This window comes from Pleurodeles waltl, chromosome 10 (genome assembly GCF_031143425.1).
Source record: "Pleurodeles waltl isolate 20211129_DDA chromosome 10, aPleWal1.hap1.20221129, whole genome shotgun sequence".
NCBI lineage: Eukaryota > Metazoa > Chordata > Amphibia > Caudata > Salamandridae > Pleurodeles > Pleurodeles waltl.
In genome coordinates this window covers 23,959,313-24,247,670 of record NC_090449.1, presented here as the reverse complement: position 1 = coordinate 24,247,670, position 288,358 = coordinate 23,959,313, and the positions used below count along the sequence as shown (strand labels likewise).

At 47.2% G+C, this 288,358-nt stretch overlaps 2 protein-coding genes across 2 annotated transcripts; both read left to right on the top strand.

Annotated features, from left to right (window-relative positions):
* The first annotated feature begins 21,098 nt into the window (after positions 1–21,098).
* Positions 21,099–31,976, top strand: PIM2 (Pim-2 proto-oncogene, serine/threonine kinase). Its single transcript, XM_069209504.1, has 6 exons — positions 21,099–21,297; positions 24,531–24,637; positions 25,407–25,457; positions 27,319–27,688; positions 29,274–29,450; positions 30,040–31,976. The coding sequence occupies exons 1-6, from the start codon at positions 21,258–21,260 to the stop codon at positions 30,180–30,182; spliced, it is 888 nt and encodes a 295-aa protein (XP_069065605.1). The 5' UTR covers positions 21,099–21,257; the 3' UTR covers positions 30,183–31,976.
* An 88,265-nt stretch (positions 31,977–120,241) lies between these two features.
* Positions 120,242–263,106, top strand: SLC35A2 (solute carrier family 35 member A2). Its single transcript, XM_069209503.1, has 5 exons — positions 120,242–120,416; positions 194,141–194,323; positions 200,888–201,039; positions 210,278–210,930; positions 260,885–263,106. Exons 1-5 carry the CDS (start codon positions 120,353–120,355, stop codon positions 260,910–260,912), a joined length of 1,080 nt encoding a protein of 359 aa, XP_069065604.1. The 5' UTR covers positions 120,242–120,352; the 3' UTR covers positions 260,913–263,106.
* The last annotated feature ends 25,252 nt before the right edge of the window (positions 263,107–288,358 follow it).

Sequence of the window (288,358 nt, the reverse complement as noted above, 5' to 3'; positions counted from 1 at the left end):
CCATGGTACTGAGGGCCCTGTGGCCAGGGGAGGTCTCTAAGGGTTGCAGCATGTATTATGCCACCCTAGGGGACCCCTCACTCAGCGCATGTACACTGCCTCACAGCTTGTGTGTGCTGGGTGGGAGAAAAAGACAGTCAACATGGCATTCCTTTCAGGGTCCATGCCTACAAACCACGGCCTGTGGCATAGGTAAGTCACCCCTCTAGCAGGCCTTACAGCCTTAAGGCCAGGGTGCACTATACCACAGGTGAGGGCATAGCTGCATGAGCAATATGCCCCCACAGTGTCTAAGCAAAACCTTAGACATTGTAAGTGTGGCCATATTAAATACATGGGCTGGGAGTTTGTCATTATGAACTTCACAGCTCAATGATGGTTTCTGTGAAGACTGAGAAGTTTGATATCCAACTTCTCAGCACAATAAACCCACACTGATGCCAGTGTGGGATTTATTGTACAATGCACACAGAGGGCATCTCAGACATGCCCCCCTGTATTTTACCCAACCCTTTAGTGTAAGGCTGACGAGTCTGTGCCAGCTTGCCACTAATAGACACGTTTCTGACCACACGGGGTGAGGGACTCTGTGCTCTCGGGGTTCAGAAACAAAGCCTGCCCTGGGTGGAGGTGCTTCACACCTCCCCCTGCAGGAACTGCAACACTTGGCGGTGAGCCTCAAAGGCTCAGGCCCCCTCCTACAGTGCCCCAGGGCACTCCAGCTAGTGGAGATGCCTGCTCCTGGACCAAGCCACACATTTGGCGACAGGTTCTGTGGGAACATTAGGTAGAAAAGGAGGAGTGACCACTGCAGCTAGGACCACTCCTAAGATGTCCAGAGCCCTCCTTGCAAAATCCTCCATCATGGTTTGGAGGACAGGGACCAATAGGAATAGGACTGTGCCCCAAAGGGAGTGGGCACAGGAAGGTGTAGCCACTCTCAGGGACAGTAGCCATTGGCTACTTCCCTCTGACCCCTGTAACACCCGTAAATCTAGTGTTTAGGGGCACCCCTGAACCTTACTCACCAGGTTCTTGGCGATCCCAAGAAAGAAGAAAGAAGAAGGACTGCAAAGCTGATGCCAGCAGTGAAGACTCCAGATGACAACTGACTTGGCCTGAGCCCTACCGGCCTGTCCACAGCTTCAAGACTCCTGCTACAAAAAGGACAAACATTCTGCAGGACCAGAGATCTCTACTAACCTCCAGAGGACTGCCTCCTCAGTAGAGGACCAAGAACTCCAGAGGACAGTGATCCTGTCAAAAGAAACCCTCCAAAAGGACTCCTAAACCGGTTCGGATTGGTGAGCCCTGCCCACTCTGCAGGTGGTGCACCGGTTCAGAGAAGGTTCCCAGACTATTCAGACTGCGAGTCCACTCTGGGTTGACCCCTCCTGGCCAGCACGACGACTCCTGCAGCCTGAATCCAGAGGACTCCCCTGACTGCGATCGGATCCGACGAAGATTCCCAACTCCCAAACATACCCCTGTATCCACAGCCCCCTGGCCTTGGGGAATCCCACCGACAATCCAGCGACATCCAGCGGACGTTGTATCTGTACAGCAGTACACCTGGGTGGCCAGGAAACCGGCATACTCCTGTCTTCCCTGTAAACGCATAGTATCATGCATGGAAAGGACAGGCTGGCTGAGCCTGGACTCCCTATATCTGTAAGCAGCATATAAGGAAAGGACAGCCTGGGGCAAGCCATTGATTCCCTGTGTCTCAGCAGTAGTTTGCATAGAAGGGAGAGACTGGCTGAGCTCAGACTACCTGTATCTGTATGCAGCATATAAGGAAGGTACAAGCTATAAGTAAGGGACAGGCTGGGGCAAGCCATGGATTCCCTGTGTCTCAGCAGTAGTATGCATGGAACGGACAGGCTGGTGAGGCTTCAGTTACAGTTACCTGTGTCTGCCTAGCAGTATGCACGGGTGCACAGCCCACTCTAATCCTGTCTTCCCTGTATTTTCTGAGTAGCATGCATGCATGGAGGGGGTCAGACTGGTTGGGCTCGACTTCCTGTGTTTGCACAGACATTAAAATATAGGCTCACCCAGTATCCCTAGGAATCTGGTTATCAAACACAATAACAAACAGTGGTCCTTTGGAATCACTTGGCCAACAGCCCTTAGTATACATGGGGGCAAACAGTGCACACTCTAATAGAGGGGTCTCCAACCTTTTCTGTAGTCATAGAAAATCATTGTGAGTTACCGACGTCTAAACAACTCACATATTGTTACCAGGCGCCCCCAAGCCCAGCTTCATTGACTTTAAGTCTATTGTCCATAGAGCCAGATACTATAGTTTAAGCAACATACTTTGACAAGGAGCAATATGACAAGGCTGCAAAGTGTGTCAGTGAGAAAGTGGTCTTTGGGGATGTATAAACCTGTGTGCATATGAATGTGATATATGTGTATGGGAGACTGAGTGCCTATGTTGTATGTATTTGTGGCATAGGTCTTGCCCTTCACCATACATGTATACAACAAACATACAACAATTTTTTTATGGAAAATATTTGAAGTGCAGAAAACTGTTTTGCACAAATGTTCATTTGTGGAACATTTTTCTGCACCTTAAATTTCTCTCATTTTTAAAAAAATGGCTATTTTTCAGTCATACATATGGCACAGTGCCAACTGACAACTGGGAGTAAGAGACCTGGTGTTTGTAAATGTGACCCTGTGACATGGGAAAAATATAAAGAGTTAATTTAATCATTAGGGTAACTTTTCATTTTAATGTTTTCCTATTTAAAAGCATTCAGAAACATAAGTTTGTTATCAAGCTCCCACAACATTGAGATTACAACGACTTTTATTTAAGGGTTAAATACCTCAGTGCTTCAGTTCTTCACCTCTGTGCCCCAGCCCAAGCCTGGGTCATAAATCTGACTGAGCACTGGTCATTATCAGGCCCTGCTGTCTGCAGCCTGGTGATAATAATGTGAATAAACACAGCAGCCCCTTACCTTTAAAAGGAAATTGTGACCCTGTGCTTATTTAAAAATGAACACAAAGCTGTGAGCTACTCTGAAAGTGTATGGGTGCTACTGGTAGATGGCAATGGACTGGTTGGAGACACCTGCTCTAACATCAAGTGAAGCAAACCAAATTACTTCATAAAGCAGTCATAAATTCTGCAATATTCAGTATAAAATATATTGATTTTGCTCAGTGTACACAAATAATGCAGTTCATCTAGGACAGTCCTCACCGTGCTCCAAAAGACGTGAGGGCGCAGTACAAGTGATTACTGAAAAAGTGGGATGTGCTTGGAAAACTGTCATTTTAAAAGAGTACATTCTCTGTTGTGGGGGCAGCAGAGAATTTTCAGTAGAGGACAGACGAAGGAGAATGCTGTACTCAACAAGGTGTGCCCTGGCTTGAGGCACGGTGCCAGTCTCCTGTGGCTTCCGGTGAGTGGGCACTTTCAAGCCTCTGACTTAGACAGAGGATTAGACAAGGTTGCCCACTGCTACTCCCACCATTATTCTGTTTCACATTGCATCATTAGTCTAATGCCCATAGTGCACATACAGACAGGTATAAATATAGATACATCAATTGTAGACATGGGCGCTGGGCCAAGGTACACAGAGCCGCAGGAATGGACATAGACACATGGACATGCAGAGATAGATGCTGGGGCATGGGAACACAACAACAGAGAGACACAGGTATGGACATAGATACATCGGCATGTAAACATGGACGCGGGGATATAAGGACACAACAACATGGAGGCACAGTTATGGACATAGATGCTCGGGCATGCGGCCATGGTCACTGGAGCATCTGGACACAACAACACAGATACACGGGTATGGACACAGACATGCAGACTTGGACATTTGGAAACAACACTGAGACAGGAGTATGGATGGAGACACGGTAAACATGGGTGCTGGGACTCTGACAGGGCCCTTGGGACATCAGCCCTGAAGGAAGGACATCAGGGTACACTGGCATAGGCACACAGAAAACAGACACCAGTGCATGGGAGGATAGAGAAGGGGGCAGGGAGGACATAGAGACATGGACACTAGGACTCGTACAAGGAATCTGGACAGGCGCACTGACACAAACAGAATGAGACACGTTAATGCAGAGACATATAAAGAGACTGTGGAAAAGCATTGGCAAAGTAAGAGATACTGGCGGTCATTCTGACCGCGGCGGGCGGCGGTCGCCGCCCGCCATGCGGTTACCGCTGAATGACCGCACCGCGGTCAAAAGACCGCGGCGGTCATTCCAACTTTCATGCTGGGCCGGCGGGCGACCGCCAAAAGGCCGTCCGCCGGCCCAGCGGGAAAGCCCCTGTAACGAGGAAGCCGGCTCCAAATGGAGCCGGCGGAGTTGCAGGGGTGCGACGGGTGCAGTGGCACCCGTCGCGATTTTCACTGTCTGCAAGGCAGACAGTGAAAATCTTTGTGGGGCCCTGTTAGGGGGCCCCTGCACTGCCCATGCCAGTGGCATGGGTAGTGCAGGGGCCCCCAGGGGCCCCACGGCACCCGTTCCCGCCATCCTGGTTCTGGCGGTGGACACCGCCAGAAACAGGCTGGCGGGAAGGGGGTCGGAATCCCCATGGCGGTGCTGCAAGCAGCGCCGCCATGGCGGATTCCCTGGGCCAGGGGAAAACCGGCGGGAAACCGCCAGTTCCCCTTTTCTGACCGCGGCTTTACCGCCGCGGTCAGAATAGCCCAGGAAGCACCGCCAGCCTGTTGGCGGTGCTTCCGCCGCCCTCCGCCATGGCGGTCATGGACCGCCAGGGTCAGAATGACCCCCACTATCTTTTTTTTTTAGCCATGTTGTACAGCATGACTGAAAGTAAAAAAAAAAAAGTGCTGTGACACAGCCAGAACTTTGCTAATGCTTGTTTCATTAACTTAGAGAGCAAGCCTTGGCAAAGCCAATAGGTCTCACCTATGCAAGAGCTATTGGCTTTGCCAATGTGTTTTAGCCATGTCATACACCAGTGTGGCTGCTGTTCAGCATGGCTAAAAGTTAGTGGCTTGGAGTGGAATGGTGAAGAGTGGAGTGTTGTAGAGTGGAGTGGCCGAGAGTTTTGTTCATTAGAATGGAATAGTGTGGAGTCGTGTAGAGAGGCATACACTGGAGTGGCTTAGAGTAGAGTGCATTGACCTAGAGTGCATTGGCCTAGAGTGTTGCAGAGTGTGGTGGCATTGAATTCAGCAGAGTACAATGCAGCATCGTAGAGTGGAGTGGCGCAGAGTGGAGAGGCACACAGTGGTGCAGGGTAGAGAGCCGCAGGGTAGAGAGGTGCACAGTAGAGTTGTTCAGAGTGCTGTGGCATAGAGTGCAGTGGCGTAGAGGAAAGTGGTGCAGAGTGGAGTGTGTAGAGTTGAGTGATGCAGGCAGCAGTGGTGCAGAGGGGAGTTGAATGGCATAGAGTGCAGTGCCATAGAGAGCAGAGCGGATCTGAGTGACAGAGTGTACTGGCACGGAGTAGAGCAGGATAGAGTGGTGCAGAGTAGAGTATAGGGCCACACAGTGCAGTGGCATACGGTGCAGTGGTGTAGAGTGGAGTAGCGTAGAGGGGAGTAGTGCAGAGTACAGTGGCGTAGAGTTCAGTGGCAGAAAGTGCAGTGTTGCAGAGTACAGTGTCAGAGTGCAGTTGAGAAGTGTGGAGTAGAGTGGCATAGAGCGCAATGGTGTAGAGTACAGTGATGTGGAGTAGAATGCAGTAGTGTAGAATGGAGTGACAGAGTGCAGTTGTGGAGAGTGCATTAGCGTAGAGTGCAGTTGTTAAGAGTAGAGGGGCGTAGAGTGCAGTGGCATGGAGTGGTACAGAATGGAGTAGAATAGAGTGCAGTGGCATACAGCAGATTGTTTCAGAGTAGAGTGAAGTGGCATAAAGTGGAGTGGTGCAGTAGGGTAGAAAAGGCATAGAGTGCAGTGGCATAGAGTAAAGTGGTGTAGAGTGCAGTGGCGCAGAGTGCAATGGTGCAGAGCAGTTTACAGTGGCATACAGTGGATTGACATAGAGTGCAGTGGCATAGAGTAAAGTGGTGTAGAGTGCAGTGGCGCAGAGTGCAATGGTGCAGAGCAGTTTACAGTGGCATACAGTGGATTGACATAGAGTGCAGTGGCATAGAGTAAAGATGAGTAGAGTGCAGTGGCGTAGAGTGCAATGGTGCAGAACAGATTAAAGTGGCATACAGTGGATTGGCATAGAGTGCAGGGGCAGAGAGTTGAGTGGTATAGAGTAAAGTGCATTGGCGTAGAGTCGATTGGCATTGAGTGCAGTAGCATAGACTGCAGTTTTGTAGAGTACAGCGACATAGAGTGGAGTTGTGCAGAGTAGATTGGTGTGGCCTAGACTAGAGGGCTGCAGAGTGGAGTGCAGTGATGCAGAGTGGCGAAGAGTGCATTGGCATACAGTAGAGTGGTACAGGGTAGAGAAGAAAGGAGTAACGTGAAGTGGCATAGAGTGCAGTGGAGTAGAGTGGAGTGGTGCAGAGTGCAGTGGCATGGAGTGGCGCAGAGTAGACTGGAGTGGCGTAGAGTGGAGTATTCATGCTGTGGTAGCACTGCTATCATAGACAACACATTTTCTATTGATAATACCATTCCATTTCCACTGACCTACAGTTTTACTAATAAAACTATTCAGTGCACATACGAAAATGTGAGCAAATTGCATCACCTAATTGAATGATTTGTTTTGATCATATTAAAGTATTTGTTTCCAACACACTTCAGAAATAACAAAAAATGTGATTCATTTGTGCGTTCATAATTCTGATATATTCTGACTTACACAATTCATTTAAATATTGTTGTGTGCTAGAAAAAAAACTATTTAGTACCACCCCCCCCAAGTATCCAGCAAGATTGTCACATAAATTCGCTCACTTTGAAGTCAGAGAAACAAAAGTAAACAAGTGCCCTCGAAAGGCAGCACCTGATATTTGACCTTGGTCTTTGAATGCACAGCAAATGTGATGAGATAAAAACAAGATTTACAACCCTGTTTATAGAAAGGAACCACTTCGAAGGATGCTGTGAATAAGTGTTTGGCAAGGGAAGGACTGAACTCGAGCTGGAGATCCTAAAACAAATAAAGCCAGAAAATGGAAAGCAAGAAATGTGAGTTACAAACCACAAAGCCAATGGCAAGCAACCATCAGAATGCATTTCTAAGTCAACTTTCTGAATGTCCCCAAGTTGTCTTTAGCAGACCAGACAGCTGCGCTGTTTGGTAGGCTGCGACCTAAAAAGGGGGGTGCAACGCTGAGCCCTCCTCGCCTCCATACCAGAGCCCCTTCCCTGCCAGCTTCAATGGCAGATTGATATATCCATGATGGTTATCAAAGATTGCATTTGAACTTGCAATCAAAAGTAATATGAGGCAGCTCCACAGTAGCGCTTTTTTTTTAGCTGGCAGGTGGGCACAGGGCCAACAAGTGGGAGCGGGGCAGGTGGGTGGGACAAGCAGCACATTGGACAGCAAAAGGAAGCCAGGGGAAAGGCCAAGCAACACGACAGTTAGCGGTGGGCAAGCAACATGACGGACAGCGGGAGTGGTACAAGAGGGGTCAAACATCACAATGGAGACAGCGGAAACACATGCACTGTTATGGAGTGCTTCTGCAGTAAGAAAAAAGTAGCTCTGAAAGCACGAGCTGAGGAAGCACTACTTGGGCCATGCTCCAGGGGAGGGCCAAACACTAGAAAAGGAAGTGAAGCTGGCATGAGCTGACCAAAGAGGACCAAGTAAATGAGAATGATGATGAAGCCAAACCCTAGGTAAGCAAAGGGCAGGCTCTGAGTCTCCTGTAAATAAAAAAACATGACTTGCAAATTTAAGGTGAGACGTAAAAAGGGCACTGACATAGAGGCATTCAGACAAAGGCATTACACATCAGCATTAGAACAAATCAGTGTGAGGCAGACAGGGACACTGCAACCATGGAGACATCCACAGGGTATGTGGCTTAAGGCTATCTCCCCCTGAGATGTTCAAGCAAACAGTACTGACCCCGGAGCTTGGCACATGGATGGTCAGTAGGGTATGGGGTGTGGAGCTTGAGTGGTGGGCGTTTAAGGGTGGTTGGATCAGGAGTTCACTTACTGGACCCTTCACCCATGGGCAGGTCAAGAGGAGATTTTTACTGCCCTTATAGCCTAATACTGGGGGTGATGGGTGCTAGACTGAGTGGTTACTTGGAACATGAACATTAGGACACAGACAGAACATGAACACTAGGACACGGACACTGGAACATGAACAATGGAACACATACACTGGAGCATGAACACTGGGACACTGACACTGGAGCACGGACCCTAGAACAAAGACACTGGAACACGAACACTAGAATACAGACACTGGAACATGAATTCTTGGATACAGACAGAATATGAACGCTGGAACACGGACACTGGAACATGAACAATGGAACACATACACTGGAGCATGAACACTGGGACACTGGAGCACGGACCCTAGAACAAAGACAATGGAACACGAACACTAGAATACAGACACTGGAACATGAATTCTTGGATACAGACAGAATATGAACACTGGAACACGGACACTGGAACACGGACACTAGAACACACACTGGAACATGAATTCTTGGATACAGACAGAATATGAACGCTGGAACACGGACACTGGAACATGAATTCTTGGATACAGACAGAATATGAACGCTGGAACACGGACACTGGAACATGAATTCTTGGATACAGACAGAACATGAACACTGGAACATGGTCTCTGGAATACGGACACTAGAACACACACTGGAACATGAACTCTTGGATACAGACAGAACATGAACGCTGGAACATAGCCACCGAAACATGAACCGTGGGACACAGACACTGGAGCATGAACACTGGAAGACAGCCACTGGAACATGAACACTGGGACAATGACACTGGAGCTCAGACACTAGAACAAAGACACTGTAACAAGGACACTAGAAAACAGACACTGGAACATGAATTCTTGGATACAGACAGAATATGAAGGCTGGAACACATTCACTGGAACACGGACACCGGAACAAAGACAGTAGAACACACGGACACTGAAACATTAATTCTTGGATACAGACAGAATATGAAGGCTGGAACACATTCACTGGAACACGGACACCGGAACAAAGACAGTAGAACACACGGACACTGAAACATGAATTCTTGGATACAGACAGAATATGAACGCTGGAACACGGACACTGGAACACAGACACTAGAACACAGACACTGGAAAATGAATTCTTGGATACAGACAGAACATGAACGCTGGAACATAGTCACCGGAACATGAACACTGGGACACAGACACTGGAGCATGAACACTGGAACATAGCCACTGGAGCATGAATACTGGGACAATGACACTGGAGCATGGATACTAGAACAAAGACACTGGACACAATAACATGGACACTGGAACACAGACACTGAAACACAGACACTGGGACAAAGACACAAGAACACAGACACTGAAAGATGGAAACTGGCACAAAAACACTGAAACATGGACACTGGGACACAGACACAAGAACACAGGCACTGGGACACAGACACAAGAACATGGATCCTGGGACACAGACACAAGAACACAGACACGGGGACACAACACAGGGACACTGAATCATGGTCATTGGAACACAGATACATGAACACAGACACTGGAAAACAGAGGAGCGGGGCAGGTGGGTGGGACAAGCAGCACATTGGACAGCAAAAGGAAGCCAGGGGAAAGGCCAAGCAACACGTCAGTTAGCGGTGGGCAAGCAACATGACGGACAGCGGGAGTGGTACAAGAGGGGTCAAACATCACAATGGAGACAGCGGAAACACATGCACTGTTATGGAGTGCTTCAGCAGTAAGAAAAAAGTAGCTCTGAAAGCACGAGCTGAGGAAGCACTACTTGGGCCATGCTCCAGGGGAGGGCCAAACACTAGAAAAGGAAGTGAAGCTGGCATGAGCTGACCAAAGAGGACCAAGTAAATGAGAATGATGATGAAGCCAAACCCTAGGTAAGCAAAGGGCAGGCTCTGAGTCTCCTGTAAATAAAAAAACATGACTTGCAAATTTAAGGTGAGACGTAAAAAGGGCACTGACATAGAGGCATTCAGACAAAGGCATTACACATCAGCATTAGAACAAATCAGTGTGAGGCAGACAGGGACACTGCAACCATGGAGACATCCACAGGGTATGTGGCTTAAGGCTATCTCCCCCTGAGATGTTCAAGCAAACAGTACTGACCCCGGAGCTTGGCACATGGATGGTCAGTAGGGTATGGGGTGTGGAGCTTGAGTGGTGGGCATTTAAGGGTGGTTGGATCAGGAGTTCACTTACTGGACCCTTCACCCATGGGCAGGTCAAGAGGAGATTTTTACTGCCCTTATAGCCTAATACTGGGGGTGATGGGTGCTAGACTGAGTGGTTACTTGGAACATGAACATTAGGACACAGACAGAACATGAACACTAGGACACGGACACTGGAACATGAACAATGGAACACATACACTGGAGCATGAACACTGGGGCACTGACACTGGAGCACGGACCCTAGAACAAAGACACTGGAACACGAACACTAGAATACAGACACTGGAACATGAATTCTTGGATACAGACAGAATATGAACGCTGGAACACGGACACTGGAACATGAACAATGGAACACATACACTGGAGCATGAACACTGGGACACTGGAGCACGGACCCTAGAACAAAGACAATGGAACACGAACACTAGAATACAGACACTGGAACATGAATTTTTGGATACAGACAGAATATGAACACTGGAACACGGACACTGGAACACGGACACTAGAACACACACTGGAACATGAATTCTTGGATACAGACAGAATATGAACGCTGGAACACGGACACTGGAACATGAATTCTTGGATACAGACAGAATATGAACGCTGGAACACGGACACTGGAACATGAATTCTTGGATACAGACAGAACATGAACACTGGAACATGGTCTCTGGAATACGGACACTAGAACACACACTGGAACATGAACTCTTGGATACAGACAGAACATGAACGCTGGAACATAGCCACCGAAACATGAACCGTGGGACACAGACACTGGAGCATGAACACTGGAAGACAGCCACTAGAACATGAACACTGGGACAATGACACTGGAGCTCAGACACTAGAACAAAGACACTGTAACAAGGACACTAGAAAACAGACACTGGAACATGAATTCTTGGATACAGACAGAATATGAAGGCTGGAACACATTCACTGGAACACGGACACCGGAACAAAGACAGTAGAACACACGGACACTGAAACATTAATTCTTGGATACAGACAGAATATGAAGGCTGGAACACATTCACTGGAACACGGACACCGGAACAAAGACAGTAGAACACACGGACACTGAAACATGAATTCTTGGATACAGACAGAATATGAACGCTGGAACACGGACACTGGAACACAGACACTAGAACACAGACACTGGAAAATGAATTCTTGGATACAGACAGAACATGAACGCTGGAACATAGTCACCGGAACATGAACACTGGGACACAGACACTGGAGCATGAACACTGGAACATAGCCACTGGAGCATGAATACTGGGACAATGACACTGGAGCATGGATACTAGAACAAAGACACTGGACACAATAACATGGACACTGGAACACAGACACTGAAACACAGACACTGGGACAAAGACACAAGAACACAGACACTGAAAGATGGAAACTGGCACAAAAACACTGAAACATGGACACTGGGACACAGACACAAGAACACAGGCACTGGGACACAGACACAAGAACATGGATCCTGGGACACAGACACAAGAACACAGACACGGGGACACAACACAGGGACACTGAATCATGGTCATTGGAACACAGATACATGAACACAGACACTGGAAAACAGACACTGGAGCACAGACACTGGAACACGGACACTAGAACACAGACACTGGAACATGAACACTGGGACACAGACACTGGAGCATGAACACTAGAACAAAGACACTGGAACATGGACACTAGAACACAGACACTGGAACATGAACACTGGGACACAGACACTGGAGCATGAACACTAGAACAAAGACACTGGACCACGGACACTAGAACACAGTCACTGGACCATGAACTGCTGGATACAGACAGAACACAAATGCTGGAACACTGACACTGGACCATGAACTCTTGGATACAGACAGAACATGAACGCTGGAGCACAGAAACTGAAATGCAGACACTGGGACACAGACACAAGAACACGGACACTGGCATACAGACACCAGAGCACGGACACTGTGACACAGACACAAGAACAAGGATATTGGGACCCAGATACTGAAACACGGACACTGGGACACATACACTAGGACACAGACAAAAGAACATTGACACTGGGGCACAGACACTGAAACATGGACACTGGTACAAAAACACTGAAACATGGACACTGGGACACAGACACAAGAATACAGGCACTGGTACACATACAAAAGAACATGGATTCTGGGACACACGCACAAGAACACAGCCACTGGGACACAGACACTGAAATGCAGACACTGGGACACAGACACAAGAACATGGAGCCTGGGACACAGGCACAAGAACACAGGCACTAGGATACAGAGGGACACCGACACTCGGCACAGACTCTGAAACATGGTCAGTGGAACAGAGTCACCAGAACACAGGCACTGGGACACAGACACTGAAACGCAGACACTGGGACACAAACACAAAAACACAGACACTGGGACACAGGCACAATAACATGAACACTGGGACACAGACACTGAAACATGGACACTGAGACACAGACACAAGAACACAGGCACTGGGACACAGACACTGAAACATGAATACTGGGACAAGACATTGAAACATGGACACTTAGACACAGACAGAAGAACACAGGTACTGGAACATAGACACAAGAACATGGATCATGTGACACAGACACTGGGACACAGGGACACAAACACTGAAACATGGTCACTGGAACACAGACACTGGAACACGGACACTAGAACACGGACACTGAAACATGAACACTGGGACACATACACTGAAGCATGAACACTAGAACAAAGACACTGGAACACGGATACTGGAACATGAACTCTTGGATACAGACAGAACATGAATGCTGGAACACTGGCACTGGAACATGAACACTGGGGCACAACACTGGACCATGGACACTAGAACACAGTCACTGGAACATTAACTTTTGGATACAGACAGAACATGAATGCTGGGACACAGACACTGGAACACAGACACTGGAACACGGACACTAGAACAAAGACACTGGAATATGAACTCTTGGATGCAGACAGAACATGAACGCTGGAACAGACACTAGAACAGAGACACTTGAGCATGAACTCTAGAACACAGACACCAGAACACAAACACAAGAACAAGGACATTGGGACACAGATACTGAAACATGGACACTGGGACACAGACACAAGTACATGGACATTGGGACACAGACACAATAACATGGACACTGGGACACAGACACAAGAACACAGACACAAGAACATAGACACTGGGACACAGACACAAGAACATGGAAACTGGGACACAGACACAATAACATGGATCCTGGGACATAGACACAATAACATGGATCATGTGACACAGACACAAGAACATGGATCATGTGACACAGACACTGGGACACAGGGACACAAACACTGAAACATGGTCACTGGAACACGGACACTAGAACACGGACACTGCAACATGAACACTGGGACACATACACTGGAGCATGAACACTAGAAAAAGACACTGGAACACGGATACTGGAACATGAACTCTTGGATACAGACAGAACATGAATTCTGGAACACTGACACTGGAACATGAACACTGGGGCACAACACTGGACCATGGACACTAGAACACAGTCACTGGAACATGAACTTTTGGATACAGACAGACCATGAATGCTGGGACACAGACAATGGAACACAGACACTGGAGCACAAACACTGGAACACGGACACTAGAACAAAGACACTGGAATATGAACTCTTGGATTCAGACAGAACATGAACGCTGGAACAGACACTAGAACAGAGACACTTGAGCATGAACTCTAGAACACAGACACTAAAAAGCAGACACTAGAACACAGACACCAGAACACAGACACAAGAACAAGGACATTGGGACACAGATACTGAAACATGGACACTGGTACACAGACACAAGTACATGGACACTGGGACACAGACACAAGAACACAGACACAAGAACATAGACACTGGGACACAGACACAAGAACATGGAAACTAGGACACAGACACAATAACATGGACACTGGGACACAGGAACATGGACACTGGGACACAGACAGTGAAAAACAGACACTAGGACACAGACACAAGACCATAGACACTGTAGCACGGATACTAGAACAAAGACACTGGAACCTGAACTCTTGGATACAGACAGAACATGAACGCTGGAACACAGACACTAGAACAGAGACACTTGAGCGTGAACTCTAGAACACAGACACTGAAATGCAGACACTGGAACACAGACACAAGAACACAGACACGGGGACACAGACACCAGAACACGGACACTGTGACACAGACACAAGAACAAGGACATTGAGACACAGATACTGAAACATGGACACTGGGACACAGACACAAGTACATGGACACTGGGACACAGACACAAGAACACAGACACAAGAACATGGAAACTGGGACACAGACACAATAACATGGACACTGGAACACAGATACATGAACACAGACACTGGGACGCAGACACAAGAACACAGGCAGTGGGACACAGTCACAAGAACATGGACACTGAACAGACCACTGGGACACAGACATAAGAACATGGACACTGGGACACAGACACTGAAACACAGACACTGGGACACAGACACTGAAAGGTGGACACTGGGCACAAAAACACTTAAACATGGACACTGGGACACAGGCACAAGAACACAGGCACTGGGACACAGACACTGAAACATGGTCACTGGAACACAGACACTGGAGCACAGACACTGGAACACGGACACTAGAACACAGCCACTGGAACATGAACACTGGCTCACAGACACTGGAGCATGAACACTAGAACAAAGACACTGGAACATAAACTCTTGGATACTGACTGAACATGAACGCTAGAACACAGATACTGGAACATGAACGCTGGGACACACTGGACCACGGACCCTAGAACACAGACATTGGAACATGAACTCTTGGATACAGACAGAACATGAACGCTGGAATACAGACACTGGAGCACAGACACTGTACCAAGGATACTAAACAAAGACACTAGAATATGAACTCTTGGATACAGACAGAACATGAACACTGGAACACAGACCCTAGAACAGAGACACTGGGACATGAACGCAGGAACACAGACACTAAAATGCAGACACTGGGACACAGACACAAGAACACTGACATTAGGGCACAGACACCAGAACACGGACACTGTGACACACACAAGAACAAGGACATTGGGACACAGATACCGAAACATGGACACTGGGACACAAGTACATGGACACTGGGACACAGACACTGAAACACAGACACAAGAACATAGACACTGGGACACAGACACAAGAACACAGGCACTGGGACACAGACACAAGAACATGGATCCTGGGACACAGACACCAAACACAGACACTGGGACACAGACAGAGGGACACCGACACTCGGCACAGACACTGAAACATGGTCACTGGAACACAGATACATGAACACAGACACTGGGACAGAGACAAAGAGCACGGGCAGTGGGACACAGTCACAAGAACATGGACACTGAACACGGCCACTGGGACACAGACAAAAGAACACGGACACTGGGACAGAGTCACCAGAACACAGGCACTGGGACACAGACACTGAAACGCACACTGGGACACCAACACAAGAACACAGACACCAGGACACAGATACAAGAACACGGGCAGTGGGACACAGTCACAAGAACACAGACACTAGGACACAGGCACTGAAACATGGGACACTGGAACAAGACACTGAAACATGGACACTGAGACACAGACACAAGAACACAGGCATTGGGACAGAGACACAAGAACATGGATCCTGTGACACAGACACAAGAACACAGACAGTGGGACACAGGGACACAGACACTGAAACATGGTCACTGGAACACAGACACTGGAATGTGGACACTAGAACAAGGACACTGCAACATGAACACTGGGACACATACACTGGAGCATGAACACTAGAACAAAGACACTGGAACACGGACACTAGAACACAGACACTGGAACATGAATTCTTGGATACAGACAGAACATGAATGCTGGAACACTGACACTGGAACATGAACACTGGGGCACAGACACTGGACCATGGACACTAGAACACAGTCACTGGAACATGAACTTATGGATACAGACAGAACATGAAAGCTGGGACACAGACACTGGAGCACAGACACTGGAACACGGACACTAGAACAAAGATACTGGAATATGAACTCTTGGATACAGACAGAACATGAAGGCTGGAACAGACACTAGAACAGAGACACTTAAGCATGAACTCTAGAACACAGACACTAAAATGCAGACACTAGAACACAGACACCAGAACATAGACACCAGAACACAGACACAAGAACAAGGACATTGGGACACAGATACTGAAACATGGACACGGACACACACACAAGTACATGGACAGTGGGACACAGACACAATAACATGGAAACTGGGACACAGACACAATAACATGGACACTGGGACACAGACACAGGAACATCGACACTGGGACACAGACAGTGAAACACAGACACTAGGACACAGACACAAGACCATAGACACTGGAGCACGGATACTAGAACAAAGACACTGGAACCTGAACTCTTGGATACAGACAGAACATGAACGCTGGAACACAGACACTAGAACAGAGACACTTGAGCGTGAACTCTAGAACACAGACACTGAAATGCAGACACTGGGACACAGACACGGGGACACAGACACCAGAACACAGACACAAGAACAAGGACATTGAGACACAGAAACTGAAACATGGGCACTGGGACACAGACACAAGTACATGGACACTGGGACACAGACACAAGAACACAGACAAAAGAACACGGAAACTGGGACACAGTCACAATAACATGGACACTGGAACACAGATACATGAACACAGACACTGGGACGCAGACACAAGAACACAGGCAGTGGGACACAGTCACAAGAACATGGACACTGAACAGACCACTGGGACACAGGCACAAGAACATGGAAACTGGGACACAGACACAATAACATGGACAATGGGACACAGACACAAGAACACAGGCACTGGGACAGAGAGAAAGTACATGGACACTGGGACACAGACACAATAACATGGACACTGGGACACAGACACAAGAACATGGACATTGGAACACAGATACATGAACACAGACACTGGGACGCAGACACAAGAACACAGGCAGTGGGACACGGTCACAAGAACATGGACACTGAACAGACCACTGGGACACAGACATAAGAACATGGACACTGGAACACAGACACAAGAACACAGACACTGGGACAGAGAGAAAGTACATGGACACTGGGACACAGACACAATAACATGGACACTGGGACACAGACACAAGAACACAGACACAAGAACATGGACACTGGAACACAGATACATGAACACAGACACTGGGACGCAGACACAAGAACACAGGCAGTGGGACACAGTCACAAGAACATGGGCACTGAACACGACCACTGGGACACAGACATAAGAACATGGACACTGGGACACAGACACTGAAACACAGACACTGGGACACAAACACCAGAGCACGGACACTGTGACATAGACACAAGAACAAGGACATTGGGACACAAATACTGAAACATGGACACTGGGACACAGACACAAGTACATGGACACTGAGACACAGACACAAGAACATGGACACAGACACTGAAACACGGACACTGGGACACATACGCTAAAAGGCAGACACCTGACAGAGACACAAGAACATATACTCTGGGACAATGACACTGGGTCACAGATTCACACACTAACGCTGGATACAGTCACAGATACTCGTATGAGATCCAGACACTGGGACACAGACACAAGAACATGTACACAGGGACAATGACACTGGGACATAGACGCAAGAACATATATACTGGGAGAATGACACTGGGTCACGGATACAGACACAAGAACATAGACACTGGGACAGAGACACAAGAACATATACACTGTGACAATAACACTGGGTCATGGACACACACACTAACATGGATACAGTCACAGATACTCGTATGAGATCCAGACACTGGGACACAGACACAAGAACATGTACACAGGGACAATGACACTGGGACATAGACGCAAGAACATATATACTGGGACAATGACACTGGGTCACGGATACAGACACAAGAACATAGACACTGGGACAGAGACACAAGAACATATACACTGGGACAATGACACTGGGTCATGGACACACACAGTAACGCTGGATACAGTCACAGACACTGGTATGAGATCCAGACACTGTGACACCAGTTCTGGGACACAGATGTTGGCACAAGGACATGTTGCTGGCTCTGCCCCAGCACAACTTTCCTTTCAGGAGCTTGAACCTGTCAGAAATCCCACCGCCTTTCCCTATGCCACACTCCACCTATGCAAGTGGATCCCCACTCGGAAGTTCCCAGTGTTTGATATGCAAAACAAAGTTGAATGCAGTGCAACTGAGCCTTTACTCAACTATGTTAAGCATTTAACCTTTACCCTTCCTACTTCAAACCTGCGGTTCATGTTCCCACGCAGCCCATTCACACAGCAAAAAAACGTGGAAATGCAATTCCGGTACAAGAGAGCAAAAGAATGTCTCAATTTCTGCCCCGACCGCATTCCTCAGCATACCTGGGGAAAACAGCATGTGCCTCACCTTGCTAGCACCAGCCACGACATGAACCGATACAAGGCACACCGGCCCACGCCCAGTCGCCGCAGACTCGAAGAGAGGCTGTGTGCTTATTCACAAACACGATATGTTAACCTCCCCGACAACCATGTCGAAGGACGAACATGTCATTCTTCTGGTCTAGATCTACCCGGCAATTGGATCCAAGATTATTTTGGTTGCGTGGGAGCTGTTTCGCTGTGACTTTTAGTTTGGGACCTACACAAAGATGTCTATAGAGCTGCTGCAGTATGTTGGCTTTTGACAAGGCGGATGGACAATCCTTGAAGGAACCAGTGAGGACTTAGATGCCCACATGAAGATATTCAAGAGCCCTTCCAAGAGGCCTCCAATAGACTCCTTTTTGCTACTTTGCCCTGAACATAAATTTGATCGTTTAACTCCCCTCCATGAGAAGTGGCAGACGTCCCCACAATTTTCACATTATAACATCTGGACGTTTTTCCCTTTTTGAGGGTAAAGGTTTAAGCCAATTTTCTTTGTAGGTGAGCAAAGGCATAGATTTGTCTTAAAGCATGGGTCTATAATGCAGTCTCACTTCTCGTCAGCTTCAATGGCCCCACAGACATCATTGGTCTCTCACTCATGGTCAGTTGCGTGGGCACCATAGACATAGGTGCCTTTAACGGGGTCACCTGGCCAGCTTAAACAGACGCGTATACTTTAAAAGGCTATGGACAGGCTCATCCAGCCCATGGCATAGAGTTTATTGGAGTATCTCCAAATGGTCTCCCACACTCAAAAGGGATTCTCACTTCTTAGCAGGTCTGTGATCCCACACAGGATAATTCTGCCCCCATTCTGGCCACTCTGAGTGGCTTATAATACTGTGTGAGTCCCACTTCCGGTCAGTGTGGAGATCGACATATGCCTCTAGGTAGCCTCGGGGGGGCTTTTGAGCTTTAATGGGCTCTCATTCCTAGCCAGTATCTATGTTTACACAGGCTTTAACGGACCAGGCCCAATTTCGGAAATAACATGAATTTTTCTCAAAAATGTGTTGTTCAAATCCTGAAATCACACAGCAGATGTCCCCTATTTCCTGCTGTGATCAATCCGTATGTTTTGGGTCAGCAGAGAAGGTCGTTTGCTCTACAATTTGATTCTGTCTTACAAAAAAAAATATTCTAGTCTTTTATTTCTCGGGGTGCACCACACAGTATTCGTGCTCGTATGCTCTCGGTCTCCGGTGTTTCACTCTATATTACGTGGCTTATTTCCACATGGGGTGTTTTTCCCTTTTACGTGCTGAGCCCACCTCCCCCCACACAAGGCATTTCCATCACATCATGTCATACCCTCATTTGTTGCATCCCCTCCACGCATTGTGTTTTTTTTACTCTCGGGTTTTGTACATCCTTTCCTGGGGTTTTTTCTTTTCAAATTGTTTTCAAATTGCTGAGAAACACCCCACCCCAAATTAACCGATTTAAATGAACATTCCCCCCCCCCCCCCCATGTGAGACTCTTACTTTTATACCCTTCTTTGTTATTTCTCTCTTAGAGAGCAATTTCCATTTCCTTTAATGTGGGAAATATTTCTATTTTGAGATACCACTTCTCATGCATAGTGCCCCCACCGGTATAATTTAAGCCCCCCCCCCCCACCCAGTATCCATGAACTGTGCACGCCCTGCACTTCCTCAAAAGGGTGTTTCCCCTTTTTTCCACCCACAGCATCACATCCACTTTTCACTCCATACCCCCCTGCCGTCTAAGCCCCCCCAATGTTTGGTAACATTGCAAGCAGGAAGGAAGGATGCAAACAGTCTTCTCCGGAACGGCATCGTAGCTTTCCAGAGAAGTCATTTGCATAGGAGCGCTGCCATTGGCTGCCGCGGCTCCGTATGCTAATGAGGCAAGGGGGGGGGTTTGTTATGGTTCCCGTGTTGTGTTGTTATCGGCTGTAGAATGGAAATTCCGCAGAACCGAGCGCTGATTGGCTGAGGGGCTCCCCGTGGGGCGGGCCGTCGCCTATGCTCGGTGTAACCTAGGCGGCGGCGTGGGCTCGCGCCGCTTCAGTTACTGGCTTGCTCTGCGTCTCGCGCCGCTCCGTCCCCCTAACCTCGCGCCCTTGTCTGCGCGGAATCCGTGCGCGCGCGAGCGGACGCCGCGGCCGTTGTCAACCCTCGGGCGGATCCCACGTGACCACTCAACGCGCCGAGATGCTGACCAAGACCATCGAGGCGCTGTACTCCCCTCCTGGTAAGCAGCATTTAAAATACTAAATTATGCGCCTTGTTCTTTCGCTGTATTACATTTCAAAACAAGCTTAGAGTTTTCAAACAGGATTGTGTTCTTACCATTCTATTATAATATGACATATAATAGATAAGATTATAAATTTACAAATATTATATAATAAGTATCCGGTGACTTGGGGTCAGAGTTCACGCGGGTACAGTTGTGGATTGCGTTTTCCAGGGCACTTCTGTCGTGAGTGGTACTTTGTGTTGTTTAGAGGTGAGCCCTGCTGCAGAGTGGCTGCTTGGATTACACCAGTGCAGTGTCTAGGGGTTGATTATAATTAGAGCTCCCGCTTTTATGGTATTTAGTTTTTTATATTTTCGTCTATATTTACCCTTATTTATTTTTTTGCATTCTATTGGTATTCGCCCATATCTAAAAATGAAGTCGTAAAATTTTGTAATGTCCACATTTATTTAACTGATATACATGCAAGCATATTTGGATGCCTGTTGTGTTTGAGCAAATTAAGCAGCCAAATATAAGTGCATGAGTGTGGGCCTGGAGTATTAGTGCACGGTTGTGTGTCTGGAGTATTAGTGCTTTGGTGTATGCCTGGAGCATTAGTGCACGGGTGTGTACCTGGAGTATTAGTGCTCTGGTGTATGCCTTATGTATTAGTGCACGGTTGTGTGCCTGGAGTATTAGTGCTTTGGTGTATGCCTGGAGCATTAGTGCGCGGGTGTGTGCCTGGAGAATTAGTGCATGGGTGTGTGCCTGCAGTAATAGTGCACATGTGAATGCTCGGTGCATTAGTGCACGGGTGTGTGCCTGGAGCACTAGTGCACAGATGCCTTCTGTGAGGTGCGTTTCGCAATGTTGCTTTTTCTCTCCATTGATGGATGTCGTGTTCTACTCCTGAAGCATAGTATGGGTCTGTTGTGACCTGCACCCCACATTTATGAGTTCACAGGAGCTGCATTAAAGGGGTTTGGGCCAAAAGGTGGTGCGAAGTGCGGCTGCAACAAAGTGTGTGACTCTGGACCGGGTGCACAGTTTGTATTTGTTGTATTTGAGGTTGTCATGTTGTTGAAATGAAGGCTTTTTTTTGTAATCCGACCGAGGGGCATTGTGTTTGGTTGCTGGTTGGTTTTTGATATCTGAAGGTGGTGCCAGTGTTGTGTTGCTGGCTGTTTTTTGTTATTTGAAGGAGGTGCCAGTCTTGTGTAGCTGGTTGCTTTTTGAAGGAGGTGCCAGTCTTGTGTAGCTGGTTGCTTTTTGAAGGAGGTGTAATTCTTGTGTTGCTGGTTGGTTCATTGAAGGTGGTGCTCTGGTGCTGGTTGATTTGTATTATGTGAAGGTGGTAGTAGTGTTGGCGCTGGTTTATTTTTGATATTTGAAGGTGTTTGTTTATTTTTGACACCAGAAGGTGGTGCCAGTGTTGGCGCTGGTATCTTTTGGATATTTAAAGGTGGTGCCAGTGTGGTGGTGCAGGTTGATTTTTGGTGTTTGGTTGTTATTTAAAGCTGGTGCTCGTGTGTTGGTCCAGGTTGGTTTTGGTGTTGGACTGGTTGATATTTAAAGCTGGTGCCCGTGTGTTGGTGCAGGTTGAGTTTTGATATTTAAAGTTGGTGCCAGTGTGGTGGTGCAGGTTGGTTTTTGGTGTTGGACTGGTTGATATTTAAAGCTGGTGCCCGTGTGTTGGTGCAGGTTGAGTTTTGATATTTAAAGTTGGTGCCAGTGTGGTGGTGCAGGTTGGTTTTTGGTGTTGGACTGGTTGATATTTAAAGTTGGTGCCAGTGTGGTGGTGCAGGTTGGTTTTTGGTTGGAGTTTGCTTGGCACCCGGTTGTTGGCGCGCAGGCCGGCTCCTGGCACTGGACGCTGTTGGCTTTGGAAGCGCAGCAGCACCGGCCGCCGTGCGCCTGCGCGATGTGCAGTGTAGCGCCGCTCCCTGCCTCTAGGCGCCTGCATCCAGGGCATCGCCCAGCGTGCATGTGGCAGGCCCGTGCTGCAGGGCTGTTCGCACGGTGCATCCCTCGATAAGTCGGAGGGTAAATGTTTACCTCTCCGGCGCGGTGTTTGCGTAGCGCCTCTGCCCGGCTGTCGGTGGTCCGTGTTAGCGCGGGTTGGGGCAGCGCCCTTCCCGCCCCTGAGTCACGCAGCATTCCGGCCACGCCCGGTATCTGGGGGCGTGCGAGCGCATACCTGAGTAACCAGGTGGGCAGGGAGGCTGTGATCCTCGGCAGGTCCCCCCCGGACCCAGCCAAAGAGGGGCCGCTCACTGTGCCGGGAAGCGCACCCCCGGGTTGTGCAACCGGCTCAGGGCCGCTCCATTGAAGAACACCAGAAATACCTGTTCACCCCCCGGGGGCAGTTTCACCTCTCATCTGAATACTACAAGATCACACATCTCCGCTGCAGGGCGGGGACTGCTGCACAACTGTGCCCGGAGTGGGAGTGGCTGTTTGTAAAGCGCGTCCCGCCAACCGAGCCCACGCTAGGCGCCTTTTGACAAACTTAAAGGTGCACCTGTCGACTTCGGGATGATGAAAGGCTGAGCCCCCCCTTTATTGCGCAGTTCATTGATGAATTGCTCTGTTTGTCTAGGAGATGGGAGTGTTTATTATTCACAGGCTTGACGGTGCATCTGTCGACTTGAGGATGATGAAAGCCTGAGCCCCCCTGTATATTTGTGCAGGACGTGCTCAGTTCATTGATGAATTGCTCCGTTTGTCTAGGAGATGGGAGTGTTTATTATTCACAGATGATGAAAGGCGGAGCCCCTCCGCTAGATGTGTGCAGAAAGTGCTCAGTTCCTGGAGTGCTCTGTGTTTGCTAGTCTCGTGCAGCACATACCATTTCTGTGCATTGCAAGCAGTGGGTAGTGCCAGGAACACTGTCCTTAGGCGGGCACACAGACCAGCAGGCGCACCGTACGCCAGCCCTGCCCGTGGCATCCTCGGTGACACCTCATGTATCAATGTTGAAAGGTGATTCTCTGCCTCCTGCGTGACTGATGTTACGTTGCACGAATGTTCACTGTAAATGAAGTATTTATAGCCCAGATGTGTGTCTGCCCCATGACCCAGCAGGCGGTGCCTCGGAAAGGCTGGTAGAGCTGAGGCACGGGTGGTAAAATGTCACTGACTCTGCCCAGCCCTGCCAGCCTTTTCTGTGGCAGTGCCTTCTGCACAGCTGTGTGTGACCTACAGGACTGACCCCCCTAATGGACCCTGCTTCTCTCCTGCAGGCAAAGACAAGGAGCCCTTCGACAAGGTGTACCAGCTGGGGGCGCTGCTGGGCAAGGGCGGCTTTGGCACCGTGTACGCCGGGCACCGCATCGCCGATGGCCTCCAGGTGAGGAGGGGCGCTGTGTGTGGAGGGGGTCCCGGGGTTCCCTCTGGAGTGGTGGTTCTCAGTGCTGAATGCCCTCGGGGGGTTGGGGTGGCCAAGGACCCCCTTGGGCTTCTCCTGCTAGTTTACTGCAATGCATCTCACAGGGCATCACCCCCTCTCTGCTGTCTCCAGCTCGATCCTCTGGTGCCCCCTCTCAATCCCACAGGACACCACGTTTGCCATGGGGTGGGGTGCCCTAGATGCCACTTACGCCTTGGGTTGGGGGGTCCCCGGGATGCCACGTCTGCCTTAGAGTGAGGGGTCCCCGGGATGCCACGTTTGCCTTGGGGTGCCCTAGATGCCCGTTCTGCCGTGGGGTGGGGGGTCCCCGGGATGCCACGTCTGCCTTGGGGTGGGGGTGCCCTAGATGCCCCTTACGCCTTGGGGTGGTTGGTCCCCGGGATGCCACATCTGCCTTGGGGTGAGGGGTCCCCGGGATGCCACGTCTGCCTTGGGGTGGGGGTGCCCTAGATGCTCCTTAGGCCTTGGGGTGAGGGGTCCCCGGGATGCCACGTCTGCCTTGGGGTGCCCTAGATGCCCGTTCTGCCTTGGGTTGGGGGGTCCCCGGGATGCCACGTCTGCCTTGGGGTGGGGGTCCCGGGATGCTTCGTCTGCCTTGGGGTGGGGGTTATCCATGTAGGCCTCATGGCCCGCCCCAGGATGTGGAGTGTCTTTTGTTTTATTTGCATCTCTGGAGAGCTGAATGACCCTGCCCCTTCTCTTCCTGCAGGTGGCCGTAAAGCACGTGACCAGGATCCGAATCACGGAGTGGGCCCCACTGGTGAGTGCCCTTTGAAACAGTGCCGTGTTTGTTGCTTGTTCCCCCACGGGGTGTCTCAGGAGAGGCCCCCTTCGCCTCCACAGGGGTCAGCGTGTGTGTGTGTGTCTGTCCAGAGGGTGCAAGTAAAGCCTCTCTTGAAGCAAGCAGACTTAATATTCTGTATTCAATGCAGCTCCTCTCTGTCAAGCACCCCATAGCTCCCTGAAGCTCACTTTACGCTACATCAAGCGCCTTCACCTTTGTTATCCGAGGCGCTGCAGATCACACCGTGGTGGTGTCTGTGGCAGGCCGCGTTGTCCCCGGTGACCAGTTCATGCACTCCACCGCCCAGGGCAACCAGTTCATGCACTCCACCGCCCAGGGCGACCAGTTCATGCACTCCACCGCCCAGGGCGACCAGTTCATGCACTCCACCGCCCAGGGCGACCAGTTCATGCACTCCACCGCCCAGGGCGACCAGTTCATGCACTCCACCGCCCAGGGCGAGCACTCCACCGCCCAGGGCGAGCACTCCACCGCCCAGGGCGACCAGTTCATGCACTCCACCGCCCAGGGCGACCAGTTCATGCACTCCACCGCCCAGGGCGACCAGTTCGCACCAAATACTTGCCTGTGTGTGTGTTTTGGGTCAACAGGGAATTAATTGCAGATCCACAAGCGAGCGGTTTGCAGTGGTTTCCCCCTCCACCCACCTCACACTGAGTCACTGGCCCAGCCCTGGGGTTCCCGACTCCACCGTGGATTCTTTACTAGGTCAGTGTGCCTGGCCCGGGCCACCTCAGACCCCTGGGTGGGGCTCTGCAGCCTGGAGCCCACCAGGGCGCAGTGACGGCCTTGTGTGGCTTCTCCAGGCACACCTGCAGTGCAGTTGGACCGGAAGACAGTCCAAATGGCTAGTTTTTTTGCATAGCGCCTAATATCTGGGAAAGGCCTGTTTCTAAGCACTGCCGACATTGGCAGGTAGGGAGATTATGTGAGCTGCCCAGGATCACACAGATTGTCGCGGTGTGGGTTTGCCATAGAGTGACCAGATTTTGAAAACCAAAAACAGGGCCATTTCGCTAAAATAGAAGGGCTACGATTTCGCAGCAACCAAGCACCAAAGAATATCTTCGCTCATCAGCAAAGAAACAGAGAATAGGTGCTGAGAACAGACATAAAATGCTATTTTTAAACACAATATCACACCTGTTAATTACATTGCTTTCTTGTAACATCTGCTAACTGACCCTGCTTTGGAACACATACAAATGTGTTCAGTCGACCCTCTCTAAAAACCGGGACATAAGCCAAATTTGACAAAATCTGCTGGGACGACTGGTGATTAACCGGGACGGGACAGAGACGCCTGGTCTCCCTAGCTTGCCACCGAGCGTCCCCCTCTTCTGCTGTAGATTCTCTGCTCGTCAGCTGCCTTGTTCTTGTGTGTAGCTTGGGCCCACGCCACTGAGGGCTGATGACTCGGCCTGAACTCTTTCTTGCGTGTAGGAAGACTTCCAAAGAAGCACAATATACTTCTCACTTTCCGAGACCATCCCCTGGAAGCACACGCCCCCGACAAACACATCCAGCTGCGAGTCACAGGGGAACTCTGCTCTTGTTTCCCGAGAGTAAAAAGCCCCTGCCTTCCACAGCCAGGCGTACAAAGAGTTTCCCTGTGGGCGTCACCGCCTCGCGGAGGTGGTTTGCACCCCTATGTTTCAATAACAGGATGTGAGTAGTCTGCGTGGTCTTGTTTGTGTGACCTCAGTGCCACCATTGTGTGCCTCTGTGGTAGCTGGTGGTGTCTCCTCTGTTGTGACCACCTGTAGGAGATGTTTGGTTCCTCTAGTTTCACCTGCCTCCTCCTTCTGTCCCACAGGGCAGTGCCCAGGTCCCCCTGGAGGTCGTCCTGATGAAGAAGGTGTGCTCTGGTGGTGGCCACCGAGGGGTGATCCGCCTCCTGGATTGGTACGAGGCCAAGGATGGCTTCTTCCTTGTGCTGGAGAAACCCGAGCAGATGAAGGACCTCTTCGACTTCATCACGGAGCATGGGCCGCTGAAGGAGGAGCTGGCCCGGGGCTTCTTCCTGCAGGTGGTGGAGGCCGTCCGGCACTGCCAGAGTCGTGGCGTGGTTCACCGCGACATCAAGGACGAGAACATCCTGGTGGACCTGCGGACCGGCGACCTCAAGCTCATCGACTTTGGCTCCGGGGCCACCATGAAGGAAACAGTCTTCACAGACTTTGATGGTAAGAAGCCCTCCTGTTCTTGTTGGGGTGAGGGGTGCCCCAGGGTGGTCCCTCTGGGCTGGGGGGGATAAGAGAATCCTTTCTGGCCCCCTCATATTTTTTATTTTTTATACACAGGGCATTAGACTAAGGGCCAGATGTAGCAACTTTGGAAATTGCAAGTTGCAATACAGAACGGTGTCTCAGACACCTTCTGCGAGTCGCTATGGGGTCGCAAAGACCCACCTCATTAATATTAATGAGGTGGGTCGCTAATTGCGGCCCCATACCGACTATGGGCACGCGCTAACATGGAGGCCTGCTGTAGTCAGCAGACCTCCATGTTCGTGACTGCTTTTAAATAAAGCAGTTTTTTTTTTTTTTTAAGTGTAGCCCGTTTTCCTTAAAGGAAAACGAGCTGCACTTAAAAAAAAATCCGAAACCTTTTGTTTCGGTTTTTTTTCAGGGCAGGTAGTGGTCCCTTGGACCACTACCTGCCCTGAAAAAATGTTTTGGGGTCCATTCACAAAGGGGAAGGGGTCCCATGGGGACCCCTTCCCGTTTGCGAATGGGTTACAATCCACTTCAAGTGGATGGTAACTGCGACTCCATTTGCGACCGCATACGCGGTCGCAAATGGAATTGCATACCATTGCGAATCGCAAATAGGAAGGGAACACCCCTTCCTATTTGCGATTCGGAAATGCATTTTGCGAGTCGGTCCCGACTCGCAAAATGCATTTCTGCATAGGAAACACACATTTGCGAGTCGCAAACGGCAAATTTTGCCGTTTGCGACTCGCAAAGTGCTTCCTACATCTGGCCCTTAGTCCCCAAGCCCTCTTGTGGCTGCCTGTAGCATTTGTTCCATGTTGCAGGCAGCCAATCAGAGCGCTCGCTCCTGCAGGAGCAAACTGGCCAAAGGGAGGTGGGGAGCTCCCTGGGCCAATCAGAATGCTCTATTTTTTAAAATTGTGTTCGACTGACTCTCCTAAGAGTCCCTCCATCCCAACATCCAGATGTACAACTATTTTTGTATCCCTAATTTGTGTAAAAAAAACAAAAAACAAAAAAAAAGCCCACTACTAAACAGATGTATACCAAATCATAAAAAGCACACTTTAATGTAAGGGTAGGGGCCAGAGACAGGTTTAATGCATTATGATCCCGAACTGCCCCACTCTTTCATCCCAGTAGAAAGCTTTCTCCCTGTAGCCCAACTCCTTGCTTGTCCACCTGGCCGCTTGACAGATTTCCAGATGGGCAGGTGCTTCTCTCAGGCCAGGTGCACCTGGTCCATGAGTGCCTCCACTCGGGCCACCTTTCTGAGGCACCTGCCTGTTGGGGGAAAGGCAAGCGGCCAGGTCTCTTAAGGTCATCTCCTGTTGCACCGGAGTGTCCCTATGTGACAGTGTATCTGCTTCATGCATGACCTCAAGTGTGACCGGTGTGCCCCACAGACAACGACACACATGAGTTTTGTATGCACAGTTAACGGGGCGCCACCTCCTGCCCCTCGAGTGAATAGTAGAACTGCCTGCAGACGGAGTGCACGTTGTGTGAAGCTTAGATCTGCATCTGCTAATGGTGGTCCTTCTTCCGCCAGGTACGAGAGTCTACAGCCCACCCGAGTGGATTGCCTTTCACCGTTACCATGCCCGGCCGGCCACCGTATGGTCTCTGGGGATCCTACTGTATGACATGGTGTGCGGGGACATCCCCTTCGAGCGCGATGAGGAGATCCTCCAGGCCCAGCCCGAGTTCAGGACCAAGGTCTCCAAAGGTGAGCTTCAGAACTCTCGGAGTAGGTCGTGCTTTGTAAGAAGGTGGGTGGAAAGCGTGGGTGTGAACAGGGTCTCGCACTGATGGAGGACAGTTGTGCCCACATGATAGTGCATTGTGTACTACTATGAGCCAGTCAACTACTCCACTCCAACACCTGGATTCAAATGAAACTGGGTCAGCGCCAATCAGTCCCTGTTAAGATGCATACTAGAAAAGGCCTAAAGCAAGGGTGTCATAGCCCCCCTTCTCTTTAACCTATATATTGCAGACTTAAATAGAGCTCTCGACAACAGAAATATTACAGTCTGTTGTAAGTCAAAGGCCAGACTAGGGTTTGAGCTCCAGGATGTGGTCAGCAGGGTTATTTGAGAAAGTGAAATAAAGTTTCTGACCTGTAACCATGGTTATCCAGTCTTGGATTCACATGATTGGTTGAGTACATCCATGTGGTGGGGTGAAGCGCCTCGGTCCGCAGTGTGGATTTATTCCACTAGTCCTGTGAATCGGTGTAGACCAGGTTGCAGAAGATGCTCAAATTCAGTCACCAAGGGCATTACTCACCTTCCTCCTGGTTTTACTCTCTGCAGATTGTCAGAACCTGATCCGGCGCTGTCTTTCCACGCGACCTTCAGAGCGGCCCACCCTGGACCAGATCCTGATGCACCCCTGGATGAAGGGCGAGATCTGCCGCCTCTTGAGTGACACCATTCCCTCTGACCTACCTCAGTAGCCTGTGGATACCTCCTAGGACTTTCCAACCGGGACAGTGCAGGAGGCAGTGAGCCGTCTCCACCACCTCCCATCCGGGACAAGAACACAGGCGCTGGAGCGGGCCGCTTCCGGGAGGATGGAAACCACACTCTTCGCACCTAGAGGCGGACAGCTAACAACTTCCCAGCAGGACTTTGGGAAGAAATGGTTACAGAGCCTGGTTGTACAGGTTTTAAAACATGGGAGATGCAACACAAGCGTCTTCACAGAACTCTGGGAGGGGAAGCGCTTTCTCGAGATGGGGGAGGGAGTGGGCATACACGGGGAACTCGCTTTGTGAAAATGTCTATTTTATTGTTGGGGGGAGGGACAAAAGAACGGAGTGTTACAGAGGTGGACATTCATGGCAGTATCTGCCAGTAGTTAGGATATTGAGTATTCTAGAGTAATAGCAGGAGACGGCTGGTCGGGCATGGGGGTTTTACGCTCATGCTGCCCCTCTAAATATGCCCACAAACCAGTCCACTCATCTCAACATGTCCTTGTGGACCATGGGCCCCTCAGAGTAACGGCAGCCATCTTGAGGTGGTTACTGACAGTCCACTTTCGAAAGAACTTTAAGCCTGGTCCATAATATTCCAATGGTACTGTGGAGGACGCCCATTGCGTATTGAGGGTTACTCTTGCGGCGAGCCAGGGTTATTGAGGAAACGCCCTGTCTGATAGTCCTTTTTTAAACTTTCCTAAGCAAATGCTGGATTTAAGTTTTCAGATGAAGAACCATGTAGTATCTTCTGGTACGCGGTACGGGCCCAGGTGTGTTGTGCGATAAGTGCCCCGTAGATGTGCTCTTGGACAGTACCCAGCACACAGAGTCCAGAGCCCTCACTCTTGCTTTAACTAAGAGCTAGACTTCTCATCCATCTGGGCCCACCCGTGTCTGGATACTTCATAAACCACCTTCAGGAACTCTCGCGGAGGGTACCAAGGCCTCCTCCACCTTGGCTGGCAGAGCCATCTGTGGGCCGGGACAGTGATGCCCTCCTGATCTCTGCAGGTTTTAAACTCTGATGGCATCAGTGCTCCAGTGTGGCTGGACAACCAAACTCCGACCGCTTCCACATAGCTCCACAGTGGAACACGGCGTAGTGAAGGGGCATGTGGGGCTGCTTTCCCGCCTTCCTGTTAGTTGAAACAGCAACAGACAGAGAAGTATTGGAATTGACTTCTAATCTAGAATTAAGAGACCAGTGGCCTACAGGCGAGGCAAGAGTTGGACTTTATAGACCATGACGACCGGGATGGGTGAGTGTCATGTTATTTTGCATCAGGGCAGCCTGGATGGGGTGGGAGGGTGTGGGTAGGGCCATGTTCTATGTATCATGGATGGGTGGGTGGTTGTTGGGTGGTAACCGCGGCCGCCATCTTGGAGTGGGAAGTCATCTCCTCCAGCCCTAGAAAACCTACCTGTGCCCTACAGTGTACTCCCCACGGTAGCCTTTCCTGTTGTGTATTTTCGCTTTCCTCCTGGTTTGTCTTCTCTCCTCACCCCCTAGGTATCTCAAGTCCCACCCGCTGAAGACATCTCCACTGTAAAGCCACGCCCCCTCGGGGTGAGATTCTGGTGCCTGCCAGGATTGTGCGGCAGTAAATACTTGTGTATTGTTTAAGCGTTGTGCAGAGACGGTGGCCGGCCCCTGTGGACGCCCCCTTGGGCCGGCGGCCCAGCACACACCTATATTTTATTCCTATTTAATGACCTTGGATGTAAGATCCAGGGACGACTATCTATTTAATAAATGCTAAATTTACATGACGGCTCCTCCTTTCTTACCAGACTTTGGGTCGCAGTGCCGTGGGTGTGTGTGTGTGTGTGTCTGTCACAATGTAGGACAGGCGCGGGATACCCGAGTACCAGACAACTTCACAAACGGAAGCAAGCAATTGCCAAAAAAGCAGTATAAACTACCCACACGAAGGGTTAAGGAAAAAGCTAGGATGCAACATTCTGTCTTATCAAAGATGCCGCTCCTCACATAACCTTGCCACAAACAGAAAACTTAAACATAAGGCACATGAAAAAACCAAAGCTCGAAGGAATGTGATATTTAGTCAAACTATTGGTTTACTTCAGCTCCTTTCCAAAGAAACAAATCATTGGCAAAACCAATGGGTCGGGCCTTAGTAAGTGTACTTTTTTGCAAACATATGCAAACATTTAAAAAAAAATACGTGTCCCAGTAGCACTCCAGTCCTAACATGCATTCGTTTTAAGCAGGGCTTTAAAAGGGAAAAAATAAGTGCAGATACTCATTAGCATATACTAGTAGTGTGGTGGGTGGGGCTAGGGGCGGGGCTAAGAGCAAGACATAAGGATACTTTGACTTATATACCAGTTGCAGCATATGCCCATGAGAAATGTGTTTGAATAAACAAAACAAGTTAACTCGTTAAACGAAATGTAAGCGAAACACAATGCTATCTTACTGGCATACTGTTGTTTGCTGTCCTTTTTTGCAATACTATATGTTCTTGAACGTGCACACACAGAAAGAAACAAGCAGAGGCGCACACCCAAAGCATTCCTCACAGTCCTCCTTAAAGTGTTCTGATTCTCTCCTTCTTTCATTCGCTTTTCTCTCACACAAAGACACACACCTACAAGCAGGCAAACACACATACATAAGCAGACCCTCGTTCAAGAGACTCAGGTGGGATCAAAGCCATTTTAAACTTTCCTCCCATGGCTTTCTTAGTTGTCACTGTCAGCGGGGCTGCCTCAATTCCTGTGTTTACACAAAAGCACACGAGTGTGTAAATGTGATTGACAGCACAGGGCCTGAATGGACCCTGTTCTGTCAAACACAGCGTGATCGTCAATACCCAGACATTAGGCACATAATCCCCACTGAATACTCAGCGCGGGTCAGTTTAGGGCGACAGAAGCACCTTCGCTGTCAGAGGCGGGTTCAACTCTGAGAGCCCAGTGCTCACCAGCACTAGCAGCTAATGAGCCTACCTTTCATGAGTACCGGTACTCTCCTTGGCAGCAGATAAGTGCCGGTACTCAGAGTGAAAAAAATAAGAAGTGCCGGTACTCAGTACCGGTGAGTGCCGGCCCATTTAAAGCACTGGTTTTAAGGCAGCTTTGCACTTGCAATCTAGCAAAATACTGCCAGCAACACAGGAAGTGAGCTGGCCCTCTGCCCCATGCTGTGTCATTTGCTGTTTGGAAGCACAATGTAGCGACCAATGGACGAGGAAGGCTGGCCAAGTCCCCTGCATGCATGTATCTTTATTATGACTTTTTGGGAAGCAGGAGGCTGGCGAGCCAATTGGAGTGGTTTCTAGGCTAGAGCTTAAAAGGAGAAAGGCAGATCGGTGTCCCAGCAGTTTTAGGACTGGCAGCCAAAGGCAGGAACTGCTAGTTTACAGCCTTGTTTTATTTGTAGCCTTTGGGATCTACCGAAGAGATGACTGAGGGCAATGCGGCATCCTTTAAAGCAGGACAGCTTCATCTTTTCACAGACTTGGGGGGACAGTTAGGGCATAGCTCAGGGAAGGCTGGCCAGGGGTGGGCCGCACCATCCAGGGTGCAGAGAAGGTCTCCTGTCAAAGGCTCGCTGACACCATGAACATCAGAGGGGACTGAGTGCTACCGGCCACGCGAGCTTTGACCACTGGAGGATCTGGGATATAAAAGGGGCGCATTGAACTCTGGGTAATGAAAGGGACTTGTTGAATTCCAGCCAATGAAAAAGGAACAGGTTGAACTTGGGCTAATGAAGAAAGTACGAGTTGAACACTCGGTTATGAAAAAGCGGGCGATTGAACTCTTTGGGTAATGTTTTCGAGAAAGAAAGTCTGTAATCAAGAAAAAATCCCAACAGTTTGGCCCCCGACATAAAGGATTGGGAGATCTCACTTGGAATGAACACACATACCGAAAACTGAAGCGGCGCAGAAATGTTGGAGGAGGGGGTAAAGAAAATGAAGAAATTCAGCGTTGAAGGGTCCAAGCCTTAGATGTAGGGATGCCATCCAGCTGCCATGAGAACGAGGCACCCTAAATGCAGAATGCTCATGTGAGAGGTCTCAGCGGCTGGCAGGGGTGGGCGCCTCGTCACTGCCTACATCACCCTTGGCGCTGTGTAGGGTGGCACCAAGGACATGTCCTGGGGTACTCCATGCAGTAGCGTGGAGAGGCCTGGAGAAGCCCATCCAGGACTCCTCCCACTTCTGTCCGGGTCGAGAGAACAAGTAGGGCCCATTGCTGACTATCAAAGACAGAGAGACTCGAGTGGCCATGGAGAGAGTGGTGGTGAGGTCACGTGTGTCCCTCTGGAGTGAGTGGACATGGAGAGAGTGTGGTGAGGTCACGTGTGTCCCTCTGGAGTGAGTGGCATGGAGAGAGTGGTGGTGAGGTCACGTGTGTCCCTCTGGAGTGAGTGGACATGGAGAGAGTGTGGTGAGGTCACATGTGTCCCTCTGGAGTGAGTGGCCATGGAGAGAGTGGTGGTGAGGTCATGTGTGTCCCTCTGGAGTGAGTGGCATGGAGAGAGTGGTGGTGAGGTCACGTGTGTCCCTCTGGAGTGAGTGGACATGGAGAGAGGGGTGGTGAGGTCACGTGTGTCCCTCTGGAGTGAGTGGACATGGAGAGAGTGTGGTGAGGTCACGTGTGTCCCTCTGGAGTGAGTGGCCATGGAGAGTGGTGGTGAGGTCACGTGCGTCCCTCTGGAGTGAGTGGACATGGACAGAGGGGTGGTGAGGTCACGTGTGTCCCTCTGGAGTGAGTGGCCATGGAGAGAGGGGTGGTGAGGTCACGTGTTAAGCCGGAGTGAGTGGTCATGGAGAGAGTGGTTGTGAGGTCACATGTGTCCCTCTGGAGTGAGTGGACATGGAGAGAGTGTGGTGAGGTCACATGTGTCCCTCTGGAGTGAGTGGCCATGGAGAGAGTGGTGGTGAGGTCACATGTGTCCCTCTGGAGTGAGTGGCCATGGAGAGAGTGGTGGTGAGGTCACGTGTGTCCCTCTGGAGTGAGTGGCATGGAGAGAGTGGTGGTGAGGTCACGTGTGTCCCTCTGGAGTGAGTGGACATGGAGAGAGTGTGGTGAGGTCACATGTGTCCCTCTGGAGTGAGTGGCCATGGAGAGAGTGGTGGTGAGGTCATGTGTGTCCCTCTGGAGTGAGTGGCATGGAGAGAGTGGTGGTGAGGTCACGTGTGTCCCTCTGGAGTGAGTGGACATGGAGAGAGGGGTGGTGAGGTCACGTGTGTCCCTCTGGAGTGAGTGGTCGTGGAGAGTGGTGGTGAGGTCACGTGTGTCCCTCTGGAGTGAGTGGACATGGAGAGAGAGGAGGTGAGGTCACGTGTGTCCCTCTGGAGTGAGTGGCCATGGAGAGAGTGGTGGTGAGGTCACGTGTGTCCCTCTGGAGTGAGTGGCCATGGAGAGAGTGGTGGTGAGGTCACATGTGTCCCTCTGGAGTGAGTGGCCATGGAGAGTGGTGGTGAGGTCACATGTGTCCCTCTGGAGTGAGTGGCCATGGAGAGAGGGGTGGTGAGGTCACGTGTGTCCCTCTGGAGTGAGTGGCCATGGAGAGAGGGGTGGTGAGGTCACATGTGTCCCTCTGGAGTGAGTGGCCATGGAGAGTGGTGGTGAGGTCACGTGTGTCCCTCTGGAGTGAGTGGCCATGGAGAGAGGGGTGGTGAGGTCACGTGTGTCCCTCTGGAGTGAGTGGCCATGGAGAGTGGTGGTGAGGTCACGTGCGTTCCTCTGGAGTGAGTGGCCATGGAGAGTGGTGGTGAGGTCACGTGTGTCCCTCTGGAGTGAGTGGCCATGGAGAGAGGGGTGGTGAGGTCACGTGTGTCCCTCTGGAGTGAGTGGCCATGGAGAGAGGGGTGGTGAGGTCACGTGCGTCCCTCTGGAGTGAGTGGACATGGAGAGAGGGGTGGTGAGGTCACGTGTTAAGCCGGAGTGAGTGGTCATGGAGAGAGTGTGGTGAGGTCACATGTGTCCCTCTGGAGTGAGTGGACATGGAGAGAGTGTGGTGAGGTCACATGTGTCCCTCTGGAGTGAGTGGCCATGGAGAGAGTGGTGGTGAGGTCACATGTGTCCCTCTGGAGTGAGTGGACATGGAGAGAGTGTGGTGAGGTCACATGTGTCCCTCTGGAGTGAGTGGCCAAGGAGAGAGTGGTGGTGAGGTCACGTGTGTCCCTCTGGAGTGAGTGGACATGGAGAGAGTGTGGTGAGGTCACATGTGTCCCTCTGGAGTGAGTGGACATGGAGAGAGTGTGGTGAGGTCACATGTGTCCCTCTGGAGTGAGTGGCCATGGAGAGAGTGGTGGTGAGGTCACATGTGTCCCTCTGGAGTGAGTGGCCATGGAGAGTGGTGGTGAGGTCACGTGCGTCCCTCTGGAGTGAGTGCCATGGAGAGAGTGGTGGTGAGGTCACGTGTGTCCCTCTGGAGTGAGTGGACATGGAGAGAGACGTGGTGAGGTCACGTGTGTCCCTCTGGAGTGAGTGGCCATGAAGATTGGTGGTGAAGTCATGTGTGTCCCTCTGGAGTGAGTGGCATGGAGAGAGTGGTGGTGAGGTCACGTGTGTCCCTCTGGAGTGAGTGGACATGGAGAGAGAGGAGGTGAGGTCACGTGTGTCCCTCTGGAGTGAGTGGCCATGAAGAGTGGTGGTGAAGTCATGTGTGTCCCTCTGGAGTGAGTGGCATGGAGAGAGTGGTGGTGAGGTCATGTGTGTCCCTCTGGAGTGAGTGGCATGGAGAGAGTGGTGGTGAGGTCATGTGTGTCCCTCTGGAGTGAGTGGACATGGAGAGAGAGGAGGTGAGGTCACGTGTGTCCCTCTGGAGTGAGTGGCCATGGAGAGTGGTGGTGAGGTCACGTGTGTCCCTCTGGAGTGAGTGGCCATGGAGAGTGGTGGTGAGGTCACGTGTGTCCCTCTGGAGTGAGTGGCCATGGAGAGTGGTGGTGAGGTCACGTGCGTTCCTCTGGAGTGAGTGGCCATGGAGAGTGGTGGTGAGGTCACGTGTGTCCCTCTGGAGTGAGTGGCCATGGAGAGAGTGGTGGTGAGGTCACGTGTGTCCCTCTGGAGTGAGTGGACATGGAGAGAGAGGAGGTGAGGTCACGTGTGTCCCTCTGGAGTGAGTGGCCATGAAGAGTGGTGGTGAAGTCAAGTGTGTCCCTCTGGAGTGAGTGGCCATGGAGAGAGTGGTGGTGAGGTCACGTGTGTCCCTCTGGAGTGAGTGGCATGGAGAGAGTGGTGGTGAGGTCACGTGTGTCCCTCTGGAGTGAGTGGACATGGAGAGAGAGGAGGTGAGGTCACGTGTGTCCCTCTGGAGTGAGTGGCCATGAAGAGTGGTGGTGAAGTCACGTGTGTCCCTCTGGAGTGAGTGGCCATGAAGAGTGGTGGTGAAGTCAAGTGTGTCCCTCTGGAGTGAGTGGCCATGGAGAGTGGTGGTGAGGTCACGTGCGTCCCTCTGGAGTGAGTGGACATGGAGAGTGGTGGTGAGGTCACGTGCGTCCCTCTGGAGTGAGTGGCCATGGAGAGTGGTGGTGAGGTCACGTGCGTCCCTCTGGAGTGAGTGGCCATGGAGAGAGTGGTGGTGAGGTCACGTGTGTCTCTCTGGAGTGAGTGGCATGGAGAGAGTGGTGGTGAGGTCACGTGTGTCCCTCTGGAGTGAGTGGACATGGAGAGAGAGGAGGTGAGGTCACGTGTGTCCCTCTGGAGTGAGTGGCCATGAAGAGTGGTGGTGAAGTCACGTGTGTCCCTCTGGAGTGAGTGGCATGGAGAGAGTGGTGGTGAGGTCACGTGTGTCCCTCTGGAGTGAGTGGCCATGAAGAGTGGTGGTGAAGTCACGTGTGTCCGTCTGGAGTGAGTGGCATGGAGAGAGTGGTGGTGAGGTCACGTGTGTCCCTCTGGAGTGAGTGGACATGGAGAGTGGTGGTGAAGTCAAGTGTGTCCCTCTGGAGTGAGTGGCCATGGAGAGTGGTGGTGAAGTCACGTGTGTCCCTCTGGAGTGAGTGGACATGGAGAGTGGTGGTGAGGTCACGTGCGTCCCTCTGGAGTGAGTGGCCATGGAGAGTGGTGGTGAGGTCACGTGCGTCCCTCTGGAGTGAGTGGACATGGAGAGAGTGATGTGAGGTCACGTGTGTCTCTCTGGAGTGAAGAGAGTGGCAGTCAGGTGACCACGCTGCTCTGGAGTGCGTGCGGTGCAGTGGGCACTGGTGCAGTCAATGGCATTGAACGATGTTGCAGTGTCCGCTTCCTGTGCCCTGGCCTTGGCATCACAGTGGAAGTCACCAAGGAGAAGGCAGGGGGAGGGGTGGCGGCGGACAGGTTGTCCCGGATATCCACCCGACACTGGGACAAGTTTGCAACTTCCGGTTTCTGTAAAAGGATTGCAACACTCAGCCCTCTTCAAACTAAATATTGTGCAAACATTTTCGACACATTCCGGGTAAGTGTCTGGGTTGGGCCTGGTCTTTGTGTCCACTAAGGGGTGTTGCGGGGGCCTAGCTTACTTGGAGCACTCACGGACCATTCACAGAGTGGATCATGACATCTGGGATCAACTAGGTTGACACTCGACTAGATCCGATCGTATCTCAACAACCGATGCTGTCGACCACTTTGTCTCAATGGGCCCTCTGACTGCGGGATGCGTAATAAAATACAGTACCAGGGGTTAGCGGGTCCCGGCGCCACTGCACCATAGATAGCTTCGCCCCTGCCTCAATGGGTGTTTGGCCCATTGCAGTGACCCCGGGTGCCACTGCACCTACTGCACGATAGATAGCTACGCCCTTGCCTCAATGAGTGTTTGGGCGATTGCAGTAAATATTCTAGGGTTCAGGGGGGCCGGCGCCACTGCTCCTGCTGCACCATAGCTATCTACGCCCCTTCCTCAAGGGGTGCTTGGCCTATTGCAGTGACCCCCGGTGCCACTGCACCTGCTGCACCATAGATAGCTACGCCCCTGCCTCAATGGGTGTTTGGGCCGTTGCAGTAAATATACTAGGGTTCAGGAAGCCCCGGCGCCACTGCACCTGTTGCACCATAGATAGCTATGCTCCTGCCTCAATGGATGTTTGGCCCATTGCAGTGAGCCCCGGTGTCACTGCACCTGCTGCGCCATAGATAGCTACGCCCTGCCTCAGTGGCTGTTTGGCCCGTAGCAGTAAATTTACTAGGGTTCAGGGGACGCCGGCGCCACTGCTCCTGCTGCACCATAGATAGCTACACCCCTGCCTTGATGGGTGTTTGGCCCGTTGCAGTGACCCCCGGTGGCACTGCACCTGCTGCACCATAGATCGCTGCGCCCCTGCCTCGATGGGTGTTTGGCCCGTTGCAGTGACCCCCGGTGCCGCTGCACCTGCTGCACCATAGATCGCTGCCCCCCTGCGACGAGGGGTGTTTGGCCCGTTGCAGTGACCCCCGGTGCCACTGCACCTGCTGCACCATAGATCGCTGCGCCCCTGCCTCGATGGGTGTTTGGCCCGTTGCAGTGACCCCCGGTGCCACTGCACCTGCTGCACCATAGACAGCTGCGCCCCTGCCTCGATGGGTGTTTGGCCCGTTGCAGTATAAAGGGTGTGCAGCCTTGCACTTCGGGGGATGTGGAGTCACCACTCCTGGAAGTGGTTCGTACTCATGTATGTGTGTAGAGTCCTGTCAGGACCACACCGCCCCGATGGGCACGCTGCAAACCGAGGAGGCGTAGCATCAGGGGGTGTTTGGGGTGTAACATCCCCTAATAAATAGACAGAAGATAGTTGGGTGCATGCAGTTTCCGTCGGATATGGTGAAGGGCCTGTCGGATTTCACCGGGATTTTTACATGCGCACACAAAAACATACATGCGCACTTAAAAACATACATGCGCACACACACACACACACACTCCTCTGTGTTGTGAAGTTTTTAACACTGTTGCTCATTGTACAATCTGCCTTTTACGTAACCCTAATCCGCACTCTTCCTCCTTCCCACTGCCCTCTAAACCCCATCATTCCCTGCTTTTCATACAATGTATTTTACTATGGTTTGCCAGTGTGATTTTGGGGAATTTTAAGCCCCCCCCCCCCTCCCTGATCTTACTGACCAAGCCCCGCCCCCTGTGCCAACCACTTTGGATCTGTCAGTCTGGGGTGCTGTCAGGGCAATGCAAGAGAGGGGGCATTGATCCGGGCTGTGCCCCCTCCTCCGGGCCCTCTGCCTCATAGTAACATATCCGTACCTCGGGGGCCCCTGCAGCTCTCCGTCGCCCTGCTGCTGGGTTTGCAGTCTATTAATACTCATGAGTGTGACCTGTGCCAGCAGGCAGAGCCCTGGGACAGCAGAGCCGGCTTGGCATGGGCGCGAGCCACGTGCGCCCCAGAAAGGCGAGGGTGCACCAGCCTGCCAGGTCACAGCCAAGACCGGACATCAGGAGCATCCCCGGACGGCTGGAGGGTTACTGCAGCCGGACACCCCTCTGTCCGTTTCATATATTACCGGATCTGTGCGGGGTGAAGTAGGTCATGTGAAGGACGTTGACTTGGGTATATGTGGGTATATTTAAGCCTAGTGTTGCGGGACATCTTTTTGGGATGTGCTATTGTTTCGCTCCTTGTCAGTGACCTCTCTCCCACAGATATTATCCCATTTACCTCTAAGGGAAGTCACAGGTTGGCGTTCATGTGCCTAATGCTGTATAAAACCAAGGGCCAGATGTATCAAACATTTTTGCGACATTTGCATGAGACATCACTCGCCTGGGGGGTGTCCTGGTGCAGGAGCCGTGTGGGCCGAGCCAGGGTCGGGGCCGGGTGTAGAGCCAGGTCCTCAGTGTCTCGCAGAATTGAAAAACTGAGGTGGAGGCTGTGGTGTGCAGGGCGGTCAATCCGGGGTTTAGGGGCGAGGAAGACAGAAGCCCCCACTACCTGGTTCTGCGTATACGGGGTGTGTGCGGGGAGGAGTCCGGCTGAGCGCTTAAGTGTGAATACTGGCAAGGCAATAATGCCCCAGACTAGACTTTAAATGTGAACGCTGGCTCAGCAATAGTGCTACACACAGGGCCTAAGTGTGACTACTAGCATGACAATAGTGCTTCGCACACAGGGCCTAAGTGTCACTTCTAGCATGGCAATAGAGCCTCATACACAGGGCCTAAGGGTGACTACTAGCATGGCAATAGTGCTCCACACACAGGGCCCCAAAGTGCTTCACACACAGGGCAGTAGTGCTTTACATACAGGACAGGAGTGCTTTACATACAGGGCAGTAGTGCTTCACACACAGGGCCCCAAAGTGCTTCACACACAGGACAGTAGTGCTTCACACAGGACAGTAGTGCTTCACACACAGGACAGTAGTGCTTCACACACAGGGCCCCAAAGTGCTTCACACACAGGAAAGTAGTGCTTCACACACAGGGCAGTAGTGCTTCACACACAGGGCAGTAGTGCTTCACACACAGGGCAGTAGTGCTTTACATACAGGACAGTAGTGCTTTACATACAGGGCAGTAGTGCTTCACACACAGGAAAGTAGTGCTTCACACACAGGACAGTAGTGCGTCACACACAGGGCAGTAGTGCTTCACACACAGGGCCCCAAAGTGCTCCACACACAGGACAGTAGTGCTTTACATACAGGGCAGTAGTGCTCCACACACAGGGCAGTAGTGCTTCACACACAGGACAGTAGTGCTTCACACACAGGGCCACAAAGTGCTTCACACACAGGGCAGTAGTGCTTCACACACAGGGCAGTAGTGCTCCACACACAGGACAGTAGTGCTTCACACACAGGGCAGTAGTGCTTCACACACAGGGCCACAAAGTGCTTCACACACAGGGCAGTAGTGCTTCACAAACAGGGCAGTAGTGCTTCACACACAGGGCAGTAGTGCTTCACACACAGGGCAGTAGTGCTCCACACACAGGGCCCCAAAGTGCTTCACACACAGGACAGTAGTGCTTCACACACAGGACAGTAGTGCTTCACACACAGGGCAGTAGTGCTTCACACACAGGGCCACAAAGTGCTTCACACACAGGACAGTAGTGCTCCACACACAGGGCAGTAGTGCTCCACACACAGGGCAGTAGTGCTTCACACACAGGGCCACAAAGTGCTTCACACACAGGGCAGTAGTGCTTCACAAACACGGCAGTAGTGCTTCACACACAGGGCAGTAGTGCTCCACACACAGGGCAGTAGTGCTTCACACACAGGGCAGCAGTGCTTCACACACAGGACAGTAGTGCTTCACACACAGGGCCCCAAAGGGCTTCACACACAGGACAGTATCGCTTCACACACAGGGCAGTAGTGCTTCACACACAGGGCAGTAGTGCTTCACACACAGGGCCCCAAAGTGCTTCACACACAGGACAGTAGTGCTTCACACACAGGGCCCCAAAGTGCTTCACATACAGGGCAGTAGTGCTTCACACACAGGACAGTAGTGGTTCACACACAAGGCCGCAGTAGTGCGTCACACACAGGGCAGTAGTGCTTCACACACAGGGCCCCAAAGTGCTTCACACACAGGGCAGTAGTGCTTCACACACAGGGCAGCAGTGCTTCACACACAGGACAGTAGTGCTTCACACACAGGGCCCCAAAGTGCTTCACACAGGACAGTATCGCTTCACACACAGGGCAGTAGTGCTTCACACACAGGTCAGTAGTGCTTCACACACAGGGCCCCAAAGTGCTTCACACACAGGACAGTAGTGCTTCACACACAGGGCCCCAAAGTGCTTCACACACAGGACAGTAGTGCTTCACACACAGGACAGTAGTGGTTCACACACAAGGCCGCAGTAGTGCGTCACACACAGGGCAGTAGTGCTTCACACACAGGACCCCAAAGTGCTTCACACACAGGACAGTAGTGCTTTACATACAGGGCAGTAGTGCTTCACACACAGGGCAATAGTGCTTCACACACAGGGCAGTAGTGCTTTACATACAGGACAGTAGTGCTTCACAAACAGGACAGTAGTGCTCCACACACAGGGCCCCAAAGTGCTTCACACACAGGACAGTAGTGCTTCACACACAGGGCAGTAGTGCTTCACACACAGGACAGTAGTGCTTCACAGACAGGGCCCCAAAGTGCTTCACACACAGGACAGTAGTGCTTCACACACAGGGCAGTAGTGCTTCACACACAGGACAGTAGTGCTCCACACACAGGGCCACAAAGTGCTTCACACACAGGACAGTAGTGCTTCACACACAGGGCAGTAGTGCTTCACACACAGGACAGTAGTGCTTCACACACAGGACAGTAGTGCTTCACACACAGGGCAGTAGTGCTTCACACACAGGAAAGTAGTGCTCCACACACAGGGCCCCAAAGTGCTTTACACACAGGGCAGTAGTGCTCCACACACAGGGCCCCAAAGTGCTTCACACACAGGACAGTAGTGCTTCACACACAGGGCAGTAGTGCTTCACACACAGGGCAGTAGTGCTTCACACACAGGACAGTAGTGCTTCACACACAGGGCAGTAGTGCTTCACACACAGGGCAGTAGTGCTTCACACACAGGACAGTAGTGCTTCACACACAGGGCCCCAAAGTGCTTCACACACAGGGCCCCAAAGTGCTTCACACACAGGGCAGTAGTGCTTCACACACAGGACAGTAGTGCTTCACACACAGGGCCCCAAAGTGCTTCACACACAGGACAGTAGTGCTTCACACACAGGGCAGTAGTGCTTCACACAGAGGGCAGTAGTGCTTCACACACAGGGCAGTAGTGCTTCACACACAGGGCAGTAGTGCTCCACACACAGGGCCCCAAAGTGCTTTACACACAGGGCAGTAGTGCTCCACACACAGTGCCCCAAAGTGCTTCACACACAGGACACTAGTGCTTCACACACAGGGCAGTAGTGCTTCACACAGAGGGCAGTAGTGCTTCACACACAGGGCAGTAGTGCTCCACACACAGGGCCCCAAAGTGCTTTACACACAGGGCAGTAGTGCTCCACACACAGGGCCCCAAATTGCTTCACACACAGGGCAGTAGTGCTCCACACACAGGGCAGTAGTGCTTCACACACAGGACAGTAGTGCTTCACACACAGGGCCCCAAAGTGCTTCACACAAAGCTGACATATGAAGAACCATTGCTATGCCAGATTCTTATTTACTCACAATATAAAGCTGCATCACTGTGTCCGTGCTCTCACACAGCCCCTGTATGTAGCCAGTGTTTGAGTAATGGTGGCAGGAGTCAATACCAGCATAAGCAGAGCGCTTTATATACACTGGACAAGATTGCTGGTATGGGCACATATGTGATAATTGGTACGGCCAGGGTGCTCTATATACAAGGAGTACTTGTGATTCAGCACATGTGATTATTGGTGCGTCAAGTGTGTTTGCATACTAGGAGCATAAGCGATTTCTGGCACAGTGTTGGGTAATTTTGATCACCAGGCTGCAGTGGTGCTTCACGCACACAGGGGTGCTGTGAATATTTTCGTGGCGGGCGCTTTACAATGATCTTAGCGTGGCAGCTATTCTTACATACAGAGTGCATATGTGAATATTGGCATGGCACGGGGCTTCACAAACAGTGGACACGTAAATATTATCATGGTAAGTGTGCTTTCCCTCAAAAAGTAGATGTGAATATCAGCTGGTAACGTTGCTCTCTACAAAGAAGGTAGACTGATTATATGTGAATACAAACATGGCAATGGTGCTTTACATACCAGTAGTTCATGTGAAAACAAACATGGCAATGGTGCTTTACATACAAGTGGTTCATGTGAAAACAAACATGGCAATGGTGCTTTACACACAGAGGGTTCATGTGAATACAAACATGGCAATGGTGCTTTACACACAGAGGGTTCATGTGAATACAAACATGGCAATGGTGCTTTACACACAGAGGGTTCATGTGAATACAAACATGGCAATGGTGCTTTACATACAGAGGGTTCATGTGAATACAAACACGGCAATGGTGCTTTACATACAGAGGGTTCATGTGAATACAAACATGGCAATGGTGCTTTACACACAGAGGGTTCATGTGAATACAAACACGGCAATGGTGCTTTACATACAGAGGGTTCATGTGAATACAAACACGGCAATGGTGCTTTACACACAGAGGGTTCATGTGAATACAAACACGGCAATGGTGCATTACACACAGAGGGTTCATGTGAATACAAACACGGCAATGGTGCTTTACATACAGAGGGTTCATGTGAATACAAACACGGCAATGGTGCTTAACATACAAGCAGTTCATGTGAATGGTGCTTTACATACAGAGGGTACATGTGAATACGAACATGGCAATGGTGCTTTACATACAGAGGGTTCTTGTGAATACAAACATGGCAATGTTTTTTACATACAGAGAGTTAATGTAAATACTGGCATGCAATGGTGCTTTACACACACAGGGTGGGTGTGAATACTGGCATGCAATGGTGCTTTACACACACAGGGTAGGTGTGGATGCTGGCATGTGATGGTGCTTTACACACACAGGGTGGGTGTGAATACTGGCATGCGATGGTGCTTTACACACACAGGGCATGTGTGAATACTGGCGTGCAATGATGCTTTACACACACAGGGTGGGTGTGAATACTGGCATGCGATGGTGCTTTCCATGTGGAAGGTAGACGTGTATACAGGCATGGTGGTTATCCTTAACATAGAGAGGGTAGGTGTGAATGCCGGCATGCAATGGTGCTTTACGCACACAGGGTGAGTGTGAATGCTGGCATGGGATGGTGCTTTACACACACAGGGTAGTAGTGAATACTGGCATGCAATGGTGCTTCCCATGTTGAAGGTACACATGTATACAGGCATGGTGGTTATCCTTTTCATACAGAGGGTAGGTGTGAATACTGGCATGCAATGGTGCTTCCCATGTTGAAAGTACACATGTATACAGGCATGGTGGTTATCCTTTTCATACAGAGTGGGTGTGAATGCTGGCATGCGATGGTGCTTTAAACACAGAGGGTCGGTGTGAATACTGGCATGCAATGTTGCTTTACACACACAGGGTGGGTGTGAATGCCGGCATGCAATGGTGCTTTACACACACAGGGTGGGTGTGAATGCTGGCATGCAATGGTGCTTCACACACACAGGGTAGGTGTGATACTGGCATGCGATGGTGCTTTACACACACAGAGTGGGTGTGAATGCTGGCATGCGATGGTGCTTTAAACACAGAGGGTCGGTGTGAATACTGGCGTGCAATGGTGCTTTACACACACAGGGTAGGTGTGAATACTGGCGCGCAATGGTGCTTTACACACACAGGGTAGGTGTGAATACTGGCGTGCAGTGGTGCTTTACACACACACAGGGTAGGTGTTAATACTGGCATGCAATGGTGCTTTACACACACAGGGTGGGTGTGAATACTGGCATGCAATGGTGCTTTACACACACAGGGTGGGTGTGAATGCTGGCATGCGATGGTGCTTTACACACACAGGGTAGGTGTGATACTGGCATGCAATGGTGCTTTACACACACAGGGTGGGTGTGAATACTGGCATGCAGTGGTGCTTTACACACACAGGGTAGGTGTTAATACTGGCATGCAATGGTGCTTTACACACACAGGGTAGGTTTGAATACTGGCATGCGATGGTGCTTTACACACACAGGGCATGTGTGAATACTGGCGTGCAATGATGCTTTACACACACAGGGTAGGTGTGAATGCTGGCATGCAATGGTGCTTTACACACACAGGGTAGGTGTGAATGCTGGCATGCAGTGGTGCTTTACACACACAGGATGGGTGTTAATACTGGCATGCATTGGGGCTTTACACGCACATGGTAGGTGTGAATGCTGGCTCGCGATGGTGCTTTCCATGCTGAAGGTATATGTGTATACAGGCATGGTGGTTATGCTTTACATACAGAGGGTAGGTGTGAATACTGGCATGCGATGGTGCTTTACACACACAGGGTGGGTGTGAATACTGGCATGCAGTGGTGCTTTACACACACAGGGTAGGTGTTAATACTGGCATGCAATGGTGCTTTACACACACAGGGTAGGTTTTAATACTGGCATGCGATGGTGCTTTCCACACACAGGGTGGGTGTGAATGCTGGCATGTGATGGTGCTTTACACACACAGGGTAGGTGTGATACTGGCATGCAATGGTGCTTTACACACACAGGGTGGGTGTGAATACTGGCATGCAGTGGTGCTTTACACACACAGGGTAGGTGTTAATACTGGCATGCAATGGTCCTTTACACACACAGGGTGGGTGTGAATGCTGGCATGCAAAGGTGCTTTACACACACAGGGTAGGTGTGAATGCTGGCATGCAATGGTGCTTTACACACACAGGGTAGATGTGAATGCTGGCATGCAGTGGTGCTTTACACACACAGGATGGGTGTTAATACTGGCATGCACTGGGGCTTTACACGCTCATGGTAGGTGTGAATGCTGGCACACGATGGTGCTTTCCATGTTGAAGGTACATGTGTATACAGGCATGGTGGTTATGCTTTACATACAGAGGGTAGGTGTGAATACTGGCATGTAATGGTGCTTTACATGTTGAAGGTACACTTGTATACAGGCATGGTGGTTATCCTTTACACACACATGGTCGGTGTGAATACTTGCATATGATAGTACTTTCCATGTTGAAGGTACACGTGTATACAGGCATGGCGGTTATCCTTTACATACAGAGGGTATATTTTAATACTGGTGTGTAATGGTGCTTTACACACACAGGGTAGGTGTGAATACTGGCATGCGATGGTGCTTTACACACACAGGGTGGGTGTGAATGCTGGCATGTGATGGTGCTTTACACACACAGGGTGGGTGTGAATGCTGGCATGCGATGGTGCTTTACACACACAGGGTAGGTGTGGATACTGGCATGCAATGGTGCTTTACACACATAGGGTGGGTGTGAATACTGGCATGCAATGGTGCTTTACACACACAGTGTAGGTGTGAATACTGACATGCGATGGTGCTTTCCATGTTGAAGGTACGCGTGTATACAGGCATGGTGGTTATCCTTTACATACAGAGAGTAGGTGTAAATGCTGGCATGCAATGGTGCTTTACACACAGGGTGGGTGTGAATGCTGGCATGGGATGGTGCTTTACACACACAGGGAAGCTGTAAATACTGGCATGCAATGGTGCTTTACACACACAGGGTGGGTGTGGATACTGCCATGCGATGGTGCTTTACACACACAGGGTAGGTGTGAATGCTGGCATGCAATGGTGCTTTACACACACAGGGTGGGTGTGGATACTGCTATGCGATGGTGCTTTACACACACAGGGTAGGTGTGAATGCTGGCATGCAATGGTGCTTTACACACACAGGGTGGGTGTGGATACTGCCATGCGATGGTGCTTTACACACACAGGGTAGGTGTGAATACTGGCATGCAATAATGCTTTACACACACAGGGTGGGTGTGAATACTGGCATGCAGTGGTGCTTTAAACACACAGGGTAGCTGTAAATACTGGCATGCAATGGTGCCTTACACACACACAGGGTAGGTGTGAATGCTGGCATGCAATGGTGCTTTACACACACAGGGTGGGTGTGGATACTGCCATGCAATGGTGCTTTACACACACAGGGTGGGTGTGGATACTGCCATGCGATGGTGCTTTACACACACAGGGTAGGTGTGATACTGGCATGCAATGATGCTTTACACACACAGGGTGGGTGTGAATGCTGGCATGTGATGGTGCTTTACACACACAGGGTAGGTGTGATACTGGCATGCAATGGTGCTTTACACACACAGGGTGGGTGTGAATGCTGGCATGTGATGGTGCTTTACATACACAGGATGGGTGTGAATACTGGCATGCAATGGTGCCTTACACACACACAGGGTAGGTGTGAATGCTGGCATGCAATGGTGCTTTACACACACAGGGTGGGTGTGGATACTGCCATGCAATGGTGCTTTACACACACAGGGTGGGTGTGGATACTGCCATGCGATGGTGCTTTACACACACAGGGTAGGTGTGAATACTGGCGTGCAATGATGCTTTACACACACAGGGTGGGTGTGAATGCTGGCATGGGATGGTGCTTTACATACACAGGATGGGTGTGAATACTGGCATGCAATGGTGCTTTACATGTTGAAGGTACACGTGTATACAGGCATGGTGGTTACCCTTTATATACATGGGGTATATTTGAAAACAGGCATGGTGACGATGCTTAAACTACAAAGGGCACATGTGAATACAGGCATGGGCACTTGAATTATGCAATCTTGCAACTACAACACTTTCTGCATAATTATGGATTTGACGGATATTCCAACATCTGCCGCATAATCTACAGATATGAACAAAAACATGTTTTTAGCTCAAACAGGTGAAAAATAAGTCAAAAGTGGCCGCCCATGTGGCTGCAGAGTGGGGGTTCACAGAGGGCGTGTGGCATCTTTCTGCTGCTGATTGCTGGATGTTGGTGCCAGGCTGGCACCAATGAGGTGAAACCTCTACCCAGAGAGCGCTAGCATGTAGAAAATGGTATAATAAAGAGGTGAACCTACCACAAAATTATATCATTTTGTAAATAAAATAAAAAAAGAGAGAATATAAAAACAAATCAAAGTGCAATCACTAAAGACAGAAGGGCTCAGTACTTTGAAGAAAATGTTTCTTCCACATTTTAAAATGAATTATTTTAGGAAAAGACGGTGAACAGCGGACGCTGGGGTGAGAGGAGGAGTGGGGGGTTCTCGGAGGGGGGAGGAGGTATGACTTCCAAAGGAAAGTTTGGGGACCCAACCTGGAAAAAGGGACCCAAAATCAGAAGGGGGGGAGAGGTACAGGTTTGAGGGGTAGTTGGGGTTCGACCTGTAATGGGGGTGCTTAGATGAAAGTTATAAATCTTGCAAACAAACTGCGAGAAATTGGTATTTAGGTCATGATTTTCATTATGTTAAGTTTAGAATTATAGAGTGTTTTACATTAAAAAAGGCAGAGGCGGTAATCAAATACCTAATGTGGTTACTGTGGTGGGGCGGCGGGGGGGTGTCACCAGATGCAGAAGGTGCCAACCAGTCGGTGGCAGCCCCTTTGAATGAAATTAGCAGGCCTCTTCTGGGATCCTAGCACCATGTCCTTACGGGCAAGCTGCCACTGGGTAAGTCTCTCTGCTGATAGCTGCCCCCGACCCTGGTGAAAGAATGAGGAACGGCCTGGAAAGTCGGGGTATGACTTCTAAGAACAGACCTCCTGAGGGTTGCTACGGAAGTAAAGATGAGGTCTGATAGGACATCGAACAGGACAAGATCATTTTACTGAAAGATCGCAAGGTGACAAAACTGTCAAGTGGCCACTGGAGACCAAGAGGAATGTTGGGGTGATCTGAATTCTGGGGTACAGATCTGGAATATTTTTCATGTGCTGGAGGCCACTTTAAAGGTATGGAGTCGCGTTCTAGAGGCCATCTCTTGAGTATCTGGCTAGTTCAGGAAGCCTTGTGTGGACTATTGCGTTAATCTCTAGGGGACACATCTGGAAGTTATTTCCAGCTGTGGAGGTGACTTCTGGAGTATTTCGTCGCGTTCTAGCATCCACAGCTGGTGCATCTGTCGAGTTCTCAAAGTCTCCTGTGGTGTACCACATCCAGTTCTGGAAGCCACATATAGAATATCGTCTCAAATTGTGAAATCCCCTCTGGAGTAATAAGTCATGCTCTAGAGGTCATATCTATGTATCTGGCCAGTTCTATAAGACACGTAAAAAATATTGGGTTGAATTTTAGGGAACACACTTGGGAATGTTTCCAGTTCTGACAGTGGACGAATCTGTGGAGGTATTCAACCCTCATCTGTGGTATTGTGTACCATAACAGAGGCCACATCTGAAGTGTTGGGCAATGTTGCAGCTGATGAATGATCTGTTGAGTTCTTGAAGTCTTGTGTGTGGTATTGCGTGCCTTCATAGACAGTGGCGTAATTAAACTTGAGGGGGCCCCTTTACACAGTACATGGGGCGGCCCCCTCTGGACTCATGCAGGGGTTCTCAGGACAGAGGTGCTGAGTGGGCCCCCTGGAGCTATAGGCTTATCTGCACGGTGGGGTTGTTGGGCCTTTTTTACGCCACTGGTCATGGAGGTCACATCTGGAGTGTTGAGCCATGGGTGGATCTGTTGGTGATTTTGAAGTCTCGTGTGTGGCATTGAATGGCGTTACAGAGGCCACATCTGGATTGTTGAGCCGTGTTCCAGTGGTGGGTGAATCTGTTGAGTTCTCGAAGTCTTGTGTGTGATATTGAGTGCCATTAAAGGGGCCACATCTGGAGAGTTGAGCTGTGTTCTAGCGGTGGGTGGATCTGTTGAGTTCTCAAAGTCTTGTGTGATATTGAGTGCCATTAAAGGGGCCACATCTGGAGAGTTGAGCCGTGTTCCAGTGGTGGGTGGATCTGTTGAGTTCTCGAAGTCTTGTGTGTGGTATTGAGTGCCATTAAAGGGGCCACATCTGGAGAGTTGAGCTGTGTTCCAGTGGTGGGTGGATCTGTTGAGTTCTCGAAGTTTTGTGTGTGGTATTTTGTACCATTATAGAGGCCACATTTGAAGTGTTGAGCCATGTTCCATCTGATGGCTGGATCTCGAAGTCTTGTGTGTGGTATTGTGTACCGTTATAGAAGCCACATCTGGAGTGTTGAGCGTGTTCCAGAGGTGGTTGGATCTGCTGAGTGCTCAAAGTCTTGTGTGTGGCATTGAATGGCGTTATAGGGGCCATATTTGGAGTGTTGAGCCGTGCTCCAGCTGTGGGTAGATCTGTTGAGTTCTCAAAGTCTTATGTGTGGTATTGAGTGCTGTAATAGAGGCCACATCTGGAGTGCTGATCTGTGTTCTAGTGGTGGGTGGATCTATTGAGTTCTCAAAGTCTTGTGTGTAGTATTGAGTGCTGTTATAGAGGCCACATCTGGAGTGTCGAGTCGTGTTCCATCTTATGGATAAAGTTCTCAAAGTCTCATGGGTGCTATATAGCGCCATTATAGAGGCCACATCTGGAGAGTCCAGCCGTGTTTCAGTGGTGGGTGGATCTGTTGAGTTCTCTAAGTCTTGTGTGTGGTATTGAGTGCCATTACAGAGGCCACTTCTGGAGTGTTGAGCCATGGTCCAGCGGTGGGTGGATCTGTTGAGTTCTCGAAGTCTCATGTGTGGTATTGAGTGCTGTTATAGAGGCCACATCTGGAGTGTTGAGCCGTGTTCTAGTGGTGGGTGGATCTACTGAGTTCTCAAAAGTCTTGTGTGTGGTATTGAGTTCCGTTGTGCTGAGCCGTGTTCCAGTGGTGGGTGGATCTGTTGAGTTCTCGAAGTCTCATGTGTGTTATTGAGTGCCTTTACAGGGGCCACATCTGGAGTGCTGAGCGTGTTCCAGTGGTGGGTGGATCTGTTGAGTTCTAAGTCGTGTGTGGTATTGAGTGCTGTTACAGAGGCCACATCTGGAGTGATGAGCCGTGTTCCATCTTATGGGTGGATCTGTTGAGTTCTCCAAGTCTCATGGGTGCTATGTTGCGCCTTTATAGAGGGCACACCTGCAGTGCTGCCTCATGGGGGAGAGGCCTCCTCTGGAGCACTGAGCCGAGCTCTAGGGGCCGTATGTCGTGCACCGGTCCAGTTCTGGAAGCCTCTTGTGGGGCATTACCAGGGTCCAGTTCTAGAGGCCAGCCTGGGGGGCTGAGCCATCCTGCCAGAGCTGGAGACCGCTCCTCGTGCCAACTGTGCGCGCGCCTGAATCCCGCGGTGTCCACTTGTGGAGGACACAACTGGGGGGCTGGTCCACGCCTCCGGGGGTGGGGGAGGCAGCCTTGAGAGAAACCCAGCAGGAGTGCGTTGTTCATACGACCAGCCCCCGAGAGCGGAGATTTAGGGACGGAAACAGAAAACAGAGACATTTGCATGAAGCCTTTCGAGCATCGCTGGAGGGGCGGGAAACGGGGCTCCGAGCTGATGGCTGCGAGGGGTGCAGTCTGGGGCGCCCCCTGATTTACATATAGTCAGCTTCAGCGAGAGGGCAAACCCCGTCAAGAGGCCGGGCTGCGTCAGCAGAAATGCCCCCGGGGACTCGGGGTCACAGCAGGAAACGGGGGCAGAGGGGAGCGCCCCAGCGGCGAAGCAATGATTATGGCATTTATTGGGTGTAGGCTGGGTTGGAGTTTAAGAGAAAGAACCCGGGGGTGTGGCGTCTTTGGGGTGCGGGTCCAGATGGGGGTGAATCATGGGTCCTGAGTTCGAGCCTGTGTGGACTCCGGGTAACTTGCAGAAATTTTATTTATTATGGATTAGTAACGATGTGGTCAGGTTCTACGCCAGCGCAGCAGAGGCGGCTGATGCTGGGGTTCACTCGGCCTCTACCCGTACCCCAATATCCGCGCACCGGAAGCCAGGGCGGGACCGGGAACCCAAAGCAGTCCTGGCAAATGTTGTCAGAGGAGCCCCCCAGAGGATCTATTGTGATCAAGCCTGACCACTACAATGGGGCGTTCTCCCCCCTCAAGAAAATCTGGGAAAATTGGCAAAAACAGTGCGTTCTACAACACATTTTCCTCACATAGTCATTTGTATTAGATTTTAAAGCCTAGTAAATGATGCCCTTACCGAGCACCAGGATTCTTTTGTTGGGGTCTTCAGTGATTCCCTCACCATCACCCTCTAACAGCGCCTCGCATCTCTCCATAGTCCCTCTATCACGTGTGTTTCATTTGTTTTATAGCGCCTCTCTTACAGGCATAGGGTGTTGGAGCACTTTACATCCATTTGAATCCTACGTGCACATCAGTGTATAGAAAATGTAACATAAGGCAAAGGGGACTACAAGGTGTAGGAGTCACACGTCATCCGCACTGGTGGCATTTGTAAGAGCGCTTGGTCTGGGGGAAGCACAAACTCAGGATTCAGGAGGTAACAGTGGTTAGCGTTGACTTTACTAATAGCAATCTATTTCTACCCAAACAAACCCTTTTTGGCAAAACCAGAATAATCACAGACTGCTAAAAACATCTCTTTCTAAGCTGTACCAGGAAGTTTGCCTGCAGCTCTTTGAAGGCAGCTCATAGCTCCCTGTGCTAGATCATGATTGTAATTTATGAACTGCACGATAACGAAAGTACCTCTGTGACAAGAGCAGTATCCCACTGAGCATTGCACACAAAATACTGATCTGTAATCTGCATAGTACAATGTTCTTTGCAGCAGGCATATAAACCCCCTGCGCTACCTTTTGATGAGCCAAAACTGCCACTAGACAAAACTCCATCTCTCTCCAGCAGGTACATTAATCACCAGAGTTAACTTGCCACTTCTATTGTTGCTTGAAAACTGTTTGATATACAAGGAACTCTGCAGTGCTTTCAAAACTGCTGCACCCCTACAAAATCAGAGACGCCCCCCCACCCTTCCAGACTCCCGGGGAAACGCCTGATGCCTGCTACAACAAGTCTGGTCTTCCCAGAAGCAGTCACTACTCTTGCATCGGGGACACACAGGATTAATGAAAAGGAAGAAAACATAGGAAACATCACTCACAGTCAGTTACTTAATCAGACTTGACATATTCTAAATGCATGGTGCTCCTGGCAGGAGGATCTTCCTCACTCCTCCAATGTTTCCAAGGAAACCAAACTATGACAAACAATTGTCAGGGCACTCATGAATAAAAAGTTCATTCCTCCATGTGTATCATGTTTTGGTAGGTCATCAAGTATAAAACGGACAAGGAAAATAGGCAATAGTTCAATTTAATTTTTGAAAATTAAAGTCCATTAAAACCACAAAAACGTCCTTGAAACAATTCTCCATATTGCAACAACAGCCAACACGTGTTTCGTCCTATGAGATAAGCAATCTCAAAGACTTCATCAGGGCTTCCATACTAATTAGAGGGACTTCCGAATGGTATACTTAAATAATGTTTCTGGGATCCCCATCGCAAGCAAAGTGTAGTCCAGTGTCCCATATAGCATCTTCCAAATTTTCTGACATGCCACTTATTATAATGAGTAGACAGTCCGCTTTAAGTCTCATCCACTCTAAAATATGTCACCGTCCTCCCACGGCGTTCGCCTTGCCACGAGAAGCATCGGGGACACAGGCTGCATTGCCTAACTAGCAACCTTCAGCATTAAGACGATGGCAGTGATAACTTTGGCGGTCTGGTGATATGTGGGGTTAGCAGATAAGTGGTTAAGGGTGTGATTGCAGATGAGTTCTCCTCTGCAAGGGTTTCAATGCCTGTGTCCTCTTCAGCTGAACACAGTTCACAAGGCTCTCTACTGGTCATGTGGAAGGGTCCATCCTTCCAGCCAGCAAGCACGGATCTCTGGATGCCAGTGGTCAGATACGTCCCAGTGTTGAGCCATATTTGCATGGGCCTCTGATGTGGTCAGTACCATGTGCACTTGGCACGGGCATAGGAAGGTTCAGTCCTTCTCATGTCAGCCTAGTCCCTCTTCTCTTTCTTCATCTGGAGATCTTGTGCTAATATGCTCTTCTAGTCCTGGGAAGTCACAGATAGTGCCAGAGGGGTGCAGGTCTGAATTCTTCTCTCAAACAACTGTTCAGTAGGAGACTTTCCAGTGGTGCTCTGGGGAATCTCACAATAGTCCCTTGCCAAGAAAACAGTTTTCAACCTGCTAGGACTTCTTCTGAATAGCCACAAAATAGCTCATGATGCCATAGCTTGTGACCTCAATGGTGTTATCTTGAGGCGGCAGAAATCCACAGTCAGGAAAATATTTGAAATCTTTTGCATTGAAAGGAGGTCAGCAGTCTGATTTGATGACTACGGGTGTGCCAAGTGTTGACAATCGCTTGTCCAATGTTATGTTAAGTTTATTTGTAAAGCGCACAGTTATCCCGTGACAGTATCCTGGCGCTGGCGTTGCATGATTGGCCACATCCTGGGCACAGCCATGGCCACGGGAATCCTGGACTACTCATCCAATTCCACCAACAACTATGGCAAATTGGGGACTGTTCTGAAAATGTTAATCACACACTAGGAGGAAGTGGGGCATTCGCAGTAGCTCGGGAGTATTGTCAAGGCTCTGCCAGGCCCGACTGGTGCTGAGCATCTTTTCGACCAACTTGTCTGGGAGCAGAAACCATACTTTTTGCCTCAACATTCTCTTTGTGTCCAGCGATGTTCATGGGGAGGTCAACCACTTGTCTTCTTAGAGTCTTGGGAGAGGCTAGACACGTGCCTCTAAGAATGAGACCTCTGCAATGGAAACTAGGCGTGCCCTTAACGTGGCAAAATACTTTAATTTCCTTGAGGCTAGAATACCAGTGCACCATTTGGACCCGATCAATGTCTCTCCAGCGCCAAGTATCAATGAGTTCTGATAGAACACTTGGGGAGTGTCTTTTGGGGGAGCCTTTCCAGTGTGTTTCCTACTCGTCACTCCAGAGTGGACCTGACAATCCATCAGCAGTGGAGGGCCTCAACAAGGCACACCCCAGGGGCAATCTGAAAAAGAAGCCAGTAGGGGTCTGGTCCATGCCTGGTCTGTACACCATGTGGATGAGGTGTTCTGGAGTCTCAAACCTCACCTTTACATTCAGGGAGGCATTTTGTCTCTAGGTTACCAAAGATGGTGACAAGAGCCTGGTGATCTGTGACAGTACTGCAGTTTTTTCTACACAGGAACAGATGGAACTGTTTGCATGCCCACACCTCAATCAGGTTCTATTTTTTGCTCATAAATAAGCTTCCTCTGGCTTTGCCAAATTCCTGCTGGCATACACAAGGATTCACTGAGGTTCTCCAGGATTCTGTTCATGCTGGACCAGTGGAGCTTGGACCATTGGGAGTGGTACCTGCAACTTCAATTCTCAGAGAAGGATCAGAACGGCAATGTTGTTGGCATCTGCATAGCATGTCTTACCTGCTTCCGAAGCTGCTTGATGGGCTGGAGACCACTACTGTAGTTTTGCCTTCCGGGTAACATCCTTCTGCGGGGCACTGATGGCTGTGAAACCCTCAATATATGTGGCACAGTGACAGGTCATGGCAACGGAGGGAAAAAGCAGGATGCACCTGTCTGCTGGTGTCAGGGTGAGATCACCCAGTTCTTAGTTTAGTCTCCTACTTTCACAATAACATACATATGTATAAAACCCTAGGGTCAGCTGATACAAGTCACATTGTTCTTAGAAGAAGATGAGATTGGCTCCGGAAAGGCACCACAAACTCCCATCAACAATTCATTTTGGTCCTATTGGCTATCGCTGAAGGTGAGATTGACTCCAGGAATGGCACCACCAAGGTCTCATCCTGGTCTTATTGGATAGAGCTGATGATTAGATCGGCTCAAGAAATGGAACCGCAAAGTTTCACCAAGATGCCCTCCTGGTCTTATTGGGTGTCTCTGAAGGTGGGACCAGCTCAGAAAGGGCACCACAAACTCCTACCAAGGCATTGTCCTGGTCTCATTGGATATCGCTGAAGGCGAGATTGGCTCCAGAAAGGGCACCACAAACTTCCACCAAGGTCTCCTCTTGGTCTTATTGAATAAAGCGGATGGTTAGACCGGCTCCACAAAGGGCACCACAAACTTCCTCCAAGGTGCGGCCCTGGTCTTATTGGATATCTGCGAGGGTGAGACAGGCTCCAGGAATGGCAGAACAAACTTCTACTAATATGTCATCCTTTTCTTATTTTATATAGCTAAAGGTGAGATTGGCTCCAGAAAGGGCACCACAAACTTTCACCAAGCCATAGTCCTTGTCTTATTGGATAAAGCTGACGGTGAGACCGACTCCAGAAAGGGCACCACAAACTTCTTCCAAGGTCTCATCCTGGTCTTATTGGATATTGCTTAAGGGGAGATTGGCTCCAGAAAGGGCACCACAAACTTCCACCAAGGTGTCGTCCTGGTCTCATTGGATATCAATGAAGGTGAGATTGGCTCCAGAAGGGGAACTGCAAAGTTTCACCAAGGTGTCCTCCTGGTCTTACTGGATGTCTCTGAAGATGAGACCGGCTCTGGAAAGGGAACCACAAAGTCTTCCCAAGGCATTGTCCTGGTCTTATTGTCCATTGCTGAAGGTGAGATTGGCTCCAGAAAGGGTATCACAAACTTCCACCAAGGTCTCATCTTGGTCTTATTGAATAAAGCTGATGGTTAGGCCGGCTCCACAAAGTTCACTACAGACTTCCTCCAAGGTGCCGTCCTGGTATCTCTGAGGATGAGACAGGCTCCAGAAAGGGCAGAACAAACTTCTACCAAGGACTCACCCTGGTCGTATTGGAGATCCATTGAGGTGAGACCGGCTCCAGAAAGGGAAGAAAAAACACCTACGAAGGCATTGTCTTGGCCTTATTTTATATCGTTGAAGGTGAGATTGGCTCCAGAAAGGGCACCACAAACTTCCACCAAGGTGTCGTTCTGGTCTTATTGGATATCGATGAAGGTCAGGGCGTCATTACTGTAGCTTAGGGAAATGGGGACACTTTGAGTCACTTGGCGTATTTCTTCCTGAAACATTCTTGGCTTACGATGTTGCACCAGCTCTGAATCATTTGTATCGGCACAAACCCACGTGGATGACAGGAATAGCGATCTTACACAACAACCTTCTTCTGATTGAACAGAAAATTGGGCTGTCACAGGTAGAGATTGAAGTGCATAAAAAGTATGGGAACTATGATGAGTTCAGTGGGGTGAGTGAATTTGGGGGAGAGGCAACAAGAATTTGGGGAAGTGTGAGTGTAAAAATACAAATTATAGTGAACTTGTTGCCAATACATCCCGCCCACTTCAACTACTGGTCATATGTCAAACAGAAGAACCTGACTGGGACAGTCGAGGACGCATCTTGCTGCAAGTGCGTAATTTCCACTTCCGCCTCCTATCGGACGGCACTCCTCAAAGGTGCTGTGCAACTGGCTTTACCAAGTCTTCGACATTCGCCCTTATCGATTTCTCAACTTGCTGAGATCTTGTAACAAATTGGGAAATAGTTTTATGATGTCTGAGAAGTTGACAAAAGTCTAGATAAGGCACCAGAATTCCTAAAGCAGTCAGTCGCGGGCCTGACCTCCAGCTGAAAATGCAGGTATTTAAGCCCTGATTAGGAGCCAGGCAGAGTGAAAATACCATATGGGATTCCGCCCCATCTGATTACCATTGGCCCTCCATCCTGGCACTTGGTATTCCCAGATGCGGAACACAGGACCCAATTTTACCCACTGGAAAAATAGGCAAGAAAAATTGGTTGGGGCTTTGGCTGCAACCAAGGCCAGCTTTAGTGCAGTGTGACAAGTGGATCTTGCACTTCCAGGTCTGTTCCCAACCTGGGAGGGGAGCTGGCTGTCCGGCCACACTGCTGCGTGGAGCCTGTACATTGGTCAGTGAGTATCCCCTGGGACAGAGACCTGGGGTTTGTGGCTGGCAGCCAGAGATATGAAGAGCAGGGCCCCTCTTTGTTCTGGGTGATGTCTGATTTCAAGGCGAGTGGACATCATTCACACAGGCCACCCAGCCATGTGTCCCTTAGCCTACAGGCAGAGCTGGCTTTAGGGCAGCGCAACAGGTACAGCTGCACTGGGCGCTGACCTACAGGGGTGGCACTGACCTCAGGGGAGTGCTGGGTTTAGCAATAACCTAGATTTAAAAGCACCTGCTGCAGAGTTCCTTGTGCGTCCAGCTTTCAGGAAGCAATAAAAATGTCATGATAACTCTTATGATTAATGTTCCTGTTGGATAGAGGGATCAGAGTTTTGACTAGTGGCAGTTTTGATGCCATAAAGTAAGTAGTGCAGAGGGTTAATATGCCTGCTGCAAAGCACAGGTCTGTATTTTATGTGGATAGCTGAGTGGATTAGTAAAGCCAGCGTTTACCAACTCTTTAAAACAAATGAAATGTATTTGAGAGAGGGGCTATGGAGAGATGAAGGGCACTTTTTCCAGGTGGTAGTGATGGAATCCAAGGAGGTCATGGGGGGACCATAACAGACTGTTGCACCGAGTGTCACCAGCGCTAAAGCCAGCCCTGGTTGCAACAAGGGACGGCCTCTCCGCTATGGCGGAGGAGCGTTGCGCCGCTGCTGAAAGGCAGCAGAAAAATAAAATGATAATACAACTATTGTATTATCATTTTATTTTTCGCTTCCTCCTCGGCCATACTACTGAGTATAAAGTGGGGCAGGGCCATCTTCATCACTGGAGGAGGAGTAGTGTGCACTCTTAAGTGTGCACGTCAGTTTGGCTGGCCGTCGAAGGCCGACTATACAACATGCGCACTTAGAACTCTCCGCCCGGGTTGTGTTGCACAGCACAGGTGAAGAACCAGTACAGGCTCCCAGTCCCAAACTGAGAGGCATTCCAGCCCGCTCTGACGAATCCAGGCACTTCTGTCATGCTGGGTAACAGGTTAAGGGAAGCGTCTGGATTGGGTGGGGAGAGAAGAAGCAGCAAATCACTGTGGCGATGAGCAGGGCTGGCTTTAGCACTGGAGGCACCCTGTGCGACAATCTTTTTTGGCGCCCCCACTCCATGACCTCCTCCTCGGATTACCGCACTACCACACTACAAAAGTGGACCTCATCTCTCCATGGCCCCCGTCTCACATGCATTTCAATTGTTTTAAAGCACTGGTAAGGGTTGCTTTTACTAATCCACTCAGCTATCTATATGAAATACAGATCTCTTCTATTAACCCTCTGTGCTACTTTATGGCGAGTCAAAACTGCCACTGGACAAAGCAACATCTCTATCAGGAACATTAATCACAAGTGTTATCTGGACATCTTTATTGTTGCCTGACAGCTGGACGCACATGGAACTCTGCTTCAAGTGCTTTTAAGTTTTAAGTTACTGCAGAGCCCATTCCCCTGAGGTCGGCGCGCCCCCCCTCCAGGTCAGTGCCCAGTGTGGCCACACCAATCGCACCCCCCTAAGGCCGGCCCAGCAGCGAGGAACTTCGAGGTGGCCTGCGGGCAGGTAATTGAGTTTTAAAAAAATACGTTATTTCCACCCCGCGAGAACTCCCTCTCCTAGCCTCCCCCCGCGCGACCCCCACCAGCCCACCAAGCAATATTGCCAGCAGCCGCCGCTGTCTCTGTCGCCGTACCCACCCAACGTTTTTCTGCAGCGGAGGAAGCACAGAAGACCCCCCTACCTCCTCCCCGCCTGGGCAGTGTGTTCCATTCCCTCCTCTACCCCCCCAACCCCCTCGCTCCACCTCCCCGCAGGTAAATGCAGGTCTTAAGCCTCCAGGAAGAGGAACCAGGTCAGCGCAGCTGGTCCCATTCCTGGGGATTAGCTCGGGGTTGCGCATTACTAGTAGGGTGTTACCGCGTGGTAATGTTAATGTGCACCCCCCTCCATGCAACGCATAACCCGGGCCCGGTGTAGTGAGAAAGAGCGCTGCCCTGGGAAACGCCAACAGTTGCTGGCTGCGGCGGTGCGTTTTCAGGCCATTCTGCAAACATCGGAGTGCGCAACACTAGCCCCGGGGTCGCACCCCTTTACTTTAGAATGCTGCTTCTGGTGAGGGGACCTCCCTCTCAGCCTCAGCGGGGATCTGTCGAGAAGAGCCCCGGGGTGAAAGGTGGCGGAGACTGACTGGTTTGTGAATCACAGGGAGGGCATTTAACAACCATTATACCTGAACTCAGTCGCCAAATCTAGCCGCTCCGCTAAAACTGCCATCGCATTAACTGTATCATTGCAGGAAGGGGACATTAAGAAGGTTGCTAAATATGTTTGAGAAATAAAAATTAATTGTGTCATTTTCCCATACCTACTTGTGAATATTCACTGATTTATCCACAGACCTCAAAATCTAGTCTTTTTGGAAAGGAGCCGTCAGTTTGGCAGGGATTCCTCGTGTGGCCTGGAAGGAGCATAAAATGGGTGTAGGTAAACGAACTCAGCCTGCTGCTGAGAGGCCCGGGGTGGGAGGGGCCTCGCTCCTCTATGGGTGACCCCTAAAGACAGAACCAGAGCCCTAGAACTAGGCTGGCTCACAGAACTCTGCTAAAAGAGCAAGTAACCCCTTAAAGAGAGATGCCCAGGAACGGATGAACACGTAGGTGTCCTCCTTCCCTGGAGAGGATCACTCCAGAGAGGCCAAGGAATGTATGGGGCCACTGCTACACTTCAACCCTCGAGGGAATCATTTCAGAGAGGCCAAGAATGAAACGGGCATGTGGTTCTTCTCCACTTACAAAGATGTCTGTAGAACGAGAGTCCAGTGATGAACTGTTTCTAGACTCCGTCAAACACAAGGACAGAGCCTTTCAGTGGACTGGGGGGCTGGGGAAGAGGGCAAAGAACGAATGGGCTCCTTCCAGACCTAGCGGTGACTATTTCAAAGAAGCCAAGAAGTGACTGAGGTTCCAGCTGCCCTCACCTCTTACTTCCAGAAAGGCCAACGACAGTATGGGCATACATGTCCTCCTTGCCACCGAGGGGGGGTGGGGGGGTGGAATTCACATACAAGTCTCCTTCGCCTGTATACCTCACATTTCCAGAGACAGCCCTAGGATGGATGGGGGATACAGGCCACTTTCGTCTGTGGCGGTGGACGGGGCATCCAGGCCTCTTGGACTCCTAGGAGCCACCATTCCCCTGTTGGATGCCTCGGATGGACTGGGCATATGTCTCCACTTTTGGGGTGGGGGGGGGGCTGAATGGGCATACTCGCTTCTGTCACCTTCTGTGCGGGGGGGGGGGGTTACTATAGACATCCAAGCCCTCTTCACCCCCTGGGCTCACGGCCCTCTTCACCCCCAGGGCTCACGCTCACAGAGAGGGAGGCCTGGAATTGAATGGGCACTCAAGGTCCTCTCTCCTCACCTGCTGGCACTAATGTAATCAGAGCACCGGTGGCACATGGGGCACGTTGGCTCCCAGCATCAGCTCGATTCGCCAGGAGCAAGCCTTCCCGCCAGCCACTCATGCAACTTCCAAAGAGATCCATTGCACAAAACGTGCACTCGAGGAGGCTCGCAGGAGAAAACGTGCCATTTGTATTGTGAAAGGTACACAAACTGGAGCCTGAGCCCCCCCGCCCCCTTCCCGCTGGCATGAATGGGCAGCACATCCTCCTGAAGGTGCCAAGCACAGACTGTGCCACGTCTAGGCGGAAGAGCCCCGGGCTCCATCCGGGAGCAGGAGGAAGCCTGACGCAGAGGCCCCGACCCACACCTGTTACCTGCCCGCCCTGACGTCAGCACGGTGTTTGCCCAGGAGACTCTCGCGGGTGCCAGGCTGCTGCCCAGGGCTGCCCTGTGTACTCTGGAACCGGTCTCCGTTGATGGGGTCACCCAGCGTGCCGCAGGTCTCCGCGTTTCACCCTCTTCCCTGTGCTTCCAGTTAGCACAGGTGATTATAGCATAACAACCAAACACCTGGGGGTGGACTCGCACGAGGGGACATCCTGCCATAAATGTGGCAAACATCAATATCCATCCGATGCCCAGGTGCGTCATTCCCCAGGAATGGCCGACGTAGATCAGCCGCCTTTCACTGATAGGCATAGGTTACTTACCTGTAACAATGGTTCTGTCATCCGTCAATAGGAATTAGTTACTTACCTGTAAAAATATTCTGTCATCCGTCAAAAGGAATGAGTTACCTACCTGTAACAATAGTCTGTCATCCGTCAATAGGAATGAGTTACCTACCTGTAACAATAGTCTGTCATTAGTCAATAGGAATGAGTTACCTACCTGTAACAATATTCTGTCATCCGTCAAAAGGAATGAGTTACCTACCTGTAACAATATTCTGTCATCAGTCAATAGGAATGAGTTACCTACCTGTAACAATATTCTGTCACCCGTCAATAGGAATGAGTTACCCACCTGTATCAATATTCTGTCACCAGTCAATAGGAATGTGTTTTCCACCTGTAACAATGGTTCTCCTGTGTGGTCATTTTCAATAATCTGGCCTCAAGTGATCCTGGGCGGGAGGGGGGGTGGAGGGTGTCAGGCTCTGGCCAAAAGCAGCATTATACGACTGTACGACGAAACAACGACTTCAAAAACAACTACTGCCTTAACAACGAGGTCGGAACACCGACCTCGTTGCTACTACTAATGATTTTACCACGAATGCCTTAACAACGATATTTCATTGTAAAGGCATTCCTGATAAAATCATTAGCAATAGGCACCATTCACCCTACATCCCTCACCCCACCCCTCCCAACCCCACCCCAAAACCTAAAACCCTCTGACCCCCCACCCACTCCCCAAAACTAAAAACGCTCCATCCCCCCAACCCCACCCCAAAACCTAAAACCCCCTGACCCCCACCCACTCCCCAAAACCAAAAATGCCCCACCCCCCAACCCCACCCCAAAACCTAAAACCCCCTGACCCCCCACCCACTCCCCAAAACCAAAAACGCCCCACCCCCCCAACCCCACCCCAATACCTAAAACCCACTGACCCCCCACCCCCTCCCCAAAACCTAAACCCACCACTTACCTTCGCCAACTCACTTCTTTGTACCTTAACCACGCATGTTCGTTGTTCAGAACATACGTAGTTAAGGCACAAAAAAACGGAGTCGTGGTTAAAAAAAGCGTTGTTGCGCTTTCGTTAACCACGACTTTCGGAAAAAAAAAGTCGTAAAAAAGGATGTTCCCCGCATTATACTGATATCAGGGATTTGTTTTAAGCTGAAAAACACGAGCATCAGTAAACCGCTCTGTAACGGGCATCACTAACCTGTTTTGTCATTTATATCCAAGCTGGGATTATGTCTCAAAAGGGAAGGAACTCCAAACACTCTTCAAAACCCCCACCCTCACTTCGAAAAAAACACACTGCAGATACTTTTACACTTTAGTAAGGCCTGCCCGACCAGAGTAGTATATTTGACATCATGTATTTTATTCCATTTTTAAAACAGTAACAGAACTTAACTGCAATGTTTAAATAAATCTAGACACATTTATACATTGTCAATTTAATAGAATAATTGTGAAAAATTCGGAGGGGGCCTAATCATTTTTTTCACTGGGGGACACGGCATTAAAATGTTTGAAGACCACTGCTGTGTAGAAATGTGACTCACAGGACTACTGTATGTATTGTTAGAGAGTGACAGTCACAATTTTATTTATTTTTTATTTACCACTCCAGGATGGCACACACCACTTAGAGCAGTGAAGACGAAAAACAACTCTTGGCACAAAATCACTTTCTTTCAGAGCAAGTGGCAACTGCCACACCCTCTCAAAAACATACATTTTATGACAGATTGCAAGGAGGCCGGAAGAATGCTAGGAGTAGGGGTTTGGGGGAAGCAACAGGAAGTGGGTGGAGCAACAGACAAGCTTTAGGTTGGGGTGGGGGAGAATTAAAAAAAGCAAAAAGCCAGGGAGGCAGAAAGGATGGCTGGTGGCCGTGCTTAATTTGTGCTTGTTGTTTCCGGTGCTGAGCACCGGCACTTATTTTTGCGGGCCGGGGCTGATTCTTCTGCTTCAGGTATTTGCTGCGAGCAAAAGATACATATGGGAAAGAGGGCGGAAGAGACACACGAAAAGTGTCACAATGGGAGAAAGCAGAAAACTGCAAGAGTGAGCTGAAGGGGCAGGGAGCGGCTTTATATGGCTTGAACAGGCCCGAGATGGCTCCAGGATTACGCCGCCTCAGTATTCCGTGTTCCCACATTTGATTGCGGCAGCCGCGTGCAAGAATTTGAGACCAGGAGCAGCACACGAGAGACAGAGCATAAAACCACAATACTCTCATGGAGTGCTTAAAGGGAAAGAAAAAAGTAGTTTCTGGAATGTAAGCAGTGGAAGGATAGAATGAGGCACTGAAGAGGATGGCGAAAAGGCTATGCTCCAAAGGTGTGGATAACATAAGAAGAGGAAGTACCACCATCAAATGAGAAGCAAGCAATAGAGAGTTACAATGGAGCCCACCAATCACAATCAGTGGGCAGGCTCTAGGCCCAGTGTAAGATTTTGGTATGGTTGACAACAGGTCTTTCTCCGGAACCTGAGCGCACTCAGTCTCACCCCTGAGCTATAACTGGCAAATGCCCCCTTGGCATAGCTCTCCACCTGTGCACAGAGCCATCACCAGCCCTGCCAGCTGGCTGCATGCTCACCTCTAAACGGGTGGCACAGCAGTGTAGATAAGAGCTGTCACCGCCAACATCTGAGAACTAAGGAGACCATAGGCACTATGTCAGTGTGTGGTTGAGTACCTACCAGCTGGCTGTGTGATCTTTGACTCATTTTGATGCCCTAAACGTGGGTTTTTAAATCAGCATCATTCTCCATATTGGAAGTGTAAGCTCACACTTTTATTTGTAACTACAAGTTTGAGGAGTGAACTTCAGAGTGGCCAGATTGGATGAGGGACCACCAGCTCTGATTTCAAGGAACACTTCGTGAAATATTTGTGGAAAAAGTAGCAAACAGCCCTGCAACGTTTTCGAGGTCCATGCATGCTATGCTGCTCCAGTCCAGGCTTTTTCTTTGAATTCAGGAACGTGTAGTCTTGTTTGTTCCTTTATAAAACAGGACTACAAGTCCCATAATTAAAAGGGAAAAATCTGGACTGGAGCAACACATCATGCATGGATCTGGGAAACTTAGCAGATATGAGCAGAGAAGAGCACGTGTGAGACACACAGCCCCTAAAACATGAGTAGTCGCCAGGAGCTGGTGTGTTCAGACTGATTATTGTGAGTTGGAAAAAGTCACAATTATGTGACATTGTATGTCATTGGCACACACTCTGTTGGCCCTAAGCGTGCTTTACCAATCTGTGTCATTTTGCACAGTGGACAGGTACACTTTCAATTATAACTGCAGCACCTTGAGTGCAACGTGATTTGGTTTAAAGCCAGAACTCCTGGAAGTGTCTCGCATGAGTCACGTGGCAGGGAAGCATGGAGTGAGCTCCTTGTACATTGACAAGGGAGGACAGCCAACTATGTAGTGCGGTGGTTCACAACCTGTGGTCCGTGGACCCCTGGGGTGTGCAAAGCCCTAGGGGGTCCGCGACTGCTTAGACGATTAACTAATATTAACAGATTAATAAAGTCTATATAAATAAAGTGGCAAAATGTACAGTTGAACATTTTAAAACCTACTGTAATGTCAAAGAATTTGAAATTGGAGACTAGAAATTAAATGAGCATCCTCAGACTGATGTGTGGGGGGAGCGCAGGCGCATCAAACAGAATGTAGTTTGGACGATATGTGGCTTCAGTTGAATTTAGAAAATGTCGATCCTTGTTATTAAAATTATGTTTTATTATTTTATTTGTGTGCAAATTAAATAAAACATACTATCGTTTGTTTATGTGTTTGATGAATGCTTGTTTCTGTAATTTGTGGGTTTTTTTTGGGTTTCATGTCATCGTTTAGGTGGGGGTTCCTGGCTTCCAGTAATGACTCAGTGGGGGGGGGGGGGATTACAATAATGATTCAGTGGGGGTCCCTGGGTTTCAGCAATGATAAATTGGGGGCACACAGAACTCAAAAGGTTAAGAACCACTGATGTACTGGATTCATTGTGAATATGCCGTGTGGTGACCAGAGATGGAAAGACGAAGGAGGGGGATGAGAGGGGGGATTAAGGGTCAGAAGAGGACAAAGAAGTCAAAACAAAAAGAGGAAAGTGAGGGTGAGAGGTAAAAGGAGGAGTCAAGGGAGAGGGCATGGGACAGTTGAAAGGAGGGGCTAGGTGGAGAAGGGAGAGTGACAAAGGAAGGAGAGAAATCTCGAGACAAATGGAGAGGGGAGAGAGTAACCAAAGTACAGGTTAGAAAGTGAGTGGAGGGAAAGCAAAAGGAGATAGGAGAGGGGTGGGATTGGAGGAGAAAGAGACAAGAGGAAGAGGGAGTCAGGAGAGGGAAGGAAAGCGAGGGGTGCATGAAGGAGAGAGACAAAGAGGAGCTTGATGGGAGGAGGGAAAAACCAAAGGAGAAGGGAAGAGGAGGTAGACCAAAGGAGGGATAGGAAATGCCAGAGGAGGGAGAGGGTCTAGGGGGGAGAGAACAGCTAGAAAAGCTGAGAAATGAGGCGGGAAAAAGGGAAAGGCGGGAAAAGGAAGAAGAGCAAAGAGGAAGACTATGAGTGAGTGCAGTGAACTGGGAGAAGAAGCCATTGGGAGAGGGGGAGAGAGAGTGAAGGTAGAAGCTTGGGAAGAGAACGTGTAGAGGAGAAAGGGAGAGAAGAAGGAGGGAATGCCAAAGTATGGTGAAGAGGGGAAGGAGCACGGGTGCTAGTGGTATCAGGCTGGAGGGCGCTTATATAAACTACCGTAGTCCTCTTGTGGTCCAGCAGTCTATAGAAGGATGGTGGGCGCTCATATAAACTACCTTGGTCCTCTTGTGGTCCAGCCATCTAGGAAAGGATGGAGGACGCTTATATAAACTACATTAGTGTTCTTGTGGTCCAGCAGTCCAGAGAAGGATGGAGGGCGCTTATATAAACTACCTTAGTCCTCTTGTGGTCCAGCAGTCTAGAGAAGGATGGAGGGCACTTATATAAACTACCTTAGACCTCTTGTGGTCCAGCAGTCTTGGAAAGGATGGAGGGCGCTTATATAAACTACCGTAGTCCTCTTGTGGTCCAGCAGTCTAGAGAAGGATGGAGGGCGCTTATATAAACTGTATTTAGAGACCCAACCCAGATGGGAAAACTTCCACAGAAAAAACGTTTTTTTATTAGAAAAACCCTCACCCACCAGGGTTACCCATTGGTGGCATGCTTCATCATTGGGTGTCTTCTCGTTCTGCTGCAGAACGAGGCATGCTGCGACTGACAGACTACTTGGGAGCACTGTTGGTATCAGCGATGTGGATGCTAGAAAAGGATAGGAGTGGTGGGGTCTTGGTAAGTTAAAAATACCCCCCTCTGGATGAAGTTTTCCCTTTCTGGGTTGGGTCTCTAAATACGTTTACTGAAGCTTCAAGGAGGATAGACCCTCCCCTTTAACCCTCCTTCTCCCCCTTTGTTTAGCACGCTTATATAAACTACCTTAGTCCTCTTGTGGTCCAGCAGTCTAGAGAAGGATGGAGGACGCTTATATAAACCACCTTAGACCTCTTGTGGTCCAGCAGTCTAGAGAAGGATGGAGGACGCTTATATAAACCACCTTAGACCTCTTGTGGTCCAGCCGTCTAGAGAAGGATGGAGGGCGCTTATATAAACTACCTTAGTGTTATTGTGGTCCAGCCGTCTAGGAAAGGATGGAGGACGCTTATATAAGCTACCTTAGTCCTCTTGTGGTCCAGCAGTCTAGAGAAGGATGGAGGACGCTTATATAAACCACCTTAGACCTCTTGTGGTCCAGCAGTCTAGAGAAGGATGGAGGGCGCTTATATAAACTACCTTAGTGTTCTTGTGGTTCAGCAGTCTAGAGAAGGATGGAGGACGCTTATATAAACCACCTTAGACCTCTTGTGGTCCAGCAGTCTAGAGAAGGATGGAGGGCGCTTATATAAACTACCTTAGTGTTCTTGTGGTCCAGCAGTCTAGGAAAGGCGGAGGGCGCTTATATAAACTACTGCAGTCCTCTTGTAGTCCAGCCGTCTAGGAAAGGCGGAGGGCGCTTATATAAACTACCTTAGTGTTCTTGTGGTCCAGCAGTCTAGAGAAGGATGGAGGGCACTTATATAAACCACCTTAGACCTCTTGTGGTTCAGCAGTCTAGAGAAGGATGGAGGGCGCTTATATAAACTACCTTAGTGTTCTTGTGGTCCAGCCGTCTAGGAAAGGATGGAGGACGCTTACATAAACTACCTTAGTGTTCTTGTGGTCCAGCTGTCTAGGAAAGGATGGAGGACGCTTACATAAACTGTGTTCTTGTTCTTGTGGTCCAGCAGTCTAGAGCAGGCTGAAGGGCACTTATATAAACTACCGTAGTCCTCTTGTGGTCCAGCAGTCTAGAGAAGGATGGATGGTGGGCGCTTATATAAACCACCTTAGTCCTCTTGTGGTCCAGCAGTCTAGGAAAGGATGGATGGTGGGCGCTTATATAAAACTACCTTAGTGTTCTTGTGGTCCAGCTCTCTAAGGGACTAGCACAGAGGTAGGTAGTAGTTGCTCCATCCCGTTCTTCTGGGGGGAACTGATGCTTCTGTAAATAATCCACCGGTGGAACTTCCTTCACCACAGTGACATCCAAGTAGAATGAAAACTGCAAGTGGACTGCCGGCGCCGGCCTGGGTTGTTCTGTGTTCGTGGTGCCAGCTGCTCTAAGCTGCCCCTGTGCCCTCCCCTTGTATCTGACCATTGATACATGGAGGTGCAGTTTGAAAGCCCCCACTTTCGGTTTATGCATACCCTGCTGGTCTGTTGTGCAGGGGTCTCACATCATTGCACCCTGCAGCTCTAATACAACACACTCTCTCGTTGAGCCAACTGTCTCAGGTTAATGACCATTCCCAGCCACACCTACCTATGTGCAGCATCACCTGACAGCATCACCTGAAAGGGACCTACCTATGTGCAGCATCATTTGAGAGCATCACCTGAATGGGACCTACCTATGTGCAGCATCACTTGAGAGCATCACCTGAATGGGACCTACCTATGTGCAGCATCACTTGAGAGCATCACCTGAATGGGACCTACCTATGTACAGCATCACTTGAGAGCATCACCTGAAAGGGACCTACCTATGTGCAGCATCACCTTAGAGGGACCTTTCTTTGTGCAGCATCGCCTGAGAGGGACCTGCCTATGTGCAGCATCACCTGAGAGGGACCTGCCTATGTGCAGGATTACCAGAGAGGGGCCTGCCTATGTGCAGGATCACCCGAGAGTGGCCTGCCTATGTGCTACATCACCTGAGAGATATCTGCCTATGTGCAGGATCACCCGAGAGGGACCTGTCTATGTGCCGCATTACCTGAGAGATATCTGCCTATGTGCAGGATCACCTGAGAGGGACCTGTCTATGTGCCGCATCACCTGAGAGATATCTACCTATGTGCAGGATCACCCGAGAGGGACCTGTCTATGTGCAGGATCACCCAAGAGGGACCTGCCTATGTGCAGCATCATTTGAGAGCATCACCTGAATGGGACCTACCTATGTGCAGCATCACTTGAGAGCATCACCTGAATGGGACCTACCTATGTACAGCATCACTTGAGAGCATCACCTGAAAGGGACCTACCTATGTGCAGCATCACCTTAGAGGGACCTTTCTTTGTGCAGCATCGCCTGAGAGGGACCTGCCTATGTGCAGCATCACCTGAGAGGGACCTGCCTATGTGCAGGATAACCCGAGAGGGGCCTGCCTATGTGCAGGATCACCCGAGAGGGGCCTGCCTATGTGCCACATCACCTGAGAGATATCTGCCTATGTGCAGGATCACCCGAGAGGGACCTGTCTATGTGCAGGATCACCCAAGAGGGACCTGTCTATGTGCAGGGTCACCTGAGAGGGACCTGTCTATGTGCAGGGTCACCTGAGAGGGACCTACCTATGTGCAGCATCACTTGAGAGCATCACCTGAGAGGGACCTGTCTATGTGCTGCATCACCTGAGAGATATCTGCCTATGTGCAGCATCACCTGAAAGGGACCTGTCTTTGTGCCGCATCACCTGTGAGAGGCAGCATCTCTGGATCAGTCACGCAAAGAGCCCCTTTCCAAGATGGCTGAAATGTGCATGTACTCCTTCCAGGATGCTCCATCAATCAGAGCCCTGAGCGCCATGAATTAATTCTGAACCAGGAGGAGCAGGGACTGCTGCGTGTGAATCTGGAGAAAATCCACTCAATGGAAAATCATGCTCATATGACCAACCACCGTCTCGTGACTCTGGCTACACACGTGTCCTTGGTAAAGTGCACCTCAGTGAGGACACATGGGAGTGGGACTATCAGAGAACAAGTTCCACCTGAAAATCTTTACGAGTTCGATTGCTCAACTCGGGAACCTGCTCTGGAGTTTCTGTGGGAACAGGAATGTTTGCAAAAGTTGTGAAAAGGTGGCCAGGTGGCTGCTTTGCAAACCTCAACAAAGTGCGTGTTACGAAAGAGTGCGGCACTTGGCAGCCTTGCCCTCTGTATACGTGCTCTGCAGCCGTGCCCTTTGTAGATCGGGACAAATCGGGGGGTGGAGGTGGGTTATTTCCGGTAGAACAGTTTGGTGGAGGCCTCCTCTGCCTGGAGGCATCTTGCATAGGAGCAGCTGTCCCTTTGGCAGGAAGCCTGGGAGAGAGAAGGATGGCCCTGCTTGTTGGAAGTCCTTAGCACTGCTGCATCCTGGTGTGGCTTCAGGGGGTGTTTGGGGTGTTCAGCCCCCTAATAAATGTATTCTCTAGTAAATAGTGGGGTACAGGTGCTCTCAGTCGGATCTCATGAGGTTTTTGTTGGGTTTCACCTAGGATTTTTACAAGCACACAAAGACTAAAATGCACACTTTCTCTCCTCTCTGTTTTGAAGTTCTTAAAAATGTTGAGTATTTTACAAAATAATTTTGTTATGAGTACCAATAACAATCTGCACTGCTCTCCCTTTCCACTGCCATTAAGCCCCCCCCCCCTCATATCCTGCTACTCAAATGATGCATTTTACTATCATATGCCAGTGTGACTGTGGGGAAATCTCAAGCTCCCAGCTCTCAAATCTTACTGAGCATCCAGGCCCCTGGGGCATCAAGATATGAGCCCTCTCTCGAGCTTGACTGTTTATTTGCAACTGAAAAAATACCAGCAGAGAGGTAGCCTGAATTGTCTAAAAATCAGAAACAGCCACAGGAAAACAGCAAGGATGCGTCCTTGGAAAAACATTCTTTAATTTAAAAAAGATAGACTACCTCATCAAAGGAGTGAGCGCACATTGTTTTTAAAAATCAGATTCAGTGCAACTTTCCAGGTGAGACACCTAACGTTACAGGTAAGCTTCCTCTCAAAGGAGCCCCCTTGATCTAGGAACACTGGAACGTTGCAGCAAATGTTCAGTTTTCTTTTAGGCCCTCTAGTAGTTGACAAATATAGCCAAACAGGTGTACTTAATCATGGCATTTTCTTTTGGGGTGCAAATATTTATGTGTAACATTCCACAAATATAAAAGACAAACACTAGAGGGGCGAGCCAAGAAATCAACAGAAAGGAAAGGGCCAGAGACAAGCCATGGGCAGGGGGGACTGGGAACCCAAAGCAGCCCCCATGGGCAGGGCGGGACTGGGAACCCAAAGCAGCCCCCATGGGCAGGGGGGACTGGGAACCCAAAGCAGCCCCCATGGCCAGGGCGGAACTGGGAACCCAAAGCAGCCCCCATGGGCAGGACGGGACTGGGAACCCAAAGCAGCCCCCATGGGCAGGGCGGGACTGGGAACCCAAAGCAGCCCCCATGGGCAGGGCGGGACTGGGAACCCAAAGCAGCCCTGGCAACTTTTGTCAGACCAGCCCCTTCGGGTGCATAGCAAGCGAGCCGGAGCACTACAATGGAGCTTGGGGGTTCCCCCACCCCAAGCAAATTTGGGGAAAAAGGCAAAAACAGTGTATTCTACAACACATTTTTCATTATAAATTCAATTGTATTCTTTTTTAAAGCATAGTAAATGATAAACATACAATGCACCAGGATAGAGAAATCTTTATTGGCGGTCTTCAATGATTCCCTCACCATCACCCTCTAACAGCGCCTCGCATCTCTCCATAGTACCTCTCTCACGTGTATTTCATTTGTTTTATAGTGCCTCTCTTACAGGTGCAGGGTGTTGTAACATTTTACATCACACACATAGAGACAATGAATCATACGTGTGTAAATCAGTGTATAGCAAATGTTACATAAGGCAAAAGGGACTGCAAGGTGTAGGACTCACACGTCATCCACACTGGTGGCATTTGTAAGAGCGCTTGGTCCGGGGGAAGCACAAACTCAGGATTCAGAACATAACACAGTGGTTTGGGTTGACTTTAGTAATAACAATGCATTTCTACCCAAAATACTTTTTTTTTTAGCAAAACTAGGATAATATAAGACTGGCAAAAACCTAACTTTCTAACCTGTGCCATGCAGTTTGCCTGCAGCTCTTTGATATAGGCTCATAGCTCCCTGTGCTAGATTATCATTATAACTTATCTACTGCACAATAACGAAAGTACCTCTGTGACAAGAGCAGTACCCACTGAGCATTGCACATAAAATACTGATCTTTAATCTGCATAGTACACGTTCTTTGCAGCAGGCATATTAACCCTCTGCGCTACCTTAGATGAGTCAAAACTGCCACTAGACATCTCTCTCCAGCAGGTACATTAATCACCAGAGTTATCTTGACACTTTTATTGTTGTCTGAAAGCTGTTGGAAATACAAGGAACTCTGCAGTGCTTTTGAAACTGCTACAGTGCTAGAACCCCCCCCCAAGTAATAAAAGCAGCCCCCACCCTCCTAGGCTCCTGCGGAAACGCCTGATGCCCGGTTTGGCCAGTCCAGCCTTGGCCATGGGTCTGGCTTGGCTCTAACAAACTGTACAAGAGCCGAGACTTAAAAATAGTTAACATTTCGATCATGCAACAAACATCATGTAAAAACAGAGTAAAGCCTCTTCAAAATTAAAAAGTGTATTTTCTAGCAGGCAGAAGACTTTCATCTTAGTACCTCAAATCATATCACACCATTGAGAGGTCATTATTAAAGGTGATAGTTTTTAAAGAAGAACGTAGAAATATTCCTACCCTCGCCTGATAATGATGCAGTTAGTGAACTGAGAGGCAAGTCATTTCTTATCTCTACCTTGTATGTTGCCTTGATTCTCATGATATTTTCAGCAATATTATCGTCCATTAAATCAAACACAGGAGGTTTTTGTACAGCGCAGAGCCCGAACTGAGGTATCTGAAGGTGCCCTCATATGCGATAGAGAAGAAAAAGTAAGCTTGGTAAAATGAAATATATGCCTAGGGTCACAAACCTTTGTCAAATGCAGAAGCCAGAATTTATCCCAGGGTTTTCGGTTTCAGGTTATGCAAATCAGCTATTACATAGCTATCTCTTGATCTCCATTTTAACATCAAAGGTTAATTCTTTGTTTTTAATTCTTGGTACATGAAGGTAGTTCAACGGTAGCAGACAGAAGCCTCGCCTTGCCTCGTTTTGGGCTTGAGTGTCCAAGGGGGTGATCTCGTAATGATCCAGACCAGGCCCACGTTCACTGTTCCAGATCCAATGATGATCATGTAACTCATAACCTCAAAGCCTCAGTTGGTAGTCCAGTTCCGGCAACCTCAAGGTGGTCCTGGCGGATGAGCTTTTGCAGTCCCAGATCTAAGCATCACCACCTAATTGAAAAACTCTAAACCACCCCTAGACTTATCAGTAAAGTAATATGCAAGTTGTCCTGGTACCTGAGCTTCTTCTGCCAGAGAGAAAACAGAACAAACTTTATGAAGGTTAAAGGCAACAGTGGTTGGTAAAGTATTTATGAGCTCCAGAATATACATATAACGTAAATAATGTTTGTGGCCAATAAGTCATCGCAAATCTCGACAATATCAATTCTGCCACCAACACTCTTTCCCGAGAGGCATCTCCTTACTACAGATTCCCTAGCTGAACTCCCTCAGCTTTCTGCTCCAACAATTCCCCTTCTCTGTCCATTTTCCTACTCACTCTTGTCTTTCCACACTTTGATTCACTTGCCAATCTTCTCCTCCTTTCAAAACCTCTCATCAGTTCCTCCAGGTTTACCCTCCATCATCATGGGCCTGTATCCAGCATCGTCCTTTCCCTATCCCCAACTAAGACACTTTCCAGCACCTCATTCTTCTCTCCCACCCTTTACACCATCAGCCCTTCCACCTTTTCCCCACACTCCCAGCCTTAATTCTGACTGCTCAACCAATAGACCTAATATTGCATCTTCCTAAAGGAGAAGTAAATCACCAACCCACACAGTATCTGCTAACCCCTCGGCCAACTAACCTCTCTACTCCTCACCTTCTCTCACTCCCCTGACCAACATGTCCTCGACATCACTACCCTCCAGTACTCCCTCTCATTCTGCTCTGCTCACCCCAACCTCCACCCACCGCCCCATTTCTCAACTCCATCCGTCTCAGTGACCACCTCGCTAGTCCTCAACAAATGTCAAAAATCGCCTTCTAATGAGGACTTCCACCTCCCCTGATTCCTGCCGCTTACCACAGCCTCCGTCACAGAAACACAGACCTTTAGACTTCATAATCAACCTCATATTCTCCCACCTTACCGTTCCGGCAGGTCCTCCTTACCCCCAGTTTTCTTTAAACTTTTCCTGAACACTAACCTTACCTCTTACTACCCACCTTCCTCGAACTATCATGGACAATTTCCAGCCTAACCCAGAACATGAGGAACCAGTTACCACTCCATTCTTGCACCCTTTTCCACCACAAAAGCCACAGAAATCACCAGAACAGTCAGGAGAGAAATGACAAGAGCTACCAGGAGAGCAATCGCCGGACCACGCACCATAACTATCGACGGATAACCGTCAACATAGGAGACCGTGCACCATCATATCCATCATCCTGCCCTCTCATCCTGTGTCACCTCTGTGACAAGCACTGTCATCACTGTCATCTGTGCTGTGACAACAACCAGGGCTATCACCCACTCACCTTCAACTACTTCTTCAGCAAGAAAGGTCATTGAGTGCTGGTTAACCCGTCACCCACTCACCATTGATTACTTCTCCTGCAAGAAAGGTCATCGAGTGCTGGTTATCCTATCACCCACTCACCTCCAATTACTTCTCCAGCAAGAAAGGTAATCGAGTGGTGGTTAACCTATCACCCACTCACCTTCAATTACTTCTCCAGCAACAAACGTCATAGAGTGCTGGTAAACCTGTCACCCACTCACCTTCGATTACATCTTCAGCAAGAAAGGTCATCGAGTGCTGGTTATCCTATCACTCACTCACCTTCAATTACTTCTCCAGCAACAAACGTCATAGAGTGCTGGTTAACCTATCACCCACTCACCTTCAATTACTTCTCCAGCAAGAAAGGTTATCGAGTGCTGGTTAGCTACTGCACCAGGCAGCACAGTCACCAGAGCAACCACTAGAGAGGTTAACTAGTACTTGGTCGACAAGGCACTAGATTTTCGGACACTCTCAACAATATAATTTTATCCCTGGCTTCCTATTAGGCAAGAGTGTTAGAAATGTTGTCTCTGACTAGCACAGGTATACACCCTTGTCCAAGTAGGGACCACAATCCTAGTCAAAGTAAGTCACAATACATTCCAAATTATCCTGTGCTCACCCTCTGGTAGCTTGGCACAGAGCAGGCAGGCTTAACTTAGAAGGCAATGTGTAAAGTGTTTCTGCTATAACTCATACAGTAACACATTGGAAATACCACAAAAATACACCACACATGCTTAGAAAAATAGATAATATTTATCTGAATAAAATAAGGTAAAAACTAGGAAAATCGAATGCACAAAAGTAAAGTTATGAATTTTTAAATATTAAATCCCACTAATGCGCTTAGAAACTCAATAGTTCCAACTGGGGCTATCACGGCGTCATTGACAGAGTCGTTCCCAATAGTCCGATGTCACGGAGTCAGGGAGATGATGCTTCACTGGGGCTGATGCAGCGTCAGTCCCTTACGGCATCTGGGGAGCTGAGGCGTTGGTACCATCCAGTTGCAGAGGGAGGTGGTGCAGCGTTGGTGGCGAGATTTCGGTTCCTGGTGAGCCGGCAGGGTCAATGGATCCAGTTAGTCAAGACGTGATGAGTAGACTTTGTAGTGTTGCGATCACACTTCGTGGTGCCAGCGGTGTTGTGGTGACGTCAGACTTGCGTTGCGGGTCACGGTCGTTGCGTGCAGCGAGGACCACAGAGTCAGAGCAGGCAATAGTGCGGCGTTGTACAACGGCGGCAGTGCTGGAGTCGCTGAAGTCGGTGCTGAAGTCACCGAATTTGGTGAACTAGCTAGAAACTAGTAGGTGAAGTCTTTGTTGACCCTGAGAATTCAGAACAGGAGGCAAGCTCCACCCAAGCCCTTGGAGAGCACTTTTGGGGAAGCCAGAGTCCTTCCTGCAAAGTCAGAGGCCAGCAGGCAGCAGGGCATCAAGCAGGGCAGCAGTCCTTCTCAGCAAAGCAGTCCAGATGAGTCCTTTGGGCAGCCAGGTATTCCCTCTGACAGTGTTCAGGTGTAAATCCAGAATTGTCTAATTTGGTGGGGGTCAGAGAACCAGTTCATATACCCCAAAATGCCTTTGAAGTGGTGAAACTTCAAAGAGTGTTTTTTAAGTGCACAAGTTCCCCTTTTAGCCCAGTCCTGTCTGCCAGGATACTTGTGGGGGGTCATCAGTCCTTTGTGTGAGGGCAGACCACTGGCCTTTGACATGTAAGAGAAAGCCCCTCCACCCTTCCTGCCCAGGGAGATCTATTCAGTATGCAGGTGATTGCAGATGTGACTGAGTGTCCTGTGTTTATGGATGTATGGGTGGAATGCACAAGGGGAGCTTTCAACCAGCACAGCCCAGACTTGGATTGGAGACAGGCTGCAAGGCACAGATGGCAGTAAGTGCAGAGACATTCCCACCTTCTATAAGTGGCATTTCTAAAATAGTTATATAAAATTCATCTTCACCAGTAAGCAGGATTTTCAATTACCATTCTGGGCATAATAAACATGAGAGGGCCACTCCTTCCAGATCACAATCTACCACTCAAACATATATGAGGGCAGTTGTAATGCTAGTCTATGAGAGGAGCAGGCCTCACAGTAGTGGAAAACAAATTTGTGAGTTTTTCACTAACAGGACATGTAAAACACATAAGTACGTGTCCTGACATTTACTTACATAGCACCCTGCCCTGTGAGTTACCACCCGTTCCGCGGTGCTGGGGACAGACCCCAGAGGGAAACTTTAGGCACCTGCACTTTTTTTTTCACCAATTGCACTTGTGACATCACCAACTCTTGTGAACACGAGGAGGCAGAAAGGAGGGGGGGAGATCATGTTAAAAAAGGGCAGAGCAGGCAAACTAGGAGGAGAGAAGCGAAAGGTCAACAGGAGCAAGAAAAGGGGGGAAAAACAGAAGTGCACGCAAAGAACAAAGCCCGAAATAGGAAATACAAGAATAGAAAGGGGAAAACGTCTTGAAGGGAACGTAAACATGATTCGACACAGAAAGTTTTGGAAAGTAAAGAGTAAGCAGAACAAGCGGGGCAGAGCAATATAAGTGGAACAGAAAGAAATAATTTAGAAAAACAATAAAACACAGAGGTGAGTGAAGAAGAAACTAAAAAGAAAAGAAGCTGGAAAAGAGGTCGGAGGAGGAGACAGACGAAGCAAAGGAAAGTAGAAAGACAATAGGAAAAAAGAAAGGCGCTCCGAGTGACAGGTTGAAACATAAGTCGAGTCTCTGCTGGGCCAGTCTATGTGATGGAGAGTTCTGCATGTGGCCTCCATCGGTGCTTGAGAGACAGCGCAGCGGGGAACGCACCAGCTGCTGGTCCCAAACTGAACACTGGGGCGGCAGCGCCATCTAGTGCTAAAGAGAAACATAACTTCCTCATCAGACACCAACTGTCCGCATTTGATATGAAATGCAAACTCGTCGCGGTAAAGTCCATTGGGGACCTAAGTCAGCAGTTGAAGTGAATTAAAAATATATGGGAATTGTGATGCTGTGGGCATAGTGAGTGAGTGTGAGGACGTGGGCAAAGGCGTGCCTAAAAAAAAACCTAAATATTCTCTAACGTTTTCGGTCTTTTACCTTCGACATACAAAATAACGCACAACTTCAATGAAAAATAAATGCAATTTAAGTTAATCAGTTGGAAATGCACTCTTGTCCATTATTAAACCCAGTGCTTAATTTGTGCACGTTGTTTCCGGTGCTGAGCACCGGCACTTATTTTTTTGAGGGCCGGCACTTAATCTTCTGCCTCAAGCATTTGTTGCGAGAAAAGACACATTTGGGAAAGACAGAGAAAGGGAAAAACGAAAAAGCGTCACAATGAGAGAAAGTAGAAAGCTGCAAGAGTGAGCTGAAGGGGCAGGGAGTGGCTTTAAATGGATTGAAGAGGCCCCAGATGGCTTTGGGATTACGCCTCAGTATTCTGTGTTCACACATTTAATTGCAGCAGGCGTATGTTTAAAAGGAGGGCTTTGGGCACCGGCACCTTTTTGTTTACAAATTAAGCACTGATTAAACCTCTATTAGTTAATGTGCTGCAGAGGTCAGTGGGTGTAGTCAGAGCCACAGAATTAACTCCTGGTTGGTGCAGTGAAGAATAGTGACTTGTTTATGTTTAGTGCTACGAGGTCCCAGTCTGTGACAGAAAGCACTTTGAACACAAATTTCATTATTTTAAACTTGTATTACACACAGCATAAGATAGGCTGCAACAAAACGTGCAAAAAGTTTAAAATAAAAGAATGCTTCCAAAATATAGTTTTTATAAATGTCTTTTAAAAGCACACACTTCACAGCTCAGCTGGTAAGTCCCTTGCAATACCACTAAAAAATTCTAAATATGTAATTAGGGAGCTTCAAGTGATCAATTAAAGCCAATGCCGGCTTCCAAGCACCCTTTACATTTTCAGATTGATCAGTTGTGCACATTTCCATTTCTTTCAGGCAAGCAGGCACCCTGGCGAGAAGGCTTGTTTAGCTGTCTGCCCCTCCTCGGTTTCACAGCACAGGAGACTATCTGCCTTACACTTCAGCTGAAGCATTTTTAGCTGTTGGAATTCACCTTCTAGAGATGGCAGACCTGTCACAAAAAGTAGGGGAACTGTTTTCCTTAAGTTAAAAAAGTATGGGCACTTCGTGTTCCTCAGATCCCACCCACTTCGACTACTGACCTAAATCAACTCAGGTTGGGAACAGACCCGGAAGTGCAAGATCCTACTGGAGGTGCTGATGACCCGGCCTCGAGGAAGGAGCCCCCTTGCTGCTGCAGAGAGAAGTGCTGGAGGTGCCCTCTGCAGAGGGGCGCCACCTGGTGGAGGCACAAATTCATCTGTTTGAGGAGGAGTTAGTCAGCAGTACAGATGGCAGACGTCCATCTTGGAGCAGTAATTATAAAAGAGGAAGAGCAGCCTCGCAGCAGGTTTCAGCTGCTCAGCCCTCCTACAAAGAAAAAATGAAAACAAAGGGCGTGATTTAGATTTTGGCGGACAGGTTAGTCCATCACAACAGTGACAGATATCCCGTCCTCTGAAATATAAACCCCATAGGAAATAATGGGGTTTATTTTTCGGCAGACAGGATATCCGTAACCCGTCTGCCGAGATCTAAATCAGACCCAAAGAACGTGACCGGGAGGAGTCGGGGGTAATAGTGGAGCAGGTGGGTGGTTAAAAGGTAAATACTGATGAGTTGCGCAGCACACTGGAGTGTGGGGGAGGGGTCAAGAGAGCATGAAAGCAATGGAGGACCAAGGGGGAACAGAGGTTAAATAATTAAAAAAAACACTGGCTGAGCGGGACATGGAGGCGTGGGGAAGCAACACGAAGCCTGCATGGGGCAGTAATGTGAGGAGGAATCAGTACATGGGGAGACAGCAAGAAAACACATGTACTCCCATGGAGTGCTAGAAACAAAAAACACATGGAAAATAGTTCTCTGAATGTTAGTAGTGCAAGGGCACAAATCATCCAATCAAAAAGATGATAAAAAAAGGGAATTTAAAGCTGCAGGATAAACACAAGCAGAGGAAAGTAAACCATCAGATAAGATGCAATCAAATGAAAATGAAAAGCGAGAAAAGAGATGTTACGTAATGGACTGACTCAAAGACCACTGTAAGCATTAAGGTTGTATAAATAAGCCACATGAAAAACAACTAAAAACTGTTTGAATGCAACACCTAAAAAACATTTGCAATACAATAGCTCTCACATGTTTCGAACAAGTTAATTGTCATCTTTTGACAGCAGTGCCCATGAGCAAAAACAAAAATAAAATGAGTGGAAACTGAGAAAAGACGACTTAACAAAATAAAATAAAGTTGGCTTTAAAAAATAAAACTTTGCAATTTTGTTTATCCTGCTCGGCAAGTTTTTGACAGTCACAAGCCTTGTTTGCAGGGCACTGGAATTTAGAACAAAATAGTTCCTCGATCACTTCGGGAGCAGCGGAGGGGTACTAATTAAGTTGAAGTCAATTAGTGCTTGTTCCCTCCTCCATACAGAGGAATGGAAATGATGCCAAACATGCCTCAACGAATTACGAGGCTTTAAAGAAGAGTGTCACGCAAACCAGCAAATAGTGAGGGATAGGCGGGCTCCAAGTCATTTACTGAACATAACAGCGTCTCGCATGCGAGATGCATGGTCCAGCGCAAGCACTCGCAGGCTCGACCCTAAAAACCGACACATCTAAAGGATGGAATAGTATTTGTGGATACCAATTCTAGGTGAGCAGTGACCTCCAGTGCCAAAGAGTGGTACTTCAGCCTGCATTCAATGAGCAAGGCCAGAAGTAACAGAAGAATTATATTAAGAGGAGGCGAACAGAGGCCCCTTTTATCAACAGTCCACACGTTCATGAACTGTTGAGTACTGATCAGTTTTAAATTTGAAATGAAATATGTAAAACAATGTTTTGGGTTTATGTAGAATGACTGTGGCACTTATGAGTGGTTTGGAGTGATGTTCCCGTCACTTTTCCTAGTATTATGGGTGCAGGAACCATGGACCTGATTCACAAAGGCAAACGTACACTTTTGGGGACCCCGTTGTTGTACCTCCCACCAAGTGCACACTATAATTTCAATGAATCTAACTTTTCAAGACGTCAATTAAACTTAGAAATGTAATGTTTCCCTCTATAATTATTATTTCTACCATTTTTTTAAAATGTCTTCCATGTTCCAGATTTCCCTAAGTGAACATTCGCTTCTAAGGTCTCTTTACACATATAAAAGTTGTTCAACTTTGACGTTTGTTCTTTGCGCTTCCAAAGAGCCAGAGCTAATGCACGGATGAGCCATGAGATGGCCTTTCTAGTCGAAGTCTATACTGAAGGCTTGCTTTCTCCGCCAATATATTGACAACCTACCAGACCACGCGCAAGCCGCATAAGAGCCTCCGGCCTTAAGAGAAACAACCACCAACCCACTAAGCACTCAGCTTATCATAAACCTTCTCTGCTCAAGTAAGAGAGTCATACAGCACAATAGGTGATACCTCTGCATTCGGAAGAGGCGACGTAGACTGTCCACAGTAACAACAGTTGGCAGCCATAACTTGTGTTTTCACAATATTCATTTGTTGGCCCCAACATAATGTGGTAATTAAGGTGACACCAAAGTATACCTAATTATGCATCACCTCAAATTCTGAGCCTCTTACCCTCCATGCAAGAATTGCACCTATGTATGCCTGTTTTTTTCCAAAATTTGACATGAAATAGTTTTCATTGTTATAAACTGTCAAAAAGTCCAACTCATGATGCAAGCCAATGGGTGTTTGGTTTAGGAAGACCAGATCATCAGCATGCACTGGGATGTGAACCCATGGAGTACTGGGGTGGATTTACCGTATAGTATATTCGCATTGGCGGGGGTTGGTGTTGAGGGAATTATTATATGCCCCACCTGCTAAAAAGGGGAATGAGTCATGGCTGCTGCCACATCAAAAGACCCATGCAGTTTTGCTGAGCGGGTTTACCAGCTAGAAAAATCAGGTTAATTTATTTCACATTCTTTAAAACTGGGTAATGAAAAACCCATGAAGTAGTAATCGGGAGAACCGACTAAACACATAATTCAATTTTGTCAGACTTATAAACAGGCCCTTTTAGGGGAAAAGATCTATCACTACTCAGATTACTGGAGACATCAGAAAGCTATGAATTGTAATGGTAGGAGCAAGGACAGATCTTTTTTAAACCATTTTTCATAGCAATTTTCTTGTAAACTGGCCATCCTTGCTCATTCCCACTCTAATCCATATGTTGGGTACAATACTTGTGGTTTGTTTGAAAGACTTCCACAAATTCCCATGCTATCCAAATTCTCCCATAGCAATCTGTGACCAATCTTATCAAATGGGGCTATGAAGATTACTTCTGGATCGCAATGGCTTCGAAGCCATATAGGGAACCACAAGTGTTTCCTAAAACCAAGTTGATCAGTGGGCCACACATCAGCATCTTCAATCCAGGAAGTAGGATGGTTCAGCATAAGTCGTGTTTAGGTTTTACTATCCATGTCCAGTAAAGTAAGTAACTTCCAGTTTTGTGAATCACATTTAACTGCTTTTTAATAAATAGAGAGCAGGTGACTGCCTGACCATGAGTCAAGAGTGTTTTAATACTTAGTGACAGGCTGAAAATCAGCTAGTAATATAGGATCTGATTTCGAGTTCACAAATGTGATCGATATCCCATCCGCCGTATTACAATTTCCATTGGATATTATGGAATCGTAATGTGGCAGACGGGATATCCGTCATATATGTGATGGAATAACTTAATCCGTCAAACTCTAAATCAGGCCCTTAGTAGCCCAGGAAGCTGGCTCTGTATATACTATATCGAAGTGAGATATAGTCTGCACAGAGTCCAGGGGCTCCCCAGAGGCTTAACAGAGGCTAAAGGAGATAATACTAATGCTCTTTTTTGTGGTGGTGTGGTTGTGAAGTTAGGCTTATCAGAGGGTAGTGCAAAGCATTTGTTGTACACACACAGTCAAGAAATGAGGCACACACTCAATGACTAACTCCAGGCCAAAGGTTTTTTGATATAGTAAAAATATATTTTGTTACTTTATTACTAGAACTAGAAGATCTTTGTTGCAAGTAAGTTCAGGTGTAAATAGGTCTCAAGCATATGTATCAAATGTACTTTGTTTGGTTTTCGCAGATAAAGCAGTTTACAAGTAAGTAACACTTTTCAATTTCAAAAGTTGACACAGTGCAATTTTTCATAGGAATCAATAGAGTTTGGGGGGGAAAAAGTGTTAGCACAGTTAGCAGGTAAGTACACAACTTACGATTCCAGTCTTTGGGGGTTAGGATGTCCACAAGTCAAAGTTTGACCTCAGAGGTGCACCACCAGCAACATGGGGCCAGCTGTGTGCAAAGGTCAAAGTTGGCATTGGGTTTTCAATGGAATTCTATGAGGACTGGGTGCGCTTGGTAGAAAGCAGATCGCAGGTAAGTACCCTCGGTTTTAGGACACAGGCCTGGAGGGGTTTATGTCAGCACTGGGGGTGCCACAGGTCCACACCAAACAAACACCCTCAGCGGCACAGGGGCGGACGGGTGCAGGGTGCAAACACAGAGCTGGGCGCCCATTGCTTTTCAATGGGGGGACCCCGGGGATCATGAAAGATGCTGCAGGCTGGGTCCAGGGGGTTGGTTCCGGGAAACCAAAGTCTGGGCAAGCAGGAGAGGTGCCTGCTGGACGTTGCTGGACCATCAGTCGGATTCTCCAAGGCCAGGGGGTTGTGGATGCAGGGGTCTATATGGGTGTTGGGAATCTTTGTCAGATCCGGTCGCGGTCAGGGGAGTCCTCTGGATTCAGGCTGCAGGCGTCGCTGTGTGGGCCAGGAGTGGTCAATTCAGGGTGGACTCGAGGTCGGAATCGCTTGGGGACCTTCTCTGGAACAGTAGGCCACCTGAACTCGGGCCATGGGCGCCGGGTGCAGAGTGGGCAGGGCTTGCAGATCTGGGGTGGTACTGAAGTCTGTTTGGAGGGTTTCTGTTGGAACCTGGCCTGGTGTGTGGTGACAACTATGGTGTTATCACCTTATATCAGGTCCAGGTATCCCCTATTAGTGAGGTGTAGGCAGTATCTAGGAAGCCAGGTCTCTCTAGAGGTAGCTGCGGATGAGCAGCCAAGACTTATTTAGGAGACATGCAAAGCTCATGCAATACCATGGGGTCACACAGCACTTAAACACACGAAAGAACCACACAGTGCTACAAAAATAAAAGTACTTTATTGTGGTAACAAAAATACTAAAATACTGTATAGGCAATACTCCACTAGCAGGTGAGTAAACACACTATTGTGTACACATTAGGAGTCAGGAATTGGCATCAAAAGTAATAGAAAACAGTGAAATAGCAGAAAATAATGGAGTCCCGAGGGGGAGACCAAACCATGCACTAGGTAAGTGGAATGCGAAAATCAGTCCCTCACCCAAAAAAGTGGAATCTGTAGAGGGGAGCTCGAGGGACTAGGAACCCCAAAAGGTAAGTACCAGGGTACCCTCGAGTGACCAGGAGAGAAGAATTAAGTACTTGGTTTTTCCCCAAACCTACAAACCGACTGTACAAGACCCAAGCAAGGCTGGAAGAAACCAACAGTGGATCCTAACAGAAGAGGACCTGCAAAAGGAGGGGACCAAGTCCAGGTAGAGTTGGAGTGTCCGGTTGGGGCAGGAGCCACTACCCACCCTTCTGGAGATGCAGGACCAGGTCAACGGTGAAGAAAAGGAGTCAGGTATGCAGCTCAGGAGCAGGAGGAGAGTTCCAGGAGTGATGCAGTCAATGTCCCACATCGGAAGAAGAATTGCAGTCAGTCAGTGGTGTGGAAAAACCTCCAACAAGCCTTGGCAAAGGCAAGAGTTGCAGAGCTGCCGGGGACCAGGAAGGTCCAGGGGGACGCAACCCGAAGAGGGGAGTCCCAGGTGACCCTCAGCAATGAGGAGAGTCAGAAGTCGAGGATGCAGTCCCCACAGGCAACTCACAGCAGCAGGCACAGGAGCCACAGTGAGGCCCACTCAGCACACCTGAAGAGGAGTCCCACGTCGCTGAAGCAGCAGAGAGGAGACTGTGCTTTGCAGAGAAAAGTGCTGGAGGCCGGGGCTAAATGGAGCCTGAAGATCCCTTGAAAGAAGCGCCAACAAACCTTCATAGCTTCGCGGTGCACAGGGGTACTGTCCTAAAAGGAGAAGCAAGGGCTTACATCTCCCCCATTTTGCCTGCTGTCAGTGTGTTTTGACTTTGTGGACTGGGAGCCTGCTAATCAGGACCCCAGTGACTGTCCTCTCTACCTCTAAATTTGGTTGTTCTTGACTTAGTGCATCCCACAATTGGCATACTCGTACCCCCATGGGCATTGGGGCACTAGGGGTTCTCCATGGGCTGCAGCATGTATTATGCCACCCATTGGAGCCCATGCAAATCTGTCTGCAGGCCTGCCATTGCAGCCTGTGTGAAAAGGTGCATGCACCCTTTCACTACAGGCCACTGTACTAAGTCACTGTAAGCCATTTCTATGGTAGGCCCTCCTAGCCCAGAGGATAGGGTGCAGGTACCTATGTGTGAGGACACCCCTGCAAGAGCAGAGGTGCCCCTACGAATTCCAACTCAATTTACATGGACTTTGTAAGTGCTGGGAAGCCATCTTATCTGTATACTGGACACAGATCACTACCTATGTCCAGCTACATAATGGTAACCCTGAACCTGGGCATGATTGGTATAGAACATGTCAAATCATACCCCAATACTGTTGCCAGTATTGCTTGTATGATTCCATGCACACTGGGGGCTCCTTAGAGGAATCCCAGCTTTGCTCCTACCAGTTTGCAGGGTTTTCCAAGGCAGCCCACGCTGCTGGCATCCTACAGACAGGTTTCTGCCCTCCTGCTGCTTGACCAGCTCAAGCCCAGGAAGGCAGAACAAAGGATTTCCTTTGGGTGAGGGAGGCAACACCCTCTCCCTTTGAGAAATAGGTGTTACATGGCTTGGGAGGGGTAGCCTCCCAAAGCCACTGGTATTTTTTGAAGGGCACATTTGGTGCCCTCCTTGCATAAACCAGTGTGCTCCAGTCCAGGGATACTGGACAATAGAAAGTGGAGTAACCACTCCCCTGTTCCATACCACTGACTGCCTGCAATCTTTCTTCTGGTGTAGGACATTGACTGCATCACTTCAGGAACTCTTCAGCTGCTCCAGTACTGCACTGCTGACTATCTTCGTTCACGTCGACCTGGTCCTGCATCCACAGACGGATGGGTAGTGTCTCCTGTCATGACCGGACTTGGTCCCCTTCCTTTATAGGTCTTCCTCTATGAGGATCCACCTTTGGTTTCTTGCAGTCTTGTCTGACTTGTCTGGGTCTTGCAAAATCCTCTTCTGAAGTCCTTTTGGTGGGTTTGGGGAGAACCAGGTACTTACCTCTTTTCTCCTAGTAGCTGAGGGGCACTCTGGTTCTTACCTTTTGGGGTTCCTAGTTCCTACAGCTGCCCTCTACAGATTCCACTTCCTTGGGTGGGGGTCTGACTTTCGCTTTCCAGTTTCTTAGTGTATGGTTTGGTCCCCCCAGGGCCTTCAGTACTTGCTTTTGTTTTCACTGTTTTCTATTGCCCTTTATGCTAATTTGTGATTTCTAATGTGTATATAATAGTGTGTTCACTCACCTCCTAGTAGAAAATTGCTATACAGTATTTTACTATTAGTGTTACCATAATAAAGTACCCTTATTTTTGTAATACTGTGTGGTTCTTTCACGTTTGTAAGTGCTGTGTGACTATAAGTGGTATTGCACGAGCTTTGCATGTCTCCTAGATAAATCTTGGCTGCCCATCCACTGCTACCTCTAGAGAGCCTGGCTTCCTAGACACTAGGGATACCTGGACCTGGTACAAGGTGATACCACCATAGGTGCTCACCACACAACAGGCTAGCTTCCTACATTAACCATGCCACAGATGGGATATCCGTCACATATGTGATAGAGTAACCCCATCCGTCAAATTCTAAATCAGGCCCTTCGTGTCCCAGAAACTGACATCTGCCTGAGACAAAACAACAGGGAACCCACTAAGATCTGGAGATCTCCCAAGCTTTGCCTGTCTTATTGCCCCTTCAGCCTCGGATGTCACGGTCTCCAACAATGCACCTGTCCCACAATATTAGTAAGACCACATCTCAGTTTCATACATATTCTTCCCATAAAGTGGGTGAACTTCTGATGCCCAAAGATCTTTTTTAACAAAGCACTCTGCCACATCCACAGATTTTTGACAACCTTTTGCTACAAGTGTCAAAAACCCTCTGAACACTGGAATGTTGGGGGCTCCACTGAAGACAATGGAGTAGCCCCGGGCTTCTAATGGCAAAAGCCCAGAGCGCCAACATTCAATGTTTTTTTACACAGCGACAGCTGTGGACAACGGCCTCACGGAGTCCGAGGGGATTTCAATCTCTAGGGGCCTGATTTAGTTGTAGACGTTGTAACTCATCCCCCAAAATCGAAATCAGGCCCTATGTCTTACACTCTTATAGTTGATTCCCCCTCGTTCACTAAGCTCATTCTTGTCCGATTTCAACTCATCTATGTTGGTGTGAAAAATATATGAGGAGTTGGGGATGGAATCATCTTTTAAAAACCTTGGTTCCTATTAACGTATATTCACTCTTTCATCTCTAATGCCATTTAAACGTTGAGATAAAGACGTGGTGAGTATGCAATTTATAATGTATATGATTCTATAAACTTTGAATAAACGCACATCAGTGGTCATCATGCATATCATGGAAGCATTTTCCACAAAGAACCACAAAACAAAGATAACACACTCCCAGCCACACACTCTATGTGGCGTAGTGTGCTACCCATGTAGGCAAGTGCTTCAGCGCCTCACACAGGAGTGGTAAGTGCTATATACATGTTGCAAAACAATATAATACAATATAGTACATAGCAGTAGGGCTGGTACGTGACTCCTCCTCATTGTCTTATGCAACTTGTCCTGGACATTGATTCACTCACTCCTCTGATTTATTTTCTCTGTATAATCGGTGCGTGGCATGTCAAGCACTTTGAAATCCCACATTAGAATGATTAGTGTGATTAGTGTACCTACTTGTACAGACAGGTACACCTGACATTCTTACAGTGCATGCGTGTCTCTTACAAAAAGGTGTGAGCAAAGTAAAACCTGCCTCTGAATCATAGTTTCTCTTGAGCACTTGTCAAGTGACAGTGAGCTGTATACTCCTGTTTCCCTCCATCGCGTTGGCATCCAGGTGCAAGGCTCCATACAGCTTCCTGCCAAGATGAGACTCCAACAAGAGGAGTGCTAATGGCCCTTTAAGTAAGGCATTTGTTGGGTCCAGCTGGGAGTGAAAATATGAAACTCCTTGCACCTCTGGCAGGTCGCTGGTCCGAACAGAAAGCAGACAACGTACAGGCGCTGCTGAGTGTAACCACCGTCAGCAAACCACACAGGGACCAATCCAGCCTATTTTCCTTTGCATGAAACAGTGAGAAGCAACGTGGAAGATCCGCTTAGACCATGACACACGTTCCAGATGAGAAACTAAAAGAAATCGACCTGAAGAGCTGCCTCTTGGCCGACTCGACCACCCACGAGACCTTAGAGTGGGGGGTCTTCAAACTGGGGGGCAGGCCCCTCTAGGAAAGCCTCAAATGATCCCAGAGGGCGCCCGGCTCGGGCCAAAAGAAGCATTATGCTGATAACAAGGCTTTGTTTTAAGTGAAAAAAAACATGAGTAGCAGTAAACTACTCTGTAATGGGCATCACTAACATGCTTTGCCATTTATGCCCAAGCTGGGAGTGTGTGCCAAAAGGGAAGGGACTCCAAACACTCTTCAAAGCCCCCACATGTAATGATCACACTGTGGATACTTTTACACAGGAAGCCCTGCCTGACCAGAGTAGTGTGGTTGGCATCATGTATTTGCAGTTTTAAAACAGTAACAGAGCTTAACTGCAATGTTTAGTTAAGTCTAGGTATATTTAAACATTGCCAATTTAGTAGAAACATTTGGAAAGGGGACGATGATTTGTTTCCACTGGGGGTGGGTGCGGTTTAAAAAGCTTGAAGACCACTCCCTTAGAGTTATGATAGGGTGGAGACCATCATCCAGCCGTGCTGTATAAATTCCCCAACCAATGAGCACAAAGTACCCTACAGTGTCGTATAGTAGGTCACAGGCACTTGGCGGGAGAGAAGATGACCAACCTGCAGACACATTCACCCAATCGGATGCAGAAACTCCTACAAAAGGGATGGATGACTTGTGTGATCCTCCGACAAGGTTGTGCAAATAGTTAGGAGTAGGAAATGGCCAAAAAGAAAGACAAATGCTGCAGAAACTGGAGGAAACTGAATAGTCACTGTGATCCAAGAGTATGAAGAGAGAAAATCTTTTAGAGGAACACTTCACCCTCAGCATCACGGGGGTGAAGGCAGAAGCTCTAAAAGCTAATGTCGACACAGGTAAATCCGCAAAGACACAAATATCAAATAATGGACACTGAGATTAGGAGTGGAAAGCAGGAACATCAACAGCCTGCCCCAAAGCGACGGCTACAATGGTGCAACCACCCATTACCCAAGGGCCTTGGGATGCCGAACGGCAGGGGCACCGGGGTTGGGGATGGAGACCAGGAAATGAGGAGGCCCAAGCACGGCAAGAGCTGGCAGATGGACCGTAGACAAGTTAGCTAGGGATGCTAAATCTGGCAAGCGGTCGCCACCCCCAACCCGCACCCTTGAGATAGCAAACAAAGGACTAATATAAAAAGTTTGGTTTACTTTTCAGAAGTTGGTGGTCCAAGCGTGGAATCAACTTCCCGTCAATCTTCGCGTCATCAATAATAAACATCGCTTTCGTAAGATACTGAGAATCCTGGCTCTTCGCAACAACAGAATGACCTTGATCTGGAATATCCATCTATTTTATAGCGCTGTGACACTCTCTGGAGTAGCTGTGTGCTTTATAAATATTTTCATTCAATTCATTCATTCATATGCATAAAGAATGTTTTGGCCCACCTGCAGAAATATATTAATAAAACTGTGGCCTTATAACCCCTCCTGGGAATAATTGGTCTCTGTTTTCATGATGATTAGTAGGGTGTGTGCAGGGCTGGCTATAGGGCGGTGCAACCGGTGCAGCCACACCTGACGCTGACTACGGTGAGGGGGGAGGACGCTGTGTTTAAAAATAACGATTGGTTTAAAAACATGTGTACGTCCTTGTGCGTCCATCAGTTTTCAGGCAACAATAAAAATTTCTAAATAATCCTGGTGATTGAAGTTTCTACTGGTGAGAGATCGGAATGTCTAGTGCCAGTTTTGACTCATCCTAAAGTAGCGCAGATGGTTAATGTGCCTGCTGCAAAGAACATGTACCATGCATATCACAGAACTGAGTGTGAGTGAACTATGAGTAGCGGTTTAACAAAATGAAATGTATGTCCGAGAGGGGCTATGGAGAGGCGAGGGGCACTGCTGGAGAGTGGCAGGGAGGGAATTCATAAAGAAGGAAATCATGGGGTGGGGGTAGCACTAATAAAGACTGTTGCAGTGGGCGCCACCAGCACTAAAGCCATCCCTGAGGCTCCTATACAGTGCTTAATTTGTAAATAAAAATGTGACCGTACCCAAAGAGCTCCTCTTACAGATGCGGCTGCTGCAATTAAATGTGCGAGCAGAGAATACTGAGGCAGCGTAATCCTGAAGCCATCTCGGGCATCTTCAATCCATTTACAGCCACTCCCTGCCCCTTCAGCCCAGTCTTGCAGCTTTCTGCTTTTTCCTTTGTGACGCTTTTTCGTCTTTCTTTTCCTCTGTCTTTCCTTTATGTGTCTTTTGTTTGCAGTAAATGCTTGAGGCAGAAGAATAAGTGCCGGCCCTCAAAAATAAGTGCTGGTGCCCTGTACTGGAAACCACCGGCTCAAATTAAGCACTGCCTCTCATGGGTGGGAGTGTCTCAGGTCTACACAGGTGTCTCTTTGCTTTCGACTATTATTAGTCTCTCCTGCCTCCTCTTCCCCCCTCGCCCTAGAGATCCTTTGTTTCCCGCTTTCTCTCGCCCCCATTTCTTCCTGCCTCCCTCTCTCCAATCCGTTGACCCTTATGTTCTGCTTCCGGATGCTCCCTTCCTCCCCCTCTCCTCTGACACCACTACCCTCTGTTCTTTCAGTTCTGTGAGTATCACCCTCTCTTTCCTAACAACAGGACAATGGCCTTAGTCTCTTTGTTTTACGCTTTATGTGACAAAGATGCTGAGTTTCCGATCATAATGTTGGTGCTTCCACTGTTGCATGTAGCGGTTCTTTGTAAAGGATGACCCAGGTCTTCACTGGTTGTTAACATGTGCTGCCTACTGACACCCAGGTGGTTGTGTGGCACTTTATAAACATGCACAGTAGATCCACGAATGTACTCAGCCAAGAGAGAGTGATCACAAAATACCTCAGTTACAGGGTGAGGCCAGGCAAGGAAACCAACCTCATCCGACGCAGGTTGGACCAGTTCTTCGACTCCATTCATTAGAACTTCACTGACTCCAGCGTTGCCAGGCAACGAGTTCATTCCCTTTAAAGGCGCCCAGGGAGGGCGAGGAAACAATGCCGTGTGTAATAATATCTGTCTTGGCTCAGTGCAGGAGTCAAACCACGAACTGTTCTTTAGAAAGTTTCTAAATATAAGATTCCGCCCTCCCTTCAGAGTCCGGACGTGCTTCTACAAGGATGTGGTAATATCACCCCTACAAATGGCTCATGCACCCTTCGAGGTACGCCCGAAAAGGCACCAGTGGATCTCGATCTGCCAGTTTTCGTGCCAGCAATGCTGGCACCACTGAAAGGATGTCTAGTCCTGAAAATCCCAAGAAAAGGCACACATGCATGAAAACGGGGTGCTTTCAAGTTACTGTAACCAACAGTAGATTTGTGTCGATTAGGGTTACACCCACTTGTGTAACTATAAGTAATTTGGCCCAAAAATCCTACCGCAGGAGTCCAGAAACAACGAACTTAGGGGCCATAGGCAGTGCCTTTCTGTGCCAGAGCCCTCACCAGGACGCCCCTGCCCCTTGCACCATAAATATGCCCGGCCTACGCTGCCGGTGAGAGTGCAAATACACCTACTAACATCACACTCCTACAAGTGTGACAATTCAGACTATGTCAGGTCCCCATAGATACAAGAATGGATTGGGAGGCAGGTATTAGTCACTGTTAGTGCATAATGAATTAATAAACAACTAGTGTTGTGCCCATCTCTAAATAAAAACAAACACCGCCACCATGTGGTAGACTGTCACAAGAGCCGGTGTTAGCAATTAAGTGCTGGTGCTCAGCACCGGAAACCACTGGCTAAAATTAAGCGGTGGGCATGAGTGACGGCTGCTGTTTATGTTCTGTTGCATTTAACACTCATTTTGCTGCATTTCATGTAATTACGGTACAGTACGCTATGGGAGTTACGCCTACTCCTAGTATCAAGCCACATCATAATGCCGCAGTAGAAAGGGGTGGAGGAGGAGAACGGGGTGGAGGAGGAGAAGAGGGTGGAGGAGGCAGCAGTCGCTAAGGCCGATTATAGACGCCAGGTCAGAGGCTCTCCCATGCAGGGTGAAATCCAAACAACACGCACAACACCCAGGAATAAAGAACAGGGAGATTCAACATGGACCCTCCCAATGTCCTTCAAGGGACAGAGGCAGCAATAAAAAAATAAAACAGGCATTGTGTCAATGGCACTGTATGGAGCACGTAGCTGCCCCCTGGACTGCTGTGCACTCCCCCAAAGCCCAAATTCACTGTGTCTGTCAGACAGCTGCCACTTTGCCAATAGATACTGCTCCATGTCGGGCGTCTGTGTCGGGTGTTTTCTCAAACAAACACATTATTATTCAGTGGTTTGAGACCACAATATCAGTTGCAAACTAATAATACGTAGCATTTCAACTTGAAAAAGGGAGAGGAACATGACCCTCTTTCTGACCATGAGCGGCTCGCGTGGGGGGGCAGGACGGCGCATCCCGGGGGGGGGGGGGGCAATAAATTGTTTTACAAACGTCCCTTTCTCGCCGCTGCCACTACTACACTGCTCCACTGCTGCAGCTGCAGGCACAGGCTCCCAGCCTGCCCTGCGGCCAATCCGAATGCTGCTGGTAGCATGATAGCAGCGTTTGGGTTGGCCAGAGCGCCCAGCCAGGGCGCTCCGACGCAGAGTGAAAGTCTCTGCCTGCTCTCTCCGACCCGACAACACAGTGCCAGGTTGGAGAGAGCCCAGCGGAGGAGCCACCCCTGTTTCTGACATATCCCAGTACGTAGCAAAGTGTACGATGTGAGTTGAAAGCCATTTCGGATATAGCGACTTGCCTTTTTGTGGTTGCAAACCCTATGATTTTGCAATTTACAGGATGTGCGACATCAAAATGGCTTCACTCTACAGACCCATCTGTTGGTTTTCTTCGACAGATCTGGAAATGTATAATCCCATTTAGCTCTGGTGAGCAATGTAAATCTAGTCTGTTGGGGATTACGTGGCCTCTAGTTCTGGTACTCACAACTTCCTTCTTAAGTGCCAGCAACTAAAGTGAACATTTAGGAAAAAAACTTCAGATGTCATCCACTCTCGGAGCAGACGTTACCAATGATGGAACAGTTTGGGAAGCATTGACCAACACTGAAAAGGAAACGGAGAAACTTTGCAGTCTTAGTAGATCTTCACTCAAGCCTCCGACAAAGGCGCGGTTGTACGTCGAAAGAGGAAGCACCGTGCCGTGTGTCGCTAGAAGATCACAATTCCAGAAGTAGAAGTTTTGGGGACCTGATTCCTTTGGCAGCATTAGTAAATCAAACAGAGCCATTTCCAGGGCTTTGTGAGGAGGAACAGGCAAGCCCCACTGACTGACCAGGAGCAGTGTGCACGTGGGCATGTTTCTCTCACTGAGACCACCCTAGCAGTATCGGGGAATGACCAGTCTAGAGAGGATTACCTTGAAGGTGATTCTGATGCATTCTCTGGTGTTTCAGCATAGCAGTGCCGGTCAACGGGGTATGCATCGCAGGGCCTGTGTAGAGCGGTGACTTCTCAAGGCCATGCCAACTTGTGCAAAAGCAGCCTCTGTGGCATGGTGGTACAGGTGAGAAGTGGCAGCACCAGAGAAGGAGGTTGTGGTGAAGTTGAGGCGCTCGCTGCTCAGTGGAGCCTTCGCTTTAGGTTTTTACTCAGGACCAAACAAAAACCCACCACCCAAACAAGCGAGGTGCCACCCGCGATTGTAGCAATGCGTACTTAGAGCTTGATGCAGGTGACCCACTGATGCGGCTCTCCGCAGGCACTCTTGGTTATCCTTCAAAAGGCTGCAGACTGTGGTCTGATTTCTCCTAGATCTTTATGGTTTCTTGGTGCTTAGTTGACACAGTGGGACTCAGATAGACTTGAGTCACTCAGTGACCACCTTCTGCAGAGGCACACAGTCTGTGTAGACATGTAGGAACTTGTGGGCCTCACCCTTGCAAAGGGGTGCAGCAGTTGACGTCTTCGGCTCATCCTGCCATCACTCCTTCACTGCCCCTTCCTCTGACCACCATCTCCCTAATGGACACCTCCAGTGCCACTTCTGAGCCATCAGTTGTCTCTCTGTCTTCAGAAGGAATGAGGCAACCCCTCTAATTAGTCTTAGTTGACGTTTCCAGATTTTTGGTTCCAAAAGCGGCAAGGGAAGTTGATGATGAATACCCCAAGGTACCTTAGGGGTTGTCCTGACTGGCCAGTGACTCCTCCTTGTTTTTCTCATTATCTCCTCCGGCCTTGCCGCCAAAAGTGGGGCCGTGGCCGGAGAGGGCGGGCATCTCCACTAGCTGGGATGCCCTGTGGCGCTGTAACAAAGGGGGTGAGCCTTTGAGGCTCACCGCCAGGTGTTACAGTTCCTGCAGGGGGAGGTGAGAAGCACCTCCACCCAGTACAGGCTTTGTTCCTAGCCACAGAGTGACAAAGGCACTCTCCCCATGTGGCCAGCAACATATCTGGTGTGTTGCAGGCTGGTTAAACTAGTCAGCCCACCCTGGAAGTCGGGTATGTTTTCAGGGGGCATCTCTAAGATTCTCTCTGGGTGTATTTCACAATAAAATGTACACTGGTATCAGTGTGCATTTATTGTGCTGAGAAGTTTGATACCAAACTTCCCAGTTTTCAGTGTAGCCATTACGGTGCTGTGGAGTTCATGTTTGAAAGACTCCCAGACCATATACTCTTATGGCTACCCTGCACTTACAATGTCTAAGGTTTTGCTTAGACACTGTAGGGGCATAGTGCTCATGCACCTATGCCCTCACCTATGGTATAGTGCACCCTGCCTTACAGCTGTAAGGCCTGCTAGAGGGGTGACTTATCTATGCCATGGGCAGTGTGAGGTTGGCATGGCACCCTGAGGGGAGTGCCATGTCAACTTAGTCATGTTCTCCCCACCAGCACACACAAGCTGGCAAGCAGTGTGTCTGTGCTGAGTGAGGGGTCCCCAGGGTGGCATAAGACATGCTGCAGCCCTTAGAGACCTTCCCTGGCATCAGGGCCCTTGGTACCAGGGGTACCAGCTACAAGGGACTTACCTGGATGCCAGGGTGTGCCAATTGTGGAGACAAAGGTACAGTTTTAGGGAAAGAACACTGGTGCTGGGGCCTGGTTAGCAGGCCTCAGCACACTTTCAAATCATAACTTGGCATCAGCATAGGCAAAAAGTCAGGGGTAACCATGCCAAGGAGGCATTTCCTTACATATATTCTTTTGTTTAAAATGTTATGAGTGCAGCTTACATTTCTTATACGCTGGCAGAAATTTTGCAAACTATGCTGCCCATTACCAACATGCCATAGATGGATGTGAAGGTCCATCTTGGGGATATAGCCGAAGTCAAACTTACCCCAGACTGATCGATGCTGATTAGTTTAGACAAGAGTACACATCTGCCCCATGTATGGAGCCGTACAAGCAGTGAACACGTCATCCAGTACACAAGGATTCCAAGCCTTCTGACTCAGCACTTTTCTACAAGGATTCCAAGACTAGTGACTCAGCACTTTTCTGCAAGGATTCCAAGACTAATGACTCAGCACTTTTCTACGAAGAGGTACCATCAGATGCATGTGCCCGGATGATACCAGTCTTGGACAGTTAGCAGTGATCCTAGAACCGAGCAAGTTACCACCGCGCTTGTCCCCAGGCGTGGCGACTGACATTAAACTGCTGCTTGCACAGCTTGGAAATGGCAGAAGGCTGGTTTGAAAAGTTATAAAAACACAATTTATTGTTGTTATTGATATCCATTATATCAATAGTGAATCTCTCTTACTCAGGGATGAAAGTTTCCAGTCACTTCACAGCGGTGATTAGGAGAAGGTTTGTCAGGACCTTGGCCAAACTCCAGAGCAGAAAACACAGGAACTCACTGCATAGAGCTCTGTTAGGTGAAAAGCCTTTAGGTTAACTGCAGAGAAAATACCTCTGCACCCAACGCTTTGTTTATAGCCCATCACCAAGATCATGTAGGGCTCCTTCTTATGTTAATAAAAATCGATTCAAATTGAAAAAAATGCACATTCCAGGACAACGAGACAGCAGAAAGCGAAAACACATCTCAAAAGGGGCAGCGGCCAGGGTGGGCCAATCTCTGCATCCTGATAGGTCGAAAACACACAAACTGGGTGCGACCAGCTGGTAAAGCACAAACAATGAAGGACTCCATGTCAGGAGGCAGAGCAGGATGCTAGGTAAAGGCCTCGTGTATCTCTGTTGGTCCATAAACATACTGTTTGATGGAGGCTGGTGCACCTCTTACTGGGCTCAGAAAAAGAAAGTGATGAGGTGGTAAGAAGCAACAGAGGCAACGCAGACTAACTCAATGCATAACTGCAGCTAATACCCCCCCAGAAAGACTTGTTTACTTCAAGAGGGAAATGTTCAACTGTGCTACTGCTGGAAGGGTTTAGGAGTGTGAGAACTTCCCTGGGAAAGTGCAAACAAGTGGACCATGGACTCCACGGGGTGGGCATGGGGGGGTTGGGATATCCCTAAACAATGCAGGTGGAGAGGGGTGGCGGTATCATTCCCCCAGGGACCGCCTCACCCACCTTCATGGTTTACCGGGCAGTGGGCTCCCGACCAGGGCTCACAGCATCTCCCTCAGTCTCCGCGTCAGGTGCACTGAGCTCGGTCCCTCTGAGCAGACGCGCTTCAGACAATGCATCTTTCTTCTGTGGGCAGGAGCAGCAAGGCCCAATGAGGGAGGATCCTCTACATCTGATGTCCTTGCTCTTCGTAGTCCCAAGAATGCTGCAATAGGTGATTCAATGCCTTAGTCAGGACATTCTACACCACATAGGAAGAGCCATTGCACTTCTACATGAGACTGTATGGACCCTCCGGAGATGGAGTGCGTGCCTGTAGCACTCAGTAGTTGGGATCACCAGTGAGTTTACCGCCAGGCTCCATGTTCAAGCGATTCACAGTGTGCTCGGAGCTCGCAGAACATAAACAAAAATATAGTACTCCCCAGGTGCTATATTTGTAGAGAGTACAGGAGTCCCCCACCCCAAACACTAGGCCTCCTGGGAGAAGCACTGGGGCACACACAGCCAGGCAGGCCAGCACACCGAGGCAAACAGTGGCTGTCCCTCTTGGAAGTTCAGAAATGCCAGGGAAGTCCAAGGCAGGGAGCACTGGCAGCAGGGCAACAAGCAGAAAAGCATTCTTGATGAGTCCTTTGCGCCCTCGCAGCAGACACCAGACAGCAGGGCAACAAACAGAAGAGCAGTCCAGATGAGTCCTTTACGGAGTCCAGTAATCCTTCTGACAGAGGTTCTGTCCCAGTTCCAAAAGTCCTCTCTTGTATAAAAATGTACAGGACTATCCCCGGTACTTATACTCATTTTGCAGCGTCCACCAAGGGGAACAGGGGTTCCAACCAGCGCTAACTGGTTCCAGGAGTGTCCCCTTTCTCCTCCAGCACTGGCTCCAGATATCAGTGGGGGGTAAACAAGCCCTTTGTGTGAGGCTGGACACAGCCTTTACAGATGCAGGTGTGCCCGGCCTCTACTTCTCCCAGCCCTGATAGACCACTCAGTATGCAGATGTACTCTTGTTACACCTCCACCCTCCTGTGCACTGGCCGCCTGGGAAGTATGCACTCTGCCCAGCTGTCACTCTGCCCCAGACGTGGATTGGAGGCAAGCTGCAAAACCACCAGAGTTATAAGCAGAGGAAAAATGCTCACTTTCTAAAGGTGGCATTTTTATAACGGTAATAAGAAATCCATCTACACCAGTAAGCAGCATTTCTCACTACAATTCCAAATATATCAAACATGCATACCCAATCCCTCATAGATCAGACAATACCACGTAGACATAAGTCAGAGCATTTCCAATGCAATCCTATGAGAAGGCAACACTCAAAGTAGTGAGAAACTAAATAGGCTGTTTGTCACTACTAGGACATGTAGTAAATAAAAACATATGTCCTACCTTTTACATACACAGCACCCTGCGCACAGAGCTGTCTAGGGCCTACCTTATGGGTGACATAGGTGTAGTAAAAAATTGTGTTTTCCTTGGCAAGTAGTTGGACTTGCCAAGTCAGTGTAGCAGTAAACTGCGTACTCCGGCCCTGCAGTGGCAGGCCTGAGACAGGTTTGTAAGGCTACTTCTGTGGGTGGCGCAGTCTGCACTGCAGGCCCACTAGTAGCTTTTAATTTACAGGCCCTGGGTATATGTTACACCACTTTACAAGGGTCTGGCTGGTACATTAAATAAGCCAAACAGGTGTAAACCAATTATACCAAGTTGTAGGGGAGATAGCCCATGCACTTTAGCACTGATTAGCAGCAGTAAAGTGCCCAGAGTCCTACAGCCAACAGAAAGAGGGTCAGAAAAATAAAAGGAGAAAGGCAAAAAGTTTGGGGATAACCCAGCAGAAAGGGCCATTTCCAACCCCTTGTATTTGTGAGGTGTGCTATAGCTTTGCCTATAGCTAAAGTACTGTTTTTAGAGTTAGATATACTGTGGCTTCTGAGGCTTTCTCAAATGGATCAAGCAACTCTATTGTGACCCTGCTGCTTGAGTCCGCACAGAGCCGACCATTTCAGAGCGCTACAGCATAGGCTGCAGAATGAGACAGTGCCGCCCCCTGTCTCCATTACTATTTGCACTGGTGACTGAAACCTTGGCCTGCCAGGCCAGATTGGGAACTTGGTACCTTGGAGTACAAGTGGACAACAGCCTGCACAGAGTAGCCCTATACGCAGATGACTTCGGGCTCTTTCTTTCTTCTGCACTTGTTTCTCAACAAATGACTTTAACGAAGCCAAAGATATGCTGGTGGAATTCGGGGCCCTGTCTGGCTTAAAAGTAAATCGGCAAAAATCTAAACTATACCCGACACACATAGACCAAGACCCCCAAAGACTGGACACACTGCAGTGGGAGCCCCGATGTTTGCAATACCTGGGTGTGTGCATCTTTCACAAACTACTGGATCTCTTGGAGGGAAATGTGGAAATGGCCATTAAAACATTGAAAAACAACTTGGAGTTCTGGAAAAACCCTCCCCCTCTAGGTAGCGGGAAGAGTAGCGCTGCTTAAAACTGTGGCCCTCCCACGACTACTGTACTATTTTACAACATTGCCTATATGGATGCCTAGCGGGATGTTGAGGGAACTGGATTCCCCGATTATAGGTTTTGTGTGGGGACCAGGACACAGACGAGTGGTGCTCACCATGCTGCAGCGCCTGGTGACTGATGCAGGACTTGCAGTGCTTGACTTTGAGTCATACTATATTGCCGCACAACTGCAGTGGTTTTCACAATGGGACAGGTTTAGAGAGATCCTGGAGTGAGTACTTTGGCCATTTCTCCTGCCATTGGACAGTTTGATGGGAGTTCTGTTAAAGACGGTAAGCCTCAGTGAGAATGTTACGCGTGAGGTCCAGGTGGCGCAACTGTGCTGGACCCGCTGTCTACAGAAGACGCGAAAGAAAATACCATATTCACCTGACTTACCCATTATGGCACTAACAGCACTACTCCACGGCCGGAGCTGGGGAAGATTACCAGAATGGGCAACTGCTGGTGTGACGACAGTGGGAGACTTATATCGTAATGGGGGGCTTCTCCTCTTTAAGGAATTTAGAAAGGAATTTGGTCTACCACAAGGACACTTTCTTCTTTATAAGGCAGTGACGACTGCATTCCGTAAGCACTGGAAAATGGGTCTGATGGACCCACAACACCACAGGACCTGCCAATACATTGTGTCAGCCTTGGGTACTTATAGAGCAGTGACGGCTCTCTACTTAGCAATACAGGACGATAAGCTTCTGCCACTAGACTCTCTGCGTAACAAATGGGAGGGCGACTCGGCTAAAATACTCAACATGATACAAAAAATCTCCAGAAATGTGAGGCTTAAGCTAATAATTTTCTATGTATTGCACAGGGCCTATCTCACCCCTGACTGCATCAATAGAAGACGCTGCCTGCCCGAAGTGTGGGGCGGTAGGAGCAAATTTTCTACATTTGATATCACAATGCCCGCAGCTGCAGCACTACTGGGAGGAAGTGACGACAACCAGGGCAGAGGTCATGGAAAGAGATGTGCTTTGCTCCCCGAGCCACTGCCTACTGGGATGGCTCCCCCATATGTCCAAAACCAAGGTCACAAGTAGATTTCAGGACCCGGCATTTGTACTAGCTAAGAGGGAGGTCACTCTAAACTGGAAGTCCTCTGGAGGCCCTTGAGTAACTTTATGAAGAAAATGGCTAGAGAGATGGGCCAGTTATGAGGGCGAAGTGCTATTAAGGGGCACCAGCAGGGGCATGGGTACGCTGGACACAGCCTGAGCCTAGGAGGCCTTAGTGGATTGATTGAAAAACCCAGATTACCAGTCACAGGAACAATCTACTCCTCCGGGAGGCTCCCCTGCCCCCTTACTCCCACTGGCTGAAACAGCCAGTGACTGAATGCATGCGTCAATCAGAGCACCCTCCCCCCAACATCTAATTGATACAAGCAGAAAGTAGGCCTTCTGTCAACCTCCTGGAGTAGCTGCAGTGATTTTCTTGGGACACCTTTCATGATCTTGAACAAACTGTGATGTGGGGTGCAGCATAACAGTGGGAGGGTTGTATGATATCAAGGAGAGTATTGGTTTGGGTTTAAAAAAAAGACACACTATGGCTTCTGACACATCCTACCCATTGGATGAGTACGAGGAGCACTATAAGAAAGTTGGCTCTTTCTACTACTTTGATGATGGCATCTCTATGGCCACCGATAATACGGTAAAACATTCCGTGCAACCAGCCGTGGCTTTGGCCTTAAAACCATTCAGTCAACTAAAATCCTTAGTTCCTGCTAAGGAGTGGAATTACTCCTAATGTTCCCCTTCACCCCCAGATTCAGAAGGACCTGGCCAGCCAGGTTAAAGGCAAAGTAAAAATTCTGACCAACATGCTCAATCATATGCCTTAGAAAGGTTGAAGTCTGCCTTTCTAGCCTTCTTGGTACAGCCTACTTGGGCAGTCTACTGAGGATGCATACTCTAAGGATAACTCTTGGAGCAAAAGTGATTATGATTTGGACTCAGAAGCCTTCAACCACTCACACTCTCAGCGGTCTTCATGCATTTTGCTTCAGAAGAGGAAGTACAAGAGGGATAATCTTAGAGAAGGACAGAACCCACTCCTAGAACAGCTATCTGAAAGTCCCTCAGAACTGCTTAAATTCAATCTGGAGAACAAAGTGCACGCCAGAATAGAAGATTGGGTGCCTTCATCAGAAATTATGGATTATGTCCAGTCATGCTTAAGGAAGCCATTTGGCAAGGTGGTCTGTATTCAGCTCACGGCGGAATGTCCAAGACGTTCCTTGAAGGGAAAAGTTGCTGTTACTCCAGATGCACATCCAAGCATGACGTCCTATATGAAGAGGGTCATCCAGGATGCTAAAAAGGTTATAGACAGGTCATGGAAAGCCTGACAAGATAAACTCCTTAATCCTTCTGCACTCTTGATGCTGTATTTTGATCTTGTGGCTAGCTTACCAAGCCAAAGGTGAAGGATCCGTTATCTATGTCAGCATTCTTGCGGGATCGGCACAACACACAATTTGCCTTCTTGGTAATGCTTATTGTGCCATCTCCTCCGAGAGGCGTAGTGGTATTCTACTGCAAACTGACCATCAACCAGCTCTGCTGGGGATCTCTAATGCAGGCTGCCTGGCTGAAGGTCTTCTCTTTGGGAATCTTTTTATCAAGGATCTCTGAAAGTTTGTGAATACATTGGTGGCACTGGATATGGCCCACCCGTCCTTGCAGACATATTTCAAACCCATGCTTTTTGGTGGCACAGGAGCTGTGGGCTCTCATTTTGCTGTGCCTCATTTAAAGGCTGTGAAGAATTACCAATCACCAGAAGACAAGGGGGTCTGCTAAGACCAATCTCACAGAGGCACATTCTTCCCATCCAAAGCCTGAGATGCACAAACCAGATTTGGAAGGGACAATAAGAAAAATGGCAACAATTTTATCCCAGCTTCCAACTATGCAGGTAAACATTATCCCTTTTGCCTGCACTATTTGTACACAACTAGTGCACTCTCTAACTCAGGTTTTGAGGGTGTTGAAGATGGTGCATGGCTTCACCCAGAGTTTTATGACACTCCCTCTTATCCGCTTCCTTCAAGCACCCTCTCATTCTCCCTACAAGATAGGTCCATTAACAGCAAGGAAAAACAAGATGTGTTAGACAAGAGAGCAATCTGCAAAATGCTTCCATACGGCAGCAACACTTTCAGCAACATCTTTTAGCCCAGAAGAAAGGCAGGGGTTCAGGTAAGTTCTGAACTTTCGTGAGTTCAATGGTTGCACTCTTTATCACCATTTCAAGATAGGCAGCATCCATCTCTCGAGAAACTTGCAAAGAGAAAGAGAGTCAGTGGTCCCATGGATCTCAAGATGCATTCGTAGCGGTCCCCGTGCCACATCTTAATCAGTGATTTCTCATGTTTCCTAGGAGCTTACTGCCATACCTTTCAAACTATCATTAGCCTCTCTTTGCTTCCTTGAGGCAATGAAAGCATCAAAGGTTCTTAAGGTTTGAGGAGGAGGATAGGCATGGTGATTTATATAGAAGACCTGATCTGTATGTCACAGGATCAGCAAGAGTTAATGTTTTGGTTTCACCAACAAGGTAAAATTGGCTTTCAGTCTGAATCAACAGATGGAGTTTCCTGGATTTCACATAAATTCAGCTTCACTGCATCTCTACCTTTAGACATCAAGTATGACATCTAGCAAGAAGCTGAAACTAGTTCTGCTCCAGGATCAGATATTCCTACTTCTCCTTGCTAGATTTGCAGTCTTTTGTAATCATCTACGTAAGTGTTCCTTCCTGTCCTCCGGAAAAAGAAAACCCAACCTCTTGGGAAAGGTCTATCTTATTCATTTGAATAAGACCAGACAACAACTTCATTGGTGGCTAGACCATATGGAGACCTAAGCTATTTTCTGGTGACTTTCAGATGTCAACATCAAATCGGTTGCCAGCAGATCAGGTTGTGGCACCAGATACAACTCCCTCTCTACAGGAGGTCGGAGTTCTTAGGACGAGCTCCAGTTGCACATTAACTATCTGGAATGTCGGCGGTCACACGAAAACCTCCTCCACTCTGAAGACAAACTGCTATATCCTCTAGAAGAGGCACAACCTTTTGGCTATTTTTACGCTGGGAGGCATAAGATTCTGATAGAGATCAAAAAAGACTTTAGCAATATTACCTTTAACACTGGTTGGCAGTGAATAAATGAATGAATAAAAAAAGTATAAAGTATACACCTACCTCAGATCGAAGTGTCCCGGCGCTATTTGAAAGAATGGAAAATGCAGCTCCTGGTAGAAGATATGGTTCCACTAAATTAAATTATGGCATTGAGCAGGCAGGTTTTTAATTGTTTTCTGAACTGTCTGAGACTGAGTTAGATCCACAGTGAAAGAAGTAAGGCGTTCCGTGCCCTAGAAGGAGGGCTGAGTCAAGCGAATATGATTGCACACTGGGAAACTCAGCATCTGAAAGAACCGAGCAATTGGAGGCTGAATGTGGAATTCTTCCAGGCTTTGGGGACCATACCTCATTAATCTTTTGACATCACACCTGAATCACAGGCTTCTGTATTGCTCAGCTTAAGGCCGGATTCGGAGCCCCAAGCTACAGGTGCCCACCTGCAGGCTGGAGAAGAGTGAGTAGGAGTCAGCAATATATATTCCCTCCATTCCTGCTGATCCCAAGAATGGCAATATAAGCCAGATTGCAATGAGCCATATCTAGTCCTATTATAACCAATCTACAAAGCACAGGTATTGTTTCCATTCCTCTTTGAGATGTTATGGGATCTTCTAATTCCATCTCCGCTGTTTCCAGAGATTCGACCGGCCATATGGGCTAGCATCTTTGCTGGAGTTGGACCTACTTCATCGCATGTCATGGAGAATTTCCAGGGTCGTTGGCAAACGCTGATACTTTTGGGACATCTAGCAAAGGTGGTCTAGTAATACAGAAGATATTCTTCAGCTTGGTGGAGGTAGGTTTCATTTTACAACAAACGTGTTTGGTTACTGTGAGGGCAGACATGTCCCATGTCATAAATTTCATATTTCAACTTGCTCCAGAAGATTGTTCTTATAGGGCAGATCACCATTAGATGGGCCATCTTCCAATGGCTAATATGCTGATTAGTGAGCATCCTTTGATGTGTAAAGTACTTAAAGTCTTCACATTGTCACACCCAAAAGTGTCTAAGGACATATATTGTGGCTTGTCAATGTGGTCTTGTGGTTCCTTGAAAAACGCCCCCTTACGGAAGATCTGAGTTGCACAGTTCTGCAGAACACTTTCTGACATTAAGGCCTTTGACATAGCACAGTGGTTCCCAACCTGTGGTCCGGGGACCCCTGGGGGTCTGCGAAGCCTCCTCAGGGGGTCCGCGACTGCTTAGAAAATTAAATGATATTAACAGATTATGTCCCCAGCTTTCAGTAATGAATCAGTGAAGGGGTCCTCGGATTCCAATAAGGATTCAGTGGGGGTCCCTTGGTTCCAGTAATGATAACGTGGGGGTCCACAGAAGTCAAAAGGTTGGGAACCACTGACATAGCTGGTAGAGTATTTTCACCAGATAGGAGCTCTTTCAGTATTTCTAGGAGAACTTAATATATTCCTTATCCAAGAAACTATTTAATCCAGTGTCATCAGCTATATTTTCTAGATAAGTAAAATATGGCAGATAAGGATTTAAGCTTATCTGGTGCTCATTCTACAAGAGGGGCCATGTTCTTGAAGCCCATCAATTACGGACCAGATTAGAGGACATCATGAGAGTTGCAGATTGGTCTTCTGGCTCTAACTTTAAGACGCTTTACTTTAAATCTATTGTTCATGCAGCTTTGAGGATGGTTAAGCAGGTCTAAACATGCATAATATGAACCTGGGTCCTGCCACAGAATAAACAAATTGTAGTTTTCACAACAAATATTTTGCCACTCTGTGATGACATGGAGTTGAAGATTACCCTGCCTTTTTATGCAGCCTATTGAACTGACTAATATCATAATGTTTTGATGTCAAACTGCTAGGAGGGAAACACCCTAAACAACATGTTGTGGGGAGGTTCTTTAGGGCTGGGGACAGGGTAGTTTATTTTTTAAGGGTAGGGAGGGTTTAAAGAAGGGCGGGAGAAGGGAGGAGAGAAGAGGAGGAAGGATCTGGAGAGGATGCAGTGAGCTAAGTGGGGTTGGGGCAGGGTTGGTGGGTAGTTTTCAGTGGTGGGGGTGGAGTTAGGGCTTAGGGTGGGTGGGGGGGCTTGTGTAGTTTACTTATTTGGGGGGAGGTTTTAGGGTTCGGGTAGGTGGGGGTTGTCGGGGTAGTTTAGTTTTTAGGGGATGGGGAGTCGGGTAAATTTATTTTAGGGCTCAGGGTGGGTGGGGGGGTCAGGGTAGTTTAGTTTTTAGGGGTGGGGTGGCAGGGGTCGGGATATTTTTTTTAGGGCTTAGGGTGGGTGGGGGCGTCGCGGTAGTTTAGTTTTTAGCAGGAGGGGTAGGGGACCTGGGTAGTTTTCTTTTAGGGCTCAGGGTGGGCCGGGGTGTTTAGCTTTTAGGGGTGGGGGTTTGGATAGTTTTTTTTAGGGCCTAGGGTGGTTGGGGGTATCGGGGGAGTTTACTTATTAGAGGGGAAGCTTTGAGGGCTCAGGGCAGGTTTAGTTTTTAGGGGCAGATTTGGGGTAGTATAGTTTTTAGAGCTGGGGGAAGGTTTTAGGGCTCAGGGCGGGTGGGGGGTGTCTGGGTACTCTATTTATTTGGGGTGGGGGTAGTTTTGGGCCTCAGGGTGGGTGGGGGCATTGTATGACAGGACAACGCATGCTGTTTCCACATATGCCTTTACTAAGCATTCTTTTACCACAACATTTTCTGTAAAGGCATGCTTTGTAAAGGCATGCGTTTTAAAGGCACGCATGGAAAAGACGCGGTCGTGGTTCCGACCGCGTTAAGGCATGCTTTGTTCCGGCATGTGTGGTTCTGTCATACGACCCAGTTTGGAATTTGATATGAGATTTTTTAATATTGTGTTTTTTCACACCTCCCTTAGTAAATTCCAAACTATTTAATAGCTAAGCTTTATGTTTCTGGATCCGAGTACTGCTGGTGTGGATATATTGGTTGAGTTCTGTTGAAACCAGAGGACAGTTTGCAGGATGATACATTACAGTCACTACACAGAAAGAGGCAGCTAAGATGGTACTTTCACTATTTAGACTGATGGTGTTGTGTTGCTGTGTTTGTCTATATGAAATGTAGTTGTTCCAGCATACCAAATGGGATTTGTAGTTTTACTAACTGTTTACTTTGCTGCTGTGGACTTTTAAGAAAGAAACAGAATAATCTTCTCCTGCGTGTCTTTAATAGAACTAAAAATTCTTTGTTATTAAAGCATGCAATTTTTATCTTGCATTATTTATTTTGATCCCAGTTAAATTGTACAAATCTCTGCTACATAACTGTTGCTGAACAACTGTCATCTGGTAAAACAGCTCATAACGCTTAGAATGTAATGAGGAAATTTCATTAAAAGACAAAATCCTCTATTTAAAAAAGTAATACACAAAAGAATATTATAAATAAAAAATTTGGTAGAAAATCTGAAAACTGATCCTCAACGAAGGACGGTGAAGGGCGCCGACATGAATGCCTCAATAATACTTGGACTTTCCCACCTTTTTTCTATCAACAATTTCTTCAAGTGCAAACTATCTTTTTGCTTCGAGTGCTTGCTACTAGTATGCAGCTCCGCCGCCCCCATTTTGTGAGCATCACTAATTTATGCCGCTGTCTGCACTTTCATGAAACACTAATTAACATGTTTTAACAAAAACTGCTTTGCAATCAGTCAGTTATTAATATCTGGGTAGCAACGGAATTACAAATTACAGAGGCTATGCTATTACCTATCAACCAGTTATCTACCCCCACCACTCACAATGGCACATTTTCTTTTTGTTACCACTCTGCTTCTAATGTTTTTCTGTGTCCATGGTGATCAGGTGAATCCTTGTCCCTGGGAACACATTACCTCTACGTCCCTCGTCCTCGACCCAGTCCTGACGTCATGAGGTTATTGCCTATCCCGAAAGGGAAACAAAACAAGAAACACTCTTCAGCCCCACCCACTCTTCCGGTCAGGCATAAAGCCATCTACCAATAGAAGGACTTCCTGTTTTGTTTCCTGTCCATGATAGGTGCTTGGTGACTGCCGGGCTTTTGCCTCCACTTTATTGCAGGGGTTACATTTTTGCTGGGCTCCAGGGGACCCTGTAGCCTTCATGGTAGCGGCTTGTGATGACTGGACTGCGCTGGCCACCCATCCGGTTCTGCAGGCATGTCTGGATGCTGTATGGTGCAGCGTCACAGAGTTCCTGCTGGGGGTTTTGTTTTTGCTGCTGCCATCGCCTGGTGTTGCGCTTCTGCTGTGCTTGATGTCTACTTCCGTGCATCGCCTGGCCGTCTCCACCCGCGGAGATGGCTGGTCCCACCGGCGCCTGTGTGCCTGCCCTATCCTCCACAGCAAGCCCCGGGCAGGGGTTTCCCCACCCGGAGAGGTGCAACAGAAGGTTTCACATGGGCATGCGACTTCCTCCCCTCACCCCATCCAGGGCGGCAGGTGGTTCTGTGCTGCAACGGGCAGATGGGCTACACTTGTGTTGTGGGGGACGGTTGCGGGAATCCCTTCCCTCCATCCCAGCGTGTATCCCGTAACGTGAGCGACTGCCATTCACTTGGGCTGTTAGTAGGCTCCCGTGTGTGTTTGCACCTAGACCGCGTTGCTGGCTGGCGCCTATTTCTACCTCTCCACTAGTGCAGAAGCGGGACGCTTACTCAGGAGGTTGAGACTTCTGCATTCTTGTGCAGGGCGAAGGGAGCCTTCTGTGGCTTTATGGTTACATTTACAGACCCTTCCACTGAATGTGAAGGTGTGTTTGGGGTCTTAAATGGGTCTCAACTGTTTCATATTGTTAGCGCGTCTGGCCTATAAAAGTGATTGGGGCAGTTTTTTTGTACACGTTTCCTATGCATTACTGGGCTTTTGTTGCTCCTGATTATAATGGGGAAGCATGTGGTTAAGAGGAGGCATTGCTCTCCCAGCTCCTCTGATTACTCTCCCCCTAGGAAGGCGACTGGGGATAAGGAGGAGAAGTTGAGGTGATTGATTATAGAGACCTTGTCTTACTTGAAGAAGAGGTCAGGTTCCCAGTCTTCCCAGATGCAGGATTTGTACTCAGATATTTCCAGTTCCTCTGACAACGAATCCCTCTACACTGATCATAGGAGGAAGTATATTTCTTAAGATCTGCTCCTGCCTTTCTGGGCCATGTACGTGTCAAAATGGGTTTTCCAGAGGAACCTGTCTCTGGTACTTCTCAGGACTCCGTGTTGCCTCAGTGTATGAAACTGCCTAGTGTGGCACTTCCAATTCATCAGTTTGTCATAGATGTCTTGTTATGCGAATGGTCAGACCCTGACTGTATTCCTATGCCACATTTTATGTCCAAGCTGTACACCTTGGAGGACATGGAGGAGAAATTGCCTGACTTAGTACATGTGGATTCTGTGGTGGCCAATCTGATGGGTAGGTCTCCATGGTGGAGGAGAATATCCTGAAGGATGGGGCAGAAGAGAAAGTGGACTCTCCCTTGAAGAAATCTTATGCAGGTGCACTACTTGCTTTATGAACTGGCGTGTATGAGACTTATGTGTCCCAGTCTTTCTTGTCTGACTTTAAAACCCTGTTTTCCACAATGCAGGAGGGGGATCGTGCACATATCTTCTAGAGTCTATGGAGCAGCAGGCTGAATTTTTATCTGATATTGCTTTTGACTCTATGATGGCCTCCGCACTTACCTGTGGTGCTTTAGTAGCGGCCCTTCGTAAGCTGTATTTGATGGGTTGGAATACAGATGCTGCACAACGCTCCTGCTTCTCCGTTTGCCTTTTACGGGGTTGCAGCAGTGTGGGCATGCTTTGGAGGAGAAGTTGCATCAGGTGTTTCAGAAGCGGAATCATTCTTTGTCATTCCTGAAGCCTCAGAAATCCAAGCCTTCCTTTGGGGGGCCTCCTAAAGGGGCCTTTCGACAGCCTTCCCGCAGACAGACAGCTGTGACGAGGCATCAGAAATTCCTAGCTAAAGGATTGCAAGAGAAATTTCAACAAAAATCCTGTCCTGATCCCGGCACTGACTTTCAGCGGTCCTGACTATACCACTGGCACCACGCGTAGGGTTCCATCTGTGGTCAGGGAGATTCATTGGTTTCAGGACATCTGGCGCCTTACCACATCAGACAAGTGGGTTTTGAACATTCCGGAGGATGGATACCGGATCAAGTCCATTTCCTGTCCAGAACCCTCGAGGACTGTGGTAACCCCTGTACCACAGGATCAGGTGAAGCTTTAGGCCCTGATGTTTGGGATCCAGGCCCTCATAGAGAAGACAGCCGTTGTGCCGGCTCCCCCTCTCCAGGACTCTGGAGTGTATCCCATCATTTTTCAGGTGCCGATGGTGACGGGGGATTTCAGGTTTGTGATCAATCTAAAGAGCCTGAACTCTTTTGTGAGGAAAATTCCAATCAAAAGGGAGACTCTGCAGCGTATAATCCCATTGGTTCAGAAGGGTGCTGTCTTGGTCACAATGGATCTCCAGGATGCCTACTTTCATGTCCCAACTGTCTGGAATCGCAACAGTTTCTGTGGCTTGCTGTGATGGGTCACCATTGGCAGTTTTGTGTCCTGCCCTTCGGTCTTCGTTCATCCCCCAGGGTGGTTACAAAGGTTGTGGCCCCTCTGGTGGCTTCTCTCCATCTCGACGGGATAGACATATCTCCTTACCTTGATGACTGTCTCCTTCAGGCTCCGCACATACCGGTGCTGCGTCTGCATCTGGAGCAGACCAATCATACGCAAGCAGGCGTGGTTTAATTCTGAATCTTCCCAAGTGCCATCTCCAGACGGAAATCAGAAAGTTGTTTATCGGAGCAGAGTTCGATACGGTTCTGGGCAAAGTGTTTCTGCCGCAGTCAAGGATTCTCAAGTTACAGGACCTGGTCCGTTCCTTATTGGGCAAGTCATTCGTCCCTCTGGGCCTGTGGATGGAGGTTCAGGGTCATATGGCGGTGGCGGTCTTCACAGTCCCGTCTTCATCTGAGACCATTACTATTGCATCTCCGCCAGTTTGTGACTGTGCCAGTGTTGAACCTGTCTCAGTTGGTCCCCGTGTCCTCTGCAGTGGTTCCCAGTCTGCAGTGGTAGTTGAAAACCTCGAATCTCACCAAGGGGGTGTTGATGCATCCTTCTCTTCCGGTAGTGCTGGTAACGGATGCAAGCCTCAAGGGCTGGTGTGCTACGCTGGGCTCTCTGGTAGTGCAGGGAAAGTGGCTTCTATCGGAGGCATATCATGCGTCCAATTGGAAGGAGCTGTCAGCAGTGGACAGAGCCCTGCATCATTTTCGGCCTGGTTGCAATGTGTTGTTTCGATTGGACAACACATGACAGTGGCCTACATCAACCATCAGGGCAGTACGCACAGTCGATCTCTCAATTTGGTGGTATGCTCTATTGCGCAGTGGGTGGAACGTCATCTTCAATCCCGTTGTGCTCAACACGTCTGGGGGTGGACAATGTGGTGGCAAGCTCTCGGAGTCAGACGTTTCATTCTTTTCTTGACCTGAGGCTATCTCCTCGGGTGTTTCGCATGATTTACAGACGGTTCGGGTGTAGAGCCGGGATCTGTTTGCCTCAAAAAGGAATTCCCCTCTACCCCTGTTCTGCTCGAGGAGCCTGGAGAAAGGTGCCCGGGGGTGGATGCGTTGTCAATTCCATGCCTCAGGGTCTCCGGTTTGCTTTTCCTCCCTTTTCCCCTTGTCCAACCCTTTCTACTGAAGGTCCAACTGGAGTGTGCTCGGGTGGTGGCTGTCCTTCCCTACTGGCCGTGCAGATCCTGGTTCCCATTACTGCAGAGCCTGGCTGTTCTTCCTTCTTGGGTTCTTCTGAGGGCCCCCTCCCCCTTAAGGCTTTTGGGTCTCTCTCTCGACCACCCCGATGCTTGCGGTATATATGTTGAATGGAGCACTGCTGAGAGATGGCTCGCCTGCTCATCTGGTTACATTGGTGCAAGGTTCTAGAAGACGGTCTACTCTCTCCTCCTATTCTAAGCATTGGGCTCACTTTGCTTTTTGGTGTTCCCTTCATGACTTTTCTCCTGTCAGGTTTCTGCTGTTCTTCAGTTTTTTTTTTGTGGATGGATTTGGAAAAGGTTTTGCCCTTTTCACCTTGAAGAGCCAATGGGCTGCTATTCGGGCATATCGGGATCCTGCTTAGTGGTCCTCCACTGCTTTTACTTTGGTTTCTCAGTTGTTTCAGAGTTGTTTTCCTTTTTGCACCTGTGATGCGGTTGTCTGTTCCTCCTTGGGACCCTATTGTGGTCCTCCATGTGCTGGAATCTGCTCCTTTTCAACCTCTGTCCTACGTGGATTTGAACTTTCTGTCTTGTAAGATTGCCTTTCTACTGTCTATTACCTCTGCTCAGCGGTTGGAGGAGTTGACTGCTCTATGCTGTTCCCCTCCCTTTCTGACATTCCTGGAGGATGCTGTGGTCCTATGTCTGGCTACGGCGTTCCTTCCTAAAGTTGCTTGTTGTTTTAATTCCACTCAGGAACTGATTCTTCCTACTTTTTGCCCTTATCTTTCTTCTTCAGAGAACTTTCTGCGCCACTCCTTAGATGTTAAACATGCCCTTTCTGTCTATGTGGAATGCACTGCTCCTTTAAGCTCCTCCAACAGACTTTTTGTGACTTTTGGGGTTGAAGGTCGCAGTGAGGCAGCCTTCAAATTGACACTCAGCCAATGGCTTAAGGAGTCAATTTCCCTGGCTTATCAAGGTGTGGGGTTCCCTTGCCCGTCCAGGCGCGGTTCACTAGGAGTCTCTCGACCTGCTTGGCTGCTTTTCAGGGAGTCTTTTTGGTGGAAATTTCTCGGGCGGGGACCTTGGCTTCGGACTCCACTTTTATCAGACATTATTGTCTGTACTGTGCCCAGTCGGCTGCTGGGAATTTTGGTCATGGTGTTCTGCAGGCTACTACTGGGAACCCTTAGTTATGATTGTTTTTTGTGTGTTCATTAAATCATTGCAGTCATTTGGCTGTGTGGTGTGTGCTTCTTTTACTCCGGGCCTACACATAGGCTTTCTTGTGGTGTTTGCTTTGGTATGCCTTGTGGTGTCAGGACCGGGTCAAGGATTAGGGACATAGAGGTAATGCCCTGATTACTTACCGGTAATCCCCATTACTCTTAGACCTACTCGTCCTCAAACCAGCCTTGTTTCCCTCCCACCCTCCCAGCTCTGGCCTTTGTGGACTTGGTATTTCAGGAAGTCCTCCTATTGGTATATATATTGGTTTTATACCTGACCTGGAGGGTGGGTGAGGCTGAAAAGTGTTTCCTGTTGGGATAGGAAATAACCTTATGACGTCAGGACTGGGTCGAGGAGAAGTAGGACTAAGAGTTATAGGGATTACCAGTAAGTAATCAGTGCATTTTTCCATTACTAAGCTTTCATTTAACATGTAAATGCATTCTTGGACTTGAAGTTCTAGTTTGTTTCAATACAACCAAATGTACAACCACACTAAACATAAATGGTTTTTAAAATCCAAGACTGGATTTTTCTGTTGCACTAACATGGAGCACTCTGGCCATCATACATGTGCTGCAATGTTACTGCACAGTTCCCAAAAGGTCCTACGTCATGTGTGAGACCGTCAGCCGGTTTTGCTTTTCCCAACACTTTGCATAGCCAAACCTGAGGTTTTGGTTTTGTCATTATACTGCTGGATCAAAAACCACCTGGATAGATGGAGTAGGTATGAAAAAGGGTCAGGATTACCTAAAGGTGTGACATGGACACATATCAGAAGGCTTTTCCAAATAAAACAAAGCGAGCAGAGATTATGCAGCAGGTAGGTGGTATCTGGCCAAGTAGCACAAACTACGTGCTGTATTTAGCCACTAACCACTGCGAAATTCCATTGTTCAGGGCGTGACCAGAACACGTTTAGCAGCAAAGGGGTTATTCTGTAAAGAAACCACTATGACAAGTGTGAGGGTAAACAGCCCTGCCTGTCATCAGTCCACTGAAGCCCTGTTTTTGTTCTTCCCCAGCCCTTCTTACATTGGGAACACATGGGAGGGTCATGTTAAGAAAAACATCGGTAATATTTAATTTCCTCATTAGGTTGCGTAACAATGGAAGGTATTTGCGGTGAAAAGAAATCTAAACTAACAAGACTAGTTTACAAATAAACATTGAATCAGGGTTTTTGACATGTATTTGCCACCTTTGGCCTTCCTTCTACCCTCCTCCAGTATCCTTCTTTTACTCTCCTCTATAATCCCCTCCGCCCATGTTCCAGGCATTAGTTTGCCGCCCAGTACACATAATACTCAATGTACTGGCAGCTGTGACCTTTGCAATGGGGCACAGCTTGCTCGCCTCTCTACCTTGTTCAGAGACACATCCATTAGAGCATTTAAACTGAAAAAAGCCTTGAAATGCCTCTGTAATGTCACATTGTATCTGGCACAGGCCACCAGCATAAAAGTGTGGGTTATGTAACCAGAACATTTTATGTAATTACAACTGAAAACATCTTTAGACATATTCAACAATTATCAGGCACAAGGCTGCTTAGTGGAAGACTGTATGAGAAAATCTTAACCAGTTTCCTGCTCAAGTCTGCAGAGAGAGCATTTCCTTAAGCCAGTATGATGGCTCAGTGCGTTGCAAGCTCATCCGTGATCTACAACAGATTTCTAATTGATCAGCTCCATCTATGAGCAGTTTTGTTTTTGTCCAAATCCGTTTTGTTTTTCATTGCATTCTAATGCAATGAGCGTGTGTCCAATTCAGTTTTCTTTTCATTGCATTCTGAGACCTGTGGTCAGGTTTATCCAGTTATAAAATTGGGTAAACCTGTCTGACAAAATCTAAATCAGGCCCATTGTCTTAAAGACTGACTTGTTTCCTGAGACTGAGGTCATTACCCGGCATCATACTGAAAATGGCCACTTGTCAAGCAGTTACTGTGCCACCTCCCAAAGAATGCCAATAATGGGTAGAGATCTTTGAAAACTATTCAGAAGCACTAGTTGGAGCGAATGTATCATTAAACAGAAAGAAAGCGATAGTGATGAGTGTGTAATGAAAACACGGTCAGCATGGTTAAAATATGCTCCTAGCTGTTGTGTATGCGCAGGGGGGGTTATAGCAGGTGTATAGAAAGAAGTCAAATTAAAACTTGAGACCAAGTTTACAAAGTCAATCAGTTGAGCCACGAAACACCACAGATCCAATACAGTAGACGAGTTTGTGGCAACATTAAGAAAGCCTGCCACGAAGTGCCATATTGGCAAAAAGATGGATGAATGGATTAAAGACCAGTCAAATGAACAATGTTACTGGGAAAAGATGCAAAAACACATGTGGGCAGCAAGCAATCGATCACTAAAAGAGGGGCCATTTCCATAGTGAAAGTTGGGGAAAAGCCAAACTTATTCATGAAAGGGGTGGAATGCTAGGAAGGAAGAATACTAGAGGTAGCTGCAATGGAGGACATGTTGAGTCACGTGATGGATAGAAGACCAGGTGTTAGTGGCAAAGGGGTAGCAGGGAACAACACAATGAACAACATACAATGATTGGTCCACAGGTACACCAGAAGTGAGAGCAGCTATCATAAACAGACCCTAAAAATTATTTTGCTGTGGGGAAAAGAGAGTAGGAAGGCATAGACGAGGGGTCATTTTGTTCATATATGCATGGTCAGGAGCAGGGACAAATTAGGGCTGGTGTGTGGAGAGTGAGGTGCCTGATTGGGTGTTGTTTGTGTGAAAACAAGTGGAAACCAGAGCAGATCAAGGGCTGAGTTTAAGATTAAAGGACGAGGAATATTCTTGATGGGGATTCGGGGTTCATATATATAAGCGTTCCTAAAGTCATGTTTTGAGGGTTGTGTTTTAAGGTTATGTTGCAGCCCAAAGATATAGACCTCAAAGAATAGCATGGGTGAGTGGCACTGATGTGTTCGGATATATGCTGATTGACATTGTGTTTAGAGAAAGGTGCACTATGAGCAAAGTATACTTGGCCAGGACTGGATCCCCAGTTTTGGAATTGGTCCACCATTATGACCTGCATACAATTATTAATCCCAGAGCACCAGATCAAGTGACAGTGGTAGAAAACACAAATCTGGATGATATCTTGGGTAATTCCAAATCTGTGCTCAGGGGAAGACTCAGGATGCTAGATGTTAAAAAGAAAATCTTGAATGAGGGTGCAGAACCTGTTAGGCACAACGCTAGCCAAGTGCCTATCATTGCGAAGGAGGAGATAACATGCACGTTGAAGGAGATGGATTTGGAGGTTATAATTGAGCCTGTGTAAGCCACAGAGTGGCTACACCAGGCATCATCATGAAGAAGACTGATGGCATGTTAAGGGTTTACATGCATTTACGACTCCTCCAATGGAACAAAGTGCTGACAGTTTCCCTCTACTGCACTTCTTTGAGATGCTGCTGGTATTGAAAAGGGAAAGGTATTACTAGAAGTCAGATTTGAGGAGTGGTTACCACCACGAAAAAATTGCATAAAAAACCAAGGGCCTTGACAGCCTGCATCACAATGGAAAAGGTGTCCCTTTTCACAACTCTACCTTCCTGAGTTGCTTTTGCAGTGTCTTCCAAACAACGATGCCTGAAATATTTTGAGATGTGGCTAGGTTTATATTTTTCCAGGATGATATCTTGGTGTTCGGGAGGACCTCTGAAGAACAAAATACAATATTAATGCAGGTTGGTGAAAACAGGCATGACTCTATGCAAGGAGAAGTGTAAGTTCTTGGTGAAAGAGGTTGTGTATTTTAAATATACTATATTAGCTGAGGGGGAAGGAAGGGTATAACACTTGAGTAGGGCAGGCCCTAGACAATGTTTTCAAAGGAATTAAGGATCCCATTATTAGTGCTAATGTTGACACTGTTCGAGGTAAAGAATGCCACAGCTGTTACTGTAGATGTTAGTGGCAATTGCAATGTCGTTTGCCTTTGCAATATCAAAGAGGCACAGAGAACAGAGTAGCTTTTGTTTCCTAGTTTTTTACCAAATCTGAAAGGAACTATTCGATCACCGAGGGATGGATTGGCAGTTGCAGGGAGCACAGAATACCTCTGCACATACATACGAGGCACGAAAGTGATTTTGAGAACTGAGCACAAGGCCTTAATGAGTGTTGCTTCCAGGAGGGGTAAGGAGCACCTTTAAAGGAGGAGTGCTCTGAGGCAACGGATTGTGACACCACCTGAACGGAGGTGGAGTTATGAAAACTTTGCCTCTCTGTGCCTTGGTGTTTCTCTCCTCCAAAGTTCAACAAGCTATGGATCAGTGGTCTTCAAACTGGGGGGCCTTAAATGGTCCCAAGGGGGGCGCCAGACTCCGGCCAAAAGAAACATTATACCGGTAACAGGTCTTTGTTTTAAGCAAAAGCAGTTATTGCATTTTTAAAAAGGTTGCAGTACTTAACTGCAATGTTTAAATAGGTCTAGTCATATTTAAACATTGCCATCTTTATAAAATAATTGTGAAAAATTCTGAAGGGGGGGCCCAATGATTTTTATTTTTCAACTGGGAGGCGCGGCATGAAAAAGTTTGAAACCACTGCTATGGATGGAGGTTAGCAGCTCTCCTGATCCCCTGCCAGCATAAATGAATAGTCTACGCTTGTGTTACAGTGAGCCAGAGCTCTATACAAGAGCTACTGGTATTCATTATCGCAGCTCGCAAGATTTTCTCGTCTTTCAACGAACTATTTCCATGCGAAGTGAACACCAGTGCTTTAAATGGGCCAGTACTGTCTGGTGATGAGGACCTGCACTTCCTTATTTTTTGCAAATGATAGTACCTACACTTCTCAGCAGAGATGCAACACTTTAGAGTAGTGGTCTCCAAACATTTTAATGCTGTGTCTCCCCTCAGTTGAAAACTAAAAATCATTGGGCAACCCCTCAGAATTTTTCACAATTATTTTATAAAGATGGCAATGTTTAAATGTGTCTAGACCTATTTAAACATTGCAGTTAAGTACTGTTACCTTTTTAAAAATGCAATAACATGCTTCTGCTTAAAACAAAGGCCTGTTATCCGTATGCTTCTTTTGGCTGGAGTCTGACGCCCCCCCCGGGATCACTTGAGGCCCCCCAGTTTGAAGACCTCTGCTAGAGAGTACCTGCACTTCTCAGAAGCATGCAGGTACTGGTACAGAGTATCGGCGCTTCTATTTTTCCATTCCAAGCACCGGTGAATACTAATAAACCGGTTTAACAAATGCAAGATCCAGCTTATTGATTAAATATTTGCACTTTCCAAAGCCATTTAAAGCAACCCATCTTCCTTTACAAACGAAAACAGACATTAAATGCTGCAGCACTTTAAAAACGTAATCATCTTCTACAAGTACTAAGGAAGCTTGTTCCCCTCCTTTTGGAGCCGCGTGCTGCTCTACATTTACACCCTTCTTCCGGTTTTTCAGGAAACGCTCTAGTCCATCCTAGCGCAGACTCGCTGGTCCTTTGCAGCCGCTCTACCCTCAGCACAACTCGTTCGACTGTCATTCAGCGTCTCAGGAGACGCTCTACCTTACTATGGACTCGCTGGTGGGGTTCTTCGCTCAGTGACGGGCAGATGACGTGGCCCGCAGAAGCCGGAAGCAGGCGGTTGCCGAGGTGACGCCGCAGCAGGAGGAGGAGAGCCTCGGCGGGGCTCTCAGTCGCCACCATGGCAGCGGCTGGAGCGGCCGTGAGGGGAGAGGCGAGAGAGCCGGAGCGGAGAGAGACCGAGGGTGAGAGTCACGGGACCCTGGTACAGACACAGAGGGAGGACCAGCAGCCCGGGGCGGCTGCACACTGACAGGGCGAGAGAAAGAGAGGAAGGACTGCACACATAGGGCAAGAGAAAGGAAAAAAGGACAAGGGTACCAGGGCAAAAGAAAGAGAAAAGAGACAAGTTCCTACTTGGGCAAGAAGACTATGTTGGCATGACCAGAGGAAAGGGTTTCCCTGACATGGCAAAAGAACGAGAGAAAGGGGCAAGTTGGCAAACAGCAACAGATGACAGAGCAAAAGAAAGAAAAAAAAAACTAAGGGGCTGGGGGGCTATACTGGCAGGCCCAATTAAGGAAAATATTTTACTGATGGCAAATAAAAAGAAGCATTGGCAAAGCCACTAGATTTTGCCTTTGGGACCTTTTTGCATTGCCAGTAGTTTTTACTGATGCTGTACACCAAAGGTAAATCACAAACATTTTCTCAGGGGCCAAAAAGTATGGTCTGGTGTAGCTAAGGGCTGCATTGATGTGTTTGGGGGTGGGGTGGGGGGAGGTGAATGTAAGTGAAGAATATACATGGTTTGGACTGTGGGACGTAGAGTTGTTTTGAGGGTTTCTTTCCATCCTTCCCTCTAAAAAATGCAGCTAGTCTCTAGAAGAGACAGAGATGTGACAATACTGTGCAATGCAGTGTATGAGCCACTGTTCCTCTACCGCACCCTGTGGTAAGCCTTCTATGGTTGCTAGCTTTAGTGAGAAGTGAGCAAAGGCAGTAACTTGTTATTGAGTTGGGATGAAATAAAATCTTAGGCTTCACAATCTCCTTTTTAGGTCGAGTGCGCAAGCGATTTGACCTGTTGTACGTATTGTGGGCTTTTAATCACGCTCATCACTTTTATTCGTTCCTGGCCTTGCCTTTCAAAAATCACTTGATGTCATTGGTAAATGCTTTTTGTTTGTCCTTCCTTGAAGCTGTTTTTGTCACGCCTTGCAGTCTGCCCCTGTTACATGGGTTATTGCATGATTACCGATATACTTCAGCGTGGGCAAACAATTTTTTTCCTTTGTCTTTCCCCTTCATCCTGCATGCGGCCATTGTGCTCACAGCGCGAACAGACACAACAGCGTGGACCCGATCGCTGCTATTGGAGCGCTAGTCACATTGTTCACAGATATCTAATCAGAGTCATTTCTTGTGGCTCTCTCTTTAAACCGCTTGAAATCAGTAAACGCTTTATGTAAAACAGAAATCAAAGTGAAAGCGGCTTTCTCAGCACAGCGGGAGAACAGATACTAAAATAGTCCAATAGTCACTGAACTTGGGGAAACTTGCTCCATAATGCTTTGCAGGGCATTACTTTCACAAAACGTTTTTGATCATAACTCAGCCTCTAGTGACCCTAGGACAATGGGATCACCTACAAAACGTTCACCACACTATGCTCTTTCTGTCCATACCATCGTTGAGTCCCCACACTAGGTAAGTGGGGACTCCAAAATAATAACCCTCCCACCATTCAGTGTCTTTTTAAGAGCTCTTGATGCTGGAACTTTTGTTTTACAGCTGGGAATAGCTTATGTTTTAAGGGCCTTGTATGTAATATTATTGTTATAGGCCTGCTACCTCTGAAAATTTGTCATGTACTATGCTCTTTTGGGGCTAAATATATGGTTACACTTCATTATGTAATGTCATTTTCCTCTTGTGTGGTTATGCCCTCTAGGGACTAACTTTATAGTTGCATGAGCAGGTTTCTTATAAATGCCATTTTCATTTTGGTGTCCTCTAGGGGCCCACGTTCAAAACATCGAGCACAATGTACTGTTTCTCTCTACATAATCTCTGTCTGCTCCCCACACTATTTTAGTGGGGAATCCAAAATAATAACCCCTACCACCATTCATTATCTTTTTAAGCTCTCTCATGGCAGGAAGTTTTGTTTAATAGTTGGGCAAAGTTAGTTTTTTGGGACTTGTTTGTAATATCATTGTAATAGGCCTAATAGCCTTAAAAATGTGTAATGCACTATATCCTCTAGGTGCTAAATATATGGTTACATTGCAATACAGAGCTCGAAAAATCTACTCGACCGCTCGCTATGGCTAGTTTTATTTTATGAGGTCGAGCTATTTTTTAGATTCCACTCAAACCTTTTGGTGAGTAGATAAAGAACATGTGTTCTGTTCAGTTAGAAACTGAGTTAGCAATTAAGATGCCTTTAAATCTTACTCTTGTCACATTTGCTCTGTGTTCAGTTATAGAGATCAAAATTCATTTTGTCTTCTTGCAATGCAAATACTTTTCCTTGTGACTGCAGAGTTCCAGGATTTTGTAAGGTGAACTGTCTGACTTATGTGAAATGAAAAGCTTTTGGTATCAGTTTTTTCCCAACACACAACATTTATATAACTAAGTCAACTTTACAAACCTTTCAAAATATATTTTAGTAGCTTTGAAAGACCATTTTTTCATCTTCTGTGTGATGAACAAAATATTTTAATAGGATGGAAAAAAAGTCAGAACGCTTTACTTGGTGATGTGCAAATGATAAATATGTTCTGAAACCCAGTTTTCACAGATTATTGTTAATACACTATATAGTTTTATCAGTAAAGCTGCAAGTTAGTCAGAAGGTTTTTGGACATTTCTTGGAAATTTACTGTCTGTAAATGACAGTGCGCTACCACATCATGCTTTAGTAATTTATTAAAAGTGAGTGTTTAAACATAAACTGAGAAACACTCCCGCCTGATGGCAAAGCTATTAGTAAACCAAGAGAGGCAAGTCATGCATGGATCATGTGTACCCTATATGTGGGCTAGATTTATTATACATGGAGCAAACGTTTTGTGTATTTAATCAAAGAAAAGAGGATTTTTTTTTTACAGCAGAAATGCTAAACTCACATATTTGAAGGTGTACTCATATGTGAGAATGAAGAAAATGGCAACTGTACAATACAATATTTGCCTAAAATCGCACAGTTTGAGACCCGTTTCCGGGTAGGTCGAGTAGATTATTCAGGCTACTCGACCTGCAGGTCTAGTAAAAATTTTATGATTTTTGTAGGCCTGCATTACTTTCTCCCATTCTTTTTTCATGTGGTTATGCTCTCTACGGGCTGAATGTATGGTTACAAGACCATTTTACTTCCAAATGCTATTTTTATTGTGGTGTCCTCTAGGGGCTGTTCTGGGCATTGCAGTCAACATACTATAGTATTTGCGGCACAAAAACCCGCCACATTATGCTTTACAGGGCATTACTTTTACAAAACATTTTTGCTCATAACTCAGTCTGTGGTGGTCCTAGGACAATGGAACCACCTTCAAAACGCTCTTTCTGCCTACATCATCTCTGGGTCCCCACACTAGGTTAGTGGTGACCCCAAAATAATAACCCCTCCCACCATTCAGTGTCTTTTAAGCTTTCTCATGGCTAGAACTTTTGTTTTACTGCTGGGAGAAGTTTTGTTTTAAAGGCCTTGTTAGTAATATCATTGCAGTAGGTCTGCTAAACCTAAAAACGCCCTTAAGGGGCGAAGTATATGGTTACACTGCATTACGTGCTCCTATTTTTTCATGGGGTTATACCCTCTGGGGGCTAACAATAAGGTTACATGACCATGTTTCTTACAAATTATATTTTTGTTATGGTGCCCTACAGGGGCTGTTTTGAGCATTACTTTCTAATGTCGGAATTGTATTTCTGATAAAGGTTTAAATGATAATTGTTAATGTTTTAATAATCTCTCTTTATTTCAATTATGACTATGATTCAGGCCATTACACTATGACTATTAGAACACTCTTGATATGTTTGGGTGACCCTTCTAGTTTATTTCTGCTCAGTGGCTGTCTTGTATCTTTTTGGGGGGAATTGTGTTAGCCAGCCAGCAACACTGATGGTAGGGTGGTGAAAGTGGTATTCTATTGGAATTAGTACAGCAGATTTAAATTAGGAGGTTAAATGACAACATTTTAATTTTTTGCTGCAGATAGAGGAAGGAGGTAAATGGAAGTGCTTTAGTTATTTGCAGGATCACATGAATTATGTGGCAGGAATATACAAAACTATGAGGCAGGGTTGACCAATTTATGTGGCAAGAAAAGTCCAGTTATGAATTTACAATGTCAATAGCTCTAACTCGAGCACATGCAAGACCTAGTGCATTGCAAATGCTTGTTCCTTTAGTCTCTTATCTGTAAACATTAGTAATGCTTAGAAACAGGCTCAGTTAAGGCAGCAAGTGCTATAAAAAGCCACTGTTTTGTCGAGACTTGCTCTATAAGTTTTTCTGGTGAAATGGACATTTTGTTTGGTTCTTCTAATTGTTGTTTGTAGTGCCCTTACTTGTACTTCCTTTATTGCTTTTGATTATATCACTGTGTAGCTTTAGATTATTGTGAAAGTTCTCTGAATGTGTCCCACACTGTTTTCTGTAGGTCCTAATAAAATCTGTTAAAATGTTTTGTTGCCATGTGAACTGCAAATAATACAGTAATCTGTAAACATCCTTCATTGATGAAAACTAGTCGAGCCGAGAAGTGTGCACCAGATATTTGATCAAATGCTATTTAAATAATAGTACACTGCTTACGCTGCATCCTTCAAGAGCTATGTAGAAACAGGATGATTGAAAAGAAGTGTACCAACAAGGGCTAATGTGTGAATGACATTTCACAGTTAGTATGAACTAGTAATGCTCTAACAAATGTCATCAATGTTACATCACTGAAGTCATAGAGATTGTGAAAAATCCATGTCTCACACTAAACACAAGAGTAGCAAATATATTCAGCAGGAGAGTGGTTAGGATATGGTATGTGGTACAGTTTGGAGCACATTGCCACAAACATACTACGAAAGCATAGTGGCTTATAAAACTATACAGCTCACAGGCGAAAATGTGTTGAAACAATGCATTTAAATCTTGTTTTTATCTTGTCACATTTGTTGTCCATTCATAGATAGAGGCGATATGTAAGATTATGTTTTTCTATAAATTACTGCTTATTTTATCCTGGAAGTTGGTGTTTACTTTTGTTGGTCTGACTGCCACGTAGAGGAGTTTGCAAAGCAAAAACTGTCTGACAATCATGCTGAAGTACACGGAGTGTGAAATGAAAGTCTGTAGGATGTCAGATTTTTTTCTGACACACATCTAAATGGCTTGACAGTAATGTGTACAAATATTTCAAAATATATCAGCCATTAGGAAAGCACATTTTTAATGTAATTCTGGAGTGTGATTGAAACAAAGATTTTATTAGGATCAAAACACTTAGTGATGTGCAAATAAATATTTGCACAAACTTGTTTTCCGGATATTATCATTTGTATGCTTCATCATTTTATCTGTGAAATTGCATGTGAGTGGGAAAGTTTGTGGCCATTTCAGTAGAGAATGTGCTGTCTGTAAAATAAAGTGCTCTTCCACCTCATGCTTTAGAAGTATAGTGACTAAAAGTGTGAGTTTTTAAACATGAACTAAGTAATATTCCTGACCCCGCTGTGGGCACCAGAATTGTGGGTAGATTTTAATGCAGTCTGCAAACGTGGCATAGTTCCTAACTCCTCGAACTTGTAAATAGTTCACACCTTCATGAAAGGATCATGCTGGGAGCCAGGAAATGACCTCCCTAAATGGCTGCTCAATGGAGTGCGGAAAATATATAGCAAAGTACTCCTGGGGCACCTACAAGATTGGTTCAAACAATAAAAACCCTAGCGCCCGCCCAAGCAGGCTTCAAAAAGAAGATTAGCACATTAGAGCAGGCCATGAGCTTTTTTGATCAGCATACAACACCTAAAACCTGAGGGGAAAAAAAGACCCTCCACTTGATCTTCACAACTGTTTCCGATAAGGTCAGTTGTTCTCGCCCCTTGTTAACATTCAAGGGATGCCTGATGATTTACTTGGCACCTTGACGAGTTCACACAGACTATGGCGCCAGCGAGGTATAACACATTTGCAGAATATACCAGTGACTTCCCGATTAAAATGGGCGTGCAGCAAGTTTTGGTATTAGAACTCTTGTTACTCAACCTCTCCATAAATGACATGAGAACCTTTCTTCTGTACCTAAATCTGGATCTTGTAACCTTGGGGGGGGAAAAAAGAATTCTGACCCGTCATTTGACTGATGAAGCAGTCTTCTTAGCAATGACGGAGTTAGACATGCATCTCCTACTTACCTGCTGAGGGAGTTTGAGTGCATAAACAAAACAAAATTTATAAGCGTAGAGCATAAATGTCATCTGAGAAGCATGTTCTGTGTAGATGGAATTGCTTGGGAACAAGTCACCTATTTTAATGATCTGGCAATAGTCTTTGTTTGTAAACCAACACAGAGTAAATATTTAAGAACAATCTCCTGAATCTAAATATGGGAGGTCGTGTTATGAAAGCAGTTTCTGCAGCAGTTTGTGTCACTCATTTTGTGAAGTTATAAGAGAATCAAGGTACTCCAAAAGATAGACAATTTATTTCTCAGACTGTTCAGGCCCTGGAACTCCTATTGAATCGCTATAGCCGAAACTGGGACCAAAAAGTATAGAACACACACTTCACCTTATCCCTGTGTGCTTTTGGATCAGACCCGCAGCAAGCACTTATCAAACTTCATTGATGGACTCTGACCTTAAACACTCTGTGAAAGTGGAATGACTGAATCACATCATCGCAAATAGCCCTAAATAGGCTGTGACAATTTCTAGCCCAACTCAAGTACTATAATGAATAAAGTGCAACGATGGTGAAAGCAAACTGATGGAGAAGCACCTAGTGTATAAGGATTGCCAGAGTGAGTAGCATGCCGTACACCTATCTTGAGGCCAAGTTCAACACAATCCTCGAACCATGCATGAAAAATGTATATCCAAAGCCAAAACAAAATCTTTAGTTCAGGCTGGGAACTTTGCTGGTGCTATACAACATGCTATAATTCACAAAGGATGTGTCTGCCCCCTAGATTGCTCTCCCTGGTAGCAGCGTTTGTATGATACACCTTAACTCCCGAATATTTGGATTCCGAGCCTAGCCAACGTTGTCTGCGGCATCGCAAGACCTGTAAGGCACACAACTTCCTCCAGTTCATTCAAAGGTATCTACTATCGCAGACTCTGGAACTGGCATCCTGCTGATAAATAAGCATGTTGTCCACATACAAGGCGATAACGTGTTCCACCCCATAGCGCAATTTCCCGAACCCAGCCCCTATGCCGAAGTACACAGGCAAACAGTTTGATCACTGGTGCACACAACAGAAAGGAGAGAGGGGCCTCCCTGTTGCATATCCTTGCCAATCTCAAAGGACTCAGAAATACACCCTCTCGTAAGCACCCGCGCTAGAGCTCGCGTGAATAACAGGGAAATCCATTTATTTCGACCATCACCCAGGGACTTCCTGGCAATGACCTCCCACAGGTAGTCAGGCAGAGGATGCCATAGGCTTTGCGTATGTCTATACAGGGAGTGCAGAATTATTAGGCAAATGAGTATTTTGACCACATCATCCTCTTTATGCATGTTGTCTTACTCCAAGCTGTATAGGCTCGAAAGCCTACTACCAATTAAGCATATTAGGTGATGTGCATCTCTGTAATGAGAAGGGGTGTGGTCTAATGACATCAACACCCTATATCAGGTGTGCATAATTATTAGGCAACTTCCTTTCCTTTGGCAAAATGGGTCAAAAGAAGGACTTGACAGGCTCAGAAAAGTCAAAAATAGTGAGATATCTTGCAGAGGGATGCAGCACTCTTAAAATTGCAAAGCTTCTGAAGCGTGATCATCGAACAATCAAGCGTTTCATTCAAAATAGTCAACAGGGTCGCAAGAAGCGTGTGGAAAAACCAAGGCGCAAAATAACTGCCCATGAACTGAGAAAAGTCAAGCGTGCAGCTGCCACAATGCCACTTGCCACCAGTTTGGCCATATTTCAGAGCTGCAACATCACTGGAGTGCCCAAAAGCACAAGGTGTGCAATACTCAGAGACATGGCCAAGGTAAGAAAGGCTGAAAGACGACCACCACTGAACAAGACACACAAGCTGAAACATCAAGACTGGGCCAAGAAATATCTCAAGACTGATTTTTCTAAGGTTTTATGGACTGATGAAATGAGAGTGAGTCTTGATGGGCCAGATGGATGGGCCCGTGGCTGGATTGGTAAAGGGCAGAGAGCTCCAGTCCGACTCAGACGCCAGCAAGGTGGAGGTGGAGTACTGGTTTGGGCTGGTATCATCAAAGATGAGCTTGTGGGGCCTTTTTGGGTTGAGGATGGAGTCAAGCTCAACTCCCAGTCCTACTGCCAGTTCCTGGAAGACACCTTCTTCAAGCAGTGGTACAGGAAGAAGTCTGCATCCTTCAAGAAAAACATGATTCTCATGCAGGACAATGCTCCATCACACGCGTCCAAGTACTCCACAGCGTGGCTGGCATGAAAGGGTATAAAAGAAGGAAATCTAATGACATGGCCTCCTTGTTCACCTGATCTGAACCCCATTGAGAACCTGTGGTCCATCATCAAATGTGAGATTTACAAGGAGGGAAAACAGTACACCTCTCTGAACAGTGTCTGGGAGGCTGTGGTTGCTGCTGCACGCAATGTTGATGGTGAACAGATCAAAACACTGACAGAATCCATGGATGGCAGGCTTTTGAGTGTCCTTGCAAAGAAAGGTGGCTATATTGGTCACTGATTTGTTTTTGTTTTGTTTTTGAATGTCAGAAATGTATATTTGTGAATGTTGAGATGTTATATTGGTTTCACTGGTAATAATAAATAATTGAAATGGGTATATATTTTTTTTTGTTAAGTTGCCTAATAATTATGCACAGTAATAGTCACCTGCACACACAGATATCCCCCTAACATAGCTAAAACTAAAAACAAACTAAAAACTACTTCCAAAAATATTCAGCTTTGATATTAATGAGTTTTTTGGGTTCATTGAGAACATGGTTGTTGTTCAATAATAAAATGAATCCTCAAAAATACAACTTGCCTAATAATTCTGCACTCCCTGTAGATAGAACTAGCGCCTCTGGAAATTGCGCCTCATCTGGGGCTTCCAGGACTTGGAACAATCGCTTAAATTCTGAGAAGTGTTACACTTGGGGATAAACCCGTGCTGGTCTTCATGTATCAGTCTATCGAGGTGGGGCTGAAGACAACTGACAAGGACATTATTGAGGATTTTATAATCCAGGTTTAACATGGATAAAGCAGCGATATGACAACATGACTGTTTCTCTATTTATGTAATAGATTTCCTCCTCTCTTCAGAGCGGATCAACCACAGTAGTGGCTGCCCACGGCATGCACAGAGGTTTGCTGATTAAGTTTATGAATGGAATGAAGCTATTCTAGTAACCCTAAGTGTTTTTCGCATTAGTCTCGAAGGGCTGTCCGGGCCTCAGGGTGCCCCAAAGTCTTGTTCTACAGGTGTCGCATGGTGTCCTCTATGGTGGACAACTCCACTCTCAGTGAGCGGGCGACTCCCAGAGATATTTTGACAGTTTTCATTAATGCTGTTCATTTTTGGTATACAGCTGTCCAGCAGTTGTCCATTTGCCTGGTTCTCTACTGCTGTTGCCCCTGTATCACATTGCTCACATTCTCCTGCGCCTCAGAGCTATCCTTTGGCTGGAGCTGCCTCAGCCTGAATAGTGCTTTCCCTACCATTTCACGATTTGCCATTTAAGATCCCGCTCACCTCCCGTCTACCCATCTCCGTCCATTATTTCACTTTTCACTACTTCCACCGTTAACTCGTCATCTGCCATTCATCTTCTCTTCATCATCCAGTGTTACATCACCATCGATGCACCGTCCATTCCCCATCCTAACATTTACTATTGACCATCCAGTCGTACACCACTCATCATTCACCTGCCTTCAGTCACTTGACGCAATACTCAAAGAAGGCCCTCTGATGATCATTCCGAAACTGAAGAAAACTTGTTAAAGGTGGCCTCCAGAACTGGTTACAGCTGTCCTTCGATGCCAAGGAAGCATGTGCTGGTGCACATATTGTGTTGGCTGTGTGTGTGAGGAAACGTTCAGTGCTGCAGCTGTCCTTTGTATGTGAAGGAGGCATGTGCTGGTGCACATGCTGTGTCTGCTCTGTGTGCATGAGGAAACGTTCAGTGCTTCTGCCAGTGCTGCCGCTGTCCTTTGTATGTGCTGGAAGCATGTGCCGGTGCACATGCTGTATCTTTCCTATGTACGTGATAAAAAGTTTGATGCCACTGCCTATGCCGCTGTAGTTCTCTGCATGTAAGGGAAGTGTAGGGCGCTGCTGCACATGCCGTATCTCCTGTATCTCTTCTACATTTGTGAGGAAGCATTTAGTGCTGCAGCCGTTGTGTGTACGTGAATGAAGTGTACACTGCTGCTGCAGCACATGCTATATTTCTGCTCTGTGTGAGGAAACATTCAGGATTGCTGTCTGACCTGTCCTGCAGTGTGTATGTGAGGGAAGATTACACTCCTTCTGCACCCTTGGTTTGTGTGTGGAGATGGTCAGGACTGCTGGTTGTCCTGCAGTGTGTATGTGAGGGAAGATTACACTCCTTCTGCACCCCTGGTTTGTGTGTGGAGATGGTCAGGACTGCTGGTTGTCCTGCAGTGTGTATGTGAGGGAAGATTGCACTCCTTCTGCAGCCCTGGTTTGTGTGTGGAGATGTGCAGGACTGCTGACTGTCCTGCAGTGTGTATGTGAGGGAAGCTTGCACTCCTGCTGCACCCCTGGTTTGTCTGTGGAGATGTTGAGGACGGCTGGCTGTCCTGCAGTGTGTATGTGAGGGAAGATTACATTCCTTCTGCACCCCTGGTTTGTGTGTGGAGATGTTCTGGACTGCTGGCTGTCCTGCAGTGTGTATGTGAGGGAAGCTTGCACTTCTCCTGCACCCCTGGTTTGTCTGTGGAGATGTTGAGGACGGCTGGCTGTCCTGCAGTGTGTATGTGAGGGAAGATTACATTCCTTCTGCACCCCTAGTTTGTGTGTGGAGAAGTTCAGGACTGCTGGCTGTCCTGCAGTGTGTATGTGAGGGAAGCTTGCACTCCTGCTGCACCCCTGGTTTGTGTGTGGAGATGTTCAGGACTGATGGCTGTGTGATGGCTGTCCTTTAGAGTGTATGTTAGGGAAGCTAGCACTCCTGCCGTACCCCTGGTTTGTGTGTAGAGATGTTCAGGATGGCTGGCTGTCCTGCAGTGTGTATGTGAGGGAAGCTTGCACTCCTGCTGCACCCCTGGTTTGTGTGTGGAGATGTTCAGGATTGATGGCTGTCCTTCAGAGTGCATGTTAGGGAAGCTTGAACTCCTGCCTCACCCCTGGTTTGTGTGTGGCCCGCTGCCTGTGCTGTAGGTCTTCTGTTAATGTGAGTGAAGCTTGCACTGCTGCTGACTGCGTCTGTGCTGTAGCCATTCATTTGTAGGGAACCCAGAGGAAAGAGGTTAAGTTATCTTGCTTTTAAATGTTATTGGTTATGTTGAGAGTTCCTTTCTCTTTAATATTGAAGGTAAGCACTTAAATAATACTGCCATGTTCATGTATATTAGCCAACTGACATTCCGTCAGTTTACATGTTATAGCCAAATTTATCCCATAACATACTTCTGTTTTTACCCAATTTCAGCAGTTATTTGATTTAAATTCACTTACATCTTTAGTTTGTATGTTTGTCTTGTAAATACTTAATTTGCAAATTGAAATGTGCTTTATATGTATTTTATACTTTATTGATATATTATATTAATTTAGGTACTGTATTGCTGATTTTACATTTTCTTGAATTGTGTAGCAGAATTATACAACATGATGGTGCTTCTAAGATAGATTTAAAACAACCCTTAGTAAGATTGCTAAATATGTAATAATATTAACTCTCTGAACGCTGCTATTTTTTTCTTGTACTCATGGGTTGATTTATGAACTGATTCTTGTAAAGCGTGTAATTACAATTAGTACGTCCCCACAACGGTCTAAGTTGCATTGTCTGTGAATGTTCTTGTTGACTAGGTTAGTGATAGGCCGGAGTCCAATTAATCTATTATTTGTTGCCATGCATGGCTTTGGTAGAAGGTTCACAGTTTAGTCTTAACTCAGTGGTTCTTTAAACAGTTATACTGACTGGGCCTTGAAGAATAAGAGTTTATATGTCCAGCCATTTGCAGTGCTTGCAGCTGCTTCCCACAGTCCCTCTACTTCTTCTCTAGGGCTTCTGCCAACCCCGAGACCCGTATTCAAATGCTCCTATGCAGGCCCTGTTTTCTGAAATGAAGAACTAGAGGTTTGAGTTTAACATCTGGAAAGGTGAGCCTCAGTGAGTAAAGTACGGTGACTGCACCATCTGTGGCCTCCAGATGTTTCCCCAGTTGATTCACTATTTTTAGTCAGTGCTAATGCTGTCTTCCACCTGCTTTTGAGTGACCCAAAAGAGGCAACAGTCAAAAAGGGAATCCACGAAGAAACTAATTGTAGCTGTACAATAGGGTTGAAGTTGAAATTACTCGATTCGTCATTTGTTTTTGAGCTCGGTACCACACAGCAACTTTTTATTATATTTTGTGAAAAATCGAGCAAAAAAGAATATATAGGCATACAATGTGTATTATACAGTGTTGCTCCTTACATATGATCAAAATTCCAATGTCATCTATGTTAAAAAAGGATTTGTTAACAACAGTATACAAGTACTGTATATAGCTTCATTTCTGCACACACGTGGTGATGTACAATCTGCAAATTTACTAGACAAAAGCACTACCTTTACAGCACACTCCTACACAAAATAAATGCAATCATTCATTGCAATGTGGTCCGTTCACAGCATTGAAACCTCCTCTTCCCCAGAACCAGATAGCAGGGCTGTGTCCTTCAAAAGGAACAAACCTTTTTGAAGACGCGTCTGTCAAAGAACGCACAGCCTCCCATGGAGTGGACAATTGCACACGAGCCACCTTTATAAGGAGAGGAAAGACTGTCCCTGTTCATAATGGGGCACGACTTGGAGCTCTGTAGCTGGGCCGGAAAGGCTGTGTGATTCAGTGGCTGTAATAGCTTTCAGATTACAGGCTGATCCCATCCTTGGCCTCTGTCCAGTGTTGTAATCACCAATTCTGATTATTTACAAAAACAAATTCATTGTTGTCTTTCATTTATATCAAACTGCTAACAAGTACTCATAAGGCCAATAGGTCTGTCTTGTTTTAGGCACGTTTGTGGTTTTGTGATATGTCTGGATGCAATAGCAGAAAACTCCCAAAGACGCACATAAATGCCAGCCAGGCACCATGCTGCATTCAGCACCTGAATGTTTAAGTCCGCACCCCTAATTACTTTGGCCACACTCCATTTAGTGGTTTATTTAAAGCTCTGTGGTCGACAAAAGGCTTTTGCCTGTAAACTCCTTAAAAGCTGTTTCATAGGGAAAAATTGCCATGATGTAAAATTGTGATGTCCTTGGAGTCAAGTCTAAAACTTCTAGAGCAGAAAGAATGAGATACTATTTTGCTCCTCTGCAGCACTCACTCAGCAGCGTCTGGTGGAGAGCAGCTGGTGTTAGGCGTCAGAGGAGGGAGTCATGCAGTTCGATGAAAGAAAACCACTGTGATACCAAACGCACAGTAAGAAACCCAGGGGCGAGACAACAACTTGGTGGGGGAGGTGGAACCACAGTGTACAGGGAATAGGGCGGGGAAAGTGGCATAGAGGGCAGGCAAGCAAAACGGAGGCCCACAGGTGGGGGGAAGCAACACAAGGATGTGGGGATGACAGAAAGCTAACGGGGGAGAGAGACAACTTGGAGTGGGGGAGGAAAAGTAAGCAGGTGAGGGCAGGGGAGAAGCACACGGGCAAGACAGAGAGCACAAAATGGAGTGCTTAGTGGGGAAGTGAAACACACTAGGCAGTCAGTTGCTAGCGCGTGAAAAATGAGCAGTGGAAGGACACAAGCCCCATGCTCCACGGGAGAGAGGGACAAACACAAGACGAAGAAGGAAAGCTCACTCAAGGTAATGAATAGGAAGCAACCAAATGAGAGTGACAATGAAGCCAACCAATAGCAAGTGATGGGTTGACTCCAAGCCCATTGTAAGAATGTGCTGTCTTGTAGGCAAGGACTAAAGACATTGACATCCGGCCGGTAGAGAAGACAAAACTACACACTGACAACTTTACAGGGGAGATGAAAAACTAGACAGTGACAGTCTGTCGAAAAAGAAAGATTACATCTGTTCAGCCTGCCAACAGAAAGGAAAGACTTCACTCTGACATCACGCTGGATGAAATGAAGGACAGCACTGTGGCAGCATGCCAGAGCAGGTGAAGCACTTCAGGCCCAAAGAAGAGGCAATCCTTCAGTGCCATAGAGTATTCCTGGATCCTTGTCCTGAGTGGGGACCCCAGAGCAGTAAGTTCTGCAATGCAAACTTACAGCTGTTCAAGCCTTTTTTCAACTTTGGAGATTGTTTGAATTGAAAACTAAAACATGCGTCTGATAGCCTCCCAGTTTCCAACATAACCCTGACACCGCGCCAAATGTGAGGAAAGTCTTCACTCGAACAGACTGGCAGAGGGAAGAACGATTTCATGCTCAAAGCCTACTAAGGGCAGGGAAGAAGTCTCACTGACAGCCTGCCAAGTGAGAGGAAGTGTGAATAGCCTGGTACAGGAGAAGAAATGATGCAGCTTTTCAGAGGCAAGCCTACATCTTTACAACCTCCACGAGGACAAGAAAGACCACCATGACAACCTGCCAATTTAAAAGAAGGGATTCCCTCAGACACCCTGCTATAGGGGCTTTAAAAACTCACTCTAATTGCCTCCAAGAATAGAAGAAAGACTATGCTGTGACACCCTTCCTAAGAATAGAGGAAAGACTTCACGATGTTAAATTACTAGAGGAGAGGAAAACTTTCACAATGATAGTTAACCAGGGGTGAGGAAACATTATACAATGGCAGTTTGCTAGTGCAGAAGAAAAACTACAGCCTGCTATACTACATACAGACAGCGTACCAGGCTAAAGGGAAGACTACACGCCGACAACCTGCTAGAGACGAAAGACTACATCATGGCTGGCAGACCGAGAAGAAGAACCAGTGCACACTGATCACCACTAAATGCAAATTAAGTCTTCTAAATCTGTGAATGAAACAGTCGCACAAGTAGAAAATCCCATGTGGAAAAACAATAGACAGTAATATTTTATTTCTAAAACCCTGTTTACGAAAGAGGCACAGGACTCTATTAGCAGATAATGCAGTTGAAGTAATGTTTTGGCAGGAGGCGCAAGACACATTTCAGAATTGGAGGCAACATCAGAGGATGGTAGTAAAACTTAACCTGACATTTGATTTTTTTGTAAAATTTAAAAAGAACTGCACAAATTTATTTTAGAAGTATGGTTGGGAAAATACAATTTTCCCTGCAGTTCAATCTTGCCTGTGTACTGTGTGGTACCTGGTTCGGTACTGTGAAAGGCAATAGCATCTAAATATGTAAACAAGAAATGGATAAGTGGCAACAAGAGGGGCATTATGGATTTGAGGAAGGTGTTTTGCATGTAGTTGCGGAGCGTACACAAGCTGAATACAACTAAAGTCAAATGGCTTGCAAAGATTGTTCCAGGAAGTTGGTTAAAAATGCTGCAATTACTGTGTAATGTATTAGGAATGCTAATGGTGGAAGTGAAACTGAATTTGTAATGTGGTATTTACCTTACAGGGAACACTAAGACTCAGGCGGAGCTGGTCCTGTTTTACCTGTATAGCTGCTCACGTTTAGGAGCCACATGGTGCTTTGGAAAGAAAACTAGGTATTGGAAGTAAGACTATAAAAGTAACTTCTTGCAAGCAATTAATCTGACCGGTGTGTTTGGCAGTGGGTGCTTTGGAATACTCCAAGTAGACCTCCACACCCAGTCTTTAACTCCGAAACCAATCCCTGCTTATGTCTTCACATTTAAGCTAACAATGAAGTGGTTTCAATAAGTAACAAATAACAGAGGTAAGGTAGAGGCAACCAAACCCGGAAAGCTCTTGAGATTCATGTTAGTAAATTCATGAAAACCTGTGGAGAACTGGTGGAACGTAACAACCTTGACTCGTCAGGCTGATCACAAGATGCAAAATTGAACAGAAATTTTAAAACCATCATTGGTAATATGTTTAGCTTGTTGACCAATTATGTACTGATTAAAACAAAACATGGTCTTCAACTAGATCTTCACAGCCTCCCAGCTGTGGATCGAAGAGCCACAGTCTTGAAACCCTGCCTGCTCCCCGAGACTGGCCTATTGGAAAGGGGCTTGAAGAGCTTCAAGTTGTTAAGGGGGAGGAACCACTGCCTTCAGCAACTGCAGGTGTTAGAAAGCGTGCTTCTAGCCTTTGTTGTTAATAGCAAGCTTCCAGATCATTTAGAAGCCTTTAGTCTTGTACAGCTGGGCACTTATTGCCTTGACACATCAAGGTATTCCTGGTACTTGAACGGAGAAACTCTCCTCACTTCTGGCCAGCGGTTAGCAGCCAAGCAAGGCATCATGTACTATTTATCAAGAAGAGGCACTTAAAACATACTTTTACATATGAAGGTGTGGAACGTGTAGTTCAGTCCTTTGAATTGAATGTAAAATAGCTATTGGGTTCAGTGCGTGCACTGCTGGGTGAGCGGGGCAGTAAGGGGAGCCAGTCTGGGGGTGGAGGCGGGCGAGACGTGTAGGCGTGGTCTCTCTGTGAGACCCACAGTTCATGTGGTCAATAACCCTTAGGAGAGCCAACGCAGTCTTTCATTTTTTTGAGTTAATAAAGAAGGGACTATTGAGTGCAGTAACACCGTCACCTATTGCTGGTGCCAGTACGGCTTGTGGTGTATAAGCAGAACATTCCCATTATTAATGTTGGAATTTCCTCTGCAGAAGTACAAGTAAGCCTGTCTGTGTGTAGAGAGGTCGAGAGAACCAGCGCCTGCACAACTACAGACGTGCTGGAGGGACTTGCAGAATGGAGAAAGTTGCCTGGTAAATGAGACCAGGACATGAGTGGTATTCCTTGTGTTTTTGTTTTCATTTATTTTGTGAATGGGAAATAATGAAACCAATGGACCGGTGCTCTTGAAAGGATTTTCATCACTGTTCATTGCACGGGAATGACATTCGTTCGACAGAGTCTTCACATAACCTTGTAATTTTGATAACCTTATTATTATGAAATAGTCAGGGGCTCCTCAGTGCTTGTTACAGTACTTTCTTGTTGGTGGACCAGAGTAGGCTCGTGTTCTGGCTCTTCTAATATTTATTCCACAACTGGCAGACCTACAGAGGTTGTCTGCTGGTCTCCTGATAGCCTCTGCCACTTTCCCGCCGTTAGGGGGTGGTAAGGCTTATTCATGCCTTCTTTTATTCTTGACGATGCCGTCCTTGTGGGTACTTGTCAGGAGGGCATTATAAGAAACCTATGGGGTTGTGAAATTACTTTGAGAGTAGCCCCCTTCTTATAAATAAATACCCTACCATACCGTGTTTTTGGAGTACATAAGCATTAAGGAAGTGTGCCGGTTCAACAATACTAAAGAGAGGACAATTTCTTCAATGGCTGACTTTCAGAAGGTTCTCAAATTTGTCCATCCAAATGAAATCTATTGTTATGGTGACAACATCTGCTATGAAGGGAGTTATTCCATTTAACTAGTTTTGCAGTGACGGCTTTCTAATTTAAAAAGCTCTTCTGCTCAGAATCGTTCTTCTTTAAAGGTATTGGTCCCCTATTTTGAGGTTCAGCCAGATGTGAGTGAGACCTAAAACATCAGGAGCACCTTTCTTTCCAAAGCATCTTTAGTTCTTACGAAATATGTTTTTTTAAAATTTTGCTTAAGAGAGACATTTCTAAGTGAACCTAGAAGTCTGGAATTGATCAAGCACAGTTGTGAGCTTTCATGGCAATCTGCAAGCACCTGCTCCACCCTCCAGACACCTCTTCCCTTTTTTGTAATTTTTCTTGTCCATGGTGTGCAGTTGTCCTCAACAACCCCTGCTTGATTGTTGTATTAGTCTCCACCCAACTGAATGCAAAGTTCTATGCGGCTTCCCTGACATAGGTTCCTCACTAAATTTTATACATAATGATGTGGAAGGTTTGCCCATTTCTACCCAGACTGGCAAGCAGCAAAGGCTTTTTGTAAGATGTTTAGCATTTATCAGAGCTAGAGTTATTTGCCAAAGTTGGTCGGACTGTAATGAGAAGCAGGCGATTCAGTTGAAAAAGCCCTACATTGAATGCTTGGAGAGTTTAATTAAGATATAGGAACTAGGAGAGTGTTTTTCTAGCACTCAGTCAAGTCTTGTGAAGATCAACACAGTAATAAGAACAAATGCATTAAAATTGGCTAGCGACTGGACGTTGTACTTAAACAAATGTGTAAGTAAGTCAAGTTTTTGCTATTCTGTGAGGCTCTTATGGGTTGTGAGAAATATTAGAACTTCAGTCTGGACCAGAGTGTGGAAGAGAACTGATTACCGTCAGGTGGAACCAACCTTGATGGATCAGGATGTTTGGATGATTGTGAGTGTAGTGCTGTTAATTCCAAATAGGTCAATTTGAAAAGTATGACATGAAAGAGATGGATCCCCAGAGTGATTTTGTTTCTGAGATAAACAGCTTTCAGCCATTTCTTACTCATTTCTGTCACTGAAACCTCACTCGCCCCCCCCCCTTTGGCCTCGTATTTATTATTTTTCTTTCCCAGTTCTCGATCTATTCTCCTATTACCTGCCTCTATCCCCCTTCCTCATGTTGAATGTACCCCTTTTTATTCAATCCATAAACTACAATATGCATTGCATCCCAGTTCCGGCACAAATTCCTCCTTCTTTTAACTCTCCACCCTTGCCGCTGCCTCTAAAAAAATAGAAACATTAAAAAGGGTCCCTGCCACTGTATTCACAACTGCTTTGTAGAATGAGTATTTTTACCATTTGTTTCCAGATCATACTTTTTTGAAGTACTCTTGACTTCCTTTCTTGGTCTGTTCAACTCCGGCCAAAGAGCGCAGCAGATGTTTCCCACATTACTATTACTATTAATATTATCATTGTTATTATGTTGTCTATCTGACCTAGACTAACAGCGAGAGTCATAAGAGAAAGTTTACATGGTAGGCTGCCTTGAAGTTTGGCCTCATTTTCTATAAATCTCTTTTCCTTTCAGTGACCTGACAGATACCTAATGAAAGTCGATCTTATGTGCTGTTGTTAAAGGAGAATGTCTAGAGCACTACATTTCTTGTGTAGCATTAAAATTACGGCTTAAGATAGAGGATGTATAGTAAAAATGTGGCTAATTTAAGTACAGTTGGATTTGTCAATGTGAGGTTGTTCAACGGTGTATAACATCATTTGAGGTGAGACCAGGTTAATACTGGGCCAGCTCCCCAAGTCTGCGGAGTGTGACTGGTTTCCATAGCTTACCTTTTGAATTTATGGTTCTCGCTTGGACTCAGCAGCACCACACTGTTTTCCCTACTGCCTTCAGTGCGAATGGTTTCGGTGGTAACGTTTTGAAGATTTCCCTCTCTGTTACTCAGCAGTCCACTCTTGCTTTCTCTGTACTACCTTCGGTGTAATTGGTTCCAGTGGCTTACCTTTTGAAGATCTTGTTCTCTCTTGGCCTCAGCAGTACACTCTGCTTTCTCTGTACTATGTTTGGTGTGAACGGTTTACCTCTTGAAGGTATTGTTCTCTTAGGTTCAGCAGTACACGCTGCTTCTCTGTACTACGTTCCGTGTGAGCGGTTCCAGTGTCTTACCTTTTGAAGGTATTGTTCTCTCTTGGACTCCGCAGAACACGGTGCTTTCTCTATATTACCTTCGGTGTGAATGGTTTCGGCGTTCAGTAGATCACCGGTCGAAGAGTTCAGTGTATCCCGGACTCCGCACGCAGGTTTCTCTGTACTATCTCCGGTCACAGTGACCTTCGACTAGCCTAACAATGTAAAGGTTGGTTCGAGCAGAACCTGCAGTTTTCCTGGAATGATGCAAGCTACGAGTAGATGCCAGCCTGCTGCAAAGCTCTCCTTCGAAGCACTGTAGTTTCTCATCCCTTGTTCAAGCCTGTGTCCCCTTTCCTGAATGGGAGGAAATGACTGCCAAACCCACAATGAGGACTGCTGGGTTAGTTCAAACTTCCAGACTTCACTCGACAGGTAATGCTATGACATTTACAAAAGTCTACTAAATATATTCAGTGGTCTGTGCAGTAGAGCTATTGCTCTTCCTGTGATTCTGTACGTGGCACATTTACTCCTTCACTCTGTGATGCCCTTTATTGAACTCAGTGGCAGGAAATAGTGACAGATTTGATCTGAGCACCTCCGAATAATCAACCGTGTGGATTAATTGCTGGGACCAGGTCTGAAATGAGAAAGCCTAGACATCATGAGTATTTTATTGAAACATAGTTATCCAGGTTGTAGCTGAAGGGCTTGGTCCTCCTGTTCCATCTGAAAGGACAAGGCTTGACGTATGCAGATAGTGATCTGTACAAGACCCAAACACTGGAGCATTCCAAGAGCCTTGCTTGCTGGAGTCCTTGTCCCTACTCGTGGCGATCAGTAGAGCATGGACACATGAGAGAGGAAGAAGAATTTGGCTGTGCTCACAGTTGATTTTGTTGGGCTGATCATTGACAGTCTGATTTCCAAACAGGCCAAGCTTGTCAGTGATGTACTTTACCATGCCAGAGTAGGGCCTGGTGTAGGTAGTGCCATTAATGTAATATCTCCACGCCAAAGAAAACATTTCATTTTTATGCAATTTAAAGTCTTAATTGCTGCAATTTGTTGTGGATGGGTGAACCTCACCATGGGGCTAAAATGGAAGCCTCACACACATCTGCTCTTTCTGACCGATTTTCTTTAGTAGCCCAGGGTTCAGAGGAAAATGAGAAATGGCATATGAAAGGCCCTTTAGCCAGTTGAGGAAGTAATGCATTCGTTGGTGGGGCATATAGATCCACAATAGGAGCACTTAATCTGTTCCATACTACCCAAAAAACTTGCAGACAGGTCTGCTTGAAAACTCATGACGGGTCTGCAGGAAAACGCATGCTTACCCAGATAAACTGTCCTTCCCACCCTTAAGTTATGATTCTGACAGTGAGTGTCTTCTCTTGACCATAGCCCCAAAGACAAAGCCAACCTTCTTCCCCTGGTTTATTGATGTGTTTGTCTTTGACAGATGGCACTAGTTTGTTCCTGATAAAGAGAATTTCAAAGCAGGAAACACACCTTTTAGCACCTTCCATTTGGTTGACATATTTTCTGCTAGGATTATCAGTCACCCTACACGGGTGCGCTTCTTTTACTGCTCCTTAACCCATTCACTCCCATTGATTGTACTCTTGGGTAGTGATCGAAAGGAAGCTCCCCTTCCAGTAGGTTGTATGACGCTATTCAGTAACACAAGACAGCTTTGATAGATTGTGATTTCAGCCCATTGGATGTCTGGTGTCAATTTGCGTGGTGGTTGCGGCATGAGAGAATGCTGATGTAGCAGCACATTTATATGCACACTTGTAGCCTTGGTCAGGGTTATTGCCTGGCCTCCTGCCTCTGCAATATTGACTTTAGCAGGTTATTCTCATTGTCCTCCCATTTAAGTGACAGCAGTACCACATACGTGCATTTGTGAAATCGTGTCCAATAAATGTGGTCTCTTGGACTGAATGCAGCTATGATTTACTTCATTTAACTACTAACACATGCTGTTATTAAGTTCGGAGTACACGTTACATGCTTGGTGGCACTTTGTCCTTTATTTCTTCCACTAACCAGGTGTTTATTTGTAGGTAACCCGAGAGGCCCTTCAGAGATGCTCACATGGGATCCAGAACCCTTGGGAATACTTTAACCTAAAGTGCAGAACTGGAAACTGTGTGGGATATTGCAAACCTGAGGAACGTCTGCATCAGATTGAAAGACACAGGGAATTCTCCCAGACTGTCTGGTTGTAAAGTTCCCATCTTTAAATGCCTACATATCAAACATCTGAGCTGATCAGATCTGGGGTTAGGTCAAATCATCGCATCATTTTTATGTAACAGAAAAATGATCAAGTGGGCGCTTGGCCATCCTCTGCATATTCAAGGCCATTGCTGCTGATGGGCTGCAGATGTGACTCTTCATTGGTGTTGTTGACTACTAACTCCTAACCCTGTTGCCAGCCAGAGGACAATGAGCATGCACAAGAGGGTTTTTTGAAGAAGCTAGCTTTAGATTTTGAAGGAGGACCATATACGTTTTCTGTACTTCCCCAGCATGTGTGTTATTTGAAGACCACTTGTGATTTATATTCTAGCTGGGCTCTGAATAAGCGTAAACTCTTTAGAAGTGTCTGCATGGCTGTTGAAACCTGTGCTACATCTTCCAGTCCCCAAGATGAATGTGTCCTCTTTCTCCTACCCAAGCCCCTGCAACCAGGTCTCAAGTACTACTCCGCCGGGGACCTATGTGAAGTAAATCTTTGTTTTGCATATTTTGAAGTAATTCTGAGCACCTGGAGCCTTTCTTTACAAAATACAGTGCAAGAATTGCATGTTTTACAACTGTATGTTCTGACTGTTCTCCAGCCCACCAATGGCTTACCTTGTTCTTGAGAAACAGATTTCAATCTGTACACCTACGGTATTTCACTGTTAACCAAAATCTATACCTTGCAGAGTTCTTCGGGGCTTCTGTCTCACCCCTCTCGCTTACCTAATCTCTTCCTTTGGGTTCTTACTTATGTCCTACGTGGATGACTTACTGATTACATTTCTTTCAAGGGCTGTCTGGGTGACATCTCTTAAAGATTCAAGCAGTGTCTGTCTGCAGTTGCATATTGATGAATTATTACTCTTAAACTCAATAGTGATAAAACAGAAATCATTGCATTTGAAACTAATTCTTCCATATTGTCCTCCCACTGGTGGCCTTCCCAATTAGGTTCTCCACTCTGGCCATTGGATTCAACAAGAAATCTAAGTGTCCAATTTGATTGCACACTTCTTTTCACCTCGAAGATAGACACAGTCCCAGCATCCTACTTTTCTATTTAAGGATGCTAAGAAAAGCTATCCCTGTTCCCATCAGTTGTCGGAAATCAAATGTTCAGGCCATTATGTCTTGTATAAATTTATTGTAATCCCTTATATCTTCCAAAATGTTCTCTCCAAAAACTTCAGCTGTTTCATATCTCTGCAGCCAGACTTCTCTTGGGTCTGCTAACACACTTGTCTACCACTGTCAATATTCACTGGCTACCTGAGGCCAGGTGTATCCGATTCAAAGCACTTTGCCTTGGTCACTGCACGCTGGGTAAGTCTGGACCTCTGTTCATCCAGCCACATCGGATCGGTTATTGTCTTCCCAGGCTTCTTTGCTTTGAGTTTGCTCATCTTGTACTGTTCCCCACAATTTCTAAAACCCACGTAGATGGTTGTTTCTTCTTCTTGTTTGACAGATACGGGAACTCACTCCCTTTAGCAATTTGCTCCAATAAAATATATCCCTCCATCTGTCATTTTATTGTGTTGATGCTAGGACAGCCTATTACAGTGGCAGAGTGCTTTCTAACTTTTCATTAATTTTATTGTTATATTATTATATTATGTTAATATTCTGCTTTACATGCCCTGGTAAAGCCAAGAGTGCTCATGGAGATATTACGAATAGCAAGACCAGTTTATAATTTTGCCATAAGTCTTCTTCTTCTTATTATTATTATTATTGCGAAACACATTGTGTTATGATTTGCAAAATATAAACATTAGTTGTGATATGCAACATTATTGTTAGTTGCATATTACAACTGTTAATAATGTTTAAAAAATGATTATAGAAATATCTAAGACATAAAAGTCAAAGTTAGTTTAGGAGAGCTAGCGTGAGTGACTCCCTGTGCACTTTATCTGTTGGTCTCCGATCTTCTGGCTGTGATGAAGGAGGCTCATCCCGCAGAAGCTGCCTCTCAGAACACCTAATCCCACTCCGGGCCCCCATCTCCATAGCATGTATCTTACTCTGAAGGCCCCTTCACACCACTTTATAAACCACTTCCTTTCATCATATGCATTGGAGGTTCTCCAACAGTAAGGTAACCCTATCTGGAGGCCACAAAGCACCTCAGGTATGGGAAAGCTCTTTTTGTTTAATTTAAAAATGTTTAATCTATCCATAATTTATTACATGTTAACCATTAACAAATTCGCCAAATGTGTGGCCGTAGTATATCATTTCTTTGTCAGGCATTCTAATTGTGTATTAAAGCCGCTGTAGTGAGTCATGGTTTGAAATGTCCTTAAGGCAACGGCATGGAAGTAATTACATTGCAACCTATAAAGCAGTGCAGAATAAATTCTAGTTGTGTATACAGTATCGTCATTAATAAATCAACAGGGGCAACAAACCACAGCCACATGTCCATTTACATAACCTGATATGCATTAATGTCCTTTACTTGTACTTGACAGGATATCCCAGTGAATTGACTGACTCCTGTGGATATCACAATGACCTACAGATTCTGATCCAAGCAGGCCAAGCACACTCTTTAATCCTTCGAAGGTCAATCTACAATTTTACATTTTGTCGAGTAACAGTGACACCTGTTGTTTAGGTGCCTAAGCACAATTGTGTGCTAAATAGTACGTTGCTATCATCAAGGTAGGAATATGCTGATATTGCAGATGGCTGTTTGTTCTTGTCCTGAGATGTTCACTTTCAGCTTGCTTCTAGTCGGATGATGATGAATGACTATCCGGTCAAGACATTTTTATACAAACACTCCTGTTTAAAATGATTTAAAGCGTCTGTTTGTGAGAAACCTGTAATTCACAATCGTATATTTGAACTAGTGAAAGATTATATTTTTTGTGGAAATTTTCTTGGTGTCTTCAATTGGAAAGGGAATGAAACATAATTATAGACGACTACTACTAAAATTGTGCGGAAGTTTTTTTTTGATTCCCTGCTAAAAGTTAATCCTCAGTTTGCATAAGCAGCTATCAATTCCCATGTTTATGGCAAGATCAGATGTAGGAAGTGTTCTTATCAGATTAATATCTGATGTCCCTTATTGGTTTAGATGTGAACCAGTAGCCTGCTTTAGTATTGGTTTTTTTTTTTCTTCAAAAAAATCATATATACTAAACCTAGATAGTGGGACTTTTTGGTAGCTGTTTCACCTATTGGTCTTTTAAGCTGTCAATCACATTTTGCTTCTTCCAGTGAAAGCGTGCAACATTGGGCAGTGGGTAGTCCATTACCCCCACTGGCTGTCTTAACTTTGAGTGACTGCGCAAAGTCTGTGCACCGTTTTTCACATCCACCTTAAATATTCCCTTTCTTTTTTGGTGACAGAGTTTGTTCAAAATGTGTTTTTTCCAACATTTTTCATATCTAAAACGAGAAATTATTTTGCCTACACTAAAGGGGATATATTGTCACTTCCTGCTTTAAACTTGCTGTTTTAAGGAGTGTAGGTGGCATTATACATTGTCACTACTGCGGTTTTACAGCTTCGGTAGGTCTTTTTTAATTCTTGCTCGTTTATAAACAATATTAAAATATATGGCACAATTGAAAGGCTTTTGTGTTTTAAAAAAAAAAAAACTAGTAGGATGGCCACATCAGTGATTGTTTTTTTAATTTCCAGTTTTTATTGCAAGTGTATGGTGGCCTCATTTAGATAGCATATGTGTTTCATTTTATGAAATTGGCATATGCTTGCATTAGGAAAAGCAATGCCATGGCAAGATCTGTTGCTTTGCCAGTGCTTGTTTTTTTTTTATTTTTGTTGTGTGGCACGGCCAATGGTTCCAACATTAGTGAAAGTAGAATTTTAAAAATGCTGCTAAATACAGATTTCAATTGTGGACATTTCTCTTTCTTATTGGTGTATATACAATGTTAAGTTTCGAGTTGCAATGTGCTTCGGTGTGCGATATTTGGAAAAGTATATACTACATGTTGACAAAGCAAGGCTAACTGCTTAAAAAATGAAAAAAATGAACAAAGGTGGATCTGATTTGTTTTCATGTAACTATGAAAGTCAAGAACAGTAGGCCAGTTATATTTGGGGGAAATTGCCAAAATCTGCTTTGCAGTGGTGAGACTTTAGTAACATATCAATCAAGAAATGCAAACAAAAGCACTGCTTGATTTTAGATCTAGTTGATTATCTGAGATATAAAAAGTGAAGAGTGTTCTTACATTTTTAATGCCTTTAGCCAGGGCTGAACTGGCCGGTCTGCCACTCTGGAAACTTCTCAATTGGCTACGGGTTATAGGGCTGTATGGCTGCTTAGAGCAGAATGGGATGCCGGGACCTTCCTATTATTGACTCCAGTGGGACCATATGTTTGTAAAGTACATTTAGTACACAATATTTATTTCAGACTATTTTCAGCCTACTGTATTCTGGTACCATACTGTGACATAAAAGTTCCTCTCAGTCCCCATTCTGTTATCATCCTTCTGCTGTGTGGAGCTGGGTTGAATGTTATCGTCGGGAGCAGGACGGAGTCTGAACCCATTCCTGCCCTTCCCTTAGCGTAGAGTTTTTGAAGTTACTAATGGGTGACCTAGCATGATGTGCATAACCAAAATGTTGGGCCCCCCTTATAGAAAATAATGAGGGGCGCTGAGTCTACCAGCTCTCAAAGATATCCATTGGCCTTGGGCTGAGTGGGGGGCCCCTTGATGAGTTGGTGGGGCCCCCACTGCTACAGCCACCTGCATTATACCACTGCCTAGCATAAGGTTTTCATTGACATAGCTTTTTTTACATTTTTAACTCTGTGTATGTAGCTGGTTTGATTGGACTTTTAAAATGTTTAACAGAATCAATATACAAGCACTATTGATTTTTTTGTAGTAGTCCTTGACTCGACCTCTGCCCAAAAGTCATTGCAGGTTTCACATCTCTGGGTCTTGGATGTTGTCATGAGAATTACATCCAGTGCCAAGGTCTCTAGGCAGGTTTATAAAAGCAGTACCCTCCTGTACTATTCATTGTCCTTTTGTAGAGCGAGTTACATTAATTATTTATCAGTCATGCATACATGGTAATAATTTGATCAAAAATAGATAGTTGTGGTGTAATGTAAAATAGTTCAGGTAAAAGATAGTTAAGACATTGATATCCAGTACTAAGCAGTGAAATTGAAGCAGCAAAATTGCAAAAGTCACTTATATGAATGTGTGAGTGCTCCACTATTGTTTCAAAAAGGAATTATCTATTTTCAAGTTTGAATGCCGGATTTACTGCTTCTCTAATAGGGTGGGGACAGGCTTACAATAAACTTTCTGTTGATAGAGCCCGCATTTGCCCAATTGATGGAAAGCTTCCTTCATTGTCCCAACGGAGTAGGGGCCATTGGAGAAGGGCATTGCACCTCCCTCCCTATTTATGGTGGACAGTTTAATGTTCTTTTGTTCTGTCTGTCACCACCAGGTAAAACTAGAAAAGACAGAGTGGGTGTTTGACTGGAAAGTCTAGTATGTTGGTAAGATCCCCATCAAAATAGCCACCTAAACCTTAAAGCCTAGAGACATTTTTTGCAATTTCATGTTGCAGGAGAAATGATCTTATCTTACCAGTAAGCTCGTGATCCTAGGGATCTAATCTATCTCTGCTTGGGCAGACCTAGGCAAGGAAGCCACACTTACCAGAAGACGATTTGAGATAATGACATTGTTGCATAAAGGTAGGTAGTAGAAGGAAAGAGGGAGTTTATACTGATCGTAGATTAGATGGATGGAAACAAGGATGGTTTGTAAAACAAAGACATGATTTAGGCCATTCAAATGCTGTCTTGTAAAGTCAGTGGTTTTTGATTTAGTAAGGCATGTATTACAATATAATTGTGACTCAAGCCATGCAAGTTTTATGGGCAAATACCTCTCCCATCAAAATAAATTAATACTGTTTGGCCATGTCTCATGACTATCCAGCAGTGGATGACAACCAACTTCCTTATGTTAAAACGTCAAAATACAAAGCTTGTTCTCATTAAAAGACGTATCACTAAGCACTATTTGGCAAACTCAATCTAGAGGGTGCCCACACCTCCGTCAACATAGTATTATCTTTGGTTTCACAATTGTTAACCAGTAATTGCTAACATCTGTTATCAAAAAGTAAGCCAAATCTGAAAACTTAATGGCAATATAACGTTTTAAGAATAAAGAGGAAAAAAAGTCTATCTGTTCTCACTAGCGCTATAACTTTTCAAAGATAGATTTGATATTAGGCTACATGCAAACATGCCAGAAGTCTGAAGCATAAATTGTGAGTCATACCTAGGAGCCAAAAGCTGAATTTTAAATAGTATCCTGAATTGGAATTTGTTTAATAATCGGATTTTCTAACAGGTCGTCCCAGATTGAAGAGCTATAGACCCATAGCAAGGGGCCGGAGATCAGGAAAATAGACTGTAAATGATTAAGGCTTTTTTTTTTAGAGGGTGATGGTTTTTTGAAATTGTAAACAAGAGTAATTTCACAGAAATAGTGCGAAAATGTGAGAGGGTTTTCAGATTTGCACGTTTTGCATTTACTAAATATGTAGGGTAGGACAGTGAAATGAAAATTATAGAATTGGATTGCAGGCATTGTTTCTGATCAACTGGTTGTAAAGCTGCAGGGCCAGTTCAGGTTCTCCTTGAGTAAGTTGTTGGCTGTCCATTGCGGAACAGTGATAAGGGGATCTGGGACTCATTTGAAAATATTTTTCAAAAATTTGGTCTGGCAGACTGAGAAAATTAAGTCTCCAATACATCCAATATTTATCTTTTTTCATTATGGAGGAATCGGTCATCTGACACCCATTTATTGTAAACAGTTATTGATGTTGCATATAATGAAGAAATCAGTGTTATGCTGCAGACATATGATGCTGATTTTTTTTTTATATAAGGTAATATCTTGGTGCCATTATAAAACACATGAAATAGTGAAGAAATGTCTGTGTTGTACACATACTATACCGTAATGTTCATGCAAGAATTGTTATAAATCAGTGTCTCTCAGCTAACAGGATTAAGTGGAATATACATCACAAAAATACATACTAAGGGTTTATCAGGGGAAATAAGACAGAGAATGGACAGATAACTGAATTTATAGCAAATTGTTTGCTGCTTACAAGATCCTACAATGACCAAAATAGGAATTATTGTTGTGATAATTGAGAAAAAGTTAATTTTTCTAAGGTCTCTGGCCTTAACGTTAACACTGGAAAAATGTAAATGTAATGTAACTGGAATACCTCATTTACAATTAATTAATGTAATATACATATTTGGGGAGTCGAGTTAAAAAGGCAGGCAATAGATCATATACGTAAATCATGATCCTCTGTTGCAGAAGAAGCATTTGGCTCCCTTCAGTCACAGTAAAATACTTAAATTAATTAGTAAAATAAATATTTTACCTTATTTTCTATTTTTTATTACCATCTTTTATTTTTGGGACACCTAATTGTTTTTTTTAAGAAAGCTGAAAGAGTCTGTCCGTTGAAGAGCAGTAATTGATGGTGGAAATTAAAGGCTTGTTGATTTTTTTTCTAGACAAGAAGCACTATTTATTATTGGGCTGCAATAGTGAAACATACTCAAATGCGAGATCAAAAGTAATTTCTCAGAGTCAGTCTGCATAACCCAAAACACATTATTATTATTAATATATATATATATATATATATATATATATATATATATATATATATATATACACACATCCCACTATATAAGTAAATCAGAATTCAAACTGCAGGGCCATTTATTTTGTGCCTTTTTCTAGCATTGACGTTGGCCAGACAAACGTCAAAGGGCTTTGCGGGGGTGAAGACAGGTAGGATCACTGAAGGTCGGTAGAGGGATTGTCACTTTTTCAGAGACTGGGAGTTTTGCTAAGAGATCATTGCTGCAGGGGATAATCCGTGTTAATGTAGTCCAAAGAAGGCCTTTTAGAGCAGATGTATTTCAGGGCTTTCATGACTCTCAAAAAGCCTCATTTGAAGTGTTACAGTAAGGGAAACCCAGTCAAGAGGGGTGATCCTTGTGCGTGTACCATTTGTTTCTCTAGGCACTTGATTGACTAATGGTGAGTTATAAGATTGGGGAAGAAGAAGGAGAGTTTTCAGCTTCAGAGTGCCTTGTGTATTTTATATGAAGTCCTTAATTTATTTGGCCCCATGCTTGCTCTGTAACTAGGATAGGAACATCAGAGCAAATAATATCAATGTGTTTCAGTCCTAAATTGAGTTTACGCCAAGGTTTTGGCGATTCTTTGCAGTAAAAGAAGCAGAGGAGGGAGGAAGCAAAATTGAAGAAATGCGTTTTTGGTAATGTGATCACCCTTGGTTCAGTGTTTTGCACTTTGGAAATCAGCAAATAGGGTTCCAAAGGTGGGTGGGCAGTTAAATAGAAGTGAGGCTGCGTTACAGAACCGAGCATTGGGGCCAGCTTCTTGTGGGGCATTCATATGCAATTAGTTGTGATGCTTTAACTTTGGGCATCAGGCAGTCTATGATTAGCTGGCAATTCCCAACTCATTGGGTATTTTCATATGAACTTCTGTGTCATCAGTGTACATGTAGGACCATATTGTAATTTACAGATTATTTACAGAGGTGTCTTATATTTGTTGAATGTCATGGGAGACGAGACTGTCCTGTTGGGACCAGACAGATAGCGTTTTTAGAGGTGCATAAGTATCAGGTCAGTTTACCTGCTGAGTCCTTTCGTACTGGGAAAAGGTAAACCATTGAAGATCTGTACTTCCGAAGCAGGATTTTGTGAGGTTGTTTAGGAGTATGTGTTAATTGACTTTGTTCATGCCCACTGAGTTTCACCCTCAGCTGATGCACATACTTTACCCCTATCCATGGTCCAGTACAGCTCTAATGTTTCTCAAAGCTGTTCCCGTCTCCTGAATGGGAAGGAACTCTGAGTGGGGCTGATGAAAAGGTTCTTCACTTGCTGGTATTCGGGAGGGGGTGCACTTCTCTGTTGAGAGTCTTGACTCAACAATGGAAGGCTCTTGATTGGCCTGTAACTTGGCTGAGACACTGGTGTGGGCACTGGGCTTCCATGGTGAGTATGAACCTTTTGGGAATTGCTAGCTGTGAGGTGGTAGTATCCAAAGGTACCCCAAGACTTGAGCAGATCTCAGGGTTTGTTATTCTAAGTGACCCACCCAGTCTTATCCCTCTTTGTTAGGACTTGTGTACCCTGGTAAAGAGTCACTGTGAGCGTGTGAACAGTTCCTGAACAGTAATGTTGTTCACAGGTGAATTCAGTTCATGAGGGAACAGGGTCCATTATACCTTTCAGGTGCTGAAGGTACAAATGTGTGAAATTAAGGCTGGATTCTGCTAATTCCACAGTCCTGATCTCAATACTTTTAATATTTTTGTCTGCCAGCGAAACTCTTGGCAGTGCCTTTCGTCTCATGCTTCCCCTTGTGCGGGAAGCTCCAGAAGGGGGATGCTGGAAAGGATTCGCCCTATACATCGAACTGACAAAGCTGCATTGACGCACACAAACCAAAATGTTTGGGATCTTTTCCAAGGGGTGTACAATATATGTTATTTTCGACTAAGTTGGGTTTCAGGGAGGGTTGTGCAAATTTGCAAAGGTGTTTTTAATTTAAACTTTTTACGGTTTCTGCTTTTCTGTGTAAATATACATTTGCTGTTTGCCGCAATCTACTGCATAATTTACAGACTTTCACTCAAAACCTGTCCAACTCAGATGGATAAAAAGTTATTAAAAAAACACTGCTCATCGAGTTCAACACTGTGCCTGACACTGCAAATGTTAACTGGTCAGCAATCAACTACTGTTTGCTGTATTCAGGCATTTAAAGAGTTTTTCCCCAGAGAGTACAAACATCCACAGCCGATGGACTCCGGGAACGGCATTTATCTATATCGGGCCTACAAAAACTCAAATACTTAAATGTTATCCAGACATACAGTAAAAAATGATTCTTCTAGTCATGAAAATGTTTTGTTTCGGTATTCATGTAAATTCATCTGTCTGTCGCATTTCAGAGCAGCAGTTATTTCACAGATTGTTCTGCAAGCCGCAGTGATTTCACAGACTGTTCGGTAAGCCGCAGTGATTTCACAGACTGTTCGGTAAGCCGCAGTGATTTCACAGACTGTTCGGTAAGCAGCAGTGATTTCACAGACTGTTCTGCTGTTTCACAGACTGTTATGTAAGGAACAGATATTTCCCAGCTTGTTCTGTGAGCAGCAGTTATTTCACAGTTTCTTCTCTAAGCAACAGTTATTTCACAGACTAGATTGTTCTGTAAGCAGCAGATATTTCACAGATTGTTCAGCAGATATTTCACAGATTGTTCTGTAAGCAGCAGATATTTCACAGACCGTTTTGCTAGCAGCAATTTCACAGATTGTTCTGCAAGCAGCAATTTCACAGATTGTTCTGCTAGCAGTAGTGATTTCACAGCTTGTTCTGCAAGCAGCAGTTTCACAGCTTGTTCTGCTAGCAGCAGTGATTTCACAGCTTGTTCTGCTAGCAGCAGTGATTTCACAGCTTGTTCTGCAAGCAGCAGTGATTTCACAGCTTGTTCTGCAAGCAACAGTGATTTCACAGCTTGTTCTGCAAGCAACAGACATTTCACAGATTTTTCTGCAAGTAGCAGATATTTCACAGACTTGTCTGCAAGAAGCAGTTTTTTCAGATTGTTCTGCACGCTGCAGTTATTTAACAGACTGTTCTGTAAGCAGCAGTTATTTCACGGATTTTTCTACAGGCAACAGATATTTCACAGACTATTGTGCAAGAAGCAGTTTTCACAGATTGTTCTGCAAGCAGCAGTTATTTCACAGATTTTTCTACAAGCAGAAGTTATTTCACAGATTTTTCTACAAGCAGAAGTTATTTAACTGACTGTTCTGCAAGCAGCATTTATTTCCCAGACTGTTCTACAAGCAGCAGTTATATTCCAGAGTGTTCTGCAAGCAGCAGTTATTTTCCATACTGTTCTGCAAGCAGCAGTAACTTCACAGATTGTTCTACAAGCAGCAGCTATTTCACAGACTTGTCTGCAAGAAGCAGTTATTTCAGACTGTTCTGCAAGCAGCAGTGATTTCACAGGGGCGCTGAACATCGACACTTCTTTTTTTATTTTTTTATTACATCTGTTACATCGTTTTTAAGGGCTGTTGTTTTGCATCATGAAGTACCTCCAAGCGAGACCCTTAAATAATAAATATGAAACGTTTTCTATTTTTCGACCAGTCTGTCCCTTAGTGGAAAAAGGGGCTCCCAGGGACCTCCTAGTGGAAAGTAAGTGTAAAACCTGAAATTCAAGACACACTTTTAAACATCACTAGGATGTGCAAATAAAGGGCGAACGTTGTTTATTACATCATATTTGTACCAGTAGCCTTTTTTTAACAGAATGTAACATTATATATATTTATTTATATATATAGTTCACACAAACCTTTAATCGAGGAGGTAGCAAAGACCATGTTGCTACAAGAGCTCCTCTCCTCTGCTTTCATGCCAGAGAAAATCATTAATTCTTGGATACGAATTGAAAGAGAACCTGCAGAATGTGTAGTTTTCTTGCTTAACTAACTGACGCGTTTCTTTAGTATCCTGGCCCCGTTTGTCTCAATCTGTTTTGAAATGGTAAAGCAGCCAGATAAGTGTGCCGCATAATTTGCCTTTATTCGCCACAAATGGCACATTATATGCCATTTCCGTGCTGCACGAGTTAGTGAACCTTGTTGGCAGGTGTCGTGCTGCACGAATCAAGGGGCCGTCTCTGTGAATGCAATGTAAGGAGGGGGTGGGGGGTAAAGATGAGACTGGGGTACACTAACTTTTATTCACGGGGTACTTACTATGCAAAAGATATATATTGTCGCTTAACCTAAATCCAAGATAAAAAGCTTACGTTTTTGATAGTTAAGGGGATGTTATTTTCTAGTATACATTGTTCCAGCAGTCCCTAGGTACCTTGTTATGCAGCTGCAAACAAAGGCAGGAACCTAGTGGCAACTGGATAAAGGTGTGTGGGTCAGCAGTCAAGAGGTGACGAGTAAACGGGAGGGATTTAGCAAGGAAAATGGGGAGAGGGTTCAGTGTGGGATCTGTGAGAAGGCTCTGGACTTCGGTTCTTGGATTGGAAGGCTCAGATCACACATGGCGTCTGCAGCGTGAGGCGCTGCCGTGACTAGCAGGTATCCCCGACATACAGCACATTCCGCTCCATGCCTGTGAAGCGCGGGCCGGCATCCTGTGGGGTGGCGCTAGAGGGGCCGCGCCCCGGGGTTCAGGCATGAGACCACTCTGTCAAGCACAATGACAGCAGTTCAGTTTCCCTCGGGTGATGTGTGTTTAACACGTGTTCACTGCTACAGACAAGGGCCGCCTTGTACTCTGCTAGTGAAAGGGCTACGAGAAGCACAGGCTCACCGGTGTATGCGGGTCCTGGACAGGGGAGAGCAGCTTGCTAAGTAAAGGTGTGGTGGGGTGGGCCTCAGCCGTTCTGTGAACACATCTAAGGGTCGTGTCTTCAGGCCCTGCTGTGCACTTCTGAATCTGAACTGGTTGATGCACTGTGCCTCTCCGGCCATGCACTGTGCCCCTCTTGCCATCCACAGACCCGGCTCATGCACTGTGCCCTTCCGGCATCCACAGACCCGGCTCATGCACTGTGCCGCTCCGGCCATCTACTGACCCGGCTCATGCACTGTGCCGCTCCGGCCATCCACTGACCCGGCTCATGCACTGTGCCGCTCCGGCCATCCACTGACCCGGCTCATGCACTGTGCCCTTCCGGCCATCCACAGACCCGGCTCGTGCACTGTGCCTCTCCGGCCATGCACTGTGCCCCTCTTGCCATCCACTGACCCGGCTCCTGCACTGTGCCCTTCCGGCCATCCACAGACCCGGCTCATGCACTGTGCCCTTCCGGCCATCCACAGACCCGGCTCATGCACTGTGCCCTTCCGGCCATCCACAGACCCGGCTCGTGCACTGTGCCCCTCCCGCCATCCACTGACACGGCTCATACACTGTGCTCCTCCAGGCCCTCCTGGCCCTCCACAGCCCTGGCTCATGCACTGTGCCCCTCCCGGCCATCCACAGCCCTGGCTCATGCACTGTGCCCCTCCCGGCCATCCACAGACCCGGCTCATGCACTGTGCCCCTCCCGGCCATCCACAGACCCGGCTCATGCACTGTGCCCCTCCCGGCCATCCACAGACCTGGCTCATGCACTGTGCCCCTCCCGGCCATCCACAGACCCGGCTCAGGCACTGTGCCCCTCCCTGCCATCCACAGACCCGGCTCATGCACTGTGCCCCTCCGGCCATCCACTGACCCGGCTCATGCACTGTGCCCCTCTGGCCATCCACTGACCTGTCTCATGCACTGTGCCCCTCCCGGCCATCCACAGCCCTGGCTCATGCACTGTGCCGCTCCGGCCATCCACAGCCCTGGCTCATGCACTGTGCCCCTCCCGGCCATCCACAGCCCTGGCTCATGCACTGTGCCCCTCCCGGCCATCCACAGCCCTGGCTCATGCACTGTGCCCCTCCCGGCCATCCACAGACCCGGCTCATGCACTGTGCCCCTCCCGGCCATCCACAGACCCGGCTCATGCACTGTGCCCCTCCCGGCCATCCACAGACCCGGCTCAGGCACTGTGCCCCTCCCTGCCATCCACTGACCCGGCTCATGCACTGTGCCCCTCCGGCCATCCACTGACCCGGCTCATGCACTGTGCCCCTCCGGCCATCCACTGACCCGGCTCATGCACTGTGCCCCTCTGGCCATCCACTGACCTGTCTCATGCACTGTGCCCCTCCCGGCCATCCACAGCCCTGGCTCATGCACTGTGCCCCTCCCGGCCATCCACTGACCCGGCTCATGCACTGTGCCGCTCCGGCCATCCACTGACCCGGCTCATGCACTGTGCCCCTTCGGCCATCCACAGACCCGGCTCATGCACTGTGCCCCTTTGGCCATCCACAGACCCGGCTCATGCACTGTGCCTCTCCGGCCATGCACTGTGCCCCTCTTGCCATCCACTGACCCGGCTCCTGCACTGTGCCCTTCCGGCCATCCACAGACCCGGCTCATGCACTGTGCCCTTCCGGCCATCCACAGACCCGGCTCATGCACTGTGCCCTTCCGGCCATCCACAGACCCGGCTTGTGCACTGTGCCCCTCCCGCCATCCACTGACACGGCTCATACACTGTGCTCCTCCAGGCCCTCCTGGCCCTCCACAGCCCTGGCTCATGCACTGTGCCCCTCCCGGCCATCCACAGCCCTAGCTCATGCACTGTGCCCCTCCCGGCCATCCACAGACCCGGCTCATGCACTGTGCCCCTCCCGGCCATCCACAGACCCGGCTCATGCACTGTGCCCCTCCCGGCCATCCACAGACCCGGCTCAGGCACTGTGCCCCTCCCTGCCATCCACAGACCCGGCTCATGCACTGTGCCCCTCCGGCCATCCACTGACCCGGCTCATGCACTGTGCCCCTCTGGCCATCCACTGACCTGTCTCATGCACTGTGCCCCTCCCGGTCATCCACAGCCCTGGCTCATGCACTGTGCCCCTTCGGCCATCCACAGACCCGGCTCATGCACTGTGCCCCTTTGGCCATCCACAGACCCGGCTCATGCACTGTGCCTCTCCGGCCATGCACTGTGCCCCTCTTGCCATCCACTGACCCGGCTCCTGCACTGTGCCCTTCCGGCCATCCACAGACCCGGCTCATGCACTGTGCCCTTCCGGCCATCCACAGACCCGGCTCATGCACTGTGCCCTTCCGGCCATCCACAGCCCTGGCTCATGCACTGTGCCCCTCCCGGCCATCCACTGACTCGGCTCATGCACTGTGCCGCTCCGGCCATCCACTGACCCGGCTCATGCACTGTGCCCCTTCGGCCATCCACAGACCCGGCTCATGCACTGTGCCCCTTTGGCCATCCACAGACCCGGCTCATGCACTGTGCCCCTTTGGCCATTCACTGACCCGGCTCATGCACTGTGCCCCTCCCGGCCATCCACAGCCCTGGCTCATGCACTGTGCCGCTCCGGCCATCCACTGACCCGGCTCATGCACTGTGCCCCTCCGGCCATCCACAGACCCGGCTCATGCACTGTGCCCTTCCGGCCATCCACAGACCCGGCTCGTGCACTGTGCCCTTCCGGCCATCCACAGACCCGGCTCGTGCACTGTGCCCTTCCGGCCATCCACAGACCCGGCTCATGCACTGTGCCCTTCCGGCCATCCACAGACCCGGCTCGTGCACTGTGCCTCTCCGGCCATGCACTGTGCCCCTCTTGCCATCCACTGACCCGGCTCATGCACTGTACCCTTCCGGCCATCCACAGACCTGGCTCATGCACTGTGCCCTTCCGGCCATCCACAGACCCAGCTCATACACTGTGCCCCTCCTGGCCCTCCACAGCCCTGGCTCAGGCACTGTGCCCCTCCCGGCCATCCACAGCCCTGGCTCATGCACTGTGCCCCTCCGACCGTCCACTGACCCAGCTCATGCACTGTGCCCCTCCGGCCATCCACTGACCCGGCTCATGCACTGTGCCCCTCCCGGCCATCCACAGACCCGGCTCATGCACTGTGCCCCTCCCGGCCATCCACAGACCCGGCTCATGCACTGTGCCCCTCCCGGCCATCCACAGACCTGGCTCAGGCACTGTGCCCCTCCCTGCCATCCAGAGACCCGGCTCATGCACTGTGCCCCTCCGGCCATCCACTGACCCGGCTCATGCACTGTGCCCCTCCCGGCCATCCACTGACCTGTCTCATGCACTGTGCCCCTCCCGGCCATCCACAGCCCTGGCTCATGCACTGTGCCCCTCCCGGCCATCCACAGCCCTGGCTCATGCACTGTGCCCCTCCGGCCATCCACTGACCCGGCTCATGCACTGTGCCCCTTTGGCCATCCACAGACCCGGCTCATGCACTGTGCCCCTTTGGCCATTTACTGACCCGGCTCATGCACTGTGCCCCTACAGCCATTCACTGACCCGGCTCATGCACTGTGCCCCTCCCGGCCATCCACAGCCCTGGCTCATGCACTGTGCCGCTCCGGCCATCCACTGACCCGGCTCATGCACTGTGCCCCTCCGGCCATCCACTGACCCGGCTCATGCACTGTGCCCCTCCGGCCATCCACTGACCCGGCTCATGCACTGTGCCCCTCCGGCCATCCACTGACCCGGCTTATGCAATGTGCCCCTCTGGCCATCCACTGACCCGGTTCATGCACTGTACCCCTCCGGCCATCCACTGACCCGGTTCATGCACTCTACCCCTCCGGCCTTCCACAGACCTGGCTAAAGCACTATGCCCCTCCGGCCATCCACTGACCCGGCTCATGCACTGTGCCCCTCCCAGCCATCCACAGACCCGGTTCATGCACTGTACCCCTCCGGCCTTCCACAGACCTGGCTGAAACACTATGCCCCTACGGCCATCCACTGACCCGGCTCATGCACTGTGCCCCTCTGGCCATCCACTGACCCGGCTCATGCACTGTGCCCCTCCCGGCCATCCACAGCCCTGGCTCATGCACTGTGCCCCTCCCGGCCATCCACAGCCCTGGCTCATGCACTGTGCCCCTCTCGGCCATCCACTGACCCGGCTCATGCACTGTGCCCCTCTGGCCATCCACTGACCCGGCTCATGCACTGTGCCCCTCTGGCCATCCACTGACCCGGCTCATGCACTGTGCCCCTCTGTCCATCCACTGACCCGGCTCATGCACTGTGCCCCTCTGTCCATCCACTGACCCGGCTCATGCACTGTGCCCCTTTGGCCATCCACAGACCCAGCTCATGCACTGTGCCCTCTACGGCCATCCACTGACCCGGTTCATACACTGTGCCCCTCCGGCCATCCACTGACCCGGTTCATGCACTGTACCCCTCCGGCCTTCCAAAGACCTGGCTGAAGCACTATGCGCCTCCGGCCATCCACTGACCTGGCTCATGCACTGTGCCCCTCCGGCCATCCACTGACCCGGCTCATGCACTGTGCCCCTCACAGCCATCCACTGACCCGGCTCATGCACTGTGCCCCTCTGGCCATCCACTGACCCGGCTCATGCACTGTGCCCCTCCCGGCCATCCACAGCCCTGGCTCATGCACTGTGCCCCTCTGGCCATCCACTGACCCGGCTCATGCACTGTGCCCCTCCCGGCCATCCACAGCCCTGGCTCATGCACTGTGCCCCTCTGGCCATCCACTGACCCGGCTCATGCACTGTGCCCCTCTGGCCATCCACTGACCCGGCTCATGCACTGTGCCCCTCTGGCCATCCACTGACCCGGCTCATGCACTGTGCCCCTCTGGCCATCCACTGACCCGGCTCATGCACTGTGCCCCTCTGTCCATCCACTGACCCGGCTCATGCACTGTGCCCCTTTGGCCATCCACAGACCCAGCTCATGCACTGTGCCCTCTACGGCCATCCACTGACCCGGTTCATACACTGTGCCCCTCCGGCCATCCACAGACCCGACTCATGCTCTGTGCCCCTCCGGCCATCCACTGACCCGGTTCATGCACTGTACCCCTCCGGCCTTCCAAAGACCTGGCTGAAGCACTATGCGCCTCCGGCCATCCACTGACCTGGCTCATGCACTGTGCCCCTCCGGCCATCCACTGACCCGGCTCATGCACTGTGCCCCTCACAGCCATCCACAGACCCGGCTCATGCACTGTGCCCCTCCTGGCCACCCATACACCTGGTTCATGCACAGCGCCCCTCCCAGTCATCAATAGGAGCTCTTAATGGTGATCTTGTGCTCCCACAAAGAGCCTCTTGTCCCGGCATTCTCCTGCCTTCTCGGCCTTCACTGTGAGCAGGGAGGGCCAGTCCCCAGAACCCTCCGCTGGGGCTGGCAGTGATGGAGAACACATGTTCTTTGTGCTCCTGTGTGCAGCTCTGAACTGGCACGCACACTCCCAGCTGCTAGACAGAGGTTCCTTGGTACAAATCTGGGCACTTCGCCTCCTTACAGCCTCAGATGGAGCCTTGGGCACCAGGCCTCAGGCTGATGCCGTGAGCTCTATTTAGATGTCTCCAATTCCTTCTCCACACACTTTTTGATGGAAGTCACCATTGATGGCATCTGAAAAGTGTAGATGTGTGAAGGCGGTTCAGTAGTGAGGAAATGTCACACCTATGCGTTATGGATGCTATGATACTCCTCTAGAGCTGTGTGTTATCTGAATTTATGTATGCACGCATTGAAGCACTTGCTAAATATATATATTACCTAATCGCGGTGGCCACTAGGTAGTTATAGTTAGGACCTAGTTTCTGTAGAAAAAAGCGTATTTTGGTTTGCTAATAACTTTGGGGCGTTTGATGAATCTTCACAAAACTTTCCAAAAAAATACAACGCTCACGTCAGAATCCCACAGGGACCTCCCCCTCCCCCACCTCCACCCTGGGCAAAAAAAGCATATTTTATGTTTAATTTTCAGTAGGAGAATGTGCGGATCAGCTGAAAAAAAAAAAAAAAAATACAAGCACTGGCTCCCATGCTTGTTTAAGTGCAGCCCCCGTGGGCCAGGTACCGGGGGCAATGAAATTCCTTTGAGCTAGTGTCCTAATCAAATGTGGGGAGTGGCCAATCTCCTTCTGCAGCCCCTGGGACCTCCACCTCCCCGGAGCTTACAAACATCTTAATAAAATGCATGGGAGCCCCCGCAGCCTTGTACTGCACCCCCTGGGGGCAGATTTAGTAATGGAATGCCAGGGGGCCGCTAGCCCCCCCCCTTCCCTCAACCTCAGGGACTGCCATCTCCCAGGGGCTAAATTTAAATAAGACAGGTGGTCCGTTTCGGATCTCTGGCCTCGGGGACCACCACCTCCCCGCGGCTATATAAGTTGGAGGGGGGGAAGCTCAGCCCCCCTATGGGAGCCAATGATTGCCCTGGGGACCACCACCCCCAGGGCCGGCACGTGCTATGTCCCGGCGTGCCCACCCTCAGGACATAGCTGTTTGCTCTGACTTGGCGGGCCCTTTGACAGCTCTTGTCAAGTCAGAGCAAACACTCCGGTTCCAGCAAGTGACGGCTGTCAAACAGCTCTCATCTGCTGGAAGCGGAGGTTTCCTCTGTTTCCCTGCCTTCAGAAATGCACAGATGCTGGCAGGGAAACAGAGGAAACAATTGCTCTCACAGAGAGGGAGCTGCATGTTTAGCTGCTCCCTTTCTGTAGCAGCAACTCAGGCTCCCACAGGAGGCAGGAAGCCAGCTGGGACAGCGGTGGCCTTCAGGCTTCCCCTTCAGTCCCCATTGGTGGTGACTGGGTGCCCTGAGGGGGCACCCAGGTGATATGGCCAGGCCCCGGCGGAAGGGATACCCAGGGCTCAGATCAGCCTGGGGAGTGGGGGCCGCACCGCACCCCTGTGCTGGATTTTTATCTGTGTACGTATCTTGGAATTGCAGTTATACTGGTTTAATATCTAATACATTTTTTTTTTTTTTAATGTTGTGGTTACTAGCTGAATCGTTAAAATATTTAATTGTATTAATTTATGCACACTTCTAACATTCCTACAGATTTAGAAGCAGGCAGGAATATCACAGCATTTTTGCGATCTGATGTGATAGGTGATTTAGCTAATAGTAAAATCAAGAATGTTATTCCTGGTTTTTACATCTAAACTAAGTTGCTGGTGTAATTAATCCACATCCTTAAATTCCATCACATATCTTTACACTGCCAGAGAAGAAAAGTTATTTTATGGCAGTCGACAGTCCAGTATCCATTCGGTACAGTGGATTCATATCGATGCATTTTCTGCAAATTACTGTTTTGCTTTGTCAGACCGTGTTCTGGGGGCCACGTGGCAGACAGGGAGTATTAGGTCAAGCCATGAGGTCTGGAGTTGTTTGCCTCTGCTGTTGTGGGGTCCTTCATTCTGTAGATATGCAGACTGGGCCACGTACAGCCTTTTCTCATTTGGCTCTTAGGGTACCGAGGGTGAGCAGTCACATGCTTCTCAAGGAAGTAGTGTGAGGGAACGAGAGGTCTGGACTCAACAATCAACCAACATACACAATAACTTCAATGCTCAGCCCATTGCTTGTCTTTTTAAAGAAAGTAATGTATATTCAGGAAGCAGTACTAAATACTTCAGAGTCTTTTGTATTGTAATAGTATTTATATAGCGCTTACTACTCCTGACGAGGCGTTGAAGCGCTTTTCTGCGAGTAGCACGCTACTCCGGAACCCAAAAGGAATTAGTGGTGGATTAGTATAGGGAAATATGTGTACAGTTTTAGTATTATTATGAGTTAATTTGAGCCGCGGATATGTGAGTTTGTTAGTTAGATTGACTGGAGTAATGGAGGGGTGGAGGAGGGAAGAATCCAGTAGTGTTAATTGGGAGTTTATGTAATAGGATTTAGGCTTGAGATGAGTAAAGGGGGGATGGAGGAGGGAAGAGTCTGTGGAAGGGTTAGGTAGATCATAGTAGCAGGGTGAGATAAATGAGGGACAATATAGTAGGGTTGTTTGGGAGATCATGGTAGTAAACTGAGGTTTGGGTGAGTTAGATGTGGAAGAGGAGGGAAGCGCTTAGGCAGAGTTATTTAGGAGATGAAAGTAGTAGAATGGGTTTGGGATGAGTTAGAGTGGGACTGGAGGATATATTGATAGAGAAATGACAAATGGTGATGGGTAGATAAGTGTGATATAAGATGAGAGCAGGGATTCATAAGTATCTAGTATAACAACATATCTAGGAGTTATGCAATGACCTCTGAACATGTTAAGCATAGAATAACACACACACACACATATATATATATACATATATATATATATACACACACACACACACATGAATACACACACATATATGTACATTCATATACATATTTAAACCATGAGTAAATATACATTAGTTAAACAGGTTTAAAGAGTGTGTGTGTAGTTTATTGTTATGACATAGTAGTGATACATATTTTCTAAAGAACTATATGTAACTAGAAGAATATACACATAATCAGAAAAAAATATTTATCAACACAGGCATATGCAGTCCATAGCTGTTTGAATATGGTGGTTATGAAGGAAAGGTCCAACTCTTGAGTAGTTTTCTGAAGAGAAGATAGTTATCCGTAGATCTTATATTTGGGGGTAATGAATTCCATAGTTTGGCTGCATGAACGGAGAAGGATGTACCACCTATAGTCTTTTTCTTGTGTGGTGGTGTTCTAAGGCGGGGTGCCAATCTTGAGCGGGGGTTTCTTTGTTGAATGTATTTGGTTATTTTGTTTCTGATGAAAAGCTGTCCTGTTCCATGTATAGCTTTGTGGGTGATACAAAGCAGCTTGAAGGTGCATCTTCTGGCAATGGGTAACCAGTGTAGTGCTCTCAAGGCAGGGGAGTTGTAGGCTTGTGGCTTTACATGTAATAGTAGCCTGGCTGTGGAGTTCTGAATACGTTGTAGTTTTTTCATAATAGATAGAGATGATCCATGGTAGAGGCCATTCGCATAATCCAGTTTGGATAGTACAAGCGAGAGTAGTAGTATAGCGCAGCGACTCTGGGTGCGATTCTCCTTTGAGGCGCTACATCCTCTGAGTTCCCCTGGTGCTAATTCCCACTCATGTGGCCATGTGCCTTCTGCTCCCCCTAGTAGTCATAAATATGACTTGTTTCACAGTCTCAAGTTTTCCCCCCAAATGCCAGTAGGCCAGAGGTCTCCAAACTTTTTAATGCCGCGCCCCCCCCAGTTGAAAAATAAAAATCATTGGCCCCCCCCTCAGAATTTTTCACAATTATTTTATAAACATGGCAATGTTTAAATATGTCTAAACCTATTTAAACATTGCAGTTAAGTACTGTTACCTTTTTAAAACTGCAGTAACATGCGTCTGCTTAAAACAAAGGCCTGTTATCTGTATAATATTTATTTTGGCCAGAGTCTGGGGCCCCCCCTGGGATCACTTGAGGCCCCCCTAAGGGGGGCCCGCTCCCCAGTTTGAAGACCTCTGCAGTAGGCAGTGGATGCAGCAAGTGAAGATTGTATTAAGGCTTCCAGGTAGGATAGACACAGGCCACGTCTCTGTTTACACCACTGCTTGGCTCAGGACCACAGCACAGTAACACTGGTGCCTATACACAGGTGCTGGCCCATCTGCTGCAGCTCGTTCAAACAGTGTGCTTGGTAATTGGCCTGACCTGGCCAATGAAGCTAGATGACGCCTCAATCGTGCCGACTGTAACTAAGATAAATGCAGCCCGAATGATCTGATAGGCAGATGCAGCCCGATCAGGGTGATAGGCTCAGGTACTTTGGTTCCTATCAGGACCTGGCTGTGAGAAACCATGGAAATCCTATGTGGTGTGGATCACTCCTAACTTTTTATTTGATGTCCTTCAATTCCTGGGACTCCTGGAACTCTCTCCTCCTGGACACAGTCTCTCCTCTTGTAGGGCCAGGTATACTCCTTGCCTGTCTCAGAAAGCAGAAAGGTTTCTAGATACTTCAAGCAGGTCCCCAGCTCCTGCAGCAGAAAGTGCAGACTTCAGGTGAAGTCCCCTCACCTCTGGGAATCCTGGCTGTCAAGCCGACACCTGCCCTAGTCATGCAGCAGTAATTTCAGTACTCCGTGGAGCACGCCCTTCCCTGGTCATGAAGGACTTTGAACTTGAACTAAGTGGGATGGGTTGGGTCCCACTATTAATGCATATTTTCTAAAAGGTGTGTGGATACATTGTCTCAAACTGTTGAACTGCCTTTGGTTGGTTCGTTCTGTCAAGTTCCTCCGGCTACTCTCCACATACATGTATACAGAATGGGTGAGAGAGAGACTACAAGACTTGTGCACATCCTCCCTAGAGGCACATATCCCACACCACAATTGCTAGGGTCTAACAAACCGAGGAACTGCCTGTGTTCATCTCTTAAACCTTGGAAGTAGCCCATGAGATTGAGAGGTCACCTCATCCACAAGTTATTGTGGCATGCTAAGGGAAACTGTCTCCAGCCACACAAATGCAGGCAGCACAATTCCACTGCCTGGGAGTATCACTGTAAATGTTCTGTTCTGATGGATACAACTACCTGTGGATTCCTCACCTCATGAATACTCCCATGGCGCCAGCATTCTACGGAAATCTTCTTACTAGTCTCTGCACGTCGACGAGGACGTCACTGTCTCGCACGCGACGCCGTCTGACGTCATACAGGCAATAAGAGGTCCTCGACGACGTGCGGACGTCAGTTCCCTTTTTTCCGTGCATTCGAAACGGTTATCTTCGAGGGAGCAACTGTTACTCTTGCGGTTACAGTGTATATCTTGCTGCGTACTCTTTCTCTGTGGAAATAATGTCGCAGAGAAAGTCTGGATTTAAGCCTTGTCGTGAGTGTGGAGGCAAGATGTCGGTGACGGATCCTCATTCCGATTGCCTTTGGTGTTTGAGCTCCGACCACGACGTCTCGACTTGTGATTCATGTCAGCACATGAATCCGAAGGCCCTTAAAGAACGTGAGGCGAAGCTGTTTATGGCCAAGTCAAAGGAGAAGCATCACAAGAAGTCTTCTCCAAAACATCGGCGTCATCGAGACTCCCGGCGCCGTAGAGAATCTCGGCGTCATTCAAGAGAGGCTCGTTCCAGGTCTCCGGATCGGCGCCGAAAGACATGGGAGGTCAGCCCCACGGTGACGCCGCATCCTTCGACGCCGTTGCCCTCTCCGGCGTCACCAACTTCGCCTGGACAGGCGTCGGTGATTGAGGTATTGGAGCCTCAAGTGTTTTCTCCGGCGCAGACGCCGAGGCCGGCGTCGGGGTCGCCTCCGAGACAGGCACCCCAGTATCCGGCTTTTCCCACCCCTGGAGCCGATAGTTCCGCATTCTTGAATGCGATGTATGCCATCTTCCAACAGATGGCTCCAGGGGGTGCTCCGGCTGGGCCTTTGGCCTTTTCTTTGGGTGATCCTGCGCCTCTTCGGCCGGCACCCTTTATGCCCTTTCTCCCGTTTGGGAACGTGGGCTCGGCGCCAGTGTCGGCGCCGGTGGCCGCTCCGGTGGCTTCGGAGGGATTGGCCCCAGGGATTTCCATCCCGTCGACGTCGAGATTTCGGCCTGTGACTCCGGTGGGTCCATCTGTTTCAGCTGCTCTTCAGTCGGCGCCGAAGTTACCCGTGGCGCCGGATGCGGCGTCGGTGGCTTCGGAAGATCGGCGCCGATCTCCGACTTCGGCGGAGGCATTGTCGACTCCGCGGATTGAGCAACGACTGCATTCAAGGAGGCGTGCTCTCCGGGTACTAGAAGAGCAGGAGTACCAACGAGCCCTAGAGGAAGGAGAGCTAGAGGACTCGGGTGATGGGCTGCGTGGACTGGAGTCGGCCAGTGGGCTGGACACTTCCCCTGAGTGGGACCTTTCGTCCCCGGGGGAATATACTGAGGAAGCTGCTTCCTTTCATACAGTGGTACGGAAGGCAGCTAGTTTTTTGGACCTGCCTTTGCCGGTGGTGGAGGCAAAACAAAACCTTTTGACGGAGGTGTTGCATCCGGCCTCAGCCGCGGCGGAGCCTCTGTTACCTTTTAATGACGCTCTGCTGGATCCGGTTTTAGAGGTGTGGAAGAGGCCGGCATCTTCCCCAGCAGTTCACAGAGCCGTGGCCAGGAGGTATCGGACGGCTCCAACTGATCCTGGTTTCCTATCTAGGCACCCTACGCCGGAGAGCTTGGTAGTGCAGGCCTCCTGTTCGTCCAAGTCAGCGCCTGGTTCTTTCCCGACCGTGCCTGGGGACAGAGACTCAAAAAAGCTAGAGGCGCAGTCGAAGAAGATTTTTTCGTCCTGCAGTCTGGCGTTAAAAGCCACTAATGCGACCTGTATCCTGGGGAGATATATTCATGCTCTGATGGATGACATCTCCTCTTCGTTTACAGAGCTTCCCCAGGGTCTTTTGGATCTTGTCTCTGATGCCCAGGCTGCTGCGACCCAAATTATCCAGACGGGACTGGATACCACCGACTCGGTAGCCAGAGCAATGGGCACAACTGTGGTGGAAAGGAGACAGGCCTGGCTCCGTAGCTCGGGCTTTTCGGCAGATGTACAGTCCACATTGTTGGATCTCCCGTTTGATGGGGACAAACTGTTTGGGGCTAAGGCTGATTCGGCCTTGGAACGTTTTAAGGAGAGCAGGGCCACGGCTAAGTCGTTTGGGACTCCAAGCTCCTTCTTCCACGGCCTCTTCCAGATTCTTCAGGAGGTTTCGTGGATTTGGGCGTGGCTCTTCCTCCTCTTCCTTTCGGGGAAGATATCAGCAACCTGCCTCTTCCCACCCCTATAGATCTTTTAGGGGGAGGGGTAGGGTCCGCACCAGGGGAGCCTCTCAGCAGCACTCTGCCTCTTCCTCATCCTCTGGCGGGGTGCAGCAGGGGAAGCAGCCTTAGGCTTCCACCATTTCCCACTCACTCCTCTCCTGTAGGGGGAAGATTACAGCATTTTCTCACCAAATGGGAGACTGTTACGTCGGACACTTGGGTTCTCAGTGTTGTGGGAAAAGGCTACACCCTTCCCTTTCGGGAGTTTCCGCCCCTCATCCCGCCCCGCCCTTCGTATTGTTCACAAGAACACCTCCTGTTGCTAGAACAGGAGGTAGAAGTCCTCCTTTTAAAGGGCGCGGTGGAGTTGGTCCCGGAGCAGGAAAGGGGTCAAGGAGTTTACTCAAGGTATTTCCTGATTCCCAAGAAGGATGGTCGTTTGAGACCAATTCTGGACCTGAGGATCTTGAATTGGTTCCTCAAGCAGGAAAAGTTCAAGATGCTGACCCTAGCACAGGTGCTTTTGGCGTTGAACATGGAAGACTGGATGGTGTCTTTCGACTTGCAGGATGCTTACTTTCATATCCCGATACTCAAGTCACACAGGAAGTATCTCCGGTTTGTGGTGGGATCGCAACACTACCAGTTTGCGGTCCTTCCGTTTGGTCTTACTTCAGCACCTCGAGTCTTCACGAAGGTGATGTCGGTGGTTGCGGCAGAGCTCAGAAGGAAGGGGATAGCAGTATTCCCTTACTTGGACGATTGGTTGATCAAAGCCAAGTCCCTGGAGCTTGTGTTGCGTCATCTGCAGTCAACAACCCAGTTGTTGTTCGACCTAGGCTTTTCGGTGAACGAGCCCAAATCTCACCTGGAGCCCTCTCAGCGCCTCCTGTTCATAGGGGCAGTACTGGATACAACATTGGGTCGGGCCTTTCCTCCGCCTCAGCGGATTCAAGATATTCAGGATTTGGTTCCAATGTTTCGAAATGGAGCGGTAGTTCCAGTCCTCAAGGTCCTTCGTCTGCTCGGTCTTTTTGCCTCCTGCATTCTGTTGGTCATGCATGCTCGCTGGCACATGAGGGCTCTTCAGTGGTGCCTCCGAAGGCAGTGGTCTCAACACAGAGGGGATCTAGAGGGTACTGTCAAGATCTCCAGAGATGCTGCTGTGGATTTGAAGTGGTGGATTGCAAGCAACAATCTTTCACAAGGAAAGCCGTTCCAGCAGTCGCCACCAGTGGCCACAGTTATAACGGATGCTTCCACTCTAGGGTGGGGAGCTCATCTGGGGGATCTGGAGATCAAAGGTCTTTGGTCTCCAGAGGAACAGATTTTTCACATCAATCTGTTAGAGTTACGGGCTGTACGTCTGGCTCTCAAGGCCTTCCTCCCTTCCCTTCGTGGTCAGTCGGTACAGGTCCTAACGGACAATACTACCACGATGTGGTACATAAACAAGCAGGGAGGAGTGGGGTCGTACCTTCTCTGCAGAGAAGCTCTTCGACTATGGTCCTGGGCAAAGGACCATCGGATTTGCTTGATAGCAAACCATCTGGCCGGAGTCTTGAACGTGCGTGCGGACAGTCTCAGTCGCCACTTCTCGGCAGACCACGAGTGGCGTCTCCATCCAGATCAAGTCCGTTTAATCTTCCAGAAGTGGGGGTTTCCTCGGGTAGATCTGTTCGCCACACGAGAGAACGCGCATTGTCCGTTGTTCTGCAGCCTTCAGTATCCGATGCAGGAAGCGTTGGGGGACGCGTTTCAAATGACCTGGTGCGGCCAGTTGCTTTACGCGTTTCCTCCCATACCCTTGATTCCTCGAGTATTGAGGAAGATTCGCCAAGACCGGGCTCTAGTAATCTTAATAGCTCCGGATTGGCCAAGGAGGGTGTGGTACTCCGACCTTCTCCAACTCTCAACGTGCCCGCCGCTCCGTCTTCCTTTCAGGGCAGACCTCCTCTCACAGTCGCAGGGGCAGGTTCTACACCCCAACCTCCAGAGTCTGCACCTACATGCCTGGAGATTGAACGGGGCAACCTGAGTTCCTTCTCTCTCCCGCCTGAGGTAGTGGATGTTATATTAGCGGCCAGGCGACACTCCACTAAATCTATCTACGCTAATAGGTGGTCTAAATTTGTTGCGTGGTGTGGAGAGAGGCAGATTGATCCTTTACATGCTTATCTATCGGACGTTTTGTCTTTTGCTCTATCTCTGGCGCAAAAAGGTTGTGCAGTGGCTACCATTAAAGGTTATTTATCGGCCTTGTCAGCCTTCATATGTCTTCCAGACCAACCATCTTTATTTAAATCCCCTATTGTTATCAGTAAAACCCCCTTATACAACTTTTTATGGGGATAAGGTGGTGTTGAGGACCAAGGCTGCTTTCCTCCCGAAGGTTGTTTCACCCTTCCATTTGGCTCAGGCAATTACTTTGTCCACGTTCTATCCTCCGCCTCATCCTTCCAAAGAGGAAGAAAGACTGCACCGTCTGGACCCAAAGAGAGCGTTGAGCTTCTTTATCGATAGAACAAAGGATTTCAGGCTGGAGGATCAGCTGTTTATTGGATACGTGGGCAAGAGGAGAGGAAAGGCAGTCCACAAGAGAACACTATCCAGGTGGGTTGTTCTTTGCCTTAAAATATGTTACTCTTTGGCAAAGAAGGATCCTCCTGAGGGCATTAGAGCTCATTCCACCAGAGCTAAGTCGGCCACTTCGGCCTTAGCCAGAGGTGTTCCTGTGGTCGACATCTGCAAGGCCGCAACTTGGTCGTCCCTTCACACTTTTGCAAAACATTACTGTTTAGATTCTGAGGTTAGAAGGGACGGCCATTTTGCACGGTCAGTGCTGCAGGATTTCTTGGTTTGACCATTTAGGCACCCACCGCCGGGCGTGGTACTGCTTTGGGACTCTATTCATGAGGTGAGGAATCCACAGGTAGTTGTATCCATCAGAAGAACGAGTTACTTACCTTCGGTAACAAATTTTCTGGTGGATACATTAGCTACCTGTAGATTCCTCACGGTCCCACCCGCCTCCCCGTTGCCTTTATGGTCTTGCCAAGTAATCCTTGAGTGTGCTCCTCTTGGTCTTTGAGGGTGCAATAGATGTATATATATAATATATTTATATATATATAGGTATATGTGTATATATCTTTATGTATATACTTGGTGTGTGTATATATTTTAAAAGAGAGAGTTTTATATATATATATATATATGTACATAAAAAGATTTACAGTTATTCATACAATGTGGTGTATTTTTACAATATAATGGATGTTGCTTTGTTCTTTCATTACATTACCTGGTTGTTCTCATGCACGTAAAAAATGATTGGTACTGACGTCCGCACGTCGTCGAGGACCTCTTATTGCCTGTATGACGTCAGACGGCGTCGCGTGCGAGACAGTGACGTCCTCGTCGACGTGCAGAGACTAGTAAGAAGATTTCCGTAGAATGCTGGCGCCATGGGAGTATTCATGAGGTGAGGAATCCACAGGTAGCTAATGTATCCACCAGAAAAGTCGTTACCGAAGGTAAGTAACTCGTTCTTTACACACACACACGCATTCAACACACAGGCACACGGGGTGTCAGTGAAAGGTTGTGGGCATACACATAACAGCAGAAGTTTACAGTGGTGGAGGTGGGAGGCCTAACTCCCAGTGATGCAGGTACAAAGATCTGCTCACACCATTACTCTTCCTAAACATGGCATGCTGCCGCCACTGCTTTATGGGCTATACTCTAAAGAGGGGGCATTATCCCTCTGCCCACAATGAGGGCATGCTTGATTCGCCCCTCTAGATCATCGAACAAGTCCAGCACATCACAAAGTCAGTGACAACCCTAGGTCTGTGTGCTTAGATTAGTGACACTAGGACTCAATCACAGGCTTCTCGAGGAAGTAGTGTGAAGGGACTAGAGGTCGGGACGCAACAGGCAGTTCAGGCTGGATTGTTCCCATGGGGAACAGGGTCAGGACTGATTTGCATATGGCTGGGTCCAGACTGGAATGGCATGGTCAGCAAAATAATTGATGGATTAAACCCAGATCTGTGACTGGGGTGAATGTTTGATTTGCTCTGCATACCGTCCATCATCTGTTGTTTTTGCATTTGTCACCTGTAAGTGGACTCGCCCCCAACCCCTCCCTCCAGGTTCAAGCGCTGGAGCCTGGGCCTCCGAGGCAGGGAGTGAGTCCTCCCCATTCGCACCAGCAGGTACAAGCCCTCTGCACCCCCCCCCCCCCCCGCCCCCCTTCCCCACGCCCTTTCTGCAGGTACAAGCACCGGAGCCTGGGTCTCCGAGGCAGGGAGTGAGCCCTCCCCTTCCCCACCAGCAGATACAAGCCCCCTCCTCCCCCTTTCTGCAGGTACAAGCACCAGAGCCTGGGCCTCCGAGGCAAAGAGTGAGCCCTCCCCATCCCCACCAGCAGGTACAAGCCCCCCCCTCCCCTTTTCTACAGGTACAAGCCCCAGAGCCTGGGCCTCCGAGGCAGAGAGTGAGCCCTCCCCATCCCCACCAGCAGGTACAAGCCCCCTCCCCCCTCCCCGTTTCTGCAGGTACAAGCACCAGAGCCTGGGTCTCCTAGGCAGGGAGTGAGCCCTCCCCATCCCCACCAGCAGGTACAAGCCCCCCCCCCTCCCCCTTTCTGCAGGTACAAGCACCAGAGCCTGGGCCTCCGAGGTAGGGAACCCCCCTCCTCGCAGGTACAAGCACCAGAGCCCGGGCCTCCTAGGCAGGGAACCCCCCTCCTCGCAGGTACAAGCACCAGAGCCCGGGCCTCCTAGGCAGGGAACCCCCCTCCTCGCAGGTACAAGCACCAGAGCCTGGGCCTCCTAGGCAGGGAACCCCCCTCCTCGCAGGTACAAGCACCAGAGCCTGGGCCTCCTAGGCAGGGAACCCCCCCTCCTCGCAGGTACAAGCACCAGAGCCCGGGCCTCCTAGGCAGGGAACCCCCCTCCTCGCAGGTACAAGCACCAGAGCCCGGGCCTCCTAGGCAGGGAATCCCCCTCCTCGCAGGTACAAGCACCAGAGCCCGGGCCTCCTAGGCAAGGAACCCCCCTCCTCGCAGGTACAAGCACCAGAGCCTGGGCCTCCTAGGCAGGGAACCCCCCTCCTCGCAGGTACAAGCACCAGAGCCCGGGCCTTATAGGCAGGGAACCCCCCTCCTCGCAGGTACAAGCCCTGGAGGCTGGGCCTCCTAGGCAGGGAACCCCCCTCCTCGCAGGTACAAGCACCAGAGCCTGGGCCTCCTAGGCAGGGAACCCCCCCTCCTCGCAGGTACAAGCCCTGGAGGCTGGGCCTCCTAGGCAGGGAACCCCCCTCCTCGCAGGTACAAGCACCAGAGCCTGGGCCTCCTAGGCAGGGAGTGAGCCCTCCCCATCCCCACCAGCAGGTACAAGCCCCCCCCCCCCCCCCCCTCCCCCTTTCTGCAGGTACAAGCACCAGAGCCTGGGCCTCCGAGGTAGGGAACCCCCCTCCTCGCAGGTACAAGCACCAGAGCCCGGGCCTCCTAGGCAGGGAACCCCCCTCCTCGCAGGTACAAGCACCAGAGCCTGGGCCTCCTAGGCAGGGAACCCCCCTCCTCGCAGGTACAAGCACCAGAGCCCGGGCCTCCTAGGCAGGGAACCCCCCTCCTCGCAGGTACAAGCCCTGGAGGCTGGGCCTCCTAGGCAGGGAACCCCCCTCTTCGCAGGTACAAGCACCAGAGCCTGGGCCTCCTAGGCAGGGAGTGAGCCCTCCCCATCCCCACCAGCAGGTACAAGCCCCCCCCCCCTCCCCCTTTCTGCAGGTACAAGCACCAGAGCCTGGGCCTCCGAGGTAGGGAACCCCCCTCCTCGCAGGTACAAGCACCAGAGCCCGGGCCTCCTAGGCAGGGAACCCCCCTCCTCGCAGGTACAAGCCCTGGAGGCTGGGCTCTGGAGACAGGGATGGGCCCAGGTGCTCTCCAGGACCAGGAAGCGTTGGTGTGGCAGGTCCGGTTCTGCAGCCTCCTTGTGCCGTAGTTTTCCTGAGCTGGCAGGTTAAAGAGCGCCCATCCTGATATGATCTCTTGTTTGAAGTTACCGCCCGCGCTCATCGGGAAACAAACGCGGTTGCACAGTCCCTCGGCTTGTGGTCAGAGGCCCATCCCTACCGCGTGAGTGTGTGCTGAGCCGGGAGGTGGTGTGTGCGCCTGTGCGCTCGCCGCACACCCAGCAAGTGTCCAACGTGCAGCCCGTGAGCCCATGGATTCTGTGGTGCCACAGTGTGTATCGCCGAATCTAGTATGAGGCTCGCTTGCCGCATAATTCAGCATATGCAACTTGATTTGAGGCTGAAACAACATAAAAGTGCTTCTAGCCGAGTCAATCCAGGTTTATGAAAATGCCGCACAGAGTGCAACCCGGTGCATCGCTGACTGGGCTCTTTTGCGCCGTTGAGTGATGTGTGGGCCATTAAAAGGTGAACATTCTGTCCACCAGTTGACGACTGGATGGAGGGTTGTTCTCTGCAGCAGGAATAAAAAAAACGCATAAATGTACTACTGTATGGGCGCAAATAATGATATACTCTTAATCATGAAAAAGTTGTTTCACAATATTAATATAAAATTGCGATCAAATCACAGTCACTGCCCACAAAGAGCCACTTACTCCCAGAGCAAGGATTGGCGACCTCCGGTGTGAAGGGAAGTTGTTTGCAGCATGAAACTAAAAACGTGTCTACTTAAGTGTAATTCAAACAGAGTGCAAAGAAGCCTGCTTTCTAAGGAAGGCATGGACATTTCCCTGTCTTACTCATGCACATGTATTTTACTCGGCTGACACTGCGCGGGACGTGGCAGTATTGACAAGGGGTTGGACTCACCCTTATTGAGTGCGGAGCATGGCGCAGCTCCTGTCCACAAGGTGTGATCCGGGATGTACAATATTGTGTTTCAGGTCTGCTTCTTTCGGGGGGACTAAAGTGTGAAGCCCCAAACCCTTGTCAGCTGTTAAAACAGAACCGTACACGAGGGAGGCAGGCCCTTCATCTCAGTATGCGCCAATCCAGGCTTCTTTTCTGCGCACTGCAACACTGGCTCTGTTTTACACCCACGGTTTACTCCGGGAGGTAGCCACGGCTGCCAATAAAGCCACATCCCTGTTCTTACCTGCATGACATGGGCAACACCTGCTGACTGTATGTACTTTTCTTAGGAATACCATGCATTTTCTGCAGGGTTGTGGAGCCCCTTTTGTTTCAGTGTGGTAAAAACAACAATGTTGCTGGGCAATGACAGAATGAGCTGCATAATTTATCTTTAGTTGCAAATTCCTCATAATTGGTATTTCATTTGCTGCATATTTTAAATTTCCCTTGCCGCTTAATTTAATCCTCCATTTTGTAATCCTCCATTGCCGCATCCTTCGGGCGCCAATGCCTGTGATGAGGCAGCATTTCTGCTCATTTCTTCCACCTAGGAAAAAATGTTCATTTTCCAACTGGTACCCAACCACCACTCAGGCTCGCACTTTGGAGTTTGTGTGGTGGTTGCTTTCCAGTTGGCAGCTGCACATTTCTTCCTCTTGGGAGTTTGTGTGGTGGTTGGGTCCCATTTGGCAGCTGCACATTCCTCCCATTTGAGAGTTTGTGTGGTGGTTGGTTTCCAGTTGGCAGCTGCACCTTTCTTCTACTTGGGAGTTTGTGTGGTGGTTGGTTTTCGGTTGACAGCTGCACCTTTTCCCCACTTGGGAGTTTGTGTGGTGGTTTCTCCCGGTTGACAGCTGCACCTTTCTTCCACTTGGGAGTTTGTGTGGTCGTTTGGTCCCAGTTGGCAGCTGCACCTTTCTTCCACTTGGGAGTTTGTGTGGTGGTTGGTTTCCAGTTGGCAGCTGCACGTTTCTTTCAGTTGGGTGTTTGTTTGGTGGTTGGTTTCCGATTGGCAGCTGTACCTTTCTTCCACTTGGGAGTTTGTGTGGTGGTTTGGTCCCAGTTGGCAGCTGTAGTGGACACGGTCCTTGTGACGTTCAGTCTGGGAGCGTTGTGTGAAATGACGTCTGTAGGTGGTTGTAAAGATGCCCTACTGTCGAACACCTGCCGTGGGAGTGGTGTTTGGACGCTGTTAAACCTTCCCCTGATCCCATGAAGGAATTTCCAGTTTCTGGTTTTGGACTTTGATTTTACAACATCAAGAAGGTCTGTTAATGGAAAAAAATGCATGTTGGATCCTGCGCGTTTTAAGACCGCATGTAACATCTATGTCACGCACATTGCATGTTTGTCAAGCACCCATTAGAAAGACAGATGAGCTGCTGGGTAATGCTTCAGCTGTGCACTCTAGCTTTGCTTATAATAGACACACAAATAACACAAGGAATAGCACATGAACGCACAATACTATCACACTATTGAGACTAAAACTAACAAGCAGCAACTGAAAGATCACCAGTGAAGCAATGAATGAATTCCCAAAGAGTAGAAAGAGACATGAATGATGATAATACAGATCCTGTATACAAACCAAATAATTTTAAGGATACTTTGGGCAGGATACATGTTTCCAATAATCGACTGTCAATGTTGAAGTGTTACACAATAATAACAATGGATAATTGTGTTGCTTGGGGTTCCCTTGGGTCTGGATATATAGCTGTACTTTAATGACAACGCATCTACAAAGATTTGAGTGAGCTCTTTTCGGAGGTCTTAAGCTTGCGCTTTCTGTGCTGTGGACACCAACCCCCTTCCCTCCGGGTGTGAATTCTTTGTTTTTTCGCCCACTGGTACTAACAACTTAAACGGTTTTAGTAGGGGGAAATACCACATAATGAAAAGTAACTGATAATTTAATAGGCAGCTTATTTCCACGAGGCAGATAGTGTGGAACTGTTAGAAGAACTGGGTTGTTTCTAGCAGGGCGGAGCAGATGGTATGGAACTGTTAACAGAAGCGTGTGGTCTCCACCAGGGCAGAGCAGGTGGTATGGAACTGTTAACAGAAGCGAGTGGTCTCCACCAGGGCAGAGCAGGTGGTATGGAACTGTTAACAGAAGCGTGTGGTCTCCACCAGGGTAGAGCAGGTGGTATGGAACTGTTAACAGAAGCGTGTGGTCTCCACCAGGGCAGAGCAGGTGGTATGGAACTGTTAACAGAAGCGTGTGGTCTCCACCAGGGTAGAGCAGGTGGTATGAAACTGTTAACAGAAGCGTGTGGTCTCCACCAGGGCAGAGCAGGTGGTATGGAACTGTTAACAGAAGCGTGTGGTCTCCACCAGGGAAGAGCGGATGGTATGGAAGTTGTTAAGAAAAGAAGGTTGTTTCCAGCAGGGCTGAGCAGATGGCATGGAACTGTTAACAGAAGCAGGGTTAATTCCATCAAGGTAGGACAGACAGCGTGGAATTGTTAACAGAAATGTTTTTTTTCAAGCAGGGCTGAGCAGATGGCATAAAACGGTTAACAGAAGGTGTTTGTCTCCACCAGGGTAGGGAAGATGACCTGGGACTGTTAACAGAAGCAGGTGGGGCAGATGGCATGAAACTTAACAGAAGCGGGGTTGATTCCACCAAGGTAGGGCAGATGGAGTGGAGCTGTTAACAGAAGTGTTTTGTTTTCAAGCAGGGCTAAGCAGATGCCATGAAACTGTTAACAGATGCAAGTTGTTTCCACCAGGGTAGAGCAGATGGCATGAAACTGTTAACAGAAGCAACTTGTTTCTATCCGGGTAGAGCAGAGGGCATTGAACTGTTAACAGAAGTGGGTTGTTTCCAGCAGGGTGGAGCAGATGGCATAAAACTGTTAACATAAGCAACTTGTTTCTATCCGGGTAGAGCAGAGGGCATTGAACTGTTAACAGAAGTGGGTTGTTTCCAGCAGGGTGGAGCAGATGGCATAAAACTGTTAGCAGAAGCGGCGTTGATTCCACCAGGGTGGGGCAGATGGCATGGAACTGTTAACAGAAGTGGGTTGTTTCCTGCAGGACTGAGCAAATGACATGGAACTGTTAACAGGAGCAGGTTGTTTCCACCAGGGTGGAGCAGATGGCATGGAACTGTTAACAGGAGCAGGTTGTTTCCACCAGGGTGGAGCAGATGGCATGGAACTGTTAGCAGAAGCAGATTGTTTTCAGCAGGGCTGAGCAGATGGCGCCCGAGAGAGCAGGGTTACAGAGTAACATTTCTGATCAGCGACCACTCACTGGAGTAAAATACATACCCTTGCACTTCTGTCCGCAGCTGATGCACCGTTTGATCTTGCATTCCTGATAAGTAAAGTGAGTAGTTTAAATATTCGCAATGTTTTTATGTGATGGACAGAAAGTGTAGCACATGCCTGTAGCCGCTGCAGACATAAACTACACATGCAGGTGGTTTGTTCCACCCCCTCTCTCAGGGACCAGAGGGGTCAGACCCTCAGCACACGCTGTGCCACCCTTTGGATTGCACCCAGTTCGCCAGCGAGGTGCAGGGCACCGACCAGGCACTCACTTTATGGTGATATCTTCATTAAGAAAAGGGATTTGTCACTCTGAACTGTTGAGATCTGGATCTGCACGGACAGGCAGGCCCCGGCTGTGGGCACCGTCTGTACCCAGCCTGTGCGTGGGTGACATTCAAAGCCATACATGCCAACAGACCCGATTCAGGCGGGAGGCTCCCGATTTTTCACGCATAAATGGCTTTATTTCACTTGTCATTTTACCTGTTTCAGGCCAAAAATAGCCTCTGCTTCAATGCAGATGAATGGAGAAAGTGAACTCCCCCCGACTCTTTAACCCAAGGTCTCACCTTTGCCAGTTGTAAAAGGTTGGCACGTGATATCTACTAGATCCCATGCGGGCATCACTCCGAGTGCCGCGGGCACCTGCATGGGCGAGGGCGGGCCGCCCCTGCACCCGGTACACAATGTGCTGGAAATACTCTTCACTGCGTGACGTGTCCTTGTGCCTGTCCACACCCTGCCAGGGCGGGATCTGCCTTTAGTGCTATCTGAGTACATGAAGAAAGTATAGTTGCTTCCTAGAGAATTGTAATGGCAACGTAAGACCAGTTTCTCCGGCTCCTGCATCAGCATCTTTCTCCAGCCTTGCATCCTCTGTCCCCCTCTCACCAGCCTTCCTCAGAGCCCTCTCACCTCTGCCTTCCTCTCTTAGCCCTGCAGGACTCCATCCACCTCTCAGACAGGACTGTCCCAGCGCATCTCACCTCTCCCTGCTGCGGCATGGCTGCTTGACCTGTATGATCCTAGGCAGATAGTTTAGTCTCCTTTTCCTTCATTCTCACATATCATCGCACCTTCAAATATGTGAGCTCAGCGTTTCTGCTGTACAAAAAAACCTCTTTTCTTTGATTAAGGAGACTAAAGTTTGCTTCTTATTTCATGGGAATCTAGCCCACATATAGGGGACACATAACCCACGACTTGCTTTTAGTTTACTAGTAGCATTGCTTTCAGGGCAGGAGTGTTTCTCAGTTTGTTTAAACACTCACTTTAAAAAAAAATATATTACTTAACCGTGATGTGTGATGTGGTAGCATATTGTCATCTACACACAGTACATTTCCAAGAAATGTCCAAGACCCTTTCCACTAACCTGCAGCTTTACTGATAAAACTATATAGTGTGTTAACAATCTGTGAATATTGGGTTTCAGAAAAAATATACTTTGCACAGCAACATGTAAAGTATTGTGATTTGTTTTCATCCAATTACAATCTTTTTTTCGTCACACAATTACAAAAAGTGGCATTTCACAATTACTGATGCATATTTTGAAATGTTTGTACAATTGACGTAAATGTTGTGTGTTAGGAAAAAGCTAACACCCTGTAGCCTTTTATTCCACACTCTAAACAGCAGGTAAGACTATTCACCATACAAAATCCTGGAACTCTGCAGTCTGAAGGAAAATTAATTGTATGACAAACTGACTTTTGACCTCTGAACACAGAGCAAATGTGACATAAGAACAAGATTTAAAGGCATCTTTTATTGCCCACTTTCTGACTGAACAGAACACCTGTCAACTAAGTCCTAAAAATAGCTCAACCTGTTCAAATATGACTTGCCATAGGACCTGTTCAAATATGACTTGCCATAGCAAGTGGTCGAGTAGATTCTTGGAGCCCTGTCACCTGCCCCAGGGCACCTCTTGCTCACCTGCCCCAGGGCATCTCTTGCTCACTTGACCCAGGACACCGTTCTCATCCTGCTCCAGGGAACCTCTTGCTCAACTGCCCTAGGGAACCTCTTGCTGCCCTAGGGAACCTCTTGCTCACCTGCCCCAGGGCACCTCTTGCTCACCTGCCCCAGGGCACCTCTTGCTCACCTGCCCCAAGGCACCGTTCTCTTCCTACCCCAGGGCAGCTCTTGTTCACCTGCTCCAGGGCACCTCTTGGTCACCTGCCCCAGGGCAGCTCTTGTTCACCTGCCCCAGGGCATCTCTTGCTCACCTGCCCCAGGGCATCTCTTGCTCACCTGCCCCAGGGCATCTCTTGCTCACCTGCCCCAGGGCATCTCTTGCTCACTTGACCCAGGACACCGTTCTCATCCTGCCCAAGGGCACCTCTTGCTCTCCTGCCCCAAGGCACTTCTTGCTCACCTGCCCCAAGGCACTTCTTGCTCACCTGCCCCAGGACACCTCTTGCTCACCTGCCCCAGGACACCTCTTGCTCACCTGCCCCAGGGCACCTCTTGCTCACCTGCTCCAGGGCACCTCTTGCTCACCTGCTCCAGGGCACCTCTTGCTCACCTGCTCCAGGGCACCTCTTGCTCACCTGCTCCAGGGCACCTCTTGCTCACCTGCCCCAGGGCACCTCTTGCTCACCTGCCCCAGGGCACCTTTTGCTCACCTGCCCCAGGGCACCTTTTGCTCACCTGCCCCAGGGCACCTTTTGCTCACCTGCCCCAGGGCACCTTTTGCTCACCTGCCCCAGGGCACCTTTTGCTCACCTGCCCCAGGGCACCTCTTGCTCATCTGCCCCAGGACACCGTTCCCATCCTGCTACAGGGCACAGTTTGTTCACCTGCCCCAGGGCACAGTTTGCTCACCTGCCCAGGGCACCTCTTGCTCACCTGCCCCAGGGCACAGTTTGCTCACCTTCCCCAGGACACCTCTTGCTCACTTGACCCAGGACACCATTGCTCGCCTGCCCCTGGACACCTCCTCCTCTTCTGCCCAGGGCATCTATTGCTCACCTGCCACAGGGCACCTCTTGCTCACATGATCCAGGATGCTGTCCCCCCGCCTCCCCAAGGGCACTTCTTCCTCTCTTACCACAGGACACATTTTGCCCGCCTGCCCCAGGGCCCCTCTTGCTCACTTGCCCCAGGGCCCCTCTTGCTCACTTGCCCCAGGGCACCTCTTGCTCACTTGCCCCAGGGCACCTCTTGCTCACTTGCCCCAGGGCACCTCTTGCTCACTTGCCCCAGGGCACCTCTTGCTCACTTGCCCCAGGACACCGTTCTCATCCTGCCCCAGGGCACCTCTTGCTCACCTGCCCCAGGGCACCTCTTGCTCACCTGCCCCAGGGCACCTCTTGCTCACTTGACCCAGGACATCGTTCTCATCCTGCCCCATGGCACTTCTTGCTCACCTGCCCCAAGGCACTTCTTGCTCACCTGCCCCAAGGCACTTCTTGCTCACCTGCCCCAAGGCACTTCTTGCTCACCTGCCCCATGGCACCTCTTGCTCACCTGCCCCATGGCACCTCTTGCTCACCTGCCCCATGGCACCTCTTGCTCACCTGCCCCATGGCACCTCTTGCTCACCTGCCCCATGGCACCTCTTGCTCACCTGCCCCAGGGCACCTCTTGCTCACCTGCCCCAGGGCACCTCTTGCTCACCTGCCCCAGGGCACCTCTTGCTCACTTGACCCAGGACACCGTTCTCATCCTGCCCCAGGACACCTCTTGCTCACTTGATCCAGGACACGGTTCTCATCCTGCCCCAGGGCACCTCTTGCTCACTTGACCCAGGACACCGTTCTCATGCTGCCCCAGGGCACTTCTTGCTCACCTGCCCCAAGGCACCTCTTGCTCACCTGGCCCAGGGCACCTCTTGTTCACTTGACCCAGGACACCATTGCTCGCCTGCCCCTGGACACCTCCTCCTCTCCTGCCCAGGGCACCTATTGCTCACCTGCCACAGGGCACCTCTTGCTCACATGATCCAGGATGCTGTCCCCCCGCCTCCCCAAGGGCACTTCTTCCTCTCTTACCACAGGACACATTTTGCCCGCCTGCCCCAGGGCACCTCCTGCTCACTTGCCCCAGGGCACCTCTTGCTCACTTGACCCAGGACACCGTTCTCATCGTGCCCCAGGGCACCTCTTGCTCACCTGCCCCAGGGCACCTCTTGCTCACCTGCCCCAGGGCACCTCTTGCTCACCTGCCCCAGGGCACCTCTTGCTCACCTGCCCCAGGGCACCTCTTGCTCACCTGCCCCAGGGCACTTCTTGCTCACCTGCCCCAGGGCACTTCTTGCTCACCTGCCCCAGGGCACTTCTTGCTCACCTGCCCCAGGGCACCTCTTGCTCACCTGCCCCAGGGCACTTCTTGCTCACCTGCCCCAGGGCACCTCTTGCTCACTTGACCCAGGACATCGTTCTCATCCTGCCCCAGGGCACTTCTTGCTCACCTGCCCCATGGCACCTCTTGCTCGTCTGCCCCAGGGCACCTCTTGCTCGTCTGCCCCAGGGCACCTCTTGCTCGTCTGCCCCAGGGCACCTCTTGCTCGTCTGCCCCAGGGCACCTCTTGTTCTTCTGCCCCAGGGCACCTCTTGTTCTTCTGCCCCAGGGCACCTCTTGTTCTTCTGCCCCAGGGCACCTCTTGTTCTTCTGCCCCAGGGCACCTCTTGTTCTTCTGCCCCAGGGCACCTCTTGTTCTTCTGCCCCAGGGCACCTCTTGTTCTTCTGCCCCAGGGCACCTCTTGTTCTTCTGCCCCAGGGCACCTCTTGTTCTTCTGCCCCAGGGCACCTCTTGTTCGACGGCCCCAGGTCACCTCTTGTTCGACGGCCCCAGGTCACCTCTTGTTCGTCTGCCCCTTGGCACCTCTTGTTCGTCTGCCCCTTGGCACCTCTTGTTCGTCTGCCCCTTGGCACCTCTTGTTCGTCTGCCCCTTGGCACCTCTTGTTCGTCTGCCCCAGGGCACCTCTTGTTCTTCTGCCCCAGGGCACCTCTTGTTCGTCTGCCCTAGGGCACCTCTTGTTAGTCTGCCCCAGGGCACCTCTTGTTAGTCTGCCCCAGGGCACCACTTGTTAGTCTGCCCCAGGGCACCACTTGTTCGTCTGCCCCAGGGCACCACTTGTTCGTCTGCCCCAGGGCACCTCTTGCTCGTCTGCCCCAGGGCACCTCTTGCTCGTCTGCCCCAGGGCACCTCTTGCTCGTCTGCCCCAGGGCACCTCTTGCTCGTCTGCCCCAGGGCACCTCTTGCTCGTCTGCCCCAGGGCACCTCTTGCTCACCTTCTCCAGGACACCTCTTGCTCACCTTCTCCAGGACACCTTTTGCCCATCTGCCCAGGGCACCTCTTGTTCGTCTGCCCCAGGACACCTCTTGTTCATCTGCCCCAGGGCACCACTTGCTCACCTTCTCCAGGACACCTCTTGTTCACCTGCTCCTGGGCACCTCCTCCTCTCCTGCCACACGATGCCTTTTGCCCATCTGCCCAGAGCACCTCTTGTTCGCCTGGCTGAGGATGCCTCTCAGGGCCTTCACCCACCTCCCCCAGGACTCCATGGTCCAGTTTGGCTCTTGCTAGCGTGTTCATGCTGCCTCTGCTCAAGTGCCATAGGGTGCCATGGCCTGTCTGCACTTACCTGCGGATTGCTTGGTTTGCCTCTTTCAGATCCTTCCACAGGACCCTCTCTTGTCTGCCACTCCTGTACATGTTCCACCTGCTTTCCTCTTGCCTGCTGTCCCCTAGGATCCCTCTTGCCTGCCCCACCAGGATTCCTCTAGTCTGCCTCAGGATCCCCCTCCTCTGCCTCAGGATCGCTCTAGCCTGCCCCACCCCCACCAGGATTCCTCTAGTCTGCCTCAGGATCCCCCTCGTCTGTCCCCAAGATCTCTCTTGCCTGCCACCCCCTGGATCTCTCTTGCCTGCCACCCGCAGGATCCCTCTTGCCTGCCTCAGAATCCCTCTTGCCTGCCTCAGGATCCCTCTCGTCCGCTTCAGGATTTCTCTTGCCTGCCACCCCCAGAATCCCCCTGCCTGCCTCAGGATCCCCCTTCCTGCCTCAGGATCCCCCTTCCTGCCTCAGGATCCCCCTGCCTGCCTCAGGATCCCCTTTGCCTGCCACCCCCAGAATCTCTCTTGCCTGCCTCAGGATCCCCCTGCCCCCAGCGTCCCCCCACCCCCCGTGACCCATCCTCCAGTGCTTGTTACGGTATGCGCCTTGTCTGCCTCCCCCAGGGCTCTCGTGTTCGCCACATTAAAGTGTGGCTGTTTCCTGCCCCTGCTGCTTCTCACAGACCCCGCTCCCTGTGTTTGCTTTGGTGCGGCGCCCAGGTGACCCATTGCACGACTCGGCACTGCTGCCAGGACTTAGTAAGCGTTGGTTCAACAAAACACGGGTTAGATTTTGTGGCATGCGGTTTGTGCGGTAACATAGCCCGGCCCAGCAGCAGTGTGTCCTGGCAGCCCTTTGTTTGCAAAGGTGGGCCATAAATCATCCATTCGGTTAACCCTGGCTCGGGAGAACTGCTCTTTAGTGTAAATCCTCCCCATGGTGTGGAGAAGGGGCCCTCCCACACGGCAGGGTGAGCTCCCATCACGTGTCACCCCTGGCGCAAAGGGAAGGTCGGTGCGCCTGCAGTGCTCACCCGAGGTGTCACCCTCGCACCCCTGGCACTTTAGGCACCAGGTGGGAGACGTTGGCACTGGGGGCTGCAATTATCGGTGCCACTGAGCAGAGTCATTCCCCAGCCTCAGCAGGCCCCTGGTGGGCAATGAATGGCCCTGGAGAGACAAGTGGCAGGAACCCACTTCCTACTGCTGCCCAGTGCCCACCACACGGCGGTGTGTCTCTTGGCACCCCTGGCACTCCATGCCCTCCATTCTGTATGAGAGTCAGGGAATCTGCCCGATTGAGAGGCTCATGTCCCATAGGCCCACTCCCCCCTCCTGAGTGGAGTGCAGTGACCAGCACGGGAAGGGAGGGTCCTACGTGTCCATGTGAAACTGCACTTTGCATATGATGGACACATATGCAGGCCACGCTGGCATCCTATAGTAGTTCTTAGGCATATAATGGTTCTACCTGGGCATAGGCTAGCTGTACCTTGGCGTTGGATAGTATCGCCTGGGCATGGGATGGGTGTCCCTTCGTCTAGGGTGGTTGTAGCCGGGCATATGAAAGGCTATAACATGCATTGGATGGCTGTATCTGACCACTGGTGGGCTGCATCCGGGCATTGGATGGCTGTATCTGGGCACACTTGGGCATTGGATGGCTGTATCGGGGTAGTGGATGGCTCACCCTGCGCATTTGATGGCTGTATCTGACCACTGGTCGGCTGCATCTGGCCATTGGATGGCTTTATCTGGGCATTGGATGGGCGTACTTGGGCATTGGCTGTATCAGGGCATTGGATAGCAGTACCCGTGCACAGGGCGGCTGCACGTGGGCACTGGATGGATGTATTTGGGCATTGGATGGCTATATATGGGCAATGGATGGCTGTAGCTGGGCATTAGATGGTTGCAGCGGTTGTGTGATGGAACCACGCATGCAACTACCATGCATGCCTTTACAATGCAGTCACTGCAGCGCATGCATCATTACCACGCATGCATTTACAACAAATGTTTTTACCACGCATATGCCTTTACCAGGCATGTCTTTACCACAGAAATGTTGTTGTAAAGACATGGTTGGTTAAGGTATATGCGTGGTAAAAAGTAAAGTGGGAAGTGTAACCCATATATATTAAAAAAAAAAAAATCTATATTATAATATATGTGTGTGTGTATATATATATATATATATATATATATATACACACACACACACACCTTGCCACCCTAAAAATGCCCTTACCGCCCTAAAACCCATACCCACCTTAAACACCTCTTACCACCCTAAAATCAACAATGCCTTTACCATCCAAAAACCCATGCCCACCCTAAAACCTAAAAATGCCCCTATAACCCTAAAACCTCCACCCACCCTAAAGCCTAAATGCCATTACCACCCAAAAAACCATACGCATCCTAAACATCCCTCACCATCCAAAAACCCACACCCACCCTAAAACCTTAAAATGCCCTTACCATCTAAAAACCCTTACCCACCGTAAACGTTAAAAATGCCCTTACCACCCGGAAACCCATACACACCCCTTACCACCTAAAAACTCATACCCACCCTCAAATCTAACAGTGCTCTTACCACCCAAAAACCCATGCCCACCCTAAACACTCCTTACCTTCCAAAAACCCATACCTACCCTAAAACCTGAACACCCCTTACCACCCAAAAACCCATGCCACCCTAAAACCTAAAAGACCCTTACCACCCACTTACCATCCTAAACCCATACCCACCTTAAACATGTCTTAGCACCCCAAGACCCATACCCACCCTAAAATCTGAACAACCCTTACCACCCAAAAACCATCCCCATCCTAAAAATGCCCTAACCACCTAAAAACCCTTACCCACCCTAAATGTTAAAAATGCCCTTACCACCCTGAAACCCGTACACACCCTAAACACCTCTTACCACCTAAAAACCCATACCCACCCTCAAATCTAACAATGCCCTTACCACCCAAAAACCTACATCCACCCTAAATCCTAAAAATGCCCCTAGCACCCAAAAACCCATACGCTTCCTAAACATACCTCACTACCCAAAAACCCACATCCACCCTAAACCCTAAAAATGCCCCTAGCACCCAAAAACCTATACGCATCCAAAACATCCCTCACCACCCAAAAACCCACACCCACCCTAAAACCGTATAAAGCCCTCACCACCCAAAAACCCACACCCACCGTAAAAACCTAAAAGTACCCTTGCCACCCAAAAAACCCTTACGTACCCTAAACGCCCCTCACCACCCAAAACCCATACCCACCCTAAAACCTAACAATGCCCTTACCACCCAAAAACCCATACCCACCTTAAAAACACCCATACCAACCAAAAACCTATACCCCACCCTAAAACCTGAACACCCCATACCACCCAAAAACCCATACCACTCTAAACCCTAATAAACCCTTACCACCCTAAACCCATACCCACCTTAAACATGTCTTAGCACCCCAAAAACCATACCCACCCTCAAACCTGAACACCCCTTACCACCCAAAAACCATCCCCATCCTAAAACCTAAAAATGCCCTTACCACCTAAAACCCTTACTCACCTTAAATGTTAAAAGTGCCCCTACCATCCTAAAACCCATACCCACCCTCAAACCTAAAAATGCCCTTACCACACAAAAACCCATACCCACCATAAAACCTAAAAATGCTCTTTCCTCCCCAAAACCCATACCTCATGAAACCCCCAAAATACCCATACCACCCTGAATCCCATACCCACCCTAAAAAACACTTACCACCCTAAATCCCATATCCACCTTAAACCCTCCTTACCACCCAAAAAACCCTTACTCACCCTAAAACCTGAAAATGTCCTTACCACCCAAAAACACATACCCACCATAAAACCTAAAAATACCCTTTCCGCCCTAAATCACATACCCACCATAAATCCTAAAAACTCCTTACCCCCAAAAAACCAGTACCCACCCTAACCCCTAAAAACTATATATATATATATATATATATATATATATATATATATAAAAATTACTTACACTAAATACTTACCTGTACTAACCTGTTAAACCTTTACCACACATATACCTTTACCATTCATGCCTTTACAAAATTACAAAAATATATACTTACCTTTAAACCTTTACAACGAATACGCCTTTACCGTTCATGTCTTTAGAATGAAATTTGTGGTAAAGGCATATGCATGGTAAAGGAATGTGTGTGGTAATGGTGCCATAGTAACTGTCATGCGTGGTAAAGGCATATGCGCCATGAAGGCATGCTTGGTAATGATGTTGTGGTAACTGGCATGCGTGGTAATGACCGCGTTGTAATGGCCGTTTCCCGGCTGCAGCTAGATATAGGATGATTGTATGTGGGTAAAAGATTGTTGTGTCTGGGAAAATGTTATGTGTGCCTGGCCATGTGACTGCAGGCCCAGAGGTCTGTACCCAGAGTAGGCGTGTGTGAAATTGTAATTCTCTGAGTGTAGTCTAAAAATGTCTCCATTTACTGGTCCACCCCTGGAGAGTCTGCGTGTAGTCCAAGAAATGTCTCCAGTTAGTTGTCCACCCCTGGAGGGTCTGAGTGTAGTCTAAGAATGTCTCCAGGTACTGGTCCACCCCTGGAGGGTCTGAGTGTAGAATGTCTGCAGTTACTGGTCCACCCCTGGAGGGTCTGCGTGTAGAATGTCTCCAGGTACTGGTCCACCCCTGGAGGGTCTGCGTGTAGTCTAAGAATGTCTCCAGGTACTGGTCCAACCCTGGAGGGTCTGAGTGTAGAATGTCTGCAGTTACTGGTCCACCCCTGGAGGGTCTGAGTGTAGAATGTCTGCAGTTACTGGTCCACCCCTGGAGGGTCTGCGTGTAGAATGTCTACAGTTACTGGTCCACCCCTGGAGGGTCTGCGTGTAGTCTAAAAATGTCTACAGTTGCTGGTCCACCCCTGGAGGGACTGAGTGTAGTCTAAAAATGTCTCCCGTTACTGGTCCACTGGTCCACCCCTGGAGGGTCTGCGTGTAGTCCAAGAATGTCTCTAGTTACTGGTCCGCCCCTGGAGGGTCAGCGTGTAGTCTAAAAATGTCTACAGTTGCTGGTCCACCCCTGGAGGGACTGAGTGTAGTCTAAAAATGTCTCCAGTTACTGGTGCACTCTGGAGGGTCTGAGTGTAGTCTAAGAATGTCTCCAGTTACTGGTGCACTCCTGGAGGGTCTAAGTGTAGTCTAAGAATGTCTCCAGGTACTGGTCCACCCCTGAAGGGTCTGCGTGTAGTCTAAGAATGTCTCCAGTTACTGGTCCACCCCTGGAGGGTCTGCGTGTAGTCCAAAAATGTCTCTAGTTACTGGTCCGCCCCTGGAGGGTCACCGTGTAGTCTAAAAATGTCTACAGTTGCTGGTCCACCCCTGGAGAGACTGAGGGCCTGATTCTAATGTTGGCGGGCGGCGGGAGCCGCCCACCAAGCTACCGCCGCTGAATGACCGCACCGCGGTCAAAAGACCGCGGCGGCCATTTAGACATTTCCTCTGGGCCGGCGGGCGCTCTCCAAAAGAGCGCCCGCCGGCCCAGAGGAAATGCCCCTGCAACGAGGACGCCGGCTCAGAATTGAGCCGGCGGAGTTGCAGGGGTGCGACGGGTGCAGTTTGCACCCGTCGCGTATTTCAGTGTCTGCTTAGCAGACACTGAAATACTTTGCGGGGCCCTCTTACGGGGGCCCCTGCCGTGCCCATGCCATTGGCATGGGCACGGCAGGGGCCCCCAGGGGCCCCGCGGCACCCCTTACCGCCATCCTGTTCCTGGCGGTTGGATGGCGGTAGGGGGTGTCGGAATCCCCCATGGCGGCGCAGCAAGCTGCGCCGCCATGGGGGATTCAAAGGGCAGCGGTAAACCGGCGGGAGACCGCCGGTTTGCCTCTTCTGACCGCGGCCGAAGCGCCGCGGTCAGAATGCCCTGCGGGGGTGCTCCTGCCGACCCTGGCCCCGGCGGTCTTAGACCGCCGGGGTCAGAATGACCCCCTGAGTGTAGTCTAAAAATGTCTCCAGTTACTGGTGCACTCTGGAGGGTCTGAGTGTAGTCTAAGAATGTCTCTAGTTACTGGTCCACCCCTGAAGGGTCTGCATGTAGAATGTCTCCAGTTTCTGGTCCACCCCTGGAGGGTCTGCGTGTAGTCCAAGAATGTCTCCAGTTACTGGTGCACTCCTGGAGGGTCTGAGTGTAGTCTAAGAATGTCTCTAGTTACTGGTCCACCCCTGGAGGGTCTGCGTGTAGTCTAAGAATGTCTCCAGTTACTGGTGCACTCTGGAGGGTCTGAGTGTAGTCTAAGAATCTCTAGTTACTGGTCCACCCCTGAAGGGTCTGCGTGTAGTCTAAGAATGTCTCCAGTTACTGGTGCACTCCTGGAGGGTCTGAGTGTAGTCTAAGAATGTCTCTAGTTACTGGTCCACCCCTGAAGGGTTTGCATGTAGAATGTCTCCAGTTACTGGTGCACTCCTGCAGGGTCTGAGTGTAGTCTAAGAATGTCTACAGTTGCTGGTCCACCCCTGGAGGGACTGAGTGTAGTCTAAAAATGTCTCCAGTTACTGGTGCACTCTGGAGGGTCTGAGTGTAGTCTAAGAATGTCTCTAGTTACTGGTCCACCCCTGAAGGGTCTGCGAGTAATCTAAGAATGTCTCCAGTTACTGGTGCACTCCTGGAGGGTCTGAGTGTAGTCTAAGAATATCTCCTGTTACTGGTACCCCTGGAGGGTCCGAGTGTAGTCTAAAAATGTCTCCCGTGACTGGTCCACCCCTGGAGGGTCTGAGTGTAGTCTAAAAATGTCTCCAGTTACTGGTCCACCCCGGGAGGGTCTGAGTGTAGTCTAAGAATGTCTCCTGTTACTGGTCCACGCCTGGAGGGTCTGCGTGTAGTCTAAGAATGTCTCCCGTTACTGGTCCACCCCTGCAGGGTCTGAGTGTAGAATGTCTCCCGTTACTGGTCCACCCCTGGAGGGTCTGAGTGTAGTGTAAGAATGTCTCCAGGTACTAGTCCACCCCTGGAGGGTCTGAGTGTAGTCTAAGAATGTCTCCAGTTACTGGTCCACTCCTGGAGGGTTTGAGTGTAGTCTAAGAAGGTCTCCTGTTACTGGTCTACCCCTGGAGGGTCTGAGTGTAGAATGTCTCCAGGTACTGGTCCACCCGTGGAGGGTCTGAGTGTAGAATGTCTCCCGTTACTGGCCCACCCCTGGAGGGTCTGAGTGTAGAATGTCTCCCGTTACTGGTCCACCCCTGGAGGGTCTGAGTGTAGAATGTCTCCAGGTACTGGTCCACCCATGGAGGGTCTGAGTGTAGAATGTCTCCCGTTACTGGCCCACCCCTGGAGGGTCTGAGTGTAGAATGTCTCCCGTTACTGGTCCACCCCTGGAGGGTCTGAGTGTAGAATGTCTCCCGTTACTGGTCCACCCCTGGAGGGTCTGAGTGTAGAATGTCTCCAGTTACTGGTCCACCCCTGGAGGGTCTGAGTGTAGTCCAAGAATGTCTCCCATTACTGGTCCACCTCTGGAGGGTCTGAGTGTAGAATGTCTCCCGTTACTGGTCCACCCCTGGAGGGACTGAGTGTAGAATGTCTCCCGTTACTGGTCCACCCCTGGAGGGTCTGAGTGTAGAATGTCTCCCGTTACTGGCCCACCCCTGGAGGGTCTGAGTGTAGAATGTCTCCAGTTACTGGTCCACCCCTGGAGGGTCTGAGTGTAGTCCAAGAATGTCTCCCATTACTGGTCCACCTCCTGGAGGGTCTGAGTGTAGAATGTCTCCCGTTACTGGTCCACCCCTGGAGGGTCTGAGTGTAGAATGTCTCCCGTTACTGGTCCACCCCTGGAGGGTCTGAGTGTAGAATGTCTCCCGTTACTGGTCCACCCCTGGAGGGTCTGAGTGTAGAATGTCTCCCGTTACTGGTCCACCCCTGCAAGGTCTGAGTGTAGAATGTCTCCAGGTACTGGTCCACCCCTGGAGGGTCTGAGTGTAGAATGTCTCCCGTTACTGGTCCACCCCTGGAAGGTCTGAGTGTAGAATGTCTCCAGGTACTGGTCCACCCCTGGAGGGTCTGAGAGTAGAATGTCTCCTGTTACTGGTCCACCCCTGGAGGGTCTGAGTGTAGAATGTCTCCCGTTACTGGTCCACTCCTAGAGGGACTGAGTGTAGAATGTCTCCAGGTACTGGTCCACCCCTGGAGGGTCTGAGTGTAGTCTAAGAATGTCTCCAGTTACTGGTCCACCCCTGGAGGGTCCGAGTGTAGAATGTCTCCAGGTACTGGTCCACCCCTGGAGTGTCTGGCTTCTTCTACACTTACGTACTCTTGTAGTTTTCATATGAGAGCATTAGTTGTCATTTTGTATACTAGTGCAAAACTTACTTGGCTCTTCCTCATGAAAACTCTGAAACCGTGTCATGCGGTACCTCACGAGTACCTTGCACACAAGTGCATAACTTGCTTAGCTTTTCCTAGAGAGTAGCTTACCACAAGTTACACTCAAGAACCAAATACTTGTGTAAAAGGCGGGATAGTTATGTTGTGTAATGCATACTCTCCCTGAGGCAGCAAAGCCCTGTGTCCACTATTTGTACAGTCTGATAATCCGCTTTTCTCGGTTAGCTCTGCTGTGTAAGATACACATTCCCTGAGGCAGCAGATGTGTGATATTTGTACAGTCTGATAATTCGCTCTCCTCTGCAGCCCAGGCTCCTAGGGGATAGCTCTGTGCCTGATATTTTTCCAGTCTGATAATTCGCTTTCCTCTGTGTAGCCCAGGCTCCTAGGGGCTAACTCTGTGCCTGATATTTTTCCAGTCTGATAATTCGCTTTCCTCTGTGCAGCCCGGGCTCCTAGGGGATAGCTCTGTGTCTGATATTTTTACAGTCTGATAATTTGCTTTCCTGTCTGCAGCCCAAGCTCCTAGGGGATATCTCTGTTGTGTAAGGTATACACACCCTGAGGCATCAGACACCTGTGTCTGATATTTTTACAGCCTGATAACTCGCTTTCTTCCCTGCAGCCCCTAAGGAGTAGCACTGTTGTGTAAGGTGTACACTCCCTGAGGCAGCAGACACCTGTGTCTGATATCTGATATTTGGACATGCTGATAATCCGCTTTTCTCTCTGCAGTCCCTCATGGACAGCTCTGCTGTGTAAGGTGTACATTCCTTGAGGCAGCAGAGACCAGTGTCATAACGGGATAGCTCTTTTGTTTAAGGCATATATCCCCTGAGGTAGCAGAGACCAGTGTCTGATATTTGTAAAGTATAATAATTTGCTTTCCTCTCTGCAGCCCAAATTCCTAAGGGATATTTCTGTTGTGTACGGAATACATTCCCTGAGGCAGCAAAGACCAGTGTCTGAAATTTTTACAGTCTGAAAATTCGCTTTCTTCTCTGCAGCCCACGTTTCTAGGGGATAGCTCTGTTGTGTAAGGTCTACATTCCCCGAGGCAGCAGAGAACAGTGTCCAATATTTGTACAGTCTGATAAGTTGCTTTTCTCTCTGCAGCCCCTAAGGGATAGCTCTGTTTTGTAAGGTATACACTCCAGAGGCAGCAGAGACCAGTGCCATAAGGGATAGCTCTGCTGTGTAAGGTATACATTCCCTGAGGCAGCAGAGTGTCTGATATTTGGCCACTCTTTATAAATCGCTTTCATCTCTGCAGCCCCTAAGGTTGTTGTGTAAGGTGCACATTTCCTGGAACAGCAAAGATCAGGGTCCGATAATTGTACAGTCTGCAGCCCAAGCTCCTAGAGGACAGCTCTGTGGTGTAAGGTATATTCAAGTCGAAGGATAGCTCTGGCATTGAAGGAGTAAGTGTGTAATATTTACAATTTTTTGGTTCATAAGTAGAAATCCCACATCAGTATAACCTACATTTTATTCTGATGAGTTCTGCACAACCAGTTGTCTAATTCTGAGAGGTAAATTAGCCATATTGTTGTACGTTTTATCATGATCCCTCATAGAAAACCATTTCATTTAGTGCATGTGGTCAGACCACAAGTGTCCCCTTGAGGTGGGTTACACGGCTGTTTGAGTCATATGAAACTGCACTTAACACATTCTGGTGGAGAATGCACCAAAGCATAGTCATGACCTAGACCTGCTGGCTTTGTCAGTACTTGTTACTGCTGTGGAGGCATCACCAGCCTCTTATCATATTCCATTGCTTAATTTAATGCACATTTTTGTGTAACACATTTCTGTTTCTGGTTACTCACAGTCAGAATCGTGGGCATAGGCCTGATAGATGCATCTGGAACTTTGAAACAAAACGGATAGGAGACCATGCATGCGTGTGGAGACCATGCATGTGTGTGGCCCTTTGCAAGCTTTGCCCTCGGTTCACTTTTTCAGCTAAACAGAAAACATTGCATGTGGCGCTCCTAATGTTGTCCTGTCCGCGCCTAAGTTACTTACCCACAAAGCCATTATCCTAACAGGCAGGGTGAGGACATTTTTCAGTTTCTTAAACTCACGCTTTGTTGGACTCATAGATGCGTTTGTTGGACTTGGTGGAGGTGCGTGGTTTGTGCCAAGCTGTGTCCACCGGATGCTCTATCCTACTCACTGTCTGCGTTTCCTTTCTCAACAGCCAACAAGAAGCTGAAGTACATCAGCCTGGCCGTGCTGGTCGTGCAGAATGCCTCCCTGATCCTCACCATTCGCTATGTCAGGACCCTGCCGGGGGACAAGTTCTTTGCCACCACGGCAGTGGTGATGGCAGAGGTGCTGAAGGCCATCACCTGCCTGCTGCTGATCTTCGTGCAGAAGCGAGGTAAGTGCCCTGCATTACCTGGCATCACACGCTTATCACTTCTGTAGGTCCACACAGCCACCGGCTTGTACAGGGTGTCGGCTTCTGCTCAAGGGATCTGTGTGGGATCACATCTGACCGTGTCCCCCGGCTCCCTCAGGGTATGTTTCAGCAAACAGTGCTTCTTCAGGGAACCCTGCCACACTTATGTCCTGCATCACTGATTTCTTAAGTTGTAGTTTACAGTTTCATGCATCTCATCTGTCCTGTCCCCTTCTACCCCAGCAGTCAGTAACAGACCTTTCCACAGACAGTGCGGGATGTTGAGTTTGCAGTCTGGTTGTGACGCCTGGTGTTGCTTCCATGAACCTTGTGTTGGTAGTTCTTGGGTACGGTTATTCTGCAGTGCGCACGACAGGTTGGCACTAGCACTCTCATTTTCCTTCTCTCTGACAGTGGCTCAGAATGTGTTTGGGAGCTGGGGAATAAATCACAGTTCTGTACTTCTGCACAGGGCTGCACAGTTCCTCCTTGTGGTTCCCCTAGTACAGTAAATGTGTGTTCTTGTCTATGGCTGTCCATCAGGTTTCTGTGCAACTGGCTCCAACTGAGTTGGTTATGTTTGGGCTTGCCTTAACCCGGGCAGTCTGGCCACTCTGCCATGACCCCCCCCCCCCCCCCCTTCCTCTACCAACAAACACCTGTTGACATGGCTGCAGGGTTTAGTAGAAGACAGCACACAGGTGGTAAATCCCCTGTAATTTCTTCACATTTCTGATGTTTGTTACATTTTCCTGATGCAGGCCAACGCTTCACATTAGTTGTCCTAGTTGGTTCTTTAGCTCTGCAGCTCAGTTGTCGTTGAGGCCTTTGTCTCAAGTCCTCTTACTGTCACCTGGTTTAACTTCATAGCGGTCGGCTTGTCTCTGATTGCTAGCCATTCACAAGGCTTGGGCTGCTAGCGGTATCTCTGCTTTGGGAGGTCACTCTAGAGTCTGCTAAGGAGAAAGCAGACCTCAAGTGAGCCCTTTGACGACCTGGGGCTTCTTTAATCTGTAGCGAATGTTTTTTTTTTTCTACCAGACTTCTGCAACTTCCTTAGTTCTTAGTTCCTTTGTCCTTCTTTCAGGAGTGGGTGGGTGGGTCAAAGATTCCTTTGCCGCCAAGTGCACCAGCTGCTGCCTCCTATTGAGGGGTGTGTGGCCGTCTATGCTCTTCCCTCTTGAGGGGTGATTGACCCCTTTGAATTGAACTGCACCTGCTGGCCAGCCCAGCATTGCTACCTTTAATGCCTGTACTATCTGAGTGCCCCCCGCTTCCCACTTTCCCACTTCCGACAGACACTTGGCACCAATCCTTCCCCACTTTACCTTCTCTTTTGTCCACTTGATGCTCCTTCAGATGGGGAGGGGCACTGCCCCATCCTCTAGGTGCCATTTTGTGCATGAGTTTGGGCCATCCACTGGGTTCTGGCCCCTTGATACCTGCGTTGTGTGTCCAGGGCTTCTGCATGAGTGTGAATGGTTGGTCTCAACAAAGCTCTATTGAGCAGTAGTAAAAGAATAGCCAGTTGAAAATGTATCCTTTGAAGAACAAATTGATTTTAGGGATGAAGTTAAGGTGAGAACCGAAAATGACACCCAGGTTTGTAACCTTCTTGGAGGGCGTCAGTGAGCGCCCAGGTTGAAGTTGTGTGTGAAAGGGCAAGGCGTCCAGAGCAGCATTAGGTCAGTTTTTCAGCCCTTCAGCATTGGCCCTTTCTTAGGAGATACCGAAGATCTCCTTTGTGTGATTCGCTCCATGAATGCATTTGTCAAAGTAAGACTTTTGTGCGTTTCCTTGTGGCAGCGGTCCTAAACCTGTGGTCCGGGGACCCCTGGACCTCCGCACTGCCTACTCAGAGGGTCTGCGACTGCTTAGAAAATTAAGTAATATTAACACATTAACAGAGTATGAAATTGGAGGCTAAAAATGTAATGAGTGTCCTCAGATTTATTCATGGGAGCTGTGCAGGCGCATCAAGCAGAAGAATATAGTACGGATGGTGAGAAGCCTCAATTACATTTCTGAAAGCTCCATCCTTCCCACTAAAATTAAAATGTGGATTTTTTTGATTGATTCATTAGATAAAATATTTCATCATTTTTGTTTGCTGAATGCTTGTTTCTGCATTTTTGTGTATTGTTTTGCTGTCCAAATTATCAAAAATGCTTAGGCTGGGGGCCCTGGGATTCCAGTAATGATGCAGTGGATTTCCCCAGATTCCAATAATCATTCATTGGGGGTCCCTGTATTCCAGTAATGATTAAGTGGGGGTCCACAGAAGTCAGAAGGTTGAGAACCACTGCCTTACAATATCCCTTCTTTTGATACTTGCCTCTAGCCTTCTCAATATAGAAGTGCATCTTTTAGGTTCGAGATTATAGTTTCTTTTCTTTTTGGCCAACTCGTTGTTACACCATTTATTCAAGGGCATCTTTTTAGGTTTCTTTTTCCACACACCGTTGTGAGGCAGCAAGTCCTGTGTTTTAGCATCTCTCCAACCAGTAAAATGGTGAATTTCCTGTGGTTTAATAGTGGAAAAATATGTCCCACAAGGCTTTCCCACATTCTGTTGGGTTTTACTCATAATTGCATGGTACTGGGGCAAACTTACCTTCTGGTAACTGTGAACCGTGGCCCTTGTACTATGCAGCTCGAAATCAAGACCTTTGAAGCGGATCCTTCAAACCTGCTGCCAGGCCCAAAAAACCCATTACAATAATCCAGTATTGATGATGCACATGCAGCCACCATTAGGGCATTGGTTGTGTCGGGAAGAAAAAGGAATGCCTGTTTTAGCAATGGTAGATTATTAAAACTGGGACATTAAATCGACTTGGCTTGTGAATTAAATGAAAGCTTGTCAGTCGTCTTTTATACTAGGCTTTTTGGAGAAGGTGCCCATAACATTAGCGCAGTTGATATTGCTTGCATGCTCATTGTGCTTATAAAAATGTAAATTTCAGTTTTATTTGTAGTAAATAAAAAAATGCTTGCCCTACACTGGACCTCATGAACAATCACGTAGTTAGTGCATCGATTCCAACAACTTTGGATCTAACCAGATGAGAGTCTGTGTGTCCTTCACCTAGGATAAGGCATAAGATTAATGTTAGAAATGGGGTCTCTGGTTGGCAGCCAGTTTCCACTCTCTTCCAATTAGGGCCCCTCAATCTAGTCAGGGCAAGGGAGATACTCACTTAAGATAACCCCTGCTAACCCCCTTGGTAGCTTGGCACAAGCAGCCAGGCTTACCCCAAAGGCAATGTGTAAAGTATTTGTACCAACACACACAGTAAAACAGTGAAAACACTACAAACTGGACACCACAGCAGTTTAGAAAATAGCCAATATTTATCTAAATCAAACAAGACCAAAAGAACAAAAAATACAACATACACAAGTCAAGTTATGAATTTGTAAAGTAAAAAGAGTCTTACTCCATAGAAAACAATGAATGTGTTGAAGTTACACAAAGTATCTGGCTTTCATCAAAAATAAAGCCTCACAGGCAAGCGTGCATCGGAAAAGTCAGTGATGAGTTGATTCTTTACTCGCAAGTGAGGCCATGCATTTTTTCTTCTCCCGTTGGGTAGGTGATGTGTCGTTTTTCTCTCCTGCATGAGAGCGATGCATCAATTTCCTGACAGGCACCTTGGGTCTGGGCAGGTTCATGTTGATTTTGACACCCATTGATGCATGCGAAATCCGTCCGCATGAGGACGAGAACCCGTGTCGTTTCTCCAGCTGTGATGCAGGTGGTGCTTCGATTTCATCTGCGATGCAGGTGGCGCATCATTTTTACAGCCGTGTTGCAGATGGTCCGTCTAAATTTTCACTGCACAGCTCCTGTGCGTGGATTTTCACCTTGGTTCCACCAGCTTCACTTTTCAAGGGCTCTAGGACTGGACAGGGCACAACTTGGCAGTGTTAGATTCTCAGCAGAGAGTCCAGGTGCTGGCAGAGGAAGTCTTTGATGGCCCTGAACCTTCAAAACAGGAAGTAAGCTCAGTCCAAGCCCTTGGAGACACTTTACAAGCAGGAGTATACTACAAAGTCCTGTCCTTGTCCTCTTTCAGGCAGAAGCAGCAACTGCAAGCCAACCTGGCAAAGCACAGTCACAGGCAAAGGGGCAGTAGTCCCCCTTCCAGCTCTTCAGCTCTTCTCCTTGGCAGACGTTTCTCTTGTTTCCAGTCGTGATCTGAAAATCTGGGGGTTTGGGTCCACTACTTATACCCCTTTCTGCCTTTGAAGTAGGGAAACATCAAAGGAAAGTCTCTGTTGTTCATAATATCCTGTCTTGCCCGGGCATGTCTACAGACTCACACCAGGGGGTTGGAGACTGCATTGTGTGAGGGCCGGCACAGCCCATTCAGGTGTAAGTGACCAGTCCTTCCTCCACTTCAGCCCAGATGGCCCATCAGGATATGCAGGCTACACCCCAGCTTCCTTTGTGTCCCTGTCTAGAGGGGATTCACCATCAGCCCAACTGACAGTCTGACCCAGCCAGATAATATACAAGCAGGCAGAGTCACAGAAAGGTTTAAGTCAGAAAATGCCCACTTTCTAAAAGTGTCATTTTCAAACTGACAATTTAAAAACCAACCTTACAAAAATATGTATTTTTAAATTGTGAGCTCAGAGACAACAAACTCCAGATCTCTAGCTGCTCCCAAAGGGAAATTACACGTAAAAGATATTTAGAGGCAGCCCCCACGTTAATCAACGAGAGAGGTAGGCCTTGCAACAGTGAAAAACAAACCTGGCAGTATTTCACTGTTAGGGCATGAAAAACACACCAGTACATGTCCCACCTTTAACGTACACTGCACCTTGCCCCTGGGGCTGTCTAGGGCCTACCTTAAATGTATAAAAAGGGAAGGTTTGGGCCTGGCAAAAGGGTACACTTGCCAGATCAAATTGGCAGTTTAAAAGTGCACACACAAACACTGCAGTGGCAGGTCTGAGACATGTTCACAGAGCTACTCATGTGGGTGGCACAATCAGTGCTGCAGGCCCACTAGTAGCATTTGATTTAAGGCCCTGGGCACCTCTAGTGCACTTTACTAGGGTCTTACTCGTAAATCAAATGTGCAAATCATGGAAAAGCCACTTACACATACATTGTACGCACGGACCACTTGCACTTTAGCACTGGTCAGCAGTGGTAAAGTTCCCAGAATACCAAAAACAGCAAAAACAGAGTCCAGCACACAGTCAAAACATAGGAAGCAGAGGCAAAAAGACAGGGGAGATCCCGCCAAGGATGCCAGGTCTAACAATTCATTTTTGACAACGTTTGTATACAGATGTTAAAAAGCAAAGCGGATGAGTGTGAGCCTATTGGTGCCCTAATAGGCAAGCTCTAGCTTTGGAGTGGAAAGACTCAGATTTGACTGCCTGTATGCGGTTCTCCAAGAAGGATCTAACCAAATTCAGCACAGTGCGTTCAATCTCAGCCTTTTCAACCCGTTGATTAAGAGAGGATATGATCAACTATATCAAAGGCGGAGGAAAGATATGAAATATTGCTACCGTCATACACCATTTGCCCAGGTTTGCTACGTGTTCTGGAGTGGGTAAAATGAGAGCAGACACTGTACCTCTTCCTGGGTAGAATCTAAGCTCACATCTTCTAAAGCATTCATTCCCCCCATTATAGTGGGACGGACAATCTGGATGGAGCAGTCCCAAACCTTTGCGATGTATTGTACCATTCCTGAATAAAGTTATCCATCAGCGGAGAGAAAAGTCAACAAGTGCATGCCAAGCGAAGATCTAATGGAGACCCTTATTTTATTCCTTTTAGTGCTGTCTCCATGGCCTCCTCCTTCATTGTGCTAAAAGAATGCCACATTGGGAGGGCGGGGGAAGGGGTCCCACTGCTCTCCAGATCATCATTCTCTTTTACAAGAAGATCTTGGGATACATTTATGTCAGCATGTATCTTGAGTTTTAAAGTGAAAATACCGAAAGCTTATTACAGAAATCTTGTGAACAGGGCAAAGAATGTGTTACTCACATTCGCAGAGACGCTTGGTATCAAAATCAACTTATGTGAGAAGTTACTTACTTCCTCAATCTGTTTAGCTAGAAAATCTGACATTGCTTTCATGATATTGTTTTTTTAATTTGTTAACTGTCTGTTCAATATAATACTGTCCTCCTCCCTGTTGTGTACCTGCCAACATCTTTCTGCTAGTCTAGACCATAAACCTACTGTCAAAGGCCGAGTTATTCCAAAGAGCTCACATGGTTCACCTCCTGGTATTTTGCTCATTGATATGTAGGTTAAAACCACCCCTCTCTAGAGCCATATGTATGTTGTGGGTGAGTGTGTTGCTTTTAGGGTATGCCCCTTTGTTGAAGGCTGTGTTGCGGGGTGTGGAGCTGCTTATAAACATTTATAGTCAACTACCCCTAGTGTTGGGCACAGTAGCACATTTGATTTACATTTAGCTTATTTCACTGTGTTCCCTGGAAGCCCTGATGTTCATTTCTGGTCCTTCATGATTGTTTGTTTTCTCATCCCTCTGCCTGCAGGTAGCGTGAAGCAGTTTGTGCTATTCCTGTACGACTCCATCATATTACAGTACATGGATACCCTGAAGCTGGCTGTCCCATCCCTCATTTACACACTACAGAACAACTTGCAATATATTGCTATTTCCAACCTGCCCGCTGCCACCTTTCAGGTAAGCCCTGCAGTGGGTCTCTCAAGGGGCCCTCGGGCCAAATGTGCATCACTAGCAATTTTAGTCTGTGTTTCGAAAGTAGAAGAGACTATAAGCCACACGTTTTAGCTGTAGTACCTAGCTTTCTAAATGTAAGTACCCTAGAATCTACATATTGCATGATGGTCATCATGGAATAAGTAAATTCTAGAGATAGCTAGTTACCCCATCAACATTTCTACTCCATCAAAAGGGTGTACCAATAGTTAATTTTGGTGTAGTCATCAACATTCGCACTCTTTCCAAGCAAATCTACATATAGGTTGCCCAAGTAAGGAGGCTGTCATTAGTAATCAAACTAACATTCAACAAATCCTGCACAGAATTGCCACAGAAACAGTAGTATTTGGACCAAAGTCCACGTAATCTTCAGCTGTGTTCTTCACACATGTGAAGCCACTCTGTGCCACACTTGTTTGATGATCTAAAGACCCCAGCTGTGTTGATATGGTCTCTTGGAGCAATGGAGCGCTAATCTACTGGATATCCAATAAAAACAAATAGCGTGGTTAAGTCTTTTTAAAGGGAGGAGATAAGCTGATTCCAGATTGCCTGGACAAGACACAATAAATTTGATTCTTGTCTTTCTTGGTCCTCCTAGCTCGAGAAATGATGTAATTGGTGATTAACTGAAACTCTCATGAGTAGATAACAGGATCCATCTATTTTGCCCCACAAACCACTAGACCAAAAAATGACACTTTTATTTCCCCCTCAGAGTTTGAATGAATTACTTCATACTTTGCAATATAATTCTCCCTGGCAGAAGAGCAGTTAGGATCACTAGGAACAGCATTTTTATTTTTTTTATTTTATTATCTGTTTTTGTTTTTCTCGTCTGCAACAGTTGTTGCCCAGCTTATATTTTTGATGTGTTATTCTAAAATTGGTGTTTTTCTTGTCTTTTTAGATATTCTTTTGGTAGATCTATGTTTTTTTCTTGAAGTCTTTTTACTTTAATCTTCTATGTCAGGTATGTCTGGACAAAAGTGCCTGATGGATAATAGGGAGCCACATCCTGTCCCACTTTTGTGCATTTTGTCTGCACTGTGCCACATCTAGTGTCCACTCAAACACTTGCTTCAGATATGGTGTGGCTCCCTCAATAGTCTAGACTCTGCTGGAATGCGGTTACACCCAGAGTGTACCTCCTAAAGCTGTTGTGTCCAGAAGATGTGAGACTATTCATGAGCCTCTTGCACACAAGATCCCTTGATTTCCACAGGCAACATGACTGTGGCTTCTATAGGCCCATTCACATAGATATGTCTGATACACTTATATTGCAATATGAATCAATACATATTATCAGGAAAGACCATGTTGAACTCCTTCCTTTCTCTTGCGGTTATTTAGAAATAGAGTCACAATCACCCAACCCAAAGCTAAAATCCCCATCCGTCATCTTTCATGTCACCTCATCTGTGGGGTATGTTTTTGTCATCAGGCCCAGTCACAGGCTCCAGGTAGTCTTTGGAGAGCACCCCAAGTGTGTTGATGCAGGAATTTTCATGTACTGTTGTGGCGCTGTTGTGTCAGTGGTTTTTGCGGGTCTGGCTGAGCATCACCAAAGTGAACATCCTATCCCACAGTTTGTTCTGAAATGGGCTGTTAATCACGTTTCAGCAGGTTATCTTAATTGTTTGAATGTATGAGGATCATGAGAAAGGTCAAAGTTGTGCCACCATAGTGGGGAGATAAGGTTTAGGGATGGGTCGGGATAATATTCCCTCCTCTATCGTTTGAGTTAAGCCAAACAGTGACTGAATAAATACCCTGTTTTATCTCTCCGCATTTAGGTAAGCTTTCATGATCACATTGTTACCTTAAAAGAATCTTACTTTGACAAAATGTTCACCATTACAGGATTTGGGCAAAGCTTGTCCAAGGGCTGATTAAGTGACCTATCCGCCGTTTGGGTGTTGACAACTTATCCTTGCAGTTAAGCATGAAAATCTAGTTTTCTTACTTACCTTTAGGAGAATTATTTTTCTGATTTCACTTTGTCTTTGTTTAAAATTCTTTCGAAGTGTGGGAGGAAGATGACCAAAGAGAACCAACACTCTAGTGCCTTTTTTGGCTGTCAGATCACTGATAATGTGACGACTGCAAGCAGTGAAAGGCCGCAAAATTCTAAATACTTTCAAGCAGGTTTAGGCCATTTTGCCTCCCCAGACATCATCTTCATCTAGCTCATCCAGACTATCTTTTGTGCCTGGAAAAAAAACAAATTAAGGCAGGCCTTCAACTCTGCCTCCTTGTAGGAAACCATGCTACGTTTATTGCATTTATATTTTATAGAGTACACTTACGCTAAGCTTCTTAGCACTGAGACGGTACATTAAAATGGACTTCTGTGGAGTGAGAATTGTTGATTTTTCTAATTGAAAAGTATCACTTTAATCTCTCTCTTGAACTTTGCTAAGTTGGGTTTTGCCCAAACAATCACAAGAGGGTTCCATATTTTCACTGCAGCAAATGAGTAAAACATGGCCTTGAATGGATTATAATCGACCCTCTGCAGTGCCTTAGGCCCTGTCACATCCCAATCACTGTTGCTAAAAGCTGGCAACATTTATATCCTCCTTCATTCTTGTTCCCGTTGGCATTGATGACTTTTTCCGTTTGGAAGGACTTCGTGCACAACAAGGTTGAAATCTTCATGATGGCCCGGTTGGCGTGGGGCAAGTTATTGCCATCAAGAGAACATGTATAAGTGTGTTCAGCATATCCTGAACATATTTTGGTGGAATCCTTCTTTAAAGACATGTAATGGACTTTCTGCTCTTCCTACAAACCCAGGAGAAAGCATCTTTGGAGGCAGTCTCCGGCTATAGAAAGACAAATGGACATAGCGCTTCCCAGGACCCTTAACTCTTACATGGAGTGCATTAGTATAAACGGAACCATTTGTTCTGGCTTGAATACATCTTCAGGTGCTTATGGGGAGGAACATTTCATTTTGACTCTTCCTTATGTTGGGGATAGGCTGACTAAGCTCGACTCCAAACAACGTTACATCTTAATCAGAGATAGCAAGGGATGCTGCAGGCTTACTTAATGTCCCTGTTAAATGAACAGTCTTCAATTTTAAAACTGTAGAATCTATCACAGAGTCTAAATATAATGGCCCTTTACTCCCAGCATTTTTTGGCATGCCTGCAGTGATGGCACATTGAAAATATATCTCCTCTCAAGAATCCAGTGTTTGCGATAAAGTTCCTGCAGGTTAGGCTGTAGTTTTGGCAGCTAAATAGAAGAGCCTTTAAGTTGGCTGGAAGCCTTTTGCCTACAGTGAGAGGATCAGTCTAATTGGGAAGAACTCAGCACTCTCAATGCTTCAGCCTTAAGGGAAGCAGGTTGTAAAATTGTGGTGGGCAGGCATGAAAGGCCCTGTGGGCTAATCCACCATCGTCTCAGTTGGTGGTTCAGTAAAACTTAATCTGCTATTGTGCCCACGCAACACCCTTCTTTGGAACACAAGCAGGTATGCTTGACTTGCGCAATATAGTGTTAAAAGCAGGCTGGTTAGAGAACAGATCATAAAGGAATAACATACACAACATAGATACAGACAGGAATATTGGTGTTTGGTCTTAAATCTAAAGCAGGACTTTACATGTGTAGCCATTTGGAGTGATTTCTGGACAGTTTGTTTTGTATAACCCCAATGTTCAAGTCTGCATCTATGTTGTGTATGTTATTCCTTTATGCTCCTCTGTTTTCTACATTTGTTCAATATTTTGAGGTGTTTCTTGTGGACTGTGTAATAACTTTATGGAAATCCTGAAATCTTAAATATGATATAAAAATAAGTCAACACACTCAGGATTAATGTACTGAATTGTGTGTGATTCATAGTCTGTGGAGGTCTGCTTTGCTCAATGTGTACAATTATTGATCCCTCCCTCATTTTGGCCCTACTTGTGTATCTCTGTGCTCATAGAGACATTACAAAGTAGGGCTTCTCCAAGACCTGCAGTACCATTGGTCTCTGCCTTTTCTCTTAAGATAACAGCCCCCAGGCTCCTGAAAAAAGATAAAGCCTTTGAATAAGACCCGGTTTATTTGAGGCAAGACTGAAGCTGGATTTAGATATAGTATCGACTATCAGAGAAGAAGGGGCGTCTGCGCCAGAGGACGGTCCAAATAGAAGAAGAAAGCAAAAGATGATGCAGTGGAAAGAAAGGTTTGTGTTACTGCAGCTGTGGCTATTAAGACTACAAGTGCTTGAGTACTTCTCAGGAGGGATGGCAGAGCACTGTGGGAGTCTCTTACCTACTTTTGCAGATGATCTCCCAAAGGGAGGAGACACCAGTTTTTGGACCTAATTTAATGAACAAACAGTTTCCAAGCCACACATCGGTATAGGACTGATTCTGCAGATCTAGCTGTCAGAGTTTTGTCATGGCATTGTATTCTGTAATCCACCCTAGCTTTAGCTGACAACTCTGAAACCAGATGCGCAGATTAAGATTATGGATCTCCCTTTTCTTGGAGCAGTCCTACCTGAGCCTCACACAGATGATGGGATGGAATGCTTGAAGTAGGAGGCGGGAAACCTTACTGGCGAAAACCTTGGAATTGGAGCAAAAGAAAAGGTTTTACCGATCCCAGTACAGGCGAAGGATGCCAGACACCAACAAAGGTTACAGGATTTTTCCTTTCAATCCCCATGGTCAGGGACAGCATCAGTCCCAGTATCATCGCAGAGGCAGTCAAGGAATGGGCAAACAGCCACAGCATTCTTACAGGTCAGGCGTCTGTGCACAATCCATACATCCCCTTCCTCTGATAACCACTCTGGTGAGAGTGAGTGTATCACACCATCTGGAGAGGGGAGGTTGTAACTACTGACAGTTTGCTCTTGCAGATCGTTCAGGGCGGCTACACTATCCAACTCAAACCTTCTCCACCACTTATACCTCCAAACCAGTGCGGAAACGTCATTTGCTGCAGTTACTAAAGAAGTAAAATCTCTACTCCAGAAAGATGTAATAGAACCAGTTCTTCCATCTCAAAGAGGAAACAAAATCTATTCCAGACATTTTCTGGTTCCCAAGAAGGGCCCCAAACAGTAATTCTGGCCGATTCTTGACCCACAACAGGCTACGAAGTGCATCAAGAAACAAACGTTTGGGATGTTGACCCTGCATCAGCTGTACCCACAACTTAAGAGGGGAGGCTGGATACGTTATGTAGGTCCACAGTATGCTTACTGTCACATACCAATGGAAGTAAAGCACAGAAAGGTCCTAAGATTCATAATAGAAAAGGCTCAATATCAGTAGAGGCCTACCTTTCAGACTGAAATCTGCCCAGAGAACATTCTCCATGTGCATGTCTACATTTATCCCTAACTGGATGACTGGTTGAGAAAGGCCTGGTCTGCTCATCAGACACATTTGGATTTTAACACTATGGCCAACTTATTACGACGCCTAGGCTTATGCATCAACCTTGAGAAATCAAATTAGTCTCCAGTGCAGCTTCTCCACAATCTGGGAGCTGATCTTTCCGCTCGAATGGTAGAAGTGTGTCCTTCACAGAAAAGAGGATGTACCACTTTGCCCAAATGCCACTGATTGCTGCAAACACCACATCCAACGGCTGAACAGATGTTATCCCTGCTGGGGTCAATGGCATTATGCATTTTCCTATCTCCAAAGCCAGGCCTTCACATGACACCATTACAACAGTACCTAGAAAATTATTGGTCCCTATCCAGAGACAACTGGGAAGACAAATTACTTCTCACGACACAAGTCAAACATTCTCTAATGTGGTGGTGTAAGGGAAGCAGTCTCTTAAAGGGAATTCCTTTCCATCAGGATCTGCTAAGCCAAACTATTGTGGCAGGTGATGACGTGCTCCTCTGCAAGATCTTGCTGTGCAAGGACTGTGGTCAGACACTCAACATCTTTACCACATAAAGGTCCTTCAGCTGAACCGCCCATCTAGCCTTGAAAGTATTTGCTCCATCTCTGACTTTGAGCACGATCTTGATGCAAATGGTCAGTACAAGAACTAAGCACTGTCTAAACAAGCATGGGCCTACCTCCTAGCAGGATGCCCAGGCGCGTCGGGTACCCTGATAACTGATTTCCAAACAGGGTGTTTTGTTTCCACTTCTGTTTGTATTAGTGAGTTTCTTTCTGCTCTGTGAGCACCATCCAGGAGTTCGGAGTTTGGTCCGCTTGATCTAAAGTAAGAGACTCCCTCAAGAGATCTGGTAGAATCTAAACAATCTGAGATGCCCATTGAAGTCTAATACATGTGTAATGCAAAATAAATTGTAGCCAGCAAAAAATTAAGAGTGCAAATTCATAATTTCAATGGACCAACGCTTCGCTGTCTGAGCTGTTGGAACATACAATGCTACATTCACTTCAGTGTTATCTGTCTTGTATACATTTTCTATGATGCTGCAAGTGGGGAATGTAACGTGGTAGACTGTGAAACTCACAATAACTTCTAACGAGCAGATGCCTAGCTCTTCTTGTGGGAGGAATGCAGAAAGACCTTGGAACCTAGATACAGTGACATGGTTGAATGCTTACTTCACCAAGTATGTAGTTTTACTCTTGTGTATGCCAAGTTCAGCATGAGGCTTCCCTTACTTGAGCAGTCGGGCTTAATGTGTAATGTTCAGTACTGAAATGCAAGATGGCAGAACATGTGAATGTGCAATAATGGGAATGTGGATTTAAAAGAATAATACAAAAGACTATCATAGCACTTCATGCAGGAGTAAAAATGACTTCACTGGGATTTTCACTCTTAATGAATCCCGGCAAGTCTTTATGAGGACCGATTTGTTTCTCCATCACCCCTGGCCAGACTTTTGTGGATTTCCTTGTTTCTTGTGTGTAGTTTGTGATGCAGGTGGGTGCCCCTAGAATGAATGTTTCACTTCCTGTCCTTTTGTTTTTTAATTCGGATGTTAGTTTAGGGTTGGAATCTTTTACTCCTATGGCCATGTGTGGCTGATGGCATACAAAACTTTAGTGATTCTCCTTCTTTTGTCTAGGATGCGCCATGCCTGTTTGAGTGTTCAGTGTGCACCTCCTCATCTTCTCTTATCACTGCTCTGGAAAGAGGCTTCAGTCCAGACCAGTGCTCCTCGCTGCTCTTCCTGGGTGGACTTGCCAAAGATGGCCACTGTGTCTACACTAGTACTTGCTACCACAGTGTGATCCTGCCAACTCCTTCTCCGTGACACAGCTCTTCTTTTATGGTCGCTGGGAAACCATGGCCCTCTCTTCTTGTTTCATTCAGTTTATGGCAGCATTTGCTTGTTTGAAGGCCCCCATGGATAAGGCTTGGAGAGATCTCACTTCAAGAACTTCTCCATTGGTCCCCTACGCTCCACTTTTGACATGTAGGCGATCTGAATGAATGTATAACTTGGTGATCCTGGGCCAGTGTCACAAACACATTCTTTCTTCACTATGCAGGCTTGGAACAGGTCCCTACACCTGTCTTTGGTCAGATTGTGCTGTCTGTAGCATGTACAATGAAACACAGAGGAGCGGCTTTTACGTCATGTCTCTGACCTGTACTGTTTGAAGATCATATGCCTGCCTATGGATGTTCTAAGTTAATGTCTGCACTATTGGCAGTGAGGTGTCGTGCACCGATTCTGGCTCTGTGCATGGTTGTTGAAGATGTTAGTGACGTGGTCTATCTCTTTCTATATGATGCAGTTCCTCTATACATACCTTTAGGACATCCCAGTGTAAAACTAAGAATAGGAGTGCTGGGTACAGCGCTTTATGGGAGTCCATTGACTCTAGAGGCTCCTATATGCACAATTATTTTTCTTTTCACAATCTTGATACCGTAGTAGGATTCTGTTCCGCTCCCAGTGAAGGAGTATGGCTTAATGGTCATGCCTCTTGCCCTGGACTGAGACCATACTCCTTGTTCAGCCTCGAATCTGTGGACCACAACCTACCAATGTTCAACGGAAGGTGAGCTGAAGCCATGCGAGGAGAGCCAGGCCTCCAACACCGGAGTAGGAATTGGTCCAATGGTCCACCTTGCGGATGGCCAAAGGGCATATTAGATGCGTTACAATGCCCCAGTGCTGTGGTTTCCTAACACCCCCAGGTGGAAAAAAAAATCATTGGGCCTCCCCTCAGAATTTTTCCACAATTATTCTACTAAGTTGGAAATATTTAAATATGTCTTGACTTATTTGCTCATTGTAGTTAAGTTCTGTTACCGTTTAAAAATGCAATAAATTATTTTCTTCTGAAAACAGAGCACTGTTATCTGCATAATGCATCTTTGGGCCTGAGCCTGGCGCCCCTTCTGGGATCACTTGAGGCCCCCCTAGGGGAGGCCCACCCCCCCAGTTTAAAGATCCCTGCCCTAGTGGGTCATATCAGGAGCATCCATGACAGAAAAGTGCTTAGCAATAGAGGCTGCCCCTAAGCTGCTTTGACACCAGAGTAATTCAAAGCAGTAAAAGTGCAACAAATACAGCGATTCCCGTTCCTACTGAAAATCATTCATGTCCTTGTGTGGTGTTTTATCTGTTCTAACCGGTTTTAATTAAAAAAACAGCCCGGAAAACCTAGTTATAGGTCGGCACCTGGTCATCTGCCTAATACCTGTAGATGGTGATCTCCTATTGCCTCAGACCTCTGTTCATCCAGCCTCTTCCCAGCACTCTATGCTGTACTGACCCCTGTTTGTGAGCAAAGGAGGCTTCTATTGGAGATAGACCTGGTTCAAAGAGCGTTTATCCAAAGTGTACCTCTTGTTGGCTCTGATGTTAGAAGACCCTTCCATTGTAGCCTGGCTTGGATTCCCACTCTGTATTTTTCGAGTCTGATGCCATTTCTCTTGAGTAACCTTATCACCTCTGGTTTCACACTTCCCTTGTTCTGCTGCTGCTTAGTGACTTGTATCAACCAAACAAGTAACTGAAGCGAACCTCCTATTGCACAGCGAGGTGTCACCACTCCAGTTCCAACACTTTTGTTTCTGAGGCATTTCACACTCTGGCATCGCCAGTCAGGAATGTGAGAGGATATGTTTTTACTGAACAGTCAGAAAGTTTGCTTTTTAGGAAGTCGCTTAATTTAAAATACACAGCCCGAGAAGGGTTTTTGACTCCATAGCATGCGTAGTGGTCCTGCAGTTGACGATCTTGTCTTCGCCTGTGACCGCTGGCTGTTTTGTTTTTCAGGTCACATACCAGCTGAAGATCCTGACGACAGCCATCTTTTCCGTGCTAATGCTGAAGAAGAGCCTGTCCCGGCTGCAGTGGGTGTCCCTGGTGCTGCTCTTCACCGGCGTGGCCATCGTGCAACTTGAACAGACCGGCAGTAAGAAGGTACAAGCTGCAGACCAGAACTATCTTGTGGGCCTGGTGGCCGTTATTGTCTCATGCCTCTCGTCCGGCTTCGCAGGAGTCTACTTTGAAAAGATCCTGAAGGGAAGCTCGGCCTCAGTCTGGCTGCGCAATGTTCAGCTGGGCATTTTTGGCACCAGCCTGGGACTGCTGGGAATGTGGTACAATGATGGGGCCGAAGTGGCTGAACGCGGGTTCTTTTTTGGGTACACGCCCTGCGTTTGGACAGTGATTTTTAACCAGGCATTTGGCGGCCTGCTGGTGGCCGTGGTGGTGAAGTACGCAGACAACATCCTGAAAGGCTTTGCCACCTCTTTCTCCATCATTGTCTCCACCGTGGCCTCTGTTTACCTCTTCAACTTCCACATTAACTTACTCTTCACGTGTGGCGCCGGACTGGTGATTGGAGCAGTTTACATGTACAGTCTGCCCAAGACGCCTGCACTGGCACTGCCGCTCTCCTCCGAGAAAGAAGGATTCCTGCCAAAGTCAGTGCTGGTGAAGTGAGACTTCTCTCATTCTTCTTCTGAACTGCTCCCTCCTTCTCCTCTAGACACCCTTAACCCTGGAGCCTGCTGCTCACTAACCTCCTTTCATACACCACTACATTCTCTTAACTGCATCAACAGATTAACCTTTCCAGCCTACTAAATCAGTGATCTCTTCTGGAAGGGAAGTATTTTCCAAGCCATAGGTGACCTGCTTTTAAAGGTCTCCATGTTGAGAAGCAGTGGGGCTACGAGGGAGCAAAACTGAGTGGAGCAGGTTTAGGAAGGAACCTGCCTCTGAGATACTGCCTGGCAATGGCTTTTCTAGAGAGACAGACAAAAGTGGGGAAAGGGGATGACAGATGTGTGCTTGAATCCTCCTCCAGTCGTGTCAAATAATGACATTGGATACTGAGGCTTGTGCCCCCTCTTCTGTCGTACCAGCTGAAGTGCTACCAGCGCATAGTGTTGAACTGAGGCGGAGCTTGGTGGCAGCCATCCTGGGGCTTGGAGCCCATCACCCAGTGAGCGATCTCTGCACCTCGCGGTCATGGGAGGTGAAGCTTGGTGGCAAGCTTCACAAACTCTGGTAAAGGTTTATCAAACTGATAGTTCTGCTGACTGTATTCTGGCTTTCATAGCCGTCCTTGGGAAGCTGACCACAAGTCCCTCAAACAAGCACTGGCTTTGATCACAATTAAGTTATACTGAAATTAGATTTGTCAGCTGCTGCTGGGGAGGGTTGTGCAGGAGTGTACATGGTGCCAGGGCCAGACTTACACAGCCCACAGAACCTGGCAGTCATGCATTGCATTTGGGCTGCCCCAGGTAGTCCAAGCTGGCTGCTGCTGGGTGTATCTCTTGCAGTGCTGCCTGGCCATCGAGTGGTGCCTGCTTCCTTGTTTAGATGTTTTACAATGCCCCTCAGCAAGTAACAGCCCATCATACATAAGCATGCTAAGGAATCCCATCTGTCAATCTACCCTGATGCCATCCCCCATCAAAAGGGCTCAAGTGGGACTGGAGCAGGCACCTGCGGATAACAGTGTTGCTGTCCCAAAAGAGAGTAAGAGTTCCTTCCCACATATGGGAACTGGTGTTAGTATTTTTATGATCGGCGCGTTTGCCCTCACCACCTCCACCACCCCATTGCCTCTTCCGTTGCAGGTCTTTATTGATTTCCTAAGCTATGTTTGTGCTGTTTGAGATGCAGGTCTCCTGTATAATGAGTGACTCTGCTGGGCTGCGAGTGACCAAATTGGCACTGGCATTTGTATTAGAGGAAAATACAATGGTAGGTGGATAAGAGCAGAGAGGATCTTAACACATTTGCAGTGCCAAAGCACCAGTGACAACACAAACTGACCACCAGTAAGCACATATAGGCGAGAACATAAAAATAAAACCGCATAATCACAAAATATAGAGAGCAAGTCACTTAGCAGCTCATGGGCAAGACAAAACACCCCCACCGCCCACAAAATACTGGAACCAGGAGAAGCGTGCCCATGGAGACACACTCTTGTGCACTCCTCCAGAGAATGCCTATCACTGAGAAAAATGATTACACTCACATTGCCAACCAAGGTAGTATGACTGAGAGATACATCCACATATGCAAGCCGGAAAGAAAATGTACTCCAATGTTAGAATGCATGCAGGGAGCTGAGAAGCAGACAAAGAGTAAAGACAAGAAAACAAAAAGACACGCCCATACAAGAGAAGTAGAAACACACTGGACTGTGGAACAAACACAGGGCTAGTCCACGATCAGAAAAAAGATAGGACTGATGGGAAACACAACCAGTGTGACGAGGGCCGTAGAACGATGATTGGGCCAGGAAGACACACTGAGCGAAGAGCTGGAAGACTTTAAAATTTGACAAAATAACACACAGTCATAAAAAGATAAAGGAGGACATTTCAGACAACTTTTTAAAAAGCCAGGAAGTGGTAGGACTAAGGAAATAGTAGACAGTATGCAGAGGCTAGAAATGGGAGGGTTGAAGAGACCACATGCACATAACTGGCCTAGGGCAAGAAAAGGGCAGGGCAGACATAATGTACGGTCACAGAGTCAGCTCTGGTTTAAATAAAAGAAGCCTTGGAGAGAGATGATACATGCTGCAAGGTCAGACTACGGCCCCCTGCGCACCATAACCCACCTCAGCGGAGGACCCCCAAAGGCGTAGAACTGAAGAACAACACAGACAGCCACATCTCTGCCCTACAGCCCCTTCACTCCCCATCCAAATGTCACCAAATCATGAACACATTCTCCGGTCAGTGCCACAAAATGTTTCATTCCCCCCCCCCCCCCCCCCCCCAAACCATCATTCCTCACTCACTGCTAGTTAAGGCACCAATGCAGAAATGCCAGGAGCAGCTATACTGGGGTCATTTGTTCTTTCTTTAGCAATCAGCAGAGGTTGCGGGCACCTCCACTCTAATCAATGAACAATCAATGGGGTCTATCTGTGGTTATTGTTACGGGGATGAATAATGTTCAGTGTTGGAATTGTTTCATTATGGATACTTGTGCCAACACCTTTCAAAAATAAATTTATTTCTATTTGTTAAAGAGTCAAGTGTTGCTGCTTTTGCAGGGGACGGTATGTTTCATTTTCCCTCCAAGTGACCAAGAGTACACCAGTGAGGCCTCTCCTAAGCTTCCAGTTGCCCTTCATCAGCAGAGGCTGAGGGAAGCCCTCAAGCGACAGTTCCGGACCATACCTTGGACATGAATGGGAACTAAAGAGCGCTGCCACCGGTTCAGAACAAGTTGAAGGTCTTTCACCATCTTCGCCTTCAGGCCTTTAACCATCAACTATGGCTGAGCTGTCTTCATTCATTACTGGCTCAGATCATAGCAGCTGTAAGCCTGTTCACAGCTTGGCTGTGCCCCTTTCATTTATTACTGTCAGCTCTAGGCTGTTCACATCTAGGCTGTGCTCCCTTTTTTCATTACTGTTTCAGATCATAGCAGCTGGAAGGCTGTTCACCTCTGGGCTGTGCTCCCTTCTTTCATTACTGTTTCAGTTCATTGCAGCTGGAAGGCTGTTCACCTCTGGGCTGTGCTCCCTTCTTTCATTAATGCTTCAGATCATAGCAGCTGGAAGGCTGTTCACATCTAGGCTGTGCTCCCTTCTTTCATTACTGTTTCAGATCATAGCAGTTGGAAGGCAGTTCCCCTCTGGGCTGTGCTCCCTTCTTTCATTACTGTTTCAGATCATAGCAGCTGGAAGGCTGTTCACATCTAGGCTGTGCTCCCTTCTTTCATTACTGCTTCAGATCATAGCAGCTGGAAGGCTGTTCACATCTAGGCTGTGCTCTCTTCTTTCATTACTGTTTCAGATCATAGCAGCTGGAAGGCTGTTCACGTCTCAGGCTCTGCTTCATTTATTAACCGCAGTGTGTCCAATTATGAAAGCCTGGAGGTCTTTTAGTGTCAGATTGTAACTCCATCTATCTTCTCACAGGTTCATTCCCCCACAGACTACACAGCTTTTCACATGGATGGCCATTGTTCAATTCTTTAGCGTTCAGTATGAGACCTGAGCATGAGCGCTGCCCAGTAGGCACCCTGGCACTCGACTTGCCCACTCAGTTTCTTTATCTCCGTTTCTTTTCTTCACCTAGGTGGGCAAAGTAGTGTGGCTGTTCCCTCTAAATTGAGAAGCTGTCTTCTATGAAAAAATAGATCCTAATTCTTCAAAGCCATACCTGTGGCGGAAGGGTACTATAGCGCTACAGCGTAAAACAGCAGATGTACCATGTACTGCCAGTTACCAGATTAGACGCTAATATTTCAATCTTGAGCCAATATGGCCTGTAGAAATCTAGAGTCCCCTTCTACAGTCATAAATCCTGTTATAGATGGTAGCACCACCTTGGGGAGAGTACTGTAAATACACCCTTGTTGCATCCACACTTGACAGGTATGGTGTCTTCCTACTACTTACATTGGAAGGTTACTTGCTGCTAGGATGTGGTCTCTGTCTTAGATAACATAAACTGCTTTCTACTACTTTACCCAAAGTACCAACATTGGTTGAATTCCAAAAACCAGTGCGATTCTAGGTTTCAAAAATACACAATAGTTCATTACTATTTTGTTTCTAAAACTAATAATATCTTGTAAAAGTATGAACTTTCTTGGAACTTCAGGAAAACACAAAGGGCTGATGTAGCGAAGAAGTTTACAGTGCAACCCTGGGAACATTTGCTGGCTTTGAGAAGACATTGGCAGTGTACGACTTTGTAGTGCAATTCACGGTTGGCATTGTGAATGCAGTTTCCAAACTCTGATCTTCTATCAGAGGTCTTAAAGTGTTCATCTTAAGTCATATGGTAATCAGCTGCAAGATGGAGGCTGTCCATGGTGGACAACTTCCACTGTGCATGTGACCGCTGCCACCTGTAGGGTGACCACACAGTGATCCAGTGGATCTCGGGGTGCTCCCTCTTGATGTCATCCAGGACAATAGACCTGATTTAGGTGGGAGACTCCTGATTTTTTTAAGCCAAAATTGACTTTATTGTGGCTGTCTCCTGCCTGAAATTGCCTCTGCTTCTGTAGACATCAATGGAGAAAATATATTCTCCCGTTTATTTATTTTTTAATCTCCCACTTTCCTCTTTTAAAATGTTGACGTGTCTAGTGTTACTTTCTGAGCGGCAGAGGTTGCAGTGCTGGTACCTTGCAGAAGCAAGCATAGACTTTTCACGAAGCAAAGGGTTGGTTCTTATTTCACTGCACAAAGGTATGCATTATTCTGTTATAAACCTGTTGTTAATAGAGCTCCACATCCATAAGCGAATTGCACATTAAACCACTTCAAACAGACTCGCACCCTTGTTAAAAAGTGGATCAATTGCTTTAAAGCTTACATTACTCTTCCAAGCCCTCACCTGGAGAGTGGCAATTCTTACAGTTATTTAATTTTCCTTGTTAATATTTAAAATCCATATATTCAAATAGAGCATGACATTCTGGGCTCTTATCACAAACTGCATTCTGTAGTGTTTAGTAGCATTAGAATAGTATGACTACCGGACTGCAATATGCTATTCATAAACCTTCATGCGGAGCTGTCTGCTTCCCGAGTCTTTTATGTGCCACTCCGCGCTGTGGAGATCTCCTCACACGTATGTATACGTTCTAGTAGTACATGCGGGAGCAAAAGGGGGAGTGGCTGGAAATGGGCAATACTTACTACTTGAGGGGGAGGGTTTTTTGCAGGACTTAAAACAGATTAAGGGAGAACTAGGAAGGGGCATGCCCCCACTCACAAAAGGGTAAACCCATTGCTATTCACAGACTGCGCTTCTGTAGTTACTGCAGCCAGAAGGACCAAAAACGGTCATAAATTTACATCAAGTACCACCAATAGCTACTCACAGGTAATACAAGACCCTCCCATAGAGATAGGACCTAAAAAACAAAAACAAAGGAAATAATGTTAAACTAAATTCATGCATGTAAACTTTGTTAAAATATGTATATTTTAATGTTAAAAAATCAAAGTGAAATAATACTTAAATATTATTTCAATAAAAAAATTAATAAGCTTTTTTCAATTTAAAAAATAAATGTAATTTTTTTACAAAATAAATTAAATGCATTTAAATTAATTCTATCCATATCTTTAGTGTGTAATAAATAAATATAAACATTTTACTTTAGGTTGTTTTTTTAATAAATCTTAAACACCTTCAATATAATATACTTAAAATGTTTAATTGAAAAAGTAGTCACATTTTTTAAAATGCATAAATGTTATTTCGAACAGACTTTTCAGAATTTCCCTCTACTTTACCGTAGGGACCCCCCAATTGTAGAAGTCTCTGTCAAGTGTGCGTAACATTAAATACAATTGTAGAGTCACCACTAACAGTAACTTTACAATTCCATATCACGTTTTTACTGACACCACCCCCTGCTCAAGTGAGAAGAAATGTGTAAGTCTAAACCTTTAAGTAGTTTCACATTCGGAAATGGTGAGTGTCCAAAAATAGTAAAAGTACTCAGAAGTGTAGTAGTAAACTTACACGTGCAGATTTTACCTTTAGTTTACCCTTGTGAACAGGGCCATATACATTTGACTTTAAAACGTGCCCTTTTTATGTAGTGGCAAACCATCTGGCCTGCTTCTGTTTACTTTGTCACAAATCTCCATTTAAAACACAGCCTCCGATTCTTGATTTCATGCATATTTATAAAGTTCTGAGGATTGCCTAACAAGGTATCCAGTAGAAAGTATTCTCGCTAATCCCCCACCCCACTTGATGTTGGTCACTGAACTGCCACTGCATTTCATTGTTGTAGTATCTTCTATTGTGATAAACACAGTATTCTTGCTTAACAATAATAGTTTACTGCCCTTAACTTGCTGGTCCCAAACACATCACTGCTCCCTACGTACACTTGCAGTAAGTGATCTAACATTTTAAAAAATGCACCTTAAAACTGCATTTCACAGTAAAGAGTGCTCTGAAATGACAATTGGGTTTAAACTGCAGAAAGGTCACTTCTCCCAAAAATGATTTCAAGATTTCAAATATGCATGTTACAAAACACATCACATTATTACATCAACATTTTAAAATCCGTCTTCATTTGTACATGAAGCAGAGCTCATCTCACTCATGCCACAATAATTTCACTTCTGTTGTTGCGACAGTGAACACTGATTCACCAAAACAGCACAATAACATTTGGGTATCATTAGCTGGAGCACTGCTTATCTTCCGCTAACCCTAGACCTTTGAAGCAAAAACTGCTTGATGATGGGTACTTGCTTTTATACCATGAGCATAATGCAAATGAATAAGATAGCAAAGGGGTGTATTTCAACCAAAACTGTTCCAGTTTGGGACACTGGTGATCAATATTCAGCAGTGAGTAGACTCGATTGAGAGGCATATGGTGAAGAAGCAAACACCCCAAGAAGAAAAGCCTTCTCATGGACCAGTCATGGAAGACACAGAGAGCCCATACTGTTGCTGGCATGTCATGCGGAGGAATACGTGATCTAGGGCCTGATTTAGAGCTTTGCAGACAGGTTAATCCGTCGCAGTGGTGACGGATATCCTGTTGGCCGAACTCTAAATCACATAGGACAGACTGGGATTTAGATTTCGGAGGATGGGATATCCATCACTGTAGAGACAGAGTAACCCGTCCGCTAAGTTCCAAATCAAGCCCACAGCCCTCCTCCGCAGTGCCAGGGATTTAGCCAGTATTGCATGTAAAAATTGTGTGATTGCAGAGCCAAACCTAGAAACCAAACTATATAGTAAACATGCTTATTGAGAACATGCTGCAAAAACGATGCTCATCAGGAGGGTGAGGCCGTGCTGTAAAGGATCAGAAGAAATTATTTGCAGGTTTACGTTTTGAGATGTGACGAGACATCCTATACTCATTTACAAAAATATTAGGAAAACTGGCTTAATGGTGTCTAACAGTCTTTTCTCCACACCTGTGCAACTCCTCTGTACCAACATATGCCACCATTTGTGACGCTGGTGCACACAGTGGCAGATGGTTCAATGTAGATCTTAGAAGAGGGAGGAAGAGGCATGCTGTTGCACTTTGGTGACAAAAGACACTACCTAATAAAGAAGTAGCAGAGCTATGTGACAGTGACTGCCTGAGTAAAGTTTGTGAAATGTTATTGTATTGTATTGTACTCGTATTTATATAGCGCTTACTACCCCTGACGAGGCGTTGAAGCACTTTTCGATGAGTAGCACGCTACTCTGGAACCCAACAAGAATTAGTGATGGATTAGTATCGTTAAATGATGAGTACAGTTTTAGTATTATTGTTACTTTAACTTTCAGACAGACCTTCTCTGTACATGAGGTGAAAGGGGAATTGACTCCAACACTGTTCTTTCCCATGAACTCCCAGATTTTGTATACAAGTTACCTATGTAGACTTAATGGCTCTTTTTCTATTTTCAACTATGTTTATTAGGTTCTGCAGAACAAGCATAAATAGAATAACAGGTACCAAAATCCTAATCTACTAGGGGATTGCAATTATTCCGTTGATTAGCTGGTATACAACGTAGACTTTGAAACTACTTCAGGAGGCACATGGCCCGATTCACAAACTGCGCTGTTGAGTAAGCTCACACTTTTGAGTACGTTTGCCACTTTGTGGTATTCACAAACTGCACTTTTGTAGTAATTTACACTTCTGTAGTATGTCCAGCACTACACTTGGCCAACCACTGATACTACAACTTCTTCCCATAGGAAATATCGGAGGGAGGGGCTTAAAATAAAACCCAACCGGAAATAATGTTAAAATGTATGTACATACATACATGCACATATGTAAATGTGGGTTTGTGTGTATGTTTTAACATTAATTATGTACTAATATTGAGTTTATGTATACAGGTGGTAGCGTTGAGGAATCAGAAGATGTATGCCTGTCATAGGTTTTTTAGTGTAGCAGGTATCCTGCTTTTTGTTTTAGACATTATACTAAACTTTCAGGTATGAGTTTCTTGTGGTTACATTTCATCTTCAGTTTGTAGCTCCTTTCACAGATGCTTGAAAGCCATTAATATTGCAAACTTCATTGTGAACATTACATTTTCTGACATGCTTCCTTCTGAATAACCTCCCTTGCCCATAAGATCTTTTCCCCTTAAACAGGATGGTTCTTTCCCCATTGGGTAGCGGGTCAGCCTTTGATTATCCCTCATCCAGCCCTGCCCTGATGTGACTTGTGATACAGAGCAAGAAAGGCTGTTCTTGGTAGCTTCCTAAGATCCAACTTCTCTGAGGCTGCACAAGACAGAGGCCATATTATAAAGAAGGCCCTAAGTCAGGTTCATTAAGAGAGAGACAGTCTTTCACAAGCCAACGTTGCTCTTAGGTTTTTCTACCATACCAAATCGCGGGGTGAGCATTCTGTTTTTAAAATGCAAATTTCATTCTGTCCTCCTCCAACCACAGAGAAGCTACCTGACTTACTTTTCCACCCAGTAGATGGAGATATGCTCCAAGGAGAGGTGTTAGCAAATCCTCCATGGTAGCGATGCCCTAATTTGCTTATTGCCTATACATTTATGGTCCACAATGGGTTCTGCAAAATCTCCCAAAGAAATATGCACCAAAGACGCGTCAATCACATGCTGCCAATGTTCTTTTGGAATTTCCGAAAGCATTCTTTCTATCCTATCCGGGATATATTGCATATGTATAACGTGAAGATTTGGTTGTGGGGTCTTACTCTCTCAAATACCGCCTTGGGTCCAGTCAGGTAAGTTTACGTAACCTTAAACTCAACCCTGGGTAGCTGTGGCTGCGTGCCATAAGGCTTAGCAAAGGAACTATGTGTATTACATTTAACAGCACCAAACAACACAATAAGAAAATCACACAACAAGAAAGAGACAAAACAACAATTTATAAAAATAGACCATATTTTAATTAATTTTTAGAGCCCTTGATCATCAAAATCCACTGGATGGTTCTGGAGATATTAATTTTTTAAATATTAAATAACTTTTATATCAACCACAAACCAGCATTGCTGAACAAAATGGCAGAACAGAGGTCTAGGAGGCCAGTAAGTATACTTTGGACAGTTACCTAGCCACCAGAGCGTCTTTGAAGCATAATCCAAACTTTATAGGACAACCACCATAGACGACAATTGAGTTGTCTTAATGCTGAGGGATGCAGGTAAAAGATGCTCAAGAATGATCCTGATGCTGTGTGTTTGATGGGGGTCAATTTTGCATGAGTCTTCGGTCCGTGGGTGAGGTGGCGTGACTTTAGCCACAGCTCTTGGAGTCCCACAAAATCGTCTTTGCAACGATAGAAGAGCTGCTACGGCAGCCATTCTGTTTCTGATGGATACAACTACCTGTGGATTCCTCACCTTATGAATTCGATACTTGCGCCAGCATCCGATGGAAAGTCTTCTTCCTAGCTGTCTACGTCGACGAGGATGTCATAATGGCACGGCTCCACGTGACTCAGTCTGACGTCAGCGTGCCAATAAGATGTCCCCGTCGGCGTACTAACGTCAGTTTTCCTTTTTCCGTGCATTCGACTTCAACGGTTTTTCTTCCTGGCCCGTTGGTTACTGTAGCGATCTCTTCAGGTTACAATGTCGCCTCCGAAGAAGTCCGGGTTTAAGCCGTGTAGGGAATGCGGGGGTCGGATGTCAGTGACCGACCCCCATTCGGATTGTATTTTGTGTTTGAGCTCTGAGCATGATGTGGAAGGCTGTTCTTCGTGCCAGAGCATGAATCCGAAAGCTCTGAAGGAACGAGAAGCGAAGCTCTTCTTGGCCAAGGCAAAGAAGAAGGAACACAAGAAGGTTTCTTCCCATGCTTCTCCCCAAAAACATAAGAAGCGCCGTCATCATGACCCCAGGCGCAGTCATAACTCTCGGCGACGGTCGGAGCGGAGCCGATCGAGGAGTCGTTCGAGGTTGAGGTCTCGTTCGTCACGGCGCCAGAAGACGTGGGAAATGAGTCCTACGGTCACGCCTCAGCCAGAGAGTCCGGGGTTTCACCGGCGCCTTCAGTCTATGAGGCCACTCAAGGTAGTCCTCGTTTCTCACCGGCGCCGAGGGATCCTGATGTTCCCCAGACATCTACACAGCAGTATCCAGCGTTCCCGACTCCAGGGACGGATCCGGCCGCATTTTTGAATGCGATGTATGCTATGTTTCAAGCCATGGCCCCTGCTGGTGCACCGGCGGGTCCCACGGGGCCATTGGCATTCAGTTTGGGCTCGCCGGCGTCGTACAGGGCTGCTCCATTCATGCCCTTCTGCCCTTCAGAGCCTGGTGGTCTGGCGCCGGGGGTTTCCCCTGGTAGCAGTCCTTCGCCTGGGACCGTGGATCCGTCGGCTTCTCGTCCGACTCCTTCTCCGCGCCATCCGGCGACATTGGTGGCCTCATCCAGACTGGCTCCATCTCCTCCACATTCGGCATCGAGGAGGTCATCTGCCGACTTCGGGCCGGCGCCGGTTGAATCCGAGAGACTTCCGGAACCAATTCAAGGTCTGAGATCATCGGCGTCGATGGAGTCCTTGTCGACGCCGGCTCTGGAAACGCATTTAAGATCTCGGAGGAAGGCGTTGAGGCTTCTGGAGGAAGAGGAATACAGAAGGCTTGAGGAAGGTGAGAAAGAGCCTTCTGATGATTTTCAAGGACTTGCCACTGCAAGTGGTTTGGATACTTCCCCGGAGTGGGACATTGCTTCTCCGGGGGAGTTTATTGAGGAGGCCTCCTCTTTCCATGCTGTGGTGAGGAAGGCGGCTGACTATCTGGATTTGCCTTTGTCCTCGGCAGAAGTCAAGACTAACTTGCTCACAGAGGTTCTTCATCCTTCTTCCTCCAGTGCTGACCCCTTGTTGCCTTTTAATGAGGCATTGACTGAGCCTATTATGGACCTGTGGAAAAAGCCGGTGACATCTCCTGTGGTGAACAGGGCAGTGGCGAGAAGGCATAGGAGTGCCCCAGGAGATCCATCATTTCTGTCTTGTCACCCGACTCCGGAGAGTTTGGTGGTTCAGGCATCATGTTGTGCAAAATCTGCCCCCGGTACATTCCCTGGTGTTCCAACAGACAGGGAATCCAAGAGGATGGAGCAATCCTCGAAGAAAATCTTCTCTTCTTGCAGCATGGCCCTGAAAGCTACCAACTCCACTTGTGTGCTAGGCAGATACATTCATGCCTTAATGGACTCTGCGAAGGAGATGGCAAAAGATCTGCCACAGGAAGTGCAAAAGTCTTTTGGGGCCCTTTTCTTGGATGCACAAGCGGCTGCACAGCAGATTATTCAATCTGGCCTGGATACTACGGATTCTATAGCCAGGGCCATGGGAACATCGGTGGCTACGAGAAGGCATGCCTGGCTAAGGTCTTCGGGTTTCTCGTTGGATGTACAATCCACCTTAATGGACCTTCCATTTGATGGGGAAAAGCTGTTTGGGGACAAGGCAGATTCTGCCCTTGAACGGTTTAAGGACTGTCGGGCTACAGCTAAGTCCCTGGGTTTGCAGACCCCTTCTGCTACATTGTACAGGCCTTTTTGTAGGTTTCTAGGGTTTGCTAGAGGTTCTGCCTTTCGTAGGTCTCAATCTTATGCCCAACAACCTACCAACCCGCCCTATCGTGCTTTCAGAGGGCGAGGTAGGGGCAGGGCTAGAGGTCCAGCCCAGCAGCTCTCTTCTTCTTCTTCATCCTCCTCGGGTGGACAGAAGCAGCCCTAGTTTTCCCCACTTTATCAGTCACACTTCTCCTGTAGGAGGAAGATTGAGTCTTTTTCTGCAGCAATGGAGGTCAATTACAACAGACTCGTGGGTGCTAGGAATTGTGGAAAAGGGCTATGCTCTCCCCTTTCAGGAGTTTCCTCCTCCCTTGCCTCCCCGTCCCTCCTTTTGTTCAGAAGAACATCTTCTGTTGTTGCAACAGGAGGTTGTAGTCATGTTGGCAAAGGGAGCTATAGAGTTGGTACCGTTGCAGGAAAGGGGTCAGGGGTGTTATTCAAGGTATTTCCTGATTCCCAAAGTGGACGGTCGTCTAAGGCCGATCCTAGACTTGAGGATTTTTAATTTGTTCCTCAAGCAGGAAAAATTCAAAATGCTGACCCTAGCGCAGGTGCTGTTGGCGTTGAATGAAGGAGAGTGGATGGTGTCTGTCGACTTGCAGGACGCGTACTTTCATGTTCCCATAGTCAAGTCGCACAGGAAGTATCTCCGTTTTGTGGTCGGATCGCAGCATTACCAGTTCGCGGTCCTCCCGTTTGGTCTTACTTCAGCACCCCGGGTCTTCACAAAGGTGATGGCAGTTGTTGCAGCACATCTCAGAAAGAGGGAGGTAGCGGTTTTTCCCTACCTGGACGATTGGTTGATCAAAGCCAAGTCTCCAGAGATTGTGTTGTCTCATCTGCGAATGACAACGCAGTTGTTGTTCGATCTGAGTTTTTCGGTGAATGTACCCAAATCTCACCTGGAGCCCTCTCAACGCCTCCTGTTCATAGGGGCAGTATTGGACACGACAAGGTTTCGGGCCTACCCCCCGCCTCAGCAGGTGCGGGACATTCAGGCACTGATTCCTTTGTTTCAAAGAGGAGCGGCAGTTCCAGTCCTCAAAGTCTTACGCCTGCTAGGTCTGTTTGCTTCTTGCATTCTGTTGGTCACTCATGCTCGCTGGCATATGAGGGCTCTTCAGTGGTGTCTCCGCAGACAGTGGTTCCAGCACAAAGGGGATCTCAGGGATTCAATAAAGATCTCCAGGGACGCTGTAGCGGATCTTCATTGGTGGTCAGTGGACGGCAACCTTTCCCACGGGAAACCGTTTTCACTACCACCTCCGGTGGCCACAGTGATATCAGATGCTTCCACTCTAGGGTGGGGAGCTCATCTGGGGGACCTGGAGATCAAGGGTCGTTGGTCTCCAGTGGAACAGATGTTGCATATCAATCTGTTGGAATTGTGGGCTGTACGTTTGGCGCTCAAGGCCTTCCTCCCTTCCCTTCGCGGTCAGTCAGTTCAGATCCTGACGGACCACACTACCGCGATGTGGTATATAAACAAGCAAGGAGGAGTGGGGTCGTATCTTCTTTGCCAAGAAGCCCTACGACTCTGGTCCTGGGCTCAGGACCATCGGATTTGCTTGATGGCAAATCATTTGGCAGGAGTGTTGAATGTACGTGCGGACGTTCTCAGTCGTCACTTCTAATTAGATCACTAGTGGCGTCTCCATCCGGATGTAGTCCTCCACATCTTCGAGATGTGGGGTACTCCTCAGGTGGATTTATTTGCACTCGGGAGAACGCGCATTGCCCGTTATTCGGCAGCCTCCAGTATCCGATGCAAGGGGCGTTGGGGGACGCGTTTCAGATGTCCTGGAACGGCCAGTTGCTTTACGCGTTTCCCCCCCATACCCTTGATTCCTCGGGTTTTGAGGAAGGTTCGTCAAGACCGGGCCCAAGTCATATTGGTAGCACCGGACTGGCTGAGAAGGGTATGGTATACAGACCTACTTCAACTCTCTCAGTGCCCTCCGCTCCGTCTCCCCCTCAGGGCAGATCTCTCTCAATCGCAGGGGCAGGTTCTACACCCCCACCTCCAGAGCCTGCACCTTCATGCCTGGAGATTGAACGGGGCAACCCGAGTTCTTTTTCTCTCCCACCGGATGTAGTGGATGTTATACTATCATCCAGGCGACACTCCACTAAGTCTATTTATGCCGGAAGGTGGGCAAAATTTGTGTTGTGGTGTGGAGAGAACCAAAAAGATCCTTTAAAGGCCCATCTTTGAGATGTACTTTTGTTTGTTCTCAGTTTGGCGAAGAAAGGCTGTGCTATAGCTACAGTTAAGGGTTATTTTGCAGCTCTGTCAGAGCTTGATTTGCCTTCCGGATCAGCCATCTTTATTCAAGTCTCCCATTGTACATAGGTTCCTTAAGGGTTTGGTGAATAGCTTTCCTCCTACTCCTTTTCACATGCCTCAGTGGGACTTAAATCTTGTTTTAACATTTTTAATGGGTTCGCCTTTCGAGCCCATGCATTCATGTCCATTGAGATATTTAGCCTTCAAGACTGTTTTCTTGATCACGATTACTTCTGCTAGAAGGATTGGTGAGCTTCAGGCGCTCTCCGTTAAGCCTCCTTTCACTGGGTTTTTCCCCTGGTAAAGTGGTTCTAAAAACCAGGGCTGCTTTTCTGCCGAAAGTTGTCACCCCTTTTCATTTAGGGCAAAATATCACTCTTCATGCTTTTTACCCTCCTCCCCACCCGTCTAAAGAAGAAGAGAGACTCCATAGGTTGGATCCTAGGAGGGCCCTGAGTTTTTATCTCGAAAGAACTAAAGATTTTCGTTTGGATGAGCAACTGTTTGTTGGGTATGCTGGTCAACAAAAAGGCAGAGCTGTACAGAAAAGGACACTCTCCAGGTGGGTCATCTTGTGTATAAAGATATGTTACTCTTTGGCAAAAAAGGTCCCTCCTGAAGGTATCAGGGCCCACTCTACTAGGGCTAAATCTGCATCCTCTGCTTTGGCGAGGGGAGTTCCATTGATAGACATATGTAAAGCGGCAACTTGGGCGTCCCTCCATACTTTTGTGAAACATTACTGTTTAGACTCCGAGATGAGGAGGGACGGTCACTTTGCTCGCTCGGTATTGCAAGACTTCTTGGTGTAATCAGGTGGGCACCCACCACCGAGTGCGGTACTGCTTGGGACTCTAGTCATAAGGTGAGGAATCCGCAGGTAGTTGTATCCATCAGAAGAACAAGTTACTTACCTTCGGTAACGCTTTTTCTGGTGGATACACTGACTACCTGTGGATTCCTCACGGTCCCTCCCGCCTCCCCGTTGCCTGCCTGGTTACACTCTTATCTTGCAGTATTTAGCTTTATATTTATATATATGAAAGCGTATACATATATATATGTATATTTATATGTATATAGTGATATTTCTCTATTTATTTTGTATATTTATGTATCCCAGCTTTTTCTTTCTATATTATTTATAAATTTTCATGGTCGGTTTGCTCTTATTTGCTTTAAAGGCACAAAAAAAGTGAGGTGAAACCGACGTTAGTACGCCGACGGGGACCTCTTATTGGCACGCTGACGTCAGACTGAGTCACGTGGAGCCGTGCCATTATGATGTCCTCGTCGACGTAGACAGCTAGGAAGAAGACTTTCTGTCGGATGCTGGCACAAGGATCGAATTCATAAGGTGTTGCATCCACAGGTAGTCAGTGTATCCACCAGAAAAAGCGTTACCGAAGGTAAGTAACTTGTTCTTTTGCAACACAGCAGTCATGCTGCAAGTCTTTGGTGGGGGCTAGTGTCCTACTTGGGAAATGAATCCGAGAATAGACAACACCCCTGGGTCCAGCAGACACGGGTGCAACTTTTGGCTATCTCAGATAAGTCTTGAAGTGCCCGGCATCTGGTAGTGGCAAAGCGTCTGCAGTGGCTACCAAATTTGGTGATTTGAGTTCTTCAGCTTTAATGTCCTTGGTACTGTTTCAGAGGACCAGCCAACTGACCCTTGGAGTCACTGCTTCGATCTGGGTCTGGTAATCACCTTTTCACCGAGCCAGGAGCCACGGACATGATCTAAATTTTACCAGCCCAAGGTGTAGCCAGTGCAGTCCTTCTGACAGCCCAGCCTCTCTGTGTGCTTTCAGAGCCAGCAGGATGGTACTACTCCGGTCCTTTCTCTGAATCCATGGTGTACTGAGGTCTAGGGTGCCATATTTATCCCCGAAAAGTGCCCAGAAGGGACAATGTGGTCACTAGCTAATGGGCTAGTGAGTCCCCTCCAACTCCAGCTATCGCATAGAAACTGGACAAGAATAACTGACGCTCACTCACTGCCACCATCGGCGCACCCACCATCACATGCAACGATGATGCAAACACTGCAGCACGCACCTTCCACAAGTGGATCACCAACTGTGCCAACACCATAGCCCCCCTCAAAAAGAACAACAACACTCATGCAAAGAGAACCAGCTGGTTCACCCCTGAACTCCGGGAATCAAGACACACCTGTCGTCGCCTTGAGAAAATCTGTAGAAACACTAAATCCCCAGAAGCACACAGCAACTTCAAAGCCGCCGCCACCACAAACTCATCAGAAGCACCAGAAAGAAGGCTATCCAAGACAGTATCTCCTCACAAGCACACAACAGCAAGGAACTCCTCAACATCATCAAGGAGTTCGCCCAACACAACAGCGAGACAACGGACATCCCATCTCACAGGACCTATGTGACAGACTCAACACCTACTTCCAATTCAAAATCAAGACCATCTACGACCGTTTCAACAAGGACAACCCACGCGCAGGCCCCCCCGCCCGTCCAACCACCAACGACAACAAACCCACAATCTCCACCTGGACACCCCTCTCCATCGAAGATACACTGAAAACCATGAAGTCCATACAGTCCATTGCCCCCACGGACCCATGCCCTCACCCTCATCACATCTTCAACAGAGCTGCAGACACCATCAGCCCCCATGGACCCATGCCCCCATCACATCTTCAACAGAGCTGCAGACACCATCGCCCCTAAGCTACTCCTCACCATCAACTGCTCACTAGCTGCCACCACCTTCCTCGACAACTGGAAACACGCCGAGATCAAACCCCTCCTCAAGAAACACTTGGCTGACCTCACCGACCTCAAAAACTTCAGGCCCATCTCCCTACTTCCTTTTCCTGCGAAGGTCATAGAAAAAGCAGTCAACAGCCAACTCACCACATTTTTAAAAAGCCACAACATCCTCAACATCTCCCAGTCCGCATTCAGGTCAAACCACAGTACCGAAACAGCCCTCCTGTCCACAACAGGTGACATCTGCTCCCTACTGGACACGGGAGAGATGGCGGCACTCATCCTACTTGACCTCTCAGCAGCGTTCGACACAGTCTCCCACCACATCCTGGTAAGAAGACTCAATGAAGCCGGCATTATAGACAAGGCCCTCAACTGGATCCAGTCCTTCCTCTCCGGCAGAACGCAACAAGTGAGACTCACCCCCTTCCTTGCAGAATCCACACCCACCACCTGTGAAGTGCCCCAAGGATCCTCCCTCAGCCCCACGCTGTTCAGCGTCTACATGGCCCCGCTAGCCACCATTGTCAGAAGGTACAGAATAAGCATCTCCTACACTGATGACACCCAACTCATCCTCTCCAACGAATAAGATAAGGACAGACACAACTTCCACGAGGGCATGAAAGCAGTCGCTAACTGGATGAGAGATAGCTGCCTTCAACTTAACACAAACAAGACCGAGATACTCATCCTGGGCCCTCAACCCAATGCATGGAGCAACTCCTGGTGGCCACCCACCCTCGGAAACCCACCCACCCCTGCCAGCCAAGCCTGCAACCTCGGAATCATCCTGGACCCCGACCTCAGCATGAACCATCAGACCAACTCAGTCACCTCCGCCTGCTTCCGCACTATCCGCCTACTACGCAAGACCTTCAAATGGATCCCCCTTGAGCATAGAAAGACCACCACACATGCCCTCATCACCAGCAGACTGGACTACGGCAACGCACTCTGTGCCGGAATCAACAAAAAACTCACCCGCAAATTAGAAAACATCCAGAACGCCGCCGCCAGATTGATCCCCAACCTACCCCGACACTGCCACATCTCACAACACCTACGCACACTGCACTGGCTCCCCATCGAGAAAAGAATCACTTTCAAATTCCTCACCTTTGCACACAAAGCGTTCCACAACACCAGACCAGCCTACCTTAACCAGCGACTCAACTTCCACAAACCCCATAGAGGACCCTAGGCTCAGCCCAACTCTCTCTTGCAGAAGTACCCCGCATCCGGAAAACCAGAACAGGAGGACGCTCCTTCTCCTACCTCGCCACCACCACCTGGAACACCCTACCCATCTACATCAGACAAACCACCTCCCTCCCCATCTTCACGAAGGAACTGAAGACATGGCTTTTTTAATCCACCTCTGGTACTCGCTACACCTGTCCACCCCCCCAGCACCTTGAGACCCTAACGGGTGAGTAGCTGCGCTTTATAAAACTCTGATTGATTGATTGGGTGACAAACATCCTGTCTGGTGTGGTATCTGACTAATCCAGAGTACAACACTCTTGCCTCTTCTAAGATGGCAATACCCTTCCTGGTCATCAGAAGCGTATTAGCCCACCCTAGAGGTGTGGCTACCTAAGGGCTACACTCCCACAAGAAACTTGGTTCTGACTCCGGGTTTCCTTCTCTGGCCCTGTCTCCAACATATCCACAGGAACTAAAGGCAGCCTGCTCCGGAGTGTTATCACCATTTGCCCTTCTAAGGCGGCTTCTCCTTTGAATGCACCCCTTTTGGGCTAACACCTGGTCCATCCTGAGGAAGGACTTCACACCTCACTCTGTAGCTACTGCCTTTGTTCCTGAGCCTGGGAGCTGTTCACACGTCTCCCCAGGTTGTCAGATAGCTGTCTGTGTGCCAGGGCATTTGTGAGGCCACTGGGCTAGTTGGGAACAGAGTGGCAACTTTCTAAATGTTGCTTAAGTTTAAAAGTGACATGAATGTCAACTTGACCATCAAGTCACATTGAATGCCACAATTAATTTGGTACCTTACTATACCTATACTGATTACCCAGTTAGGTAGTCCCATTCAGGTGTTAGCTGGGTTTGGGTGCCCACCAGTAACCCTGTGTTAGCCAATGGGGCTACCAACTTTGTCCATAACAAAACAACAATTTGGAAGTGTTGCTGCTAAGACATATGAAAAATATATTTCCTACTTTGCAAACTACAGCTTCCTGCCATAGGGCTCTATAGGCATTCCTTAGGGGAAACATATATATTGTTAAGGGATAGAGTGACTTTGCCATTTTTGGTAGTGGGAAAGTCGAACTGGCAGTGTGGCACTGGCTTTCCAGTCTGAGGTGGCAGGCTGGGGTCCATGGATTCACTTTGTGACACGCAGGGTGGCACGACCAGTGCTGCAGCCCAGTGGGGACCATATACTAGGGACGTATAGGTAAGTCAGTACTTGCCAACTGGGTACACCCAATTCAACATAACATTTGTAAAGGAACTGAACATTGTCACTGAGGTCTGGACAGAAGGCCTCAGTGCACGCTCTGAGTCGAAAAACCAGCAAGCCAGTGGTCCAAATAGGGGCAGACGTGGGGGGAAACCTGCAAAAAGCATGTTCCCTTACATATAGGAACTTCAGATTATTGTCCTAAGTTACACACTTCTAACTTTGGTGTTCTAACTGATCTAGGTTCCACTATGTGGTCTACCGGTCCTGTTCTCCTACAAGTTTATAAATAATGCCCATCTTTTATGCCTGTCCATGTTTAAATTGGGCTGTTTATTGTAAAATAAACTGAAAATATTGCCTATTTTGCATGTTTTCAGTCTGTTGTTAATGTTTAAAAACACATGCACTTAAAAAGAAGTACCTTCTCCTTACTGGGTGAGGTTAGTGGACACAGTAGTTATATAGAAAGCTCTAGGGCAATGGTTCTTAACCTGTGTCTGGGGACCTCTGGGGGCCCGCAAGCCATGCTCAGGGGGTCTGCGACTTCTTAGAGAAATTAATAATAACAGGTTAATTAAGTGCATATAAATGAAGAAGCAAGCTTAAATGCAAATAATTTAGAATGTTATGTAAGTGTGAAGGAACTTAAAATAGTTGGCTGATAATTAAGTTAATATTCACAGATTGTTTTGTGTAAGCAGTGCAAGTGCATCAAACAGATTATTGTATGGAAGATGAATGGCCAAAACTGAATTTAGAATAGCTCCAACCTTCCCATTAAGATACAATTCCGATTTTTTAAAAAAAATATTTGTTCATGAATTAAATAAAGTATTTAATTATATATATATTTATTTGATGAGTGCTGTTTGTGTAATTTTTGTGTATTGTTTTGCATTTCATATTATTGAAAATGTTTATGCCTGAGGCCCTGGCTTCCAGAAGTGCCTCAGTGCAGGTCCTCTGGTCCCAGTAGTATTTCAGTGGGGGCCCGGGTTCCAGAAGTGAACAAGTGGGTGTTCCCCACAAAATAAAAGGTTAAGAACTTCTGCCCTACAAGATTATATTAAGTTACGCAAAGTGCCCTTGTCTGTTCGTTTCTTAAAGTCAACACTCACATGCTACAATATAATCATACATGTTATTATGTATTAAGGTGTGGTGCTGGTGCTGTTTAGTAAAGAGTTTCACACAGTTAGCAAGAGTTATGGTGCAGCGTGAGGAGCAGTTCTGTGCCTGCCGGTGCTGGCTGGTGAAATGTTTAGTTGCTCTCATGTTACAGTGCAGTGTGAGGGGCAGTTCTGTGCCTGCCGGTGCTGGCTGGTGAAATGTTTAGTTGCTCTCATGTTACAGTGCAGTGTGAGTGGCAGTTCTGTGCCTGCCGGTGCTGGCTGGTGAAATGTTTAGTTGCTCTCATGTTACAGTGCAGCGTGAGGGGCAGTTCTGTGCCCGCCGGTGCTGGATTGTGAAATGTTTAGTTGCTCTCATGTTACAGTGCAGTGTGAGGGGCAGTTCTGTGGCTGCTGGGGCTGGCTGGTGAAATGTTTAGTTCTCATGCTGTAGTGCAGCGTGAGGAGTAGTTCTGTGCCCGCTGGTGCTGGGGTGAAATGTTTAGTTGCTCTCATGTTACAGTGCAAAGTGAGGAGCAGTTCTGTGCCTGCCGGTGCTGGCTGGTGAAATGTTTAGTTGCTCTCATGTTACAGTGCAGTGTGAGGGGCAGTTCTGTGGCTGCTGGGGCTGGCTGGTGAAATGTTTAGTTCTCATGCTGTAGTGCAGCGTGAGGAGCAGTTCTGTGCCCGCTGGTGCTGGGGTGAAATGTTTAGTTGCTCTCATGTTACAGTGCAAAGTGAGGAGCAGTTCTGTGCCTGCCGGTGCTGGCTGGTGAAATGTTTGGTTGCTCTCATGTTACAGTGCAGTGTGAGGGGCAGTTCTGTGGCTGCTGGGGCTGGCTGGTGAAATGTTTAGTTCTCATGCTGTAGTGCAGCGTGAGGAGCAGTTCTGTGCCCGCTGGTGCTGGGGTGAAATGTTTAGTTGCTCTCATGTTACAGTGCAGCGTGAGGAGCAGTTCTGTGCCCGCCGGTGCTGGCTGGTGAAATGTTTAGTTGCTCTCATGTTACAGTGCAAAGTGAGGAGCAGTTCTGTGCCTGCCGGTGCTGGATTGTGAAATGTTTAGTTGCTCTCATGTTACAGTGCAGCGTGAGGAGCAGTTCTGTGCCCGCCGGTGCTGGCTGGTGAAATGTTTAGTTGCTCTCATGTTACAGTGCAAAGTGAGGAGCAGTTCTGTGCCTGCCGGTGCTGGATTGTGAAATGTTTAGTTGCTCTCATGTTACAGTGCAGCGTGAGGCGTAGTTCTGTGCCTGCTGGTGTAATGTGTAATTGCTCTCATGTGTAGGAACTGCAGGGCAGATAAAGGGGAGTTCTGCCCGTGCTGGTGGTGATTACCTCTCATCGTAATGCAGTGTGAAGAGCAGTTTCTGTACCTGCTAGTGGTGGGAGGTGAAATGTTTAATTACCCCATGTTGTGGTTTAAGACCCCTAGGAAGTTTTACTAGATAATTAACATATTTTTGCCTTTGTGAGTTGGGGGCGGGGGTGGGGGTTGGACAACCGGTTTCTAAATCTAGTGCAAACTCTGTTTCCACTCAACTTTTGATTGAAACACCACCATATAGTACTCTTAGGAGGCTCTTAGATCACTCTCCTCTCTTAACCAGTCCTTTGTAAAAGGTGGATTACAAAATAAGGCCAAGCACTGCACCCAGCCCATGCTGCCCAAGGCCGTGCACATCAGGGGATTTGTGCCCAGGGATGGGGGCAGCAGGGTTGAAAGTTAAATACTTCCTAAAAAAAAGCCACAGTTAAAAACTGAGGGCCTGATTACAAGCTTGGCGGATGGGGGTACGCCTCACCGACATGACGGGTATCCCATCGCCGTATTACAATTTCATTATATCCTATGGAGATCGTAATACTGCGGAGGGAATATCCGTCACGTTTGTGATGGAGTATTCCATCCGCCAGGTTTGTAATTCGGCCCTGAGATCTGTCTCAAATGTGTAAAACCATGAAATGTGCCTTTCTCTATGAACAAACACAACCCATGCCTAACCCTTGCTGCCCGCCTTGCTCAAACACCAGTCTGCCAGTGGACAATGAAAGGCGCTCTCAAGACAACAGCATGATGGGTGTTGTCAGGTGTGGCATCTGTTGTGTGCATTTGTAACCATAACTGGCAAATGTTGGTGGTTTTCCCTGTGTGAGTCAGAACCATAACTCCGTTTTTAATTGTTTTTGGTGAACATACATATATAGAGCTTGATAAACGAAGATGAGGGTCCAATTTGTTGCTTCCTGTAAAAACTGCCAGATCACTAATGAAGTTAGATGAACGTGGGAGCTTCAAACCGGGGGAAATGGACCCTAATCCCCCATTTATAAAGTCTCATTGATAATAAATGGTAAGTTCCCACTTAGCTATCCAATACTTTGTGAGGCATCCAATTGCCAATTGTACAATAATATTCCTTTGAAAATGGAAAAGTTCTCCGAAACGTTTAGTCAAACTTGAAGTTTATTAAACAGTTGTGATTATCTTCATATCGTACAACAGGTAAGGGAAACGTAGAGCATAGAGAGTACTCAGCCAACACGTGTTTCTCCCTATGAGGTGCATTCACCAGGGCTTTCTCAAGGCTGTAGAGGATGAAATAAAATAAAGTAAAAGATAGAAATAGACCTAATAAGTCATTTGAGTCTAGAGATCCAAAGACCCCAAAGGGTGAAAACCCAAGGTTTTGGAAAGAAGAGCTCATAGTAGTGATGCCAAATCCTGAAAGTTATGTCAGTGAGCAAAGTAGTAACAAGGACAGATACCCGTGCAATAGAAGTGCAATTGCATAAGTCCATTCCAGATAAAAAGGATTTTTTTGAGAGATTGGACAAAGACATATAAATGATCAATGATATCTTAAGTGAAGGGTAATGAAAGAATTAGTGAAACAATTGGATAAATATAGCATTTTGAAGAGAAAGCGCAAGAATTAATCAAGTTAAAGTGCCGACACCTATTAGTAAATAATGTGATTGTAAGGAAATGTAAACAACACAGAAAACATACTGATATACCAATATAATACATCTTAGAAAAGGTACAATAATACATTTTCAGAGTTAGCCAACGAAATAAAGACACTCCAAAATTATAATTCAGTTTTTTCTTGTGACAGTGTTCAGAATGTTAATGAAATAGTGGTCAATATGTAAATAAGAAAATCAACATGTAACAGGTATGTATGTAGCTCAAAAGCTACAAGAAAAATTACATAATCCTCAAGGGGTCTAAATATGCTATACGGGGACATTTATAAAGCGAGATCAATAATTGTTTTATATCAGCGAGCTATCTGCTATGAAAGCAATATCGAAGCGCCTTTACAAAATATAATTAGACAGACTCTGTTAACATGAACAGAAAGGGCTACCTAAACATAGTGAATCGTGCAAAGTTATAGCTTACCCATTAGTAAACTGCTATAATAGCACAGCGGATAAGTTCAAATGGGCACGTCCGCCGCCATTCTACGAGAAGCGCTGAAATACAGCCTGCTTTTACTTAGCAGTCTTGCGACATGAGTCCGTTCTCTGTTAGTTACACCAAAGGGGAATCGGGCGCCTCCATTTTGGGATCATAACGAAACCCTGAACAACTAGACTGTTGTGGTACCATAATAGATCTTCGTGAGCACTATGAAGGCGCCATGTTAGAAAAAACGTCCTGTTTGTAATTTAGTCAAGTGTGATGTTATGATAAAAAAAATACACTTGCCACCATATTCCTTAGAGAAAGGACCAAAATAATAACAAAAGTAGATAAAGATAATTATTTAGGAGAAGGTATTATGTTAAATGAATAATATTTGACAAATGGATCTTGTGGTATGAACTTGATACAGGGAATGCCCTGTCACATATGTGAGCAATGATCATCGAAAATAGAATATAAGCTGAATATAGTCAACATAGAACAATGAGGCAAAAGACCATTAGAATAACATAATTAGAAGTTGTTGAATAAGGGTAGAAAGGTCAAATAAACATTTTTTCAAAAGAATTACAGCAGCCAATAATGCCATTCAGAGTCTTTGTTAAGGCCGTGGCGTACTGTATCATTAAGAATGATCAGGCTACTTTCTTCTTGGCGTAGTCGTAATTTTAAGTTACCACCTCTAGGAAGTGCTTTGAGTCGTAGGAGGCCACAGAAAGTAAAAGTGCGTTCTTCAGGATGGAGTTCATTATAGTGTTCCACAAGCGGTGCCCTAAGGATCTTGTTTGTGAATATTTCGGAAATGTTCTTGGATCCTTGTTTTCAGTACTCGAGTAGTGCTGCCTATGTAAACTTGATTGCATGGGCACTTGATTAAGTAAACAACAAAGGAGCTTTCACAGTTGATAAAATCGTGGATTTTATGGAGATGGTCATTAATTGCAATCGTTTTGGTTTTTGACAGGACGTTTTTTCTAACATGGCGCCTTCATAGTGCTCACGAAGATCTATTATGGTACCACAACATTCTAGTTGTTCAGGGTTTCGTTATGATCCCAAAATGGCGGCGCCCGATTCCCCTTTGGTGTAACTAACATAGAGAATGGACTCACGTCACGAGGCCGCTAAATAAAAGCAGGCTGCATTTCAGCGCTTCTCGTAGAATGGCGGCGGACGCGCCTGTTTGAACTTCTCCGTTGTGCTATAATAGCAGTTTACTAATGGGTAAGCTATAACTTTGCACGATTCACTATGTTTAGGTAGCCCTTTCTGTTCACATTAACAGATGCTGTCTAATTATATTTTGTAAAGGCGCTTCGAAATTGCTTTCATAGCAGATAGCTCGCTGATATAAAAAAATGATTGATCTCACTTTATAAATGTCCCGTGTAGCATATTTAGACCCCTTGAGGATTATATAATTTTTCTTGTAGCTTTTGAGCTACATACATACCCGTTACATGTTGATTTTCTTATTTACAGATTGATCACTATTTCATTAACATTCTAAACACTGTCAAGCAAAAACTGAATTATAATTTTGGAGTGTCTTTATTTCGTTGGCTAACTCTGCAAATGTATTATTGTACCTTTTCTAAGATGTATTATATTGGTATATCAAAATGTTTTCTGTGTCGTTTACATTTCCTTACAATCACATTATTTACTATTAGGTGCAGGCACCTTAACTTGATTCATTCTTGCGCTTTCTCTTCAAAACGCTATATTTATCCAATTGTTTCACTAATTCTTTCATTAACCTTCACTTAAGATATCATTGATCATTTATATGCCTTTGTCCGCTCTCTCCAAAAAATCCTTTTTATCGGGAATGGACTTATGCAATTGCACTTCTATTGCACGGGTATCTGTCCTTGTTACTACTTTGCTCACTGACATAACTTTCAGGATTTGGCAGCACTACTGTGAGCTCTTCTTTCCAAAACCTTGGGTTTTCACCCTTTGGGGTCTTTCGATCTCTAGACTCAAATGACTTATTAGGTCTATTTCTATCTTTTACTTTTTATTTATTTTATTTCATCCTCTACAGCCTTGAGAAAGCCCTGGTGAATGCACCTCATAGGGAGAAACACGTGTTGGCTGAGTACTCTCTATGCTCTACGTTTCACTTACCTGTTGTACGATTTGAAGATAATCACAACTGCTTAATAAACTTCAAGTTTGACTAAACGTTTCAGAGAACTTTTCCATTTTCAAAGGAATATTATTATACAATTGGCAATTGAATGCCTCACAAAGTATTGAATAACTAAGTGGGAACTTACCATTTATTATCAATGATACATATATAGAGAGTATACCTAATGGGTAAATGCGTTATGTGGGCCAACATTGCACTCAAGGGGTTTTGGTGAGATTTCCAAACCACGAGGGCAAAGTAGATGGTTTATAAATGTCACCTGAACTCCATTCTGGCAATACAGCCTTATGACAAGGTATTTGTTATCTTCTTTTTAGAATCAATGATTTTAGTACTCTTTAGAAAGACTTGCAGCACTTGAACGTAATCTCTTTAGTGTTCATTGTTTGCCTCAGAATGTAGATATGTCAGTCAGTGTTTTGAGAAATATGTGTTTTTGTTGGGGATAATGTGCTAGTACTTAAAATGTCTTGGTGCAACAACTTGTGTTAATATAAAACACATTTTAAATACAAAGCCCACCGGAAGGAAATTTAAAACTTCTGTTTAAGATGTGCTATACTGTTCAGTTCATTGGCACTGTAGATTAGGTTTAACAAGACATACCAAGAGAGAAAATAAAGTGAAATGTGGTGAGGTACGGCTTATTTGCCAACAGGGATCTTGTTTACTATCTGCAGGGGTTCATTGGTAGATGCTTGCATCGAGGATGGGCCTGCAAGGGTGAGCTTGTCAGCTGTGGTGATTGCTGCAGTGAGAGCAGCACTGTCATTGTGAAACTGCTTTGTGTTTCTTACCAGCACTGAAAGAACTGTCACACGGGCTCAAGGAAGCTAAATGGTCTGCAAACGAATCTATCACTGTGAATTACTGGAAATAATTCACAGTGAGACCTCATTTCCACTGGCAAACGTTCAAGAAGGTGCCTTAACCATGCTAAGAGATATTGAATCTGGTATCCAAGAGAATCACTTTGATGCTGTACAAGGATTAGAATCCCGTGATTTTTGCTTATGGTTGGTGTGAAATTCAATGTCCATTTTCTTTATCGGAGGTCAGTTAGAACTGATTTTACTGGTGACAGAAGAGGTGATCAAGATGTGATTGTAGAGACAGGTAATTAGCGGAAGAGGTCAAAAACTAAACGTGCAGTGCACAAGTCTCGTGATTTCTGTTAATCCGCGTGGCTATTTATTTATTTATATGTGTAATAAATTGTCCCTATACCTTAAAATCTCAGCTGTCAGACGAAGGCGTGTTTCAACAGCCCAATTTTCGGTAAAGGATAGAAGTTAATTTGGCTTTTTTTTGCTTCATTCTAACCACCAGATCATGGCAGAGTCGAAACACAGTGAACACAAAGTAAACATGTAACTTTCGTGGACCACTGATGTTCCCTCACAGCCCATATGACTGTCTGGTATCACCATCTTACCCTCTTCCTGTTGCTTCTGGGCAGCCCAGATAAGTGTGACCAGTGCATATTTGGGCTGCGTACCAGAAATCCCAGATTACTTTTTCCCTGCGCTTTACTACTGCTCTCTACTGGTGAAGGGCTAAGCCTAGAAACATGTCCAGAGACGACAACCCCACCTGCAACAACTCTGGTGAAGAACTACAGCAACTTTGAAGTAAGCGTACTGCATTTACCAGAATGCAATGTGGTGAACTGTGCTGCGATGAGGGGCAGTGTGCTCCCTCCCCACTTGAGCCCAGATAGGTGGTTTGCTGCGTCACAAGCAAGGAGCATGCTCAGTGGATGTTCCCCTATGACAATGTTACACAAATAATACTATAGAGGCCGAGCTACTCCATTCCAGCATGAAAGCTGTTTACACTGATTGGGTTCTGCCAAATTGCAAATAATTAGTGAAGCAGATTGCGACCCGGCCTCTGCTTTTAATGGTGGTAGGTGGCAGTGGAGGATGTCTTTCTGGCCTGTAGGTTTTGAGTCCTATTACACCTAAGATGGCGTCTCCACCCTTTACACCGCTTCACCCACGGAAGCCGCTGACCAGCCCCTTTGCCAGGCTTGTTTTGTTATGTTCATGTCATCAGACCGAGGAAGAAGACACCACCACCTGGAGTCCAGGGGCTGGGGTACCTGCTGTGCCGCTGTTCCAGTAATCGCGAGGAGGCTGAAGGTCAGCGAGTGCCTTGGTCCTCCGGTGTCTCCGGAGAGCATCATCACCTGAGTTATATCCTCTGGCGCCAGCCTTGCCGCATTAAGAACCTGCATCAGCGTCTTTTCATTAATTCATTTTAATGTCTTCCTTTTAAAGCCAAATTCTTTACATTAATATGACCTTCCCAACCCATCATGTCTTCAGACGCATATCAATTCCAAGTACCATCTACTACCTGCTCCTTTCTTGAAAAATAACGCTTTTCCCTGTACTGCAGTTCAGCCCTTTGCTACAGAGTGGTTGCAGATCTGTTATTTTAAAAAAGTTTAACATTTTAGGGACCTTTACTGACCGCTGTGTACTACTTCCGTTCTGCAGACTACTAGAGTCTTTTTTGATAGCGGCTTCCCTTTTTTGAGTTATTAACATTTCTTTAGTCTGTTGCTACTCTAGTTAGTCTTCCAGCATATCGGGAAAGGAAAAAACAAATGAAAGGGTAAGGTAGCTTATCGCATTTAAATTGGGTACTTTTGCCAAATCTTTTTCTAAATGTTGACAGCAGAACAAGACTGATGTGGTGTGTGGAAGAAGCGCACTCCATGGGCAGCGTCCCTGCATGAGAGAAGCTTACTCCATGATTAGTCGTCAGATTGTGAAAAGCTCACTCCATGAGCATCCTAGATTGCCAGAAGCTCACTGCAAGGACAGCACCTTAGAGTGAGAAAAGCTCACTCCACAAGCAGCTTCCTAGATTGAGAGGAGCTCACTCCACAAGCTGTATCCTAGATTGCGAGGAGCTCACTCCACAAGCAGTATCCTAGATTGCGAGTAGCTCACTCCACAAGCAGTATCCTAGATTGGAAGAAGCTCCCTCCATGAACATCTTTGTAAATTGCTTACTTCATGAGCAGCGTTCTAGATTACCAGAAGCTAACTTCATGAGCAGTGTCCTAAATTGCAAGACGCTCAGTCCATGAGCAGCATGCTAGATTGCGAGAAGTTCACTCAATGAGCAGTGCTGTAGTCCGTGAGAAGCTCTTTCTATGAGCAGCGACCTAGCTTGCAGAAGCTTACTTCATGAGCACCTTCCTAGATTACGAGAAGCTCATTCCATAAGCAGCGTCCTAGATTGCGAGAAGCTCATTCCGTGATCAGCATTCTAGATTGCCAGAACATAACTCCATGAGTAGCCTCCTAGCCTACGAGATACTCACGTCGGACGTGCTCAGAGGAAGCGGCAACGAGGAGGATACGCAGCGCTATGCGGTCTAGGGGCACTGCCGCGATCGGGCCGATCTGCTTCCGCACCAGCTCTCTCCCTCAACCCCGACCAGCACCAGCCCCGGCCCCGTGGTCAGCACAACGCGGTCTAGCGGCAGCGGCACTGCCACGATCGGGCAATCTGCTCCCACACCAGCTCACTGCCTCAACCCTGACCCCAACCTTCACAGGGCCCGTGGTCCCACGATCTGAAATCTGCCCTTCATCTGCCCCTGCCCGTCCGGGGGGGGGCGCCCGGGGAGTGCGCCAAGGACGTGCTGGGTGCGTTAGGGGCATGTTGGGGATTGAGGCAGACCAGGGGGACAGCATGGACAGCGGGAGCGCCGTGCTGAGCAGAGCCACCTCCATAAGGTAACTCAATCGCGATAGCCGTAGGCAGCTATTGCTAAGTGCGTGCAGACAGCCCCTCACGGAAGAGGTCCGACTAGGTCGGAGGCAGCTTGCGCCAGGTTGGAAGTGCCCCGCTCGTTACTCAACCGAACCCGATGGGCAAGCAAAGAACGAACCGCATTCAACATAGTGCCCCACAGCACCCGACAGAGCTAGGAGCGCCAGGAAGTGCCAGGAGCATGACACGTAACACTCAACATATGAACTGTGGACCTCTGAACCCCCGGACCTTGATGCAAGTCGAGCTAAATTCCCCCAAAAAACGATACAAATAGGAAACCCCAGGAACCCTCCTGAAAAAACCATTGGAGGGTATCCCAGCCCGTACCAACTCACGGTCTTGGGAGGAGAGAAGGGTAAGGAGGGAGGATGAGATCGGGAAAATCAAGAGGTAACGCCTCCCGTGCCCCCTTCCCCACCGAGAGGAAAAGAAAAGGAGATCTGGACGCTGACGACAACAAGAGCGAGTAGTAACGCACAGACCCACAGCCCATATAGGATTTTGGGCGCAACTGCCCCAATCGAAGGGAGTCTAATAATGAAGTAAGACGGCTGGGAAAGGGCATATGTTAAAGGGGCAAGTCAAGCGGCAACTGGTAATACCCAGGAGGAGGAAGGTAAGGGCGAAGAAGGCTCATTTCAATCTATCACAAAATCACAGACTATTACATGGCAGTGAGTAGCAGTAGCCCCAGAAGATCGAAGAGGGGCGTCCTGGCCCACAATCGACAAGGTCGATTTTCCACTACAGGCACCCAAACCAAAAAAGCCCAGAGAGGTGCACGATGTCGGTGGGAGTACCATTACCATTATTATCATCAATCCCCCTGTCTTCGAAAATAGTGATTGTGGAGAAGCTCCTATCTGTTGGGGGTTCAGCTGATGTTGCCCTCCTGGATGCCCCTGTAGATGCCAGCACTGTAACAAGAAAAACAGAAGTGAGGGGGTTGCCGCCGCCAGGTATCAGCGGAATCACCAAACCGACATAAAACTGAGAAGGTAACATGCTCTCCTCAGTATCCCCCCAACCCTAACCCCTGCAATTGTTAATCCCCATGAGACCTTTAGTCCATTCAACGTATCCAATACATCAAACTTGGACTCTGAGTTGGCCGCAATAGCGGAAACCATGGAGCTAGAGGGACTTGAGAATGATCCAGCCCCCAGAAAGTCTGACTCACAATCGCCAGGTACAAAGCTCCAGTTCTTCCCAGACTACAGGCGAGGAAGTGGAGAAGCGGATCAACCAGATTCAAGAGCCTCCACATCTAGTAGGGTGTCTGTGACAGGGCGCACTCCACCTCCAGAGACATATACTATGGATGCAAAATCAGAAGACATAAGGGATCCCCCCCAGAGACATCCCCCAGGCAGTGGCAGCAGGAAGCGCGACTGGCACGTACGAAATGTGGGCTGCCGTTCTGAACTCAATGCAGGCAACTGTAATGGCGCTCCAGTATCACTAGAATAAAATGGATGTCCAGGTAGACCTATTAAACACACTGGCAGTGTTCGTCTCCAGGATTGACGGATAACTTGAAGAACTAAATGCCCATATAATACGAGCCCAAAAAAAAAAAACACTCAATGACTTCACTATCTGCACATGCAAGGAGGTAGTGGATAGACTGTCTCAACTACAGAAAACGATGGAAGGAATTTTAAAAGAGATTTGTTCTTCTCAGATCAAGGAGCAACTACATGCTACTCCATTATATAACAAACGTGTTCCACACGCATGCAGTATAGTCGGCATATGCCTCAACTTGATCAATCTATGGGCCAAACTATGGACCAACCCAAGGAGCCTCCCGTAAAAACAAACCTGGCAGTAAACAGCACCCACCACCACGTGGCTAAATCTGTCAAGGAAGCCGGTAAGGACGCATCCCACTTGCAGAACGAAAGGAACACTGGAAGTCCCGGAAAGACCACGCCCCTGTCCTTAACAAAAAAAGAGAGAAAACGTGGGAGAAAGGGCAGGAATCGTACAAATCGTACAAACATTATTGTGGCCATGGTATCTGGCCCAGAAGAACCAAAGAAGACATACTTATTAACCCTGAAGAAATACGTAAAGAAGATGAACCCTTAAGGGAATGGCAGAATCAAGACAGCACCCCACGTTTTGATCGGAATCTAGCGGTAAAACACGTTTCCAAGGTGAAAGGTGCTGTGGAGAAGAGGGGTACCACATCCAGGGACCAACAAAATCTGGAGCCGGGGATTGGCACTGCAGAAGGGGACGGCCTGCTAACCACAAGCCACGTAGAAATCTCGAGAAATGAGCCCCAGCCCATATAGCAACCAAAACAAAACCCGGATATACAAGAACGAATTCCCCAGGTGCTCTGGATCCCAGAATTTATATTGAGAATCGTAGCATATGTGCTTCACCGGTCTACCATCTTAAGGCTCATAAAAGCGCTCCCGTATCTCAACCATGTCACCATGGATGACATTGCTGCAATAAAATTCAAGCAAGCAAGAGGGAAATGGCACACTGTCCCCACATTGGTCATCTTTTTGGGCCCCGGAATGACCAAACCAGATCCTTAAAAGAAGGGATCAACTTAGAGCTTGGGGCAGTGAGGTGTCTACATATCAAGGGAACAGATATCCCAATCCATTACTAGAGGACTATCAGCCAAATGAAAACATTGGCCCATGGTCAGTCCTGCGAGTGCCAGGTAGCGCATCTAATCGAAATGAAAATACAGAGGGCAAAATGACTGAAAGATCCGTAGCCCAGCAGCCCTTAAGAGTCCAAATATGGAAAGAAGAGGGGCGAAGAAACAAACCGTGACCCTTCGGCTGAATGAAGCTGCCTCCCCTCGGTCCTAGTCACAGGAAGGGACCGCAAAAGCTGAATAAGATCTGACAAGCAAAATGGCATACTTTATGTTTGTGCATGGAACATAGGTGGCCTGCAAGCAAAATTGGAAGACTCTGAGGTAACACAATTTCTAGGCTCCCATGATATTATAATGATGCAGGAATCTTGGGCCCAAGTGTCTATCCCTCTTAGCGGATACAAAGAATACATGAAGCCAGCAGAGAAAACCAGTAGATCTGGAAGGACAAAGGTGGGTCTAGTGACTTATATTAGTACTAACCTCCTAGCGAAATTATCAGAACCTATTAGGGAGGATTCACCTTTCTTGCTGGTGGACGGCTGGGGGAAAAACACTCAGGTACCGTTAATACTAGCCAAAAAAGAAGAAAATTGAATCTAACAAGCTGATAAAACAACTACTTTACATAAAAAGCACAATATCTCCGGCACACTGGTTTATTTCGGGTGACTTCAACCTCAATTTATTCCATAGTCCAGATGAAGAACAGTCAAATGGTAGAAGTGGCAAGTCAAATCATCCCATCGATTATAAAGAAGGACCAATTGGGAGAGAAATTAATAAAGAGATCACAGATCACCTCTCCCTAAATGGACAAATCCCAGGCAGTACGCCACCGGCATGGACAAGATCAGATACAAAAAAAAGGTATCATACCTGGATTACACGTTGGTTAATTTTACACTGTATAACCAGGTAAGGGATTTCTAAATCCTGGAGCGGGCAAAAAAAAGCGATCATAACCAACAGATAATTCAGATACAGTCCTCAGGGAGTAAGTTGGAAAAAATAGAATGCCTTATGGGGGAAGCTGGCACTGAAAACCTTAAACTACTAAAATGGTCCACCACCTCCATTAAAGCCCAAGCGGAAGAGGCCCTGCGGAGACTGGAACTCACTAATATGGGGACTATAAATCTGACCTCGGCCTGGGATGCCTTTACTAAGGACCTCACTAGCCAGCACCCTTCGGTAAAAACCAGAAAGGGAGTCAAATTGGGGCATTGGAAGGACGCATAGTGGCCACGTGCAAGCTGTATAAAGAAAGCAGCCATATGTAAGCTGCTCAGGCAATTGCGAAGAGCCCCCGAGGATGGAGCAATTGTCACACTCCAAGATCAAAGGAAACTCCTAAAAAAGTGAAAATGGTGCTTTAAAAATCTCCAGCAGGAAATACTTTGGGCTAAATTACATTATGCGGGAGGTTTATCGGACTCAAGACACTTTTGGAGGCTGATTAATGACATCGAAAAAAGGCCCAAAAGCTGCTGCACGTAATGCGAATATAACTGAAGAAGTTTGGGCCAGTTTCTTGAAAACTCACTTCAGGGAAAGTAACATTGGAAGAGAAATGCAAACTCAATGGGAGAAAGATGACATGAATACTCTGGTGGTCACCGTGTCACAGATAATAAAGATAGTTGGGAATTCCAGATCTGATTGTGCACCTAGCCCAAATGGTTTACCACAAGCAATATTCAAAGAATCAACAAAAAGATGGGCAGTGTTTCTGACAGCATTGTTTAACTATGTTTTGTCAACTGGAAAAGCTCCAGCAAGTTGGAAGGGCTCAATAATCCACCTGATATACAAAAGGGGAATGGCTGCCTCCCCAAACAAATATAGACCAATCGCCCTCCTAGATGTGGATCTTAAATACTTCTCTACATGCCTGTTGCAGCACCTTGAATCATGGGCAGCGGAAAATGATAAGCTTCCAATAAATCAAACAGACTTTGTCAAAAACCAAGGGACAATAACAAACCTCCTGGCTCTGGGTCTGACCATCAATAGGGCAAAGGTAACTGGGACTCCACTATTTATGTGCTTTGTTGACTTTAAAGCAGCATTCGATTGCGTAGTCCATAGTAACCTACCTATGGACAAAACTACAGCTATGGGGACTTCCCCCAAATATGTTAAATGCTATAAAACTATTGTACTCGGACACATGGGTAAAGGTAAAACACGGGGATGACACACATGTATCCAGGGCTATTAAAACAGCAGCTGGTCTGAAACAGGGCTGTGTTCTAGCTCCGTTACTTTTTAATCTTTATATTGCAGATCTCTCCACAAGGCTAAATAGTCTATCCGCCCACTCACCCACCATAGGGGATATCAGCTATCCAACATACTCTACGCGGACGACCTGCTCCTGTTACGTAATACCAAAGTAGGGATGCGTAAACTGATGGAACCTAGGGGAGTATACTAAAATAAATGAGCTGGAGATAAATCAGAACAAAACTAAAATTACTGCCCTCAGTCGCAGGCCCTCTAATGAACGCAAATGGTACATAAATAGCAAGACAATAGAGGAGGTAGCCACCTATAGGTATCTAGGGGTCACAATAGATTTGAGAGGAAACTGCATTTCACAGAGAAGGGATAACAAACAAGGCACACTCACTTATTCACACATTTGGAACCCTAGCTAAGACCATTCCTGGGCACTCCCTTAAGCCTTTAACAGCAGTAATGAGAGTAAAACTACTGCCAACACTGGCTTATGGTACGGAGATGATGAGGGCTGTGGAGACAACACTTTTGGATAGACTCCTGGTAAAATCACATAAGCACGTTTTCCATCTACCCCAGAGTGGCTTCACCAGCCCAGGTCAGATTAGAATTCTCCCTAGTAAACCAGACCATAGTGAGACCAGCGGCATTTGTCAAATGCTGTCATATGTTGCGGCAAGCCGCTGATGGGACTCTGGTCAAACTAGTATGGCAGGAAATCAACCAAGAAAGTGGCAACAGTAACTATAATGAATACCTGGAAATAGGCCTTAAGCGGCTAGATCTGGCAGATGCCTGGGACTTGTCACTGTCCTGTCCAGCATTTAAGAAGGTGGTGAATAAATCAAGCAAATTGCATAGCTGGCTAGAAGACAGGGAGGAACTGGCCAAAAGGTTGCACAGCTGGTTAGTCCTTAAATCGTATACAATACACAGGGAATCATTATTACTGGCTGCACCGTATGCCCTGAGAATTAAACAACGTTTTTCAAAACTAAGGTTAGGGGACATGCCCATGCTAGATTTTCTATCCAAATGAAAGAATGAGACACAAAGTGCCAACCAGGAATTTCGTCTATGCCACTTGGCCGTAGAGACATTGGAGCATGTGGTTTGTATCTGCCCAGCCCTGGTGACTCAAAGGAAAAAAATGTTGAAGAATGAATTTAACAATCTAGTGATCAGAACATGTAAACATGCCTTAATTGAAGCGCTCAGTCCCAGAAATGATTTTCTAAACATTAGGCTGGTTCAATGTTTGGAGACTTTTACCTCACTCACCTCTGTATCCCCCAGAATCTTAGGAAAGGTGCAGGGATCGTGTGCTACCACAATTTTATCAATGGCTCTTTGAGGGGTCAGGGTTAGGAATCACGTAAAGAAGTATCCAGCCATGCTTTTAAAATCTAAAACAGGTTATCCATCTGTACATCTACAGTCAGTCATATGAGGGGCTCACGGGGCGCATATGTCGTAATTAAGATTGTAATGATGTTCGCACTCATAAACAGCCACCTGAGGGGTTTATGCGTCCATGGTATAGACTTTGCCCTCTTATTTATTAATTTTAATTTAAATTGTAGTTTTATATTTATAAACCAAATGAGGAGTGTACGTATTATGTATTATCAAAGCTTGCATCTTTCCATGGTGAGGGACTGATTCTAGGGTTTTATTTTTTATATTAACTAATAAACTAAATTTTGACAGTGACACTCCATGAGCAGCGTCCTAGATGCAGGCATGTCAGTTTATTAGAAAAAGGAGAGACCATGAGTACAGGAAATCTGCTGCAAGAGCCATGTCGCAGTCTTATTCTGCTTGTAAAGTCTCTCTCTTGTAGACAGTGAAGATCTACATTGTGTTTTACGAGCTGCTTCCAGTTCGATAGGTTAAAGGTTTGACCATTGTCTCCATCCTTGGTCCCACTCTGCTCTTACTGTGAGATCACTAGACCTGAGCAGAGCTGCACCCACACACATCATCCTTGCTGGAGCCCACAGCACCTCTCAGTCTCACATCTAATCCATGGAGTGCCATCTCTGGATGAATCTGGCATTACAGAAGGGACATCTGAAAGGTGAGGTGATGCAAGGCCATGTATCGGTCATGTGGGATCTACATGAAACAACTGCAGAAACGGCGTGTGATGGGAAGCGGAATGGGAACTTTACTTGGGACAGTCCTAATAGCAAGATACAGTGTTGTTTTTAACCATGTCATCAAAGAGAGTTACAAAAACATGCATATTTACTTTGCACACCTCTATAATTTAAGGCACCAAATTATGGTTACTTCCACAGGATTGCATTATATTTTAGTACAATGCAGAAACTTACAACACGAGTTTATATCCTGCAATTTAGCCACCAGATGATTATTGGTCAGTATAGTTTCAGGCTGCTCAGATCTAAAGCAGAATTCTAAGATAACTACTGGCAAAGTAAATATGTTCTAGTTAGATTCTTTGTATGTAAAATTCTCTTTCCTGGATTTCCTGAAAACCAGCCATGGATCTGCCCTCGTGGCCGCGCTGCTCCTGCACTAGACTGTGCACTCGCTCCATTGCCAGTTCTTTGCATGAACTGTGTACTTAGAGGGGAGATTCCACAGACCTTCCAGATCGTATTCCAAGGAATGTGATTGGCCGTGTCACATGCACCAGGCCAATGAATGCACTGGTGGGGTGTGATTGGCATTGGAGAAGTTCAGTAAGTTTAGCAATCGGGGTTGGCCGTAAACTCATTGGTGACTCCAGACCCAAGGCTGGTCACATAATGATGGTGACAGGCTATAACTTGAACCCCTCCCTTGAGCAGTCCAATAAATACACTGAAGCAGAGTTATTCACAATGGGAGTAGTTCGGTAGGATTAGCAATTGGGATTACCTCATAAGTGACTTAAAACCCAAGGCTGGTCACATAATGATGGTAACAGGCAATAATTTGAACCTCTGCCCCTGGCGGGAACATTTCCGGACCCGCACACCGCTGATTTCGCTATCACACGGGTTTAAGAAAGTCACATTAGCCCTTATAACTGGAACTTATACATATTTGCTTTTGTTCCCAGTTCCTTTAAAGACTAGAAAAGGCTGTGAGTTGAGATTAAATAATACACAGAATTCAGAGAAAACTTTTTTTTTACAAACATCAGCAGCAATGAATCTGCAAAAAGTGCATTACCAGAGACCCATTCAAAGGCTGAGTTAAGTACATCACGCGCAATCAAAACTTATAAAAGTTTAATTAATTGCTAAGTTTCATTAATTAATTATAAGTTGTATTATAATTTCATTAGGCTTCCTTAAAGCTATTGGCGTCATTCCAGGGCAGGTTTTCTATGGCCAAAGCCATTTTTCCAAACTGTACTTCGAGTTCAGATGAATATTTGTAGTATCAAAATGGATATTCCACTATGCAGAGCTACAAAGATCGTGGTTTGCGTGCCCATCCTCCCCAAAAATATGTAATTGAAATGCTAAACCTAAAGGCCTTTAAACATTTTAATCTTATCTTGTCACATTTTCTGTGTGTTCAATGTCAGAAGTCAAATTCAGGCTCTATATTCTTTCGCTGACTTCGAAGTGAGAGTGTCTATGTGACAATCTTGTAGGGTACCAGGAAAGAAAAGTTGTTTTTTTTTTGTTCTAGCACACAACAAATTTTCTGTAAATGAACTGTGCAAATATTTCAGAACATATCATAATTATGAAAGCACAAACTAAGCAAATTTTTTTTGTAATTCGAAAGAGTGGCATAAACAAGTATTTTAATACGATCAAAACACATCAGATCCCCAGGGGATGCCGTTTCAACACATTATTGTGTGGGCAGTATATAGCTTTAAAAGTAAAACTGTATGTCCCAATGTAATTGTCATTTAAATTGAAAATGTGTAGCCGGTAATGGCAGTGTGCTACTACACCATGCATACTCCATGCTACGCCACTCTACTCTGTGACACTCTACTCCTCTTCTATGCCCCTCCACTCTAAGCCACGCCACTCTACAACACTTTACGACACTCTACTCCACGCCACTCCACACGCCACTGTAGGGCACTCTATTCCAGTCTACAGCAATCCACCCTATGACACTCTACGCCTCTCCACTCTCTGACACTGCATGCCACTCCACTCCACTCTACGCCACTCCACACTATGCTACAGTACTCCACTCTACGCCACTCCACGGCACTCTACTCCACTCTACAACAGTGCATTCTGCAACTTCTACTCCGCTCTGTGCCACCCTACGCCACTCCACTCTGACACTGTGCTCCACTCTGATACTCTGCTGCACTCTATGCCTTTATACACAGTTGTAGTCTGCACCACCTCACTCAAGGCCATGCCACTCCACTGTACATCACTCTACTCAGAGTCTACTCCACTCTGTGCCACTCCATGACATTCTAATCTACGACACTCCACTTGATGACACTCTACTCTGACACTTTAATCCACTGTACGCCCCTTCTCTCCACGACACTCCACTGTACAACAGTCTGCTGCACTCTTGGCCACTCTACACCACACCACTCTACACCACACCACTCTACTCTCCTCTATGCCACTAACTTTTAGCCTTGCTGAACAGCAGCCACGAGGATGTACAACATTGCTAAAACACACTGGCAAAGCCAATAGCTGTTGCATAGGCGAGATCTCTTGCCTTTGCCAATGCTCGTTGTACCAAAGAATTTTACTGAACAGTGTACACCATGTGCTTTACCACAAAGGGCAACAAAGTCCTTGATGTAGTGCGAGACCTGGTTCAGTTGGTCCCATGAAGTCAAATGTTACTGGGGTGCAGTTGATAAACTGGAGTCATGTACCACTGGTGCCTTGGGCCCGCTGTTCTACTGGAGCACAAACTGGATTACCAGGTACTGCTGCTGACCACTGGACTCTTGATGGGAACAAGGCAGAGTAGACCAAGTCCAAAGAGAGCGATAAACACTCTGATAAAGTAGAAACAATAATAATAGCTCTTAATAACTGAAAGTTTTGTGAGTGTTTTCTTTGTGAATAGAAAAGTCATGTTATTCTCAAATACTACACATAAAAAAAATTATTTCAAAGAAAAAAGAGACATAAGCTGTTTTCTAGTAAGGGAGCAGCCTCCAACCCTTATTATAGAATCCTTGTGTTGTGCTTTACAAAATTGTCTTTAATGTAGGAATCTATCTATTTAGGAGTTTGCGAGCACGAAGCCGAGTCCATCCCCTTTGTGAGCATGGGACTAGCGTAACATATTTGTCGGCCGCTGGCTTCACTCCTAGTCCTTAGATTTTGGACTTGTTGTGCAGATATCTCTGGAACTCAGGAACAGATTTAGTCCCACTCAATAGGTCATGAATCACCTCACCCACCTGTAGCTCCCTCTCAGACAACCCCAGGCAAGGGAGGACCTGAAGGGGCCTCAGTGCTCCATGGAACACATTGCAGTGCATACTGCCCAGAGGTTCCCCTGCAACATGAGCAGGTCAGGGTCAAAACATCTGTGCCAACCAATGGGCAGGGAGGCCCATGCATCAGAACTGACACGGCCCCAAGGTGAATCCCACAGGTTGCACTGCATGGCCGGGCTCTGGTTCTGTGGCCGCCATGTACTAATCCTGACAAGGTGCAACACTGAGGGCGTGATTTAGAGTTTGGCAAATGGGTTAATCCTTCACAAACATGACAGATATTCCATCTGCCATAGTACAATTTCTATAGACTATAGTGGGATCGTAATACGGTGGACAGGATATCCGTCACGTTTATGACAGATTAACCCCACCAGGTCCTGAGTCTGTTCTCTACAGATAGTTGTCTTCTTCCCACCACATTCTTCTTTAGTTGAGCCCCCAGGTTTATCCCTATCTTGGTGTAAGAGGGCAGACATTGGCTGTGTACTGTCCCTGGATCAAAAGTCTTTTCGCCAGAGTGACCAGTCCGCGCTCTTGCACTGTTCATATACTAGGGGATCTCTCAAACGTCTGCATGGCCAGTCCATGAACCGCTCAGTCCCATGGCAAGCACAACAGAAGGCAACCAGCCCAGGTAAGGTCCAGACAGAAGGCCACAGGTAAGGTCCAGACAGAAGGCCACATCTTTTCCAGATGCAGATGAGACATGGACTGAAAGAGTTCTGACAGAGGCCTAGCACAACTTCCACACATACTAGATTCATATCGAAGCCTTCTATCCAGAGGACATCAGTAGACATTTCCCCTCTCTCAGCTATAACTCTTGCATGCCACCTCTACCATCCCTGTTGACAGCAGATAGGGTGGGCAGTAGCCACTCCCTCACTGAGGGGTTCACTCTGAGTGCCGCCTCCACCTAAAAGCATGCCTCTTTTCACAGGAGTGAAGCAGTGACAGGACATTCAGTTAAGCAGGGAGGCCATCAGTGGTCCTGCAGAAATATTGGGTTCACTATAGAAAAAAAACATAACTCAGAAACTGCACAGAAAAAAACTTCTTAGGGTCTCGCAGCATGCTCTGCAGGGCGATGCAGAGGACTTACCATCCCAAGACAGAGTACCTGGGGATACGTACCAGGCAGGCTTGGTTCTTGTGAGAAGTGGACAGATCTCATGGTGTCCTTTGGGGGACTGCGGAAAGGGTGGTTGGTTGGGTGATACAAGTAGGGTGCTCTCCCATCAATGGACAACAGCAGGAACCCTGGGGAAAGTCGTTGTTAGATGTTTCCTGAATTGTTCTAGAAAGAGTGAGGGGAATGTGAGAAGTAGGGGTCGTCCACCGTAGAGCTCGGGAAGGAAGCAGAGGGGTCTTGGTTCCTTGTCTGTCTTTTTTCTTAACCTCTCACCTTGGGGCCAGTGGACTGGTTTTAGCATGGGATGGCGAGGTGTGACCTGCTGGTAAGCGCCTGCCACCTCACCTGACTGGTGATGAGGGGGGCACCTACCTGCGGGTCACTTTATAGGGGGACGCACTGTGTCTGAGAACCCAATGTACCAAACTTGAAATTAAAAAAGGTGGCTTTCTAGGAATTTTCAAAGAATTCCTGAACCATTCCTTAGACTCTGTAGCTGTCAGAATTCAATGTGAAACAAAAGTGCTTGTCATTTCATGTTTTTGTAAAATATTTTTTTCTCCAAGGAGAAGCCCCGTTTCCTACATCCCCGTCAGTGTGGGAGCATTTCCTCCTCTATGCTAATTCAAACAACATTCCTACTGCCCTTAGCATAAATGTATGTACGTTTTCTGGGAGTGAAACTACCTCTAAGCAAGAGTTTGTGTAGGCTTGCTGGTTTTACCGCTGGGGCCACCCTTCAACCTAGGCTCTTGGAGTTTATCTTTTCAAGCAGAAATGTAACCAACCCAGTCGAATTTCAATTTGAGCAAAGCCTGTTTGCTGAGGTAAAGTCCCACTGTTCCTTATTCTGTAAGTTAGGAATGGAATTTTGCCCTTGCAAATAGGTTTTTACATAAGTTGAACTGAGATGTGCAAACCCCTTTGAGGATCAGGTCCTGAGGCTAATGATGGGGAATGTCTTTGTGGGGTGTGTCACCCTGCTGCAGAGTGAAAGCCTCCACAGTGGGGGTCTTTGGGTTGGGAGGAAGTGCAGGGATGGCTCTGTTGGCGCCATGTCTGGATTTTCCTATCCGCATGGCCCTTGAAGAGAAGCTTGGATCCACGTAGAAGCCTTGAACTTGCAGAGTTGGTGAGGCCAGGTAAGACGCGCTCCAGGTCCATGTTGGAAAACCATCTTTGTCCCTAGGGCTGAGGCTTGCTGGGGAGCAGCCATGATGAGCCGGTTCTCCGAGCCACTAGGACCAGCAGCTGCAGACACATTCCTCCTGCCTCTTCTTAAATAAACCTAATTATTTGCCAAATCCAAATAATAGTAATGTAATAAGGCACACAAAAGCCATCTCTCTGGCTCATCTTCACCCTCGTCGAAGCCAGAAGTGTTGACTGTTCACATTCCAGCTATTGATGCATATTTTTGCTTCACCGTAGAGCACTCTGCTGTCCTTCATTATGAAGTTCACGACAAACATTTCTGTTGGAATGATTACCCAATAACTTATTTTGAAGATTATACGACAGCAAAAATCACAGAGCAGTGTGCAACAAGCATTGGTGAAGCCAATAGCTCTTGCCTTCGAGACCTGTTGGCTTTGCCAATGGATTTAGGAGTATGCTACTCTATATATATTGCACATTTTAATAAGTGGAGACTTTGAATTTGTAAATGCTGCAATTTTATATTGGAATTGGAATTGACTTAACTTAGTGTTGGCATAGCTAAGAGGTTTTGGTTCTAAAAGTCGGCGCTATCAGGTCCTCCAGTGCTTGTATGAGCGGGTGACCTGGATCTCAGGTGTCCGGTGAGTTCTGGCTGTGGGAGGGTGTTCTGAATGGGGCACGATGGAGACCTCTTGAGCGGAGGCTGAAGGCTGTATGAGTCAGTAGGGACGTCACAGTGTTCACATTACAAGTTTTTCCAATCATTTGCCTCTCTCCAGTGATGGCTACGTATGGACCATTTGTAATCACCAATTCTAATTTTTTACAACAAAGTCATTGTTGTTGCTCATTTATATCAAACTGCTAACGAGCACTCACAAAACCAATAGGTCTGTCTTGTTTTAGACATGTATGTTTGTTGTGTGATATGTTTGTATGCAATAGCAGAAAACTCACAACGAGACACATAGGTGCTGGTCACTTACCATACTGTGTAAACCATAGGATTGTAGTTCACATGATTTAAGCCACAAACTTAAGTACTTAGGCATTGCTTCTTTTAGAAATCCACCCCCAAGTTTTTCTTCCCAGTAAAAAAAATGTTATCTACAATAGGGTTTTGGCTTAAGACAGCTCAAATCTGTATTATGGTGATGATATGAAACTGTGGGATTCTTGGAGTCAAATCTAAAATTTGTGGCGGGGAAGGAAGAAGTGACTGCTTTGTTCTTCTGTGGCGACCCTGGGAGGGCAGAAGCACACATGCTGCAACTCATCGGGGGATGCACTTCAGTTGAAGAAAGCTGACCTCCACTGACGCACCCTAGGCTGTGATTGTAGGTCCCAGGGCTCCTGGTTCCACCAGGCTCCTTTAAAAGTGGAGCGGTAATCTTTGTTCTCCCATGTAATTGGTCAAAATGTTGTGCAGAGACAGGAGAGAGACTGCAATGAAGAGCATGTTTAGGGGAGAGAAAAAGAGAGCACTGAGTCACTGAGGATGGGGGTGAGGGATCAATACGATGGGGGGGAGCAACACAGGGCGCGGGTGGGGAGATGCATCATGGTGGGTGTGGGAAGGGAAGCACACAAACAGGGAGAGAGAGCAACATGGAAGAGGGAGGAAAATTAAACAGGCAAAGGAGCCGCGAGCCTGCAGCAGAGAAGCACATGGGCAGAACCACAAGGGACAAAGAGTGAGCACAAAACAGAGTGCGGGGGAGAGATGAGCACTATGGGGAGACAGCTGGTAAACATGCACTTTTGTAGAGTGTTTAACCAAACGGAAAAAAGGAGTGGCTGTAAAACGAACAGTGAAAAGACACAAGTAATGTGGCTATACTCCAAGGGACGGACAAATACAGGAAGAGGAAGGAAAGCCCACACAAGCTAACGAAGAAGCAAGCAAATAAGAGTGACAATGAAGCCAACCAATGGTAAACAGTGGGCAGACTCTAATCTCACAGTAAACTACCAATGTGTCTCACAATAGACACTGCTTAGTAGGTGACACATAAGCATGGAGTGAGACAGAAAACTCTGACTTCTGGGGCTTTCAATGCCTAACAGGTGGCAAGAGTTTCAAAGCAATTAAGTGGAAAGGTGAAATTACTGACTAAAATAAGGATTTATGCAGTGAATATTTGTGTCTTTTCAAGCTGCACAGAAAGTTGTGTGTGAAAGCCCCACCCTCATAGTTATGGACTGTAAGGAGGGAGACTGAAGAGGTCGTGGTGTTTGTGGCCTGTGGGTGGACTATACAGCACAAACGCAAACAATTCAATGTAAAAGACAATACTGACCTGCTTGGATGCCAGCAGCAAGTGGCAACACCTCTGATGTAAGCATGAATAGCCCAGATATAACCCTACCCAGTAGGATCCTTGGTGATATTTTACAATAGCAAGAGGATGGAACTGCCAGTAGTCGTGCGTATTGTGAAGGCCAGCAGCCACACCATCAAACTCTTGGAAAGAGACCAAAAAATGTCCCAGAATATTGCAACAACTCGCTACAAGCTTACCAGTAGGGACCAAGCACATTAAATCTTAAGGTTTTTGTTGGACTCATACTTGCTGAAAATTCTTCCCTTCGGTCTGAAGTCACCTTCTCTGGTCTCTTCCCAAGTAGCCTTCTAGAGAAGCAATTAGCATCTAGCCGTGCTTGGAGGACCAGAAAATCAGAGCGCTCTCGAAAATGTTGGCACAATAAGCCAGAATGTGTGGATCTAATATCCTTAGCAAGCAACAGTGGTTCAAGTGGGAATGTCCTTTACTTGCAGAAAATGTGTTCCAACAATTTATGTTCTTAAAACATTTTGTCCACTGATCATCATTATATTCAGGGACCTAAGTTTCTTTTATTCGTATTGTGTAGCGCTTGTGGGCTTGTTATCTATTTAATTGTAGCCTCGTATGAGGTCCACAAGAATCTAGTCACTGGATCTTCTCCGATGCTGCTTCTCTTGACTGATGGACTTGTAGTTAAAACTTGTAGAAACATCCCTATTTCAAACTTGCGTTTGACTCACCTTTGGTCAGTGTGGGTCATACTGGAGAATTTGCAGTCGAAGCTCCAAGTACTCAGGTGTTGAAAGTTCACATCCATCACGTAGGAGGTAGAGTAGTCCTATATATCTTCTCCTACCAGAGCTCCAGGGTAAAGCAAGGTTGCCCACTTGCACATGGACGAAGACGCTTCTTCTGGCCCCGGGATGTCCTGCTAGGAAATAACAAGTAGAAATATTTGTAAGGTAATGATCCTCCACATCTGCCAAACACAAGACATGTTATAGACGGTGATAAGAGATTTGGACATTTTCTTTCTTAAGTTTTTGGTAAAAAAAAAAAAAACCCACCAGAATCAATTTCATGTAGGGCAGATTAAAAAATGCCAATGACTCAGCTTGTGTAAAAACATATTTTATCTTTCCTGTAATTACGTTTAGCATTGAAAAACATTAAAATGGTGTAATGGATAGCTCCTTTTTTGTTGTTGAAAAAAACATATCAGGAGGAGGAAAAGCCAGTCCCTGTTTTCCGTGTTTAAACTGCAGCTATATATCATGCTCTGGTGCCTGCCTTTCATTCTGGCTCTGGCACTAGGCATTGGGACGTCAACTCAACTGTACTGATGTATTATAGTTAAGAAGGTACGTTGTTTCTTTATTACACGTAACTAGAGATGACATAACCTGCCTGTAATAAAGAAATTAAATACCAGCTGTTATACAAAGATTGCACACTTCAGTGTAATATAAAACTCTACATTAATGCAGCTAAGTAAATAATGAATCGGATTCTGTTGAATTCTTAAACCCCCACTTACAGTGAAAATCTCTTGGAAACACCTCACCACCTCACTGATCTCGTGTCTGCACATCTTGAAGACCCTCATTTGGCCATATTGCAATCTGGTCCATATGAAATGTACACCACCCGATACTAGTGGCAAACTCCATCTTTCTGTTCCATAAATCTTAAATCGAGAGAGCATCTGCGTAGATGGCTCGCAGACTTCCAGTTAGTGCGGGAAGGGAAACCCCACATCGCTCGCTTCCGGCTGAGGTTGTCTGCCTTACTCTACACTCCATTTTTTACATTTCAATAAACGCTCATTTCCCACAATACATTGCATCACACTCTTCCATTGTCAGGGAGAATGTTCCCAATCTTAGAGAACATAGAGGCGTCCACCCTCAGGACGACTGTCCGCATTCAAAAGGCTGCCTCCATTCCAGGGACTGAAGTATCCCCATATGCGGGCTTGAGTACTTCACTCACTCACAGTTTCTCCTAATTCAGAGATTTGGCTCTGAAAGGGTAAATTATGTTTTTTTCTATTGGTAAAAGCAGTAGTACGGGTGATCAGTGAGTCTAACAGACTCCCATTAGACCAGTGTATGGGTAAGCAGAAGAGGTTCTCCAGGTCCCCTTTGGAGAGATCTCTCAATCTCATGTCCTGCAGAATCGCATCAAGCAATATTCACTACAAACCGCAATCACACTCATCCTACTTAACTAATGGTGACTAGTCCTGCAAAGGCATTTCTAAGAATCCATCTTTGCTTCCTTGTCATTGGCTGAAGACTTTATGAGGAGGTTAATGAAGCTTGGCCTGCCAATTACACTCCTTTGAGAAATCCCTCGGCTTTCCTGGCTTTACAACTGAAATCATCTTTGGGAAGGTTGGTCGCCCTTTCGAGGCTTGACAATATCAACTTCCTTTACCTTGGTTTGCCTTTCGTCCTAGCAAGCAGCCACAAACCATTTAAGATGAACCATCAAGGCTTGGTGAATCTACAAGATCCCACCCAAGGACCACTGAACACACTAAACTTGCAGCCATTGAAAGCCCGTATATAATTTACGTATCTCTGGGTCATGTCCAGAGCCCTGCATGACAAATGCCCTTCATGCCTCAAGCCCCGGATCACCAAACACATTCTGTGTGGATCACTCTGGTCTTCAGATACCCACCTCCCGGAAGTTCCAGGAGTCTGCCAGCAGAGACAGATTGTGATAGCATCCTGGTCTTGGATCCAGCACTATGGAAGCGCTTATCTTCTGCTCTGACATGTGAAATTGACCTCAGACTAAAAAAAAAAAAACTCTCAAGGCCTCTCTTTTCCACTAACTCCCTGTTTCTCCACTTGCATCAAATTCTTTTTGCATTCCCCCACTCCTTCCAGTATCCCCTGCATGTTTGGCGTTCCCTTCCATGCACTTTGTAGCAATTGTTTACAACTGCATGAGCATGCTGCCAACACCTAATACATGAAGTTGCTGTTCTGTGTTTCCCTCCCTGCCTAGAAAAATGTGTGTGTTCTAAGGAGGTTGTTTTATTGAATATGTGATGGATTCTTTCAAATAACTGCTTTGCCTCTCTTTGTCTTTCACCTTTTGATATTGGTGATGGACTAGAGGCTTTAGATTGATAATGTATTAAAAGATCGGGTCTTGTGTCTGGGCTTGGAATGGGCTGATGGTTTATTTTAATGTTTACCCTACACGTATGTAACATTTGACTGTATGTCCTGTGAAGAGCGATGGTGAAGCAGACAGTCGTGAGGGAGGTTCATAGCCTCTGTCCTGTGAACTACTCGTATTTGAATAGGTAAGGTCTTCTCTGCAGCTTCATGCCGAGTGCCTATCATGGTAACCAGGGATCTCCTGAGCTCTCTATTGCAGGAATGTTATTTGTGCCAGCTTCGACAACCCATCACAAAGATGCCTCAGAGGTTCATTTACACCAAGATTAGCAGGCATCTAACATTGACCAGTAAATGTTCCGGAACCACTGGGACATTAAGTCATCAAGTGCATTGCCAAAAACACGGCTGAACCATGGTCGTCCATCTTTTAGTCGATCTAATACAAGGGAAGCTGAGGCGGTGCTGCTCGGACATTTAGTAGTTAAGAGTTTGGCAGCAGCTAGTCCTGGGGAAAGCAGTGCTTTCTACCAGCACCATGGGTCCTTCAATGCCTTCATCTCACTCTTGGAAGGCGTTCTTCATCTCTGCTTTCTCCTTATTTCATCCTTTCCAGTGCCTTCCTCTGTCTTGCTCTGGTTCAGTGCTGTTGAACTGAGTCCCTGTTCCCAAAAATGAGACGCCTGTGCTCAACACCTGCAACCCCCGGCATGTAGTTTACTTCATGTGCAGGGCATCTGGAAGCAAATTCTTTCATTTTGGGCTAATATTGCAAACTAAATTCCAGTAAAGCTACAACTAGCTTCCATGCAAAGCCTTGCCTCTATTGTGCTAAATGTTCTGTGAATTCATTTTTCCAGATCTAGTTGGAAAATGTTGTTAGACCTCTCTTTCTGAATCTCTAAGTGCAAATGTGTGGTGTTTTGGGCCATCAAAATGGAGAAAGGACTTCTGTTAAATAAAGTATCCTCCAGCATGGTCACAGTCAGGATGAAGTTGCGGACAGCAAAGTGCTCTGGCCTAAAAAAGGCCCTTGACCTGTTGTTCTGGGCCCCTGTATAGCCACCAAAGTTTGTGGCAACTTGCAAATATCATGATTATGTTAAGTTTGGGTGCTGCAGCTATGCTTAATTAGCAAAATATTGACAAATACTTTAATTTGTTTTGAATTATTTGCCTGCTTGAAGAAATTGTTGCTTTTCACAGATGATTTGGCTTTCAGGGAAACATCTCAGTGGCCACTGGCACAGTGTCAGACAGAGGGCCTGATGTGCTTCTCTCTATGCCACAGCTTCAGCTGCTGCTTCCAGGGCACTAGCCTCAGGTAACATATTCTCATATGAAGTAGCGACCAGCCCTGCATGGGAAGTTTCCAAATCCTCTGTGATTTAGCCCTTTACCTTGACAACTCTGATACTGACAAAGAACCAACCACCCATCCATATCCTTCAGGAAACCTGTTCTTGAATTAGCCTGTACGACTACACCAGAGTCACCGAGACCACGACTGGGGTGTCTTATAACCCTGCGGCTGAATAAAGTTCACAACTGCACTGAAATGAAGCAAGGAAATCAGATTCAGAAACATGAACAGGGAAGAAATCATGTTAGGAAATATGCACTTTTGTTTTTGTTAAACCATTCCAGTATGTCTGCCTTTTTGGAGTGTGATAGTAGGTTACATTGTGAAGGTCAGCCCTTCGGAATATTCCATTTAATCCAGTCCGGCTTGAGACGCAGAGAAAGACGGATTTCTTGGGTAATATTGATAATGAAAACCGGGTAACCTAAGTCTCTTCTTCCTAATTCATACCACCTACTCTGTGCCAGCACTAATTAATAATCTAATGTGTTTTTTGTGTTTTGTTTTTAGTAACATCTCCAAACAAAAAGGCTCCTAGTCCGTGGGCTCATGGTGCACCTCCAAGCAGTCTCGGTCACCCAGGATCTCTTTGCTGTCTCTCTGATCACACCTCCCAAGAAACCAAACTCATGCTGTTACTGTTCAGTGTTATAGTTCACACATTTCAAGGTGAAACATTCGCAATATTCTGATCACAAGTACTGTTGAACCTCTAGCAATCCTGTAATGTGAAACTGGACATGGTGTGCCTCACACAAGTGATGCTGTATCTGTAGAACACTGGGCGCGAAGGCTCACAGTTCCGCAATACGCTTGTACATCTAATGGGTTGATCATGACTTCATGGTATTGGATCACAGATTATCACATCCCTGCAGTATCCTACAGTCATCTGACATTTAGAACATTATTGCATTTATGGATGCTAGACCTGACACCCCTCACATGCTCCATTCAGTATATGCTATAATGCCTTTTTATGTACATAAGGCCTGTCCTACCTCTGCAATACACTCCATTCATCTAACAGCACACACATGATGCTCAAAGACATGGCGCATGGCCTCCACAAACTCTTACCTGAGCAGGGGTCACTTCAGCTTCCGGAAATGGAGGGAGGCTCGAAGTCGGACCTGGCAACGGCTCCGCGGAGCCCTGCCTGGAATGCCAATGTAATTTTATACGTATGAGAATTGCTCCTTTTATTCTATGGTGTATCAATAATGTCATTCCGGATACCAGGGCTATTGTCACTTTGTAACCTACTTAATTTATTTCAGGGTATGATGTTGCAGTTTTGGGATAAGGAAGAGGACTGTCACATCTAAGTGATTTACATCATTCATTATATCTTGGTGGTGGTGGGGGGGGGGGGGGGAGAGGTGAGAATTATCGCCCCACAAACACAGTCCACTCCTTTGATGATGGAAGCCTGACTGCCATCTCTTTAGCATTCCTGACTCATTTCATGGTATTAATGTGTTATCCTATCTGAGCTGCCATTTGTGAAGCACACTCCATTCTCCTGGTGTCGTGGGAATGTCAGGTGATGGGTATTAGGACTGACATCTCTGTGTAACACATTCAGGCCCATATTTATACTTTTTTTGCGCCGCATTTGCATCATTTTTTTACGCAAAAGCAGCGCAAACTTACAAAATATTATTGTTTTCCATCAAAAAATTATGCAAATACGGCACAAAAAAAGGTATAAATATGGGCCTCAGTTTTCCCAGTTATGTAGAAGTACGTTTGATATGAGGAGTGATACATGGGTGTAGTCACACTCTAATATTCCGATTGTATGGAAGGGTTATCTCACAAGCATTGGACGCCACATCTATGTAACACACACTAGCCATTCAATGGGTCGAAACTATGAATGCTACAAGAACTCACCCATCTCTGTAGCACAGCCCATCCTTCCAATAGCTGGTAAATGTCATCTACAGATTCCACAATTATGTCCTTTTACAAGTACATGGGGAGATAAATCCATGTAGCGTCCTTCATCCTTCCAATGCCACAGAAGTATAATCTTTTGAGTAAGATAGTGTGTAACTCGTTGTAATGCACTCAGCCCTTCTATTTAGATGGAAGTGCCATTTTATGTGCCCATTCTTCAAATAAGTGGTAAACGTCATCTACCAATTCCATAAGTGTGTCCTCTTATGAGCACAAGGGGGGCATTCATCTCTCTAGCACACACCATCCTTCCAGTGGCATGGAAGTGCCATGTTATGAGTAAAAGGATACATACATCTCTCTAGCACACTCCATCCTTCCAGTGGCATGGAAGTGCCATGTTATGAGTAAAAGGATACATACATCTCTCTAGCACACTCCATCCTTCCAGTGGCATGGAAGTACCGTGTTATGAGTAAAAGGATACATACATCTCTGTAGCACCCACCATCCTTCCAATGGGATGGAAGTACCATATTATGAGTACGAGGAGAGATATGTCTCTGTAGCACACTCCATCATTCCTATTGATTGCTATTATCAGTCTAAAGACATGTGAAACACATCCCTGTAACCGATTGACACTCCACAGGGCTGAAGGAACGCCATATAAAAGCTGGATTTCCAAGAGAATATCTTGCAATGTAAAACACCTTCACAATCCAAGTACATGTACATTATGGGGGTTATTCTAACTTTGGAGGAGTGTTAATCCGTCCCAAAAGTGACGGTAAAGTGACGGATATACCACCAGCCGTATTACGAGTTCCATAGGATATAATGGACTCGTAATACGCCTGGTGGTAAATCCGTCACTTTTCCGTCACTTTTGGGACGGATTAACACCTCCTCCAAAGTTAGAATAACCCCCTATAACACAGGAGTATTGACTGAATAGGACTAAAAACCATTCTATGCTTGGTAAACTTTGCGTGAACTTCAAACACATTCTGGCCAATTTCTACAATCTCTAAAGAATCATTTATAGAATTTACAGTCGCCTTGGATCCGCCCTGTTATTACTAACAGTGACTTTTTGTATTTTAAAAGATATATATTTTTTAAGTTTTTGAAATCAAAATAAGCAAAGTTGGGTTTCCAGTCTGTAACCATTAAGGCCCATATGTATACTTTTTGACGCAGAACTGCGCCAACGCAGGTGTGCGTCAACGTTTTTACCGCCGGCTAACGCCATTCCAAAGCGCCATGCGGGCGCCTTATTTATTGAATGACGTTAGCCGGCGCTGCGGACTGGTGTGCGTAAAACAAAATGACTCACACCAGTCAGCGCCGGCGTAGGGGAAAATGGAGGTTGGGCGTCAAAAAATGGGGCAAGTCAGGTCTGAGGCAAAATTCAGGCCTCAACCCGATTTGCGCCATTTTTTTTTTTTTACGCCCAACCCCCATTGAAATGACTCCTGTCTTAGCAAAGACAGGAGTCATGCCCCCTTGCCCAATGGCCATGCCCAGGGGACTTATGTCCCCTGCGCATGGTCATTGGGCATAGTGGCATGTAGGGGGGCCCCCCTATGCCACAAAAAAAATACGAAAAAAAATACTTACCCCAACTTACCTTTACTTCCCTGGGATAGGTCCCTGCATCCTTGGGTGTCCTCCTGGGGTGGGCAAGGTTGGCAGGGGGTGTCCCTGGGGGCATGGGAGGGCACCTCTGGGCTCCTTCCGAGCCCACAGGTCCCTTAACGCCTGCCCTGACCAATGCGTTAAAAAACGGCGCCCATCAGGCTGGGCGCCGTTTTTTAAGGCCTGCCCCCTCCTGTGCGTCAAAATGACGTCACAGTATAAATATGGGGCACAGGCCTTAAAGTCATTTTTTGGCAGGGAACGCCTACCTTGCATATAATTAACGCAAGGCTGGTTCCCCCTTCCAAAAAATGACGCACATGGTGGAACTTTGACGCCCGCGGGGTCGGACGTCAAAGTTGAAATATGGGGCAGGGTTTGCGCCGATTGTGCATCAAAAATTTTGACGCACATTCGGCGCAAACAGAGTATAAATATGCCCCTAAGTCTTCCCATACATTATATTGGACTTGGCGTACAAGTGAAAAGTATGAGTGCATTGCATATAATATGACGAGTACCTCAAAGCATCAGGATAGAACATCCCAGACGAGAAATTGGCATAACTGCCTTTTCTCCACAAGCTTCTTATTGCAGAGTTTTGCAAGGCAGCCATGTGGTCTTTATTCTACTGTTACTGCTAAGGCAGAACTCCAAGTTGTCACGCATTCTTGAGTTCCGAGCACAGATATATCCTCATCTTATCTTCTCATCGTTGGCACTGCTTTGCATCTTTTATGGGGGTATTTATGTAACTCCAACCTCCTCCAGGAGGACAGCGGAATACTTCGCATAGGACAAAGGAGATATGTTCTACTATGACTGTGGAGCTCTTTGTAGTGCATGGCACTCCTAGAAGATCCATTATCTTCTGCAAACATCCTGCTCTCCTCCCAGACCGTGGCTTCAGACTTGGTGCTGATTTGTCGGCTTTCGATGTACTTGACTTACAAGTGCTCTCCTCAGTGAGAATTGAGACTTTGTAGCCATCTGTCATAAAAATCTATTCAATTGTTTCCTCACTGAGGAATACAGGGGATGATTTTGTATGAGTATTGTAACAGTGGCAATCTGAAGAGCAAACATTCATGAATAGACTGCGTGTGCGTTGAGATCAACCGGTTTTATCCATATTTACTGAAGGGAGATAATGTTTTATATTTCATGGGGAGCTTTATTTGAATTTGAAAGCAAAGTACCCCAGCACAAGTGCCTTCTACCTCTCCTTCTTTTGTAAAAAGCGACCATCTCAGGCTAGCACTGCAAATTGCGAAAATGTCATCGGGTCAGCCTCACCCTGGCTATGTCCCACAGCTTCCTGCATCATTAGTCACTCATCTGAACTGCCACCTTACTCCAGCCAACTGTAACATGCTGATTGGCAGCTAACAGGAAACCAGTGCAGATGTTGCCCTTAGGGGAATGCAGTGGGTGCCGGGTCAGTCATGGAGACCCAGAAGAAGCTCCTTGGCACCTCAGTAACCATCCAATCGTTCATTCCAGACTCCGTAAGACAAGGGGGGCTCCGGTTTGTCAGGTTGCCCCTGATTCCACAATCCATCCAGCACAAGTTAGATTGGGCGCCATCCATTACCCTAAGTCACAACTTGGTATAAGACCATTTGTACATCACTATCAGTGCACCACACCTACTCCAAGTCTTTTTAACTAAGGGTAATCTGTAATTCCTTCCGCCATGACTTGTTATACCCAACCAGCAAGTCTTTTAAAGCATCCTTTGAAGACCATACGGCTAATGATCAAACATGGCTATTGCGTGGAGTTCAACAAAGGAGTTAGCACGACACGAATAGTTGTATTGCAACTTTCTTATCAATGGGGTGGGTTCATGGCCCACTTTCTAAATTGCACATACTCAAATCTATTGAATTCCTCTACCGCAAGTGTGGCTTGCAAGTTTCAAATGAATCGGGCGCCAGCATAAAACATGTTGCTTGTCTTAAAGCAATGTTCCCTCCTCTTGCGTCCAAAATCTGTTTCTCTTAAATCCAGAGTGAAGTTGGACTTACCAAATAGAGACATAAAAGTGAACAGAAGAGAAGCAGCTGAGGTTCATATACTCACCTAGTCCTGGGGTTCCAGAATTGCTGTGTCTTGTACCCTATGGAGACTGAAGGTATTATGGTTTCCTCTCCCACAAAAAAATGCACCAGATCAGGGCATCAGCCAGGGTGTGCTCAGGAAAACATCACAGCTCACACTTAAGCTACACCACCATAGCATTCACCGTGTGGCAAGGACGCATCTCCTTACACTGAGGACTGCGTACACTCCCTACTGCCACAAACACATCAGTAGGCTGAGAGATATTCTAGACCGCTTCCCCTTCCACACAGAAGACACGGTGCTGTTTTGAATGGATTTGATGGTGGAGACTGAGATCCAACTAGGTCTAGGAAGCAGGTTCATCTGAAAGATGGTCATCCTCCCAAGCCATGAATGGGATGGACAGACCATGTTTCAACCACTTCTCCGTTGTACTAACCATGTACGTAATAGTCAAAGAGGACGTTATTGCTTATTTTTGTTATAAAGCTTCCACTTGGAAAGAGCTTCTTTTAAAATATTATTGTCTGTGACCATTATGAGATGTTTACGGATTGTCTTTAATGGCAGCCACATCCGAATGAACTGAAGGTATTTTATTTATCTATTGTCCATTGCCAACATCTCTGTGACAAGAGGAGATTATCTGTTTACCGATGAATTGTTATAATAAACATGTTTTAATTAAAATGGATCTTTTTTTTACACCACTGTCAAAATATGCTTTACTCAAAGAAAGTATCTTCTAACCTGTAGTCTTTGGTAACCTCATCCCTTTTAAGATGTGGTGGACTGTGTGGTGGACCGTGTGATGATTGCCCATTATAATAACTTTATTTCTACAAATGGGAGAGCATCTTTTCACTGAATGTCCTATATAAAGATGTTCTGTGTCAGAGCTCCGGCATTGGGCATGTTTATAATCAATATTTGGGAATGTGTGTGTCATGACTGTCTGTTAACAAGGGAATAATTGATAAGAGAATTGCTTTTTACTGATTTTTTGTTAAAAACATGTTGGTTACTAAAAGAGTGCCTCTTTACTGATCCTTTGTTAAAAACATGTTAGTTAATGAGAGAGCACATTTTCAATGATTCCCTGTTAAAAACGTGTTAGTTACTAAAAGAGTACATTTTACTGATTCTCTGTTAAAAACATATTGGTTACTAAGTGAGTACCTTTTTACTGATTCTGCTAAACACATGTTAGCTACTAAGAGAGTACCTCTTTACCTGATCCTTTGTTAAAAATATGTTAGTTGCACGAGAGTACCTTTTGTTACTGATTCTCTTTAAAAATATGTTTGGTAAGAGTAATTTGATTGATTCTGCATTTCAAACATGTTAGTTGGCAAGAGAGCAGTTTTTCATTTTTTATTTGGTAAAAGCATGTCAGTGGCTGGGAGATACCTTTTTCTGGTTCTCTGCTAAAACATTTTAGTAAGAGTATGCCTTTTAAACTGATTCTCTGTTTGTTAGTTGCAGATATTTAGTTTTACTGCTTATCTGTTAAAAGCATTAGTTGGTAAGAGAGTAACTTTTAAACTGATTCTCTTTTAAGAATGTTAGTTGCTAAAAGTACCTATTTTCTGATTCTCCCTAAAACAAGTTAGTTGGTAAGAGCGTTTACCTTTTCTTCATTACAATCCTGTTAGTTGCCAAGAAAGTAGTTTTTCACTATTCCTCTATTTAAACATGCTAGATGCTAAGGCAGTGCATTTTACCAATTCTTCATCAAAACCATGTTAGTTGGTATGTTATTTGCAAAGAGTGAGTATTTTATTCAGTGCCCTTTGTAAATGTCTATTGCTATCTCAATAGAGGGAAAAATAATAGTCTCTGTACCCTCGGTTTCCGCTATGGTCCTGCCTTGATGTACTTTCTTACCTTACTCTCTATTTTTTAACGGATAACGCCTACTTTGATCTTCCTCAAATTCCATACTTTACAACTCATGCATTCAAATGTGGCCCGTCTGCAAAAAGAATCGTAGTCAATTCAGAAAGCACAAGACCATTCGAGGCACTGTTCATCCCCCTTTTCGCTAGAGAAGATGTATAGCGTATATTTGCTCTTGCAAAAGTGGAATTCGCCACAGTTTCTAATACTCTACTCCTTGGAGTGTTACAGATTTCTTGGCGTCACTGGGTAAATATTTCTGACTTACAAAAATTAGTAAATCACACCCTTGTGAGGTCATAACCCTACTGGTATCGTTTCTCATTTTTCTGGGAATCATGCCCTCAATTCTTGATTTACTTGACAAAACACTGCGGGCCCTTATTACAATAGATGCTGCCACCTGGTCCCACTGCATGAGATCTGGCCGCCAATGCGGCCGCACTCCCACCGCGGTCATTTTGAGATCCCCGCTGGGCCAGCGGGCGGAAACCTGGTTTCTGCCCGCCGGCCCAGCGGGGATCTCAGCCGCAACACAGGAGCCGGCTCCAAATGGAGCCGGCGGTGTTGCGGCCGTGCAAAGGGTGCAGTTGCACCCGTCGCGCTTTTCACTGCCTGCTATGCAGACAGTGAAAAGCTGCATGGTGCCCTGTCAGGGGGCCCCTGCACTGCACTGGCATGGGCAGTGCAGGGGCCCCAAGGGGCCCCGCGACTCCCCGTACTGCCAGCCTTTTCCTGGCGGTTCAAACCGCCAGGAAAAGGCTGGCGGTCGGGGACTCGTAAGGAGGAATGAAGGAGAGGAGGATGATAAGACGAAAGGATGGAAGGACAGGAAAAGAATAAAAGAATTGGAAGAACGATGCATTATTTCATATTTTTTTCCCAATGTTTCCTTCCACGAACAATTCTCACTAACGTTCATAGGAAAATGTGGGATGCAATGTTGTGCAGAGTACCACTTCCTATACTGCTCTTCTCTAATAGCCAGAAAGAAGTCCTATGTGCTGCTAAAATGAGTGCAGCAGGTAAGAAACATGGAGCATATTTGCAAGCCCCGTGGCACAGGGCAGTGCAGCAAATGACCTTGGAAAGCGCAGAAATGGACCATATCTACACGGCACGATGTAGTTCTGTCCTTTTCCTTCTGCTCTGGTGTATAAATTGCTGCTGAGCGCCGATGCAGGCACCCTTGCACCATGATGCAAGGGGGTGTCTGCAGGATTGTTTTTGTGCAGGAGGGGGCACAATCCTGCACAAAAACAATCCTGCAAGTTTTTTTTTCTCTTTCTATGTGTGATGCGGAATGCAGCACACATAGAAAGAGGGGGAAAAAAACGAGAAGAAATAAAGATATTTTTTCTTGTTGCTCCTCCTCTGGGGAGGCGTAAGGTTTTGACGCATTCTCAAGTTTACAGATCCTTGTAAATCTCGGAATGCATCAAAACACATGGGAATTGTGTGGTAGCACCCACTGCAGCACCCATGGAACCCCTCCCTGACGCAGTGTAAAGCAAGGTGGCGACTTGCGCTGCGTTGCCTTACACCTTATATACAAGGCCATGAAAACCCATGCAAAGTGGTCTTGCGTGGGCTTGTAGGTATTGGCCGGCACTGTGTGTCACAAAAAGTGACGCACCAGCGGCGCATGGGGCTTGTAAATATGCCCCATCGTCTTTCTGCAGTGGCCAAACGTCGTGCTGAGACAAGGCTTGTCCATCCGCTGAATGCTATCTGCTTTCCACTTTTGAAGTAATTTTTAGGTGTTTTAGGTGAAAGAAAGGAAAGGCTGCATGCCAGCTGACAGAAATATGACCCAGGTAAACCATGTCAAAAATAACTCTTATAACTTACAGCACTGTATTCTCTTTGCTGTCTTAGTTGTGTTTGAACAATAAAAATACTGAACAAGTTCACTGACTGAATGCAGTCAGAGTGCTTTAGCGCCCTCCGGCGTCGAAGTCGTACTACTGCAGCCATGTAAACAATCATCTACTCTGTTAAAACCGAGTCCGTCGATTAGAGTGCGCTCCTGGTTTTCTCAGTAGTTGTCGGTTTAAACCGATGTCCGGGAAGCTTAATTATAATTATAACTGCATAATTGTACCAATTTGAGTGTATTAGCGGCTGGGTCCGGGTATATGTGGAACAGAAGAGGTGCAGTTGTTGAATCCTTGGTGACACCTACTTTTGGGTGGTTGGTTACGGTAGGAATGGGGGTAGTGACTTGAGTTGTGTTCTCTCCTTGCGGGATGACTAGCCACAGTTGTCAGTGCCCTCTTTACTGGTATCATTTAGTCTTCTAACCCCTTAACTGCTGAGGCTTTTCCATCCCAGCGCGGAGCCCTTTTCAGCTATTTGGGATACTTTGTGCTTCAGCCTCCATAACATTTTTCTGCGTTAGATATCCACACCAAATTTGCACCCTTTTTTCCAATCATCATGGGGATTCTAAAGGTACCCGGGTCTGTGGATTACCCCTGGGTGGGGAGGGGTGGAGAAAATAGCCAACATTTAACAACATTTTGGTTTATTGGGGGTGGAAATGGGAAAAAGTGCTACACAAGATTTTTTTTCTGAAAATTGTATCAACAAAAGATTTGTTGTGCTAAAATAGCCATTTCCCAGCTTTTGGAAACAAGCAGAGCTGAATCAAAAAAAACGATTTTTTTTTTACCACAGGCATTTTTCTACGAGCTAGCAGATTTTTCCTAATTTTTTTTGCTATCTGCCTACTTCCTTCCAGTTTGTGCTGCAAACATGTGTGAAACACAACGGCGATCTCAAAGAGCTATACATTTTTGTAAAGCAGACAACACCAAGGGGTCATTTGTGTAGATCAGTCACACCCAAAGAACATGACTGCTGCAATAAAAGAATTATTGAAAATGAGTAGGAGAAACATGTAGTTTGTAACAACGTTTTCATCCGTAACTTCTTGTCACAATGGCTGATTTATAAACATATAACACCATTACGTCTCAACGACCTTTCTGGTCACTCGAATATATAGGGTTTGTAGGTTTTCTAAGAACATGCATTACCCAGAGCAAGCAACTGAGCTGCCCCTTACAATGATTGTTCATTGTGCACAAACTATTCAGCAATTCATATGTTAAATTATAGAGAATGAAAAATGGGTTTGAAGGAAACCTATATATTTCTGAAATGTACACAAGATACTGAGTTTAGGAACAGTGCTTATTTGTACACCTCTGAATTTGGGATTACCCATACAAACGTGATTCAGAAGGCATTTTGCAAAACGTCCTCTTTCTTCCACACTGACTTACATTTGGAGACCACAAATGCAGAGAAATCCACTCTACTATTATGTGTTTCCACACATCTGGCAAAAACAGTACCTCACTTGTATGGCTGGGCCTTGTGCCTGCAACACAAAATGCCCCAAAGTCCGAACTGGAGACATCATATTTCATCCTTCAGAATCTGCGTCTTTTTTACAATGTGGGTAGCTGCGGATTTTGGGTGCTAGCTCAGACCCCACCGAGGGAAACCTACCATAACCATACATTTCTTAAAACTAGACACCAGGTGGGTGTCCAGGGTGATGCGATTTGTGTGGCTCTCACCAGGTTTTCTTACCCAGAAGCAAACCTCACTATGTGACTAAAACACACACATGTTCATCCCATTTTTGTGAGGGAAAGTTCTGGAGTCTGCGGGTAGCTACGAATTCCCTATTACCTAGTGTTCCCCTACATCTCCTGATTAAAAAAGAGTACCTCATTGTGTGAAGGGCCTAGCGGCCAACAGGAAAGGACCAAAACACCTAGGGAAACCTAGCAAGCCCATTTTTGAAAACTATACACTCAGGGGGGTCCAGGGTGAGGCCACTTGTGTGCCTCTCACTAGGTTTTCTTGCAAAACCTCAATTTTGGCTAAAAACACATTTTCCTCTTATTCCATTGAGGGAAAGTTCTAAAATCTGCGAGAAGCCACACATTTTCTGCCAATCAGTGTTCAGTTTTCAGGCTTTACCTCTTGGAGACTCTAGGTCCACCCATTCAAGAAGGGTAGTGTTTTTATCGGAACAAGTGGAGGAACGCTGAGCAGGAAGAATTTTGTGCATACCTATGTATTTCGGTAATGTACATCACAGAAATCATTATTTTAGGCAGAGTTTGATGTATCTAGAGCATTGTGAGTAAGAAAATGGAATCCACTCAATGCGTACCACCCGGGATGCCCTGTTACCAGAAAAATCTGGGTTTGGTAGGTTTCCCCAGGTGGCGGCCTGCCCAAGCCCAAAAAGTGCTCCATTCAGCATGGCAAGTGGGACGCTATTGGAATTTAGCACCCCTCTCATGGCCCCATATGTAAAAACAGCCAAAATAATCAAATGTCCTCTTTCTTGCCATTGGGATTGGGGGTGTTTTAGTCTACAGGGGAGTAGAAAGACTGTTGAGGCTTTAGGGGTGAGGGTGGATCCAGATGTCAGGATGGGCTACATCAACCCCATTATTTTACAAAAACATATATGTCTGCCACCCTGTGGGCTTTCTGCCCACCAGAGGAAATTGGGGGTGAACCCCAGCTACACCCTTCAAGGAGGCCAAAATTATTGGTTGTCCCTTTTAGGGTGGGAATATGACCCAATGTCACAGCACAACACCTGCACCCCTTTCTTTTGCCACAAATGCAAACTCCCTAGTATCTAGTAGGCTTTCTACACTCCTGGGGGGCAGGGTAGATCACCCCATCCTTTTGCTTGTTTTGGGGCCATTTTGACAGCCCTAGTGTATAGTTGGATTTTTGCCTCCACCCCACTCCCCGGGGCAAATTGGGGTCAAAGCCCCATCTGCCCGTGGGCTGTTAGGGGGACTGAAAGACTGGCTTCTCCCTTTTTAGGGTAAGGGTATGCCCAATTCCTTAGTGCAACACCTGCACCTGTTTATCTCATGCCAGGGTAGACCCGTGAACCTTTTGCTTATTTTCGTGCCATTTTGAAATCCTTGGTGTCTAGTGAGCTTTCTGATTCCCCACCCTGGGAAAGCAGATCGGCCAAACCTTCAATCTGCCCCAACCCCTCCACCTCCCCCCCGGCATCCCACCCCCAGAGGGGTGTGGGGAGACGGAAAGACTGTAGCAACCTTTTTGGGTGGGCCCATGCCCATGGCGGGCGGCGGGCAGCACCCAGCCCTATGTTGCCTCCCCATGGAGGCAGATGGAAGTAAACCTCCATTCTATCCCTCGGGCGGGTGGGGGGGGGAGGTGAAGGGGGTATAGCGACTGCAGGCTCCCATCCCTGTGTTTTACTTATTTTTCATAAATATTCCCTGGTGTCTGTTAGGCTTTCTGCCCAATCCGGGAGGCTGATTGGGACAAACCTCTAACCTGCCACCCGGGGAGCAGAAACTCTGTTTCAACATTGTTTAGGTGAAGCATGGCCTTGTCGATTGTGGGAGGCTCTACCCCCTATGCTTTTGTTTTTTGTGTCTATATCCCTGGTGTTTAGTGGGCTTTGTTTCCCGCAGGGGAGACAGATTGGGGCAAACCTCTAATTTGTCCCAGAAGACTGTTTTACCCTTTTTTGTGTGGTGTCATGGCCATGACCATGGTGGCAAGCCCTACCCCTATGTTTTTTTAAACATATTTTTAATTGTGTAGTGCGCTGTGTGTGGTGGTAATTTCCCCTATCTGCCCCCTAGAGGTGGCATGTAGACAAAAACTGCTGGGGCTCAGGGGGAGGGGAGCACAAGCCCTTGCCTAAGGTGCTGCTCCCCATGCAAAATCCCTGGTGCCTAGTGGGTGGATCCCTGCTTGGGGATCACCACAGGGATCCACTGGATAGATATATGTAGGAAAATGGCTCCCTGTTGCAGTTACCCCCCACTTTTTGCCTGATATTGATGCTGACTTAATTGAGAAGTGTGCTGGGACCCTGCTAACCAGGCCCCAGCACCAGTGTTCTTTCACTAAAAACGTACCATTGTTTCCACAATTGGCACACCCCTGGTACACAGCTAAGTCCCTTGTAAAAGGTACCAGTGTTGCCAAGGGCCCTGTGACCAGGGAAGGTCCCTAAGGGCTGCAGCATGTGTTGTGCCACCCTAAGGGACCCCTCACCTAACACATGCACACTGCCATTGCAGATTGTGTGTGTTGGTAGGGAGAAAAAGGCAAAGTCGACATGGCATCCCCCTCAGGATGCCATGCTCACAAAATACTGCCTATGGCATAGGTAAGTCACCCCTCTAGCATGCCTTGCAGCGCTACGGCAGGGTGCACTATACCACAGGTGAGGGCATAGCTGCCTGAGCAATATGCCCCTACAGTGTCTAAGTCTATTCTTAGACATTGTAAGTACAGTGTGGCCATATTAAGTATATTAAGTATATGGTCTGGGAGTTTGTCAAAACGAACTCCACAGCTCCATAATGGCTACACTGAATACTGGGAAGTTTGGTATCAAACTTCTCAGAATAATAAACCCACACTGAAGCCAATGTTGGATTTATTACAAAATGCACAGAGGGCATCTTAGAAGATGCCCCCTGTATTTTACCCAATCCTTCAAGTGCAGGACTGACTGGTCTGTGCCAGCCTGCCAATGAGACAATTTTCTGCCCCCCTCAGGTGAGAGCCTTTGTGCTCTCTGAGGACAGAAACAAAGCCTGCACTGGGTGGAAGTGCTTCTCACCTCCCCCTGTAGGAACTGTAACACCTGGCGGTGAGCCTCAAAGGCTCATGCCTTTTGTTACAGCACCACAGGGCATCCCAGCTAGTGGAGATGCCCGCCCCTCCGGCCACTGCCCCCACTTTTGGCTGCAAGGCAGGAGAGGATAATGAGAAAAACAAGGATGAGCCACCCACCAGTCAGGACAGTGCCTAAGGTGTCCTGAGCTGAGGTGACCCCTGCCTTTAGAAATCCTCCATCTTGAGATTGGAGGATTCCCCCAATAGGATTAGGGATGTGCCCCCCTCCCCTCAGGGAGGAGGCACAAAGAGGGTGTAGCCACCCTCCAGGACTGTAGCCATTGGCTACTGCCCTCCTGACCTAAACACACCCCTAAATCTAGTATTTAGGGGCGACCCAGAACCCAGGAAATCAGATTCCTGCAACCTTGACAAAGAAGAAGGACTGCTGACCTACAAGCCCTGCAGAGAAGACGGAAGACGACAATTGATTTGGCCCCAGCCCCACCGGCCTGTCTCCTGACTCGAAAACCTGCAACCAGTGACGCATCCGACAGGGACCAGCAACCTCTGAAGCCTCAGAGGACTGCCCTGAACCAAAGAACCAAGAAACTCCCTTGAGCAGCGGCTCTGCTCAACTTCAACAACAACTTTGCAACTTTCTTGCAGCTTTAAAGGACTTCACTCTTCCCGCCAGAAGCGTGAGACTTCACCTTCTGCACCCGACGCCCCCGGCTCGAGATCCAGAGAACAAACACCACAGGGAGGACTCCCAGACGACTGCGACTTAAGTGAGTAGCCCAAGATGACCCCCCTGGGCCCCCACAGCGACGCATTCAGAGAGAATCCAGAGGCTCCCCTTGACCGCGACTGCCTGTAACAAGGGACCCGACGCCTGGACCAAGCACTGCACGCGCAGCCCCCAGGACCTGAAGGAACCGAACCTCAGTGCAGGAGTGACCCCCAAGCGACCCTCTGCCTAGCCCAGGTGGTGGCTGGCCCGAGAAGCCATCCTGTGCCCTGCCTGCACCGCCAGAGTGACCTCCGGGTCCCTCCATTGATTCCTATCACAAACCCGACGCCTGCTTTGCACACTGCACCCGGCCGCCCCTGTGCCGCTGAGGATGTGTTTTGTGTGCCTACTTGTATCCCCCCCAGTGCTCTACAAAGCCCCCCTGGTCTGCCCTCCGAGGACGCGGGTACTTACTTGCTGACAGACTAGAACCGGAGCACCCCTGTTCTCCATAGGCGCCTATGTGTTTTGGGCACCTCTTTGACCCCTGTACCTGACCGACCCTGAGTTGCTGGTGTGGTAACTTTGGGGTTGCCTTGAACCCCCAACGGTGGGCTGCCTCTGCCCAGGAACTGAGACTTGTAAGTGCTTTACTTACCTGACAAACTAACCATTACTTACCTCCCCCAGGAACTGTTGATTTTTGCACTGTGTCCACTCTTAAAATAGCTTATTGACATTTTAACAAAAACTGTATATGGTATTGTTCTAATTCAAAGTTCCTAACTTACCTGTGTGTAGTACCTTGCATTTTATGTATTTACTTCAAATCTTGAACTTGTGGTTCTAAAAATAAATTAAGAAAATATATTTTTCTATATAAAAACTATTGGCCTGGAGTTAAGTCTTTGAGTGTGTGTTCCTCATTTATTGCCAATGTGTGTACAACAAATTCTTAATACTACCCTCTGATAAGCCTACTGCTCGACCACACTACCACAAAATAGAGCATTAGAATTATCTAATTTTGCCACTACCCTACCTCTAAGGGGAACCCCTGGACTCTGTGCACACTATCTCTCATTTTGGGATAGTATATACAGAGCCAACTTCCTACAATATACAATTGGAAAGGGGAGATTCTCCTCATTCCAATATGTTCCCCAAGTCAATCAGTGCTTGAGGGGCTGAGATATGCCCCCCAAGCACTAATGCTGTGAAAGTAAAAGAAGATGATTGCCTTATATTACTTTCACTTTTGTAGTAATGACTCAGCGTGGTAATCGTCATTACTCAGAGTAAAAAAAAAAAAAAAGCCTTGGACTGCTCAAGAAGCTCTGATTGAGGTGACTTCCTTTGAGACAACCGTGGCTTTTCTGTGTCATGCGTTGCGCACATAGGCGTTCAGTGTGGTGAATAACCATATTTTGAGATTTTCTTATACTGAGGCCCATATTTGTATTTTGTTTGCACAGCATTTGCGTCATTTATTGATGCAAAAGGGTGCAAACTTACAAAATATAATTGTATTTTGCACGTTTACGCCGCTTTTTTGTCAAAAAATGGCGCAAATGTGGTGCAAAAAAGGTATAAATATGGGCCTGAGTTTCAGAAGAGCATCGGTAAATGTTGTATTGCAAGGAGGTGGCCGGTAGGCTAAAAGGCATGAGGCGGTGAAAGTTGGCAGAGCTGAAGAATGGAAAAGTGAGGTGCATACACTGGTGCTATGTGTTCATTGCTTATGGTGGCATCTACAGAGATTTTGTGTCTAACGGCTAGACCTCTGCTGCACCCTTTTGCTAGTTGGTTCCTGTATACTGTTTAGTATCCGTTCAGAATGGCTTCATATAGCAAGAAGAATTATCTATAATCCATATTTTTGCAAAAAAATTATGTCCAGTCTGATGTAGTTTACAAGGTCACATATATGGACACTGTGCTTCCTTAAAGATCTGGCCTTGATTAGGTATGAAAACTTATTTTAGGGGTGACCGAAAGGACCCTCAGACCTCTTTGCCTCAGGCATTTCTAGATGTTTGGGCGGCAGAGTTAAAAGATGAATGCTGGTAAAGGTGCTTTGACTTGTTACATTCCTGGAGATATAGAGCTCTCTCTGGTGGTATAAAAGATCCCCCTTGTAGTAAGACAACTGAACATACTGGGGGAACCACAAGGTTGTAATCTGGGAGTTGCTGGGGTTCATATAACATTTTGTCTAGGTTCCTCTGGGGTCCGCTCCTTCGTTATATATTTTAGTTGTTGCAGTTCTATTCAGTTGGGAGATTGGGTCACGCCATCTTTGGAGCGACCCGTCCTTGCCAAATATGGTCTAAAGTTCATATTCAGGCAACCATTGGTGCACCCACAATGGGCTCCCCGAAGCTACTGAACTTTAGGAACCTTGACGTCGTTAAGACTTGGCTAAAGTTAACATTTCTGGTGCAGGTGCAGGTATCTACAGAGGTTGGGCCACCCACTGAACAAGATGGCTCCCAACTGGAACTGAGCAAAAGCACTTGCTTAGAGTCTATGGGATCCTGATATTTTGATAGCTCTGAAACAGTATGTTGTAAGATGATGATTCAGTTGGTCCTGGAATCAGAATATCCAACTTCAGCGACACCCCGAACCACAATGCTGCAAAGGATGACCCCTTGTGTTCCTTTTCGGCTAAGGATATACGAGGTCCCATGATGAGTGGCTCAAGACGTAGGTCAGGCTCGCCGTACGCCACTCCTTCGATGGTCCCGAAAGGTCTTTGATCGCCACATGATTCAATTGTCATTCACTTTAGGCACAATCAGCCGGGCTGGAGATCCTCATGGGTCCTGGGAATGCTCACTTCCTTGAGTCACCTCCCCTTCACAAGTCTGTCAGGAGAGCCTTTTCATCCCCCTGCCATGGCAAGCGGTTTCCTCTGCATGGACACATCGATTGCAGCACAAGTAGTAAGTTGCCCTCCACATTGGATTTGTTCGGTGGACGCGAAAACCCGCCTGTATTCACCCTGCAAGTCAATAGCCTACTGGGGACGGTCAAGGTTCCACATTCACATCCTACCAGGTCTGAAGATCAGAGATTGCAACCAGGAACTGGCCAGAATTGGGCTGGCTGCCAGAGGACCAAAATATCGATAGGAATGTATGGCTAAATTTTCTATACCTAACCACATATACAGATCAGGGTAGATTTTGTAATTACTTAGCCCTATATGACGCAGGATGTACAGAATACATTATTATGAATGAAATGTTATGATGTTTTTCAAGCTTTTTCTGGGTCCTTGGCTTTAGAAAGATCTCTTTTTAGGTTCTGCTCAGTGTGCCATTGTGTGTGTGGTGCAATGTTTGTCTTCCTTGTGAACTCAAAACAGACGAGTGTGTTCACAATTTGAAATTCAAGCCAAATGATCTGAAAAATAGAGAGCAACAAATGTTTTCCTGTTATGTTGTGACATAAGGAGCGAAGCGATAGTGTATCTCCAGATCTGATCTTCCAGCCACCAAGGGCTTTTCATGGGTGTCAAAAGGACGTAAGCTGGCAGTACAACTTTCTGACCAGCCTTCACTGTCGCAAATGACATATTAATATAAGCGCCACCCCTGCGCTGATGTCAGGTCCTTCGTTTTTGAGCTTTCTGACGTGGATCCAAAGCTCTACTCCTAAATTTGTAAGTCTTCTGACCACTTTCCAAATGTATCATAGTGTGTTAGGGATCGATGTCCCCATCACAAATAGCAGGGTTCAAGCGTGCCATGACTGCAGGAAGCAGATGCCGGTCACTGACCCACATGAGGTGAGTCATTAGTGCCTGGGCCCTGGATTTGACTCTAAGTTGTGTGATAAGAGTGCCCTCATGCACCCAAATACAATCTGAGACTGGGAGGAGTTTTCTATTACCGGTCCCAGGACTGCACCCACCTTTGTTCAACACTGAAAGTCTTCTGCTGAGTCCAAGTTCAAATGCAAGCATGAGAAAGTGAAGCAGGACTTGACTCCAAAGAGAAGGCACGAGGGCCTGAAGATGTAAGTCCCTCTACTTTGATGTCACTGACATGAAGCTGATTCCTCAGTTGGTCCTAAAGCAACCCAAGTTTCCCGGGCTGTCAACGACACCGGCAGCACAACAAGTGCTACAAAGAAGACTTGCCGCAAATTGTCAGTGAGCTTCTGGTCCCCTCTGCTGCACCTTCAGGCCCCATGGATCTGCAGTATCCTTCACCCATGCCAACTCTGAAACATACTCCTCCAGCCTGTGAGGCACACCAGTTCCTGCCACTCCAGTGCCAGCGGTGCTGCACGATGGTCCAGTGCCGATGCCCTTGTCCGATCCCGAAACAACGTCACCCGACCCTGACCTATGTCACGCTATGAGATTACGAAGGTGTAACCTGTTGCCATGCAACCTGATTCTAATGTCGCGCATCTGCAGCATCACAGCTATCAACAGAGGCTGCATTATCTTTTTGGCTCTGATTCTGAGCCTGTGCCGGAGCAGGGTGCACCCCAGGATATTGATCATGATGGTGATGCGGTTGGCGTGCCACCTCCTATTTTATTGATGATGCCTTATATGTGACTACCAGAACACCAGGGGGGCTGGATATCTCTCCTGTGACAAAGCGTGCTTGACATGGCACATGGCCACCATCAGTGGCAGATATCTCTACCTACATGCAATACATTACTGGTAGTAACTTTGGACTCCTAAATTCAGTCTCACGTGTCCCCTCCCCTGAAAAGAGGGGACACAGATAAGTTTGTTTACTCTTAGGTGTAAATATACACCCTAAGTTTCTGTTCAGCATGCTTGGTTATTAAATTAAAGAGACTCACGAAGTGAATGATATGGCCGCCATTACTGTAAGGTGTTGATGTTTTGGAAAAACTAATACAATTATGTGCCAATAAGTGTTACATTTGGCACCCCCCCCCTTCTTAGTTACAACAAAGTAGGGAGTACATAGACACTTTCTCACACCCCTGGAATTAGCCTGACATTACCTTTGTCTGCTGTGTTGTGTGGGAGACTAGTGAAGCGAAGTGGAGTTCCTCTTTGTTAGGGAGAAGTAGGGGTATCTTAGGGGGTTCCTCGAGGCCCGGTGTGGAGGTATCTCCTTCCCTCCAGTAATGAAAGGGAGAGAATGCATAGATGTGTTCTTGCCACCCTGCTGCCGGTCTATCTCCTTCTGTCTTTTCCCTGATTTGTGATAATATGGGGGGTATCAATGAAACATCTTTGCAGTCTTGGTGAAAGGATAATTTACTCTCTCTTTGTTAGAGGATCACTGAGTCAGATACACATTCTCAAAGTTCCAGTGTAAACCTAACACTTCTCTTTGCCCTGCTGGGTGCAAGGAGACACCCAAAGAAATTGCACATGCCTGTTTTGAAAGTGACAACGTCTGTCTACTTTTTTGGAGACAAAGGGAAATGAGATAAACTTACTTCAGCCATAATGTGAAGTTGGAGCCTCTCTTCTTTCGCAGTGGTGGTTCGGAGGGAATGCAAGAATCTGGAATTACAGTCACCCTCCATTGAGACAACAACCGATGTTTTGACCCAAAGTCTGCAGCCTGGGCCAACATCATGTGAGCTCGTACTCCCATTTAATGATGCCCTCACACATACACTGACGGCTACCTGGTTGAAAGAACAAACAGGTAGTCAGATCGGCACCTAAAACTCATTTCCAATCATTCCTATAGTTAGAGAATTCAAGAGGGTGAATGTTTTTGTCAAACAAATGTTTTCTTCTGCACTGCGATCCTTTTAAGGTTGCAGGCACTGGTTTGGCAGGCAGCGTCTCGGCCAGCAGGGGCGCAAGGCTTCCAACCCCTCTTCTCTTCCATAGCTGCTAAAAGCAAACAAAAGTGGTCTGTTGGCCCAACCAGCAGGAGGCAGAATTTAGCACGCCCCTCCCAGGTTGGTGATCTATTATGGGTCTTGAAAGTCGTTCAAAAAGACTACGCCCTGCCTTTTATCACCTCGCTGAACAATATCCCACCAGAATAAATTTCAGAAGAGGATATGTCCATCCTGCCACAGGGAGTATGACTGCTACTCTCCTAGGGTGCCAGAGAGAGGGTACCGGACTTGGAGAAAGGCAGTGTCGTTACTCTTGCTATTACCTCATCCTAAAAAAGGACGGGAATCTAAGGCCTACCTTGGGCCTTTCACCCCTAAATGTCTTCCTGCCGAAGGGCAAATTCAAGATGTCCATGTTGGCTAAGATCCTGTCTGCCCTGGACTCAGACAACGGGATGGTGTCTTTGGACTTGCAGGGCACGTATTTTCATACCTGACCTGCAGTTCCACAGGCATTACCTGCAGGTCACCCAGTGACATCTTAAAGATTTGTAGGGTCCCGGGGAAAATATATTTTGGGACCTCTGGAAAGATATATATTGTGGCCCCCTGTATGGAACAACCTTGAATTTATTGTCACTTTTCAGCTCGTCCAAACCCTTGTGATGACAAACCATACTAATGATATCTTAAACTTTCAGAATTGAAGGTACAAAAAAACAGCCAAAACTCAACCTTCCAATGGCATCCGCCAGCAAAATGGTACCACAAGAAACCTTGAACAAGCCTTTATAAAGCCATTTCTTTAAAAGTTAGAACCTAGATGTTTTTTATTACTTGTATCAACTACATTTTACTTGGAATTCAGTATTTTACTTGTTATTCCCATTGTATGAGTAACATGGTAAGAATGAGGTGTTAGATGTTTAATTGACTTGAGCACAATAGCATAAGATATAACCACATAGCGCTTGAAATTATAGCTCTAGTATTGAGAATATCACAAATACATCCCCTTCACTGCTGGCTGTGCTCTGAGGATTTTCACTATTTCATAAATTGAAATCGAATAACTTTTTCCTAGTTTCTCTTCCCGTCTTTGCCCCTCTTTTCCGCTTTATTGGCCCAATTCACAAGTTTTGTCATACTAAAATAATCTTTATCATTATTATTGTTAGACACATGTTTATAAAACAGTAAACACATACACAATAGTTCTATAATAGTCCTACTTACCAACTACACAACGCAACTCCTAAAGCAATGGGTGGACTCTCCACTGTTTCTGTCTTTTTGGTGGGAGATCTCCATACGGGTGAGTTTACTAATAAGTATCAAATGTGCGAAGGACCAGGAGAGTGGTACGAAAAGGTGCAAGAGCTTTAGGGACGGTAAGGAGCATTTAAGGAGGGGGCAGCCTACTACAAGCAACAAAAGAGTAAGGCCACTGCTATTCACAAACTACACTTCTAAAGTTACTATAGCCCCAAAGATGACAAAAGCAGTAGTAAATGTATGGCAGCCTAGCTTAGGAGTACGCCAGGTACTACACATGGTCACTCACAGGTACTGCACTAGAAAACAATGGAGGCGGGGACCTCAAATAACGCTCCATAGGGAAAGAAATGTTAAATTAATACATTTTAATTCACTTAAAAAAAAGTAAAACTATATATATATGTATATATATATATATATATGTATATATATACACACTTATGTAATGTTCAAAATATGTAATTATTAAATAAGCATGTAATTTGCATGTTATTTAAAAAGTAATATTAAACTTAATTTAAAAATAAAATAAATCTTTTAACTTTTAGTTAAAAAGTTAATTATAATTGCAATTCATTCAATGAATACCATTTAGAAAAATTTATTGCTTGTTAAATAAAAATGTTACTGTGAATGGGATTTAAAAAATATTCTGTAGAAATATTTATAAATTAAATAAATATATTTAAATTAATAATGTACTAAATGTTAAATTTAATGAGTTAATGCGTTGTGCCATTTTAAATGAATAGTTCCAATTTAATATTATTTTAAATTACTTTACATTTATATATTAAATTAAAACATTTGAATATTTTTTAATATTTTTTTAAAGACCAATAAACTTTAACACGTTTCACTATACTTTCCAATAGGGAGAACTCCGCCACAGTGGCAGATGGCTTCACCTACATGTGATATGTTACTGGTAGTAACTTTAAACTCCTCAATTCAGTTTTAGATGTCTCCAGCCCCTGAACTGAGGGTTAAAAGATATGTAAGTCTACACTTGGGGTGAAAATCTACTTAAGCATGCTTGATAATCCATTTAAAAAGAGAGGCTGCTTTTCATGAGGTGCGTTATCATGGCTGTAATTATGACTGTTACACTCCCTTTACCAGGGGGCCTCGGGCACTTGCCCTCTTTGCCTATGCCTTAAAGTGTCTTTCTGTTCAAGATAGACCTGAAGCAATTTAAAATTGCTATACTACCCTTCAGCCTCCCAGTGACTGCTGGTGTTCATGATGGCGATGGCGGTGGTCCCGAAACATCTTCGGAATCTGGGTCCCGGTATTCAATCACTGGCTGGTGAAAGCAGGCTTGCTGCAATCAGTCATGGACCACCTCCTGGAGACACCGGAACTGTTGGGTTTCAATATAAATAAGCCGAAGATTCGTTTGCTACGGCTTCTATTCATTGGGGAAATCTTGCACCTGGCGGAGTTCAGGGATGCTCCGCTGCAGCAGCGGGTCCAGAACATTCGGGCTATGATCCTGAGGTCTTAGGTGCAGCGATTCTGAGTCTTCACAGCCTCTTAGTCTTGTGCACCCTCCTCTTCAACTATGCCAGCCGGCACATGCATGCTCTGCAGTGGAAGGTCAAGTTCTTAACAAGGAAATGAACTGTGGATAACTTAGTACAGGATATTTGCAAACATTTTCCCAAGACTACCTACCCCGCTGGTCAACAACCAATATGAGGCATTGAATATCAGCTGAACCGAATTGTCCCACCGTGGGCACAGCAACCATCTATAATGTAAAGATGGTGGCCATGCACTGATGGGTTGTGGGTCTATAGCTGACATCACCAGGGACAAGATGGCTCCATCCATGGTCAGTTCCTGAAATCAACGCTTCTATTTTATTGTAAAATATTTCACAGATCCAAACTGCAGATGACACAACAGCTCATAGCATGTAAATCTATAATACTTTGAAGCTCCACAACTATTCCAATTGATAGGTTTCTGATTTCTTTTTATAGGAACATTTCAATTGGCAGTTGTAAGACCCCCATTATAGTCAAAGGGATCACCCGGACTGCACAAAAATGTGTCTGCGTTCCACAGTGTGGGACTGACTCCTAATGGGTGAGCCTCCGGGAGTAGGAATCAGGCATGCTGGTAAAAACATTATTTCTGTGGTGTTTAATGGCTAAGTGTTAGATTAGGCATCAAAGACCCGGTGTACGTCTGACATCCCCCTTTCTTAGTTACAACGAAGTAAGGGATACATAGACACTTCTCACACCCCTGGAATAAGCCTGACTCATTACCTTTGCCTGCTGTGTGTTGTTTGGGAGAGTAGTGAAGCTAGGTTGGAGCAGCTGTCTTTCCTCTTTGTTGGGGAGGAGTAGGGGTACCTTAGGGGGTTCTTCGAGGCCTGTTGTGCAGGTATCACCTTCCCTCTTGTCTTTAGCAATGAACGGTAGAGTATGCATAGATGTGTTCTTGCCACCCTGCTGCCGGTCTCTCATCTTCTGCCCTTTCCCTGTTTTGTGATAACATGGGGGATCAAAGAAACATCATCGCAGTCTTGGCTGAGTCGGAGACACATTCTCAAAGTTCCAATGTAAACCCAACACTTCTCCTTGCCCTGCTGAAGGAAGGAGAGGCCCAAAGAAATTCCCACGTCCCTGTCCTGAAACTGATAAATTTTCCCTACTTTTTAAGAGAAAAATGGAAAAGTGATAAACTTACTTGCAGCCAAAATGTGAAGCAGGGACCTCACCTCTTTATTAAAGGATAAATTGGAGACCAGATAAAAGTGATCAGAAACCTGTGTGAAGAGTCCACCTCTCATACTCTCGCACTCTGGTTGATGAATCTATGGGGACCAGAAAAACCTTGCATCACCAGTACTGAAGCTTGGACCCCTCCTGCAAGCCCCCTTCTCTAAGCTTCTCAATTGACACTTATTGACAGTGCTGTAGGGGCGGCATGTGGAGATGTTTTTCATGTTTTTATTTAGTATTGCTTTTAGAGCTCTTTAAACCCCTTTACACAATATGTGGTGATGCTGCTGCTCCATCGTGTTACGACTCATGTGCCCGGCTTATTGAGCGTACGTCCGATCCTCATGAACTTGCTAAAGAGTGTGGCCTTCACATGTAGGTCGTGCTCTATCTCCTGGTATACCGCCTTCATTTCTTCATCCTCACCGTCTTCTCCCTCCTTCCAGCCATGCACAGGGAACACCACAGTGGCCTCCTCCTCCTGACCCACTGAGGAAGAAGATCCCAGCAGGATGGGCCCTGGATCTTGGTTACTTGGTCGTTTCCTCCTTCTGTTACTGCTTTGTGTTGGTTCCTTTTTCTTGTGAAACGTCTCAGTTTCGTGTGCACATGCTTGCCCTTCTCGGCTGTAAGAAAACAGTTGCTCTTTTACAATCATCTGATTGTTTTCAGCACTTGGATAGTTTGGACTGCTGCTCATTGATATTTGGACTTTTTTTTCCTGTGTTTCTCTTGGTGAGCTTCCTTTTCCCTGGACTTCCATTGGCGAGCTTCCATTTCCCTGGACTTCCCTTGGCGAGCTTCCATTTCCCTGGACTTCCCTTGGCGAGCTTCCATTTCCCTGGACTTCCCTTGGCGAGCTTCCTTTCCCACGGACTTCCCTTGATGAGCTTCTTTTTCCATTGACTTCCATTGGTGAGCTTTCGTTTACCTGGACCTCAGTTGGCAAGCTTCCTTTCCCATGGACTTTCCTTGCTGAGCTTCCTTTCCTCTCTGTTTCCCTTGGTGAGCTTTCTTTTCTATGGACTTCCATTGGCGAGCTTTCTTTTCCCTGGACTTCCATTGGCGAGCTTTCTTTTCCCTGGACTTCACTTGTAGGTATTCCTTTCCCATGGACTTCCCTTGGTGAGCTTCCTTTCCTCTCTGCTTCCCTTGGTGGGCTTCCTTTCTCATGGACTTCCCTTGGTGAACTTTCTTTCCTCTCTGCTTCCCTTGGTGAGCCTCCTTTCCCAAGGACATCCCTTGGTGAGCTTCCTTTCCTCTCTGCTTCCCTTGGTGGGCTTCCTTTCTCATGGACTTCCCTTGGTGAGCTTCCTTTCCCAAGGACGTCTCTTGGTGAGCTTCCTTTCCCAAGGACGTCCCTTGGTGAGCTTCCTTTCCCCAAGACGTCCCTTGGTGAGCTTTCTTTCCTCTCTGCTTCCCTTGGTGAACTTCCTTTCCTCTCTGCTTCCCTTGGTGAGCTTCGTTTCTCATGGACTTCCTTTGGTGAGCTTCCTTTTCCTAGTTCTTCCAATGTTGGGCTTCCCCTCCAATGGACTTTCATTAGAGAGCTGTGTTTTTCCTTGGCTACTCTTGACACACATCCTCTTTCCTGGTCTTTTCTTGATAAGCCTTCTTTTTCCTGAGTATCCCTTGATGAGCTATCTTGGCTTTTGTGGAAGTCTTGATTCAGGACGCTGCCTCTGACTTGTTCCATTGCCATGGTAGAAGGGGAGATTTTGGGCTCTCTGGGGCTCTGTGTTTGCCCCTTCTTGTCAGACGGCCTGCCTTCCTCCGGTAGGCGTCCTGGTCTGAACAGATGATCTGCTTGGCACGGTGAGGGTTCCTTACCCATGGTGGAGGAACCTTGGCTACCCTCCTCACCTGCTTCGGTAGGATACAGTGGTCCCTTTGTTTCTTCCTTTGAGAAGCTCGAAGAGGAGGCTGAGGCAGAGAAGGATAAAGCAGAGCTAGAGGATGGAGATCTTGAATCTTCTCGGGTTGTGGATCCAGACTCTCCTGCCAGGTAAGACGTGGATAAAGAGTCACCATTGGTGGCACCTGTGGAAGATGCGATTTGTGTCTTGGGTGAACCCTCTGCTGTCTTATGTGTTGAATTTTCAGACACAGTTGTGCTTGTGGTGTATTTTACATCAGCTAAGTGTGTTGTGGTGTCTACAGAGGAGAGGTCAGGAGTGATCGTCAGCATATCGGGACCTGCTTTATTGATGGTAGTTGGAAGAGAATCATCAAGGGGGTTAAACAGTGGTGTCTGCAATGAGACTGTGGGCCCCTGAAGTTCATCACTACGTTTTGTCTCAGGAAGCAGACCAAGATCTACTTGCCTCCCTTTTCCTACAACAATGCTTTCTATTGCTCCAGTGCTGGCAAAGGAGGCTATTTTGTCCCCTGAAAATTGCAGCCCAGCAGAGCTTGTTGCAGAGGTCCTCAAGGAACTGGAAAAACAATTATCTGAAGCAAAATATGGGGTTTTCTGCACCCCTGAGTCTGAAAGTCCTTCAGTGTCCTTACTCCATGAGCTCAACTTGTTGCTTGAAGGTGAAAAAAGGTCATCGCTTGGATACTTTGTGTGTGGTTCAGCTGGCTCGCTCTGCAAGAGTTCCCCCTCTAGGATGGTAGGGGGGCCAGTAGCTAGCATGGCTTCAGCTAGAAGGTTGTCAGGTAAGCTGTACAATGATCTATCGTGGAGATCCTGAACTTCAACACTTTGTTGTCTAGGGCTTTTCTTCTGCTGTTCTTGAGCTGACATCCGCTCTTGTAAACGGCCTGGTGGGATAACCGAAGAAACCATATTTTTATTGTGGCATTGACACAGTATCTAGAAATAGAGAAAATTGAGGATGTTTGTACCCCAAAACGTACTGCTGGCTCACTTTTAATCAATCTAAGATGTGTGAATCCCATGCATTCTGTGTGGGTACCATTATACCTCAAACATAATACCCTCCGAGCTCTGCTGCATGGCATGGACTCTTGCATCACACTGCCTCTTTCTGGGTGCCTGTTACCCCATGTATATATGAAGTACACCTGCACCCTATACTGTACAGGATGCCCTTCAGTACCATACTGTTCTACTTGGGTACATGGTACCCCTATACCATCCCATCCACACACCTCTACTGTACGGGATTTCCTCTGGCATCATACTGCTCCTTTTTGGGTGCCTGTTACTTCACAACATAATGTATATTTCTCCAGTACTGCACGGGATGCCCTCCAGTACAATAGTATTTTGATTGGGTACGTTTCTCCAGT

Bases quoted from the DNA above. Each gene is read 5' to 3' on its own strand.
- SLC35A2 (XM_069209503.1), top strand. From the start codon at position 120,353: ATGGCAGCGGCTGGAGCGGCCGTGAGGGGAGAGGCGAGAGAGCCGGAG. The intron at 120,417-194,140 runs GTGAGAGTCACG...CTTTCTCAACAG, and splicing joins GGAGCGGAGAGAGACCGAGG to CCAACAAGAAGCTGAAGTAC. The intron at 194,324-200,887 runs GTAAGTGCCCTG...CTCTGCCTGCAG, and splicing joins GATCTTCGTGCAGAAGCGAG to GTAGCGTGAAGCAGTTTGTG.
- PIM2 (XM_069209504.1), top strand. From the start codon at position 21,258: ATGCTGACCAAGACCATCGAGGCGCTGTACTCCCCTCCTG. The intron at 21,298-24,530 runs GTAAGCAGCATT...TCTCTCCTGCAG, and splicing joins GGCGCTGTACTCCCCTCCTG to GCAAAGACAAGGAGCCCTTC. The intron at 24,638-25,406 runs GTGAGGAGGGGC...CTCTTCCTGCAG, and splicing joins GCATCGCCGATGGCCTCCAG to GTGGCCGTAAAGCACGTGAC.